We start from the raw sequence: 283,186 nt of genomic DNA, 5'->3' as shown, positions 1-283,186 counted from the left end.
CGGGCCCCCATCCAGACCTCCGAGAGGGAACCTCCGGGTTTTCACGTAATGGCGGCTCCTGGGTCAGTCAAACCACCACTATGAGGCATTTGACTGTGTCCTCTCTCCGACCCGAGGGGGGTTCAGGAGCCCAAAGCGGAGGTAAATTCGAAAGCTGGGGCGAACAAGAAAGTCGGCCGCAGATGGACGGCAGGGGGTGGACTGAGCGTCCCTCCCCTTACTGTCCAGACCTGCCCAAGGCAGGTGGCCGCGTGCTGGGTTCTGAGCCTGTGGGTCACTTGGCCTCCAGGGGGCTGACAGAAAGCCTGAGGACAGACCTGGTACGTCTTTTAACTTGCAACTTGCAAGGTATTTTTGTAAATGCCACCATTTTATACCCAAAGAAACATGCCCATATTAGGCAGTAAACACGAAATTTCCATTAATTGTAAAGCTCAAGGGGGGAAATGAAGAAAATTGAACGCGTTCATGCCCTCACCCCGTAACTCGGCAGGGGAGGTGGTGAGTTCTATTTGTTCGACTCAGGAGGGTTTTGATGGGAAAATCTGTGACACTTCCTGCGATCTCTGGAGTAGCCTTTTCACTCATCACCTCCACGGCACAGGGTGCCCCCGGGGGCAGAGCAGTGACAGCTGACTGTTCTGGATGCTTTTGGATATTAGAATTGTTGCTTGTTTTCTTCTTCTTCTTTTAATGTTTATTTTTGAGAGACAGAGACAGAGCGTGAGCAGGGGAGGGGCAGAGAGAGAGGGAGACGCAGAATCGGAAGCAGGATCCAGGCTCCGAGCTGTCAGCACAGAGCCCGATGCGGGGCTCGAACCCATGAACCATGAGATCATGACCTGAGCTGATGTCGGACGCTTAACCAACTGAGCCACCCGAGTGCCCCCACTTTCTTATTTTAGAGAAAGAGAGAGAACAAGCATGAGCCGGGAAGGGGCAGAGAAAGAGGGAGACACAGAATCTGAAACAGGCTCCAGGCTCCGAGCTGTCAGCACAGAGCCCAAGGTGGGCCTTGAACCCACGAACCGTGAGATCATGACCTGAGCCGAAGTCGGACGCTCAACCTTGACTGAGCCACCCAGGTGCCCCTCACTTGTTTTCAAGTCAGGTTGGGGCCTCTGCCTGCTTCCTGCCTCCCTCTGATGCTTCTGTGGGTCCTGGTTTCCTGGTGGGGGCCACCTCCCTACCAGAGTCCTGAAGCCTGACTGCGTGTCCCCCTCCCGTGGGATGGACCTGAGGACGTGCTCAGCGACTCAAGTGGACAGAGGGGCCCAGGCATGGCTGTTTCACAGTCTCCGGCAGTCGTAACAACGCACAGCCCTTGTCCAGAGCATGTGCGGGAGCTGCTGGCACACCCTTCCTCCTGGACCAGACGCCCAGCACTGTCCTTCCCGCTGAGCCCAGAAGGAAGCCCCTTGCCGTCCACACGGTGCCCCGGCCGCCAGCCGTCCCCATTCCCCCCGTCGCCACCTCAGCAGCTGAACCGGCTGCCCGTCCAGACGGGGTCGTCCACGAAGGGCAGGACGGGGACCATTTCTGAGGTCCAAGGGCAGGGCCGTCTCCGCTTCCCGCTTTCCCTCTCACATCCGCCCCTTCCTCTGGCCGCCTCCGGCCCAGCCCTGGTCACTGGACACCCGGCCCCGAACGTTGCCTCTGAATGACAACACGTTCTCTGCCTCCCTTGCAGACCCGCACGTTCACACGTGGGCCTCTCCTCCGCCTGGGCCCCGGCCTCGGGGTGGGGATGTCTCAGCCAATGGGCCAACCAGCCGTCCAGCTAACAGGCCTGGTGACCGCATTGTCCGGCTCGTGGCCCCATCCTGGACTCCTGTCATTCCTGCCTTAACTAACGGGCGGGCGCTCTGTCCCCACCCCACCTTCTCCTCGGTGCGTCTCACACGGAGGCAGGTGCTACACTAGGGCCCACCCGCTGATCCAGGGTAACCTCCCCATCTAAGATCCTCAATTTCGCCGTATCTGCACAGATGCCTTGTCCACGTAAGGCTGCCCTCGCAGGCTCCCGGCATGAGGACACGGGCACGTTTGGAGGGGACGTTATTCAGCCGATCACACAAATGTTAACGGATTTAATCCACACAAACACACCGAGTGATAAACTATCAATAGCCCCATTTTGCAGATAGAATAACAGAGGCATAGAAAGATCAGGTGACCCAGTCAGGCCAGGCCACTGGCCCCAGAAGCCATGTCCTCGCCTGGCACCTGCCCCAGGGGAAGCCCACGGAGAGGCACCTGTATACTTCAAGCCCAAGAAACTTCACTTCCGAGTGAAAATCATCCTTAAAACCTTCAGGACAGATCTGAAGACCCCAGTGCTAAAAACCTCCACTTAAGAATATGACTTACTCAGGACACCTGGGGGGCTCAATCGGTTAAGCACCCTACTTTTGTTTTGGGCTCAGGTCATGACCTCGTGGTTCATGAGTTCAAGCCCCGAGTCAGGTTCTGCACTGACAATATGGAGCCTGCTTGGGGTTTTCGCTCTCTCCCTCTCTGGCCCTCCCCGACTCATGCTGTCTCTGTTGTCTCTCTCAAAATAAATAAATAAACTTAAAAAAAAAAAAAAAAGAATACAGCGTACTAGGTTGTGAAAATGCATTCCTAGTGGATTTTTCAGGGTAATTTTGTTTTTATACTTGGAAAGAGAATTTACTTTGGGGGGGTTAATTACTTTTTTAATCTAATTTATTGTCAAGTTAGCTAACACACAGCATATACAGTGTGCCCTTGGTTTCAGGAGTAGATTGCCGTAATTCATGGCTTACCTACAACACCCAGTGCTCATCCCAGCAAGTGCCCTCCTCAGTGCCCATCCCCCATTTCCCCCTCTCCCCCTTCCCCCCCATCAACCCTCCATTTGTTCTCTGTATTTAAGAGTCTCTTACGGTTTGCCTCCCTCCCTCTCTGTTTGAAACTATTTTTTCCCCTTCCCTTCCCCCATGGTCTTCTGTCAAGTTTCTCAAGTTCCACATATGAGTGAGAACATACGATATCTGTCTTTCTCCGCCTGGCTTATTTCACTCAGCATAATACCCTCCAGTTCCATCCACGTTGCTACAGATGGCATGATTTCATTCTTTCCCATTGCCAAGTAGTATTCCATTGTGTATATAAACCACATCTTCTTTATCCATTCGTCAGTTGATGGACATGTGGGCTCTTTCCATGATTTGGCTATTGTTGAAAGCACATATCCCTGATGGGAAGTTGTTTTTACTATGCGATGTGCTGGGACTTTCCCTCCGGGATACTTTGCACACTGCCGTGGGTCCGGAGACGTGTTGGTCTGCTGGGGCTGCCTCAGCCGAGCAGGTGGCTTAGGACGATGGGAGTGTATTGTTCACAGGCTGGAGTCCAGAAGTCTGAGGTCAAGGTATCTGCAGGGCCCTGGGGGAGAATCCGTTCCAGGCCTCCCTCCCAGCTTCTGGCGGCCTCAGGCGTGGATGGCCATCTTCCTGTACGTGGCGTTCTCCCCGTATCTTCCCGTCACGCTCTCTCTGTCTCACGTCCAATTTTTTAAAGGACATTAATCTTAGTAGGGCCGTGGCCTCTACGGTGCTCAGCTCAGGACTGAGGGTCACCGTTTAGAACAGGCCACGGAAGTCCGTGTCTGTGTCCTCCAGCCAAAGACCCCAGGAACACACCTGTCGTCGAACAATGTGGGTTTATTTCTCCTTGCAGTTGGGTGGCTAGTAAGAGGGTGATGATAGCTTGGTTACTGGCCTAGGACGGGGCTGGCGGGGGGGGGGGGGGGGGGGCGGTCAGCACACGAGATGGGAATAATCACCCTCCAAGCCTCTGCCCCAAGTACGATGTGACTCGGGCTCAGAACCGGGAAGGATGAATGAATGATGTGGGGGCAGCTGCGTGACCGCTTGTGAATTAATTAGACTTCTGGCTACAATGTCCTCTGTCCCATGATAGTCGGCGTCTGCTTTGTAGGACCGAGCGGGAGAGAATGTGAGGGGTGCCTCACGCAGGCCCTGGCACATGACGGCCACCCTGTACGTGGGGGCTCCTACTTTATCAATTCGCTGTGGCTGCCTGCTGGAGGGGCTCAGAGGGTCACGTACGTGGGAGCAGGACAGAGATGCGGGGTGAGTCGGGACACGAAGTGGACCAGGTGAGGTGTAGCCCAGCCACCTGCCTCCCGGGCCCGGGCACGGGGGCTGCGCGTGAGGCGGGGGGGCGCCCAGCCTCTCAGGTGGGAGCTGCTCCCCCTCAGGGGACCTTGTCCATGGGCTGGAGCTAGGTGACGTCAGGGCCACACCGAGGCCCCCTTATACCCTCCAGTTAGAAGATTCAAAATCGGATCACTTTACTCAACACAAACACATCCGGCTTACGGAAGTGAGCGTGTGAAGTTTCCATGGATTCTGCACACGCTCTGACGGCCCCCGTGGTTTTGCTGAGTGGTTGTTCGTTCAAATCAGTACCCAGATAAGGAGCTTTCATCCCAATTAGTTATATGTCTCTTCGGTCTCGGAATCTGTAATCCGTAACCTCTTGCAATCTGTTCGCACAATCAGGTCATTTGTCCGGAGAGTTTCCTACAACTTGGATTTTGCTGATGGCACCCCTGTGTGGCCTTTTAACACACCCCTCTTCCTTTGTATTTCTTTTCTTTCTTTGAATTTTTTTTTTTTTATTTTAGAGAGCAAGAGCAAGCTGGGGAAGGACACAAAGGGAGAGAGAGAGAGAGAGAGAGGGAGAGAGAATCTCAGACAGGCTCCGTGCTCAGTGTGGAGCCCAACATGGGGCTTGATCCCACGACCCTGGGATCATGACCTGAGCCAAAACCAAGAGTTGGACGCTCAACCAACTGAGCCACCCAGGCGCCCTGTCCTCCGGATTTCTGCCCCTCCTATAAATTGATAGCTGGAGCTAGAGGCTTATTCGTTTCGGGCGATGCAGGGGACGAGAGTGTTTCCTAGGAGAACTTGTCTGCAGCCATCAGGGGCCCATGATGTCTGTCCCTCATTTTATGAGCCATTTACAACTACCGCCTGAATCCGTTGCCTGAATCCGTTGCCTGAATCTGTTGCCGTTAGGGGCTGTGACAGCATCATATTCCCAATCCGTTGTTCCTTCTTCATTGATTACATGGAGCTGAAATACTTCATAAAGTCAGGTTTCCTTCACCAACCCTTCCGTCACCCTGTGGTGTAGTTTGTTTAGGAAGGACAAGAAAAGGGTTGATCTTATTTTCTCTTCTTTTAAACCAGTTTTCAAAATATTGGTTGGCTTCCTAGCATCCTTAACACATGACCAATTAGGCTTTGCTTAGCCTTGTCATGATTTTGTAGATTTAAACATTGTGCGTATGCATTTTTAAGTTTATTTATTTATTTATTTTGAGAGAGAGAGAGAGAGAGAGAGAGAGAAGGATGGGGGGGGAACGGAAAGAGAGGGAGAGGGAGAATCCCAAGCAGGCACTGTTGTGTTTGCACAGAGCCCGATGCAGGGCTCGAACCCACGAACCGTGAGATCATGACCTGAGCCGAAATCGAGAGTCAGACACGTCACCGACTGAGCCACCCAGCTGCTCCAACGTTGTTTGTATATTTTAATTCATTGCAATCATTAGCTCCAATTAGCCCATTTTTGGGTAGACCTCATTCAGGCTGGCGGCTGAGCCTTTCTTATTTGTGCTTAGCACGCTTGGAGAGCGTAAGTATTCTGGGATCGTGTGCGACATGTCCTGCCCCAGACCTGGAATCACTTATTTCTCCAGGGAGTTCTGGCTGGTTTTCCAGGTCGGGGATGTAGAGACCACCATCTGTGGGCTGTGGGTGCCCAGCACTTCTGTCATGTCGAGGCCATTGTTTTCAGATCTCGTCAGTGGACAGAACTGGGAAATATGCATATTTTAAAGATAAAATGCAGGGCACGTGGGTGGCTCAGGCAGTTAAGCGTCCGACTTTAGTTCAGGTCATGATTTCGCAGTTTGTGGGTTCCATTCCCACATCGGGCTCTGTGATGACAGCTCAGAGCCTGGAGCCTGCTTCAGATTCTGTGTCTCTCTCCACCCCTCCCCTGCTTGTGCTCTGTCTGTCTCTCTCTCTCTCTCAAAAATAAATAAACATTAAAAAAATTTTTTCAAAGATAAAATGCATCCTGGGTCACAATGGTACTTTCAAATCAACTTCAGGCTTGCAGAAATTTCACTGACCTCATGGATCCTATAGGTGTATCTTCTTTCTCCCAGCCTAAAATTCCTGCTCCCAATGTCAAAGTCACCACAACTGCTTTCTCCTACAGCAGACAGCAAACACTCTCAGAATAAAAATACATCACTACCAGCAAAATTCAGGTTACTAAAATCAGCGTAAGAATTGCTTCCGATACATTTTTTTTTCTTTTTTGGTATCATATCCTAAGGATATACACTGTCAACTGTTTTAAAGTCAGCAACGAGAGTTCCTCTGTGTCACTATTCTAACCAACTTGATATACAAAGAGGTTTCATTGCTTCCTCTTCGTTGTGGGTAGTCAGGATTGATGTTTTTAAAAAAGAATCATCCCCATATAATCACATAATTTTAGTGCATAATTATATCATTTTACTGCTACTTACTAATTGTTCATTTTATTTAGGTGAAATTAATTTTGTATAATTATATAAAAATATTTGCCTGGCTCCAGAATCTTATCTACAGACAGGATTTTTCATAACAAGTCTAGCTCATACCCCTGTCTCCTCCATGCTGGTCCCTTCTCTTTCTATAAGTAGACTTACATTTTTAACACTTTCCTGCTCTTTAGTATATTCAAGCATACACACACATTTGTGCCCCCCTTTCTTGGGTAAATGGTAGCAGACTGTATACAATTTTCTCCACTTGCATTTTCAATGAATACTTCATCCTGGGAGCCCTCCAGAGCCGTATGTGAAAACACTCCTTCATCAGCAAAATGATGCTCCGTTGTCCCACGCCGTATCCAACCAGGCCCCTCTTGGTGGACATTTGAATCGTTTCCAGATGTTTGACGTTGCAAAAAGAGCTGCCATGATTAGCCTTGTGCATATGCCTTTTTGTGTTTTCTGCCCATGAATCCTTACCATGAATTCCTGGAGGTCGGAATCCTGGGTTCAAGGGGAAATGCACATACTGCTGTTTTCCTAAACCAAGAAACGTCAAATTCCCCTTCTCAGGGGTCCAACTGTTTTTAGTTCAGATCAGCAGCTGACAGGAATGCCTAGTTCACAGTCTTGCCAACAGAGAAGGTGTCAAACTTTTGGATCTGAGGCAACCTGACCAAAGGGAAGTGCCGTCTCAATGAATTTTAATCAGCACTTCTTTGGTGATAAGCAAAGCTCAGCATCGATTGATTGGTTGCCATTTGCCTTTGCATTTTGGTGTGCTTTTCCTAACTCCCTTGTGCTGTGCGATCGGCCGCTGCCCCCCTCCCCTGCGTGGGCCCCACCCCACTCCACTCCAGCACAGACCCTGCCACACAGTTGTTGGAATGACTCCTATTCTGGATTTGGCTGATGGCTCCTTTGTGTGGTACTTAAAACTCTTCCTCTGTTTCTTGTAGTTAGTGCAAATCGATGTCTAATCCAGAAGTATCATTAGATTCATCTTCAGCGTATGAGGCAAGAATCTTTCACAGGCGAGCGCCGTGTGGTGCATGTTTCATTGTCTCACTTTCGTGAAGGTGAACTTGAACAACAGTTGGCCCGAGCGTTGTCAGCTGGCTGAGCCAGTATAATGGTACCAGCGACATTGCACGTCATGGTTTCAGCGTCCAGGGATAGTTATTGCCTACATCCACTGTCACTGGGGGATCAAAAAAGGTAATTTTTAAAAATCTGTCATTCCCCCTGAATTTCTTAGCTGGAGAAGTGTCATAGACTCCGGGCCTGGAGTTCTCTCTCGTCCGGCAAGAGAGCAGACGCAGGATTAAAATGCGAGAGAGGCTAACGTCCAGGAGGAGACAAGAGCCCCGATAAGGGCCCTTGCTCTGTTTTTATTAGGATCAGAAGACTTACAAGCGTGATGGCCGTGCACAAAGAGCCAATGAAACCATGAACGTTAATTCATGGGTGTGAGAGAAAGGGGGTTTTGAAGATACGTGGTGTTAGGGGTTTGGGTCAATACAAAACAAAGTCCTAGTACCGGGCAGATGGTTGTTTACGGCAGGCATGAGGCACCACATCTGTTTATCTTAGCTAGCTTGGGAGACAAGACGGAGACTGCTACCTCAGGGTCAAAGAGGCACCTTTCTTTTGCTAATTAGCTCCTCTCTGGGCAACTTCGCCCTGCCATGGCCCATAGCCCTATTTTCCTGTTTACCTGTTTTGTTCACCTCATCTTGGATATTCTCATCCTGTGACTTCCTATTTCTTTACGCCTTGCTAACCCATCGTGCAAGCTCAGGGAATTCCTAAGCTTATTCCTCACAGAGAAGACTCTTTCGCCACAGCTGGTAACTCTGGACCACACGGGACAGTCGAGATAGTTTTTCGACCAGTTTTTCAGGATAATATGATGGAGTTGGTATTTAGAAAGTACCATCGCATGCTAGGGGTGCTCGTTTTTAAATATACTGGGTCGTATGCTTCTAAATATTTTTATTAGAGAAAAATTATTGGGGCGCCTGGGTGGCGCAGTCGGTTAAGCGTCCGACTTCGGCCAGGTCACGATCTCGCGGTCCGTGAGTTCGAGCCCCGCGTCGGGCTCTGGGCTGATGGCTCGGAGCCTGGAGCCTGTTTCCGATTCTGTGTCTCCCTCTCTCTCTGCCCCTCCCCCGTGCATGCTCTGTCTCTCTCTGTCCCAAAAATAAATAAAAAACGTTGAAAAAAAAAATTAAAAAAAAAAAAAAAGAAAAATTATTTCAAAGAAAACTGATAAGTTTATGCTGATATATATCTTTTTATTTGAGAGAGGAAGAGAATGTAAGCAGGGGGATGGGCAGAGGGAGAGGGAGAGAGAGGATCTTAAGCAGACTCCACATTCAGCATGGAGTCCTACTCGGGGCTCAATCCCTTGACCCTTGGATCATGACCCGAGCCGAAATCAAGAGTCGGACGCTCAACCAACTGAGCCACTCAGGTGCCCCTATGCTGATATTTTTAATTCAAAATTAATTCCCGAGAGTCACGGGGCGCCTGGGTGGCTCAGTCAGTTGGGTGTCCGACTTCAGCTCAGGTCATGATCTCTCAGTCTGTGATTTCAAACCTTGTGTCGGGCTCCGTGCTGACAGCTCAGAGCCTGGAGCCTGCTTTGGATTCGGTGTCCCCCGCTCTCTCTCTCTGCCCCTTCTTGTTCTGTCTTGCTCTGTCTCTCAAAAATAAATATTAAAAAAAAACATTAAAAAAAAAGTTTCCCGAGAGTTACTTAACTTCTTTGATTTTACAATGTCCTTTTAGGCTGAAAATTTGGGTCCTAACCACATTAACAGAATCATTTGTTTTATCCTATAATATACCTGTAATAGTCTCAAAATAGCTGTACCAATAATGAACTCAGATTTAAATTTCTCTGAGGCACTCTTGTCCTTAGAATACATTCTATTAGGGGGGCACCTGGGTGGCCCAGTCGGTTAAGAGTCCGACTTTTGATTTGGGCTCGGGTCATGATCTTGTGGTTCATGGGATTGAGCCCTGAGTTGGGCTCTCACACACACACTGTCTCTGTCTTTCTCTCTCTCAAAATAAATAAATAAGCATTTTTAAAAAGAATACATTCTATTAGGAATATATATTCAAAAATGTGTTTAAAACATTTTTTTACAACGTTTATTTATTTTCAAGAGATAAAGAGACACAGTGCGAGGGGGGAGGTTCAGAGAGAGAGGGGGACAGAATCCAAAGCAGGCTCCAGGCTCCGAGCTGTCGGCGCAGAGCCTGATGTGGGGCTTGAGATCATGACCTGAGCTGAAGCTGGACGCGCAACCGACTGAGCCACCCGGCACCCCTCAAAAATGTGTTTTTAAAGTCCATTGAACCAAGGATTTTCTCTATGTTATGACGCTACCAGTCTGATAGAATTTGGGTTTGGGTGTTTCCTTTTGTTTTAAAATTTTAGGGATTGCTTTTTTTCCTTTTAAACGAAATCTTTGGTAAATCATACAAAAACATTTACAGAATTGCAAACGCAAAATTACATAAATATGGCACCCAGAGAAGTGATGCATCAGTCCTACCATTTCTGTTCCAGTGTTTTCCTCCCCAAACGGCCACCGAGTTTATTAGATTTCTGTCTGCATTTCCATCATTTCATTGTGGATATACTTACATGTGCCTTTTGCATGCTGCTTTTGATATTTTTCCTCTGTTTCTGTGGGGAGAGTCCTAGAAGTCGAATGGGCAGGTCAGAGGGTGGCCTTCCAAGCAGTTGCCTCTTGGAAGCCGAAGCTTCCCGCTGCTGGGGATGAGCCGCCCCGGGGGCAGCGAGAGAGAGTGTCTGTCTCTCCACAGCGTTACCGGCAGGGCGTGCTACAAACTTTTGGATTTTTTTTCGATTTGTTAAGTGATGATTACATCTTGGTACGCTTTTAATTTGTATTTCTCATAAATGAGGCACAGTACCTTTTCACGTGGTTAGGGAATATTTGTACTTCTTTTTCTGTGACTTCTTCGTTTACGTCTTCAGCTTGTTTCTTAAACTTTGAGCTTTCCTTGACTTCTTCTCAGATTTTAGGACTCTTCCATATGTTAGAGATAGGAGTTTTTGAGGCCCATCCATGTTGGTATCTGTATTAATATTTTGTTCATTTTTTATTGTTTGCATGTGCCAACAGTGTGTTTATCCATTCAGCAATCGCTGGAGATTTGGGTCTGTCCAATTTTGGTTACTGTGAATTATGCTGTATATGAATATACTCCTGTACTGTGCGTGGATGACTGTGTCCTCGTTTCTCTGGGATAAACACCCAGCAGTGGAATTGCTGGGCCTGTGATCAACATACGCTTAACGGTACAAGGGGCTGCCGTCCAGTTTCCAGAGTGGCCTCACTGTTGACATTCTCCCCAGCAACATATTGGCTCTATTTTTTTAAATTTTAATTAATACATAAACATTTTTAAAATTTCAGATTTTTGTATCAAACACCGTAAATCCCTCTACCTGTCTACTCTGCAGAAACCAAAAACTCTTTGGAATTCCTCCACATTTAAAAAAAAGCCTTTTTTATGTTCACTTATTTTTGAGAGAGAGAGAGCAAGCAGGGGAGGGGCAGAGAGAGAGGGAGACACAGAATCCAAAGCAGGCTCCGAGCAATGAGCCATCCGCACAGAGCCCGACGCGGGGCTCGAACTCACAAACCGCAAGATCATGACCTGAGCCAAAGATGGACGCTCAATGAGCCACTCAGGCACCCTAGGAGCCTCAACATTTGTTAAGCGTGCTAAGGAGTCACATGAGCAAACGGATCGAGAACTGTGGTTTCAGAGAAAAACGGTGGTTTCAGGGAAAAATGGAGGAAGTGGAATGCGTCTTTTTTTCCAGCAGCCACAAGGGGGAGCTCCGATCCCCGGCTGCCATGTTCTCGGGCTTGAGCCCAGTTCACTTTCAATGAGAAGTTTCTCAGAGCCTCCCAGACCGTGTCTGAGGACATGAGGTTCAAAAACACCGATTTAGGAGAATGAAACTCAGGACTATGATGTCTCAGTCACGTATCGGCACTGCAATGGCGGGTTTTGTCACCAGGCTGCTAAAGCCAGTTTTTGCTATTGTTGCTGATTTACATTTTTCCTCGCAAAAAAAAAAAACAAAAAAAAAAACAAAAAAAACAAAGCCAACCCCTCCCCCCAAAAAACAACAAACAACAAACCTGCCATACGAAAACTTTCTCGGGAAGGGCCCCACGCTTTTCTCATCCCAAACACACCTGGCATGTCCCCCCTGGGTCCGCAAACTCTCGTTTGAGACCGACTGAGTTACACGACTCCGTGACCGTGAGATCCAAGCAAACGGATTGCTCTAGAGAAAGCCCTCTTTTTCATATTTGATGACGACGGTTTCGTTATGCTCTCGTCTACCTCCTGGGCCCTCGCACCACTGGTGGGTCGTAACTGTTCTCCCCGGTCCCTGAGAGCTGCAGGCAGTTACTCCGTGGGACCGAGTGGGTGCCCCAGGAGGGGCCCAGGGTACCTGGGCTGCAGCTGTGCCGTCCCTCCATCCCCAGGTGGTGGACCCCAGGGCACACTGTACCCGGATCCAGTGCAGCCATGTGACCTCCCCGAACACCCGTGTCCTCCTGCAAACGGACGGCGTGGCCCCCGCCTTCCGTGTGCCCGGCATCGGTGACGGGAGCCTGCACAGCACACAGGATCTTCCATAAATAGAAGCTAATTTAAAATCATATCACCGATGTCAGGTGTTGGCTCGTGCCCCTTTCCTCTCACAGACCACTACGGGGGCTCAGAACGGCTCACCAACAAGAGAGCAGGACAGTGAGGGAGAGGGGGGAATACAAACCAGGGTCAGGGCACGAAACAGACCTGGGCGAGGCTTGGGTCGCCCACCGGGTCCGGGACTGGCTCCACGCGGTGACCCATGTGGGCTCCGAGCTCCTGGCTCTCAGTGTGATGGCTACTCACTAACCCGGGGGGGGGGGGGGGTCCTCGGCCTGAGCTGGAAGTTATGTGAATCGGGAGTACAAGCCTGCAAGATTGTTTACCTTGAACATTTGAGAACGAAAAATTCCATTTTAATTCTTTTTTAAGAAAACATCCCCATGTAAGCACTTAATTTGGAAGCACTGTGTAGCAATTGGTATGTAAAATTCTCTGGCTTTGAACCCTCCTCCGCCCCCTGGCCCAGCCCACGCCCTCTGCGGGGCACCTGGCGCCCTTCTTCCCAAGATTCTGACCCAGGCTTGCAGGACTCAGCCGCCGTCTTCCCAGCCACCACTAGAGGGGATCGTGAACCTATCCCGGATGGGCAGCGTCTCCAAGAGAAATGCACGGGAGTATCAACATTCCTGTTCGTTCTGGAAAAGCCCAAGCCTCTTAGAAGTAAAGAGAATAGAATAATAAATCTCCACATGCCCTCCTCCAAGCCCCAGCAGTGTCCAACATTTGGCCAATTTTATTATAAGCATCCCGCCTATAAACCCCTGTTTTCTTAAAGTATCTTAAAGCAATAGCTCCTGGCACCGCCCCCCTTCACGAGACACATCACCGAGCAGCCTCAAACCTCCCTACCTTCTCAGGGAGCTTCCCTAACCGCAGCGTTCCCTGCGATGGATTGGAAGTGGGTCTGAAATGAAACTTCGTGTTATCTTGCATCTAGACACCGAGAACTATGTTTATACCGCAGGCCAGATCTCCAGGGACAGCCAGGTGTGACTGAGGCAGGACCCTCGGGCTCAGGGTCAGCCGGGCTCAGAAACTCAGACGGTGTTTCTGCTGCTCGGTTCTGGCGTGTGTCCCTCTAGTGGTTGACAGGAGAATTGCACAGGCCCTCAACTTCACCTCTGCGGGGAGCAGTCCCCGAAACAGGGTCCCTGCTGGGCTCTGGAGGGAGGAGAGGGCCGGGCGGTGGGGTACTGATGATGCAAGAGCCTTGGTTAATGGTGATGCCCCCGTAAGCCCTTAAAAATCATAGATCATTTGCCCTCTGCCTTCTCGATTCTCAGCTCTTGCGTTCACACCAAAGTGATCAATTCGTCGGAAAAAAAAATCTGAGTAAAACAGATATCCTAGGAAAACGCATGATGTTTATACAAGGGCCTCCCTGAGGCCTGATGCGGGGCTGAGAGGTGGCCCCAGTCTGAAGGGATAAATGGGGCAGGGGAGCCGGCGAGTGGGACGGGAGCCCTGGGCCCCTCCCTCCCTCCCGGCCTGTCTTTCTGATCTCTCTGCTCCAAAGGCCTCTTTTGCTGCTGCCTTTTCGGTGCCAGCGTGGCCCGTTTGAAGCTGGCGTCAGAGTCAGATGGGCCATAAAATAGTGGGAAAATCTGAGGAGGAAAGAGCTTCCGCGGGCTGAAGGCTTCCCACCATGTGCTGGACGCCGGGCCGGGTGAGCCGACATCCCATCATACCCACCGGACAGCAAAACCAGCCGGCGGAGGGCGGAGGAGGGCGCCGGACCTCCCGGTCACAGTGGGTGCCCTGAGGGGCTCTAGCCGGCGCTCCTGGCCCCTCCACCCTCCCGCTCTGTCCCCGTCAGAAGTGCTCGCAAGGATCTGGGACAATGTTTGCTAAAGAGCGTGGAGATCGCAGTGGCCAAGGACTTTAAGCCCCTCCCCCCACTCCCGTCCCCACCGATGGCCTTCGGGAATTGTCATTCACGACCATCGCAAAACCCTGTGCCGCCCAAAACAGTCAGCTAAGTTAGGTGTCGTCTCCCCGCGCTCGGCTGCACATCGAGCTCACTGCTCCCACGGGGCTGTCACACTGTCACCACCATGGGTCACTCTGCTGGTGTGCCTGCTCTGTGTCTGGCACCTGTTGCTAGCCCAGGGCCCGCGCAGACACGTGCCCAGGAAGCACCGGGTGCCTAATGCTGAGCACTGAAGGGGGGAGCTGAGCACCGAAGGGGGGAGGTCAGCACCGAATGGGGAGGATCAGCACTGAATGGGGGAGGTCAACACCGAATGGGGGGGATCAGCACTGACCGGGGGAGGTCAGCACCGAATGGGGGAGGTCAGCACTGAACAGGGGAGGTCAGCACCAAACGGGGGAGGTCAGTACCAAACGGGGGAGGTCAGCACCAAATTGGGGAGGTCAGCACCGAACAGGGGAGGTCAGCACCGAACGGGGGAGGTCAACACCGAACGGGAGAGGTCAGCACCGAACAGGGGAGGTCAGCACTGAACGGGGGAGGTCAGCACTGAATGGGGGAGGTCAACACTGAACAGGGGAGGTCAGCAGCATTCAAGAGAGGCAGGAATGGCGGTGACAAGGTCTGAGACGTGGGTGTGTGACCGGGAGCACCTGAGGAAGTGAGCACAGTAGGTCGAGCAGGTGTGGAGGCGTCTGTGCCACCAGAAGACCCGGGTACCCTCTCCCGGCTGCAGAGGGGGCATGAGGTTCCGGGAGTCTCCGATGGCAACGTGGGTTTGCCCCACGTCAGGGAACCCCGTCCGTGAAGGCCAGGAACCGCCGAGCCCAGCTGCCACAAGAGCAGGGCCACTCGAGGGGCAGGTGCACTCTGGAACCTTCTCCAGATTCCCAATGTAAAAATCATACCTTTCCCGAGAGGGCCGAGCTGCGGATAATTACTTTTATACTGAAACAGGAACAGAGATGTGGGGTAGATGGCACAATTCAAATGTTCTTAAAGAATAGACAAGGGAGGGGCCCCTGGGTGGCTCAGTCTGACTCTTGATTTTCAGCTCGGGTCACGATCTCACCGTTCATGAGTTCGAGCCCCATGTGGGGCTCTTTGCTGATAGCTCAGAGCCTACTTGGGATTCCCTCTCTCTCTCTCTCTGCCCACTCACTCTCATTCTGTCTCAAAGTAAATAAATAGACATTAAAAAATAATATACAAGGGACACACCACAAATATTATTGCTTGCATTGTTAATATGTGGCTATCACACTGCATGCACCATGTTGAACTATCTCGTCCCTGCTGGGAGCCAATGAAAGGTCATCTCTCCTTACAGAAGCCTCAGCATAAATGTCAGAGGAATCCTTGCAGGGACGTCTCTCAACGACCACAGGAGACACCGACTTCGCGGAGATGCACCTGTTTCTGTCACGCCGGCCCCCTTGCCTGGTGTGGGATTTCCTCTGAAGGAAGGGTTCTCCCTCAACCTGAAGAGAGCCCTCCGTCCCCTAAGTGAACGTGTGGCCCCAGACTGTGAAATCATGGTGGAAAAATCCAAGGCCTTTTAGGAATATGTTCTCAACTGCAAATAACACTGAGTGGGAGCTTTTTGTTTTGTTTTGTTTTGTTTTTTTAATAACTGGCGATAGATTTTTAAAAACTACTTTGGAAATGAAAACACAGAAATCTGAAAAATCCTCTGAGGACGCTGAGACCTTCTGGACTACTTTTGCAACATCCGCAGACACAGCATGAGACACCCTGCACTTCAGAATCCACAGAAGTGATATAATAAAATCAGAACGGATTCCGGACGCCCTACGACCCGCTCTGACTTGGCAGTCTGTATTATTTGTATTCGGGAGGTGGCATAGCCAGAGGTGAAGCCTCTAGGATCCGGGAGATTTCCGCGGAGCAGCTGCCCCGGGCTGTCGCTGCCTGAGAACATCAGGAAAAGGCAAGGAGGGTCTGGGCGACGTGCGGAGAGCTGTCGGGTGGCCAGGACGTTCGGGGCTAAGGTCTCCAAGCAAAGGGAAGAAAGAGCTGTGGGAGCCCACATTCTGCTCTCCCTTCAGGCGTCTGCTGACTCCTAACACGAGGGAGAGACCGAGAAACCCAGGTCCCTGCAAAGAGGCAGTGAGGCCACCAGGGTTTCTGGAAATCCCACAGGCCTGGGGAGACGGCAGCTGGGATTCAGGAGTGCCAAGTCAGCGAGGTCTGCAGGGCCAGATCCGGAGAAAAGCCACAGGGAGTTGGCCACACGTTTATGACGTGGGGTCGGGAGGCAGAAAAATGAGACGGAAAGTCGCCAAAAAGCAAAGGGGAATCTTAGGCAGTGTATCGAGTTTTTTCTTTTTCTTGTTTTCTTTCATTTAAATTCAAGCCAGTTAACAGATAGTGTAGTATTGGTTTCAGGAGCAGAGCCCAGTGACTCGTCACTTGCATAAGACGCCCAGTGCTCGTCCCAACACGAGCCCTCCTTCATGCCCATCCCCCATCTAGCCCATCCCCCCACTCCCCTCCCCTCCAGCAACCCTCAGGTTGTTCTCTGTATTTAAGAGTCTCTTATGGTTTGCCTTCCTCTCTGTTTTTTATCTTTTTTTTTCCTTCCCTTCCCCTATGTTCATCTATTTTGTTTCTTAAATTCCACATGTGTGTAATCATATATTTGTCTTTCTCTGACTGACTTATTTCGCTTAGCATAATACCCTATAGTTCCGTGCACGTAGTTGCAAATGGCAAGATTTCATTCTTTTTGATCGCCGAGTAATATTCCATTGGGTGTCTATACCACATCTTCCTTATCCATTCATCAGTCGATGGACATTTGGGCTCTTTCCATAATCTGGCTACTGTTGATAGCACTGCTATAAACATCGGGGTGCATGTGCCCCTCCGAATGAGCATTTTTGTATCCTTTGGATAAATACCTAGTAGTGCAATTGCTGGGTCATACGGTAGTGATTTTTAATGTGTAAAACAAATGGTCACAAACATAATGGCCTTCAAATGTGCGAGCACACGTGTGTCACGCCACAGGGACAAAGATGCTCTGGTTGACCAAACACTACCCAACTAGCTCTGACTTCTGGAATCCTTGTTCACCTCTGCGCTGTCCAATTTAACAAGAATCCTGCTAAGTCAGGATCTCCAGAGAAACAGAACCAAGAGATGATAATAGATAGATAGATAGATAGATGACAGGTTGATAGATAATAGACAGATGATAGATTGACAGATGATAGACAGAAATAGATAGATAGATGGAAAGGAAGGCATGCAGGCAGAAAGGAAGGGGGGGGGAGAGAGGGAGGGAGGAGAGAATTTATTATAGGATTGGCTCATGCAGTTATGTGGCTGAGAAGTCCAAGCATGTGCTGTCTGCATGCTGGAGACCCAGGAAAGTTGCTGATGTGATTCAGTGGCATAGATGGGCTGGGAATCTGAGGGTGGGGGGCGATGCTGAGTCCCAGTCTGAGTCCAAATGCCCTAGAACCAGGAGCACAGATGTCTTAGGGCAGAAGACAGATGTCTCAGCTCAAGCAGAGAGAACAAATTCTCCCTTCCTCTGGTTTTTGGTTACATTCAGGCTCCCAGTGACTTGGATGGTGTCCACCTGCACTGGTGAGGGCATCTTCTTAATTCAGTCTACTGATTCACATGCTAATCTCCGCTGGAAACACCATCATACACACACCCCCAGAAATAATGTTTCGCCAGCTAAGCACCCCTTAGCCCAGTCAAGGTGACACAAAATTAATCACCACACTTCCCCTGCTTGTCACCTGGGCACCCATATCCATCCCCTTAAACCAAACCTACTCTCCAAATAAAGACAATAACGAGGTAATAATTTCTCCCAACGTGATACAACCACCATCCTGCGTACATCAGAAATGCACTAATTCCTTCCGCAGAGGAGGAAGGCTAGTCCTTGAGTGACGTTTACTCTCCTCCTGATAAGTTATAACTCACATATACTATTATGGAAAATTAACGCTACGTAATCACTTACATAAAGTGAATAAAGCTCACATTACATGATAAGGAAATACGAGAGGAAAGAAGGCAAGGATATTTGCCCGATACAGATCTGTATATACATAAAGGTATTCACGACAAAATGAGAGGAAATGCTCATGACAATTGCAGCCCTCACTTCCTACAACGGGTCACGTGGTCACAGCGGCTATTTAGAATCCGCTCCTCCCACTCCCCATTCAGTGCTCCCATTGCCCCAGCTGCTTGTGGTGCTCTCCTGGCAGGTGACCCAAACTCTCATTCCTGGAGAGTCTGAGCCATTAGTAGCCCTCCTGGATGTCCTGTATCCCAACATGCTCTTCCTCAGCTCCTCTGGGGAGTAGCAGTCCAAATTCCCCTCGGTAGTCAGGATCAATCACTGTAGCCAACACTGTAACTCCCTTCTTTGCCTGTTGATTCAGAGGCATGGGGAGCCCCAAGTGCCCAGGGAATGGTGCCATATTGGGGATTCAGTGTTGGTCTCTGCTGTGGGCAGATCGGGACTCAGCAGTGGCTGTCGCCTGGTCAGTCTTCATGAATGGGAGTCAAAGAATGAGAAGAGCCACAGACTGTGGGAAAAATATTCTCAAAAGACACATCTGATGAAGGACTACCACCAACCCATACAGAGAACTCTTAAAATTCAACCATAAGCTACCACCAAACCATGCAGAGAACTCTTAAAACTCAACCATAAGCTACCACCAAACCATGCAGAGAACTCTTAAAACTCAACCATAAGAAAACACACAACCTGGTTGAAGAATGGGCCAAGCATCCCAACCTCCCCAAAGAAGATATAGAAATGCAAATAGTCATATGAAAAGATGCTTCATGTCCTACTCATAGGGGAAATGGGAATTGAAACAACAACGAGATGCCACTACACACCTCTCAGAATGGCCACGCGAAAACCTGCACACATATATTTTATGGTGGCTTTATTTATAATTGCCAAAACTCGGAAGCAACCAAGATGTCTCTTAGTAGCCGAGTGGGTAAATAAACTGTGCTGTCAGCACAGATCCCAACATGGCCCTCAAATTCACGAACCGTGAGACCATGACCTAAGCCGAAGTCTTAAGCTTAGCCTACTGAGCCACCAGGTGCCCCAATAATTAACATTTTCAATTTTTCTCCCATGCTTCTGACATAATATTATTAACATCTAAAATTGCCTTTTTATTTGTATCTGTTTTTAACAAATTTTGAATTCAATCTTAAATCAAATAAAGTTGCCTTTTTCCCCAAAGCCCTACAAGCTAAAGCTGAATGTCTTCATATAAACTTTAGAGAAATCACCACAATGGATCATGTTTGGACAACTTTCATACCTACGGCAGTGTGGGGTTGAAACTTGTTTTTCAGAGAATTGTTTCCCCCAAAGCGGCTACTGTGTCTTTTCAGACCCCGCTAATGAACCCACAGGCTGTCTCTGCAGAAGCTAGACTCAAGGTCACCTGATATAGTCTTAGCCTTTGAACAAGCAAGGCCGTGCATTCCTTACCCAAGATGACGAGCCCAAGACCCCATCCAGTTTATACCACCTCTTGGAGCATATGCCCATGACCCCTTCTCCTTGTCCTAAGGTCACCTCCTGGCATTAGGGGCTGAATTTTGCCTCATCCTGATGTTAAGTCTCCACCCCAAAGTGAACATGGGATGTATCTTACATAGGTATTTGCACAATGCTCAGGGTCCACCATTCCTCATGGATAGTCATGTCTCCCCACCCTTTACACCAATATGTAATCTCAACTCTTATGATTATAAAAAAACTTGTTCTTTCCCCCTGTTGGGAGGTGGATTTGAGGCTTGCCCTCCCATCTCCTCATTTGGCTGCCTCTCGAATAAACTCTTTCCTTGCTGTGTACCTGATGTCCCAGTGATTGGCTTTTCTGTGCATCAGGCAGATAGCCTTGGGTTCCGTTACAAGAATATCGACTGCTATCACAAGAATCATTCAAACTACAGACCAGAAAATTTATCAAAATTGCCACTGCCATTTCTCCTCTCTCTGCCATCAAAAGATGCTTCGAGATTGCTATCTTCTAGGCTGACTGCCTTCTGGACTCCAGAATGGGTTTATAATTTGTTCTACAGGGGTTGTTTATCTTGGCTTGAAGTATAGTAAAAACATTTATAGCCACCACACTATTAGAGGGGCAAAATGAAATATATAACATACTTGATTAATTTTTTAAAGGCAAGAATGAAGAGAATAAATGGAGATAATAAATGTAGGGCAAAAGCAAAACCAATAGTAAGAGGATAAGAAATAAATCCAAACAATTGTGAACTTTATGTAATATAAATGGATTAAATAACCCAATTAAAAGACAAAGATTTCCAGACTGGATAAAAAGAAGCCACACATACTTGTTGCTGTTTTCAAGGTACACTACCTAACCTAGGGCTGAGAAAATGTGAAGTGGACTGTTGGAATCGATAAATGGAAGAACTAACCAGAAGCAAGTTGGCTTATCTATACTGACACTAAGCTCCAGATGAAGTAGACTTTAAGTTAAGACACATTACTGGAGATAAAGAGAGTCATTTCACTATGATAAATGGGTTAACCCACCAGGAAGTTATATAATAACATAAACGCATATGCACCTAATAACCTAGGTGAAAAATGCATAAAACAAAAAGCTCCTTCCAGTTTCCACAGGGAGATTATTCTCAAACTACCAGTGTGGAGTGTTGGGAAGGGCTGGTGTCTATTTAAAATCATATTACACTATAGCTATATAGAGAGTGTGTTGATAAATATCCAACTTCACAGATGATGTAAAGTTCTTCCAGGTGGCAGAATGCATGCAAATTCCTCCATGCACTGTAAACCAATTAAAATATGGCAGATGAGCCTCAGTTACATATTTACATTTAGGGACCGAAACTCTGCATTCACAATAACTATGAGGAATCAGTTACAAAGGCAATAAAGAGCCATTGTATGTCATTCCCACAGACGTTGGCTTTATCACTGCTCCTAAACTAACACAGCTCACAGCATCTGGGTAAGCACCATAATGGAGTCAATTTTGGAAACAAAGCAAAAATCATTATGACCTCACGCAAAGCCATTGTACAACCGAATCCTGAATTCTGTGGGTAGTTTCCCTCACTGTGTCCATGGGCAAGGAAGAGAAGGAAGACCGAGGAAAAGAGATGTATAACAATTGGGGGCTATTATGAAAGACTTTGAAAACAACTGGACTCGTACTGCAAGTTCTAAAGAGGTTAAGAGAATATGCTAGAATCTAAAACCACAGATGTTAGGCTGAGGGAAAGCCTAACATTTTTTCATTCAAGCTTGGTATAGGTGTTAGTTTTTTATTGCTGCCACAACAAATTAACACAAAATCGGTGGTTTAAAACAACACAAATCTATTACCTCACGGTTCTGTGGCTGGGGGGTCTGACACGGGTGTCGGCAGGGCTGTGTTCCTTCTGGAGACTCTAGGGGAGAAGTGATTTCCTCGCTCTCTCCCGTTGCTAGCTGCACCCCCTCCCCCTGCTTCTTCTGTCTTCAAAGCCAGTGCCCGCCAGCTCAGCCTCTGCAGAATGGAGGGCTTTGACCACAGACACGTACTGCCTCACAGCTCTGGATGTGAGAAGTCCCAGATGTAGATATGGTCCGGTTGGTTTCTAGTGGCTTCTGGTATGTTCTCACACCCTGGCTGGAGACAGTGGCTCTCCTCTTGTCCCCACGTGGTGGAGAGAGTGGGAGCCACAGTCCTATGGGATTGGGGCACCCCACCCGATGGCCGAGTCTGACCTTAATCGCCCCCTGAAGCCCCTAGATCCAGTTCCGGTCACACCAGGACCTAGGGCTTTAGCTTATGCATTTTGGGGACACACGATTCCATCCACAGCACAGGATGACACCCCCTCATGTCACAGCCCTCTGACCTCCTTGGCCTCCTCATTCCTCTTTTAAGGATCTTTGTGATTACGTCAGGCTCACCCCGGTAATCCGGGACGATCCCCCCATTCAAAGCTAGGCTGATGGGCCACCCTAATTCTGCAGCCTTCATCCCCCTTGGCCGTGTAACCTACTGTCCTCACCAGTTTGGAGGACGAGGGCCTCTTTGGGAGGCCAGCGTCCTGGGACTCAGTACGCAAGTCACGAGACCCACCCTGAGGTCTGCACACAGCACTTTTAGGACAATAAACAGATGCTGTTTATTGATGGTCACAAGAACACATCAAACTTACCACCCTTACCGTTTTCCAGCGTGTGGCTTGGCAGCGTTAGCTGGGGGTGGCGCCCTGTTAGCCTAACGCCCTCGCGGTTCAGCCACGAGCACAGGGGTTTCCTTCCTTCTTAGGCTGAATAACCTCCCACGGCACGTCTACACATTTGCCTGCGCGGGCACCCTCCATGGATGTCTGGGCGGCTTCCAACTTTTGTCTGTTGTGAGTAACGCTGTTGTGAACGCGGGTGTGCGAATATCTCTCCGAGACCCTGTTCTCACTTCTTTTGGGTTTGTTCTCGGAGGTGGGGTTGCCGGATCGTGGTGATTATTGGGAGAGGCCTCTCGCGTGCCGACTTTCGACCCCCCGCGCGGCTACGTGGGGATGGGGACAGGGGCCTGGAGCTCCTCCTCGCCGGGAGGCAGAGTCCTCATGTCCCCTGGTGCAGAGCATCTGTCCCCCCGTCACGCTCCCCGCGTGCTCCTCTGTTCTGCTGACGCGTGTGCGTCCCGTGGCCGTGGGGAGGGCACGGGGTCCTTCGGGTGCAGCGCGAGAGGGGTGCGTGCAGGCCGATGGCCCCGTGTCTGCTCCTGGGAGGGACTGGGGCCCCGGGGGCGTGATGCCCGCTGCGGAAGCCGGTCCCTCTGCCTCTTCTCCCGTGAGGAAAGCCGTTCTGCCCAGCACCTCACGGTGCCGCGTCTGCCTTGGCCACTTTGCTACCGAGACGCGGCAGAGCCGGCAGAAGAGTTCAGGTGACAGAACGGATGCCACGTGCTGGCACCTTGGTGCGGTGAGTGACGTCACCGGTGCCGCGCACCGAGGCGGGTGGGAGCACACGGGCTCCTCGGCCCCGCTGCCCCGGGGCGGTGCCGGCTCCCAGGGGTGATGGCTGGCAAGGTGCTCCCTGGCCCCGGGGGTTCTGCCGCGGCATCCCGGGGGTCCCGGGCGGTGTCCGCGGGGGCTCGGGCGCCTCATGAGAGGCGTCCCCGGTCCCGTTGCAACAGCCGGCCACACACAACGACTAGCTGAACGCGCCAGCCAGGTGGTGACGGACCCCTCGCCAGCCCTCGATTATCCGCGGGAGAACCAGTGGCCTTCGTGTCACTGCCGGCACCTCCCGCTGTCAGGGAAGGTGGAAACTGCCGGAGATGGGCCGGCCCGGGGGGAGGCTGTCAGCCGCACCCCTGCAGCCCCTCCAGACCCGCTTTTCCTCTCATCTGGCTGAGCTTGGGCGCTTGGGGCTCCTCCAGAGAGGCTGGTCGTCCTCCTGAGCCCACTGCTCCCCATGAGCCTGGCAAAGCACCTCTAAAACTGGTCGGATCTGGGGCGCCTGGGGGCTCAGTCGGTTAAGTGTCTGACTCTTTCTTTTTTTATTATTTTTGTAATGTTTATTTATTTTTGACACAGAGAGAGAGCGCATGAGCAGAGGAGAGGCAGAGAGAGAGGGAGAGAGAATTCAAAGCAGGCTCCAGGCTCCCAGCTGTCAGCACAGAGCCCGACGCGGGGCTTGAACCCACAAACTGCGAGATCATGACCTGAGCCGAAGTCGACTGAGCCACCCAGGCGCTCCCTTTTTATTATTTTTTTTAAAAAAGTAATGTTTCTTTCTTTATTTTTGAGAGAGAGACAGAGAGGATAAGTGTCTGACTCTTCATCTCAGCTCAGGTCATGATCCCATGGTTCATGGGATCGAGCCCCACATCTGTCAGTGCAGAGCCTGCTTGGGATTCTCTCTTCTCCTCTCTCTCTGCCCCTCCTCTGCATGTGCTCTCACTCTCTCAAAATAAAGAAAATTAAAATGAAAATAATAAAATAAAAATAAAACTGACAGGATCTGTAAGAAAACAGCATCTGGGGGGCTCAGCGCCCACTGGAGCAGCTTCCCCACCAAGCTGGGGTCGGACGATGGTTCTGCAGAATTTGGTATGCTTTGTCTCTGTGTTCATCCCATGTGACATCTGGGACATAGGCTGAAAAATTATTTCGTGTTTATCTGCATCTCAAATTTCACTGACGGCTGTGTTTCGTCTACCACCCCTCCGTGCTGAGGTCCTTCCTCTCTGTTTCCTGCAGAAGGGCCAGGACTTGAGCTCTGAGAGCCTCCCGGTCACACAGCAGAGCACACGCCCAAAGGGACCTTTAGGGACCGCAGGGCAGCACGGAGTTTTACCCACAGGGCTTGACCCACTACAGTTACATCCACCTGTTCATTTCTATTTGCATACGAAAAAATTATCCTTTAGCCAAATCAATAATGCTCGAGTGTGCCGTCGACTGGAAGATTTAAGGGAGCTTTTAGAAACTGGCCAGCAACGTCCCTGGGGGGATGGGGGGCTGCCCAGGGGATGGGGGTCTTTCAGCCTCCGTCTTTAAAAATGATCGATGAAACATTGCAGTCTCAACGCTACGAATTGTCTACGGCCCCTGAAAGGAATTAGATGTGGGTGTCGTGAAATGTCCAGAGTCGGGACAGGCTTGCGTTCCTACGAGCATTTTGCCCTCCCTTCTGGAGGCTGCAGGCCCGGGCTGGGCCCTGGCAAGACTGCCACGGGCTGGGGCCTTGGTTCCGCCAGGTGACAAGAGACCCTCTTCCCTCCCCTGCTGAGTCCCCAGGCTCTGACCCTCCACTCCCCCACGCAGATGCATCTGACGTCCAAACACCCCAGGCAGAGATGGAGAACAAGGCCTCACCTGCCGGGCCCTGACCTGGGCCCGTGACAGGGCAGAGGGGGTTGCGTGAGAACAGGGCTTTCGTATCATCACATCAGCAGAGAGAAAGAGGGCGCGTAGGGAGGGAGAGGCAGCCAGTGTTATGCCCAGAATTCGTGATCCCCAAAGACCACCAGGGAGCCGAGTCCGATGCAAAAGCAAAGAGCCTTTATTCGAGCTGGCTCGAGCTCAATCCCCTACCTGCACCGACGCAGCGGTGAGATACCAGGGAGAGAGGTTCAAAAGGACCTCTCTGTTCAAAAGGACAAAGGTTTTATTGGGGCCTAGGGGCAGTTGGTGAGGTAATGGCTATGGCCTCAGCCGATTGGCTGGGGAAGGGTCCTGGGGAAGGGTCCGAGTCCTGTTAGGCAGGTGAGGAGGGGGTTACTCAAGGGGAGGAGGTGTGGTCAAGGTGAAGGGCACAGAACAAGATGGAGTCGGCCGGCGTAGGCCCGCCCTTTCATTCCCCCCTTGTCATGTAGCTTAGGGACCCCATCATGGGACCGGCTGCATTTATGGTGACAAGGGGAACAGAGTTTGGAGGTGTACGCAAAGTTCTGGGAACCAAGTGTCCCTGGGGTGGCTCTGGGACGTCTGATTAAGTATTGTCCCCGAGCTGGTGTCTATGATCTGCCAGGTGACATTTTGGGGGGCGTGGGGACTCCCGGCAGCATGAGCAATGACAGGCAGAGTTAACAGAGTTACCAATATTAGGTGGGTCGAATGCGCTGTAGCTTGAGCTTGAGCGGGTTGTGTTGGTCCCGACTGATGGCCCATCGCATGACAACGTCCTTCCGGATCGAGGAGGGGTCCGCTGGCCGAGCGTGGGTGTGATGGACCCAGGTCGCGATGCCGTCTACCTTGAGAGCGGTGGGGGTTGTCAACACCACGATGTAGGGTCCCTTCCAGCGCGGCTCGAGAGTCTCTCGGTGGTGCCTCTTGACGTAGACCCAGTCTCCCGGCCTGTACTGATGAGGTGTCGGGGTCGGGCCAGCCTCGTAGATGGCACGGAGGCGCGGCCAAATGTCCTCGTGCGCCCTCTGGAGCCCGCTCAGGAAAGAAAAAGTTCTTGATCTTTAAAGTCAGCAATAAGTTCAGCGCGAAGGCTGGGAATAACAGGGGGTGGCCTGCCAAACATGATCTCGTAGGGAGTAAAACCCAGAGTGTAAGGAGTGTTTCTAACCCGGTAAAGGGCGTACGGTAGGAGAGTCACCCAGTCCCCGCCAGTCTCCATGGTTAATTTGGTAAGGGTCTCTTTTAGGGCTCGATTCATTCTTTCTACCTGTCCTGAGCTCTGGGGCCTATAAGCACAATGTAATTTCCAGTTTGCCCCCACCGCCTTGGCTACTGCCTGTGTTACCTGCGAGATAAAAGCTGGTCCATTGTCTGATCCTACCATGGCAGGAAAACCATACCTGGGTAAGATGTCTTCTAGTAGCTTCTTAGCCACCGTCTGAGCCGTTTCATGCTTGGTTGGGTATGCCTCCACCCAGCCAGAGAAGGTGTCCGTAAATACTAAAAGATATTTAAAACCATACTTTCCTGGTTTGACTTCAGTGAAGTTGACTTCCCATTGGGCTCCCGGTCTGGTGCCTCTGAGCCCGGTTCCTTTTTTATTTGATGGGGCTCTCGCGTTGGTGAGTTGGCAGATCTTGCAGGCAGATACAACTTGCTCTATTTTGGTGTCCTGTTGGTGAATCTTGATTCCGGCATGTCGGATTAAGTCTTTTAATTTTCGGGCCCCCATGTGAGTAGACCGATGCATGCGCTCTAATATTGAGACCCCGAGCCGGTCTGGCAGCACGAGCTCCTTGTTAGGTGTATACCACCATCCCTTTATCTCCTGGGCCATGGGGAGTTTCTTGATCCACTGTAACTCCTCCTGGGAGTATTTGGGCTGGTCTGGTAAAACTGGGTCTCCCGGGTCCGGTAGTTGTATGGTCATGGTGGGGACTGGAGTAAGGGCGACTGCCTTGGCTGCCTGGTCAGCCTTTCGATTACCTCTAGCTACTGGGTTATCAGCTTTTTGGTGCCCTTGGCAGTGGATAATGGCTAGCTTGGCAGGAAGCCATAAGGCCGTAAGCAGGTTAAGTATCTCCTGCTTATTTTTTATAGTCCGTCCTTCTGCCGTCAGTAACCCCCTCTCCTGATAAATTGCCCCATGAATATGAGCTGTGGCAAATGCATAACGGCTGTCTGTGTAGATGTTAAGCCGTTTTCCAGCTCCCGGCATCAGCGCCTTGGTGAGGGCTATGAGCTCTGCTCGCTGGGCTGACGTTCCGGAGGGTAGAGCCTCCGCCCATACGGTGTCCGTTTCGGTGACCACCGCTGCACCCGCATACCTGTGTCCGTCTCGCACAAAGCTGCTGCCATCAGTGAACCAAGTAGCCTCGGCATCGGGGAGGGGCCGGTCGGTCAGGTCCGTCCGGAATCGATGTACTCGTTCCAGGATTCCCGCACAGTCATGTAGTGGAGCACCTAGGTCAGGGTCGGGCAGCAGGGTTGCAGGATTGAGGGCTGCACTGGAGGGAACCGCACTCGTGGAGGGTTGAGTAGGAGGCTCCGGTAATGAGTCAGACGTGTATTGCTCATCCATCTATCCGGAGGCTGTTTCAGGACCCCTTCAATGGCGTGTGGGGTCGTGATCCAGATCTCCTGTCCTAGGGTCAGTTTGTCTGCATCCTTGACTAGGAGTGCTGTCGCCGCAATAATTCTTAGGCATGGCGGCCAGCCGGCAGCCACTGGGTCTAGTTTCTTAGACAGGTAAGCCACGGGGCGGTTCCAGGGGCCTAAGGCTTGAGTTAGAACCCCTTTTGCTATTCCCTTATGTTCGTCTACAAAGAGGTGGAAGGGCTTCGTAATGTCTGGTAGGCCCAGGGCTGGGGCACTTAGGAGGGCCTTTTTTAACCGATTAAAGGCAGTTTCTTCTTTTTCAGCCCATTTAAATGTCTTCCCCTCTTTGGTAGCTTCATATAGGGGCCTGGCGATCTCAGCAAAACCTGGAACCCAGAGGCAGCAGTAGCCGGCTGATCCTAGGAATTCCCTCACTTCTGTTCGGGAGGTGGGAGTAGGGATCTTTAGGACAGTTTCTTTTCTGGCATCTGATAACCGCCGCTGTCCGCCCTCCAGGATATATCCCAGGTAACTTACCCTCTCCCTGCATATCTGAGCCTTCTTCGCGGATGCCCGGTACCCTAAGGCCCCCAGGGTAGCCAGCAGGTCCTGGGTCCCTCGCTCACAGTCTTTGGCCGTGTCGGCAGCAATCAGGATGTCATCTACGTACTGTAGGAGGGTGAGGCCAGGGTGCTCCCTTCTGTACTCACCCAGGTCCTCGTGTAGTGCCTCGTCGAAGATGGTGGGCGAATTTTTGAATCCCTGAGGCAGCCGTGTCCAGGTGAGTTGCCCACTGTAGCCCTCCTCCGGATCATGCCACTCAAAGGTGAACAGGGGTTGGCTCTGGGGTGCCAACGGCAGACTGAAGAAGGCGTCCTTTAAATCTAGTACAGTATACCAGACCCTGGAGGGCGCCAAGGAGCTCAAGAGAGTATATGGGTTGGGAACAGTTGGGTGTATGTCCGCGACCCTCTTATTTACTTCCCGGAGGTCTTGTACCGGTCGGTAGTCATTTGTGTGAGGCTTTTTGACCGGCAGTAGGGGGGTGCTCCAGGCAGACTGGCAAGGAACTAGTACCCCTAGGCTTCGTAGTCTCCGGATGTGTGGCTGGATCTCCTTCTGGGCCTCCTGAGACATGGGGTATTGTTTGATCCTTACCGGACTCTCTCCTGGCTTGAGCTCTACCAGGACTGGGGTCCTGTGAGCGGCTAGTCCCATCCCCCCGTCTCTGCCCAAACCGAGGGGAATTCTTGTAGCCATCTGTCTATATTATCCTCTCTCGGGAGTGCCTCCTGGTGGAGGAGGTATTCATCCTCCAGTTTCATGGTCAGGACCTGGATGGGGTGGCCCTTGCCATCGGTGACCTGAGGCCCCCCCTTGTCTGAAAGTTATCTGAGCTCCAATCTTGGTGAGTAAGTCCCGTCCTAACAACGGGTAGGGGCATTCTGGTATTACCATAAAGGAGTGGGATACCCAGCCCGTTCCCAAATCTACTGTTCTTCGGGTAGTCCATGAATACTGGCTCATACCAGTTGCCCCTTGTACCCAGGACTTCTTGTTGGCTAGTTTTCCTTGTGGGGTGCAGAGGACCGAATGTTGTGCTCCGGTGTCGACAAGGAAGTCAATAGGGGTCCCCTCCACTTTAAGAGTTACCCTGGGTTCGGGGAGAGGGTCCGAACCCTGACTCCCCTAATCACTTAGTTCATCTAGCTCTAGGACTTTTACTCGATCAGTCTTGCTTCCCTTCCCGCCGGCCCTTTTCGGACAATCTCGGGCCCAATGCCCTATCTCCTTGCAGTATGCACACTGATCCTTCTGCAGCCTCTGCTTCCCCCCCTTGGTGGTTCCTTTACCTTTTCTTGCATCGTCTGCCAGCTGCCGGAGACGGCGGTCTCGTTCCTCGGGGAAGTCAGCAGTGGTAGCTAGTAGTATTCTGGCCAGGTCTCGAGTCTGCTTACTGCTGGCAGCCGCCATGGCACGAGCCTGCTTGTCCTCAGGAGGCTCCTGGTTATTATATACCTTTTCGGCTACCACCAGTAAGTCCTGCAGACTTTTTTCTCCTAATCTATCTATTTTTTGTAATTTTCTCCTAATGTCTATGGCCGATTGGTTTACAAAGGCCATGATAACAGCTGCCTTGCTTTCCGGAGCCTCTGGATCCATGGGGGTATAGGTACGGAATGCCTCCATGATCCGTTCTAAAAAGGCAGCCAGAGATTCATCTTTTCCCTGTTGTACATTTCCTACCTTGGCCAAATTGGTTGGCTTTCTAGCAGCCATTCGGAAACCCCCCATTAGAGTCTGGCGGTAGACCCAGAGCCTCTCCTTACCTTCTGCCGTGTTGAAATCCCACTGGGGCTGAGTTAAGGGGAAGGAGGCATCTATCTGAGCCTGGTTGGTGGTGGGATTCCCGTCTGCACCCGGAACTAGTTTTCGGGCCCCACTGAGGATTCTTTCTCTTTCTTCAGTCGTGAACAGGACCTGCAAAAGCTGCTGGCAATCGTCCCACGTGGGCTGATGGGTAAAAAGAACAGAGTCTAATAAATCAATAAGCCCTGCCGGTTTCTCGGAAAACTTAGGATTCTGAGCTTTCTAATTGTAGAGGTCACTAGTGGCGAAAGGCCAATAGTGATGGGGCTGATTCCCCTCCGCGTCTGGGGGTCCGGTGGCTCGCAGGGGCAGAATAGTGGAGTCGGCGGCGGAGGCGGATTGCTCCCTCTGAGCCCTTTGTCTGGTAAAGGGCGGGCTTCCCCCTGGAGCGTTTCCGCCTCCCGCTCTCGGAACAGCATCTGCCTCCCCCAGAGGGGGAGGATGGTGTTCTTCCGGCATCCTAGAGGGTTATACTGGGGAGGAAAAATTAATTCTTCTTCAGTACCCCCCTGTAGGACAGGGTAGAGGGGTGCTGAAGGCTGGGTAAGACTTTTCCTCTTCTCTGTCTCCTGCAAAGCAAGAATGGGTTTTGGTTCCGGAGGGAGCAGGGTTAGGAAGGGCTTAAGCCAAGAGGGTGGGTCTTCTACAAGGTCCTGCCAAGTGATAATGTAAGGGAGCTGATCAAGATGGCCCCTCTTAGGCTGAGAGATGATACTCCTGACTCGGTGGATGGTAGGGAGGCCGAAGGTCCCCTCCGGTGGCCATCCGACATTGAAAGTTGGCCACTCGCTAGAACAAAAAAACTGCAACCAACCCTTTTGGACTTCCACACTGAGGCTGTTAGCTCTTCCCCTCACATCCTTAAAGTGATCAATCATAATACTTAGAGGAGTAGTCTGAGTCTGTCCCATAACGTCCGTCCAGTAAGTCCACAGAACAAAACAGAGAAACACGAAAACAGATAAACAGAGGGCCCCTAGAAAGTCTTCCAACTCCATGGAAGCAAAACTGAGAGCTAGCTTAGACATTTGAGGGGATTCCACGTCCCTCCAAAACCGATGAAGGGATTCCACGTCCCTCCAAAGACGACGGCCTCACGCCGACCAGCGGGAGCGACCCGCCTCGTCTCAGACCTTTGAGGGGATCCCACGTCCCTCCAGAAGGGAGGATGGGAACGTCTTCCGAAACTCCCGGCCCGTGGTCCTCCAGTGCGTCCACTTAGACTGCATCGGGCACTACCAGAATTCCAGAAATGAGCTCACACAGAAAAGACAGAACAAACAGACACTAACCGTGGCCAGTCAGGCTCTCCGGGTCGGGGGTCCCTCAGGGGTCTTGGGGATCCCGGACGAGCCCCCAAACGTTATGCCCAGAATTCGTGATCCCCAAAGACCACTAGGGAGCCGAGTCCGATGCAAAAGCAAAGAGCCTTTATTCGAGCTAGCTCGAGCTCAATCCCCTACCTGCACTGATGCAGCGGTGAGATACCAGGGAGAGAGAGCGAGTTTCAAAAGGACAAAGGTTTTATTGGGGCCTAGGGGCAGTTGGTGAGGTAATGGCTATGGCCTCAGCCGATTGGCTGGGGAAGGGTCCTGGGGAAGGGTCCGAGTCCTGTTAGGCAGGTGGGGGGGGGGGTTACTCAAGGGGAGGAGGTGTGGTCAAGGTGAAGGACACAGAACAAGATGGAGTCGGCCGGCGTAGGCCCGCCCTTTCACCAGACCCGGAGGATTATAGAGCAAAATCAGACGTGCAGGGAGAGACAGAAACAGAGAGGGACATAGATCAAAATCCAGAGACACAGAGACATGGAGAGACAGAGAGTCTCTCACACAAGGTGGGCTGGTCCCACAGCCCAGCACATGCCTGCCCCACACCCACACCTAGGCCGTGGGCCGGCCTCCCTGCTTCTTCACCGGATCCCGTTCTTGGCAATGGATGCCTTCCCCGTATGGATATGCAAGCCTCCTCCCCTGTAACCCCCACCCCCCACCGGTACGCACCTCTCGAGGCTGGATGAATCTTTGCATTTGGTTTCAGTAGTTTCAGCCCTGAGGCTGCAGGAAGTGAGGTTCTCCTTCAGGGCAGACCTCGAAGCTGTGGGTCACAGAATCGGTGCCCCCAGCCGGGGCCTCACCTGTCTCTCCCGCCACTTTGCCCAGTGACATTAACAGCGACCAACGAACCTCGCTCTATTCCCTCTGCTTTGCCCCCAAATGTTCAAAAGAACCACACACAGAGTCACTGAGCCTCCCTGCTTCTTAGAGGGGTTGGTGGGACCTTAGAGGGGTTGAGAGGTGCATTGGTATCCAACGCAGGTATTTTGTGCATCTCTGTGAACACCTCAGGTCGTGACCGTCGTGCTCTTTACCGCAGGGAAAACAGCCCTTGGCGTCTTTAGATGGAATCAGACCAGAGAGCCACTTCCAGAAACCCAGAGCCAATTCAGAAAGCTCGTCCTTAATATTCCGTTGCTTTAGAACACAGTGCCCAAGTCTGTATGAGTCAAGGCTCCCCAGACAAACAGAACCGAGAGGGTGTGTGTGTGTGTGTGTGTGTGTGTGTATGGGGAGATTTATTACAGAAATTGGATCCACATAATTGCAGAGACCAAGAAGTCGTATGATCTGCTACTGGAGACCCAGGAAAGCCGGTGATGTAATTCGGTCCAAAGGCCTGATGGCAGGGAGGGGGGGACGATGGTAGAATCCCAGTTTGAGTCCCAAACCCCAAGAGCCGAGGACGCCGATGTCCAAGGACAGGACAGGATGGACGTCTCAGCTCAAGCACGGAGAAGGAACTCATCTCCCTCCACCTTCTTGTTCTTTCCAGGACGTCAGCAGACGGTTCGATGCCCACCCACACTGGTGATCTTTACTGAGTCCTCTGAGTCAAACCCTCATCTGTCCCCGAGACACCCTCGCAGACACACCCGGAAATCGTGTTCTACCAGACATCTGGGCAGCCCATGACCCAGCCCAGGTGGGTCACACCAGGGAGACTTTATCACCCAAACGGGGATACTTCAAGAGGGAAAGGGAGCGCTGTTGATAATTCTTCCAGGACAACAAACACAGGAAGGTAAGTCCCATGTCAACTGGGGCGCGTGGTCACAGAGCCGACAACCGTCCCTGGTCCAAAGGCCGAGGTGCAGACCTCTGGCAAATCCAGAGGCAGAGGTGAGAGGGGAGGCTGGGGGCCCCAGTCGGTCACACTGGCCGCGCATGACCCTCCCCCCTCCAGCGGACAGGTGTTCAGCAAGGGAGAGCCCCAGGCATACCTGGTGGTTTTACATTAACCCAAAGAGGGCAGAGCGCAAAACTCACGTGCTTTTACAAGCAGAAAGAAGACATTTCAGACGCTGGGTCCTTGCTCTCTGTTGCTTCAGCTGCAGACCCTTCCCCCTCCCTCTCCTTCCTGAGTTGAGGGTCTCTGCCAGAAATGTTGGGACTCTGCTCCCGCCTTCCTGCCGCCACTAGAGGGACACCTCAGTGCCCTGACCCACAGGCTCCACCAAGAGGCAACTGGCTGTTGAGAAGGACGATGGTTCCCAAGTCTAGTGCCTTCAGCATCAAGAGTGAGCCTGAAGGCATCTTTGCCACCATGGGGCCTGGGAGGGGGAACCATCTGCCATCAGGTGGTCTCTTATGACAGGCGAGTTCAGCGAGGGGCCCAATCGCAGAGGCCTGCAGGCCCGGCCAGAGGGGACGCAGAACATGCTCCCTAAACTGCGCGTGTTTCTGGCCATGGCGGGCTGGGCTCTGGGGCGCCCTCTCCTCCCTGTGCCGCAGAGATCCAGCCTGGAGCGCGCCTGTCCCTGCTGCGTGTCTCGGAGCCCCCGCAGCTGGAGGGGCCTCCGTGCAGACACTGAGAATTGCTGTGGGGCCCGGCTCTGGGCCCAGATGCAGGGCGTCCAAGGGAGCAAATCTTTAAGCAGGGGACACAGGCGGCGGTGGCAGATCCTTTTCTTCCCCTGCCCGCAGAGGGACCAGCCCCCTCCCTCTCAGCTTGGGAGGGGGAGGAGGCAGGAGCCTTCCAGATGTTAGGCAGGGGAGGCCAGGGTGCAGCGGGGCCTCGCAGACCCAGCAGGCGCAAAGCCCTGAGGATGTGCATGCACAGCAGAGGGACAGAAATGCACAAGCACGGGCTGGAGGGCTTTCTAAGAAAGGGGCACTGGGGGGATAAGGAGAAACGGGTTCTAGGAAGCGCTGGGGGCGCTCCAGACGCGTGTGAAGGGGCCTGGGGTGGAAATTGCCAAATTCCAAGTTTGGGGAGAAGCCTGGAAGGGGTGCCCCCCCTAGCTTCCAGTTCCCCCCTAAATCTCAGCCTGGGGTATCTTGCTGTCGGGGGTAAAGTAGCAGCAATCAGAGGGGAGGAAAGGGCCGGGTGGAGGGACGTGGGGAAGGAGCCCCCAGACCACATGAGCGGCAGGCAAGAGAGGCAGACTGGAGAGAGGGGTCGGGGGTGGGGGAGGGGAAGGCTGGAACAGAGACAGGGAGAGACAGAGAGGCAAGAGGAGAGAATCCGAGAGACCAAAGCTGAAGGAGACCCAGAGGTAGCAGCAAAGGGAAAGGGAGAGAGACAGACTAGGAGAGAGGCACAAAGGTATGGAAGGGTGGGTGGGTGGGCAGATGGGCGGGCAGATGGGTGCTGGTGCGGTTGGATGAATTCCAATGAGTGCCTTTCTCGCTGTAGCAGCTCCAGGGGCCTGACGGTTCACAAAGTCGGCTTCCGAGGGACCCCCCCCCCCCCCCCCACTCCCCGCACCAATGGTAACCCTGGAGCCTGGTCCCACAATCCCAACGCCGTGCCTTTCTTGACTCACTGTTCTTGCCGTAAAAGAGCTTCGTTTTTCCACCTGCCGGGGGTGTGGAGCGGAGGGGGGATTAACTGAATGCCTCTGAACATTGGCTGCGCCGTAGGCCCTCAGTCAGGTGGCTGCATGGAAAACTGTATTTTTAATTGAGATGTGGTTTTATGTATCCTAAATTCACCATGTGAAAGTGTACAACTCAGTAGTTTTTAGTATTCTCACAAGATTGTGCAGCCATTACCACTATCCAGTCCCAGAACATTTTTATCACCAAAGAAACCTCATACCCATTAGTGGCCACCCCCCTATTCCCCACTCCCCAGGCCCTGGCAGTCCCGATTCTGCCTCCTGTCTCTCTTCTGCTCATTGCTTTCTTTCTTTGTTATTTAGTGCTTATTTATTTTGAGAGAGAGAGACACACACACGTGGAGGGGCAGAGAGAGGGGAGGGGAGAGGGAATCCCAAGCGGGCTCCAAGCTGTTGGGGCAGACCCCTACTCAGGGCTCAGTCCCACAAAATGTAAGATCATGACCCGAGCCCAAGTCAGACGCTTAACCGACTGAGCCCCTCCGCTCATTTGTTTGTGAATGGAACCACACACGCACGGGCACTTTGTGTCTGGCTTCTTTGACTCTGCAGTGTTCTCAAGGTTCATCGTGTAGCATAAGTATGTCCTTCCCCTTTACTGTCAACTCAGAGTCCATTATACGGATGCGTTACATTTTATTTATCCATTCATCGGTCCGTGGATATTTGGGTGGTTCCCACTTTTTGACCGTTGTGGTGGTGACGCTGCCGTGAAAAGCCGTGGCAAGTTTTTTGGTGAGACGCGTTTCCACTTCCCTTGGGTATGAGCCCAGCTGTGGGCTTTTTGAGGAATTGCTAGACTGTTTTCCAAGGTGGCTGCACCATTTTGCATTATGAGGATTTGTTTTTTACTGTTTATTGATATCCCTGCGATGCTCTGCAAAGGCCTTGAGGAAGCTTACCCTCATACCTAAAACAGCAGAAAATGGAAGAAGGAAGGAAATGTTGGTTATATATGGAAAGAAATATGGACACGTTGGCTAGAATGGCAAATGGGGTGGGTTTCAGCAAAGGGGTCAGCTGCCTGCATGCTGCCCTGTGGGCTCTTCCCACCCCCACCCTCCCAGACATCAGATACTCCATCCAAATCAGGCACCTTCGTTCCCCCTACCGCCACACCACCTCCCCCGCCCGGCCTTACCCCCCAACCCCCGGCTTGGGGAACCTGGGACAAGCTCTGCTGTACGCATCCTAGTGGCCACTAGAGGGCGCGCCCGCCATTCTCCGAGACGCACCTTCCTGGACGCACTTGGTTTCTGAGTTCCTCTCTTTGCAATGTCGCCAGCAGAGCCGATCTCTAGTGCTCACCCGAAAACTCCCCAGGGGGACAGTGACAGCCTCAGACTCTTAACCTCAATTAGCACGTGGACAAACGAGAGGGCGGGTGAGAATCTAACAGCTGGAGGCAAAGCTCGCCCCAGAGCAGCCTGGCCTTGAAACCTGTCTGTGGCCGCGCCGATGACCTTGAGCCTATGTGTCCATCCACCTCTAGAAGGTGCTGAGAAGCAGGGCAGGAAATGGGGCCCGGGACTGTTCTGGAGAAGTCGTCTCCGGTTTGGTCACAGTGCTGGGCTCCTGGCCTCCCGGATGCACCTCCCTCCGGGACCACCCACAGGGCTGAGTGCCTGCCCCCCAGGAGTCAGTTCCACTGGGCCCTTTGGAGGGAAATTTTACGCGTGTGAAGAGACTGTGAAAGTCTCACGGATTTTTACGATAAAAGACTTACTGGAATTTGATCATTTCAGTCCTAGACCACCGCAGAGTACTCACTGATTTTCTTCTGACTTGGCTTTGGAGGTTAAGAATGTCTGTCGTCAGCTTTCGGGAGGGAAGGCAGATTCTCAGGGACCAGGAGACAAACACACACGCACACAATTGCTCAGTGCATCTGCTTCAGATTCCATCGTCTTTGTCAGCCAAGCCACACGCGGTGACTCTTTTTAAGGGGTGCTACTTCGCTCTTAAAAATTTACCGAGGTAAAATCCATGTAATATAAAAGTAATCATTTTGCTTACTTCTACTTTTAGAATATTCAATTTTTAAATTTTTTTAAATTTTAATGTTTATTTATTTTTGAGAGAGAGAGAGAGACAGAGCACGAGCAGGGGAAGGGCAGAGGGAGAGGAAGACACAGAATCCGAAGCAGGCTCCAGGCTCCGAGCTGTCGGCACAGAGCCCGACGTGGGGCTTGAACCTGTGAACCGTGAGATCATGACCTGAGCCGAAGTCGGAGGCTTAACTGACTGAGCCACGCAGGCGCCCCTATTTTTAGAACATTCTTTACTCGGTGTTCATCTTAAAAGAACAACTGTCACCAAAACTCCTTTGTATTTTCCGTTTTCTTTCAGTTGTATCGAGATACAATTGACCTACAGCCCTAAATAACTTTAAAGCACACAGCATAGTGACTTGACCTACATATATAATGTGAAATGATCACCGGAGTAAGTTTAGCATCCATTGTTTCACAGAGATACGGAGAAGGGAGAGAAAATGTTTTTTCCCTGTGACGAGAACTTTTAGGATCTACTCTCTTAGCAAACCTTCAAATACGTCGTACAGCTGCATCAGCCTGGTCCTCACGTTGCATATCACACGCCCAGGACTCACTTATCTTCAGGCTGGGTGCTCCCACCTTCGACCACCTTCCTCCAATCTCCCCACCCCCCACCCCCCGCCTCTGGTAACCACACATTTGATCCCTGTTTCATGAGGCTGGCTTTTTGTCTTAGATCCACACATAAGTGAGATCACACGGTATTTATCTTTTTCAGCCTGACGCATTTCACTCAGCATGATGCCCTCAAGGTCCGTCCACGTTGTCACAGATGACAGGATTTCCTTCTTTTCCGTGGCCGAAGAGTATTCGGCTGTATACCCACCACACTTCCTGTATCCACTCATCCGTCGGTGGACATTTAGTTTGCTTCCATGGTTTGGCTATTGTGGATAAGGCTGCTATGAACGTGGGGGGGGGACGCAGATACCTCCTTGACATTGTAATTTCTTTTCCTTCAGATACACGCTGCATATATATTCGGATACGTGCCAGATCATGTGGTGGTTCTCATCCACTCAGTGCTGGAGGCTGAAAGCCCTCCTCTGAGACCGGGAACCAGACAAGGCATCCAATCCAGCCTCACTGCCCCTACTCGACACAGTGCTGCAACTCCTCATCAGAGCAATCGAGCAAGAAAAAAATATAAAAGCACCAGCACTGGAAAGGAAGAAATAAGATGATCTCTGTTTGCAAGGGACATGGTTTTATAGGTAGAAAAGCCTAAGGAGGCCACCCAAACTTGCGAGGTCGAACCAACTAAGTCAGCAAAGTCGCAAATACAGAATTAACCATCTTTAAACGTGCAGTTCAGCAAATTACATACACCCATAACCTCCTGCTGTCGACTCCGCCCTCCATCTCCAGAACTGTCTCATCCTCCCAAATGGAAACTGTCTCCGTGAAACAGTAACTCCCGCTTCCCCCTCCCCCCAGCCCCTGGCATCCACGCTTCCATTGTTGCCCTATGAGTCTGACCCTCCGGGGGACCTCACCAAAGCCGGACTCGGACAGTGTTTGCGAGGCTTTTGTTTTTCCTCTGTTGTGTTCTTGTTGCTTATTTCACATCACGTCCTCAAGGTTCCTCCTTGTTCTGGCAAGTTCAAAATCTCCTTCCTTTTTAAGGTGGGCAATTTCCCGCTGTTTGGCTAAACCATGTTTTTCTGATCTTCTTGTCTGTTGACGGAGGCCTGGGCTGCTTCTGCATTTTAGCTGTTGTGACTAATGCTGCAACGGACGTGGGTGTGCAGGTATCTTTGAGACCCCAGCCTTCAAGTCTTTTCTCTCTCCATATATATCCAGAAGTACAATTGCTGGATCAAAGGGTAATTGTGTTTTTAAGTTGTTTGAGGAACCCGCACACTGTTTCCCACGAGTGTGACAACTTACACTTTATACAGTAGACTTACATTTTGCCATGTACGTTTTATGTTTGCCCCGACAGTGCACGGGGGTTCCAATTTCTCCACATCCTTGCCAGCACTTATTTTCTGTTTTTTGTTTTTGTTTTCGTTTTTGTTTGTATTTTCAAAATGCAGTGGGTGCGAGGCTGTACCCTATTGTGGTTTTGGCTTGGATTTCCCTAATGATGAGTGACATCACGCATGGGTTCTTTTGAGAAATGTCCGTTCGAGTCCCTTACCCATGTTTGAACTGGGTTGTTTGTTTTTCTACCACTGAGTTTTAGGAGTTCTTTATTCTGGATATGAATCTCCTATCAGATATACGATATGCAAATATTTTCTCCACTTCTGTGGGTTGCCCATCAAACACCTTCGATTGTGATTATGCTAATTTGTCTTCCTCTTACTCTCTTTTTCCCACTGGGGCTCAAGGGAAAGGAAGTGGCAGGAAGGGTGGGATTGAAAATTCCAATCCTCGGGCACTTGGATGGCTTAGTCTGTTAAGCGTCAGACTCTATCTAGATCTTGGCTCAGGTCATGATCGCAGTGTGTGTGATTTCAAGCCCTGAGTCAGGCTCTGCACTGAGAGCTCAGAGACTGCTTGGGATTCTCTCTCTTCCCCTCTCTCTGTCCTTCCCCTGTTGCACTCTCTCTCACTCTCAAAAAAAAAATAAATAAATAAATAAATAAATAAACATTAAAAAAAAAAAAAAAAAAGAAAGAAAATTCCAAACCTCCATATGGCTGCCTTCAGGCACAGCTGGAACTAGGTGCTCAGACAATGCCAGCAGTCCCAATATACCTTCGTCTCTGGGACCCTTTCTCTTCATGTTGCTTGAACTCTGAAGTATGTGATGACTTCCAGAATCCCAGCCCATCCTTGTCAAGGCCAGTGGATTAAAAGGGCTTGTCTCTCCTAGTCCAGTGAAAGTCCCAAGTGTGGTGCCTCCCTGGACCAACTTTCCTGAACCAACCACCGAGGCCAGCTGAATGGACTATGTTGACCCGTCAGACTGGGTCATGCGCCCGCCCCTGGCATCAGGGAGGGTTCTTGGCTCCACCGGTGTTGAGGAGGGTAGCTGCTCTGAGGTAATTAGAACTTCTGTTACCAGCAGAGGGGGACAGAGGCTGCAAAACAGATGTTCATGCTTGTAAGTGGGCCTGGGAAGGCAGTGACCAGGGCCAACACCTGTCCTCTAAAACCCTAGCCCGGGGCCGGCATGCAGGCAGGTGTGTGGGTACGTGACGGCACCGTGATGGGGTACACGCCCAGCAGAAGGGGCACACAGTGCGTGGGAGTGGAAGGGTGCACAAGCAGGAACCAAATGCATGGGGAGGAGAAGCAAGGGAGGCTTCAGAGAAGAGGCAATACCTAAGCTGGGTCTTGAAGGATGAGTAGGAGTTCACCAGGCCATGCCCAGTGGACTGGGCAGAGAACAAAGGCACTGACACATCAGCTGGGGGTTTGAATCCAGGCTCCTTCCCATCCTAATGTCTTAGGACAAGTTACTTCGTCTCTCTGAGTCTCAGTTCTTTCCTCTAAAAAGGGGTTGATCATAGGGGCTCCTTGTGGGAGCTGATGGAGAAGGACATGGGAGGAAGCCGGGGACGAAGTTCTCATCTGTACAGTGAAGATGGTAACTGCCGCCTCCTGGAGCAGTTGTCCTCACGGTGGTAGGAATATGTGCTTAGCACTGGCACCTAGCATTAGCTGCTAATTGTCGTTGCTATCGTTACAAAGTTCTGAAGATGAGGAGAGGTCAGGACAGGAGATGCCAGAAGCAAGCAGCCATGTACCCCGAGGAGGAAGAAGGTGGGTGGGATGGCCCACAGCACCCAAGGCCAGCCACGTGGCCCGGGTCAGTTCCTCCCTCTCTGCGGCCCGCACTTCTGCATGTGTGAAATGGGCATGACTGCACCTGGTCATGGAGTTGCTAGGGTTTGACGGGACGGCCCTGGGGGAGCCGCACAGTGGAAAACACTGGGTGGTGGGGCTGGAGGGATGTTGTCCCCTTGCGGCTCTGAGGAGCTCTGGCTGTTCCACTGGGCCGGGGGGTCCGATGGTTGCAAGGACTTCTCCAGATGACTCTGGTGCCGAGGAGGGTCCTGAGCCCATCACAGACCAGAGACTCTGTGGCTTCAAGGCAAAAGCCCCCAGGTCAGCAGCGACTGCGGGAGCCCTTTGAAGACTGGGGGGGGGGGGGGGGTTGTGACCGGCGGGAGCTCTCAGGGGGCACTTCTAGTTCTTGAGCTAGCTGGTGGCTACAAGGGGTCCCACATCCAGTATGCGTTAAACTCAACAGTCACGTTTCTTATCTTTCCCGAAGGAGACCATACGGGCCACGGTGCATGTTCAGCAGGTGCACGGAAGGCGGCCACGGCGTCTCCCACCCTGGGGAGAGGGGCGCTGGCACAGGTCTACGCTCGCCGTCCTCTCATTTCCCCTGGGGTCGGATCCATGTCACGCCGCAGCACGCCGGCGCTCAGAGGGTCCCACGGCGGCTCGAAGTCAGCAGCCTCCTCGCACGGTGATTAACTGGCGGCCCCGCCTCCTGCCCGCAGTCCCTTTAACGCTTCCAGGGCGCCCCCGGCCCTGAGGGCCCCCCCACAGCCCGGGCTGTGGCGCCGGGCGGGTCCCGGGAGATCAAGGTCAAGGCCGCGCCCCCAGGCGCCCCCCCCCCCCCCCCGCCGCCCGGCGGAGGGGCGTGCCCGCGCGGTGCCCCGCCCGCGCCCGGCCCCCGCAGCCCCGCCCCCGCGCGCACCCCCGCCCAGTCTCCCGCACCCCAGGGCTCTGCGCGGCGCTCGGCGGCCCCCGCGGACGCGGCCCGGAGCGGCCCTCCGGCGCGATGCGCGGCCGGGGCGGGGGGCGCGCCCGCTGGCCGGCGCCCGTGCGCTCGCTGCTGCGCGCTTTCGGGGCCCGGGACGCCGCCGCCGCCGCCCGAGGCCCCGCGCAAGGTAAGCGCGCGCCGCGGGGAGGGGGCGCGGAGCCGGGGGCCGCGGGGCTGCGGGGCGACCGCGCCGGGAGCCCGCGCCCTGCCCTCCGCCGCTGCGGGGCGGCCAGGATGCCCGCCGCGCCCCGCGGCCCAGAGGTGGGCGCCTCCCGGCTCGGGCTGTCCCTGCAGCCGAGGAGGCGGGCGACCCCGTCCCCAAACGTGGGCTGTGGGCGCAGTGGTCCGACGCTGGCCTTGGGGTCTTGGGGTCCGCCGTCGGGGTTTGGAACCCACCTCGGCTGGCTGCGTGTCCTGCGCGCGTGGCATTCGCCTCCGTGGCCGCATCTGTAGAATGGGGGCGAGCCAATGCTTGAGTCTTGGGGCAGTAGTTGGGATCACGTGAGCAGCGCCCCCCCACCCAGTAAGAGTTCCACACGTGTTCCATTGCTCCCCTCCTCCTCCCCAAGGAGGACAGCGGGGGGTGGGGGGGTGGTGGCACCACCTGTGTCCGGCAGGAGAGGCCAGGGCCCCTGCAGGCAGACACCTGGTCCTGGAGCGGGTTCAGCTGAAGTTAAAGGGACAGGATCTCCGGAGAGAGGCTGAGGAAGCCGGAAAATGGTGAGGGCACCACCTGGCCGAGAAGAGGCTTTGGGACTGGGCTGGGGCTCAGCTGTCCAGGTGAGGAGGCCAGAGAGTGTGGCCCGACCGCCCTGGCCGTTGATACATTTGGTGATCAGAAGGCTAAATGCTGTTGGGGCAGAGGAGACTCAGGCCACTGTTTCCAGACTGGCCGCTTGGTGAGAAACTGGAAACACTTATTGGGGGCTCTCTGCCCCCTCCCCCCCCCCCCATTTTTCGTTGTTGCAACTCTCTCCTAATTACTACTAGCATCTAGTGGGGAGGAGCCCGGGACCCTGCTAAATGTCCTACGATGCCCAGGACCCCACAAAAGAGAAAAAAGAATGATGTAGTACACAGTGTTAGTAGGGCAGAGGCTGGGAACTGAGATACACAGAGTCAGGGGGTCTAGGAGGGAACAACAGGGATTTGGGACCGGCAGGTGTCCCATGACAGCCTGCTTCGCCAAGCCCTCTTGGTGCCCTGAGGGTGAGAAGCCTGAGACTGAAGCTCTGGGGCACTTAGGTGTGGTTCTTCGAGCATCTGGAGTCCCAGCATGGGGCGGGGGGAAGGAAGGGGCTGTTGAATCCATCCGGCCTGAATACCAAGCACCCACTACTCGTAGACCTTGTGTCGAGCCCTGGGGGTTCAGGCGGTGACCACCAGTGAGATGCCCCACCCAGGGCACTCGACCTCTAATAGGGACAGAAATTTCTTCACCCCGTGCCTGCACATAGGAGGTGCACAGTGCTAGCCTCCTCCCAGAAAGCAGCGTCCCCCGCCCCCACCTTTGGGTGCTGAGTGTACAGCAAGGTGTATATGGGGTTGGATTTTGAGAAAGGACAATTCAAATCCTGACCTCCGGCAGCTCGGCTGTGTATTCGGAGCTCTCACCATATATGAGCTGCCTGTGGACATTATGAACTCATTCTAGTTGTTGGACGTGTTTTAAATAGTTCTGTGGCTTCCGTGTAGGCCTTGAAGGATGGCAGGGCTCAGCCTGTGCTAACCCACTTTCACCAGGGAGAAAGCCAACTGCTTAGGGAGCGGGTCAGCAAATGTTTGCTCATCACTGAAAATGGCTCTGGCGCTGCCCTAGATGCTGGGTATGCAGCGGAGGGCAAGGTCAGCTTCCTGCCCTCAGGGAGCTTTTATTCTAGCTGGCGGGAGACAGATAACAGGCAGAGGAGCAAAGAAGACAGTACAAGAGAATCCCTGTGCAGAGAAGGGCTGAGAAGAAGGGCTGAGACCGAGGGCGGGTGACTGAGGATTGGGGCTGCCTGAGCCGGGGGGCAGGGAAGATTCTTGGAAGAGGGATATTTGGCTGCGGGCTTGACTGGGGAGAAGCATGGAGCCCTGTGCCTGTGAGGAAGGGGGTGCGGGCATTGCTGGCAGGAGGAAAAGCACCCTGAGATGGGGATTAGGGAATGCGGAACATGAGGGTCACTGGGGGCTGCAGACCCATGGGTGAGGGGAGGGGAGGCAGGCAGGTGGACCCCGGACCCCCTCACGAGCTGTAGGGCCTTCCCAAGTGCAGTCTGAGGCCCTGGGGGAAACTGCCTCACCTGCTGTGTCTGGAAGTCACGGGGCTGTCCTGTGGCAGAAGGCTCTTGGTGGCGAGGGGAGACACCTGCTGTCCAGAGGACAGAGACGGGGGAGGTGAGCAGCATTGTGGCCTTGTGTGCTTGAAACTGAATCTGGGGTGAGTGGGGGGTGGTGGGGGCTCCGTTTCCGGCCCTCAAAGGCATTGAGGAGAGAGGCTGAGGGGGGAGAGGCTGGTGGGGGAGCCACCCCAGTTGGACGATGACGACGTGTGGTGTGGGCTGTGGAATATCTGTGTCCGGAGCTTGGGGCATGAGCCTGGAGCCCCCAGTCTGAGATTCATCAGGGTGGGGCTGGCACCTAAAGGAAGTCACCGGGGAGGTGGAAAGGGCCTGGGGCAGAAGGGGCTGAATTTCTGGGTTTCAGCATCGCATCAGATAGGACCCGGTCCAAATGCCAAATTTTGGTTTAGAGCAAGGGTCCAGGGAGCCAGGGTAGAGCCTGGCTGTGTGTCCACAGCTGTGCATTTTTTTTTTTAATGTTTGTTTAATTATTTACGAGAGAGAGAGAGAGGCAGAGAGGGAGACAGAGAATCCCAGGCAGGCTCTGCCCTGTCAATGCAGAGCCTGATTCAGGGCTCAGACTCACAAACCGTGAGATGGTGACTTGAGCCCAAAGCAAGAGTCGGACACATAACTGACTGAGCCACCCAGGCGCCCCCACAACTGTGTGTTCTGATGGCCAAACCTTGGGACATAAGGAGCCAGGAGCCGGAGGACTCCTCCCACTGCTGCTTGGAGCTCAGCTCCCCGAGGCTACCCCCTGGAGCCTACTTTGGGTGTATCCTAATTCCCAACCTTAAAGGGATAATGTGCTATTTCTGTGGCCAGAGCCACTTTAATTTAGGAATGAATTAGCCACTCGATCTTCCAGACTTCGAAGTCTGATTTGGAAGCACTGACTCGTAATGGGATATTTCTGTACCAAATGAGGTTCTGGTTTTTTTTGGTTGTTTTGTTTTGAAGGCAAAGGCATGATCGATGAGACCTTGACACGCCCCAGCTGATGGTCCTTAAAAGTTGTGGCTTTAGGGGCTGGGAAAGGCAGCTGGGAATGTATGCCTTGTTTCCCTGGCTCAGCTCAGGACTCAGAGTTAGGGCTGGACCAGGCTCCCCCAAAGCAGTAACCCTGAAGACCGGGTTAGGGTGAGAGCTGCCCAATTCTATTGAAGTCAGGATGACAGCCAGCTGTCCAGAGCAGGCTGTGGGGCTAGCTAGTGACTGGATCTCAGAAGCGAGAGGAGTGTTTGTCCGTGCAGGACATTGGAAGTCCACAGCTGGGTGGCTCAGTAGTCCAGGGCTTGGGCTGGGTCACGTCGCCAGCCCTTGAACCTGTCGGGGTGGCCTGGGACCGGGCTGGAGCTGGATGGGGGAGGCCAGGTACAGAGTGCACATCTCTCCGTAGCCAGGCCTGAGACCCCAGAAGAAATCAGGGTGATGCCCGCAGGAGAAGGAGGGTGGGTGCCAGACAGCACAAACACCAGCGTGTTTCCAGCTGCCCCCCAGCAGTGCGGGACCCCACGCCTGTGCTCACCTGACCTCCATGGGTGTGGAGCCCTCCCGCGGGCCCCGGCCCTCTCTCCTGGGACAGGTGTGTGTTTGGAGGCAAAGGCAGTTGTGACCTTCAGGCAGCAGAGGTCCTGCCAGGGTTCACCATCCAGCTTACGACTTCCCCTCTCCCGCTGTCACCTGCCCAGGGGCCCAGGGCCCTTTTCTCTCTGCTTGTCTCCCGTCCCATGGGTATCTGCCCCGCTGTTACCTTAAATGATAGCTGTCTGCTGATGAACTTGGCCGGAGGACCTCGTTGTTCACTCCATTTCTGGTTTTTTATTTAATGTTTATTTAATTTTGAGAGAGAGAGAGAGAGAGACACAGAGTGCGGGCAGGGGAGGGGCAGAGAGAGAGGGAGACAGAATCGAAAGCAGGCTCCAGGCTCTGAGCTGTCAGCACAGAGCCCAACACGGGGCTCGAACCCATGAATGATCTGAGCTGAACTCGGATGCTTAACCAACTGAGCCACCCAGGTGCCCCACTCCATTTCTGTATTTTTAAAAAAATTTTTTTTAATGTTTTTTTTTTTTTTTTTTGAGAGAGAGAGAGTGCAAGCAGGGGAGGGGTAGAGAGAGAGAGGGAGACACAGAATCCCAAGCAGGCTCCAGGCTCCAAGCTGTCAGCACAGAGCCCGATGTGGGGCTCGAACCCACGAACTGCGATATCATGACCTGAGCCGAAGTTGGATGCCCAACTGACTGAGCCACCCAGGCGCCCCTCCATTTCTGTCTTAAGGGCAATGAGTGACCCTCAGGCTTTGGAACAGGTCTGGCCTATGGTTGGCACTCAGTGAATATTTGTTGGATGAAGCATACATAGTGTATCCTCCTGTATAGGCAACAGGCTTCTCTGGGGGAAAATATAATTACACTGGTATTTCAAGACTGCCTTCTCCAAGGGAGGAGTGAAAACACTACAGATAAGGAGTCACTGCTCTGTTTCTCCCTTACCCCCCAGAGGTAACCCCTCTATGACCACTTCCTGTGTTTCCCAGCAGACCGTCTTGACTTGTGTATGTGGGTCTCAGAAAACGAACACCATCGTTTCCTGTAAGTATTTTGAAGAAATGGCATCTGAAGACAGTACATCTTGTTCTGAAATGCATTGTTTTTGCTCACCAAGGTGTCTTGGAGATTTATCTGGGTTAATAGATTCTTTCTAATTGCTTTAGAACATTCCACTGCTGTTTCGGTCTTTCTGCTGCTGCTGGCCTCGGAGATCGTTCTCAGATCTTCTGTGTTTTAGGCAGGGCCACGGCGAGCATCCCGTGTGCACACGCTTCTCTGTAGGGCACGTTTTAAGAAGCGGAATTTCTGGGGCATGAATGCACACATTTCACATCGTGTTTGGTGCGGCTAAACTGTTTCCCAAAGGGGCTGTGTTGTTCCCAAAAGCAGGTGCCTGTGTCTGCAGCTATCTTGAACTGTTCCGATCCTCACGTTTTATCAGTTCTGCAGAAAAAGTGTGGAACTTCCTTGGTTTAATTTGTATTCCCTAGATTGTTAGAGAGGGTTTTTTTTTTTTTTTCCTTGCGCAAGAGAGAACACACGTGCGCATAGGGGCACGGGGCACAGGGAGGGAGAGAGAGAAATCTTAGGCAGGCTTCACGCTCAGTGGGGAGCCTGACTCAGGGCTTGATCCCATGACCCTGGGATCATGACCTGAGCTGAAACCAAGAGTTGAATGCTTAATGGGCTGAGCCACACAGGCGCCCTGAGAGAGGGCTTTTTTTTTTTTTTAATGTCAATCAACCATTTTGTCAATTTCTGTGAGTTACCTCTCAGTCTGTCTTGCCTGGCTTTTTATGGGGTTGTTAGTCTTTTTCTAATTGGTTTGTAAGAACCGTGTGTTGTTTCTAACCCTCTACTTGCTGAAGATACTTTTGCTGTCTCTGTGGCTCAGCGTTTAACTTTGTTTATAGTGCCTTTAGTGGAGCAGAAATTTTTAGGGTTTTTGTTTTTTCAGATATGATTGACATATAACATTATATTAGTTTCAGGGGTATAGCGTGGGGATTGGATACATGTAGGCATTGCAGATCCCGAAAGTCTAGTGACCATGCGTCACCTCACATAGTGACAAGTGTTTTCTTGTGATGAGAACTTTTAAGATCTACTTTCCTCTCCTTCTTTTAAAATTTTATTTATATTAGAGAGAGAGGGAGAGAGAGAGAGAAACAGAGCACGAGCAGGGGAGGGGCAGAGAGAGAGGGAGACATAGAATCCAAAGCAGGCTCCAAGCTCCCAGGTATCAGCACAGAGCCCGACGCAGGGCTTGAACTCCTGAACCGTGAGATCATGGCCTGAGCCGAAGTCAGAAGCTTAACCCGCTCACTGAGCCGCCCAGGTGCCCCAACATCTACCTTCTTAGCAACTTTCAAATCTTTAGCCTGGTGCTGGTAACTACCCTCACTATGCTGTATGTTACATCCCCAAGTTTTTAGTTTTGATGGAGTAAAATTTATCAAGCTGCTTCTTTAAGTCTTTGCTTTTTGTTTCTTAAGAAATCTCTTTCTGCCTCAAGCTTAGAGTGAATACCCTTCCTAGTTTATCTGGGATGGTCCTGCTTTTAGGACCAAAAGTCCTGTGTCCCTAGAATCCCTTGATTCCCCAGCCAGGGTGGCTGGTCATAAACATGTTTCCTTTCAATGGCTGAATAGCTGTTTCCTTCACAGTTATGTTTCTAATCCCCTGTAATTTACTTTTGTGAAGAGTTTGAGGTAGAATCCAGATTTTTAATAGGGATTTCCAGAGTCAGAGAGTTTAATCCAGGGAGCTACTGACTCTGGTGAAAGTCTTCTACGTTAGCACAGGAGGAAAGGTGGTCTTGAGGGGCGGTGGGGGGCTTTGGACACAGATCACAAAGCAGATCATGTCTTCAGTATCATCAATGGAAGTGGGTTTTAGGCAAGAGTTCTCTGATTTTGTATCGTATGTGACTTACCGATATGGTTACCTTTTGGTTGTGCGTTTAATAAATCCCCGTTACTGAGGAGCAGCAACCCAAAGGAGCCAGCTGTTCAGAGAATCCCAGATGTGCCTCCTCGCTGCTTTTGAAGGCCCGCCCCCCCCCCCCCCCCGGGACGGAGACCCTCCCCACGTGCCCACCAAGATAAGCATCGTTGAGACTTGACTCCTGGTAAACCCAGGGCACTGGGGGCCCTGGATCCCTCTTTTGTTTGAGCTCCGTTAAGGCAACCTGCTGCATCTGGGATTTCTACCAAAATTGTTGCAGGAAATTCAGTTTTAAGGGAACAGTAACAGCAGCGGTGCACACCCCTCGCCTCAGACTGCTTTGAGCCGGACTGGGGGCCTGGCTGGGATTATATGATGGGGCCTGCGGGGCCCTGGCAGGCTCAGGTCTACACCACACGCTCTGCAGTTGTGGGGGGTGTGTGGGCCTTTGTAGGCCGGTGGCCTGGAGCACCTTGGAAGGTGTTGATTTTGTGTCACTGCGGTATTTCCAGGGAAGGTGACTGGTTCCACCTGCCCCTGGGTACGCTCGAATACGTGTGTCTTCATGAGGCCTTCCTCCGGGTGGAATCCAGCCGCCCTGGGTCCTCAGCGCTGGGACATCGGCTCTGAGTCTCCCCGTGTGGGCTGAAGCTGGGCCCCGGCGTGCGGGTGGCAGATGGCGGGAGATGGTCGGACGTCTCAGCCTCCACGATCCGCGAGAGCCAGTCCCTACAAGTCTCTTCGTATGTGTCTACGGATCTCCTGTCCGTTCCGTTTCTCTGGAGGACGCTGACGAACGCAGATGGGCCGCTAGTTTGCTGGGAGTCACCCTAACAAAATACCGCAGACTGGGGGGCTCACACACCGGAAAGTAGATTTCTTACGGTTCTGGAGGCTGGAGGTCCAAGATCAAGGTGTTGCAGGCTTGGTGTCTTTTGAGGCCTCTCTCCTTGGCTTGCACTTGGCCGCCTCCTCACGTGGCCTTTGTCCTCTGGGCATGCCCCTGGTGTCTCCGCACGTCCAGATTTCCTCTGCTTCTCAGGACACCAGACAGACTGGTGATCAGGCCCCACCCCAAGGGCCTCATTGTAGCTTAATTACAGCCTTAAAGGTCCTGTTTCCAAAAATAGTCACGCGCTTAAGTACATGAATTTTGCAGGGACACAGTTCAGATGGCCGGGGCTGTGGGCTTCAGATCCTTGCCACACGGGCTTTGCACGGGAACGTAGGTCCCCAGAGGCGGCGTCCCGAGAGAAACAGACTCACGTTCTGTCATCCTCGATGCTCTGGCCTTGGAAGTCCCCCAGATTCAGGGGCGGGCGCGGACACCCATCCCCCAGTGGGGGAGGTGCACGTGAAGTGGCCGTATTTGGAACTTACCATCTGCCACGCTGTCCAGACGACCCCTTCCTCTCGCTGCACCAGTCCTAACATACTCTCTTCAAAAATTAATTCTAGTTAGTTAGCATACAGTGCAATATTGATTTCAGGAGTAGAATTTAGTGACTCATCGCTTACATCCGATACTCAGTGCCCGTCCCAACGAGTGCCCTCCTCAGTGCCCACCCCCCATCTAACCCATCCCCCCACCCCCTTCCCCTCCAGCAACCCTCAGTTTGTTCTCTGTATTTAAGAGTCTCTTGTGGTTTGTTTCCCTCTCTTCTCTTTCCCCCCTTGCCATATGTGTATCTGTTTTGTTTCTTAAATCACAAATGAGTGAAATCGTACGGTATTTGTCTTTCTCTGACTTACTTTGCTGAGCATAGTACATTCTAGCTCCATCCACGTTGCAGATGGCAAGATTTCATTCTTTTTGATGGCTGAGTAGTATTCCACCGCGTATATATAACCCATATCTTCTTTATCCATTCATCAGCCGAAGGACACTTGGGCTCTCTCCATATATTGTTGATAGTGCTGCTATAAACATCGGGGTGTATGTGCCCCTTCGAATTTGTATTTTTGTGTCTTTTGGGTAGATACTAGGGTGGCTGTATTCTTAGTTTTCTGAGCAACCTCCACAGCAGCTGGACCGGTTTGCGTTCCCACCAACAGTGCACGAGGGTCCCCCTTTCTCCGCATCCTCGCCAGCACCTGTCGTTTCTTGTGTTGTTAATTTTAGCCATTCCGACAGGGAACACGCACCCTTCTTAAGTCCGGCACAGCCCTCACCCCTGTGTGTAACTGGGCGAGAAAGGGTTGACTGACCCAGCCTGTCTGCTTTCCTTTAAAGGCCTGCTTGCAAGGCTGGCCTTCAGCTGGCCCTGAACAGTCCCCACCGTCCTCGGCTCAACTGTCTGCACAGGCAACGCGGTCTGTGCCGAACCCCTGCTTTCCTTCTGGGGCTCCGGCAGGTGGGCAGAGGGGGCGTGTGGAGCCAGCCGCCCGTGCTGACCCTGGGCGCTGGGTCTCTAAGGGGCCTCCCTGGGAGACAGCGGTTCACGGGTGTTGTCAGAACTTGTCGCTAGAGGAGGCGGGTGCGGTTGGTCAGCAGAGGATTCTGGAAGCTTGTGCCCGGTCTCCCCTGGGCTTCACCCCGCATACCTTTTCCCCTGCGCATTGTGCTCTGTATCCTTTTACGGTAATAGGTCATGGCAGTGAGTGTGGCTGCATCTAAGCGTTCTCCTGGTGAACCCCACCCTGGAGGCGGTCTCGGAGACCCCCTACGCTAGTCCTCTGTTTGCTGTCTTGTTAATGACCCGTCTTCCCCGCCCAGTGTCTGGCCTGTTTTAGCAGTGACGTGCATAGCACGCAGAACGGTGCCCTGCGCATAGTAGGTGCGTTATAAATTCTGTGGCCCTACCGAGTACACGGGCAGCAGTCAGTGGTGGGAAACCTCTTCTTTCCTGGCCCCGTGGAGAGAGCCGTCCTCGAGTTTTCCTTCAGGTGGCATCTGTTTTGACACAGAGCCTCTGGCTTCTCCCCAGAGGGGACCCGTTTGGCCCACGAATCCCCAAATTCAGTAGCAATGAACCTTCTTCACAGGTGGGAGGCAGGCTTACGGCCTCTTCGTATGCATCACCGCGTGGCTCCCGTGTTCTCCTGAAAGCACATCGCATTTTTAGACTGTGTTGAATTATTTACGTATCATTTCTACAGGAAAACTTACACGGGGGGTGTGCAGACCTACAGGGGCCCTACTCTCCGGGACGGTCCCCGTGCCCTGTATATGCGTTACCTACTCAAAGCGTCCCTGCCTTTCCTCATCGCACCCTGTGCACCCCGACCCATTCCTTCCGCCCCAGGCCTGGTCTCTCGGAAGGTGGACGGACAGGTGTCCTACTGGCTGAGGACTGTGCATCACAGGTTTTCGTGGCAGTTCTCTGCCGCTTCCCCAAAGAGCAAGAACTAAAAATAGGCTGCTGAGACAGGATAAGAACTGTATCTCCCGCTTGTGAGCGTCCAGAACCACTGTGTGAGCTGAGCGGGATCCGTCGGCCGTGAGTCTCTTCAACTGCTGTAATTCATGCTCACTCAGCTAATGAAGATGTCCGAGGCTTGCTGCAAATTTCCATTCTGTTTTTATTTTAGTGACTTTGCTGTCTGTGCTTTTTTCCCCCTACAAAAAATCATGGCAGATTTTTACCTCTCGGTTAAACATCGGGATGATAAAAAAAATAAGAAATGTCTCTCCTAAGCGTAGATTCAAGTGATTTCAACGTGGAGAATTATGGCCGCGGGTGAAACTGCGAAAGCTTCACCCTTAATGCTCGCACTGGGTTTTCGCGGGAGTCCCCAGAGCGTGGGACCAGAGGGAAGTCACCCTGAAGTCACCCTGCAGGGACAGCGGTCATCACGCTGGCCAGGGCCAGACTCCAGGCTGAGTGCTGACCTCGTTCATCTGTGTGGGAGCTGTGACCTCACGCCACAGAGGAGGAAAACAGGGTCTTGGGGGGGACCGAGGAACTTGCCCAAGACCTCGCCGCTGGTGGTGCTGCCCTTGCACCTGGGCAGTCGGCTTTGGCAGACTCTGGGTGCCCAGCCGTTTGCTAGCCCACTCTCGAAATTTACGCTCTCTTCCTCCTGTTCTGGAAGACAGGACTAGTTCTTAGTGCCTCATTCGGGAGTCCTTAACGGATGACCCACTTCCCGCTGCCCCTTGGAGGCGCCTGCTTTGGAAACGAGGAGGCTGGTGGCAGGAAAGAGCCGTGCTCCACACCGGGACGCTGTGTGCCCCGCAGGTGGGGTGTCACAGGGGTCCTCTATGCCTGTCCTCCTCTGTGGTGTATTCCCTTTGTCCGAGTCTCGACTGGACCTCGGACGTGAACGTAAGTCTCTTCTGGGCATCGTGTCTGCAGGGTGGAGGGGTACAGCAGGGGAAGGAGCCTTGGGCTCAGGCGGGTGGCTGGTTCTCGCTCTACCCCTGACCTTGCGTGCGGGACCTCCCCCGCCTGCTCCTTGCTGTCCTGGTCAGTGCAGTGTGACACAGAGCCAGCGTCCTCAGCCACTCGGGAGGATGAAAGGGAAGATGTGTATATTTGTTTTCTACGGCTGCTGAAACAAATCACCGTGAGCTTCGCAGCCTAGAACAACACCTATTTATTTTCACCACCTTTTGTGGGTCCGGTGGGCTCGACGGAGCCCCTACCCTGGGTCCCAACAGGGCAAAATCAGGTATCTGCAGGCCTGTGCTCGTTCCTGGAGCTCTGGGGGAGAATCTGCTTCCTGCTCATGCGGGTTCTTGGCAGATTTCATTTCCGTGGGTTGTAGGACCGAGGTCCCTGCTTTCTTGCTGGCTGTTGGCTTCTGGAGGCCTCTGCGTTGCTCCCCAGCTTGTGTCTCCTTGAGGCCAGCAGGCCGGGGTGGGGTGGGGAGGTGGTGGGCGAGACCCTCTCACAGACTCCACGTCCCTCTTCCCTCCCCTCTGCCCCTCTCTCTTCCTCTTCTGCCTTCCCCTCTGCTTTGAAGTGCTCCTGTGATTGCCCTGGGCCATCCGGATGATCCAGGATAATCTCCCTGTCTTCACGTCTGTCGATTGTAGCCCTGATTCCGTCTGCTAAAGCCTCCAGAGCAGTGCCTAGAGGAGTGTGTGATTGAGTAGCCAAGGGTCAGGAGCCCCGGGGGATTAGCATTCTGCGGTCCACACTCTGGGTAAGTGGATTAGCCCAGGGTCTGGCCCACAGTGAGCTGCTCAGTACGGATGGGTGAACGGGGTGAGGCGAGCATGTGGGACCAGGCTGCCCCAGCGGCACGAGTTTACGGGGGCACGGGGGCGTGGCGGCTGAGTCCTGCCGCGAGGAATCCCAACATGGGGACGAGACCTCCCTCTAACTTACAGAGCACACAAATCGGTTGTTAATGGTGTGTTTTAATAGTAATGGTGCATAGGATTTTTTTTCTTTCTTATAGTTTTAGCTGCAAGGTGCCTCTGAATAAGGAGTTGCCTGGATATGGTTGCAGTGCATCTGGGTCTGCCCACCTCTCTGTAGTTCCCTGACCTCCAGCTTGGCTGCTGCGTCTCCATGCACCCCTTTGTCTCCTGGCCCCTTCTTGCCTCCCTCCACTTCCGTCTTCCCTGGTGGCCCCGCAGCCTCTTGAGAGAAGGTAAATCCTGTCTGTCTCCTGTCTGGAGACGCTCCTGGGTTTTCCATTCCTCTCAGGACAAAATCCATGCTTGACCCCACGGGCCATGAGGCCCTTTGTTCTGGGGCCTCTCCTGGACCCCCACCACTGCCTGCCACCCGGCCCTTTCTCAGCTGCTGAGACTGCGCAACCTCAGGGCCTTGGCACATGCCGGTGTCAGGAGCACCGTCCCCTCCCTCACCTCCCACCCCTGCCCCCTGCACAATGCCTGACACTTACTGTGTAATGACTAGCAAGGAAGCGAATCTGTGAATGAGCGAATCATTGGATCAGACCCAACACGGGCCTTATGTTCTCAAGGGTGGGTCTGTGTGGTCTTCAGGCCCCTGCCTTTCTAAGTGAAGGACCGGCTTCTCGTCTTCACCATGTGTTACAGGCGGTGGTGGGAGCAGGGGCCAGCCCCACTGGAGATCCCTGCACTCTTACCCTCTCCTGCTGACTGTCTCCTGGGGCCCGCTGCCCTAAACCCCTGAGGCTCCGTTTCTTTTCTTTTCTTTTTTTTATAAACCCAGTTAGGAGTTTATTTTTTATTTTTTTTAATTTATTTTTGACAGAGACAGAGCCTGAGTGGGGGAGGGGCAGAGAGAGAGGGAGACACAGAATCGGAAGCAGGCTCCGGACTCTGAGCTGTCAGCACAGAGCCCGACGCGGGGCTCGAACTCCCAAACCGTGAGATCGTGACCTGAGCTGAAGTCAGATGCTCAACCGACTGAGCCCCCCAGGCGCCCCTCTGAGGCTCCCTTTTATGCCGTGGTCTGAATGGACACATGGGTCCCCCGAGGAGCCCTTGTAAAGAAGCAAGAGGGTCAGAACGCCCCAAAACTGCATCGTGAATCACCAGGAGCGGTCTCTGTCGCACCCCAGAGGCTGGCTGACTCACGTGTCCCCTGCTGAGGCAGAAACGAATGCCGTCTCCCCACAGGCTGCCGAAATCCCTGGGGCTGGCACTGCCATTCCAGACTGGAGCCTGCCGGGGGCTCCCGAATCTGGTTGCCTAAACGATGGCTCCCCCAAATACGGAGTCCCGTAGACCCACCAGCTTTACGGCACACGTCCGCTGTAATGAACGGTGGGTTCTGAGAGAGATCACGGCTTCTCTGCAAATACAGACGGAGCCAGCGTTATTTATGGGTTTGTACAAGTGGATTCTTGGGATTCTCACTGCAGCTACAGGACTTATGATGTATTTTTAAAGCACTGCCCATAAACCTAGTGCTATAGATTTTCTGTAATTTATAGATCAGGCTCGACGCCGTGTTTGAACTGTTACACTGTAAAGCACTTGGTCTGCTGTTGCTGCGACAGGCTGTTGGTGACATAAATCCATGCTCTGGTTTTGGTCAATGAGCCCGGCTCTGCCGTCTCCTGTGGGAAGACAAACATGTGTCTTTAGCATATAAATCTGGTAAACATATTAAAATGTACACATTCTGTTGGAGGAAGGATTGAGTGTTTGGGTGACAAAGACCGTTCTTTAAACATGAATTACCTTTTCTTAAAAGGAAAAGGGTGAGACGGGCTGACAGCTCAGGCTACCGGCATGATCGCAGGACAGAAGTACAGACTCACCCTCTTCTTTAACGTTATAAATCCTGTAGACATTTCAAGATCTCCTGCTCCTGAAAGAAATGAAAGCGTCTCTCGTGGGGGGTGTGGGGGACCCCCCCCTCCTAGAGGCAGCCGCTTCGGCAACGGAGGACAGAGCAGCCCAGAATCCCGTGTCCGTGCGTTCATGGTGATAGGAGCCTGTGGACGACGTATGGTGCCTGGGCGTACGTGTGTTGGTGTGAGTGATTCGGGCATCCTTGCGTTATTCCGCAATGTAGCCACCTGCCTGGAAAGTAACAGAGTTCCAGGGGTGTTAGAATACCTAGATTTCTTTCACTTTAAAAAAGCCGCTGTGGAACATTCCCCAGTTCGGACATGTCCTGGGTCAGCCATTCGGCTTCGAGAGACGTTGGGTTGTTTTCAGTATATGTGCCTCGTTCACACCTTCCTGTGTACTTGGGTCCCCGTAGAGAAGATGACGGGGGATCTGGGTGGCTGGGGTGTGGCATTTTCCGTCCCGGCAGAGGCAGCCAGCCCCCTTGCCCCCAGCGTTTGCTGTCCCCCTTAGCAAGTCCGACACGGCCAGGAGGGGGGTCACGTTCTGTGTGTGCTTCTGCAAGCACATGGCTTCGTTGTAAGCTGGCGTTGCTGGTGGGTGATTGGGTGGGATGGGGGGCATCAGGCATGGGCTAGTACAGTGGAAAGATGGTAGGGGTCCTCTCCTGTCCTGTTGCTGTCACTTGTTCGCTCTGGGACCCTTAGGAAGTCGCACACCCCCTTCGTGGTTTGTAAAAAAAAGAACAGTTATGCCAGCCTCACAGGATTGTGAAGCATGCATGTCAGGTTCTCGCTAAGCCGTATGGTTGCAAAAATGCTGTCGTTCAATCTTCCGTCATCAGCATCAGCACCAAGTCGGTGGCTTTCGGGGGATCCAGAAAGCAGGAAGTCCCTGCCTGTGCCTCCCAGGCTATGTTTGATGTGGTAACAGCCTGAGCTCCGGAGCGGAGACCTGGGCTCAGATCCTGCCTCTGTTATCCGGGCCAAGTACTAAGCGCTTTGCATCCCACTTGCAAAATGGGGATGTGCTGGGATCTCCCTTATGTGGTCATTTTTAGCACCAGTCATGTTAATAATCATAAAGCCCTTAGAATGCTCTCTGGCACATACTGAGGGTATGAAGTAAGGGAACACCCAGTAGCAATGGCAGAAACTGTAGGATGTTTGCTTCCTCCACGAGAGATCTGGGGGGAAGGCGGTCCGAGGTCTCCGTCTGCAGTGGCGGGCGTTCCGCGGCACGTGTGGTCCTGCAGGGTCGCGGGTCGGCTCCTGCGGTGCAGACCCCACGGGACGCACCGAGGCAGGAAGCAGGAGCCCAGCTCTCAGCAGTGGCCACGACAACAAACGGCTTTTCTGTAAGTGGCCCCGGTTGTGTACCAGTATTTCCCGGAGGCCTCAGCCGCCAGACCCTGTGCGTTCATTAGCTGCAGAGAAGGGCCGCGCCCCCCAAACACACGCACCGAGGGAACTACGTCGGACGTACAGAGGAGGATGGGGGAAGAGGTCACCTGAGGTTTATGGCTTTGAGCTGACCACACACCCCTGACCCAGGTTAGCCAGAGCCCACGGCGGCTGGTTTCTCTTTCCTGCCGGAGTGCTCTCTTCTCTCCCCTGGTTGTGCTTCCGGCCCCAGATCCATCACCGCCAGCTTTTATGTCCTTCCCTGACCCACTGTGTGTACAAATTGTCTTGCACCGGAAGACACTTTGTGTTGATCGCCGCTGGCACGTGTAGACGCGTCCGTCCTGTGTGCTCGGCGCTGGGCCGAAAGCCCAGACCCTCAGGCGAGGCTGTCCCCTTCCCTCACTTGGACACCGGGCACAGAGGGCCACACAGAGGAAGTGATCGAACCCTGTCTCACGCCCAGGTCTTCAGCTCCTGCCCAGAAGCGCTTCACCAGAGAGCCTGCGGGTGGACAGCACTCCGAGGAGGGCTGGGGACATCACAGGAGGTCAGGGGTCTCCCACAGCACGTTTTTCAGGCCAGCTCTGGCTGCCGGTGCCTTTCCGTATGGAGAGCACGGTTGGTGAAACAGAGTTTTGCTTGAAGAGAGTTTGCTTGTGTTTTACAAAGAGCCCTACCTGGCATCGCCTGAAGTACCACCCTGGGCAGCCTTATGGGTACGGCCGTAGGTAGAGACCCCATCAAGGACATGGCCGAAGGGCAGAAGAAACCAAAGTGCAAGGCTGGGTCCCCAAGCCAGGTCCAGGAGGCTCCCAGGGTGAAGGGTTGGACGCAGTTTCTGCAGAGACCAGCAGAGGGCGCGGCTCCCCTCCTCACCGCCAGGCTCTGCTGGGGAGCTGTGTTCCCCTGGTCCCTCCGTCCCCTTGGCCCTCCAGTCCCCACCCTGGGGTTTGCCCTCTTGTCCCTCTTCTGTTTGTTCTCTAAGAGCTTGGACAGAGATGGCAGCTTGAGCAGGGATTTGCAAGAGATTGAGTTTGCTGGTGTAATTCTGTTCCTGTTCCAGTGTCTTTAACATCCAGCGTTACGTTAGTTTCAGGCGTACGATACAGTGATTGGACAATTCTGTACCACAGCCGGTGCTCCTCATGACAAATATGCTCCTCCCTCCCCATCACCTGTTTCCCCTGCACCCCACCCACCTCCCCTCTGGTGACCATTAGTTCCTTCTCAGTAGTTAAGAGTCTGTTTCTTGGTTTGTCTCTTTTTTTTTCTTTTGTTCGTTTGTTTCTTAAATTCCCCATGTGAGTGAAATCTTGCCATTTGCAACGACGGATGAATCTGTAGAGTATTATGCTGAGCGAAATATGCCAGTCAGAGAGAGAGAGAGAGAATTCTGTTCCTGTTGACGTGGGCCACGGGGGAGGTGAGCCCTCTGCCCCCGGGGTAGGGACCTCACACCCACGTGTGCATCCGTGAGTTGGTTCAACCAACACGTATTTGTTTCCTGGGCACCCACGGTGTGCCAGGCGCATTCTCGGGTGAGCAGATTTGACAAAGGTCCTCGAACTCATGGCGCTGAAATCCTAGCAGCCCAGTTTCCAGGGCCATCAGCTCTCCGGCGGTCCTCGAACCACGAGGGACCTGGGGAAGAAGTTTGTGGGCTCTCGCAGGAGGAAACCACACCCCGGAATGACCGTCTAAGTGCCTGCAGCCTTATGTTGGTGGCCGGCTGTAAGTCTCGATCCCGCTGTTGTGCTCTCCGGGTGGCTTCTCAGTGTGTTTGGTCGCCGGGGACTGAGGTCTGCAGAAGCGGAGCGGCCAGAGCTGAAGCCTTGACGGAGGGGGTCTTGTGAGACGCTTGGCTCAGCACTTGTCACTTGGTCCCTGGAGTGAGCGTCACGGGACGGCCGGGCAGGAGTGACCACCATACTCCTTCTAAGATGAGCTAAGATGCCGGAGCTCATGTCCTTTCATTGTCCCCACGTAAGGGGACAGACGGTATCCGGCAGTCCCGTGGGTGTTGAGCCCAGGCCGCAGGCTCTTCCGATGTTGTGTCTGATGCAGTGTGTCCAAATGGGGTTCCTTGTCCTTCTGTCCCATCCTGCCCCTTCTGCGGCCCTCCCCGCCCAGGAAAGAGCATAATGCCCACCTCGTTGTCAGGATCAGACTTGACAGGCACCTTGACGTCCCTGCAGCCCCATAACCAGTTAGTCGCCAGAAAGCAACAATCTGGCCATGACCTGTGGCTCCCCTCGTCCCATCCTTCCTCAGCCCCTCCTTTGCCAACTCGCTGGGGCCAGTCGTGCAGCACGCTGGACCCAGACTCAGCGCCCTCAGGCCCGCCTGGATGGTTGCCGGTCTCCCGGTCCGTCCCCGGGTGCTGAGGTCCCTTCTCCATCAGCAGCTGGGGGGATCTTCTGGGGACTCACTTCTGCCACCAGCCGCTTGTTACCGTCCTTGGAACAAAATCCAGACTCGGGAGGAGCCGCACGAAACACTGCATGCGTGGTCTGTGTCCCGCCCGTGTCTGCAGCCTGGCTCACGCCCTGGCCCCTCACAAGGCCTCCTGCGGGGACTTCAGAGCCCCATGATGCTCCCTCCTCCTGGCCTCTGCCCAGACAGGTCCCTGGGCCTGCGTCCCGCTGCCTCCTGACTCGTCTGCTTCATCTGTGCTGAGTCTTTAGCTTCAGGAAGAGCGTCACTTTCTCAGCCCAGGCTCCTCCCTGCCCCGGCGAGGCACCCCCAGCGCGGGGCCTGTGGACATCAGCGGATTGACCTGACCTCTTGGTTGTTGTCCTGTGTTCTCGAGACCACGAGCTCCACGGAGCCGAGGACCTATCCTATTTTGTTCACTGCGGTGTTCTGGGAAAGTCATGCCTTTTGGCACAGAATAGACGTTGCCCTGCACACTGTGCGAGAATAGAACCAACTCTAGAGACGTGTGTGGGTGGGATTGCGCGGCGAGGGCTCCAGCCTGATTTGAAGCCCCGGGCAGGGACAGGAGGGGTTTTAAGGAGGATTCCACTCTGCAGACGTGAGAGGTGAACCCAGTCTGCCTTCACATCCAAAGCTCTGCCTGGGTCCCTTCGTGTGCTGTGTTGCTGTTTTCGTCGCGTTTTATTTTTTTAAGCGGCTTTATTGAAATACTGAACATGCCAAAAAGCTCACCGGTTTTTGAAATTTCCAGTTGTGAAACCCTCACCATAACCTAATTTTAGAACATGTGAAGTGTTTCTATCACCCCAAAAAGAAACGTCAAACTCCTTAGCAGCTCTTCCCAACCCCCCCCCCCCCCCCCCCCCCCGCCAAGCTTCCAGCCTGAGGCGTCACTACTCTGCCTCTTTGTCTGGAGACACGTCACATACATGGAATCATACAATACGTAGCCCTTCGTGTTGGAATTCTGTTCTTTTTCCACTTGGAATACTGTTTCAGGGTCCATTCGTATTACAGCGGGTTCAGTATTTTATTCCTTTTCGTGACCGAATAATGTTACAGTGGATGGATACGCCACATTTTATGTATCCATGAGTCAGTTGATGGATATTTGGGTTGTTTATCTGTTATGCAGCCTTGTTGGTTCCTGTAAGGCTTCCGGAGTGGGCTTACGGGGATCTTGCTGCAGGGAGGGATGGTTGGTAACTTTCACAAAGACCCCTTGGGGACACTCTCGAGGCTGGGACCTTGTGCCGACAGCTGCCCTCTGCCACCCGTGGGCGGGATCCTCCTGCCAGCCTGTCCTGCTCTGGGGCTGAATGCCTTGGAAGGCCAAGGTCTCCCCCGAAGGCACGTACCCAGCAGTCTAGTCTCTATTGACCGGTAGCAGGGGTCACGTTTTTGTTTTTTAATTTAAAGCTTTTCTTTTTTTTATCATGGAACATTGCAAAGCCAGACAAAAATATAATGACAAGCGCGTGTCTACCCAGCTCTGACAAATCACAATATTTTGCTAAAGCATATTTTTTAAGAAACTGAATCTTGGTTGTCAGTCTTGTCTTCTCCCTCTCTACTCCTGGAGCAAATGCCAAGCTGCTTCCTTTCATACGCTTTTTTTTTTTTTTTCAACTAAAATTTTTAAAAAGTTTATTTATTTTGAGAGAGAGAGAGAGAGAGAGAGAGAGAGAGAGAGAGAGCAGGGCGGGGCAAAGAGGGAAGGAGAGAAAGAGATTCCCAAGCAGGCTCCACACTGTCCGCGCAGAGCCCGACGCGGGGCCGGAACCCATGAACTGTGAGATCATGACCTGAGCCGAAAGCAACAGCCGGACGCTCACCCGACGAGCCACCCAGGTGCCCTCATAGGCTTTGAAGTCCGGCCCTGACGGTTTGGTAGGGCAGCTGAGTGGCACTGCAGTAAAGAGCGTCTGAAGGGGTCAGAAATTATTGTAGGTGGTGCACGGACGGACATTGGCTTCCGTAGAAAATTCTTTCCATTCTTTGTCCTTCTGGTAACATTAAGAACATCTCTGGGGCCCGAGTGTCTGAATGCCTCTCCTACCATTGCTCATCCCCCTTTTCAGCGAAGGTGGAGCCCTCAGGGGACCTGGCTGTCACGACCCAGTCGGCACCATAGTCCTTCCCGCGGACAACAGAGGGGCCACCTCTGTCGCTGTGGCGATGGTTTCCCTTAAAATGCATGTAAGCGCAAAGAGTTGATTTAAGGAAAAATCTGAAGTCAGTAGCAGCACGGGTTCTGAGCAGGCCAGTCCGAAAAGTGGGAGGGTGGACGGCACGTAGCTGGAACAGCCCTTCTCTTCTCCGGGACAGGCCCCTGTCTGCCATCCTCCCCGGCCCCGGGCTGGTCCATCTCTGCACCCGCTGCCGGCTGGACCAGCTACAGGCTTCCTCGTCTCCATGAGGGAGGAGCTGACGGTGTGCCCGGTAGGGGGTTCGCAAGCCTGCCCCTGGGGCCAGGACTCAGCCAGGCTCTCCAGGGGGCTGCCTGAGGACCCACTCGTAGAGACCTTGGACCAGAAGCCCTGGCCCGGCCAGTCCTGGCTTCCTGGCAGGCCACTCACCCCTGTGACTTGCCCGCATGTCTAAGGTGGGGACTAGTTGCTCTCACCTCCTCGGGCGTCGTGAGGAAGAGGCGATGCCTTGGAGTAAAGCGCTCAGCCCGGGGCTGGGCACGTCACCATCTGCACGTTTCTATGTGGATAAAAAGTATTTTGTAAGATGTCCTACCAGTTTCCTCTTTGTTTCATGGTAACATCAGGCGTAACTGTTTTGGGGGTCATCTCTTGGTTTATCGGTGACAGTTCTCAGCTCTACCCTCCCCTGCAATCCTGGAAGACCCACGGTGGGGGGTGTTTCTGCATTTGTCCACTGTTGGATCCCTAATGCCGATGTGGTACCCAGCATGCACTAGACTCTGGAATATTTGAATGATGAATGAATGAATGAATGAATGAATGAATGAATGAATGTTTTCTCTGGAGGCACCTGCTGCTGACAGCCCAAAGCTGTGCGTGAATCCATGTTATTTCCCCACATCACGGTTCGGTTCTGTCCTTGGCCCTTCGTTGGGGTTCATCCAGCATTGCCAGTGTGCTCCCCCTACGCCCCAGCCCTGCTTCAGGTGCTGGCCAAATCCAGAGGAACAGCCCTCCGGAAGGTCCCCGTCCCTGTGCTGCTGTCACTGGCTGTGGAACCCCTCTGACCTCCTCCTCTGACCTCAGTTTCATCCCCTGGAGTGGGGAAGCCCCTGGAGCTGTCTAGGGGCTGAGACTGGACCTCTGCCCTGCAGCAAGTCTTGGGTGGGAACAGTGTCCCCCAGTCCCCCCCAGTCCCCCCCCGTGGCCCTGCCATCCGGGCATCTGGTGAAATGCCCTCTCCTCTGGGCACCTTCCCAGACCTGGTGATGGGCCACACCCCATGCTTCTCTGTGCCTTTACTGGGCTTTCCTTTTTTTTCATTACCCTCATGCCTTAGAGGAGAGCTGGAGTTGCCCACTCCCCCCCCCCCCCCACCCCCACACACACTATCTGGGATTGGTGAGAATTGCTCATTAGCACTTTGGAGGACACCTCTGTAAGTGGGAGCCCTTGTGGGGGGGGGTGTCACCTCCATTGTCTGGCCCATCAACTCCATCAAGGCATCTGGGGGAAGCCTCCCGGAAGGCACCAGGTACCCCCTCCTGCCTGTCTCCTCCCAGGCAAGGGAGGCTGAGGGCCTGGAGGAAGCAGGGCTGGCAGGGGTAAAACTCCGGAGGGCACCCCCTCCACCCCCCCACCCCACCATGGCGGAGTCTCGGAAGCAGGACCTACTGGCCTTCCATATCCCTAAGGGAGGGCGGGCTAGGGAAACCAGCTGCCTGGAGCTGCTGGGGAGATTAGGCCCTGCCTCCAAGGGAGGCACCCTCAGGGTCTCCTCCCCTCCTGCTGGGGAGGGGAGGAAGTAGGACTGGGAGCATTCTTGTTTCTAGAGCCCTGCTGGGGTGGGGGTGGGTGGGCAGTGCATAACTCAGGATGGGGGGGGGGCCCACCTCCCCTGGGCAGGAGGCAGGCGGCAGGCGGCAGGAGGCAGGCGGCCCAGGTATCGAGACCCCTCCCCATCACCACGCTGGCTCTCAGCCCCTTCTCTCGTGACGTCATGCTCCTCTCGCGTGGCATGATGGGAGAATCCTAATGTTTTCCAACAGATGCTCCAAGAACAGCTTTCAGATTAAAGCAATAGCAAGAGCAAAGATTTTCCTTTTTTCCCCTTTTTTTCCAGGGGGGGGTGGGGGTGGGGGGTGGGGGGAGGGAGCGCCCCCAGAAATTCCTGGACATCACCCCCTGCCCCAAGCACGCAATAAACACTGGCAAGAAAAAGTTTTTATTTCCTGGTTCAACTTTTTTTTTTCCCCTGGAATATAGACTGAAGAATGGGAATAAACACGAATAAATAGCAGAGCGAGGCCGCGCGCGCCGGGATGCGCCTGGCTGCAGCCGCCAGGCTATTGTCTAACCGCCCTGAAGCCAGCCTGGCGTTGTCCCCCCCGCTCCTTCCCTCTCCCTGGCCCTTCTGATTTTCCTTTTTAAAAAGACGCCCCCTCCAGCCCCCTCGCCTGTGACCTTGGCCGCCTCGGATGCTCTGATTGCACGCGCCTTCCTCCAACTTGCCCCCGCGCCGGCCAGGCCCATGGCCGCGTCCGAGGACGGGAGCGGCTGCCTCGTGTCGCGGGGCCGCTCGCAGAGTGACCCCAGCGTCCTCACCGACTCCTCGGCCACCTCCTCCGCGGACGCCGGGGAAAACCCAGGTAACGGGGGCCGGGCGAGGGCGGCCGGGCAGGTGGGCAGGCCGGGGCCAGGTGGCGCTGGGCTCGTCCGCGGCGCCGCTCCGCGCCGCGCTCTGCAATCGGGGAGCCGCGCCAGGACCCGGGCGCTCGGGCGCCGCAGTTCGCGTCCCCGGGAACGCGGCCGGGGCGCCGCGGAGCCCTTTGTCCGGGCAAGAACCGAGCTCCCCGGGCAGAGCCGGGCGCCCCGCATCGGCCCTCCCTGCAGGCTTGGGGGGCGCTGCCCGCCCCTCCGAGGGGCTTCCCTGCCCTTGCGTGGCTGACCAGCTGGGGAAGGAGAGTCAGACCTGTGGCCGCCTCCGCCGGCGCCGGCTCGGGGCTCTGGCCCCCTCCCCGCGGCCCCAGCTCCCGCGGCCGGGGCTTGGGCGTCCCCCCCGCCCCCGGCCCGGGCAGGGCAGCGCTCCCGCGGCCACCGCGCCGAGGGGCTTCCGCTGGGCGCCCGGCTCCGGCGGGGCCTGGCCGCCTCTGGGGACAGGTGTGCCCGGCGGAGCCGCGGGCGGGGAGATGAAGGGAGTGCGCCGGGCTGGAGCCCGCTTGCGTTCAATTATTCGGACTTTGCCCACTCCCCCGCCCCCGCCGCAGCCTCGATTGTTTAGGTGATAAATCCGGCCACAAAGGCGTCTATATGGCTTGATTGATTACTTTCCAGAGAGGAAGAAAGGCCTAATAAAGCAGGAGGGGGGTGGGCTGTGCGGGGCCTGTCGCCATGGAGACGCAGGAAGCAAAGTGATCATTAAAACCTTTCTCCACCAGAAGGCAATTTTCACTTCACAGAGAGAAGTCTGAGCTTCTGAAACGTAGGGTTCAAAAAAAGAATCAAGGCTGGTGTTTTGGGATCCAGCCACTGGACGCGATTTCCTATGGGAGAAGCACAGCGTCCCCTCACAGATTAGGTTTTGACGAGAAGTTGCCGTTGCCTTTGGCAGAAGACTTGTTTTCTCTGAATGCGCCCCCCCTCCCCCCCCCAGATGGGGACCTGGACACGTTAAATGGTGGGCATCAAAATCTAGATGGTCCCTGGGGCTGGGGCGGAAGGCAGGCTTTGTGGGGAGGGATTCCTTCACTTCCCTGCACCGCATAGGAGCTTCGCTCTCTAACTACAGAGAAAGACCTAGTAAAGGCAGCTCTGTGGGCACCAGGGCCCAATTTGACATTTTAAACAACAAAGCCATGCAAGGCTTGTAAGATTTCTTTGTTAGGACTGTTGACACTGTGTCATTTGGTCAAACTAAGGTACCAGCCGAGGAAATCCCTCCGCTTCTACATTTGGGAGGGTAAGTTGATTTCCTGGGAGTTTCAAGCGGAGCGGCCATGAGCAGACCCTTAAGGCTTTAATTAATCCTTTTATTAGGAATCGGGGATTAAGCCTTCGGCACTCCATGATGGATTGGTTCTCTCTGTGTCGGAGATGTACATCCATGACTGTTCCAATTATGGAAGTTGAGTGGCTCGTCACGAGAGAATCCTTTCCAGCTTCTTTTGTCTCCCTGGCAGTAAAAGGAAGCAAACTTGAAACGGAAATTATGGAGGATTTAGCTTTTTGGCTGTCTGTGAGTTGATGCCTCCGTGGGTGGGAACAGAGGGCTCGGCAGGTGGCTGGTGCTGGCCCACCAGGGAGAGGTGGCAGGCTTGGATGATTAAATGTTGCCGTGGGAGGGCAAACGCTGGAGTTAGTCTCTGGTTCAGATGGTCAGAATGGGACCCCGAGAGCAGATGTCTGAGGCGAAAAGTCTAGAGCATGTACCGTTCTGTGAGTGGTAGAACCTTGCTGAAGATATCAGGCAATTAAGTATTTATGGATTGTGTTAAGCAGAGGAGTTCTGGCAGAAAGAGAATCAGAATCTTCGAGTTGGAAGCAGCCCGGGAGCTGGAAGCAGGCAGGGTGGACCAGGGGAGCATTTTCTATAACTGCCTTGCCTGGTTGCCTTGGCAGGTGCTTGCATACCTCTTTTGATGGGGGACTCACTTCTTTATGGGGCAGTGCATGGTTCTCTTGGGGCAGATGTGTCTAAAAATTCTTCAGGTGGCTCATAGGAGTGTACAAGCCATCAGTCCTGATGGGGTCCTCTCATGGTGTGTGTTACTCGGGGTTTCAGAGAGCCTGCTCTTCGAGGGCAGTTACCACACCGTTCTGACTCATTTCTTCACTGGGTTGAAAAGTCCCAGCCCTTATCTTGTCCTCCCTTCAGGACCTCTTCGTTTGTCTTCCTGCCGCTCTAAAGATCTACTCCTGAAAACTGAAGCCGGTGAACCAGCTGTGGAATAACCCAGTACAAAGTCAAGGAGAAGGGTCACCTCCTTTGGTCTAGATTTTGTATTTTTAGAAAACAGCCCAAGGTTGCATTTACTCTGCCCCCCCCCCCCCGCCCCAAATGCATTTTTAACGCATCACTATGCTCTTAGTAAAAACTCAGGAACATTCTCGGACAGGTAAAATATCCTTCTCTCTCTCTCTCTCTCCAGAGGTTACTTCTGCGAGGAGCGTAGAGAATCCTCTCTAGATCTTTCCTACAGGTTCATATCTTCATGTTCCTGGAGAAAGGTTTTAAGAAAACATTGTATGTCATGTTCTTCAGCTTGTGTTTCTGCTGCACACTGGGTCTTGGGAGGTCTTGTCCTGTGGAACATTTTCATCTCCCTCTCTTCTAATAGGCACATAGTATACCAAGGAATACATTTTTCATTGGATATTAGGCATTGGTGTTCTTTCCAAAGTTTACCCATCAGAGTCAACCTGGCTGTGGATGCCCAGGCAAAGCCTCCTTGTGCTTGTGTGTAAATTTCCCCTAGGGCGTGTCCCATCTGGTGGGATGCCAGGGCCACAGGGCACCCACATTTTCTTGTCGTGATATCGCACCCTGGAAAATGTGCTGATTGACATTCTTTCCAGAGTCTCCGAGAGCGCCCTTTCTCTGCAGGCTTGCCAACATCTGAGGTCATCAATCTCCTTTTCCCCCCGCACGAAGAGTGACAAATGGTGGCTCATTGTGTTAATTTGTGGATCCTTGATCGCTGGTGAGCGCGAGCAGCTTTTTGTGGCCTTATTAGTGCATTAAATCTCTCAGTGGCCACGTCTGTGGCCACGGACTGTGTGGCAGGCATGAACGGCTTTCCCCGAGGGCCCATGCTTCCACTCTCTCCGCATCATCGCTGCGTTAACAATAATGTTGCATCTTCGCAAGACTCTTCTCTGTAAATCCCTGCTCGGTGCCCACAGGCACGGCCAGGCCTTCTCCCCCAGTTGAGCTGGAAACAAGGTGAGACAGCACCCCATGACCTTTCATCCTTCCGAGGAGTTCCTACTCGCGGGGAGTTTTGCTAGGCTTTTTTCTGCCCCCTGCACCGAGAAGGTGGTCTGTGACCTCCTCCCTGTCCTCCTCCTTCCCTCACTGTCCCTATCCTGTCCCCTCGCTGGCCTTGCCCGGTGCCCCTTCCTGACCCTCTCTTTGCTCGGATTCTGCTGCGTTTCGCTCTCCTGGCTCCCTGCTCAGCCGTCTCATCCTCCTCCTTGCAGCGGGCACACTGGGGGTTCCTGTAGGGCCCTCTGCTGACTTCTTTCTCCACTCCGCACCCCTCCCCCTTTCCCAGACGCAGGACCAGAGTCCCCTGGGACTGCCGTTTGCACCCTTTCTGTGGGGCCTGGCTGTTTCCCTTTGTGAAGCTTCTGCTCTGGGGGCCAACCAGTGGGGGACCTGTGCTTTTGGGCAGGTTCCTCGGGCTTGACCCCCTTCACGTTGGTGCCTACTCACTCTCTGCGGTGGGGGCCGCCCTGGGCCCTTAAGATGCTAAGCGGCATCCCTGGCCTCTACCCACTAGACGACAGGAGCTCCCCACCCCCTAGTCGTGACAACCAAAAATGTCTTCAGACATCTCCTGGTGTCCCCTGGGGGCAACGTCTCCCCGGAGAGCTGCTGATGTGGACCGTCGTTTCCCAGTGTGTATTAGTCAGCTGGAGTCCTGTTAAACCCAGCGTTTCTGCTTCGGCATGTCCGGGAGGGGCCCTGGTAACGTGCATTTCTAACAAGTGACAGGGTGGGGCTCAGGTGACCTCCCCTGGGGGAGCCATAGCCTCGGTCTCTGTGCTGACAGCTTCTGCGTGTGTGTGTCCCCGTCCACGTGTGTGTGCCCGTGTGTGTGCCCACGTGGGCCCTGCCCTGTGTGACTCCTGAGCTCCAGCCCTCGGTGTCCCGCGGTCCCCTTCCCATCCTTCAGGTCTCGGGCTGATGTTGCCTCCCGTCCCTCCTTTCTGATTCGCTCGTGGCGCTCTTCACCTCCTGGGATCCCGGTGTGTGTCACCCATGAGGACTGTCCCCCTCTAGGCCCGGAGCCCCGCACGGAGCTCCCACGTAGGAGGCTCCAGTGAGCATGTGTGGAATGCATGGGTGCAAGCACCGGACCGCAGGGGTAGCTGACGAGGCTTGGGGCTGGCCAGCTGGACCGGCCTCTGTGCAGATCAGCTCGGGCACAGCCAGAGGGTGGCTGGGAGACCAGCAACGGCTCCCTTCTGCAGTCCTACTTCTGCCTGACTGCCTGGAGGGGGAGAAGCCTTCCGGAGCGTCCTGTGCCCTCCTGAGCTGCGGGCTGCCACACACGGACACGTGCCAGGCCACACTCTCGCTGGGTGGCCCCTCGCTGGTTGCGTCCTCCGTGCTCCAGCGGGCCCCCTTCCCCTCCTCCCAGGAGGAGTGCTCTTGCTGCTTCCAATTTCCCGGCCATCGGCCACCGGGAGCCCCTGCCGCCTTCTGGCTGGACTGCTCGGTACCAAGTCCTGGTTTTCTGTTCCCTCTGCCTGGTTCCGCCGTTGGTGGGACGGAGCGTTTTCCAAAGTGTAAATGTGGTCTGGTCTCTCCTTTGCCTCAGCCCTACGGCCTGGTGGCGACAGGGCGACGTGCCCCCTTTCTCCCTGGTGGTTCTGCCACGGTCCCCCCCCCCCCCCCCCCCCCCCCCCCCGCCTTGCTCCAGTGTCCTCCTCCCCGAGTCCTGAGTCCCGGGGGTCTCCCTCTGGCCCCTCGCAGAGTGTCCGCTTGGCCTAATTAGGAGCGAAACTACGCGGTAATAACCTTGCCAGCTTCTTCGGGCTTATTAAAACTAAAAGCTAGATGCGTTAAAAAAAATATATGGGGTTTAAGAACTTAAGAGTTTTTGTCTGATGATGAAAGCACTGCACATTCCTTACCGGAAAAGATGGGATGCTTCTGAAATTTCTGTTCCCCGGCCCTTCTCACTTGAGTGCAGCACAGAAGGCCACGACCGCAGACGGCTTTGTCGCTGGGGCCTTCCCAGGTGCCCGCACGAGGAGGTCAGCCGTCACAGTTTAGGGTCCCGGCTTTCCCCCTCCCCACCCTGCGCCCCTTTTGATCACGTTAGCCAATTTCCTGCTGTCTTGTCACTCTTTGAAATGATCTCACTGATGTATTTGACAGCCTAGTTTATTTTCTGTCTCCCCCTCTGGAAAGCACCTTCCAGTACGGCAGTCACTAGCTACCTGTAGCAATTGAAATCTAAGTTAAATCAATGAAAACGAAAATTTCCTGGCCCCAGCTGCCCCGACCACATTTCAAGAGCTCAGTAGCCACGTGTGGCTGGTGGCTGCCATACTGGAAAATGCGGATCTAGACCATCCCGTCCCGGAACGTTGGGCCAGCACTGTTCTGAATGGGAAGCCCCCTGAGGGCAGGGCCTTGCCCATTATCCTCTTGGTTATGCCGCACTTGGCTGTTTCCCAGTGAATGTTTGTTGATGGCATTGAGTCCACCCGAGCTGGTCATGGTCCAGAGCTCTTCTTCTGGAGGGACCTTTTGCCTCCCTCAGTCTGATCTTCTCATGTTCCTAAGGGAGGACATCCAAACAGAGATCATTTCTTATCCGCGCAAGATTCATTTATTTCGACTCAGTGAGCTTCCCCAGAGAAGCTAAAATGTGCCATGTTGGGTCCTTGCTGGATGGCTGTCTTCCACGAAGACAGCAATGCCATCCAGACAGATACTTTGCCTGGAGCTGGACGGGTGGGTCCAGGTCTTGGCTTTGCCACACGCAAGCTCAGGGACTTTGGATAAGTCACCTCACCTGTCTGAACCTCCATTTCCTGTATGTCACGTAGTGGTAGTTATTGTTCCTGACTCCCGGCGGGTGAGGCTTACTGAGCTCTTGTCTGTACTGGTGAATGCATTTTGAGACATTGCTCGTTGCTGTCTCAGCTCTGAGGAGACACGCGTCTCCCGACATCCTCTGAGATGGTTCCGTCTTCAGTGAATAAGGTCAGGAGGCAGTGGACCCTGCGAGGAGGGCAGGAGGCAAAGGAGGGGCAGCTCCCGGGGCTGTTTGCAACCCCTCCTATGACTGGGTCCACGTCAGGGCCGAGCTGTCAGCCTCTCTGTGTTTCATTGTCTGCAGCTGTGGCTGTGGGTCAGCCCGTACTGACCCGGTGGGGGCTGGTCAGGACCCGGGGCCCCGCAGTGTCTCAGGAAATGGCGATCAGAAGGAGGAGGAAGGTTCTGGTTCTGGTTCAGGTTCTGGTCTACCTGGGCACCTGCAGTAGCTTGCTGTGTGGATGGGCTGGCTCTACCCGTCTCTTCCCACCCAGCCGTTGGCTCCAGACCTCACCTGCCCTTTCCCATAACCACTGTTTTCCTAGGGCCGTTTCTGTCTCCGTGGCTTCCTCCCTGTCCAGCCCCCGGGTCCCCTTCCTCAGACGCTGCTCCCCAGCTGCCCGCCAGCCCCCTCCCCAGACTGCGGTCCATCCAGAGTCCCCTCGCCTCCAGGTCGCTGCCTCTGGTCCTATAATTCTGGGACAGCATTTGGGTGGTCTCGGAAGAAGATGTGAATACGTATTCTGGGGGAGAGAATGGTTCACTTTTGTGAGTTTGCCTGGCAGGCTCTTTTGGGAAGAGGGCACCCAGGGCTACCACAACACCCCGTTTTAAGACCTATGCTGGAAATCCAGATTTTGATGTGAAATGTGATTTTTAAATGTTGTCTAGTTTATCAGTTAGGGATCGGTTTGGCTTCACGTAACAGGAAAGCCAAGTAGAGCCCCGGCTGGATTAGGATCAGGGTTTTGGTCTAGGGAAGCGCAGATAGCCCACCGGCTTCCTGGTCGCGGGTTGAGGGCTCTGTGATTTCCTGGTAGCTGCTGGTTACAGGGTGGTTGTACCTCTCACAGTAGGTACACTTTCTGGGCAGGACGAAGGGGCTGGGGACAGGTTGAGGGGTGTCTAGCTGCTGAGTCATGACCCTCCTTTCCTGGGAGCTGTACCCAGTGACATCTGCTTACACGTCATTGGCCAGAAGGGGTTCAAATTGCCACCGGCAGCTGCAGGGGGCTGGGGAACGCGGGGCGTTGGGTGGTTGGTTTTGTTTGTTTTAGGTGCATGGCTACCCTTAACAAGAACCGGTGAAGAAGGGGGTAATAAGAGTGGCTGCGGGTCATCAGCTGCAGTCCCTGCCAGGGCAGCCTAGAAACAAACAAAGCCCCAAGCCAAACCACGCACATCTGGGGATGCATGTGGCCCACAGGCTGCCCTTTGAAAATTACATAGAAGGCATCTCGGGAAGGCTGAAGCAATTATTATGTTTCATGACATTTCTTTACCGAGAAATTAAAGGTTGGGAGTAAGATGTGTGATCTAAGCCTGAACATTATGTCCATCCAAATTTTATTTGATAATATTTGTTCGGGGTACAAGACTGACAAGGTCACTGGCCTTCACAGAGCTGACAGTCTGGTGAATTATTGATAGCTGGAGTGAAAATGTGCTCATCGTCAACTCTGTTTTCTACACGGGGCCCTCACACTTGTGTTTCACTTTCCTCTAACCCCTGGAGGAAGCACCAGAGGGCTGGGGAGGCTGAGGACCCCACCCGGGGGCACACTTGGCCGGGGGAGGTTGTGGAAGCTTGGATCCTGGTGAGTTTGATGCCCCACCCACTCACCTGCCACGCCCACTGCCTGCCTGACCCACCCCTGTCCGCTGGGCTCACTCCCTGCCCCACCCACGCAGCCCCCCCACTCACCCTGCCCCACTCACCCCTGTCCATCCCAGCCACTGCCTGCCCCGCCCACTGTGCCCTGCCCACCCTGCCTGAGCTGCCCACTCTCTGCCTGACCTGACCCACCCGTGTCCACTCCGCCCCTTCCCTGCTCCACCCACCCTGCCCCTCTCACCCTTGTCCATCCCAGCCACTGCCTGCCCCGCCCACCTGGCCTGTCTCGCCCATTCTCTGCTGGCCTCTTCATACACCTTCCCTGAAGGGCCTCAGTCTTTGAGACGGAACAGGTGCCTCTGCTTCGTCCCTTTCCTGGCTCAGGCAATCCATCTGACAGATGTATATGTATCTGTAGTCACATAAACACACAGACAGACATACTCCTCCATTTCCCAGTCCATTTAACCAGAATGGCCACCAGGACAAGATTTATTTATTGAAAGTCAGGCAAGTGATGGCAGAGACTCAGCCGATGGCTGAGTCGTTGAAGGTTTTATCTTTAATGGGCTGGGGCGGTGTCCCTGTTTGTTAAAGCAAGTCGTTGGATGGGCAGCTTGGCATGTCCCTTATCCAGTGGGCACTGCATTAAGTACACTTTGACATTGATGAGTGGGCAGTCGCAAAATGAATCTGCCAAGACCCCAGGGGAGGACGGGAGCTGTGGCTACATGGCTTAATAAATATATTTATTACGCGTTGTTATGCAGTTGTTTTAAGGGTAACACTTTGTTAAAGTCACAATCTTTCTCAATACTCTTACTGATGAGTTGTGTTATTACTTTATTTTGGGGGGCCGTTACTTCTTGGAAGTTTGTGTCTATGTGCAGAAAAATTTTTGCCGTGTTGTAATCACTAGCTCAGGGGATTTAAATAAAGTCAGAGAGATGTGCCAGAAATGATCTTTTTTGCTTCCCTTTGGCAGGAAAACATCGTCCCGGGCAATGTTAATTCTGGGATGACTGTTTCTGCAGCCACATGAGTCAGGTTGTTGCTGACCTCGGCATGTTGGTCAGGGTCTTTTGTGCAAAGCTCCTGAGCGTGTGCGAGCATCAGGACTGTCTCAGCACCTGGGTGCCGCTCTGCTGGGGTCGCCTGGCCCTGCCCCACGTTCTTTATTTTTTCATTGGACTCTAGGTATGACCGTGGAAGTGGGCTCTCCAGAGAGAGTGGTGGTGTATGATCTTCCTTTAAATCAAATTTATTTACGTACAGAAGAAGACGGCCTCAAAACATTATAAAGTAGCTGCGGTAATGCCCGGAAACATGAGGAGACGCAGGCACGGCAGAGGTCACAAAGGGGGCGTAGCTTTCGGAGGAAGGGGGAGATGCTGTATGTTATCGTCCTGGGCTTGTGACCCTGGTTGGCATTTCTCCCTCTGCTGCCGTATCGAGCACTGCTGTGTGCAGGGGGGACGGCGTGGGGGGCGATGGAAACACGTACTGCCTGTCCTGGAGGCTCACGGTCTGGCTAGCGACGTAGCACGTCAACGAGTCCGGAGCGACAGGTTGCCTGCGTAGTAAGCCCAGACCCCTCACGTTTGTCTCCTTCTGTGCTGTATCGAGTTCGTTCCCTCCCGGCGATCGGGGGTCTGCAGCACGGAGCGCTCACCGGCGAGCAGGCGTCTGCAGGGTGGCAGGTCCAGGATGGGCGCCGGATGCAGAGCCAGCACCTGTTTCCCGCACGCGCCGCATCCTCCGTGGGCCCAGCAGTGGTGTCTCGTGGCAGGTGGAGACGCACGGGGGGGCCTCTTCGGTCTCGCGCCTTCACTTCCGGCTCCGTTGTGTGGACAGGCACGTGGGCGGTGTGCTGAGCAAGGGATGTACACTCGGCCCCCGGTGGGCGGAGCGGGCGGGGCACACGTGGACGCAGGAGGGGTGGGGAATGGGGGCCGTAGCGCAGACCCCACGGTGGGCTCGGTGGGCTCGCTTCCCCGCGTAGACCGCCAGCGCCCAGAGACGACGGGCTCGGCTGGCTTGAGGTCACCATCCCCTGCCGCGTCTGACGTGGCGGGGCTGACATGGGGACGCTGGCCGACAAGGTGTGGGGGGGAACTGGCGGGTCCGTGGGCTCTGGCATGAGGCTGCCTGGGTCCACGTGCCTCCTTACATCTCTCGGCCTCGGTTTCCCCGTCTGTAAAATGAAGATTGCTTGTAGCGCTGCCTACGGTGAAGGGTGGCCGTGGGGACCCGGTGGGTTGGTTTCTGTAAGGCGTTGAGCACGGTGCCCGTCACTATGGACAGGCTTCCCCTCAAGGCGTCTTGGTGGCCCCTGAGCATTTTGGCCAGGGACACTGGGGAGCCCTGGTCCTCTGCAGCACTGAGGCTCTGACCCCCACGCGTCCCGCTGGTGCCCTCACGACGTTGCAGGAAGAGTCCCTCCTGGCCTGAGGTCACCGCCGCCCGGCGAAATCAGCCGTTCCTTCCCGCCTTCTCACCCTGGCCCCTGCTCGTCCCTGGGGCTGGTTCACAGGGTCGCTGGTACGGGAGGGACACCGCTCCGGAGGCCCCACGTGCATCTTCCTAGTTGGGGAGCTGAGCTGGGGGAGTCAGGATGTAACAGGGCCAGGTCAAAAGGCAAGGTCGCAGGCTGAGTCACAGCCACAGCTGGGGTGCCGGGCTGAGAGCCCCGGGGCTGATGCTCAGTGCTGGCCTTGGGCTCAGGAGGGGGCATGTGGACAGAGGGGACCCTCCTGTCCCTCTTTCCACCCCCCCCATCCTCATGGGTAGCTGGTTCTGCCTTAATAGGAAGCAATGAAAGACTTAGGGATAATTTACTATTTTGTCTCCTTTTTTAGTGGGATTTAATATCTGCAACATGGAACAAACGAGGGGCCTGGCCTGGTGCTTCGTTCCATCCGGGCAGCCCCTCTGGTGGGGGCACAGGCCCTCTCCCGCTAGTGTCCCCGGCAATCTCGTCTTTTCCTTAAGGTCATTACTGCAGACACTGGTGGCATCTCTGCGTGACAACTTGCCTCTGATGTCTCTTTGTGCCTCTGTCTGTTAGGACTGGTGTTACCCGCCCTTGTGTTCCCCGCTCCAGGACAGTCCTGCCCGGAGTAGGCGCTCAGGGAACGTGGCTTTTATCTTGAGTGTATGGTAATGACACCCATGTCACCAATGGTATGGCTGCATTCGCGGGTAGCCACGCGCAGAGGTGAAATTGAGGGGCAAACGTCCTCCAGATAGCAGCAACAAAAGGCCATGACGGCTTTGGGGTGTCGGGGTGAATGGTCTTGCCCTTCCGGAAATCCCCAGAGCAGATGACCGAGTGTAAAGGGCGGCCGCTCAGAGCGCGACTTATCGGTAGTGCGCGTTGCTACAAAGAAGCCTACAGATTTGTTAATAATTAGTCTCTGTGTGGTTTTTAAAATTAACTAATGACAGTTTATTCCAGGGGGATATTAGCACAGAGCAGCTGTTCTCTCAGGAAAATGCAGGTTCCAATCAGTCGTTTTGTTTCTGGTTCCTTTTTCTGACCCTGGGCGGAGCTGCCGTTGGCTCTTGCTTGGTGAGCCCGTTAGCCAGGGGGCAGAGGTCGTTTCTCCCACGGGCACCCAGGAGCCCAGCCACCAAACATTTCACGGGGTGGGACATCGCTGGTTGCGGAGAGGCTGTTGGGTGGCTCCTTTCCCCAGCCCAGGCTGTCACTGGGGAGGACAGGCACAGAACACGTGCGTGACAACGCCGGGTGGCTCATTGCAAGTGGGTGCTCCCCTCCACGTCCCCTCCGTCCTCCCTCCCATCCAGCAAACCAAGTGCTCTCTCTTAGGCCAGGTGTGATGGCAGCATGGGGACGGCGTGGACAGCCGAGGCGGAGGCACCGCCCCATGCCCCTGGGGTAGTCTAGCGGGGGCCTCAAGCTGGGACTGCAATATCCCATAGGCGAATACTAGTCACGCCGAGGTGAGATTACCCTGGTGCTATGAGGGGGCCTGCAGGCTGGGGGGGCTCAGGGAAGGTGTCACTTGAGTCAAGAACTGAAAAGTGGGTATGAGTGATGGGAAAGGCAAGGTTTCCTGGGTGGAGAAAATGGCCTGTGCAAAGGCCCAGAGGTAGGATGCTCAACGGGTAAAGTGAGCCAGTGGCTGGGGGGGGGGGGGGGTGCATGTCACCATGTGTGCGCATGTGTGCACCCGCGTGCAAGGGAGGGGGAGGCGGTGGAGAGCTCCAGGCGTCCAGCCTGCTTTCCTTGTGCTCGCGGACCCCTGTGAGGGTTTTTGTAGGTGAGGGACCCTGGCTGCACGTGGATGGGACTTCCCTGGGGAAGGAAGCCTGGAATCAGGCCTCACTGCAAGGATTGGGAGGGCCACCTCCGCGTAGTCCCTGTCCCCCTTGGGAAGCTTGGGGACCATCTCAGCATCGGGGCTGGGACCGCGGTCGGGGCACATGCCACCTGTCCTCCCCCCCGACCCAGTCTCTCTGGCCTGCGGTGAGGGGTCTGTGAGCCCATATTCACCCCCGTCTTCCCTCTGTGGGTGCTCCAGAAACCCTTCCCGTGTCCCTCATGGTGGCTTTTCTCCCACGTGCCCGTGCACAGGATGCTGAGCACAGGCTCCGGTGGGTGCCTGTACTGTGCTAAGCGGGAGGAAGGGAGCAGGCCCCGGAGACAGAGGAATAGGGTCTCCTTCACAGAGTCTCTGGGGGTTTAAGTCAGGCTTCCTCCTCCCCCTTCTCTCCCTCCCTGCCTCCCTTTCTTTGTTTTCCTCCTTCCTTCAGCCTTCCTTCCTTGTCCCCTCCCCCTCCTCTCTGCACTCCCTGCTCCGCACTCCCTCCTGTTCTCTGTGCTCCTCCCTCATGCTTGTGCTCCCCCTTCTTGCCTGTGCTCCTCCCTCCTTCTAGTGCTCCTCCTTCCTGCCTGCACTCCTCCCTCCTCCTTGTAGTCCTCCCTCCCTGTGCTCCTCCCTCCTCCCCGTGCTCCTCCTTCTTGCCTGTGTTCCTCCCTCCTCCTTGTGATCTTGACTCCTTGTGCTCCTCCCTATGCTCCTCCCTCCTCCCCATGCTCCTCCCTCCTCCCTGTGCTCCTCCCCTCCTCCCTATGCTCCTCCTTCTTGCCTGTGTTCCTCCCTCTCCTTCCTCATCTGTGCTCCTCCCTCCTTCTAGTGTTCCTCCTTCCTGCCTGCGTTCCTCCCTCCTCCTTGTAGTCCTCCCTCCTTGTAGTCCTCCCTCCTCGTGATCTTCCCTCCTCTCCTCCTCCCTGTTCTCCTCCTTCCTCCCCATGCTCCTCCCTCCTCCCCATACTCCTCCCTCCTCCCCATGCTCTTCCCTCCTCCCCATGCTCCTCCCCTCCTCCCCATGCTCCTCCCTCCTCTCAGTGCTCCTCCCTCCTCCTTGTAGTCCTCCCTCCTCCTTGTAGTCTTCCCTCCTTGTGCTCCTCCCTGTGCTCCTCCCCTCCTCCCTATGCTCCTCCTTCTTGCCTGTGTTCCTCCCTCCTCCTTGTAGTCCTCCCTCCTTGTAGTCCTCCCTCCTCGTGATCTTCCCTCCTCTCCTCCTCCCTGTTCTCCCTCCTCCCCATGCTCCTCCCTCCTCCCCATGCTCCTCCCTCCTCCCCATGCTCTTCCCTCCTCCCCATGCTCCTCCCCTCCTCCCCATGCTCCTCCCTCCTCTCAGTGCTCCTCCCTCCTCCTTGTAGTCTTCCCTCCTTGTGCTCCTCCCTGTGCTCCTCCCCTCCTCCCTATGCTCCTCCTTCTTGCCTGTGTTCCTCCCTCCTCCTTGTGATCTTCCCTCCTTGTGCTCCTCCCTATGCTCTTTCCTCCTCCCCGTGCTCCTCCCCTCCTCCCCGTGCTCCTCCCCTCCTCCCCAATGCTCCTCCCTCCTCTCCGTGCTCCTCCCTCCACCCTTCCTGAGAGGCAGAGGCAGCAGTGGGGGAGGTCACACAGAGACTCACCAGGGCCCTTTCAAGGTCAACCTGCCACCTGTCTTTCAACGTTCACGTAGCTTTTTGTCCTTGCTTTGTCAGAAGTCATCGGAGGAGTGAGTCCTAGCACGCGTGTGCGCACACGCGTGTGTATTTGTGTACATGTGTGTGCACACGTCCATGCGCTGCTGTAACCTCTCATGGTTTTCAAAGGCCTGGGTGGGAAAGGAGCTGGGCCAGGCCCCACGTCTGTCCTTCCTGCAGACAGCTGGAGCCAGCGGCCGGTGCCCAGGAGCTGGCCTTCCGGGCAGGCTCGGACCCCCGCCCTGCCGGTTGCCGCCGGCCGGCCTCCGCACGTGCCTTCATCAGGCGGTGCCTCAGTTTCGTGCTCCGTGGAATGGACACAGTGACGTTCCCACCTCCTGGAGTGGTATCGAGGCGCGGATGAGGCGTGCGGCCTCGGGCCAGTGGGTCAGCTGTAAGTGGCCTCCAGGCGCGTGCCCCGTGGATGTCAGCAGGTGGAGGCAAAAGCGAGCCCCCCCCCCCCCCCACTGGGGTAGCAGCCTTCTCCCGGTGCCCACTGGGCGGCGAGGCTGGTGACGGGTCGCCCCGGCTGGGGGAGGGTGCTGCTCGGTGCCTGCCGGGCCCAGGTGCCGTGGCACGGGTCACCGTGTCACTGGGCACGGAAAGGCCTCGCACGCTTCTCGCCTCTCCAGTGGCAGGACAGGCGGGGTCGGAGCCGTCTTGTGCGCTGAGCGGGGCGCGGGTCGCACGGGGAGCAGGATGTGCACAGCCAGAGCCAGCTCCGGTCAGGCTGTCCCTGCATCCCTGGACACGTGTGTCCCTCCTGAAAGCCGCGGCTGATATGCAATCCCAGTGTTGCATTTATTTCGAGGAGGGCTTCTGCGTGTGTGTTTTTTTTTTTTTTTTTTAATTTTTAACGTTTATTTATTATTGAGAGACAGAGAGGCACAGAGTGTGAGCAGGGGAGGGGACAGAGAGAGGGAGAGACGCAGAATCCGAGACAGGCTCCAGGCTCTGAGCTGTCAGCACAGAGCGCGACGCGGGGCGTGAACTCACGGACTGTGAGATTGTGACCTGAGCCGAAGTCGGACGCTTAGCTGGCTGAGCCACCCGGGTGCCCCTTCCGCGTGTGTTCTAATTTTTATCAACTTGGATCAAAAAAATCTTCAGCGGACTCTCAGAACCATGTGTGAAGTGTAAACTTTGAAAAGTAATCCACACCCCCCCCTTGGAAATATAGGCAGAGAAGGAAAAGTAAATGTTTCCCATGGGAGGTGGCAGGTACCATTCTTTTTAGAAAATAAACAGGTTTTTAAAACTGGAAAAGTCATACATGCACGTGTTGAGAAAAATCCGTGCCGGCCGGAGACAGGATGGGGGAGGGTCGGCGGCACCCTGGGTTGTGGTCTGTTCTTTTCTTCTCTGCGGTCTGTTCCTCTTCTCTGGGCCTCGGGTTTCCCACCTGTAAAATGGGAACGCTGTGGCCGTATCCACACCTGGTGGTTGCCTTCGATGAGTCTGTCAGGTGTCTGTCACACTCTGTGCCTTCAGGTGGCATTGACTCTTTCTCCTCGTACTGAAAATGGGGTCTCAGCCTGTGTCCCAGAGACTCGGCCACACTGAGTTTTTCTGTGTGCTTCCAGAAGATTTCTCTGCATTATTTTCTTGCTATCTTTTCCCCATTCTCCACCTTGCTTTTTCCTCTTGAAACTGTCTTGCGAGATATAGGTGTGAAATTTGAAAGATGAGTAAGAACGAACCAGCATTCGAAGGTGACTGTTCCAGGCAGAGGGAACAGCAATGTGTGGTGGCCCCGTGGCAGAAGGGGCATCCTATGTGAGTGCGGGCCAGACTGCTGGTGCATGGAGGTGGGTGGAAAGACCTCAGTGAGGATTTTGGTCTTCATCCTGTTAGCCATGTGGAGCCATTGAAGGTTGTGTGAGAGGGTGACCGGTTGGTCCGAGGTTGGGAAGGGTCACGCTGCCCCTGCTTTGGGGGTAAATGGGCTGAGTGTGTGGGGGGGAGGTTGTTGCCTGAGAGAGAAGATGCCTGAGGCGGGGCAGGGAAATGACAGGGACGCCCGGACGGGTGACCTGTGCTGTCGCATGAGGGAGACTGAGGCGAGGCTGGGGTGGGGAGGAGAAGAGCTCGACTTTAGGAGGCAGGCCAGGGCAGATGCCAAGAAGGAATGGGCAGTATAAGCTGGGCACCTGGGCTGCAGAGAGGTAGGTCCCACTGACATACGAGTTCGAGGCTCTGTGCTTCCCTTGCACAGTCGGGGTGTGGGACTCTGAGGGTGACTTTAAATGTCACCCGGACTCTTTCCTGTGTAGTGTCACACGGGGGGACGCTGACCAGCCAGCCAGCCTTCTGTCCACCCACGGCGCACGCAGAGTGCTGGCTGCTGAGGACAGTCCAGCAAATTCCCTGTCCTCGTGGAGCTGGGCTGAGTGGCTTGTGCTGGCCACCAGGTGGCTTGTGTCACAGTCAGAATACGAAGTCCGGGAGGGGTGGGTCAGCGGGGGGGATGCTGGGTTAGATCGTGTGGCTTCGAGTCCTGAGTCTGTGTGACCTCTGGTGAGTTACTTGCCCTCTCTGTGCCCTCCTCCACCTGCAAAAGGGGACAACACTGTGATTCACTTTGTTTCCAAAGGTGGCCACAGCCATTACCTCCGACCCCACCCTCCCCTTTGCCATGTCTCCCATCAGGCGGGGTGCTCCTGCCCCCTTGGGTCCCCTGTCACTTGCTTTGACCAATAGGACACAGCAGAAGTGACACAGTATGACTTGTGGGCCTAGAACTTAGGGCCTTGTGGCCTCTACCGTAGCCCTCTTGACTGCTAATGTAGGGTCGTCTGGGCCATCCTGCCAGAGGGGAACTGAGGTGGCCCCGTGACACCCATGCTTGTGAGTGGAGCCTTCCCCGAGGACCCCAGCCCAGGCCGGGCCTCCAGCTGAACACCGCTCCGCGAATGAGCCCAGCCCCAACTCCCCCCCCCCCCCCCCCAACCTCGAGCAGATGAGCCCCTGCCCCTGTTTCTGGCCCACAGCAAGTGAACAATGAAATCCTAAAATAGGCCCCCGGGTGGTGGGGTGGTTTGTTACGTGCCCGTCGTAGATAGCCGGCACAAACTCTCACCGGTATGTTTGCGTAGCCTGGCATGATTTCCCCCGGTGAGTTACGGTGCGGTCCTTTGTTCCCAGCTGCCGGGCAGGTGCCGACTTTTAAATAAGGTGTCTCTGTCTCTGCCGGCTTCTGGGTCGGCCCTGAATTTGGAGGGTGCGCCTGCTACGTCTCTGACTGTGTGCACCTGGCCTGTGTTGACGGCGATGAAGCTTTCTATCCTGAGAGCCAGCAGCTCGGGGGTCTTAGTGCTGGGAAGAGGCCGGCCCGTCAGAGGGCCACAGGGCCGGGCTGGATTTTGAAGGGCGTTCAACGCAGGTATTCTGAGCCGGAATGTTCTTTGCGGTCCCCTATGGGGAGCTTACAAATGAAATCAATCTGAACTTTCTCCCTGGAATTTGTGATGACCAGCTGTTAACAAGTATTTACTGGGCACCTGTTCTGTCTCTGTCACTGTTTTGGGTGCTGGGGATATAGCAGTAAAGACTATGTTGTCCTCCCTTCACAGAATGAATCATCTAGTGGGATGAGAGGAAACAGATTGGAAAGAAATAGATGTACGGTGCGACACTGGGCAGTTAAAAATGCCCCCAAGCCAGGCTGGAGAAGAGTGGCAGGGAGGGAAGGCCAGCTACTTGACGTAGCATGGCCAGAGAGACAAGGCAGAAATGAGGGAATTAGTCATGTAAATGCCTTGGAGAATAGCCCTCCAGGCAGAGCAATAGCAAGTGCAAAGGTCCTGAGGTAGGTGTGTGCTTGGGCCGCAGTGGGGGACTCGGACCGAATGGAGTAGAGTAGAAGGTCATGTAGTCAGAGATCGTGGTGGCTGGGGGTGCGCTGTTTGTGGCAAACGTCTCTGTACCTGCGTCCTGTTCCCTCGGGCCACCTCTGCCTCTGTTGTGGTTCCAGCTCCGGAACCCTCCCGGCTTGCACCAGCCCCGCAAGTGCCGTGGTTGCTGGTGGCCGTCATGTTGGTGGCTTGATATCGGCCACCGTGGGAGTATTTACACCGTTGACACTGGCAGGTGCTACGTACGCACTCCCCCACCCCCTCGGTGGTGGTCAAAACTCACCGGCACCCAGTGCCGGGTCCCACCTCAGGCCTGCACTGGGTGCCCGGGGCCTTCTCCCCAGGAGCGGAAGTGTGGCCAGAGCATCGGGGGAGGTGGTGCCTCAGGGCCAACCGTCAGCTGACGGGACGGGGCGTGTCTCCTGGCCTCCCGTCCTTCAGGGGGGCGGTTCCTGGAGCTCGTGCAGAATACCCCCCCCCCTCCGCCCCGCGTCTACAGCAGTGACCTCGAGCTTGCACCTGAATGGATCGTCCTGCTCCCCGACTCCCACTTTCCCAGACCATCTTCCAAGCAGACTGTCTACTCCAAAGCCGCCTCCCGCTCTGCTTCCGGGGAAATCAGAGCCAGACAGTGGGGGAGCCAGATGTGACACGTGGCCAATTTGGAATGTGGTGTTTTGGAAGGGATGACCCTGAGGGCTTTGGTCTGAGCACCTGGAAGGAAGAGGTCGTCCTGGGCAGCGGCGGGGGGCGCGGAGGTGAGCAGGTTGGCAGTCTGGGCAAATCCGTGTGGCCTTCAGTTCTAGACAGTCCTCTGATCCAAAGGCCTATCAGATGCCTGAGTAGAAACGGTGCGGAGTAGGGAGAGGTGTAGACGCTCGCCTGGGGTGAGACAGCATTGAGTGGTCGGGACCCTGGCATCTGACACTCAGCTGCGCCCTCCTGCCAGAAGCTCTCCCTCCCTCCCCTCCGTCCCTCCTCCCTCCCTCCCTTCCGGGCATCTGCTTTCTTATATCTGCATATCACCCGTCTGTGTGTCTGTCACGCTCCCCTCCATCCGTCCATCGCTCGCTTCCCTCCGACCCTTCTTTAGCACTTCCGCCCAGCTGGAGCCTTGCCCCTGCTTGAATGCCCCCAGTGACAGGCAAGTCCCTACTTCTTAAGGATCCTGCTTGGAAGTTTCTAACTCCTGTGACCACTCGAGCGCACTGTCCTCTGGGCACTGCACTTCTCCCCCGTTTCCTCGCCCCAAGATTTATTTACACTCTCCACTTGCCAGGAGAGAGGCACTTGGGAGTTCAGAGCCGTGCGTCCCCTGGCAGGGCAGCCCTCGCTGTGCTGGGGAAGAATGGGGCCAGTCACTGGGGGGGGGGGCACCCCCCACCTCAGCTGCTGCAGCTTTAGCTTCCCTCCTCTTGGCTCCCCGGGCAAAGGCAGCTTTGTGCTCCTCGTGGACAAGGCCCGGCATTGAGGCAGGCTGGGGGACACTGTGCACGAGCGAATGATGGCTAGAAACTAAAATTAGGCATTTCACAGAGAGCGAGCCCTGCGCCTGGGCTCCGCGGCGGGCTTCTGCGTGCCTGCGCGTGAATGAGCCCTTTGCTCTCGGCCACGGCTCTGAGCTGAGCAGGCTTCTCTTGATCCCGGGGAGAAAGCCGGTGCTGTTCCCTCCTGGGGCTCTGTGTGACAAAATGAACAAAAACACAAAGAAATGCAAAGCGGCCAGAGGACTGGTTCATTTTCTCCGGGCTACCCGTGGGCCTCCGGACCTGCCTGTGGGGGAAATGAGTGTTCTGGAAGGTTCCCCCCCAGTTCATTTTCAGATGGGCCGAGAGGAGGCTGGCTTCAAGGAGGACCCGCGGGCACGTTAATAAGACCAAGGGAAGCGGCAGCCGTGTGCTGCTGGAAAGACGCAGGAGTTGGCCTGTTACGTTTTGTGTTACGTCTTCCAAGCTTTTCATTTTGACGTAATTTTAAACTCCCACGGAAGTTACCAAAAAGCAGTAACGCCTTAGCTCGCGTAGGACACCGATGGACACCGGGAGACTGGCCGTGTGCTGTAACCAGACCCGAGGCCGCAGCCAGTGTCACCAGGCTTTCCTTGCATTTTTGGGTGTGAGTTGTGTGAAATGTTGGTGCATTTGCAGATTAACCACCATCAGGTGCGTCCCAGAGACTGAAAGCACTTGGCTCCTAGGTCGGCCTTGGTGCCTCAGGGCTGATGTTGGCGCTGGGCAGTGGTGGGGGAGGGGGGCAGGCAACCTCCTCTCCCCGCCAGGCCCCTGCTCCCCTGGTTCCCACCGGCGCTCAGGACCCCTGCCCCCTTCTGCACCGGCTGCTAGAGGAGGCTGACTTTTCCTCTGTGTCGCTGCCCTCCTGGGGCCATGGTGGTTCCCAGGGTGGCTGTGACAGGGCACTATGCCCTGGCAGCCTACGGAACAGAAACTTAATCTCTCGCGGGTCTGGAGACCGGAAGTCCGAGATCAAGGGGGGCGGAGGGCCGGTTCGTGAGTGCAGCGAGGGCGCGTCCTGTCCAGGCCTCTGTCCCGCATCTCCCCCCCACCCCCCACATCTCTGGACATCGCCTTCCCTCTGTGCACATCTGTCTCTGCGTCCGGGTGGGGTGGTTGGGGCCCACCCATTAAGTGAGGTTAGGAGGACCTCATTCCGACTGGATCACCTCTGTAAAGACCCCATCTCCAGATAAGGCCAGAGACCGGGGATCTGGGTGGGGGCGGGGTGGTACTTCAGCATAGGGATTCCAGAGAATTTAAAGGGGACAGTTCATCCCATAAGAGCAGCCCTCACTCCCTTCCCTCCGAGGGGAGAAGCAGCCCATCTCTGTCCACACCATCTCTGCTAGGACCCGTTGCGTCCCAGGCTTCCTTTCTCCTTCCTCCTCTGGGTGCAGACGTGCTCAGGGATGCCTCGCTTTGGCAGAAGTGACCCACGAACCCCGCCATCACCTGTGCCTTCACAGCACTTCCGCCCGAAGCCGGACCAGCCAGGTTTCAGTCACAAGTGTCAAACAATCCAATTTCCAACTGGCTTGCCCTGGGAAGGGAATTTGCTGGTTCAAGTGGGAAACGAGCCTGGCTTCGTGTTCCCGGACTTCAAGCGCAGCGGGAGCCAAGTGTTCAAAGCTTGGCATTGGGAATCTTTCTCTCCCTCACTCCTCTCGGCTTTCCTGTCTTCTGGATTCCTGTCTTCTGGAAGGCGTCTCCATAGGATGGCTCTTGGCAGTTCCAGACTCATTGCTTACGGCTTCGCGGTCTCTGCGGAGAGGGGGTCCCCCAGCAAGGTGGGCAAAGTGCTTGGGGCTGGTGCTGATTCAGCTTGCCTGGGTCACGTGTGCAGTCCCGACCAGTCGTCGATGGGAGGGCAGAGGAGTTCGACGGGCCCGCTGGGTTGCGTGCCTGCCTTCTAGCACCCGAGGTAAGGCAGCTGCGTTGAAGTCCACGCGCTGAGAAGGGGCGGGGTGGTCCTCAGGAAACCGCGACGCTGCAGGATGCAGGGAGAGTGGGGATGTGGCGGCCACTCGGCCGATAGTGGGGTGAGCCTCCAAGGACAGGCACCCAGGACAACTCCTGGGCTCTCTTCTTCTATTGTCTGTCTCTCTCTCTCTCTCTCTCAAAGCTCGAGTGTTTTGTGCCACCGTCCTGTTTTTTTCCTTCCAGCGAACTTTTTGCGTCTGTAACTCTTACTTGTTCCCACATCTCCCTCTCCCTCCTGATCATGAGCTCCAGGAAAGAAGAGATCCCATCTGCGTGGTTCCCCCGCCTCGGCCAGCACCTGGACAGCGACTAGTGTGTTCCGGGATGGCTGTGTTGCCTGGGACAAGTGGCTTGACCTCTCTGGCCTTGCGTTTCTTACCTGTGATAATGGTTGTCACCTCACCGGCTTGTGGTGACAATGTCACGAGACACCCTTTGGGAAAGCGTTTAGGGCTCGGCACTTGGGAAGAGCTGAGCAGACCCGTCCTGCTCTGGCGTGACCGTGACGGGGGTGGGGCGTGGCGGTGAGGTTCGGGGGGCAACTGCCTGGGTTCAAATGCAGCTTCACCACTTACTGGCTGGGTGAGCTGGGGCAGGTTGGCTCATCGTTCTGTGCCTCCGTTTTCTCATCTGTAAAGTGAGAGGAGGGATAACATCAGCCTATGGGGATTACCTATTTCTAAGCCCTTCCAACCGTGTCTGGCTCCGAACAGCCCACGGAAGTGTTAGGTATTGTTGTCCTTGGCGTTGGTTACTGTCAGACCACAAGGCAGATGGCACTGCTCTGGAGCGAGCCGCCTCGAAGCAAGTGCAAAACGTCCTTCAGGAAACGAACGAAGAGCCTGGGATCTGGATTCCGTGAGTGTAGGTCATGCTACTGTGCTTTATCGTTAATCCTAAGGACTCGGCTGTCACCCTCCCGGTCAGCCACGTCCCTGTTCACGTAAACACGCTTCATCCTTCAGCCAGAGCAATGTTTTCTTCCTGAGCACGTGTCCTGCCTCTGTGCTCTTTGCCAAGAGAGGCCTCATGGGCTGTGAGCTACACGCGGGCCCCAAACAGACCCCTGAGCCTTCAGGCCGCTGCCGGGAGCTCTGGAGGGACACCTGCGACAGGCAGCTTCTGTCCCGCAGCAGGACGTGGGGCAGAATGAACAACAGTTTCTTTGTCTCTGGAACGGGAGATGAGTTCTTGTGGTTCTGGGGGAGCTGTTCGGAAAAGAAAAAGAGAAAAACAAACAACCCCCTCCAGCCCCTAACGGTCCTCTCAATAATCCCAGTGGGTGACCCTGGATGAGCATCCCACTCTGGAAGACGGGCGCTGCGGACTTCTGTTGACACCTGTGACTGATGGGAAGTCAGTCACCGATGATGTTATCAGTCACCGCTGATAACAGCGGTGGTCGCACCCGTGGGTGTGGCCCTGGACCCAGCCGTCCATGCGGCCCGAGGAGAGAAGAAGTGGCCACGCAGGATTGAAGCCCCCTCAGCGGTGGTCTGTGCGCCAGTTCCCTACGAGAGGGTTCCAGTGGCTGCCCATTTGCCAGTCGGCCCATTAGGGTCCTGATCGGGAGTCTGTACGTGATTTTAGGAGGTGATGACCTATTCTGTGAAGAGTGTGTATGTTTGTCTAATCTTTTTATTGGAAAAAATGCCGTGTTTCCATTAAAGGAGCTGCCAAATTTCCCTTTTATTCTCCCCCCCCTTTTTTTTAAATATGAAATTTATTGTCAGATTGGTTTCCATACAACACCCAGGGCTCATCCCAACAGGTGCCCTCCTCAATGCCCATCAGCCACCCTCCCCTCCCTCCTCCCCCATCAACCCTCAGTTTATTCTCAGTTTAAAAAAAAAAGGGAGGGAACCAAACCATAAGAGACTCTTTCCCTTTTATTCTTAAGAAAACATTAAGAATATATGAATTACAGGCCAGGTGGTTTTATTATGGCAGAATCCTTGAGAGCGGCGGCCGAGTTGGTGAAATCTGGGAGGTGTGTGGTACAGAGGTCCAAAGCCCCTGTCTGGGCAGACATACTGTTGAAGGTTCTGGGGGCGCGGGGACACGGTCCCGGCACGCATTCAGGGAGCTTGCAGGGTGGAGGGGGGATGGGATGGCATGGGAGGTGTGGACCCTGAGGCAGGGACTTGATAAGCCTGCCGCGGAAGCTCCTTGGCACTGGGGGGATTCGGGGAGGAAGGTTGTGCTCACGAGTAGGTGGGGGTGTGGAGGCATTTGGCAACAGGCTCATGAAGGACCAGAGATGGGTGTGTGGGGATTCTGGAGGTGAAGTGACCGCCACGGTGCAGGCTGGGAAACTGTCATCCTTGAATGGAAGTCAAGGTGTGAGCTTCTGGGAGCCAGCGGAGTGGTGTAGCGCCCCCAACCCCAGGAGAGAATCACTTCTCTGAGAAGCAGGGCCTTGAGCTAAGAATCCTGGGCAAGCGCCCATGCTCGTGGGGCCCCCTCGTGGCAGAATTAGCGAGAAGAGGTCCTAGGTAGTCGGGTCCTATGCTTCCCAGACTTCCGTGTGCGTTCGGATGCCCTGGAGATCCTGCTCCAACGTGGGTTCTGACTCGTCAGCTCCGGGGTGCGGCCTGGGCCTCTGCATTTCCAGCAGGCCTCCAGCAAGCCCCCGACCCCCATGGAAGCTTGCTGACCCCCCACCCCAGTGACACAGGTTTGCTCCGCTCACTCCGGGAGCCAAGTCCTTGGAGTGCTGGGGTGGGCGGGAGGGGACGGGAGCACTTTGTCTGGAGGTAAGCCTTTGTCATTCTGGAGGTAAGCCTTTGCCACTCGTGAAGCGTGACTCGGCCGAGAGGGAAGGGTGGGCGCAGGTTGCCAGCTGTATACTTTTGGCCGAATGGGGATGTTTTAAAACAAAAGGACAACAATGAAGAAAAATCGGAACCTCCAGCCCTGACCAACCGGGGTTTCCCTAAAAGGAATGGAAGTCCCAGTCCCAAGAGCAGGAAGGCTGTCCCCACCAGTGGAGGGCCGTGTTTTAAAGTCCACACAGCCAGCCCCAGGGGCGCCCTGCTGCGTCGTCCGGTCTGGGGGTCTCGGGAAACGTCCCCACAGGCTGGCGTGGGTGGACATGCCGCGGGTGGGGGCTGTAGCTGTGAGACAGGGGGGACTTCCGTGGTCCTCGGTGTGGGGGGTGCTCCCAGAAGGCCCCGGGTGGCACCTTTGGGGCCGCTCTGACCCGTCCTGGGAGGAAAGCCTGGGCCGGGTGAGACCAAGAGCCAGAGGGCCCTTCCTTCCGTGCTGCCCTCCGCTGAGGTCACCGTCCGTGTGCTGCACTCAGAGGAGGGAAGGGCCCTCGCCCCGACCCCAGGGCCTGTGTAAGTGGCAGGGCCAGAGTCCCAGTGCTAGGCCTGTCCTCCGACACTGAGCTCTCTGTCCTCCCGAGCACTTCTACGGGCCCCGCAGAGGGAGACCTGTCTTCCCCGTCGGCCTTCAGGGTGTCTGCCCCACTGAAAGTTTCTGGGGATTCTCACATCGGAGTGTCTAAAAGAGTGAGAGAGCTGACGGGGGTGTGACAGGAGGCATCTGTCGTGGCCTCTGCCGTTGGAAGGACCTTACGACTCCCGACGACTAAGCAGGTGCTAGGGGTTCAGGCTTTCTTCACGAAAGTCGGGTTTTGCTTGGACACTTTTATATTGTCTGGGTCTGTGTGTCACGGAGGGCTCTGTAAGTCACTGGAAAGGGCATACTCGGGAGGTGCTAATGACATATTTAATTTTAATAATGAGACACTCATGCTCACCGGTTATTACCTCCTGTGGCTTTCTGCTCTGGCTCTTTGAACGGTGTAAGAGTTCGCGGTTAATGGATAATGCGATGAATTATTTAGAGCACGGAGACGGGAGGTTCTTATAAAACCAAAGACTTTGTCAACAGAGGAACTAATCGGTTCCTGACTTTAATTATTACTGTGAATTTCCCAAACAGTATTTTATCTACGATCACCCAACTGCATAAAGTTACCAGAGAATGTCTCATGTCTCTGTCTTTTCTTTACTAGGTTTACCTGTCGGTGTTCTTGTTATCGTGTAGCTCTTCAGCTCAAAGCTTTTGGCCTTCATTTTAGTGCCTGTGAAATACAGACAATAGATTCAGACATTGTGAAGCCTTTGGAAGGCTTGACCACACAGAGCGATATTTTAATTCCCCCAGAGCGAGAAATGCAATCCCGAGGCTCGGCCCTCTCCCGATGGCTTGTGTTCTGTACAGGTGACAAAGGACAAGTCCTTTGTTACAAGTACAGCGGCCTCTAGGGTCCGGGTGGCCTGGGTGTGGCTCCCAGCCCCTCCCTGCAGGTGGGTGGACTTCTCACATCTCTGGCTCAGGTTCTGCCTTTGTACAATGGGGACGCCATAGCAGCATCAGGCTGGGTGGGCTCCCGCCAAGAGTAACTGAGAAAATGCAGGTGTGGCCCGGCACAGGGTGCACAGGGTGCACAGGGTGATGGGTTAAGAGCGTCAGCTATTGTGGTGACGGTAATACTCGCTAGAGCAAACATCAGCAAACTGTGTCCCCGTGGGCCCCCCCCTTGTGTTTGCAAATAAAGTTTTATTAGAACACAGCCGCACACACCCGTTTACGCCCTATGGCTGTTTGCACGCGACTGTGGCCTAATCGAGTCATCATGCGGAGATGTCTTAATTACATTTTATTTCGTTTTAGTTAATTAACATTGAGAGTGTAAGAGATCCCTTTGGTAGTGCTTGCGCTCCGGGCACGCGGTGAAATGCTCCTTCTCCCGTGTCAGAGTGTCAGACAGGTGGCACCCTGGGCGGCCCCTTCTGGAGTCCCGGGTGGAGGGCGCTGGCTTTGGCTAACACGAGGAGGGAAGGGAGGCTGCCTGCTTTGTTAGTTACAAAAAAAAAACTAAAGCCTTTTGTGACATATTTGCTAAAGGTAGAAAAGTGTGAAGGGAAAAATTGAGACATCTAACCCCTTGCTTTAGAGAGAAAGCCACGCAAACGTTTTGGTCTGTACGTTGGCGAGATCGGGCGTGCTCAGGGTGGCGTGGCCGTAGGCTGGCCTGTGCGTTTGGTGTCACTTTCATATGTTTGTGTGCCTATGGAAGAGGGGGTGAAAACGTCCCCGTGGGTGACGACATCGTCACCCACTTTGCCCACGGGTCAGGCGCACACGTGAAGGCCCGTGGAGTCATGATCCACGTCTGTAAGGGTCCCGGTGGGGTGGTCCCTGCTCGGGCTGGTCACAGTCAGGGACTCTGTACGCCGTGCAGTGATCTGTTCGAAAGCGTCTTTGTGGTTTTGTTTTTCGTGTTTATGTGGAGTTGCCATGCGCCCGCCTAAGGGATTTTTATCAATTTTTGTTGCTGTAAAAGGTGTTAGAAGCCTCTGCTCTTCCCACGTAAGTTAGCGCTCAATTGTGCCCACCTTCCTGACCTTTGTCAGTCTGGCAGTGAGAAATTACCCCTCTTGTATCTGCGTTGCTTTGGCTTTGAATTAGATGTGTCCCCAGAAATCAGTGCTTGGAAATACCTCTGGTCATTTCTCTTGCTCCTTGTAATCTCTGGGTTGGGTCAGTGGTTACGAACCAGCTACTGAATCTTTGGGTAGTTTGGTGGGGGCGTGGGTTGGGTGTGCAGGTAGCCGACTTTTATAGTAGTTCGGATTTTTTTTTTTTTTAGTAGGCTTCATGCCCAGCGTTAGGGGCCCAGGAGCCCCAGCAGCTGGTATTTCACGAGGGCTTTACTCTGCTCCTGGCAGCTTTTAGCTCCCCCATTCCTGATGAGGCAGGCATTATTATCCCCATTTTATGGATGAGACTGTGAGAACTCCCTCAAGCCTTTGGCGACTCAGCCACAATCTGGATGGAAACAGATTGCCACCGGGGCTCACACACCTCCAGCCCCCAGGGGGAGGTGCGGTGGGGAGGGGGGAAGGTGGGCGAGATGCTGCAGGGCAGACCCAGCGGGGGTAGGGCTCACTTCCTGGCTCTCCACCGGACGAAGTGAGGTGGCCTCTCTCAGAGCCTTAGTCTCCCAGCTCCAAAAAGGGTTACCAGGATATTTACCTTGTGGGGTCGTTTTAAGGATGGTTTTGTCTTAAGGAGAAGCGAGGAAGGGCCCTGGCTCCGTTCCTTGTACCCCATCCGTGATAAATGGTGGCTGTTATCTCTGTTATCAGCAACGATTATTGGCACAACGATGTGTGCCAGTGAAGATGATGACTAGGAAGCATCTAGAACTTTGTAGCTCCCTGGGTATTAGCTAGTATTTATTTTGTTAGTATGTTGCATGGTGTATTTCCACATTCTGTGACATAATTAACAGTGAAAACTCTGCCCACCAAGGATACTTAGAAAGCTCTTGATGGCCCTAGGTAGTCTCACAGATCCAGATCTCTGATCCACAGCGGCCACAGTCCACTGTGGCCGGTAGCATTTTAGATCAATTGAAGCAAGAATGTCACCGTGCTTCCAAAGCAGCCCGCTCTCCCAGCCTCCGTGGTGGCTGTCGCTGTCCTCCCTGGCCTGTCACACCTCTGCAGGCTGGTGGATATGTTTCTGCGTGTGGGATCTAATGATGAGAAACCTAGTGCCTGTGGGAGGTGGGACCCGGGCCTTCCAGAACTGGTGCTTCTGGGTCCCCAGTATTGTCCCGCAGCACCTGACTGGCTGTGTCCAGGGGTGGCTCCGGACTTTTCTGCTGCAGGCTAGCTCCCTCTCGGTGTGGACCGATGGCCTGGTCTGCGGGCGCATCCTCGAGTGACGCTCATTTTCAGTGCAGAGGCGCCTTCCACCTTCCCCTGGGGTTATGGAGTTGGCCGTGACAGCTGCCACTTGTCCGAGTTTACTGCTGGTGAAAAGTCTATGGATTAAACTCTCCCTGGAAATTTGGGTCTATGACATATACATCTCCCCTGGGAAAGACATCTTCTTAAAGGCGACAGCCTCATCATTGACACCTGACTGTCCCTGTCCTCATCCCAGCCAACCATTATGCTCAACTTGAACAGATTGGAAATGAGCCTTAAAACCAACGGACATGCCACAATGGAAAAAAAGAAAAAAGGAAGAAAACATCAAGCAGCAGGGAAAAAGTCATTCTTTGGCAGAGCTGTCCTCCTTATTGTGGTTGGTTTGGATGCATTTTCTTCTCGTGCAGACGTTGCTGGAAGGTAGGGTCAGTGATGGGCCCATGACGGCAGCTAACGTCTTTACTGCTCTTACCTGCCAGGCACCACACTTCCCTTGCTGAAGTCTTAGGACAGCCCTCGGAGACTCCCACGGTCATTATCCTTATTTGGAATGTGAGGAAACTGAGGCCCAGGGAAGGGAGGCTGTGTATCCATAGAGCCAGGATCTGAGTCCTGGCCGTCTTGCCTCAGACCCCAAGGTCTACGTTAGATGTCGCCTGGGTTCCTAGACGCCTGGTGGGGTGGAGTCCTCTGGTATGAGCCCCGTTAGCCTTTGGAAAGTGCCTTTGTAGCACTCACCAAAGCCGTGCTGTAACTGATTTTTGAGTACTTGGTGGTCAGAAGTCCGTCGTGTAGGCCGAGCCATAGACTTGTGAAGACGGGGGCAGTGCCCAGCCTGTTCTCCACCCTAGAGCCTTTGCAATGCTGCACACATAGTTGGTCTTAGTAACAGCTGGATGGATGAATGAAGGGATGGATGGACAGATGATGAGTAGATGATGGATGGATGGGTGGATGGATGGATGGATGGATGGACGGACGGATGAATGATGGATGATGGATGGATGAGTGGATGGTGGGTGGATGGATGGGTGGGTGGAAGGACTGATGGACACTGATGGAAGGAGGGGCAGCCGCAAGGACAGATGTTTAAAGAAGCAGACATATTGTCTGGGGGGATTTCCCCAGACAAATTAGGGGGATTCCCCTCAGGGTCCCCCAATTTTGTTGCCCTCAGCTTCTGGAGAAAGAAGGAAGCACTTGGAGAAGAGCTTTGCAGGTATGTCTTTTCCTTCCTTTTGGCTGAGACACCCTCACAGCAGTGCCCTGGTCACAGTCAGGAGAAGGTTCTACGGGCCACATAAAACTCCAAGGGGAGAGCAGCCATATTTCAGGCCTCCGGCCGACTCGAATCTCTGATTTCGAACCTCATCCTCCCCCTTCCTGCCTTGGGCCTTTTCTGGGCTGGATGATTGAAACGAGAATATTCACACAGGGGACTTTGAAGTATCTTTGGAGGCAGCCACAAAGACGACTGGCACTAGAAAGACTTCTGTTTGAGAAACAGCCCCACCGCTTACTCACTGTGCGGTTGGGGCCAGTCACCTCACCTCTCTGAACCTCAGTTTCCACATCAGAATGCCAGCCTGTGGGTCCGCTAAGGAGGGAAGGGGCACACATATACACGGAGAAAAGTCGGAGCAAAATTGGTGTCTAGAAGGTGTGAATTGCCTTTAGCTCACTCCCTGTTTTCACTCTCCTTGTTTCCTTTTCAGAAAACTCTTGGAAGAGATGTACCGTGCTGGAATTAACTTTCTAGAATTCTAGTCTCTTCTGTCCCCCATATTATCCATTCGAACGCAAAAAAAAAGGACTCACCAGGCCTGCCGCTGTGCCCCCTGGGCTGGCAGAGCCTTCTTGGGTCCAGTACTGGCCCTGGTTGAGGGCCTCCTGTGGAAGAGGGCAAAGCGGGTGTCCTCGATCCTGTGCACACGGGTTTGAGTCCATGGTGTGTGCAGCAGGAGAGGGGAGCGAGGCAGGCGGGTCGATAGTGTGGGTCTCGATTCAGACCCGCCTGGGTCAGCCACTCAGTGGCTGAGCAATCTCGGGAGAGGTCTTACCTCCTCTGGTGCCAGCCTTGGAGGGTGAGGACGGCCGGGCTCAGGGAGGGTGGGAAGCCTGAGCACATCGTACGAGTCAGTCCCAGAGACTTCCCCGGAGAATGTGGGCTGGGCTCAGAGCACAAGCAGATGATGCAGATATCCCGGGGCCAGGCGGGCAACCCCAGGCGTGGGGAGACGCTGCAGCCGGCCCCAGCGCCGGGTGGGGAGACCCCGGGAGCAGGGAGGACCGCAGCCCCCCAGCACCCCTGCCCTGCCTGCTGTGGTGATCACATGGGAATCCGAGCTCAAGGTTGCCAGGCTCGTGGCTGTTAAGAGAACTTGATCGTCTAGATTTTCATATGAAATGTCTTGACTCTTTAAAAATGTTTGCTGTCGATTCACGTTTTTTAAAAACGGGGTGCGTGCCCAACAGCCTAGTTCTTGACCAGGCCCTGTAGAAGGCAGAGATGAGAATAGAGGTGAGAAGTCAAATGACAGAAGGAAACGGAAAATAGGAGTGGCCTCAGCGATGAGTCCATCAGTCCGCGGGAGCGAAGGCAGCATACGTTTTGTTTCTAGCGAGAGATCACACGGCACACTGGCTTGGAGTCCTGGAGAGACGATCTTGTGGACTGTTAGCTTGCACCTTGCAGAAATGTGGTGCAACCTTGGATGAGCAGCTTGCAAATGTGACGAGCTGTATGGAGAAGAGGGACAGGTACATCTGTCATGGCAAAAGCGTCATAAATGTGTCTTTGGAAATTAAGCCCTTGACTTCCAAGTTATAAAAACGTGCCAAAAAGGGACCGGCAGGGCAGGGACACATGATCGAGCATATGGCACTATTGTTACCCCCCCTCCTTCTTTTCCTCCTCCCTCTGTTTCTGTCTCTCTTTGTCTTTCTTTCAGTGGATGGATGGATAGACAGAGGCATGCACACATGTAGATATCTGTAGATGTGTGTGTATATATGTATATAATATGCAATTATCTTGTATTATACGAGATATGACTCACAGGCTTGAGGGAGCGATTACCTCTGACCTGATGGTTTCTAACGTCTCTTTATGTACAAATAAATTATGCAGCACTGATGCCCTAGTCCTGTCTTATTAATTACTCTTCTGTTAGTCTGTTTAAAGTCAATTAAACTTCATGGAATCCCAGTTCCTCCTGCGAAAATCAGGTCCCTGTCACTTAGGAAACCCAAGCAGATGATGGATGGCAATTCTAGCTCTCAGGGAGACTGTGACACCTTCCCTGAGGACGAACCCCCTGGGTCTGGGTGGTTTGGTTGTCCTGTGATGGGCAGGGGGCATAGGGCTGCTGTGCCTGGCTGTCTGTGGGGAGCAAGTCTTGGGAAAGACGGGGTCTGGATCAAAGGGAAAAAGAAACTGAGACATAGGCAAGCATGTCACCCCAGATTCTTCTTTCTCTGGCTTCCCGGACTTGTGGGAGTGTTGGGTTATCTCAGTGTTCACTTACTGGCTTGTTGCTCTAATGTCTGTCTATACCTTTCTTTCAGACTTTTTTTTTTTTCTGCTCACAAAGGCGATTATATTCATTATTGAAAATTCAGAAAACACAGAAAAATACTGAGAAGGAAATAAAAACCCTTCATAAGCTCCCCACCCCACCCGGAGATAACTCTTACAGCTACTTTTTTGTGTTTCCTTCCTTTTTTGTGTTTTCTATGTAACTTTTTTTTTTTTAACTGTGTTGGGATTACTCAGTGTATTCTATATTAAGTTAGCGTATCATAAGCAGTGCTGTGTCTCCACATACTTGAAACCACGGTCTGTGGTGGTTTTGTGATGCTCCCGATATGCATGTGCCAAAATTTATTTATTTATTTATTGCCCGTCCGCTTTCACCGGAGGCTTGGTCTGGCTTGACACTGTTGTTTGCTTTTTGTTTCTTGCTATAATAAATAACTCCGTGATGGACTTCAGACTGGGTATCATTTGGGGTACATCTTTGATGATTTCTTTAGGCTGGAAGCACGGTTCCTGAGTCAAAAGGATGAAGGCTGGAGGCGTTTAGATGCCCTCCTGCTGAAGGTGGGGTTGTTTGTGGAGAGAAAGTCTATCTAGCTGAACCAAATAGCCTCAAGTAGAAATTTAATTCTACCCCTGAAAGTTGGGGATGAGTGATGGGGTGGGGGGGGGCGCATCTGGCACAGCGCCCCAGCACACGGTGTGCGCGAGATGAATATGACTCCTTTCTTCATTTATAGCGATTTTCTCCATCCCTGAGAATTCAGCTTATAACTGGTTTCTTCGTCGCTTTAAATGGGTGTTATCCCACAAAGCACTGGGGCAAATTCTCGCGCGCGCACACACACACGCACACGCGCACACGCGCACAGCAATCTGTTTTTATTATTTTCAGAATCATGCTTTGCACTCTTGCACATTTTGCTAACTTTTGTCTATCTCTTGAGTTCTGCGTGAAACTGTGTCCTAGTCCAAAAGGAAGGTGGACATCTGCCTCGATCTTCACAGGGTAATTAGACGCTTAAATTAGAAGGCAAACGGTGCATGTTAAAGATGCACGTGAGTAAAATCCCGGCGGGAGAACTCGTCTCTCTTGGCGACGCGTGCGCGCCGACCCCGGGGAGCACGCACACACGTGCGTGGGTGCTGCTGAGGCGGTCCCTTCACTTGGTCTAGAAGGATTCACTTCCACATGGAGAGGAGGAGCGGTGCGCACCCTTCTAGTTACATCTGCGTGGTCACGGTTTGCAGATCCGCGAGGGCAGCCCTGAGGGGGCGTGAGGGCGCACGCGGTGTTGCTCTGTGCACCTGCCAGAGAATATTCGTGGCTGCGCTGGAGGAAGCAGGTAGATCAGACACCCCGGGGCTTGAGCAGCTTTTCTTCCAATGACATCAGTCGACCCAGAACGTTCCGTAGGAGTGCCTCCATCCACCCTGCAAACATTTAGCGCGTGACTACTAAAGGTCATGGAGGCAATGTGGGGCTTGAGGTCCAGTGGGGCAGAAGAGGCTCCTTTAACGAGTCGAGGCGCCTCAGATGCCTGCCGTGTGCTGGCACAGAGTTAGGGGCCGGCGCCCTGATGGGCAAACGGGACACGACATCCTCCTTCCTTCTCGGAACTGCCATCTGATGGAGGAGGCAGACAGTAGTCAATCACCAGCAAGTCTGTGGTGGAAAAGGGAGCCAGGCGTGCTGTGTGTCTGGACAGATACCGTGTGTGCTGTGTTTTGAGGTGAAAACCGTTTTGAATTAACTTCTGCTGTTGTGATGGCAAATGACGTCAAGAATGTGGAATTCACACACTAAAAATCCCAAAGGGCGGGACTGCGTCTCCTTCGTTCCCAGGCTGGACTCCAGGGTCCGGCCCAGAGCTGGCACCACGTAGCACCTGGCACATGTCGGATGGGCGGATGTGCCTGTTGACTCTGGGAGGCACAGCTCGTCCCGTGCTGCCGTGTGGCCTGGGCACGTGGGGGTGGGGCTTCGGGCAGAGGCACATTTGTCTAGGTGTCCCCAGAGCGGATCACAGCCAGGCTGTCCCCACACCCTCTCGGGAGCTCTCCTGAGGGTTCCCAGCCTGTCCCTTCCCTTTTACTGCCTCTGCACCTGCACCCCCCCACTCATATCACCCACCCCACCGGGCCGGTACTGATGTGCTGGGAGGTCTTTACCAGGGCTGGGCTCCCCTCCATGTGCCCAGATAAGAGGTGCTCAGTATTTTCAGAACCAACGCCCGTCCTGTTGTAGATTCAAGAGGGAAGGAGGGAGGAGGGGGGAGGGAAGCGAGGAGGAAAGACCTTCCATCAGGTCTTAGTGCCCCAGGCTCCTTCTCCTCATTTATGTCTCTGCTCCGGACGACCCTCTGTGGCCACTGTCACTCAGACGCTGTCCCCTCCGATCACCACCATCACTATCCTTTCTCGTCCCGCTGTGTTTTCTCCTGAGCACACTTCGCACCGTCTAGAAATATATTATTTATGCACGATTGACTGCCGCTTCTATTAATTATATATAAGATACAAGCATTTGTACATGTGATATATATTCGTGCGTGCACACGTCCCTGTCCCTATATACCCGAATATAATTTAAAATGAAGACAGTCTTCTCCGGCACCCGACACCTAGCGTGCTGAAGGCTTAGACAGAACTTGAATGAGTGAATGAAGGAGTTCCCTTTCCCTCCCCTGGGCCATGGAGCCCAGGACCCTTGGCCACCGCCAGCCAGCTCTAGCGCTTGGGCTCGGCGAGGAGGACCCGCCGTCCGGAGCTCACTAGCTGATGCGACTCCACGATCTTAACGCCCCCGGTTCCTGAGAAGGCCCCATGGCGCGTGTCTCTCGACAGAAACCCTGACCCAGAGACAACGTCAGGCTCGGGTCCCTTTCCATCTTTTTGCCCCTCTCTTCCCCTCGCCCACCAATCCCTGTATCCGTTTGACAAACGGGCCCAGCAGTTCCAGAAGGAAAGGGGTGTTAGCACACGCTTCCCTGTGTGGACACACACACCCTGTAGAAAGTCGTCTCCCGCAACGTGCACGTTCCTAACCTGGTTTCCTGGATGTCCTAAGCGTTGGGGTCCCCGAATCCAGGTCTCGGTCCCACCGCCGATGTGCTTGTGGCCCTCGGTGGCCTTTCTTGGCCCAGTTTCCTCGTTTGTGGGATCCGGGGCTGGGATTATTCCATTTCTCCGTTTCCTTCCGGCTCAGAAACGTTCCACATGCTTCTGGTCCGTGTAGACGGCTGGGGTCAGAACACTTGCAGGCAAGGTGCCTCCCCTTTGGAAGGTACTTCATCTTACCAGACCAGATTCTTTTAGTTGTCTGTGGCTTTAGTTGCCCTTGAGAAGCTCAACCAACCACCCTGGCTTCACCGTAAAAGGTATTGAGTGACCTACAGATGGAGTTAGCGTGGGGGCAGTTTGGCCTCAGGCCCCCCGATGCAGAGGATATGAGCACACCAACATTTGCTGCCCCTCCGTCTCGTGTCGCGATTCTCTGTGTTCACCTGTTCTTGGGCCAGCTCTTCCTCCTCTGGGGACCGTCATAGGCCAACTGATGAAAAGAGAATTTCCGTTTCCTACTAGTTAAGAACAAAACTCTAGGAAATTGTCTTACTGGCCTGGAGCTGGGCAGCCTCTACGAAGCCATACGGACCGAAGGGCAAGGGGTGGGTCCCCCAAGGGAAATCCAGGGGCCGCCACCAGCAAAGGGTGTAATGGCTGTTGGGTAGCGGGGAGAGAGCCCGTTTCCATGTCTAAAAATCTCTCCTCTAAAATTTCCCAATGATTGCTTAACAGGAGAGAGGATGGCTTGACTCTCGTTATCCCAGGGTGGGGGTGGAGGGAAGCAGTTGGAAGGCCTGACCTTTGGGGGCTGGTGATACCATTTATTTTCCTGCCCGGTAACAGGCTCGCACTGACCTTGCGGCTTAACGTGGGCCCCGTCCTTTCCCTAGCTCACCAACATCCATCACTGTCATGTCCTCTGGGCGCTAATTAAAGAGGACATGTTGGATTAGTAAAATGATAGATTGGGTGGATGTGAGTCAGTGTCGGGGTGAGTGAGAGAGAGAAGCTCGCTCTTAGAGAAAAGCCCCTGAGCAGTGCAGACAGCCTGCTTCAGGGGGTGACTCTGTAACCACCTCCTCCAAGAGACTTGCTTGAGTTAGAGACCCCTCACCTCCTCTGTCTGGAGACACCTGCGTGGAGATGATGAGCCACGAAGTGTGGACGTGGAAACTTCATTCCCCTGGCTCTGTCCAGCACCGTGTTGTCGACTCAGGAGTGTGATAAGGAACCAAATGTCTTTCCCCCAGAGCTTATGTGCTGGGTAATGGATTACTTAGTTGAGTTAGTCTCTGAGTTTTCTTTCTATGATTTGGCCGCACATTAAAAAAAAAAAAAAAACTAATGAGAGCAAAATTTTATGGCAACTATGTGGAAAAGCAAATAGCAAATAACCCATCTATGAAATTGTTACAAGAAAAGTTATTATGGTAATAGTTAGAACACAACAACTCTATTTAATGCTGGATGGTTATAGGGAGATTCCAACCAAGATCTAGAAATGTACTTTTCTTAAAAGATTTTTCGAGGCACACACCTTAATGTGCTTTCTATCACGCATAGTCCCATGTCTTAATGAGGTAAATTCCATAGAGTGACCCACCTGCAGAAGCCCCATGCTTGCTGGCTTTTCTTTTTGTTCTGTTAGATTGTTGTTGTTGTTGTTTTGATGTATAGTTGGCATATAATATTATATTAGCTTTGGGCGTACAATATAGCGATTGACTCGACAATTACATACATTATGAACCGCTCACACAGGAAACGCGGTCACCGTTTGTCACCGTACAAAATGATTACGGCATTACTATTTTCCCTATGCTGTACTTTTTGTCCCCTTGACTTATTTATTTGATAATTAGAAGTTTGTACCTCTTAACCCCCTTCACCCATTACGCCCATTCCCCCCCACCCATGATTTCTTTCTTCCAGTGCGGTATGTATTTTGTGTTGTAAATTAGGGTCTGCATTATACAAGATGGGTTTTTTGGTAATGTAATGGATATGTGGGGATTTGTTGAGTTTCTGTGTATTTTCGTTTGGGTTTAAAGAACTTCTCTGTACCTCAATCTATTAAAAAAAAGGATCATCCTGTTAGAATCCCAGTTAGGAATGCTTATTCCTGTTAGGAGCTCAGATGCCGGTACAGACTGGTTATTTTGAAGACTTTTTGCCAGTTCATGACTCAGTAATATTCAGTGGTGTAGTTCCTGTAGTAGAAAGTACCGCTGATAAATTAGAGCGCCTTCCATATCAGATACAAGTTGTCCCATAAGTACCCGCTTAATGTTTACCTTCACATGTTAAAAATAAGAAGAAAGACTTCATACTGTGGCATTCCACATTATCTTTGTTTGCAGTGGGGACATACTTCTATAAATTAGCTTTTGTCTGACTTACTTGAGTTATGTTAGAGGTTGTATTACACAGTTGATAATTGATAAGTTTCCAATTTTTTCATTGTTAAAAGTCAAGTGGTATTTTCCTATGTACATCCTCCCCCCCCCCCTTGAAGGTCAAAGGGTAAATCTGGCACATCGGTCAAAATATCGATGAATAATTTATAGACATGCATGTATTTAATTTTTATGGGTATACAAATAGAGAAAAAGAGACCTGGGAAGGATTTCCTTTTGGCAAATGAGCATAAAACAAATCAAACTATAAAGAGTGAAATACCAAGGATGCCTTGATGGCTCAGTTGGTTAAGCGTCTGACTTTGGCTCAGGTCATGATCTCACAGTTCGTGAGTTCGAGCCCCGCATCGGGCTCTGTGCTGATGGCTCAGAGCCTGGAGCCTGCTTCCGATTCTGTATCTCCCTCTCTCTCTGCCCCTCCCCTGCCCTCTCTCTCTCTCTCTCTCTCTGTCTCTCAAAAATAAACATTAAAAAAAAAAAAGAAATACTAGGCTCTGGGTACAGAATAATAATCATGATACAAAATGTGAGAGTTTTTTGTTCATATTTTCTAAGACAGAGTTCTTAGAAATCTGTTTCTGCTGTGAAACAGAAAACAAAGAAATACTTAAACATCAGGAGAACAATCAATTAAAAAACAAATCAGGGGAATTTCCAAATGGATCTGCATGCTTTTATGCTTACATTTTCTCTAAAATTAATAAAGTATATGCCTTATGTATCTGCACATATCTAAGATAAGCTCTAATGATGCTAAGTTCTTAGCGATGAGAATAAATATGAAAAGCTGTCTCTTTTGCATTATGCCTATTGTTCCTGTGGGGATAAAAATTAATTTTAAAAAGCCAACTGAAAGTAAGTTTTCCCATTAAAGAAAGATACTGTTGTTTTAAAACGCTATCTCATTCAGTGCAAATTAAAACAAGATACAATTTCCCCTCATCCGACTGGCAAAAGTAAAAACGTGTAACAATGGGACGTGTTGGCGAAATTTGGAGAGACAACTGTACGCACTGCGGATGTTGGCATAAATGGATATGACCACTTCGGAGAGCAAGCGATACGACATCTCGCCTTGATTTCACAGTACCACCCCAGCAATGCCCTGGGCCTTTGCCTCGGAGAAAGTGACATCCCTGAGTAGCAGGAGAGTTATCCAGGGATGTTTCCCGCAGAATGGATGCAGTAGCAAAACATGGGAGGGGCCATAGCAGAGGAATGGGCGATCATGGCAGAAAGGACCCACACCTCTGTGACTACAGTCCTAGCCTCTGCAGTGGTGGCCGGGTCAGCGATGTGATTGGGCTCCCGGGGTTACTTCAGGGGCCTAAATTCCACCTGCAGTGTTTGCTTCTTCTAATGAAAAGAAACCCTCTTTTAAGCACTTACGTCAAGATGTGAATCTTCGCTAATTCTGGCTACTGGACACACACATGCATGTTTATTTTCTGTGCTGGTGTCTTATTAAAAGCTATCAATACATTCAGATTGCATTTTTTAAAGTAGTGGGATGTTTTTTAAGTTTAGTTATTTATTTTGAGAGAGCGAGAGAGAGAGAGAGAGGGCTCGAGGAGGGGCACAGAGAGAGGGAGAGAGAGAATCCCAAGCAGGCTCCACATGGTCAGCACAGAGCCCAACTTGTAGCTTGATCTCACGAACCATGAGATCGTGACTTGAGCCGAGACATAACCGACTGAGCCACCCAGGTGCCCCAGTAGTGGAATTTTTTTTATAGCATAAACTAGAATAAACCAAGCCACTGAAGTTATGTAGTAAATTATGAACCATTGTCTCTAGTTTGGTTGCCAAAATATCCTGCCAGTGTGTATTAACTGATAAAAAAGAGAAACGTTGGAATCCGAAAAACTAAAATACCACGTTATATTGTCTTTACAAACTAGCCATATAAACCGTATGGAAGGAAATTTGGCTGTATTTAGCAGGATGACATAGACCTTTGAACCATTAATCCCACTTCTAGGAATCTATCCCAGAATATCTTGGCAAAAAATAGCACACATGCAAGGCTTTTCATTTTGTCATTATTTGTTACAGCAAAATGTTGGAAACAACCCACATCTTAGCAAATAGTGGACTGGTTGGCCAAGCAATGTATATCCACATGGATGTTGGGAGTCAGAGTATCGGGTGGCCCTCAAGAGAAGTGAGGATTGCTTTATACTAGAAAGGAGGGAGGCTCAGGGTCCTTGAATGGAGAAGAATCAAGGTATAGAACAGTGTCTATAGAATACTACCTTTTGCGTAAAAGGGAGATGTGTGTGGGCGTGTGGATGTACATGCGTGTGCACGCGTGCGTGTGCCTAGATTCTCCGAAAGAATCCCTGGGGGCATAAAACAACAACTACGAACCGTGGCTGCGTGTAGGGGAGGAAGCCCACGGTATGAAGAGCACAAAACAGAACTGAGGCCTCTGTGAGTGTCCTTTGTGGTATAACTTTGAGCTTTGAAGCGTGTAAATAGGTTACATATTCAAAAAATTAAATGATAAAGGGCAAAAAACCGGAAGGTACGTAATCATTGAGCCTAACTGTGTATCAAGTCGGTGGCTCAACCTCAGACACAGGTGTTTCTTCGAGTGACGTTCACACGCGATATTTTAACCGCCCATCCCTGGTGAGTGACAGCTTAAAGATACACATGCTCGCAGGGCGCCTGGGTGGCTCAGTCGGCTGAGCTTCCGACTTCGGCTCAGGCGGTGATCTCGCTGTTCGTGGGTTCGAGCCCCGCGTCGGGCTCTGTGCTGTCGGCTCGGAGCCTGGAGCCTGCTTCGGATCCTGTGCCTCCCTCTCTCCCTGCCCCTCCCCCGCTCGTGCTCTGTCTCTCCCTCTGTCAAAAATAAATAAACGTTAAAAAAAAGATACACATGCACGTGTACATGGAAAGAAACCATAAGCACCATTCATTGGCCTCATTAGCAATAATGTTGATATTGTGACTTTGAAATGATTATAGGAATAGTGTTAGAGGAAGCAAATGAGCGACGTGTTAATGCTGGGAATCGAGAGCCTTGGCGTGATAGCACAGGGATGAGGTAGAGTGTTGTTCGAAGTTGCCTAAAGTCCTATAATCTTAACTTTGAATTGAAATTCTGTCCTTTGCTCTTCAAACTATCTATGTCATATAGTCCGCATGCTGAAGGTTTCTGGAAGCAGGGATGACCCTACGGCAGGTGGAGACGTCCTCCTGCCCAGCATTTGCTCACTAAGTACCGTTTCCATGGAAAGGAAGCAGAGCTCCTTGGCCAGATGATTGCTTCCAAGTCTGGGGTTCTTTGTTACACCAGAAAGCAAGAAAGCTATCAACAATTAATGGGATTATGTCAGAAGACTGTAGGAATTAGAATGAAGGAGTCGAGATATTTGCAGATCAAACAGAATGTTGACTCAAATTTATTGAAACATTAAAAAAAAATCCATGCCTTCGGATTGATACTTCAAAAAATACTTGGTCAGCATTGGATGTTGTGAGGGCACCAGCTCCTTACGCTGCCGGCCACCAGAGAAGGGGAAAGAGTCACACGTTGCCGCCTCCTTGTTTGGCTTACGTTTCAGGGTAACCAAGTAGCGGGTGATGGAAAGTTTGCCTTTGGAGAAAAATTCTAATCAAGACCCGCAGAAGGAAAGATACTGTTTGAAAACTACCGTTTGACACCTCGAGTGAAATAACAGGTCCAGGCAATTGTCACCACCGAGTGTTAACATCATTATGTGCACATACATGGGCAGTTGCATCATGGATGCATCTTGTAGGTGTGACTTGCATCAACTGATCTCATCTCACCCCTCTACAAGTACGACAGTCGCACGTGACACGCCTCCCGATACAATTAGAAATACACGTCACCATCTGGACAGGGCTCTTGCCTAGAAAAATGAACCCTGAATATCATCCAGCTTCTAGATCTTACTACCAGCTTGCAGGAAAAATGGGGGCTGAAGGAACATGTTGGCACGTTAACCACCTTCTGAAGCAAGATGGGGAGGAGCTCCGTCACTCCAGAAATTTTGCTGGTTTCCTCCTCCACCCGATTCCACCTTTGCTCACAGAAACAATTATTTTCCGTAGATCTCGCCAGAGATTATCACGTAAACGGAGCATCCAGGATGCATCTGTGCCTGTCTCTGGCTTCCTTCTCTAGACATAATGTTCTAGAAATTCTTCCATATTGTGTGTGTGTTTATATATATAATTGGTTTGTTCCTTTTTTATTGTTGAGTAGTACTTCCTTACATAAATATCCCCTAATTTGTCTATTCTTCTGTTGATGGACATTTGTGGTGTTTCTGGTTTCTGGCTGATGTACATAAAGCCGTGTGTGAACATTCTTGTACAATTCTTTTTATGGATATATGTTTTTATCTGTCTTGGGTAAGTTTTCAAGAAGTGAAATTGCTATATCACGGAGTAGGTATAGGATTGACATTGTAAGGAACTTAAAATAGTTCTGAGTGATGTGGATTTTAGTTGCTTCACACCCTTTCCAGAAGTGGGTGTTTGTCATTTTAATTTTGCCTTTCGGGTTAATAGGAAATGGCACCCATTAACGATTTTTTTTAATTTATTTTTTTACCAAACAGCTTTATTGAGATTCACATACCATGCAATTCACGCATTGAAAACGATGTGGGTTTTTTATATCATCGCTCAATTGATCGTTTGTGACTTTCTAGGAGTTTGTCTGTTTCACCCAAGTTGTCTGGTTTATTGATATGCGATTATTCAGTGTTCTCTTCTCAGTCTTTTTATTTCTGCAATGTTGGTAGTGAAGGCTACTCTTTAAGTCCTTATTTTAGTCATTTGAGTCTTCTCTCTTTTTTTAGTTTTTTTTCATCAGTCCAGTTACAGATTTGTAAACCTTTTTTGATGCTTCGAACATCCAAGTCTTGGTTTCACTGATTTTTCCTGCTGTTTTCTGTTCTTTATTTCACCGGTTTCTGCTCTAATCTTTATCCATTCCTTCCTTCCTAGGTTTAGTTTACTCTTCTTTTTTCTACTGTCTTCAGCTGGAGCATTAGGTTATTATTTTGAGATTTTTCTTCTCTTCTAATATAGGCATTTAAAAAAAAAATTTTTTTTAACGTTTATTTATTTTTGAGACAGAGCATGAACAGGGGAGGGGCAGAGAGAGAGGGAGACACAGAATCAGAAGCAGTGTCCAGGCTCTGAGCCATCAGCCCAGAGCCTGACGCGGGGCTCGAACTCACGGACCGCGAGATCGTGACCTGGGCTGAAGTCGGACGTCTAACCGACTGAGCCACCCAGGCGCCCCTAGGCATTTTGTAGCAGTAAACTTCCCTTCATGCTGTGTCCCATACATTTTGGTCTGCTGTTTCCTCGTTTTATTTATTTCCAAGTACTTTCTGATTCCCCCTGTGGTTTCTTCCTTGATTCGCACGTTATTTGAGAGCATGTCTTTTCATTTCCACGTTTTTGTGAATCCTTCAAATTTCTCTTAAGGATTTCTAACTTAATTCCATGTGATCAGAAGTCATGCTTTTTATAATTTACATCCCTTTAAGTTTACCGAGGCTTGTTTTATGACTTAGCTCACAGCCTGTCCTAGAGAATGTTCTGTGTGCACTTGAGAACGGTGTGTATTCTGCGGCTGCCGGGTGAACGTGATCCGTGGATGTCTGTCAAGTTGTAGATGGTCCAGTTGGTCTGTCGTGATGCTTAGTTCTTCTGTCCCTTCTGAACTGCTTCCTGCTTATTCTGTTCATGACTGAAAGTGGGCTGTTGACCTCTCCAACTATTGTTGTTAAGTTGTATATTTCCCCTTGAACTTCATTAATTTGTACTTCACGTATTCGGGCTATCGGTCGTTAGGTACGTATGCCTGTAATTGTTATGCATTCCTGATGGGTCGACCCCATTTATAAAATGACTCTCTTTGTCTCTACTAACATTGTTTTAAAGTTACTTTACCTGATATTAGTGTAATCCCTCCAGCTTTTTAGTGGATGCTGTTTGCGCGATACATCTTTTTTCCATCCTTTTGTGTTCAACCTGCTGTATCTCTGAATCTAAAGTGTGTTCTTGTGGACACTGTGTGGCGAGATCTGATTTCTTATCGCCTGACAATCTCGACCTCGAGTTGTTGAATCTGTTCGCATTTAGTGTTACGGACACCGTGGATTCGCATCTGCCATTTTACTCTTTGTTTTCTACATCTCGTATCTCTTTTGTTCTCCCGTTCCTCCTTTACTGCTTTATTTTGCATTAGTGAATACTTTTTCGGGTAACGTTTTTAGTTCCTTGATGGCTTTTTAAACTTATTTTCTTAGTGCTTGCTCTAGGGTCTACTGTATTCAGGGTAACTTTTCAGAACACTTCAGATTTATACTAACTTAATTTTAGTCAGATAGAGACACATTACTCTGGTATAGCTCTGTTCCTTTCTACCCATGTTATAATTATTATACATATTACGTGTTACATGTTACAACTCCTGTGATACATTGTTATGTAATTATTACATCACATGTATTTATGTCTTTTAAAGAAGCTAAGAGAATATGATTTGTTATATTAACTTTTCTGTTTACTCTTTCTTGTTTTCTTCATTTGTTCCTGTGGATTCAAGTTACCATCTGGTGTGATTTCCTTACCCCCATGCAGCTTTGTTTCCACACACTTCCTTTGTGTTATTATTGTCAAACACATTACATTGCTGTGAGCTGCAGCCCCAATAAGAGTGTGTGTGTGTGTGTGTGTGTGTGTGTGTGTGTGTGTGTGATTTTTTGTGGCCGTTTTTTAAAATCAGTTAACAGAAGAAAGCAGAAGATATATGCATTCATGCTGTCTTTTGTAAATTTTGTTTATGTTTATTTATTTTTGAGAGAGAGGGAGAGACAGAGCATGAGCAGGGGAGGGGCAGAGGGAGAGGGAGACACAGAATCCGAAGCAGGCTCCAGGGTCCGAGCTGTCAACATAGAGCCCAACGCAGGGCTCGAACTCACAGACCGTGAGATCATGACCTGAGCCGAAGTCCGATGCCTAACCCACTGAGCCCCCCAGGAGCCCCATCTGATTCTTTCAACGGCTAAACTATTTTAGGGTCTTCTTCTGTTGCCTGTTCCCTCTCATGATCACAGATTACATTTTCTTCCTCACACATCTTATTTTTTTTACCACACGTCAGACATTTTGTATCAATAACACTATATTCCTCTTCTTTCAGGCTGTCGGAGTTGGAGCCCTGAGTCAAGCTTGTTCGTAGTTGAGCTGAGTCTGGGCTTTCCCGTAGCTTTATTTAGATTTGGTTCGGCACCGTCTGGGAGTTTCCCGCAGCTCTGCTCGGGCTCTGTGTGCAGGTCCTCCAGTGCTTTTCCTCCGAGCCACCAGCCTTCTTCTGAACCTTGTCATAGACCAGCTAGCAGACGTGGGGGGCACAGCGTGTCCTTGCTCTCCGGTCCCACCGGGAGCTCTCCATGGTGCCTTCTCTGCTACTTCCCGACGTTGGAGACTCTAGCTGTCCCACGCTCAGTGCCTTGGTGGGGTTTCCTGCCCCACGCTTGCCTCTGCCCCCAGCCTTCAATGGCTGATGCCTGGCGTTTCCAGGATGGGTTTCTCCTGGCTTTCTTCCCTCACTTTCAGGGGACTGCCTCCTTTCACTGCGGGGAGACACCACCCATCTGAGGGGGTCTTTCAGTTTTCTTGCTTTACCTGTGGGAAAGAGTTTCCTGTGGGTGAAAACTCACTCAGGGGCCGGGCTGTTTCATGTTCTGATGTTATGTGGCCATCAGAAATTCACAAAGATATCATTCTCTGCTTCCTCCTGTCCCGTCACCGTTCTCTCAGGGGTGGGAGCAGTCGGCTGCCAAACCCCTAAAAAATATCGTCTATCACTCATTGCCATTCTCTGGATTTCATACTCATGTTAGTCATACGTAAACACTGCATCAACACAGAAAGGACATCGTTCTCTTAGAGAGCCAGAAAGTGAAGTGTTTTAAGAAACATCTCTAATTTAGTCAATAAAAAAAAAAAAAAAAAAAAAAAAAAAAAAAAAGAATGCAACCAGAAATGCTACAATAGTCATTGCTTTGCCCAAGAAAATTATAGAGAAGGGATTCGGGGAATCATGACTTCATCTCTGGAGGATACTTTTTATTTGCCTTAAGATGTCCTTTACTTTTCCAAAATCTGATGGACGAGGACGAGAAGGTGCTGGCCTCAGAGTCTGTTTGACCTTGTCTCTTCACACTGGGATTCTCGTTTTCCCAGTGTCAAATTCCAGAATTTTCAAGCAGGCAGTGGATTGTCCAGATTTTTCCAAAGCCTCTTATTCCCTGGTCGTGAGGGAAAGTTGGGCTCGGGGCCAAGGACACAATGGGCTGAAGTCCTCACCCAGGTGCAGTGACTTTGCTCGGAATTAAGCACGTTTGAGCGAGAGAAATTGGTCATTTCCAGCTGGGCTGTTGTCTTGTCGCCATATGAGGTGTGTGATTCCGCCGTACGAGGTGTGTGATTCCAAAGTCATCCCCTGCGTAAGGACAAGGGCAAGTGGTCGTTTCCATTGTAACGCTCCCTGGGCAATTGCCAGCATCCTTGTTTTAGGATTTGACTCTTCGGCCCCCACGCCGGCAGCCTGAGTCAGTGAATGTGTTTGGCCAGATCTTCTGAACTGTGTTGGAAACATGTCCGGCTTGGCTTTCCATAGGGTGTTCTTTCTGCCGCCATAGGAGCCCGTACATGTTATTTCCTATGCTTGCAGCCTCGGCTCCCTGAGACTTCGGGCTGGCGGTGCAGTGACAGACCTGCCTCTCGGTGGGAGTTTACGGGATGTCTAATCAGATGGAAATCTGACCTGTGTGCATGACTGGCTTCCGCAGTGAGATGGGGCAAGGACCAAATCTGCCTTGGCTTCCCTCTTCAAGGGAAGAGGGGACCAAGAGCGGCCCCCGGCTTGCTGTGGGCCCGTCGTCTTCTGGGTGGATTGCCTCGCGTTGGATCGTTTTTTCTCGACCCCTTCAAAAGGGAATCATGGTGGCATATCATACTCAGTGCTGCGTGGGACACCGTTTGGAGACATAACCTTGTACTCCAGGGGCTTTCTGTGTGCATCTGTGGTCATTCATTCATTCATTCATTCTCTCAGCCCCTATCTGTTGTACCCCTATATCCGTTAGACTCTGTGCAAGGTCTAGCCCCTAGGGTCATGGGGGGTAAATAGGAGAGCTTGCAGCCTAGAAGAGAGAGAGAGAGTGAACAGGCAATTACACAGGGGGATGTATGAAGAAGCCCAGGATACGGTGGGGCCCCCAGCAGGGAGACTTGACCGAGTCTGGGGTGGGGTGGGGACAGAGGCGGTCTCCCCAGGAAGCAGCCTTTCCTCTGAGACCCCCCAGGAGAAGCAACATTCCCCAGGTGAGGAGTGACAGGTGAGAGAGGGATCAGGACAGCGGTGAGGCGGGAGAGCTGGAGGCCCCGCGGGGCCGGGGGAGGGAGGATGAGCTTGGATGTCTCATTCCGAGGTTCTGGGTAGACATGACTTTGGGGGACTGCTGGAGGAGGGGCTGTTAAGGAAGGCTCCGGCTTTCTGGCTGAGTGGCTGGACACGTAGCATAGACAGAGAGCAGCACAGGGACGGCAGGGCCACCGGGCCACGTGGGTGCGGGCGAATGACCAGGCGGACGGAGAGACTCCCTTCACCTCGGGCTGACCTTGTGTTTTGTTTATCCTACGCCGAAACCGGCTCGGCTCACCCGCACTCAGTGAAGGCGTCCGTAAACTGACGTGTAGACCTAAGCTCAATTCAGTGAAGGTTGTACGCTTTCGATAGTGTGACGGCCACCGAGAGCCACCCTGTGCCAGGTTCCAGGCTGTGCGGCAGGGAGGGCCCCCGCCCTGGGGCCCGGCCCACCTGTCTGCAGCGCCGACCAGCCCTGCCTCTCTCTAGCTGTGTGGACCTGAGCTCCTCTGAGCTCAACCTGCTTCCTTTGTGCAGTGGGGACGGAAACAGTTGGGGACGGGGCCATGGCAGGGACCATATAATGCTGGAAAGTGCCAAGCAGAGAACCAGCCTGGTCTCTGTTTTGTTTTTACTTTTCATGGAGGCATTATGTATGAAGGTTATATTTTGTATTTTACCAAATACCTGAACGGGAGGGTGTCTGTGATCATAGGATGCTCGTTCGAACTCCCATCTCGCTATTTAGCATCACTTACCGACAAGTGCTTGTTTTCTTGTGACTCTTCTTCCTTTCCTGAACACTCAGGAGAGAAAAAAATGAAACTTGTTTGTAGATTCTTATCTATTAAGGGTATACTTTATTTAGTAGCCTGGGGAAATGGTGCTTGAGGGATAAGTAATAAGCACACGAATAAGAAAAGCAATCAGGGGCTCCTGGGTGCCTCAGTCAGTTGAGTGTCCGACTTGAGCTCAGGTCATGGTCTTGCGGTCTGTGAGTTCGAGCCCCGCATCGGGCTCTGTGCTGACACCTCGGAGCCTGGAGCCTGTTTCAGATTCTGTGTCTCCCTCTCTCTCTGCCCCTCCCCTGCTCACGCTCTGTCTCTCTGTCAAAAATAAATAAACATTAAAAAAAAAAAAAAAAGGAAAACACTCAGCTTCCCCCATGGGGAGAGGGCAAGGAAGTGAAAAAAATCCACAAAAGGAGCAGTGACAAAGAACGTTTAATTTTGGTTGATCTGAGAGGTCCAGTTGTTAGCTGGCTTCCTTCCGCAACCCACCTGCATGGACCCTGACCTTGATCCTTACATCACGCAGAATGGCTGTTCCTCCAGAGGTAAACTCCCCCAGCCAGTTGGCTTGCCCTCCGTCTCCTTGTGACCCTGCCCTCGGCCCTCCTCCTCCTTCTCATGTTGTAGTCCTTTCCTGGCCCAGTGTCCTCGCTGAGCTAGTCCGGGTCCTAGGACCAGACAGCCTTGCTCTCCATTGGACCTCCGCCTTGACCCGCAGCCTTCATCCTCAACCTCCAAACGTCCCTCCTGTGGTTCAGGGAGCCGGCTTCTTGTTGATGGCAGAAATCACATTGACCGTGCTTTTATCCATTCCCCAGCCAAGGCCCAAGGGCTGCTTACCTATCTCGTACGTCCCATCCCGGGATTGCAAAGCTGCTAAGACCTTGGTTCAGGTCTTAGCTCCAGCCCTCACTGGAAGTACCACACGTCCTCTGCCAACCACGTGGATGCCACCTTTCACCCGTCAGGTCCCAGAATCTGACCCTGTCTGTGAAGCCTCTGCCCTGATTCATGAGGGGAGAGCGAATGTCCTGCTAACCTAACCTCCGTCTGGACGTGGGTTCTCCCGGCCCCCTTCACGTTCTCTGCCCTTGCGTGTGCATCACGCGCTGGTTCTCTCCTCAGCCCTAAGACTACAGTACGCTCCCTTTGCACCCGGCTCCCTTTGTTTTATTTGGTAATGAAATAAAAGGATTTATTTCACGGGGTCTAAGTTGCAGTTTCGTTTCCAAAATGCAGACATAGGCAGTGTTTCAGTACTCACTCCAGTAAAAGTTACTTAACTGGCACTCCTCCTGTTGGATATTTTCAGTGCTTCGGAATCTTCGGTGTGATTACTAATAAAATGGTAAAGCCTTCACGCATGTGGTGTTCTCCGTATTTAGGATTTCTTTTTCTTCAAGATAGATTCTGAGACACAGATTTGAGAACTTAAATGTTCTATGCCTCTTGAAAAATAATGTGGAATTGCCATCGCGTAGGGATGTGCTGACTTACAGTGTCCTCAGCAATGCACAAAGGGGTTTGATTTCACTGCACCCCATGAGGACTGGAAAATGGGATAGAAAATCATCTGGGAACGAGTAGAGAGCCTGAAGGTTCTCAGTGCCCAGCTCAAGTCAAATAAAAAGAATTTGTCGTGGAGCACGGTATTGCGATTTTTCTCCAGCCTCTTTTAAACTATGTGCTTGGGAGCAGAAATGAGAAAAAGCAGATGGCAGGGGCAGCAAGGCTGTGGCAGGGGCATATTGAGCCTCAGGTGCTGGTCGGACACGCTGCCCGTGGGGGATCACGTTGCACTGGATGGAAGTAGCCCTGGGGAGGAGCTGGCTGAGGGGCTGAATGCAGGAGAGAGAGCCCACATGGCCCCCAGGGTTCCGTGAACGGAAGGGCGGGAGGTCTGGGGGGAGTTGAGACACGGGGGCTTCAGGTTTTCAGCTGGGGGAAAGATCTGGGGGAAGCCCTGTCCATGTTGGTCATGGTGATTGGAGGTGGGTTGGTGTGATGGACTCATGATTCCAGGGACCGGACTGGACATGGGAGCTGCCTGGGTGATGGTCGGGAGGAGACAGAAGACAGTGGCTGGGCTCCCGTGGCCCTGGGGGCATGGCCAGGACAGGCTGATGGCAGAGATGGGAACTAGGAGAACTGCAGGTCCTGAGCTTCGGGGGTGGGGGTGTTGAACAAAGATGGTGGGGATGTGGGGTGATATAGGCAGAGGATCACCAAGATGAATCAATCCAGTCTGCTGTGGCTCCAACACCAGGGCCTGAGGGAGGGGGAGGAGGACCTTCACGGGGGGGGGGGGGGGGGAGAATGAAACTGGTTGCAGCTGGCATGCAGAGGTAGAGACCATGGAGTTGCTACGGGGGTGTCTGTGACCTCAGCCTGGCGCCTCAACCTCTCTGAGCCTCTGGAAAATGAGGACACAGACTGTCTCCCGTAGGGCTGCAGGGAGAGGTCTCGGTAGGCACTTGCACAGAGGAGGTGTTCCGTAAAAGCCAATGAAGACACCATGGGCAGCTCTGAGATTTACCAGCGTTCCACGTCTCAGACATTTGGTTATTTTTTTTAGCAACTGAAGGTGGGGTTAATTACTGATCACCTGGGGATGGAGAGTAATTAGGGCTGCTTTCCTTATTGCCTAATTTATACTCAGGATGTAGCTTCCACACTGAGAGCATCTGACCCATGGATGAGCTGCCTGGAAAATTTTCTTGTAATGTTTTGTTTTGGTAACAGCTTTATTGAAATGTAGTCTACCCATCATACAGTTGACCCATTGAGAGCATCCTGTTTTGTGCCTTCGGAATTCACAGACATGTGCAACCATCACCATGATCACTCTTAGAACGACCCCTTCCACCCGGGAAAAGGAACCCCTGGCCCATTAGGACTAGCTACCCCCCTCCAGCCCCGCCCCCAGCCCCGCCCTCGCCCCACTGCCGCTCGTCTCCCCACCTCAGCCCCGCCCCTGGATGCCTCCCCGCCCCCGCCCCGGCTGCCGCTCCTCCCCCTCCCCGCCCCAGCCCCGCCCCTGGATGCCGCCCCGCCCCCATCCCCGCCCTCGCCCCACTGCCGCTCCGCCCCCTCCCCGCCCCTGGATGTCGCCCCGCCCCCATCCTCATCCACGCCCAGGCTGCCGCCCCGCCCCCAGCCCCGCCCCTGCCCCCCCAGTGCCACCTGGCTGCTTTCTGTCTCTGCAGATCACCTTCCCTGCAAGTCTCGTGTCAGTGGCTTCATGCGATATTGGCCATTGTGACTGGCTCCTTGTGTTTGGCAGAATGACTCTGAGGCTCATCCACGCTGTAGTGTGTGTCAGAGCTTCGTTCTTTCGTGGCGAATAACGGTCCACGGTATGGATGGACCACGTTTTGTTCATTCATTCATTCATCAGCTGACAGATGTTTGAGTTGTTCCTCTTCACTTTTTCAACCTGAAAACCTTTCACAGCGTTCTCGTTTTGCCATCTGTCTCCGTTGTAAGGCCCATCTCTGTGTCCGCCCAACAGATACATACTGAGCACCTAGTATGTTCTGAGTGCTCTGTGAGGCACTATGAGATAGAGGAGCCCCTCGGCGTCACGGGAGGCCACGCTCTAGTGACCCGTGTGCAAACAGCTAGGTGGTATGTCAGGGGGGGTGAGTGCTGGGCGGCGAATCAAGCCAGGGGCAGATGAGGGAGGCGCCCAGGTCTGTTTCTCATGTGCTTGCCAGGAAAGGCCCCCTCTGAGGAGGGGTGTGAGCAAAGCCGTGATCCCGCCGGTCTGGGTCAAGTTCGGAGATGGGTGGGTTATGATGAGCCTTCAGAGGGCTGGAGGTTGGGGCTAATTTTGGGGCCAAAGGCTCTTTTTACTTGCTGTGAAAAGCCTCACGTTTGGTCTAGCACCCCATACCCTCAACACTCTGGAGTCGAAAGAGCGGCCATGTAGGGGCACCCGGGTGGCTCAGTCGGTTGAGCATCTGACTTCGGCTCAGGTCATGATCTCACAGTTTGTGAGTTTGAGCCCCGCGTCGGGCGCTGTGCTGACAGCTCAGGGCCTGGATCCCGCTTCGGATTCTGTGTCTCTGTCTCTCTCTCTCTCTCTGCCTCTCCCCTGCTCACGCCCTCTCTCAAAAATTAATAAACATTACAAATTCTTTTTTAAAGAGCAACAATGTAGACACAGCTTCCACAATGCTTCCATGATTTCTCTGCATTGGGCCTTCTCAGGAGAGTGGGGTGAGGATAGGCACTTGCCATGTCTCCGTCCTGGAAGGCTGGCAGTCACCATACCGACCTTCAACCACACAGGGCACCTTGTCCCTATAGCCTACAGCGCACGCCGTCTTCCACTGTAATTAGTTGCTTATAGGTCTGTAGCCCTGGATGCCCTTGTGGTTTCTATCTCCAGAATATCTCCCAAATATGCCTGGGTATTCCCACCCTCACTGCCACCACCCTGGCCTGGCTTACCCGCTCCTTGTGCCTGGACAGGTCCCGTGGCCTCCCCCACTTTTCTTCCTGCTTCTTTGCAATCTCGCATTTTTGCTCCCAAGCTAGAGGTGTGCTGTGTGCACTCGTGTGGCCTTGCTTTCTGAGTGACCTTGAGGGGCTGCCCCACTACCCGTCGGCTCCTCCCCTGCTCCAGGGGGAGAGAACATTTGGTCCATGAAGTGCCACGTGGTTCTCCTTCTGCTTATCCTGAGCTTTCTCCTTCTTTTAGCTTCACTTCCCAGCATGGGAAATCATGGGAGCCAACTGGAAGAGATTTCCAGAATATCTGGCCTTCCTTAAATGGCCTCTTTGGCCCAGGCAAGTGGGAGCCGTGGCCATCCATATGCCTCGTGATCAGGGCTGAGGCGTAGCATCTTGCTGGGCAAACCTCCCCTCTCCTGGCCAGGGGAAGTCAAGTGTGGGATCACAGTTTCCCCCAAGCTATCATGCTTTCTCGTCTCTCTCTCTTAAGTCTGGGTTGGAAGTCATCAAGTCTACAAGCAGCCCAGGGAGGTGGCTTGGCTCTGTTCTTCTCTAAATCTGGTGGAAAGGAAGGGAGAAACCCAAGGTTCAAAATAGGAAGCCCGTGGGCCAAGGTTAGCCTGTAGACCTCGTTGATTTGATGTGTGTGTGCGTGTGTGTTTAATTGAACGAACATTTAAAAGTTGAGGGATTTCCAGTATATAGAAATCCATTACATTTCTATACACTAATAATGAAGTAGCAGGAAGAGAAATTAAGAAAACAATCCCATTTACAAAATATAACAAACAAGTTTTACAAACAAATATTATTAACCAAAAGTAATAAAGTACCTAGGAATAAACTTAACCAAGGAGGTGAGAACACCCGTACTCTGAAAATATAAAACACTGATGAAAGAAATCGGAGATGACACAAACAAATGGAAAAGTATTCCCTGCTCATGGGTTGTAAGAACAAATATTGTTAAAATGTCCACATTACCCAAAGCAGTCTACAGACTTAATCCTTATCAAAATACCAACAGCATTTTTCACAGAACTAGAACACATAATCCCAAAACTCGTATGGATCCAGAAAAGACCCCAAGTAGCCAAAGCAATCTTGAAAAAGAACTCTCAAAATAAACATGAAAAAAAAGAAATATTTGTTTTAAAAAAAGAAGAACAAAGCGAGAGGCATCACAATCCCAGATTTCAAGATATACTACAAAGCTGTAGTGGTCAAAACAGTATGGCACTGGCACAAAAATAGACACATAGATCAATGGAACAGAATAGAAAGCCCAGAAATAAACCTGTGATTAATTATATGGTCAATTAATCTACGACAAAGGGGACAAGAATGTGCAATGGGTGAGTCTCTTCAACAAACGGTTCTGGGAAAACGGGGCAGCTACATGCAAACGAATGAAACTGGACCACTTTCTTACACCATACACAAAAATAAACTCCAAATGGATTCAGGACCTAAATGTGAAACCCGAAACCATAAAAATCCTAGAAGAGAGCGCAGGCGTGAATTTCTCTGACATCAGCGATAGCACCGTGTTTCTAGATGTGTCTCCTCAGGCAAGGGAAACAAAAACAAAAATAAAACAGCGGGGGCCTCATCAAAATAAAAACTGCACAGTGAAAGGAACCGTCAACAAAACTAAAAGACAACCTCCTCAGTGGGAGAAGATATTTGCAAATGACGTCTCTGATAAAGGGTTGGCATCCAAAATATATGAAGAAGTTATATAACTCAACCCCAAGAAACCTCAAATAATCCAATTAAAAACGGGTGGACGACACGAACAGACTTTTCTCCAAAGACACCCAGGTGGTCCACAGACACACGGAAAGGTGCCCAATAGCACTCATCATCAAGGAAATGCAAATCACGGCCGCAGTGAGATACCACCCGACACCTGTCAGGATGGCTAAAATCAGGAACCCGAGAAACAACAGGTGTTGGCGGCGATGTGGAGAAAAGGGAGCCCTCGTGCATGGTTGGTGGGAATGCAGACCGGTGCAGCCGCCGTGGAAAACAGGATGGAGGTTCTTCAAAAAAGTAAAAATGGTAATTCTGGGTGATCAATTCCGCTACTGGGTATTTACCCAAAGAATACGAAAACAACTAATTGGAAAAGATCAACCCCTCCCTGTGTTTACTGCAGCATTATTTACAATACCTGAATTATAGAAACAGTCCATGTGTCCACTGAATGGATGAATGGATAAAGAAGATGTGTGCATGTGTGTGTGTGTGTGTGTGTGTGTAGATAGATCGATAGATAGACAGATTGACAGATAGACAGACAGACAGATAGGTATAGGAATATTATTCAGATATAAAAAGAATGAAATCTTGCCATTTGCAACAACATGGATGGATCTAGAGACTATAATGCTAAGCGAAATAAATCAGAGAAAGACAAATACCATGTAATTGCACTCATGTGGAATTTAAGAAGCAAAACAAATGAACAAAGAAAAAAGAGACGAAGCAACATGCAACTTTTAACTGTAGAGAACACACCGATGGTCACCAGAGGGGCGGTGGGCGGGGATGGGGGGCGTAGGTGATGGGGATTAGGCAGCGGACCTGTGATGAGCACAGGGCGTTGTATGGAAATGCTGACTCACCCTATTGTACACCTGAAACTGACACAACACTGTATGTTAACTCGATGGGGATTAAAATTAAAAAGAGGGAAGGAAGGAAAAGTTAAAAGAAAACCTCAGGGCTTCCGGCAGGGCTGGGCTGCCAGACCTTACGTTTCACGAAGACAAGGTTTCTGTCTGTTTTGTTCACTGCTTTGTTTTCTCTGCTTCACATCATGCCTGGAGGTGCTGGTCAGTGAACACAAACGGACAACCAGCTGAGTGGTGGCTGCCCGCTCTGATCACGACCCACCCCGTCCAGTTTGGCAAAGTCCCTGCCACCTGTATGGAGAACGCACCCCCGGCCACCTCTCCTTCCCTGTGTACCCAGCCCGGCCTCTCGGTAACAGCCCTGTGCCTCCTATTCTACAACGTGGTCCATCCAGACCACAGCTCCCCGTGCTTCCTGAAATTCCGCCTGAGCAAGCCTGGGTGCCGGGGCTGTGGGCGCAGCCTTCGTGAGGACCACGTTCCGGAGAGGGGTCAGGTGGACGGCATTTGTTGCTGTTTGCCAGGCGGTGCCCGCGGAGTGACGTGGCTTTGTTGCAGGAGCAGAAAGATGAGATGTGTTCAGAGATGCTCCCGTTGTTATTCAGCGTCCAGGGAGAGTAAGTCTCAGACCCCAGCTGGAGGCAAAGGCCGCGCACACCCGCTTCCTAACACCCTGGTGTTCTAACCTCTAGAGCCGGGCTTCTCCACTGGGAGCGGCTTTGGCAACGTCTGGAGGCGTTTGGGGTTGTCACAACTGGGAGGGACGTTCTGTTGGCATTGAGGAGGCAGAGACTAGGATTTCAATAACCTTGGAGCTCTTGGGCGTCTTTCTGAGACAACCCTAATTCGTTTGTCTTCTCCTGATTTATGTGTGGAGTAGCAGGAATGTCCTCAGACTGGGTTCCAGGACCGCCTCCACCTGCTGCCTTGCTGAGCCTCTTTGGGTCTCAGTTTCCCCATCTGTAGAACGGGGATAGAATCCTTCCCTCCATGGCTTCTTGTGAGGATTCAGCAGACCTGATGTTGGGAGTCCCTGGCAGAGAGACGGGCTCCTGAAATACAGATGGGAGGAATATCCGATAATGGCTCATCATCGTGAAAGCCAGCCCCAGCGGTGCCGAAGGCCTCCCGGGAGCCTGGTACCGTGTCGAGCGGTTTCTGCGGTTAACCTCGTGTGGCCCAGTGACCGGGCTGGGGAAGACGTCCTTGGGTTCTCTTGTACCTGCTCACGGCCAGTTCTGGGGCTCAGCGTGAGGCAAGGGCTCAGTTGGTTCAGGGGCTCCTGGGGAGGAAAGGCATCTGGGATGGTGCCCCCAGATTCTCCCCACGAGGGGCCTCGGGCTCAGGACTTGCTCCAGGCTTTGTTTGCTCCTCCCCTGGAACCGGCTCTGAACTGGGACGGTGACTCAAGTGCCCTGGGTGTTGGTGCCCTTGAGCCACAGAGGGTCACATCTGGGCCCAGAGTCAAACAGAGGTAGTTTCTGTCGCCCTCCCCAGCCACCTCCTGATGAGTGGCCTTGGGCAGCTCCCTCTACCTCTCTGGGCCTCAGTTTCCCCTCTGGACGTGCTGGCCCTTGGGACCGTCGTAAGTGGGGGTGAGGCCGCAGCACAGTGCCTGGCAGAGACCCCCACGTTGCCAAAGGCCTGGCAGCCCAGCGATGCCTCTGGGGCTACCTCGAACTGGGGTCCAGGGGACGTGACCTGTTTAAACTTCCATCCTCTGCTCTCACCTGACGCTCCCCTCTGCTGTCCTCACACTGAAAAGGGCAGAAATGGGCCACCAACCTCAGCACTAAGCGTGTACCCCGCTCCCCCCAGCTCCCAGGCGGGGGAGCATAGAGGTGTTATTAGCAAGCCAAGGCGTCTTTTCTGAAAGGCAGAAGAAACCTATCATTGGCTGCTGGAATTAGAGGTTTCCAGAGAGACCCCAAGTGTGCAATAGCTTGTGAAAAATGTTCAGGAATAGTGTGCTTACCCCAGGGACTGTTCTGGGGGGACCTGGCTCTCCTCTGAGCCCTGCCCTCGGGATGACCCTCCTCCCGCTTCTAGTCCCCCTCCCCCTCCTCCTCCCCCTCCCTCCTACGTCTCCTTCCCCTCCCCCAGCTCCTGGTGCCTTGCACACCTTATTACAGCTCACGTCACCCAGCCTGCGGAGGGCTGTGCCCTTGTACAGCTGGGCGAGCAGAAGTGCAGACCGGGGCGTGATCCCCACTGCAGTGTGCGGACGCCGAGCCCAGCCCCTCTTCTGAGCGGGAAGGGTCTGAGCCCCTCCAGGGCCCCTGTGAAGCTGACTCATACACCGAGAGCTCCATTAGCCAGCTCCTGGCCCAGGCTCAGTTCTTTATGGTCGTGTTACCCGCTTCGCAGATGAGAACGCTGAGGCTCAGACAGACGAACTCGCAAGTTCCCGCACGCAGTCATCAAGTTCCTGATTCAGACCCACAGCTGCCTTTCTGCAGCACAGAGGTTCTCAACAGGGCACCTCTGGCCCCAGGGGGCATGGTCTGGAGATGCTTTTGTTGCCACCCTGGAGGGGTGCTTCTGGCATCTAGTGGGGAGAGACCCGTGAGTCTGCCCAACATCGTATGACGGTGCGTAGAACAGCCCGTAAGAGAGAGATGTGTGGCCCCAGTCGACAGCAGTGTGAAGCTCAGAAACCCTGCTCTGGACCCCTCCTCACCGGGCACCTGCCTTCAGCGTCTTTGTCCTGAGGCCGCAGTGCAGGATTCCTTTCTCCGCTGTGGTCCCTGGGGCTCCAGGCAATCTCCCTGGTCTGAGACTGCAGCAGCCAGATCACCACTGTGCATGGCCGAGGTGCCCTCTCCCCAAGGTCAGCGAGGCAGTGCTGGGGCAGGGGGAGGAGAAGGGAGAGCACCCCCATTGTGAATGGCCAGGAGAGGCTGCTGGCACGGTGGGTTTTATGGGTGGGATTTCAGACTTGGGTTCTGGCGATTCCTGCCAGCTGCTGGCCCGAGCGATGTCCTGACAGTGCTGTGTGACAAATCCCAGGCACCGAGCAGAGCAGGGGGCTTGGTGGGGGCTTGAGCCTGGTGCTTGGTCCACAGAGCTGGCTCTTTAGCCCTGGGCGGCCCTCCTCACCCCCATCCCAAGCCTGTACTCCTGCAACATCTATATTTAAAAATGTTTACAGATAATAATGGTGTTCAGCCCCAAAAGGCAGACAGGAGCTTCCTGACAATTGCAGTGTTGTGCCGGGCTGGGGGTTGGTTCTGCAGGAGCTATGCTAGTCCTGAGTGCTGGGGGAGGGGACACTTTGCCAAGCGTTACCTCCAAGGGAGGTTTGGGGAGACGGGATCCAGGCCTGCAGGGAGACAGAGTTTCCCGGGAGGATGAGGACTGTAATTCACAACACTTTGCCCCTGAGGTGAGCAGAATTCCCCCAGACGCTGCTTGGGGTGCAGTGGAGGGGAGAAGTGGGCATCTTTTGGGGGGAGGCCTCTTGAAAGCAAAGGCTTTGTAGACATTAACAGCAGCAAGACCAGCCAGAGAAGAAATGGCACCGTTTGCCCCCTTGAATCAAATGGCCACGTGTGGAGTCCGGGCTGGGAGCTGGGTGCTGCCCGCCTCCTGGCGGGTGGGTCATTTTCACGCCTCTGGTGCGTCAGGCCGGCGTTTGCCAGCAGCCCAGGACCAGCCACAGAGCCCGGCTCTTTCGTGTCCATGTGAATGTTATTTTGACCCTAGTACCTCTGGGCTAAAAATAAAAATTCCACCTGGATGCTTTTTTATCTCCAGCCTGTAAGGAAATTTCCAGGAAATAATAGATTGTCCTCGATGTATGTTTTGACAGCACAGGGTTCTGTTCTAAAGCCAGGTTTTGAAAAAATTTAAAGTATGGAAGGTTTCCGACAGTAGAGATTTTCAACCTTCATTTCGTGTTTGGAATAAACACTGCTCTAGTGGAGTCTTTGTCCCTCGGGAATCTCTACCCCGGAATCCTGCCTGGGAGGGGGGAGGTGGGGAGGAGCACACATTTTGCTTTTCTGTGATTTTTGCACTTATTTATTTAATGTTTATTTATTTTTGAGAGAGAGAGAGAGAGAGAGAGGCAGAGTGTGAGCAGGGAAGGGGCAGAGAGAGAGGGAGACACAGCATCCGAAGCAGGCTCCAGGCTCCGAGCTGTCAGCACAGAGCCCGATGCGGGGCTCGAACTCACAAACCGTGAGATCATGACCTGAGCTGAAGCCGGACGCTTAACCGACTGAGCCATCCAGGTGCCCCTGATTTTTGCATTTAAGTATCCGTCTGTGGGTTTTGGGTTCTAAAAAATGGTTCGCAAGTGAGGTTGGATATCAGGAGCTGGGGCCAAAGAAGGAGATGGGGAAGCGAATCTGAGTGTTAATATGGGTCACGTGAGGTTCCTGGAGGCCAAATCGGTCCCCGATGGCGCCCTGGTCTGTTTCTAAGCTGCAAGTTTTTGGACTCGGAGGGAAGTGGTGATTCTGGATCCCAAGGACTTCAGGAGAGGGCAGTTGTCTGCACATCAACCCCCTCCCCCCCCCTCCCCCCCTACCAAATGCTGGCTTTCCTCTGGGGTGGGGAGAGGGCGGGGAGGAGAGATGGGAATTTAGCACTTGTGCTGTGCGGTGCCCTTGGGATGTTGCTCCGCCGAGATGAATTGCGGAATTCTGCGCGTGCATGATGATGGTAACCACTTCCAAAGTCTAAGAATAACCACTCATAAAAAAACACCATGCTTGAAGTTCATTCAGAAATAATCAAGGGTGCACCGTTTGATTAAGGAGAGGAGCAGGGGAACGTTGCCCTGGCACCATCTCCCTTGTCACTTCGGGGTGACTCTCGGCAGAAGCAAACACCGCCAGGGAGGCGTTCTGCACGTCGGCTGCTGTTTAATTTCCCGGCTTTTACCAGGCAGACTAAAATAAGCCTGTGTGAAAATGCACCGTTTCTGTAACCACCCGTCATCTCCCCTCCCTGAGCCACACCTATCGGGGGAGTCTGGCAGTTTGCACCCCCGTCTGCAGGCAAGAGATGGAGACCTTGTTTCTCTATTTTTGTTCCATAGTGACTCTTTAGTTGCCGAGCGGCTGACCTGCCTTGTTGACCCGCAACCCGTGTCTCACAGCGTTTTTCATCGGTTTTAATCACATCGTTGTTACAATAACGCAATAGCTTTGCTTCGTGGGGTGACTGTTCATATCGTGTGCGCTCAGAACATTCTATTTTTAAAACTATAAAGTATCCTTCTCAGGAGCAACCTGCTCGTTCCTGCCTCCCTCAGAGCCCTACGTTTTGCACCCCAGCGGTGTGGTGGGCATGAGGGCACCTGACTTGGGGACAGAGCGGCCTCGCCTGCCTGGAGCCTCTGGGGGCCTGAGGAGTGGCCCGGGGGCTGTTTCTGTCGGAGCCCTGAGAGCTCAGCCTCGTGGTGCTATTTTTAGCTCCCTTTCTTCCTGGCTTCTTGACATAATCTGACATGTCACAGCTGAATCCCATCTTTTTTACAGAGGTTCCCGTGTTCCCGAAATCTGTGCTTCGTGGGGCAGAAACAGTCTTTGCCTGAGCTTAGTGAACTGCCTTACTCAGGCGGGAAGTGAGGATGTTGCCGATTAACGTCAAAAGGGACAAACAAAATAAAACGTGGCCTTTTATTTCTGTGCTGATTTCACTGGCCGGGAGCACCTGAGGGGAGGCCCATTCTTCCAGCTGCTAGCCCAGAGGACAGAGAGCCGTGGTCCTCAGGGTTTGAGACCCTGCCTGTGAATCGGAGGGGGGTGGGGGTGGGGCGTTTGTCACACCACGATTGCAGGCCCCACCTGCAGAGTTTCTGGCTGTGAGGATTTGCATTTCTAGCGTGTTCCAAGTTGATGCTGCTGGCCAGGCTCTGCTCGGAATCACTGATGCAGATCACGGTGCAGAGTCAGTAAATATTTAGGGGCTGGAGGATGCCTACGCCTGGAGAGCCCATGTAAGAAATGTTCAGACAGAAGAGCTGGAGATTTCTGCTGGTTGTGTATCCTGTCCATGTGGTTGGAGATGCACGTGATTGGGAAATAAATCAAAGTTTCGACAAAAACTTTATTTACTAAGGGAGCTGGGATTCGGGGAGCGAAGGAGGAATTCTTAGTGGTGTTAGATGCGATCATATTAGGGGGCGCCTGGGTGGCTCAGTCGGTTAAGCGTCTGACTCTCGATTTCGACTCAGGTCATGATCTCGCAGTTCGTGAGCTCGAGCTCCAGTCGGGCTCTGCGTTGACAGCACGGAGCCTACTTGGGGTTCCCTCTCTCCTTCTCTCTCTGCCCCTCCCCTGTGCACATGCGTGCCGTCTCTCAAAATAAATGAGCGTTAAAAAAGAGATGTGATCATATTACTTTAGGGGGAAGAACTGTTTAGAGGTGGAGTGCCTCTGCTTTAGCGTCCTCGGCTCCGCCGTGCCCATGACCTGTAACAGGTGCACGTATGGTAACATATGAAGTACATGTAGCAAAATACTAATCGCTCAACCTGGCCTGTTTGTTATGCTATTCTTAATTCTTTTCTGCAAGTTCCAAAATCATATTAACGTGTTAACAATAATAGGGCTTAGGACTCAGATTTGCTCTGCTGTGTGTGTGTGAAATGGATTAAGTCAAGATAACGTGTTTAGAGCTCAGTTGCTGTGGGTGCTGCGGACGCATGGGTGGCGCCCTCGCAGCTCTGACCTGCTGTGGGTCGCTGGGTCAGTTAGTCCTTGGGATGTGACCGTGCACCGGGCTGACGTCTGCTTGCGGTTGTCTTTCTAAAACTGGTATAAAGTTCTCTCCTGGAGCTGGGGTTAAACATGTGCCAATTCTGGGGACGTCTGGGTGACTCGGTTGATTTTGGCTCAGGTCACGATCTCATGGTTCGTGGGTTCGAGCCCTGCATTGAGCTCTGTGCTGGCAGCGTGGAACCGGCTTGGGATTCTCTCTCTCTCTCTCTCTCTCTCTGCCTCTCTCTCTCTTTCTCTCTCTCCCTCTGCCCCAACCCCACTCGCGCTCTCTCTCTCAAAAAAAAAAAAAAACAAAAAACTTAAAAAAAAATACCTTAGAAAAAAAATGTGCCAATTCTTACCCAACCTGTATATTCCCTATTTCAGTTGTTTCCCTGGGAATTAACCCTCCCAGTCGTTAACAGAAGAATTCCTTAAATGCACAGCCTGAGGCACCAGGAAGAGAACCTTCCAGAACCCTTCTGGGGACAAGGACCTGGATAGAATGAGTACCAGCTAGAGCTACTGCCCCAGGAAGCTGGCTGGAGTCAAGACTGCAGGGCTCCCATTTAGCAGAAAGGCCCCCCTGGGTGTGTGTGAGACGGCCGCCAGGGGCCCAGGGTGTCACTGTCACCAGGCGACTTATGAAGAAGCTCTCATGCCTCCCTCCCTCCTGCCTCCTTCTGTCCTCAAGTCTTCCCTTCTTTTTCCCACCTGGCTTCTTTCTGACACAAGCAAATGGCACAGTAGGAATCTGGTGGTGTTGAACTTTGCTCTGGGAAACAAAACGTTTCGTCCGTTCCTTCCCGGCAGTGCGTGGCGGGGCAGTAGGCCCTTCTCCCCTCGTCCTCCCCGGGGCCTGGGAGGCAGGTCCTGCCACTGCCACCATCTTACAGACGGGCAAAGTGAGGCTGAGGCGTTCAACTTGCTCTTAATCCCAGTCTGGAGCCCAGTGACTCCAAGTCCAGTCTCTTCCCCTGCGGCGGTGAAGGGAGTGGGACGGGCTGGGGAGTCTTCTAGTCTGTTCCCTCCGCTGAGCCTTTCTGGGCTGAGCACTCAGCGTCTGAGCTTGGGGACAGACCAGTGGGCATCCGCCTCTCAGTGGGGAGTTCCCAACTGAGTTTGTGAGTTCCCAAACCGACGGCCCAGCTCACTGCCCCTTGCTTCACATCATGTGTCCCATGGGCTGTCGATGCCTCCTGGCCCCCGCGGCACGGCTGTCATCCAGGACTTGCCTGAGTGCGTGTGCGGGGTGGGGGTGGGGGGGCTGGACCTGCTCAGAGGAAGTTTCATCAGGGGCGAGTTGTCGTGTTTCCCAGGGTTGTGGGCTGCTGCCTGGTTTTGTAAATAAAGTTTTATTGGAACACAACCATATCCATTATGTATTTTTTATAACTGGATTGTTGCAGAGAAAATCTGCCGACCCCTGAATTTTCCTATAGGGTATCTGTCTAGGTGGAGATTACACACACAGACAGACACACACACACACACACACACACACACACACAGGAAATGCAAAATGTTAATGGAAGAGTCTGGATATTGTGTATATGATTGTTCGTTGTACTTATTTTCCTACTTTTCTGTATGCTTGAAAATTTCATAGGTAGTTTGACCACCCCAGGATCTCTAAAGGAATGCCACAAGGCTCCTTTCTCGGTCCTGACCCATCAACATTTGCCTTAACAGCTTGACAGGTTAGTCAACTGATTAATTGATTGACGATAGAAATCGACGAGAGCATTAATAGTCTGGCCGACGTACTCCGGAGTCAGACATGTACTTTGATAGACGGCCTGGGCGGCCGAGCCAACAGGAAGGAGTTTAATGCTGAGGAGCGTGAAGTCCGCACTGAGGTTCACCAAGCTCGCTGCCAGGCCCTGTAAGGAGTAGCCTTGGGTGGGAGTCAGGCCTGTTCCCTGGGCTGGACCCGAGTCTTTCAGAGTGTTCGAGCACCCTCTGGCAGCTGGGACACCACTGAGCAAAGCAGACAGGACTGCCGACCCCCCGGGGCCTGCATCCCGGTGGGAGAGACAAACAATAACCAGTACCCACAGCCAGTAGAGAGTCATCCCGCATGCTGGGAATGAGTGTTGGGGGGGAACGCACAGGAGAAGTGGGGCAGGTGCGGGAATCGTAAGTGCAGTGGGCGGTAGACCGTTGGGTGTTGAATAGGGTGTCGGGGTCCCCGAGGAGGTGACGCCTGAGCCAGGACTGGAAGGCAGTGAGGAAGGAGCCTGTGGTTGTGGGCTGGAGGGGCCCTAAGGGGAAAGGAGCTGCCAGTGTGAAGACCACAGCGGGGTCTGCCGGAGGGTCCGGGAACAGCTAGGAGCCGTGGTGGCGGGAGAGAGCCAGGGAGGTGGGGGAGGGGCATACCACCAGGGTCGGAGCCCCGGGAGGGTTTGAAACTCAGAGACTCACCGTCCGACTCAGGATGAAGGGACCAGGGCCACCGCTCGGGAGCAGGCAAGTGCAGAAGCAAGGGGCCGACCAGTTAGAGGTCGCTGGTGCGGTCCAGGTGAGAGCTGGTGACCGGTCGCTGGGAGGGTGGCCTGTGCAGGTACAGGTGTGAGGTGGGGCCACTGTGACGGGTCGCCGTAGGGAAAGGAAAGGAAGGGATGGGTGAACCGAGGATGCCCCCCCACCCCCGGAGGATTTGCTCTGCGTGCCAGGGGGACAGAGCTCCCCACCTGTCCTGTAGAGAGGTGTGCGGAGAGAGGTGGGGTCTGGGTGCAGGTGCACAGGGCTGGCGCTCTGAACCCCAAGACTCAGGGGGACGAGGGCTGAATACATGCCTGCGAGCCCTCTCCCGCCTGTGTCTTAGCATAGTTTGGTGAATATTGCCTTTTAATTCAAGTTTATTTTTACCTAAACTCATTTTAAAAGGCAATCTTTTGTTAAGACTTCAAGCGGCAGACCGGGATCGCTTGCATGACTGTAAAGCAACATTTAGTTCAAACTAGACGTGACCTCCCGCCAAGGTTAAAACACCGAGAGCTACGAATGTCGGCAGGTGTCAGAATCATGGTAGCACCAGCTATGGCTGTTTCCATGTCCTCTGCAAGGTTAGGGGGAAATTGAAAAGGGACGAACTTCTGTGGCCCTGTGTGCTGGGTCCCTGAACCCCCTAAAATCGCCTCATCACCCGCAGGTCTATGCCCAGACCTTGGGGACGTGCTGGGGAGTGTACAGGGTCAGGGAGCTTGGGGTCCAGCCTGACCCTCTGCCAGAAGTTGGGTTCACTTCAGGACCCTGCGTTTTCCCAAGTACTTAGGCAAACCGGCATTTGCAAGAACACTGCGGGGGCTGTGGTTATTTATTCTAGAACAGACTTGGGGGATGACAGCCTTGGAAAGAAAGGGTGGGATTTGTCCCGTGTGATTCCGGAGGGTGGCCCCGGGACCTGCGGGGAGGAGCAGGCAGCCAGCTTTCCGTGGCCTCTGAGCACACACTTCCTCTCGGAGAATTCTCACTGGAGTTTGTACTTTTAAATGAAATAATCTGCGTCCTGACTCCTCTCCTTCTTCTGGGGAGTTTCTTTCTCCTGTCTGTTTATTGTGGTCTCTTGCACGTGACAGGCTTTCCTCAAGTGCCTGGTCAGCCATGGCTGACCTTTTCTGCTGGAGAAGAAAGCGGTAGGGAGCTGGGTACACACGCCACAGGCAGGTTCCCGGGGGCAGGTTCGCTTCAGGGCATCCTGGCCTGGCGCTGGCCTGGGGACAGGCACAGGTGGCCCAGTATGGTGTGCCTGGCTATGGGAGCCGGCCGTGTTAAGCACCGCCCACCGACGGCTGGGGTGGGAGAAGAAGCTCACCGTCACCAGGAGTACGTAAACAGGATCCGGTCCCTCCTGCGATGGAAGGGGTCTAGGGGGCCTCTGGGGTCCTTCCTGCCGCCCATTTGTACATATTGTCCCTGCGACATCTCCCGAGGGAGCCTCCGGGCTTCTGACACCCCTCTGGGCTGGGGGCTGCTGGCGACTCCGGGCAGTGCTGGTTGTGGTCCCGTCACACCCGGCCCTGCTCGTGCATCTGGGGGACTCACCGAAATGTGGAATGAATGGAAGGGAGAGCGAAAGAATCTGCCACTGAGGGCGAAGGGCCCCCGGGCCCAGCCTGGCCCCCACGTCTTTGCTGCAAGGTCCCTTCTGCCCTTCCCTAGCCCCCCGGATCCCGCCTGTGCGTCCCCCTGCTTTGTGAAATCTTGACTGCCCACCTCCACCTCCTCCCCCAGCTCGTGGTGAGCTTTCTGGTTTCTCCGCCGCCGGTTTCACGTGGCTGTTGGACAGCGTCACCAGCCTCGTGGCCGGCTTCCTGCGCCCTCTCCTGTCCTCTGTGGGCCCCCCTCTGCCCAGAGCCAGGAGCGGCTCTCAGAGTGCAAATCAGAGCTCATCCTGCCCCGCTTCCCACTGCCCTCGAGTGGAACGAATCCAGGCTTCCTTGCCGATGTCGCCTTCCATCCCTGTGGCGCGGTGGCCACGTGGCCGGGGGTCGGGGGTGTGGTCCTGGAGCCCCAGGCCGTGTGGGATGGAAGCCTGGCTTCCGGCTGCTTGCCTCGTGACTTTGCTCCTCGTGTTCCTTACTGGTGACGGTGACGGGGAAATTAGCCGCCTCACAGGTGGTTCTGAGGATGGGCGGGTCGAGGAGGCAGAGCCGGGCACCCCTCCTGGCACGCGGTCTGCTGTTTCCTCCCCCCTGCCCACAGCGCTCCGGCCACTGTGACCTTTTCCGTGCCCTTTGACCTTGTCAGGCTCTTTCCCTGGCTGCTCCTGTCTCTCCTTCACTGGGGACCCTTGTCCCTGGCTTGTCACCTGCTCAGCACATTATTCTTTGGGCCTCGGGTTAAATGGCACCCCATTTAAAGTGGGCCCCCTGTCCCCACTCTCCGCCACAATCCCTGATGCCTTTGTCGGCTGCTGTGTGACGTCCGCACCGACCAGAACCGGTCCGTCACGGGATGGGGGCCTTGCCTGCCGTGTCCACCGCTGGTCGTGCCTGGACTGGAGCCGGTGACTCCGGAGGGAGGGAGAAATGAAAGAGTGGATGCCGGCACGGATGCAGACACGAGCGGCGGTGTGAGGGCCGGGGACATGGGCTGGGCCCCCTGCCTGCCTCTTCCGTACGAGTGCTGTTCCTCTGAATTCACGGGGTGCCGGCCTCAAGGGTAGGCACACCTCACGCCGTGTGGCGGCCGCCCTGCCAGGTTCAGTGAGACAGCACAGTGTCAGGAATCAGGCGGGAAGGCGTCGAGAAGGAGGGTCGGGATCCTGGCCGCCGCGCGTGACGCGGACTCCTGCCGCTCGTCGGCCAGCTCGATGTCGTCCCTTGTTAACTCGGTCTCCTCGTCTGCAAAAGGGAAGCGACGATAGGACCTGTCCCGAGGGCTGCTGGGAGGACTAAATGGGTCGGTGGTCCGTACAGGTCCGGAACAGGGTTAGTGCCGGGCAAATGGTAGCTGCCGTGTGGGTGGGGGCTGCTGTGATAATGGCAGCGTTGGTGGTGGTGGTGGGGGGGATGGCGGTGGTCTTGTTTTATAATAAAGTTCAGAAGGTGGGCGCGAGCAGATTTCCAGAAAGGACTCCGGGGCTGATGAGAGGAAAGCTGGGGCCCAGCGGGTGCTGGCCAGGGAATGAATATGACCAGTCACGGTATCAGGTAAATTCCGACGCGTGAACTGACATTTCCTGAGGCTGACGGCAGGACCCCTGTTTCTTAGAAGGTGGACACAGCCCCAGCAGGTACCAGAGATTTCCCGCCAGCCCATCTCACAGCTCCGTGGGGTAGGACCTATTTAAAACTTTCCAGTCTGTTGTAAACTGATACTTTCTTTCCTGGGAAGAGAAGCCCTGTGGCACTTGACCCTTAAGGGAAGGGGGGAGGTGTGCATGGGTACCTGGGACAGAGCCTTACCTGGTTGCCGTGGCGACACTCACTTTCCAGGTGGGTGGTGGTCCGGATGCCCTTTGAGCACCACTGTCTTCTGTGTAACTCAGGTGGGGCTTTGATGTCAGAATCCTGCGGTCAGATGGCTGTCCCCTTTGAATTCTCCTTCAGGCTTCTGGTTGTGAGTATCAAGGAGAAGCTTTTAGCGTGTGGCTGGTGTGTCTGACCCCAAGTGCTAACTGATTTGCCGTTTCTAACAAGCGGAGAACAGCCTCAGGCATGGAGCCCTGGGAGGGTACGGTGCCCGAACAGAATTACATTGACTTGTTTCCGCTGTATTTATTTTGTGGCCACTTAACATTTCTGGAAATTGATTCTGATTTTCTTTGTTAGAGCAGAGGTGCAAAGTTTCCTTAGTAGATAACTTTAGTTAGGTGCAAAAGCGAGTGGTCTTAAAATATAAAGTAAATCGTCTTGTAACTGAGTGGGCATATGTGACCAAAACCTCATGAAAGTGATAGGAGAAAGAATCTTGATGAGTTTTCAGAGAACCCTGGGGGGAGGTGGGGGGAGGGGAGTGGAAATAGATAGGATGGAAGTCTGAGGGTCACTTGGGGCTGGGTCTGCTCCTCCCCCAGCTCCCTGCACCTTCTTTGTGAGAAACCACAGGAAGACATTATTCTTGGTGCCAGGGAAGGCTGGTTTGCTTTATTTTGGGCATGTGGAGAGTGTCGCAGCTGATCTTGTTTCTTTCTTCACCGGGGCTGCTAGGAAGCCCGGCATCTAAGTTCAATTCAAACTTCCAGTCTCGGCGCAGAATCCTCTACTATGTGTTTTGTATATTTAAACCATGGAATCATGGATTTTCTTTCCTCCATGTGTTTTATCTTTTTTTTTTAAGTTTTATTTATTTTTAAGAGAGAGGGAGAGAGAGAGAGAGAGAGAGAGAGAGAGCGAGCACATTGGGTAGGAGTGGGGAGAGAGAGAGAGAGACAGAGAGACAGAGAGGGAGAGAGAGGGAGAGAGAGGATCCCAAGCAGGCTTCGCATTGTTAGTGCAGAGCCTGATGCAGGGCTCAAACTCACGAACCGTGAGATCATGACCTGAGCCGAAGCCAGACGCTTAACCAACTGAGCCACCCAGGCGCCCCAATCGTTTTTTTAATTTTAAACTGGTATTTTTGTCAGGTAGCTTATGTCCTTTTTGAAACATGGTGGAGGTAATGGAAACATGCTGACTACGCCGGTAAATGAGTAATGATGCCAGTCTTTTGTCACACTGGGGGGCAGCCGTGTTACTGGAGATACTCGGAGGGGGTCAGGACCAGGGAGCAAGCAGAGCACTGGGATGTGAGCCCTTGTTCCCCGAGGCTTGGCCCGGGTGCCGTCACGCTGCTCCGAACACTAATTTCTGTTACTCGGTGGCGCTCCTATCTCGGGCCTCTATTTAAGATACAACACAGATTTCTTCAAGGCGCACATTTGCATTCTGTGTGGGCTGAGGTGCCTGGCTCCGTTCTCTCTATATATACCCGCACCATCCCGTGGGTATTTTTAAACGCACGTCTTAAGAGCCAACTTCTTTGCAGGGTACAGGCTTATCATTGTGCCACGGGAGCTGCTGTGTGGGTTCGCCAGGGCTGAGGGCAAAGTCATTAACTTCTGGGTGGAGACCCGCTGTCCTTGCACGGGCCACGGCTCGCCCCCGGTGCTCCTGTGCCGGGTGCCGGGAGGGCCAGGAGGCCCCGTGGACCGGGGGACAGGAGGGCGGCCAGGCGGGGAGGGTGAGTCAGACGCGCTCCGGTGGCGGAGACGGACGGAGGCAGTGGGGGCTGGCCGAGTTGTGGAGTCTGGCGTTTTACCGACGCTGACTGGGGAGACTTTTCAGAGTTTGGAGGCGGTGCCCCACAGGCCCACCTAGAATTGGGGGGCGCGCCAGGCTCCGTGCCCCGTGCCCTCTCGTCTGATTGGCTTGTATCCTCGGGGGCTGTGTGGATCGGCGGGAGCCCATGCTTGGCAGGTGAGACAAGACAGAAAGCCCTGAGTTAGTCCAGCCTGGTCACTTGACGCTGAGGGAAACTGAGGCTCTGGAAGGGTCCCGAGCTGCGGTCCCTTGTGCTTTTGCAGCGTTCCCAAGGGAAGGCACGGCTTTCTACCCGGCCACTACACCAGAAACCTGGGAGCCAGCCGGCCTCGGCCATTTCCCTCTCGCTCCGCATCACCCCCAGTAGCCCTGCGTCCTGCACTCTTCCCGAGAGCCTCTCAAATCCACCTGCTTCTTGCCACCTCCGGCCACCGGTGGGGTCCAGGCCTCCTCGTGTCTCCTCTGGGGGAGACAGCTGCATCCTGACCCACCCCCTGCTTCCTCTGATAGGCCCATCTAATTGGGTTTCTGCTGGGTAATTGGAATGATCTTTTTAAACCTCAAATCTCATTATGCCAGTATTTCCAGCCTGTCTCCTATGTGCCCATCTTGCTCAGAATTCCCCAGGGACCGCGCATGACTTGTCAGATTGAAAACACCCAAGCCCCTCACCGGGCCCGTCTGGCCTGCCTGCTCCGGCCCCTCCCTGCACTTCTGGCCTCGTGATGGCACAGCAGTCCTTCCAACCTCAGGACCTTGGCACGTGCCATGACCTGCACCAGAGCTGTCAAGGTGTGAGCTCCCCCCCAGATGTGCACACCTGGGACTTTGCCTCGCTGAGTGCTGCTTCCCCTTCCCATCCTCGTCCAAGAACAACTTCTTCACCAGGATCCATCACACCTCCTCGGTCCTTGGGGACACCCAGAACCTACCATCACTTCTGAGTTGGGGTGCCGTCTGGTTCTCTCACCCACTGGACTGTTGGCTCCGCGAGAGCCGAGCCCGCCTGCCTCATGCCCCGCGTCCCAGGTCTTTAGCTCCGCGTCTGTCAGGGTACGGTCATCCATGCAGAATGGATACGGCCCTTCAGTGTCGGGTGGAGGCCGTGTGCATACGTCGAAGCGTGACGTCCCAGCAGGAGACGTCTTCTCTCTCCTCACTGTCCTCTTAGCAAACGTTCCTTCCCTGGGGTCGCTGAAGCATCGTGTTGAAACGGTTGTAGATTCGGGGTCCCCAGGCCAAGGGACCGTCTTCCGTTCACTGTCCCCAGAGAGTGAATCCTAGAAGGATTCTAGATCCTAGAATCCTAGGATCCTTTTGGCTCCTGGAGGGGTCTCTGGTGCGGCTGCTACTGCTAATCAATGTTTAACTAATTCTTTCTGTCCGTCAGGCTCCCAAAGATTAGCCCTCAGATGCCAGCAGCAACACTCGTGGGAGTCAAATAAAGTTAGTTTTATTGAACTTGCTGCAGCGTGGGAGGACTTAGCTTCCGGGGGCCTTGGCAGCCTCCCAGTGAGAAGGGCGGGGAGGGGCTGCTTGTGCGGTTTGGGGCATGAGCTGGATGATTCTAGAAGGAATGCAGGAAGCAAGGGCCAGCTCGGTGGGATGTTGTCAAGAAAGGGGGCCCTTCCACTGTGGGGTCCCGGTGCAGAAGGTGGTAGAACAGGAGGGGTCAGGAGGTCACGGGGTCAGGAGGTCATGGGTAAGAAGGCGGGACTCAGCCACTGAAGGGGTCACTGCGGCCACCACGCGGTTTTCTGCATGTCCTGGCGGCAACATCTCTGGCTGCCGGGACGTCCTCTGGTTGTGGCAGGGGCCACTTTCTCTCCGCTCACTTCTCTGTTGTTTGCTTGTTTTTTCTGTCTTCTGCTTCTGAATTCTCGTACATTAGGGAGTTTGGCCCTTTGTCTGAGATGCGAGCTGCAAGGGTTTTTTGATGCTGGCGTTTCAACTGCTTATGGCAGTTTTTGTCGTACAGAAAGTCTCATTTTTATGTAGGTGAGTTTATCAAGATGTTCTTTCGTTTATGGCTTCTGGGTTTCGTCTCATGGTTAGAAAGGCCTTCTCCACTCCGAGATTTTTTTTAAATGTTTACTCTTCTTACGCTTTCATTTTTCCTGTGTTTAAAGCTCTGAGAAATCTGGAATTTACTTTCGTGTAAAACGCGAGGGACAGAGCAAACCTACTTCTCTTCCCACGTGCCGCCGATTGTCCTAACTCCACGCACTGAGTGAGCCCATTTTTCCCTGATTTTCGTCTTCGTTCTTTACAAAGATATTAAGTTCCCACGTGAATTGAGGTCTGTGTTTGGACTTTTCATTTTGTCTCATTGACAACTATTCTCGCCACAAAACCACGTTGTTCTAATTATCATTGTGTTTTTTTAAGTTTATTTATTTTCAGAGAGAGAGAGAGTGAGCATGAGGGGGGAGGGGCAGAGAGAGAGGGAGAGAATCCCAAGCAGGCTCCATGCTGGGCACAGAGCCCAACATGGGGCTCAAACCCACGAACTGCGAGATCATGACCTGAGCGGAAATCAAGAGTCAGATGCTTGACTGACTGAGCCGCCCAGTCGCCCCTAATTATCACTGTATTGTATGTCTTCATAACAGAGCGATCTGTTCCCCTCGTACCTTATTCCTCTTTCAGCTTTTTCCTGGTTTCTTGTTTATTTTATTTTTTTAATTTAAATTGTAGCTTATCTCCCCTAGGTCTTTTGCATCTCTGATAGGCGTGGGAGTTTGGACACACAGGACTTGCTGGGTTCGAACCCCTGGAAGGATGCTTGCAAAGCCTTTGGTGTGGCTCTCCTTTGCTAGAGGGAGCACGGATTTCGCCGAAGCGATGCTGAGTGAGTGTTGATGATAAACCAGGAAGGCCCCACATTCGCCCCGGACCCCACTCCCCAGCCTGAGCCTCCAGCTCTGAAGCTGGTCTTGCCCACTGCCAAGGAAGCGCTCAACCAGGAGGTGACCTGCGTCCTGCCTTTGATTAACATTTGCTCTGTTAGGTCAGGGCACCACCTTCCGCCATGTTGATTTTAGAGGAGACCATGGAGCTAAGGAATTCAACCTTGATTTTCGTTTTGCTGTTCGCGTTCTGAGCAAAGCTGCGACGTAGCCAACACCCCTTCTTTGTGTTAGTGTCGGCAGCGAGTTCTGTTAGAGGGGTTGGCTGCACTCAGCTTGTGGGAAAGATCTCACAAGTGCCCGAGCGAGGGAGAGAGGGGTGTGAAATCGAGCCTGGGCCACAAAGGTCTGGCGGGCGTTTTACCCAGCGGGGCCACGGGACTGGAATCGTAATAAACAGAAGTGGGTGAGAGTCCAGAAGGTCACACATAGTTGGGCTCCAAAGGTGTCCTTGTTTGTGCCTTCGCTCAGCATCGGCTTATAAATAGCATCTGGCCAACTGCCCATGATGATCTTGACTGTCCCTTGCCGGAGGCCCGGACTGGTGGCTCGGTCGTGATTCTGTCGTGGGTGTCTGTGACCTCGAGGAGGGGGAAGTCAGGCAGTGGTGGGTTCTGCTGATATTAGCAACTAACATTTTTGGGCAGCACGTCTGATACGGTTCTCTGCACTCTCCGCGAAGTAATCCTTCAGTCTTCAAACAGCCCTTTGAAGCAGGTGCTGTTTTTATCTCCACGTTACCGATGGGGAAACTGAGCCCCAGAGGGGGGATGGCACAGCCACCTCCTGGCCACAGCTCCCTCCCCCCGCCACCTTTTATGTGAAGATAAAGACCACACCAGACGTAGCCCCACTTCCCAGAGGTGAACGCCGATGGCGTCTTGGGCGAGCTCCTTGTGTTTTTCCCTATTCCTGTGTGCAGATACGGGTTCTGTAAACCAAATGGAATCATGCCGTTGGCTGTATCTGTGGGTTAACCTCACATTATTCTGCGAACATTTTCACATGAACATCTTATTGACTGAGGATTTGGGGGTCACGTAGTTTTCATTTTACCTCTTTTTTAATGTTTATTTTTTATTTATTTTGAGAGAGGTAGTGGAGGGCAGAGAGAGAGAGAGAGAGAGAGAGAGAGAGAGAGAGAGAGAGGGAGAATCCCAAGCAGGCCCCACACTGTCAGTGTAGTGCCTGACGTGGGATGTAATCTCACAATGGTGAGATCATGACCCGAGTGGAAATCAGGAGTTGGACACTTAACCGACTGAGCCATCCAGGCACCCCTCATTTTACCTCTTAAACTCCATGTCTTTCTAGAAAATGAGGATTTAACAGTATCTACCTCATAGAGGGTGTTTATTTTGCTTTGCTTTGGGGAGGGTTTTAGGAGCTGATGCCTTAGCCCTGTCCTGTAACCATCAACCATACACGTTCGACGTAGGTTTCGTTCATTGGGGATCAGAACAGACAATGTGCTAGGTTCCAGGTGTCCCCGCCCCCTCCAAAAGCTGGTCTTAGGCCACATCACTTTTATGAAAGACCCGCTTGTTTTGGCTAACTGCTAACCAGAAGTAATCCAAAGAAGGTTTTCGTAAATGCATTCAGGGTTGGTTTTGCAGTGAGCTGTCATCGTGGGAGCACACCCCAGGTTGCAAGGGTAGCGCCCCCCCCACACCCTCCCCCCAGCTCCTTCCCCTGGAGCCGCACTCAGAATCTCAGCATCCGACCGCCAGAGTCTAAACTGTGTCTGTGATCATCTGTGCCTCATCTCGGTTTATTTTGTGCGTCTCTTATTGAGTTGGGTGCTCAGATTTCAGAAAAGTCCAAGAGAGGTTCGTTTTGGGGTCTGGGAATGCTAAAAGAAAATTCTCCATATAAATTCTTGGCGATTGCTTCTCTGCTTCATGTTATTTCGGCTTCTGAAAGGTTTCATGAGGAACATTCTACTTTCGGATAGCGGGGGAAACCTGTATTTGGAAGGTCCCATGTAGAGAGAGATGCTTTATACACTTTGGTATGAGCACAAAATAAACTAGAATAGAGGTCAAAGCAGAGAGCACGTACGGATTCCCGAAGCGTTCAGAACCACGGTGACTGGCTGTAAATTACGGCCATGGTCCAGCTGTGCTGCCTCTGTGACTGTAAACACAGCATCATTTAGCGGCAGACGGACAGCCAGCCTCTCCCAGGGCTTTCCCGAGAGCCTCTAGAAAGCGGCAGCGGCAGAGTGGGATTGGAGTGATGGCCTGAACCACCTCCCACGTACACGGGTTGACCCCACAGAGGGTGTGACCTGTCCCTTCTTCCCAAGTGGCCAGGCATGCTGGAGTCTGCTCTGGCAGGTATGTTTTGCTCCCCCACTTGCCGGGATGCTCCGCCTGCCTCAGTGGGGCTTGTGCGTTCCGATGTGGGGCATCTGTATTCCAGCCCGCTCTGCCGAGGAGGCCGGAGCAGCTTGGTGAATACTAAGGAGGCTCGGCCGTGCCAGGCGCCCTGGGCAGCTGCCCACGAAGAATGCGAGCCAGCGGCCTTGAAGAGGGGCCGGCCAGCAGTGGGCCCCTCGGGGTTGACAGGGCCCAGAGCGGCCTCTCAGCTTAACCCTGACCTGCTTTGGGGAGATCTTAAAGGCCGGTGAACTTGCTCCCATCTCATTCTTGCTTTACCCCAGTCAACACTGGGACAGTAGAAGGTGTCAAGCTTTCCTGCTGGGTGGTCTCCGGCTGGACGAGTGGAGGGACACCGAACCTATTAGCAGCAGTCCAGACAAGAGTGTTGGAGTGGAGCAGAGGGTGACGGGCTTCATGCAGACGTCTGGGCAGAGAGGGGAGAGGCCTGGGGGTAGCTCACTGGTGATGTGACGCTGATCGCTCAGGAGCATGGTTTGCTTCGGTTCTACCAGGGGCCCTGGGGGAGCAGTACGGCCCCACTTATCGGGCTGCCAGGCTGAGGCTCGGAGGGCTGAGGGGAGTTGCCCTAGGCTTGGACAGGAGCCCAGGAGCCTTCTCTAGAGCCTTCTCCTAAGGTGGCAGGCATGTGCATGTCCCAGCGGGCGCCTCCTTCCCTCCCTTCTCGGTGTGTGATAGCATCATATTTCACCGGTTGCTGCAGGGAGACTGAATTCCGATGCTCCACAGATTCACGTCGGGACTTTGTGGAAATAGGGAGAAGATACTTCCTTTTCACGGCGGCCCCGGCCTGCTTGTCCACCCCTGTCTTTGTACACATAGGCCCCTGATGGGACCACAGGAGACTTGCCTGCAGACTCACTGCCCTCTCTCAGCCACAGGACCACTGGTGAGTCACACCCCCTTGCGCGGCCTCACGCAGCAGCTCTTGATGTCAGTGACCCAGGAGGACCGGGGAAACAGTCGTGTATGATGTTATAGGCAGTGCCCCAGCCAAGAAAGGAACAGAGACAATTAGAAGAAGACAGAAGAAGAAGGAAGGGGCAGGGCTTTGTTTCACCCAAGGGACTGAGAAAAAAATCTCAGTCTTTGACGACGTCAAGTGTTGGCAAAGATGCGGGGAAACAGCCCTCTTACGTCTCAGGTGCAGGTGGTGTGGTCATTTTGGAGTGGCACTTCGGCAGAATCCAGTGAAATTAGAAATGTGTGTGCCCCCCACGTCTATTTCTAGGCAAGGAGATGTGAGCAAGGAGGCCCGTGCCCGGGGGTCCTTACAGTGAGGGCACTGCAGGTAATAATAACTGAAAACAACCCACGTGGCCGCACAGATCAAATGTGATGTGTTCTCACCCGGGACGCCGGGCAGTTAGTGAAAAGCAATGGACTAAATTTCTACGATAAGGTCAAGTTGCACGACAAAATGTACGGTGATAACATGTTTGTAAACCTGACCTCCCCCGTCCCCCCCCAGGTAATATCAGACGTATGTAAGTAGGTGTGGGAAGGGGGCCAGGAGAGAAGGAGAGAGCGTGTGTGAGCAAGCATGTGTGCAAAGCAGGTGTGCACTTGAAGCGTTGGCCTGGAAAGGCACGGGCCACATCCGTGTGGCTCATTCCTTCTGGGAGAGTCGAAAGGAGCAGGGGAGCGTCTTGGCTTTGCCAGCGGTGCCTTGCTGCGTGTAGAACACATACGTGTGTCCACACACACACACACCCCTGTGGTACCTCAGCGTACATATTATATATATGTCATCACGTGCACATCAGTGCTGCCTCACCGCGTATACTATACGTGTTACATCGTCACCACACAGGCACACGAGCGCTGCCTCGCTGTGTGTATCATACGCGTACGTATATTTCAGCAGACGCTTGTTAATTGCGTATCGTGCATGAGGGTTCTTCTAACTTCTTGGCACACAAATAAATCCTCCGGTCGAGTTGATCTTTGATGACTTTTTTCTCTCCGTTTGATAAGAACTCAAGTTGCCATGCTCTGGGCCACCTAAGCCGCGGAAGGTTGAAAGCCCATCAGCAGTGCCTGGGATGTACGCTCGGAAACACGACTGCTTCCAGATGTCCCAGACCTCACATTCCCAAGGCCGCAATAAGTCCGAAGGTCACGTCTGAGCTGTGAAAACTTGTGCAAGTTGCTTGAGTATTAAGTGGAAAGGGATGTTGCTTCTTATCTTTTAATGGGCTCAGAGGACTGCGTGAGCAGGGAAATGTCCCACACCGAGTCGGGAGAGGTCAGATATGCAAGCCATTAGCCGCCGTGCTTTTCTGCTGCCAGTCATGGAGAAGGGGCGTGGTTCGCAAGGAGACAGCACCGCGTCCTCATGTTAAGTCTTGGGCTGTGTCCAATGTGCCGTCCTCTAGAGTCAGGGCCAAGAGCTACAGGAAACATGTCCTGAACCAGCAGCTTCAAAGCCAGAAGTCACTGATTCCCAAGGAACACATTGACCACGCCCTCCCCCCCCCCCCCCCCCCCCATCCTGTGACCTGTGAAGTCTTAATGTTCCTTTTTATGCTATTAGTTTTCTTGACTCTGGTCTCCTATGTGTATGGTTCCTTTCAAATCCCCATGGGGGCTGGGTCTTATCCTTGGTCTGGCAAATGGTTTTCTTTCTTTCTTGTTCCTCCTTACATTTATCTTTAAAATATTTGAATAGAGGGGCGCCTGGGTGGCGCAGTCGGTTAAGCGTCCGACTTCAGCCAGGTCACGATCTCACGGTCCGTGAGTTCGAGCCCCGCGTCAGGCTCTGGGCTGATGGCTCAGAGCCTGGAGCCTGTTTCAGATTCTGTGTCTCCCTCTCTCTCTGACCCTCCCCCATTCATGCTGTCTCTCCCTGTCTCAAAAATAAATAAACGTTAAAAAAAAAAATTAAAAAAAATAAATAAATAAAAAAAAATAAAATATTTGAATAGATAATACACACATAGCATCATCATCACCAACCATCCCCATCATCCCCATCCCCATCCCCATCATCACCCTCACCATCATCAGTTATTAGACCGGGAAGCCCCTCCCTCCTCTTCTTCGCCGGCTGCCCAGTTCTCCTCCCCCAAGGCCACCTCTGTTAAGAGCCTCCTCTTTGACTCCCTGAAGATATACTCAAGTCGTGCAGCCTATAAGCACACACGTGCGTGTGTCCCTGCTTTCCGACGCTCATAATAGCCTTCTGTCCACCATATTTGGTATCTTTTCTTACTTGGCCACATTTCTTGTAGATCATTCCGTATCGGTCCACGTCGGTCTGTCTCATTCTCTCTGTGTGCTGCCCCCTGTTCTAAGGAGGGCCCCTCGTCCTCCCCCAGGGCCCTCCCCAGCAGGATACTGAGGTTGCTTCCAAACAGTCGTCAATCAAGTCGGCTCTAGCACGAACACTCACCTGTGTAAGCATCGTTGTTCTCAGGTTCAGGTTTATTTGTGACCCGTGTTCTGGTGATTGTTGGCCGCTCGGTCAAGAAGTTTCATTTGGGTGGAGTGGAAAAACCTGACCTGTGAAGACATCATACCAATTTATAACCACACAGAAATGGGCAGGGGCTCTGTTTCTTGTCACCAAGCCAGGCGAATTGAATATTCTAAAAGACGGGTCAATAAGAGGAGTGTTTAAGAAGTCGTTTTCAGTTGAAATTCAAGCCGCACTTACCGCTGAAAAGGAGGATGGCTTGCATTGGCTTCAACACCACGCAGTGGGCTGGGGGGGCAGGGGTCAAGGGGAGACCCTGTGCCTGTCTCTATACTTTTTTATAACAGAAATTTTCAAGTCAGGTGTGAAACAGTGTCACTGACCCACACAATACAAGTTTGGATGATAAGCCATCATGGATTTTTAATTTTTCTGCCTGCCTTTAGGAAAAACTCGTCATGTGCCAGGCAGGCCGAGTGCCCTCCTTGATCATCTCATTTGCCCCTCCTGGCACCCCCTCCCCCCCCCCCACCGAGTGTGAGTGGTGATAGTTTTGTTTTGGTTTTACAGATGAGAAAACAGTGGTTTGAGAGACTAAGTATTAGGTAGCTGAACCAGGAGCCAGACATCTCACAAAGCGACAGGCTGCTGTGATGGGCCGTCCTTTGCCCGGCACCTGTCCCTGGTCACTGCCTGTCTGCCAGGCTCCGTGGACACTAGTCGCTCTGAGGGTTTAGTTAGTCGGCAGGGTCCAGTAGGTTGGAAAAGACCAGGATGGCCACCCTGCTCTGCAGCGGTCCAGCCTTCCTCCTGGTCCTCCCAGTGCCGCGCTGGGTCCCGCACCAGCACCTCCCGCTTCTTCTGTCCCTCTGTCCTTATGGCAGCCATCTCACTGGCCGGGTCCACGCAGTGCAAATGACACCTCCTCTGAGAAGCCCTCCCTGACCCCCCTGTGGAAGGAATCTATACAGCCCAGGAATCCTTCACAGGATTCACAAAACACTCCTGTTTTGCTTTCCTTTGTTGCACTTTTCACTCCCCAAAATGATCCCGTCTGTTTGCTTGTCTATTATCTGTGTCCCCGCAGAGGGAGGGGCCCCATCTGGCCCACCCCAGGCCCTTGAGTGGTGCCGGGGGTGGGGAGCGGAGGCTGGAAGGATATCTGTGGGATGAGTAAGTGGCGGTAATCAGTCTGACCGCTCCAGTGTCCCTCCAGTCCGTAGCCTGACCTCTACGCTGGTTGCGTCCATCTGCTAAGGAGGAGATGGGCAAGTGGTGTGGGTTGCGTCTCGGGGAGCTTTGGTGGGGAGCGTGACAAGTTTTCGTGCAGCTTCTGCTGGAGTTTTGTCCACATGCCCCTCCCTCCGGAACAGAAGGGATAGAGCCCGCCGTGGTGTAGCATTCTAAACAAACGTGTTGCAAGAATCAATTTCAAAGGGATGCTCCTAAAATGAGACTTCTCTCCTTTTCCTTCCCATCTTTTTAGCCTTTGAAAAAGTTTTATGTTGATTCTGCCATTCTCCGTTCCTGGCGTGCCGATAAGCACCATAGATATGTTACTTTCAAACAGGTCCTGAAATTTACTGACATAATTTCCATTTTCTTGTTAATATTTGTGAGCATGGATGTGGCCTTTTTTTGGGGGGGGGTGGGGAATTGTCTATAGTTGGGGACAGTTTGAAGGTATTTTTGTGAGGACGTTGAGTCATTGGGGATCACTCGTTCCTGAGTCATGCGTTTATTTTAAGCCGAAGTCTTTTGAAAGGTCATTTAGATTTTTCAAATATAGTAGGCAAATCATTGTCTCAAATTCTTTCTCCTCGCTCATTCTTGATGGTTACAAAGGAAATTATTGTCAGAGAAGGGAGGATTGAGACGGTGCACAGTCAGCCTTGGAAGAACATAGCTTTACACACACACTGGTGACACATATCTTTTCATGGGGGGAGGGGTTGTGTCCTAGGTAGGACGTGGTGAGGACTTTACCCAAGGTCTCATTGCTGATTATGAAAGCGACACACGTGCATGATGGAAATGTTTTCGGGTAAGTGTCAGGAAGAAAATTATTGCCCACGTTTCACCGAATATCATGGACATTTTTGATATTTGCTGTGTGTGTGTGTGTGTGTGTGTGTGTGATCTTACAGATTGGACTACAGACTCCAACCAGGCAGCCCCCTTGTCTGTCTTGTCATTCTCTAGAGTGTCTGTCTACCCCTGAGATGCCCATGGCCAGTTTGCTGGCTGAAATCAAGTTAAGTGTATATGGCTGTCCCATCTTTCAAAGCAAAATTTGGAGAGTTCTCTGTATTTAGTTTTGCATCCTGCTTGTTTTTCATTTAATGCCGGTGATTCCTTATTTTTAAGATTTCTTTGAAAACACGATTTCTGAGAATGTTTCATTGCATGAAAAGTCATGTTCGAAACCCCTTTCTACCTCATTCTCCAAGACCACCTTCATTCACTGGCTTGAAATCAGTCCTTAGAAGCAGAATCCTTGGCTTGAAGGGCCTGAACATTTTTAGGGCTTTTGTGCATTTTCATTAAGTAACTTTCCAGAGAGAAGGCGGCAAGGTTCACTCTCCTCAGCAAAGCGTAAAGTGGCTCCCCTGTTTATACCATGAAAAGTGGCTTTGGGGGCACTCTCACGGGATGGATGGATTCCTGCTGTGTATGCTAAACATATTTGCTCTAGCGAGTCTCCTTCTGCTGTGTTGTTGTTGTTGTTAGTGTTTAATGGTGTGTTTTCATAAGGTCGTTCCCACTGTCAGGTCAGATGAATAGCGACTGATTATTTTCTTCTGGTTCTTTTCTACATTCCTTCTCTTTATACTTGATCTTTAGCTCGTAGAAAATGCATCTAGGTGTGAAGGGTGTGAACCCCATCATTTAAACTCTCCGTTTTTGCCACTGATTTGAAATGCATGTTTTATAATATATCCACTTTGATTTATACTAAGTTCTTCTTCTGGACTTTTAATTTTCTTTTATTTGCCTGAGCCTGTCCTTTTAATGACTGCAGTTATATATTTTAATATACAACCTCCCTGATTACATATTTATATGCTATATACTAATTATAATTATATATTAATCAAAGTATATTCATTATGTTTTTTAGTATGAGACCTGTCCATTCTGTCATATGTATCCTACAAGAAGAATATTATGATTTATATCCCGTGAGATTACAATAGAATTGCATGAGACTTTTTAAATCATTTTGGGGAATGACCGTCTTTACCAAATTGAGTGATCCCGTTCAGGAACCCGCTACGTCTCTCTGCTATTTTAAAAATCAATGTATTCTCAAGTTTAAATTTTATTGCTTCTTCCCGAGGAGTTCAATACTGTCTTAGGCCTTCTGTGTGTGTTCAATGCGGTACGTCAGTTATTGCCAATGGGATTGTTAGTTCCCTATTGAATTATCTGGGTGACTGTGGCTGACTAATTAGGGAAAAATACTGATTTGGATCCGTTCATTTTGTAACGAGTTACCTTAGAAACTCTCTTAGTGTTTAAAATAGCTTGCCAGGTGGTTTGGCACAGTCCTCTGAGTGTGGATGAGATCGACCAGCAGCCCACAGAGCCAGTACCAAAAGGGGTGAGTGCATCCCATACATGTCCGGGGCCTGCTCGGGGATGGCCCTCGTGCAGGTGCAGGGAACAGCCCTCTGGCCGGCTTTAAGCTGTCCTTGCCCTCCTGCAGGCAGTGATCCCAGAATAAGTAAAGGTCAGCACTTGGTCGGGAAGTGGCCACGGGGGACTGGACCCCAGCTTTCCGATGGCTGGGCCCATCCTGTCTCCTCCTCCGGCCTTTTCAGGATGCTGCGCTCCTGTGCTGTGCTGGTTCCCTGTACTGGCGCCCGCTCTGACCCAGCGAAATCTCCTCCCTCACGCCTCTTCTCCTGCCACCCTGTCTGCCAGGAAAAGGCCCCTTCCTCCTTCCCCATCTTGCTCACCACTGTGCATTCAGAACCGCCTCCTTCAGGAAGTCTTCCTGGACCTTGCCACGAAGCCGGTCTCCCCGGTCCCTGCTTCCATGAGGGCGCTTTCCTTTCTCCCCTGAGGCAGGGGCCCTGGCGTCTTGTCCGCTGATGAGGCCCGGCCTATAGTGAGCACTCTGCCCATCTAGCTGGCAGGTGCCAGGAGAATAATGGGGTGCCGTAAGAGAATTTAGGAAGCCACCCGGGTCTCGTTGGTATCGGAGTCTGGGTCCCCCCCACCCCAATAGTCAGGCCGCTGAAGGTGCCAGGCTGCAGCGTTTGGACGCCCGTGAAGGACAGTGCAGTTCACTCGGGGGGTTCAGACTATGGGCTTATGTCCCGGGAAATGGAAAGAATCCGTGTGATAGGCTGGCAACACCCTTCGGAAGCTAAGTGCCAACGAGGATACGGCACAGAGAAGTTCCCGAACCGCGGGACGTTCTAGATCCGTCTGCGCCCTGTGCCTCTCCGGTCGGGCATGCAGACTTTCCTGGGGGCTTTTGCAAACATGGGAATAGTGACAAATGGCACTGTGCCCCCCCCCCCCCCCAGGTGGCTGGGCCCGACGGATGCTCGTCCTCGCCCCTCCCACAGCAGAGACCAGGCGTCTCTGGCTCCCAGAAGTCAGTGTCCCTCAGGCTCCTGCCTGGATCCCATTAGCGTTAATGGACGTTACGCATGGGCCTGGGAAGATAATGGAGCCATTTCCCCAAGAGCTGTTAATTGGGAAAAGAAGTGTTTGTTCTGCTTTGCTCGTTCTAATCTTGCGATTTCGTGTCGCATGTGAGCACGCACGGTCACACGCGAGTGTGAAAGGCCGGACAGCCAAGGGCCCTCTGGCGTGAGAAACCCACGCCCGGCCGACAGAGGGGGCGCCGTCCCCAGCCCGGGTCCCTGCGGCCCAGGCCCTTGGCTCCCTGAGTGCGCGGCCCGTCGCCTTTGTCTCCTGGGCAGAAAACATCCGCACGGGCCCAGCTCCCCCAGACTGTCCGTGGGCCTTTTCCTCGGTGCTTCTCTCGGAGCATCTTATGTTTTCTTCCCAAACAGAATGCAGACTCTGTTTGTGTGTAGTAACAGGTGCAGGGGGAGCGTCGGTGAGAAAGGGCGGTGGGGGGTTCGCGGGACCAAACCGTCCAGGGTGGGGATCAGGCAGCTGCGTCCCGGGCACGGACCTTGGGGGCCGGAATCGGCTCTCGGGTCTTCTCTGCATCCACCTGGTTTGGCTGCCCCCCGCCCCCCTCCGGCAGGCACTCCCCACGAGGGAGCAAAGAGCTGTCCAGAGCGGCGGGCTCGAATTCTCCGAGTTCAGCAGCCCTTCCTTGGGAAGACAGATGTTAGTCTCTGCAGTTCTGTCAAAAGTCCTGGGGTTGATTCTCATCGGTCCGGGCCAGTCGCGTGCCGCCCGGAGCCAGTCACTGTGGCCGGTGAGGCGAGACACTCTGAATGGATGCACAGGCCCGAGCCGTGTGTCTGTGCGGCTGGAGGGGGTCTAGGGGGTGCGGAGGGTGGGAGGGAGGGGCGTTAGGGTCAGCGGGGCTCGTGCTGTGGTTACAACACGAGCGTCTGAGGGGCTCACAGCCGCGACGTGTATCCCTCTCCGATCGTCCACGTGGATCGAGGGGCAGCAAAGGGGACTCTGCTCATCCAAGTGCTCTGGGGCCCAGCTTGACAGAGGCTCTACGTCAACGTGGGTCCCCATGACCACAGCGGCGGGAAACGTGGCCCGCGAAGCATCCGCCCAGAGTGGCACCCGAGATAACTTCCCCGCAGCGTCCGGTGAGAGCCAGTCACGTGTGCAGGCCGAGTTCAGCGAGATGGGGGCGTGGAGTTCTCTCCCAGGAGAGGCACAGGCTTCTGCGAACAGGCTGCCCTGCTGGTCCCCAAATGCTTAGTTCCTGTCCCCGTCCCAACGGACATGACCTCAGAGTCCCAGCCGCTTGCCACAGCTCTGGGTCCAGGACCTTTGGGGGATGGATCCCCATCTTCTGCCGCGTTCGGATGGGGCTCTTGGTTCAGAGACATGACATGTTATCCGCCCCCCGCCCCCCACACCGAAGATTTACTGTGGGTGCAGGGACAGGGTGCTGCACTAAGTACTCGAGAAGGGGACGGAAGGGAGGTCGGCACGGCTGCTGAGCTGTGGCTGCACAGGGGAAGGGAAGTTCCTCGGTCAGGCCCCGGTTTAGCCCTTGGGACGGGCTCCCAGGGCATGGTTCTTTCCTTTTAAATTTTTTTTTAACGTTCATTTATTCTTGAGACAGAGACAGAGCGTGACCGGGGGAGGGGCAGAGAGAGAGGGAGACACAGAATCCGAAGCAGGCTCCAGGCTCCGAGCTGTCAGCACAGAGCCCGACTCGGAGCTCGAACCCACGAACCGTGAGATCATGACCCGAGCCAAAGTCAGACGCTTAGCCAACTGAGCCCCCCAGGTGCCCCCCAGGGCACGGTTCTTAACCCACCTAGCTGCCCCTCTTAGGATGCCCTCTTCTCTTATGGTTCTTATGTTAAGGGAAGATAGTGAAGGACAGGGTTGTCCTGGGCTGCAAGCAGCCTGGAGGCTGAGGCCCAAGGATCGTTTCACGCAGCTCTCGGTAGCTGCTTTCGTCATCTGGTGAGAGTTGGGGCAGGTATGAACCTCTCAAATCTTACCCGATGGGTTCTAGTGCCAGCATCCACGCCCTGTAATTCTGTTTGAGGTGTGCCCTCCCTGCGAGTCTGATTTGGGGTGCTCTGACGTTGTCAGGCTCCCACAAAACAGCCATAGCCACGGACCCTTTGCTGAGCAATTTTGGCCATTGATAGTATTTACTAGACAGCAAATAAATCCGTTTGGGATTTTAATGGGGGGTGTGCCAGCAGATGGGGCAAGCCACCCTTCGTCACTCAAAGCCTTCTTGGGTTTGTGTTTGTGTTTTTCTTGTTGGTGCTAACGAAGCAGGGGGCTTTTCCCCATTTTGCAGATCTTTGAATTTCTGAATTCTCACTGCTGCTGAGCAGGGGGGGCATTTTCCCATATATATTGGTTACATTGTTGAGGTTAACATCCACTTGGGACTTGAGTTTACTTAACACGTCTTTTTTGTTGTTGTTGTTGTTACTGTTTATTTTTGAGAGAGAGAGAATGAGAGAGAGACAGCGAGGGAGGGGCAGAGAGAGAGGGAGACACAGAACCCAAAGCAGACTCCAGGCTCCGAGCTGTCAGCACAGAGCTCGACTCGGGGCTCGAACTCAACAAACCGCGAAATCATGACCCGAGCCAAAGTCGGACGCTTAACCGGCTGAGCCACCCAGGCGCCCCTCTCCTTAACATGCTGTAACGAGCAATTGGATGTTTCGTATCTCATGCCTCCCTTTGTCCCCGATGCATTTAGAAGCCAGTGGAAATTCTGGGTGAGGTGGGGGGAGCTGGTGCGGATGGGACACTGGATTGTGGACACTGACTCAGCACTTCTGGGTCCCCCGAGTCAAGGTCCCGGAGCCTGCATGACTCTACGTCTCTGAAGGGCAGGTAACGGGTACTCACAGTCACTGGGACCTCGTCTTGTTGGGGTCCTGTCACATGTATCGTACTGTCTGGTCCTCTGTGGAACCCACAGAGTTGGGTTTCAGGGAAAGCACTGGTAGGTGGCGAAGTCCAGTCGGATGATCAAGTCTTTCCGGCTTGGAGCTCTTTCCTCTCTTTACTTTCTCGGGTTGGTTTCTGGAGAGATTTCTTTAAATCTTCCAGGGTTTACTGCCTGATTCAGTAGCTGTATCCTGTAATAAGCCCAGAGAACCCTATTTATTTGGGTATTGCGGACAAGAAAGACACAGATAGAAGTGGCCCCATGGATTCACTGTGTTCTCTCGTTTTTGGTCCCGAGCTGGACGCTCCCAGGGTCTGAGTGGACCTCAGAAGGGATGAGTCTGTGAGGCAGCGAGTGGTGAACATACACTTTTTACCCCCCACCCCCTTCCACCCCCCAGTCTCCAGTTAGCCTCTCGATTCTTTTTCACTTCTGGCTCCTGGAAATACCTGACCCCTTGCAGTAGAGTCTTCTGTCCCACCGCCTTACCCAATGGCTCCATCAGTGACGTCCTCGTTTCCAGTTCTGTCTTTTTCACGCTCCACAGCCCTTAGCTCAGCATCCACGTCCCTTCAGGGTCTGCACACCCTCCCTTCCTTTCTTACCTCTCTTACCGTTTCTTCCCCTCAGCCCCCGAACCCACACCTGTCCTTCCTGCAACGCAGCTTTCCGGAGAGCCATTCCCCACCCTCGAGGTCGAGGTCAAGGGCTGTACCTTCAGGAAGACTTCGAGAAGAACAGTGTTTGTCTGCATCTGAGAGCATCGCATGCTTATTATAGAATATTTACAAATAAAATGAAAATCACCTGCAGTCGTATCACCCAGTGAATCACTGCAAATATTTACACATTTTACATTCATCCTCTTTAATGCAAGCGTACACAGAAAATATTTTATGATACCGATGCCATATTGTAGATCTAATTACGTATCCTGCTTTTATTTTTTTTTTAATTTTTTTTTTAACATTTATTTATTTTTGAGACAGAGAGAGATAAAACATGAATGGGGGAGGGTCAGGAAGACACAGAATCTGAAACAGGCTCCAGGCTCTGAGCTGTCAGCACAGAGCCCGACGCGGGGCTCGAACTCACGGACCGCGAGATCATGACCTGAGCCGAAGTTGGCCGCTTAACCGACTGAGTCACCCAGGCGCCCCCATATCCTGCTTTTAAATACAGCTCTTGGACTATTTAGATGTATACTTGTACATAAATGTTTGTCCGTATCTTAAGAAATATGATTATGCCCAAGGTATATAAACTATTTTAAAGCCTTTGACACACATTGCCAAAGTGCCTCTCGGGAAGGCGGTGTTACTCTACCCTCACATCTGTACCGTATGTTTGTCTTGCCAAATCTTTCCAGACCCTGATGAGTTGATTTTTAAAGAATCAGCTACCAATTTGGCAAAAATGGGAAACGGTATGTAATTAGCTTCTTTGGGGTAACTTGTAGAACTGAATTTTCTTTAATTTTTTCTTTTTTTTTTTTTTAACTGTTTACTTATTTATTTATTTTTTTTCAGAAGACTGTTTAAGTCTTCCATATACTTTCCAGGGGGAGGCTTTTGTTTTTCTTGTTGGTTTTAAAGAGGTCTTTGTATATTAAAGATTTTATGCTTTGTCATTTCTTGTGAATCTATTCCAGAGTTCATTTGACTGTTTTTCACGTGGATTTTGAATGAAAAGTTTAAAAATTCTTACATAATTTGGACGATCCACTCTTTCATTCTTTATTACTTACATACATTTTTAAATGTTTATTTATTTTTGAGAGAGAGAGAGAATGAGCGGGAGGTGCAGAGAGAGAAGGAGACAGAAGATCCAAGGCGGGCTCTGCGGGTGACAGCAGAGAGCCCGACGCGGGGCTCGAACTCACAAACTGCGGGATCATGACTTGAGCCGAAGTCCGATGCTCCACCATCGGAGCCACCCAGGCACCCATGATTACTTATCATTTTAAGTTCACAAAGTTCATCTTAGTTCTTTTCATTTTTTCTTTCCGGACTTTCTACCATTCGTTTCATTTTTTTCCCAGACTTTCTACCATTGTACTTAAATGACTTAAACTGGAGTTTATCTTATTGTAACTACGCGGTGACGGTCCAGCGTGACCTTCTCCCAAACATCTGGTTAGGAGTCTGCCACGTGCTGCATTGTGGAGGTGTGCGAGGCTCCCCATCACTTTTTTTTTTTAAATTTTTTTCAACGTTTTTTATTTATTTTTGGGACAGAGAGAGACAGAGCATGAACGGGGGAGGGGCAGAGAGAGAGGGAGACACAGAATCGGAAACAGGCTCCAGGCTCCGAGCCATCAGCCCAGAGCCTGACGCGGGGCTCGAACTCACGGACCGCGAGATCGTGACCTGGCTGAAGTCGGACGCTTAACCGACTGCGCCACCCAGGCGCCCCTCCCCATCACTTTTTGAGGCCGCCTCTCCGGTGATGTATGCGAGCTGACTGGAGGTGGTCCAGGTGGCCACGTCCTGGGGTCTGGATAGGAAAGCCTGAAGATTTGCAATGCGTCTCCAGGTCTGGGAAGGACCCCTGTGGTCATTCCTTTTCACCTCGGTCCCCTCGCAGAGGGACTTCCACATTCCGGGGGCTCTGCTGATTTGTGGCCGTGCTTTTGTTTCGTCAGCTGACGCCTTGAGAGCAGGGACTGTGTCTTCAGTCACAGCGTGTCCCCCACCCCCAGCGTTGGCGGAATAGAACTCCGGGATACGTATTTGTCACATCACGTATGCAATTTCTTTCAGGTCATTTTCTGGTTTACTTGTATTTTTCGGCAACCTGCAATTCAGGAAGCAAACGTGTGCCGTTTTTATTAGGCTTTTGTCTCCAAGCGACAATCCCAGCTAATTGAACTCCCAGCACTGTTAGTAATTACCAGACACTCAGTACATTAGCGATGGCTTTTTCCAGCAGTCATTTATAGTCGCTCTGAAAAAATTATTTACTTTTGATTTCAAACCAAAACATTATCGTTTTAATTTTTTTTTATTTCCTTATTCGTATTCCAAACCGAAAGATCACGCTGGGATATAAAACGATGTTGAAACAGCCAGAAAGGAGACCTTGGGTGAGCGACACAAGGTGCGGCTTCCTTTTCTCACGTCAGGGTCTGGGTTTGAGTCCCTGTTTGAACCACGATGGATGCGGGGAAACCGAATGACCTTCGAGGCTCTTCTAAGCACTCTTTGAACACATGCTATCTGGGGCATCTGTTCACATTCAGGGAGGTGGGCAGACACCCGGAGAAAATTTAATCATTCCTGTGTGCTTGTGTTTCTGTTTTCATTTTAACGCTTACATACATTTCTGGAGGTGTCCATTCTTTTTTTTTTTTTTTTTTTTTTTTTGCACAGAATAGATCTTCAAAAGACGGGTTTTTTTTTTTAACCTCAAAAAATTTTAGAAGCCTTTTATTGACACGTCGCACTCACATAAAAGTGCAAAACTCTTAAGCGTGCAAACCACCTAGAGAATCACTGTCATGACGGAACAGCACAGATGAGATTTTCTGGGTTCCGTGCCTTACACGGGTAGAACCCTTATGATACACACTAGTTTGTATCGGAGCGCCCCCTGCTGTTGGATGTGGCGGTAGCCCAGTCATTTCTTCGCTGTATAGTATTCCTTTGGGTCACCATTGTGTCCGCTCTACTGCCGATAACCTTCGCTTCTTTCCAGCATCTGGCTGCTATGAAGAGTGCCCCTCGGAACATTCTTTGTTTTTGTTTATTGGCTGGCTTCTTTTCCTTTTTTAGTTTATTGTGTGTGTGTGTGGATTTGCTAGGTCACATGGTCTGTATATGTTCGGCAGAAGCAGATCCTATCACACGGGCTTCCAAAGTGGGTGAACCACTGTCCGCTCCAGCATCCCTCACCACCAGCAGCACAGGCGTCCGATGGTCCATCTCACCGCCCTTGATACAGTCGGCTATTTAAAACACTTAGTTGGGGCGCCTGGGTGGCTCAGTCGGTTGAGCGGCCCACTTCGGCTCAGGTCATGATCTCGCGGTCCGTGAGTTCGAGTCCCGCGTCGGGCTCTGTGCTGGCAGCTCAGAGCCTGGAGCCTGTTTCGGATTCTGTGTCTCCCTCTCTCTGTCCCTCCCCCATTCATGCTCTGTCTCTCTCTGTCTCAAAAATAAATAAACGTTAAAAAAATTAAAAAATAAATAAATAAAACACTTAGTCGTTGTAGCGTGTGTATGGGCATACTACATTGTGGCTTAATTGGCATTTCCTTGGAAACTAGTAAGTTTGAGCATCTTTTCATTTTCTTTAGGTTCTTCGTGTGTCTTCGTTTTGAAATGCCTTTCACGTTCACTAATAGCGTGAAGAGAGCAGTACCAATCTGGAATAATCTCTAGGATTAAAAAAAAAAGGTATATTCTAGATTGAGCATTTGAGTGGAGATACAGATCTCAAATTTTTTCCCTTGACATGACTTGCCTTTTCATTCACCTAATGGTATTGTTTTTGATGAAAAGAAATATTTAATTTTAATGTGGGTCACTTTAAGTTTTTCGTCCTTGTATCTTGTTTGAGGAATATTAGCTCATCCGCGAGCCATGAAGGATTTCTGCTAGAAGTGTTATCGTTTTATCTCTGACATTTAGAATCAGAGCCGACTTTGGTTTGGTGTGAGGGAGGGATCAGGAATCAGCGTTCCCCTATGGCTGTCCCATAGATACAGCACTCTTCTTCCTGGAGAGGCGGATCTCTTTCCCACTGCACGGCTGTGTTCCCTTCTCCCGGGATCCCGCACCGTGTCGGTGTGGGTCCGTTTATGCCATTCCGTGTTCCGTCGGTCTCTTTGTCACTACAGCAGCACATTGTCATAGTAGTTGTGGATTTATAGTCGATTGGGATGTTCTGATAGCATAAATCCTACCACTTTATTTATCTTCTTCGAGATTGCCTCGGCCATTCTTGGTCCTATGCATTTCTGTGTAAAATTATTAAATTGTGAATCAATTCTCTCTCTCTCTTTCTCTCTCTTACAAGCACACATGCACACACACAACACAATCTGTTGTGATTTTGACAGGGATTGCACTGACCCTGGGAATCAGTCTGGGAGGAAATGAGATCCTTAAAACATTCAGATTTTCGGTCTGTGAACATGGTGGGCCTCACTTAATATTGACATCATATACCTTTTCTCTCAGTAACGCTTTCTCTGTAGATGCCTCATGCACATCTTTCACTAGGTTTATTCTGGTGTATTTTATATTTTTTGATGACTTTTAAATCTCATTATTTAAATATCATTTTCTGAATCTTCGGTTCTGGCATGTAGAAATATAATTTATTTTTGAAAAGGGACCTTCTCTGTAATAACCTTGCTAAATTAACTTATTCTAATTTTAGAGGCTCTTTTGGATTTTCTAAAAACATTACTCTGGGAAAAAAAAAGATAGCTTCATTTCTTCCTATCGTGTACTTAAACTTTTTGTTCCTATCGTACTGGTTAATGTCTCTTAGTGCAATTTTAGACGAGGACACTTTTGTCTCATTCCCAATCTTAGAGGCAAAGTTTTTAATATTTCATCATTAGGTATGAGTTTGCAGCGGATACTTTATTCTTAATGACGTCAAGGAAGTTCCCTCCTATTCCTAATTTGCTGATGGTTTTTTAATTATGAATGCACGTGGAGTTTTATCAAATGCTATTTCTGTATTTATCGAAATGATCATGTGACTTTCCCCCTGTATTTGGGTAATGTGGTGATTTCCACAGATCGGTTTTCGAATGTTGAACGAATCCAGGGGAAAAGTCATATGGTCATTTCCGGAACAAGCCCAGCGGTGTGTGATGTCTTCCTGCCTCTGTCTCTGATTTCCCAGCTTTGTGTGTAGGATTTCTGTACGTATGTTCCCGAGAGAGACTGGCCTGCCCTTTCTGCTTCTAGGCACGCCCTTTTTCGAGTCTGGTATTAAGGTTGTGCTGGCCTCATAGAATAAGTTCTCTCTCTTTTTATTCTCTCCGAGGCTGATGTTATTTCTCCCCGAAGAGCGTGGAGGGATTCCCTGTCAATCCAACTGATGCTTCAACAGATACTTAACTATTTAGAAAAGGCGACATCCTTGTCAGATGGTTGCAAACTAAGAAAAATCAAAAAAGGTAGAGGCAGAGGTACGTGTCCAGATTTCCCCTTAGTGGGAAGGATTCGTTCCTTCGGCAAAAATACTGTGACCGTCTGAGCTCACCAGGCACTGATGGGTGTTAAGGGCGTGGTGGGAGCCAAACCAGAGGCCCTGTGCCTGGGAGTTTGCCTTTAGGACAAAGGAGTGTTTTCAACGTGAGGTTGAGAGTGCGTGTCCCCGCACCCAGCACCCCACATTCCGCGCGTGCTGGCCCTGACCCCTTCTCCGGCTCCGCCCTGCTCCCTTCCTCCCGGGCTCCTCCGTGTTTCCAGGTCCCGGGTGCGCTGTGCCCCACATGCCTCGGGGGCCCTTGACGATCTGCTCTGACCTTCACTCTTCCTCCGCCAGCCCTGCATATTCTTAAAGGTCACTTCTTCAGCGAGGGCTTCGCTCGCTGCTGTTTTAAATGTAGTAAACGCATAGAGAATTTGAAATGTAATAAGGCCCACGATTGCCATCGGAAAGATAGTTTGTTACCGGTCCCCAGAGAAGGGGACAGCCACACCATGCCACGGGAGGGAAGCCCTGGGGTCGGTCGGGAGGCCCAGGGAGCGAGGGGAAAGTGGGGACAAGAGCCTTTATTGTGTGTCCCGGAGAAGCGACCCAGTCCCAGTGAGCAGGTAGCATAATGCCAGTGGGCTCTGGGGCACGGGGGCCGCCCCTTGTTGTCTGGCACCTGGCCTTGGGGCAATTAGGGCAAGCGGGCGGTTGTCCAGAGAATGAGACCCCATGAGGAAGCGCACTGAGGGTTGGTTGGTCTGTATTTGCCAACCACGCTCGTGGGCAAGCTGTTCACGGTCTCTAAGATTTGGCTAGTGTGGGGAAGGACAGTCCCTCCAGGGCCAGCAAGGATCTGGATGTCAGAGCATCAGAATACGGAAAATAAAAGCCACGGCAATACGGCCACTGAGGCTAAATCTTCAGGCCACAGCCTCAGAGCCGCGTTCTCTTCCCGCCTATCCCTTTACAAACATGCAGTTTAATCGTGCAATGATTGTTTTTTAATGTTACCTGTTCTCACCAAATTGTGGTGCTTCCCAGGGACACAGACGGTCCTTGTTCTGCTTAGCAGTGAAGCCCTTGTGCCCCATGCACGGCCAGGCACACACTAGGTGCTCAATAAATGTGCACTTCTTCCCTTCCTTCCCGAAGGGTTGTGGAAGGACATTAGTAGGTAAAAAACAAAACAAACAAACACACAAAAGAAAAAAAATAACCAAAAACCAACCCCAAATGCAGATTAAGACCAAACCCAGCTTGGTCCCGGTGGGTCCCTGAGCCTGGCACACGTTGCCGTCAGCGTTGGTGGAATGAGTGAAGGAAAGGTAATTGACGTTTCCTTCCCTCGAAGAGGAAGACAGAACACTCATCACAGTGAGATTATTTTGGAAGTCACTTTGTTCTTACGCTCCTCTTGTTTCTGCCACAAACAGTACCTAGAGACAGTTAGTTTTTGTTTTCATGAAAAATTGAAAGAACCCTTGAGTGTTCATTCACTGTATCCTTTGGGGCAGGATTAATGATCTTAATAATGAAAACAGCCTGCTAACTTTGTAAAATTGAAACTTGTGGGGGCGCCTGGGAGGCTCAGTCGGTTAAGCCTCCAACTTCAGCTCAGGTCATGATCTCACAGTTCACGGGTTCGAGCCCCGCGTAGCGCTCTGTGCTGACAGCTCGGAGCCTGGAGCCTGTGTCTCCCACTCTCTCTTCCCCTCCCCTGCATGCGCTCTGTCCCTCTTTCTCTCTCAAAAATAAAACTAAAAAAAGTTTTTAAGCTGAAACTTGTGTGGAGATGGTTTTAGACCTGAGTGCAGCCTAAGACATAGTTCAGAGCGATCTGTGTGGCCTTTCCCGGTTCCCCCCCCACCCCTAACCTGTGCCGAACTAGAGTGTTTAGTTTACGTGTCAGTATCCAACCAGGATATTGACATGGTGGCAAGCCCCTGAATTTCTCACGCTCAGTTAGCTTTTAATTCCCATTTGGGGTGCCGTGCAGATTGCTTCTTCTCATGTCATTGTTACAACGGCCCTGCAAGGGAGACAGTGTCACTGCTTGTGTCCTAGAGCCCGGGGCACTACGGAGGTGAGGGCACTTGCCCCACCGGGCACATTCCACGCCGTGTTGCTGATTCACCCCAGGAAGCTCTTAACCACGTTGATGTGAATGACAACACACGGCTCTGTCGCTCCTTACAGTTTGTTGAAGAAGAGAATGACATAAGTAACAAAAAGAATTTTTTTTTTGGTCTGTGTTTTCAAGTGTTCTTCCAGAATCATACTTTCCGTAAGTCTAAAGTGTCAGGAAAACTGCAAAAATCCAAGGCACCCGAGTCTTTGAAGAAACTCTTTGAATGGATGCATGCATCATTCATGTTCCTTTAATTCAGCGGTGGACCGAGTCTCACCCTCCATGCTGTGTCCTCGTGTCCTGGAATGGCTCTCCCATCCAGGTCTGCAGATGTCCCATGAGGCTCGGGAAAAGGTCCCAGGGGGTAAGAACTCTGGGTTTGTGACGTTCTCACAGGCTCTTAGCAGCCAGCTGGCTGACGCAGCCTAGCCGTTAGGTGGCCAAGAGCAAAAAGATTCCCCCTTTCCTGCCTTTCTTCCCAAGACTTTCTCCCTTGGAAGATTGGAAACGGCTTCCCCAAGGCCTGGGAGCCGGACACCTGTGGCGGTAAGTTCCCTCCTCCTCCGTGAGTGCCGCCCAAGGCCACCCGCTTGCTTTCCTGCTCACCATGTGGCTCTGGGTGACCTCAGGTCAAGGCAGTTGTTGCTGCCCAGACCGACCTTTCCCTCCGGTCCCATCGCAGAGCAGCGAAGCTGTGGGGGCTGTGCTTGTGACTGAGCTCCAGCGGGACCCAGCCCCAGGGCCAGCGGGGCCACCTGCCTGGGCCATGGGCCTGGCTGGCTCCCTGTGTGCACGTGCCTGAGGGCAGAGGAGCAGGGCGATCATTTGCAGCAGTAAGGCTCATCCCGCAAACTTCAGTCTGGCCCCTATTGATGACGTAGGAGAACGCTCCCCGAACCATTGCGGTCATATTCCTATCTCTGTGTATTTCATTCTAGAATGGGATCTGGTTTCATCTTGCATTAGGCTGCTCTGTGTGAACCTACCATTTCTGTAAGGCAGTGACAGATGAATATTGGCAGTTTCGAATGGTTCAATCCAATACAAGTTAAATTAAACTTTGAGGAGTAGGCCGATTAGCCCTTTGCGTGGCTCTGGGTTTTAAAAAGGACGTCTATGGATTTCAGCATATTTCTGTCCTGTGTGGTGAGCAGTGGTTAGTGGGTAGGGCACACTGGTTGGCCTACGTGTGGCCTGTTGTCACCAGAAAGCCCTAGACCTCCCCAAAGGACAGGGATTTAATCGTAAGGGCCTTTCCTTCCCTAGAGAAGAACCCATTGCATCTCATGAAAATTGAATGTGTCAAAGTGTATTGCATGAGGTTTTGGTTTTTTTTTCCCACTAAATTAGTTTGTATCCCTCGGTAACGCAGATGAATAAATTAATCATGCCCCCCCGCCCCCACTGGGTTGTGGGGCCCACAGGCTGCCCTCAGTGTGAAATTCACTTTCTCTTGTCGCTGATCCTTCAAGGGAATTTTCTGCCTTTGACTTTTCTATCTGAGGTGATTTCAAGTTGGCCGGATTCTGTGGGGGTTTTAGCTGGACTTGGCACTTTTGCAGCAAGAGTAGGCCTTTTGCTCTCCTTCTTCCAGAGCAATGGTCAGATCAAACTGTGGTCCCCAACTGAGCCTCTGTTCTGGGGGGTTTGAACACTGTTGGGGAATTCGTTTGGCTTGCTGAAGCATGGGTTTTCATGGCTGGTTCCTCCCCTGGTTCTGTCATGGGCATGACCAATGTGGTGAGGGCCACAGGGCCACTGGAGAATTCTGTGGCCTGAGCACCACCACGGGGCCACTGAAGAGGTCTGTGGCCTGAGCACAGCCACAGGGCCACTGGAAAGGTCTGTGGCCTGACCACAGCCATGGGGCCACTGGAGAGGTCTGTGGCCCGACCATAGCCACTGAGGGCCACTGGAGAGGTCTGTGGCCCGATCATGGCCACGGGGCCACTTGGAGAGGTCTGTGGCCTGAGCACCACCATGGGGCCACTGGAGAGGTCTGTGGTCCGGCCACGGGGCCACTGGAGAAGTCTGTGGCTGGACCACAGCCATGGGGCCAGCATAGGGTACAGCCAGCCCAAATGTCCTGGCTCTGAAGCCCCGGCTCTTTCCAGGTCGTTGAATGAGATTGTTGTGAGCTCCTTGGAAGCAGGCCCTGTGCTCATTTTGTTGGTGTCCCTGCGGCTCTGGCTCATCATAGGTGTTCGTGACGGGCACAGAGGAAGGCCGTTTGGTGCCGGGTGGCTTCTGAAATGAGGAAGGGGCATCGCCACGCTACCATTGGAGGGCACTGTGTCCAAGAGCAAACAGCTCCTCCCAGGAGGCCCAAACTCCCCACTTTATTGGGTGAGCCACCCCCCCCCCCCACAGCGGCCCCCACCCCACACAGGGCTCCCGCAGGCCGGTACGGTGCACACATGCACATCAGTAGACGTTATAAGCACCCACGAGGAGGCCACAGGCTCACGTGGACAGGCCAGTGGGGCCTGAAACAGGCAGAGGCCACGGCCCCTTCCACAAAGTCTCTCCATTGCCATCCCCTTTGCTTCCTGGGGGTGACGGCTGTGGAGCGTGGCTCGGCAGCCGTGTCTCCGTCAGGTCCCCAAGGACGTACGGCTGAAAATCAAAAACTGAGTCACAGCACTGCTTTCTTGTGATTCCCTTGAAAACTGTGCGACTTTGCCCAGGACCTCTGTGGTGTCTTCATGCGTTCGGCAGGTGTTTATTGAGTGCCTGCCGCGTGCCAGAGACTGTGATGCACGAAGGCCACCCAGGGAGCCCAGAGAGACCGAGGATGAGCTGGCGGGGGCGCTCGTGGTGGGGGTGTGACAGGTGGCCGCGTGCAGTCACCGTGCTGTACTCCCACTCGCGTGAGGTCGCGTAGCCTGCCGGCGGCCAGTGGCATGCTGGCGTCATGCCCCCTGCACACACGGAGGCCCGGAGAGGCCCAGGGACTTGGCCTCGCTTCGGCAGCTGACGAGAGCGCGGCCACGGGCCGTCCGTCTGGCTGTGGAGCTGAGCTCAGAGTGGGCCTGCGGCGGCCTTTCCTGGGGGGGACTGAGCTTGTGCGGGGGGTCGGGGGGGGGCTCCGTCCTGACTGGTCGTGTGAGTCTACGCCCGACAGAGGCACCGTGGCCAGAAATCCAGCGAAGCCAGAGATTCCCATGCTCCGTGAGACATGGTGGAGGGGAGCGGCGACGGAGGCCGGGGCGCACAGAGCAGGGCCCCCAGCCCTGACCCTGGGAAGGGCTTTGGGGAGGAAGCGAGGTGTAAGCTGCGAGCCAGGGTAGGAGCCGGCCAGGCTAAGATGCAGGGCGAAAGGGTTTTATTGGGAAGGCACCTGGAGGGTTCCTGAAGCAAAAGAGAAGAGGCGCTCAGGAACCAAGAAGTGGCCAGTCTGGTTGGGTGATCGGTGAGGAGGCCAAGAGCAGGCAAGGCCAGATCCCGTAGGGGGGATACTGTGGACCTCCTGGGCTCCCATCCAGAGGGCAGCTGACCTTGAGCAGGGCGGTTACTGGGATCCAACAGAAATTTATGGAGTTCCTGCTGCCCTTGCTGTAGCATGCTGGGTCCACAGAGTCCTTGCCTTCAAGAAGCTTCTGTGCCAATGTGAACGTAAACAGATACACAACACGTCAGAGAGCGACACGTGCCAAAGAAGGCGAAACAAAGTGACGTCTTCGAGTGAGCTGTGAAAGGTACCGGAAAGACACATGGAGAAGGTGGGTGGGGAGGGGTGGCACGTGGGGACAGTTGAGACTTGGGGATGAGGAGTCAGCCCTGTGGCGATGTCGGGGGAATGCGTTCCTGGCAGAGGGGATAGCTGGTGCAAAGGCCCTGAGGCAGAAGCCCACCGGGCATGCTCGGGGAACGCAGAGTACGGTCAGCGTGGCTGGAATGGGTCAGATGGGGTGGAAACGGTACTGAGGGAAGCCAGAGTGTCCTCAAGGAGTTTGGGTGTGATCCCAAACTGAGCGGGGAGCCACTAGGGAGTTTAAGCAGGGGGTGGCGGGCCCGATTTGTAACTCTGACCATCACTGTACTTCTGTGCAACCGGTGGCTTGTGGAACAGCAAGCGCGGAGGTTGGGTGGAGGGGGTTAGCTCTTGCTACAGAGGACGGTGGATGGGGGTTTCACGCTCCCAGGGTGTGCCGCCACCCCCAAAATGCAGACAAATGGAATCCTGTACCGTGTGGGCTTCCGTGACTTAGTATGTTTTCCCGGGGCTCAGGCGTGTGCAGCGGGTGTGACGTTCCTTTCTATGGCCGAGTAATAGTCCCCTGTAGGGACAGACCGCGTTCTATCCGTTCATCAGTTGTTGGAAGTTTGGGTGATTTCTTCCCACTCTCTGGCTACTGTGAGCCACGCTGCTGCAAATATTCACGCGCGGGTTTTCGTGTGGACGTATATTTTTAGTTCTTCGGGGTAAACACCTGGGAGCGGGATTTTCAGATGGTGACGCTGTGTAACCGCTCGGGAACCTGCCCGACCGTCTCCCACGGCGGCTGCCCCGCCTTACGTTCCCGTCAGTGGTGTGTTGAGGGTGACACTTCCTCACATCCTCACCCACACTCGTGGGGGTCCCTGAGCATCCCTGACCCCCGCCATCACACTCGTCCTCAGCGGTTGCCTGGCGATGTACAAACCAGGCACCTGGCGATAGCACCCGCCAGCTCTCGGCTACACGAGAAGCAGCACATCCACAGGCTCCCGGGGGGTCAGGACGCCTTCAGGGGCAGGGCCCTCGCATTCTCTCCTGCCCGTGTTCATTTCAACCCCCCGCTCCCGCCGGAAGGACTGGTGATCTCAGGCCTCACTTCATTTACTTAATGGATGAGGAAGGAAATGATTTCTGAGGCCAAATGATTTCTGAGACCAGAGCAGTCCCCATGGACTCCGTTTCAACAATGCACTTAAACTTCCACTTGGGGATTCACTCATTAGGCTGGGAACCGTGACCGAAGACCTTTCAACGTATGATGTTCATAAAGGGAGTTTGAGAATGATGACTTTCAAAAAGGCATTTGAGCGGGAAGGATTGGGGTCATTTTGGGGTCCCCAGTGTGTGTGGAGCTTGTAAAAGCAGCTGGACGCGGGGCGCACTTTGTGCCACCCTGGTCTGGTCTCGGGGGCGGGTGAGCAGCAGAGATGTGCGGCAGTCTCCCTCACCCGGTGAGATGTGCAGCCCCGTGTTTGTGTCCAGGGCCGTCACTGGTGCTGTGTGGTCCCGGGCCAGTCGCTCAGCCCTGCTGGGCTACATTTGTCTCTCTGGCGCCTGGCTCCCGACGGAAATGCACGTTAAGATCAGCAGGCAGTGGAGATTTTCTCTGGAGAAAGGTGGGAACGTGGATATTCCAAACTGCCGCTTTCCAGGTGGCTTCGCACATTGTTTTTTTCTGAATTGGAAGTGCTCACCCCGACTCATTCTCATCGAGTCAGATGTCTTCTAGGGCGTTTGTCCAGACCTCCATCATCGCCCTCAGGCGCCTTTCTCCCTCCAAGCACTTACTTGGGCTGTCACAGTACAGCTGTGAATTCAATTCTTTGATTGATGTCCCTGTGTCCGTGAGCCCGGGTAGACTGAGCCCGGGTAGACTGAGCCCAGGTGGACTGAGTGCAGGTAGATAGTGAGCCCAGGTAGGCTATGAGCCCAGCGAGGGCAGGCACCATGTCACCCCAGTTTTGCTTGTCAGTGTCACCCTAGCACGTGGCACAGAGCAAATGGGGGTCTTCGTTTGGGTTTATCGCAAGGCGACCCTGGGACGTGGGTCTGAGAGCAAGTAACTCCTAAGAAAGCGGTCCGAGGAGGGACCGAAAAGGGAAGTCACGTCGGGAAGAGGAAGAGGCCGAGTCGGGGTGGTCTCGGGCAGGGCTGTGCAGAGAGCCACTGCCCCCGATCCCACAGGGGACCCTGGAGCGCGAGCAGCTACTGAGATTTGTCTCTAACGGAGGCGAGGGGACGGCGCTTTACTCGTGTCAAGTCACCGGCTCAGGCCGGCCGGGCCGTGTCGACCCCCAGCACTGCCCGCTCTTTCACAGGGACACTGGGAGGGCCCGAGGTCGTGGCCTCGGGACGGTGGGGACCCGGGGAGAGCCTGCCCTGGGCTCAGGACACACCCAGGGTCCTGCCCACGTCCTCCTGGTCGTGCTTGGATGAATGGGGCTGCCACCTAGTTCCGAATTTGCGGTTCCTGGGGTGCTCTGACGCGGGAGAAGGTCTGCGATGGTCAGCGGACGTGGAGTTTCGGATTCCCACGGCCGGAGCGCTTTGAAATTCGTGATCCTTCACAATTTTTAATTTCGGGTCATTGCCAGGTTTGCGTGAGACTTTATGCTTTTATGGCTCTTTCACATCTGCGTGAGTCGCAGTCCTGACGCACGTGTGGGTTATCGTCTGGCACCCCGGCCTCCTTCCTTCTGGACCCCAGAGTCCTGATGCTGCGAAGGGCGGGGTTGACACGCAGAGGCCAGGCCGGGAGGCGCACAGGGAGCCTGCTTGGCTTGGTGTTGACCTGCCGCGGCCAGAACAATCGCACGCTTCGTTCTCCGGGACATCGGTTTCGTCAGCGCTGGGTCAGGCCACCGCTCGAGGTGCAGGTGCATGGAAAAATGGAGGGCTGTCTGCTCTTTGTTCTGCTGGAAACCACCGCTCTTTTTGGTGGGTTTTATGGCTCTGACTCTGGCTTTATGACACGACAGAGGGCTCCACTGGGTCAGGACATAGTGTCTGTTCAAATTGAGGTAAAATTACCTAAATTTAACATTTGAAATCCCGAAATTTAACATGTTGACTCCTTAAAGGGTATGGTGGTGTGGCCTGAAGTACATTCACATTGTGGCGCAACCCCTAATTCTAGAACTTTCTTGTTACCGAAACGGAAACTCTGCCCCTCAGCAGCCGCTCCCATCCTCCCACCCCTCCCCCGCCCCCGGCCCAGCCCTGGCGACCACTAATCCACGTTTGTCCGCTCTGGCCTTTTCGTGTAAGTGGACAGACACGTCTTTGTGCCTGCTTCTCTCAGCATCACGTCCTGGGGGCTCATCCACGTCGTGGCGCGTGTCAGCGCGTCGTTCTTTTGGGCGTGTGATACGGCGCAGCCGTGTGGGAAACGGGCTGGCCCGTGAAACAGGGCACAGGGGCGCCTGGGTGGCTCGGTTAAGCATCTGACTTCAGCTCAGGTCAGGATCTCCCAGTTCATGGGTTCGAGCCCCGCATTGTTCTGCTCTGACAGTACACAGCCTGCTTGGGATTCTGTCCCCCTCTCTGCCCCACAGGCACTCTTTCTTTCTCTCTCTTCCAAAATAAAAAAAACAAAAAACGCAAAACAAAACCTGGAACAGAAGACCAGAAATCCCCCTCCTAGGTGTATACCCCAAAAGCACTAGAAATAGGTCTTCAAGCGAGCACTGGTCCACGAGTATTCCCACAGCGCTGTGGTGGACCGACAAGCAAAATATACGAGATAGGCCTTTTCTTTAGTATTTATCGCATCAGGTGTTGTCACTTTGGCAGGAATCTTACTGTGTCCGGAGACAGTCCTCTCCTTGGCACAGGGCCACCAGCCTCACTCTGTGTCACGGAGCCCCTTCCACTCATCGGCTCCTTGCCTGATTCCTTCCAGAATGTCTCTCGGGAACCTGCTGGGGCCGAGCCTGCAAGGCCCGTCCCAGTGGGGAGCGTCTGAGAGAGAACGCGCCAGAGGAGCAGGGCCCACGGAGCCAAGGACAGGACGCGCTGGCACTGGGAACCCAGGGACAAGAAGAGGTGGCCTGCGGAGGAGGGAGGAGGGAGGGATGGGCCCCTCCAGGAGCTGCCAAGCGTGGGGCTGCGGGGGTGGGAAGAGCCCCCGGCGGCCGGAGCTGCTGGTGAGGGAGAGGCCAGGGCTGGGGAACAAAGTGGGATTTTATTCTGATGCCCGTGGAAGCCCCTGGAGCGGGTTAAGCAGGGTGAGGTGGGGGGAAGGAATCGTGGCATGACATGACCGGGGTCAGACGTTGCACAGGCAACTGGGAGCCGCGAGGGGGGCCGGGCCCGGGTGCATGAGCAGAAGACAGTGCAGGTCAACGTCTGGTTGTCCGTTCTGCTGTTGCCACCCATTTCCCCTAGACCTTGGGTCTGGGAGGGCAGGGCCGGGTCTCGGGCCCAGAGCGGTGCTCAGGAAGGAGCACTTGAGTGTGAGTCCGTCAGTCCGGTGTGCAGTGCGGTGGGGGGTGGACAGAGCTGGCTGCCGCGTGAGAGCGGCTCCCGGGGGCCCCGCAGCGGTGGAGAGCAGTGACTGGGGCCAGGGTTAGCCCTGCGGCCATCAGCTGGGGCTGGCCCTGCCTGGGGGCCCCCCGGGGGCTGTCTCCCAGCAGCCAGAGACTCTGGGCATGCTCCGAGCAGGCAGGTGTCACCGGCTCTTGCCTGTTCCCAGAAGGTGTGCGCTGTGCAGACTTGCTGGGTCGCTGAGCCGTCTCGGCCCCGCTGTCACTTCTGTGATGGCACCAGGGGAGCCGGGGCCGGGACAGGGCCTGTGGTGAAGCTAGGAGCCAGGGGAACAGCAAAGTGCAGGTGCTCAGGCAGGGCGGCCTTTGCTCTCAGGGGAGGGTCTCGGGTGCAGCGTCACTTCAACCCCTGAGGGGCCAGAAGGAGGCGGCGTGGGGCAAGAAAGTGTGGCTAAAAAGCATCAAGTTCAGAAAGAGCTCAACTTAGTAAAGCCTGAGAAACGTCTGATTGTGTAGGATTATAAACTTCAGCTACGCCTGCACTAGGTCCCTGGGTAGGGACAGTTGGTTCTCAAATGCTTGCTGAGCCCTCACTGAACCCTCCTGAGCTCTGTGTTTGGGCCTGAGCAGGGGGCGGTTACGTGGGACACACTTGGTCCCTGCTCTCCTGGTCACATAGCCAAGAAGGACATTCAGTTCACGGATAGGCAAATCAAGAGCTAATTCTAAATTATACTGAAGTCTATGGTGAAAAACCCATAACAGGTGGGTATGGAGGATGGGACCGTGAGGTACGCGTAGGAGTTCATCAGGGAAGAGTGTTGCCTCCAGAAGGATTGGCATGGGGGCAGCCCTGTGTCAGGAGAAATTGAGCGGGAAGCAGAAGGGAGATAGTGGAGGGAAGCAGGGGGCGTGGGTGGAGAACAGCTTAAAGAAGCAGTCACCTGGGGGTGCCTGGGTGGCTCAAAGGACTCTCAATTTCGGCTCAGGTCATGACCTCACGGTTTCACGAATTCAAGCCCCGCCTCGGGCTCTGTGCTGACTGCGCGTGGAACCTGCTTGGGATTCTCGCTCTCTGCCCCTCCCCCGCTCTCTTTCTCACTCTCTAAATAAATAAATAAATAAATGAAAGAAAGAAAGAAAGAAAGAAAGAAAGAAAGAAAGTAAGTAAGTAGAAGGATTGGGGTCACAGTTGGGGTCTTGTGTTTCACCAGAAAAGTCACAGTGACATTAAGCAGGAAAGTAATGCGAGGCCCTGCTGGGGGGGGGGGGGGGTGGGGGTGGGGGGCCGGGCCGGCTTAAGCGGATGCTGGGAAACCAGTCTGAGGCTAGAGTTGGAGGCGGGTAGTGACACTGGCTGGACCCTAGGGGTCAGCAGCGAGAGTGAAGGTAAGGGATCCTGAGCCAAAGCCATTCCTTCCCGCCTTCTTTCTTCTCCCAGCGTCCAGTGGGACTTTTCCCGAAGACGTTTCCGAAGGGACCACCTAAGGCAGGAGTCAGCTCCCAGAGCACTTGTGCCTTCCACTGGTGTTTATAAATCAAGCTTGATTAAAGCGTATCCGTGCCTATTATTTAGGTATCATGGATGGCTCCCATGCAGTGGCCCGGTAGTTGCCACAGAGATCGTCTGGCCCTTTACAGAAAGCATTTGCCCACCCCTGACCCGAGCGAGATGAACGTGGGACCCATTTTCTTTTCTTTTCTTTTCTTTTTTAATTTTTTTTAATGTTTATTTTTATTTTTGAGACAGAGAGAGAGACAGAGCGTGAGTGGGCAAGGGGCAGAGAGAGAGAGGGAGATACAGAATCCAAAGCAGGTTCCAGGCTCTGAGCTGTCAGCCCAGAGCCTGACGCGGGGCTCGAACTCACAAACTGTGAGATCATGACCTGAGCTGAAGTCAGGCGCTCAACTGACTGAACCACCCAGGCGCCCCATGTGGGACCCATTTTCAAGATGCAAATCTGTTGGCTCAGACTCTTCCCAGCCTTGACATGTGTGTAATTCCTCTCAGAAATGCTAAAAGCACGCGTATTTCTAAAAATTAACATTTGTCCATAAGCTCTGACTGGCATGTAAGAGCCTCATGTCACACTTTAGTGTGGAAAGTCTGGGCTGGGGCTTGGGCTTTGAAGGCAGTGGGGAATATTACTTATCTCCATTTATAGTGCGATGCTGACGTCTCTCGGTGCGCTGTTTTACGGTTTAGCCTTTCTCTGAAATACGCGTTTTTCTCTCCTCTGTAGAAGAAGATCTTTAGGCGGCTGTCTCTAAAAGCAGCTTTTCGTCTTTGCAAAGCCCATGGGCTTCCTGCTAAGCAATTTCTGCAGGAGTTTGCCGAAGTGCAGACCAACCTACTAAGCGCAATGCCAACACCACCGGTGTCCGAGATGCCAAAGGTGGCTTCCGGGTCCCCCCTTTCGCCGTCCCCAACTCCACGGTCCTCGTGGTCTAATTCCTCGTTGCAAACCCCACGCAGCCTTTTCAGACCCACCTGGTTTGCAGATTTTAGCTGATTTTCACTTGGAGAACCGGCCATATGTGTGGCAGACATCAGCGACCCTTGGCAGGATCACGGGGTTGATGCTAAACGGATGGTTTCTCTCGTCCCGTGCGCTGGTTTTCCCACCAGACGTGCGAGGCAGAAAGAAACCACTTTAAGGAGGCCCTGGTTTCTGCACTGGCGTCGGGGCATAGATGGTACCCACTGTCCCGTCGTCGTTTTCTCCTCACCATTGCTGTGCGGGGGCCCCGGGCAGCTACATGGCTCAGAGCCGTGGGAAGTTTCAAAGCCCAGCTTCTGCAAAGGTCTTAGAGAATCCCGTTATCTTTGGAACACAGATATTAGGGATAAGACTTTTATATTCCAAAAATAAATTGTCGTGAACACTTCTTAGCAGGAATACATTAAAATTTTTTTTTTAATGTTTCCTTTTGAGAGAGAAAGTGAGAGAGAGAGAGAGAGAGAGAGCAAGATCAGGGGAGGAGCAGAGAGAGAGGGAGACACAGAATCCGAAGCAGGTTCCAGGCTCCGAGCTGTCGGCACAGAGCCCAACGTGGGGCTCCAACCCACGAACCGCGAGATCATGGCCTGAGCCGAAGTCGGACGCTCAACCGACTGAGCCCCCCCGGGCGCCCCCTGCAGGATATATGTTTAAACTGCTTCATCTCACGTCTCCTGCTCGAAGTCTGTTGTTGCCCCAGCCTGTGTGTGCTTATGGTTATGGCTGTCTGGGCAACGAGGTGTAAATAGGGGTTGCCTGATCTGTCTGTTTAGGAAGAGCTGGTGAAACAGCCGTATGCGGTTGCTTACTGCAGGACTTCTCAGAGCCTTCACTGTGATCATTCGCGGCAGCCCTTCAGGGAGGGCTTTTAGTGTAGGCAGCGTTTTCCCATCGGTCTTTATCCGTAGAGCATCTCCCAAGCTAGGGTTCCATGGAACATGCTTTGGGAAACACTGGTGTCGCCCCAATGCGAGCTCTACACCCAAAAGCCCGGGCTCCTGTGCCAGCCCTGCCACTTACCAGCTGTGTGACTCCATACGTGGGTCCTGTCCCCTCAGCCTCCTCTTCCCAAATGGCAAATGGAGCTGGAAACGTAGCCCCTGCCTCCTGGGGTCGTTTGCTTGGAATGAACGTGCCAAGGAATTTGGCCGCTGCCCTCGGCCTTCTAAACCGTGTTCTCCTACGACGAAGCGTCCGTTCGATCCGCAGGGTCCCGGGGCTCGTGTTCACTCCGACGCCTCGCCAGGGTCTCCTGTTGCCTTCCCTGTGTTTCTTGGGCGCCTCGGCTGACGGGCAGGGCCGAGAAAGCCTCCGTCTGTGTCAAGGGCTGCTCGTGGCGGCCGCCGGGGGAGGGGATGAGCCAGCATGAAGCCTGGAAGTTGCTTAGGGATTGTAATTATCTCCTGCCGTCCAGGGGCGCAGAGGTGACTCTGGGTCGCTGTTAATAACCAGTGACCTGCGTTTGGATTCCACTTCAGTTTTTCTACCACAGGATCAATGTGTCTCATTCATTCATTTATTCACTCAGTCCATCATTCATTTATCCCACACACCGGGTGCCGTGCTGGGCGCCCGAGGAGGAGTGGGAGCCTGCTCTTGGGGTCCTCGTGGCCTGGTGAGGCTGCGGTTATCTGCACGGGGGCTGTAAGGGACCACAGGTTCTGATGGACAGGCTCGCAGAGCAGCAGGAAAATCCCGCAGAGGTCCCGGGAATAGAGCCATCGGCCCTTAGAAGTTCTTCTCCCCTTTTAAGTAAATTCACCCTTCTTCTTGCATCCCCGCCCTCTCCCTCCCCACCCCAGCGACCTGTCCCCGCCTCCACGCCCGGCCACGGTTACGTGGAGTGGACTCATGTAGGTGTTCGGCTCTGGGCCCTGGTTCTGTCCGTATTGATCGGTGCTCCCCAGATATCCTGCTCTAAGGTCGTCACTCAAGAATTTTCCAGGAATGGGGAAAGTCAAACCACAGTCCTTGTACATCTGGGAGACTTAAAATCCATTTTGAAAACCTGGGTTTGGAGGTTCAGACGCGTCCTGGTGGTGGTTCAATCAAAACACCGAGAACTTCCTTCGTAGACAGCTGTCGGGGCACATCGTTCGTGGCCTGGCCGCAAGCCGTGGGTCTTTCGATGCTAAGTGCCACGGTTTTGCTCCACGCTGCTTTGATGCTTAGGTCTGCTCCAGCCCTGGCTTTCGCCCCTCATCCCCGACAGTGCCGTCTTCACCCGCTCCGTGTGATGTAGCGAGGGGGTTAGGATGAGGGCTTTTGGAGCCGACATCCTGACTTGTAAGCATCCTGTCACCTTAGCTGTGTGACCTGGGAAAGTTATCTCACACCTTTGTGCCTCCGGCTTCCTCCTTGTCACATGGGGGATGAAAAGACTGACCTGCCTGCTGAGGTCTTTTTTTTTTTTTTTTAAAGTTTATTTATTTATTTGGAGAGAGAGAAACAGAATGAGAGAGCACATGAGCGGGGGAGGGCAGAGAGAGAGGGAGAGAGAGAATCCTGAGCAGACTCCCCACTGTCAGCACAGAGCCCAGCATGGGACTCAAACTCACAAACTCAAGATCACGACCTGAGCTGAAATCAAGACTCAGACACTCAACCAGCTGAGCCACCCAAGCGCCTCCGCCTTCTAGGGTCTTGATGGGAACGAAAGGAGCTGATTCGTGTTCGGTGCTCAGGACGGGGCTTGTCGCACAACGCAGCAAGTGCTCCGTAGATGTGCTGTTGCTGGAACAGACCTGGGTGTTCCTGATCCTTCCCTGTGCACCAATGCCCCAGGTGGAGGGCTTTCCCGGCTCTGATGAGGGCTCTCACTCAGCAACATCTCTGGATCCCTCCCTCCTTTCTGTGCCGGCCTGCGACCCTCATGCTGCCTGTCCCCTCTCAGAGAGCCTCCCTGCCTGCAGCCTGGCTCCCTGCAGCCGTCATCCACACGGCACTCGGTGAGACCCCTTCACAGCGCTGGTCCTCTGTGCCTCCCCTGCCCTCCCCATTCCGGAAACCCCGAGCTCCAGGATGAAGGCTCTCAGATTCGAGTGCACAGACCCACGCTGGCAAATTGGTAACACCAAGGACGACACAGTTTTATTCATTTATGTGTATTTTTAAATGTTTATTTTTGAGAGAGAGAGCAAGCAGGGGAGGGGCGGGGGGGGGGGACAGAGGACCTGAAGCGGGTTCCACACTGTCAGCCCAGAGCCTGACGCAGGGCTGGAACCCACCAACCGTGAGATCATGACCTGAGCCGAAGTCGGACGCTCAACCGACTGGGCCACCCAGGCGCCCCCACGTCGTTTCTTATTCACTTATCAATATACTTTTAATTAAAAGAGTCCTCTCTTACCGTGAGGTTCTTTTCTGCCTACTATTTATGGTCAGTGGTGGTGATAATACGTGACAGTCTCGTGCAGGTGTGTGCGTGCGTGTGTTGGTCGTTAATCGGCAGTGTAGGAAGTTGGCATCTCTGAGCACGTCAGTCTCCCACGTGGAAGTTTCACGGGGCTTCTGGACCTCCGAGATGAGGACGCCAGACCTTGCTTTTCTGCCTCATCTCCCATCGCCCAAATACCACGTCCTGTCGTGCTTTGATGGATTCGCACCCTTTATTCAGCTCCTCAACCTCCAAGGCCGGAACCAAGTACCACCCGCCCCCCAGCAGCCTTCTCAGAGCCCGCCTCCTCCATGCAGAGCAGCTCTGGCCCCGGGCGGGCCTCAGCTGATGCCTGCTGCCTGAGTTTGGGAATGAATGAATGCATGAAGCAAGCAGAGAGCGGTCTTCCGATTTTGGCTGATAGAGAGGGCGTCTGTCTGTCTTCCCTGCGAGGCCAGCCACTCAGCTTGTGGGGGTCATCAGCGAGTGGGGGTCCCCTCCGTGGTGTGTTTTGGGGAGAGGCCACGTGCTAGAAGAGGGAGACAGGTCAGTCGATGGAAGATGGGGAAGCAGAAATGCCCGGGGTCACTAAGGAGTGGACTCCGGAGTCCGATGGACGGGGGTCGGATCCAGGCCCCAGAGTCACAGGCCAAGCAGGTGTTTATTTGAGTACCTCCCGTGTGCCAGGCACCAGTAAAGATGCCAGGGGCCCACGGTGAACGAGACAGCCACAGCTCCTGTTCTCACGGACAGGACTTCGTTTGTCCAGGTGAGAAAGACAGATGGCAATTGTAAACAGTACGTCCCGGGAGGATGTCCGAGAGCTATCGGAGCGAGGGTGGAGGGGATATCGTGAAGGAAGGGGCTGGCCCAGGGCCAGGCATGAAAATGAGCCCGTAAGCTCAGTGAGCTCAGTCATGGTGGCCTTCCCGGCCTTGTCCTAGAGCGGTGCCTCAATGTAGGTCTGTGGGATCCATCGGTGGGGGAGGGAGGCAGGGTTGGGGACCAGGAGAGGGCTGGAGTGTGGGGGGCGGACCTGTCTCGTGTCAGCAGGCCGGGCCACCTGCCCCATCCGTCATTTGGGAACCCGGGGAGGCCTCCCGCCTGCCCTGTGGCTGCCAGTTTTACTTCCTCACGCAGATGTGGGGAAACATGTTTCATTAATTAACTGCTAATGCTTCACAGGTGGCAGAGGTGGCCCGGGAACAGCCCCGCTGTGTCATTCGGAGGCTGGAGGGATGTGCTAATGTGTCTGCACCCCCGGGAATGCCCCCGGTGGGGGAAGGGGGCTCCCCAGCAGCCCGAGAGAGACACTGGGTGAACTCACGGGCCGGAGGTAGAGGGAGGAGGGCAGGGGCGCCAACCACCCTCCCCCCCGCCCCGGGACACACACATGCGGGAACACAGCCACTCCTGTGTACACACGTGTCCCCGTGCACACCCACCCTTGGTGTGCCCAGGAGGACACACACCCGCCTCTTGCTCACACAGACCCCCAGGCGCACAGTCGGAGAGAGTCGTGCCCTCTCTGTCCTCGAGGTGCTTGTGATCCCTTCGCTGGAGGGTACAGCGTCTGTTCTGACGTTTCTGTCCTTGCGCCTGGTCCTGGGCTGAGCCCCGCAGGGGGAGAGGTGGAGGAGGGAGGGGGTGCTGGGGGTGCAGCCCTCAGCCTTCTGGAGCCTGCTGCCCTGGGCTTTTGCTCCCCGATGACAGCAGGTCCCTGAGGCGTTGCTCAGACGAACGTGTCTGTCCTGGTCGAGCGAGGCGGATATTTGCTAAATGGACAAATCAGATCTTTTTTTTTTAATATGAAATTTATTGTCAAATTGGCTTCCATACGACTCCCAGTGCTCATCGCAACAGGTGCCCTCCTTGATGCCCAGCACCCACCCTCCCCTCCCCCCCACCCCCCATCAACCCTCAGTTTATTCTCTTTTTAATGAGATGAAGATCCCTCAATGGCTCCCTGCTGAATTTCGAGTCAAGTTCGAGCCCTTGGGGCCCCTGCCCTTTCTGTGCTCCAGGCTGTGCGTGAGGACCCTGTGTGTCAGAGGGGCGTTGGGAACCCCGGTACCTGCTCCAGCCACTAGGGGCAGAGGTGGGGGGCGGGCAGGGAGTCCAGGGACTCACGTGATGATGGTGGGGAGGAAGAGGAGGGTAGGGAGGAAGGCGATGGCGAGGAGGGAGACTCTGCCCCTCGGCCCACCTTCCATGGGTTCAAGCAAGCCACGTGGCCGAGCCCCGGGCAGGGATTTGGGAAGTCCCGTGCCCTCGGTTCCCCAGCGAGGCCAGGGCAGGCGTGAGGGTGCAGGGAGGGGTGGTGCCAGCACGCCCTGCCCCGTTAGTGAGTGACAGAGCCAGGATGTGAACCCCAGATGCCTGGTTGTAGCACCTGCTTTCTTAACAACTGCACCCTACTGCCTCCCATAGCATGCTGCGTGCCGTGAATGTCGCCGCGCAGGGATGACGACTGTGAATAGGGGGCGGAGATGAGTGGGTGGCCACCAGGAGCAGCTCTGGGGAGCTACACAGACGTGGTGCTCAATCTGCACTTTGTGCTACAGGAGAAGGGGAAGGGCAGGGAGCGTGCAGAACGGCGATGTGATCAGTTGTATTTGTAAGGGCGGGGATCGCGGGGAGACTGGCTGGAAGGCCTTGTGGGGCATGCAGGGGAGCCGCCGGCGGCTGGTGGCCTGGACCAGGGTCACGGGTTCTACTTTGTGCTGCTCTGTTTTTGCTTTGGCTGCTAGGAAACTCGGAGCCATGTGTGTGCCCTCCTCTGGATTTCCGCACTCATTGTGTGGGGCATGTGTGTTTCTGTGACCCCACCTTTTGTGGAGTGGTGACAATGGTCCATTGTCCCTCTGCACATCTCTGGGGATCTTCATTTTCACACCAGCCCAAGGCCTGGGGAGACCTGGCCAGTTCTCTTCCGCAGGACAGCGGCTCTCCTTGTGCCGTGTGGCTCTGACCCGCATGCTTGAACCTGGCGCCCGTAGGCAGGAGGGGATGGTAACACACAGTAAGCTGCCTCTGGGAGGAGAAGGGCCTGTCTGCATCCCGCGGCTGGAGCACGGTGCTGGGGAGATGGTGGGGGGGGATCCGCGACAGGTGCCCTGGGGCTTCCTTGGCTCCCCCCCCCCCCACCAGGCCCCTGCTGGGTGCCGGGTACTGGGGACAAGCTCGAGCAGGCTCGTCTCTCAACAAGACACCCCCAAGCTTGTTCTTCCACCCGGGTTGCTTTGTAGACCACCGGGGACAGTCTCCGGTATGTAGTTAATACTCAATTAATAATAGCCAGAGACAGCGGCCACGCAACCTGGGTGGCTGGGACAGTCCTGCTTTGTGCCTTCTGTTGGTGTCTTACCCATTTGTGTCCTGCTCCGGGAGATAAATTCACACAGTCACCGTAGAGGCAGCTTCCAGATACGAGAGGGGTCCGGGCTCAGGCCCCGCAAGGTCATGCCCGACCTCCAGCGTTTTCTCGCTCTGTGGGTCCACAAGATGACTCACTGCTCTGAGCCTCAGTGTGCTCATCTGTAAAATGGATATGATAGGAGTCCTGTATCTCATAGATTTACTGTGAGGGTAAAGTTAGTTGGTACCTGGCCAGGAACAAGCAGTGACTTTTACTCCAGGATAATTCTTTTGTTCCTCATATAATAGAAATTACTATGAAAATTACTACCAGAAGACAGCCATGCTGGCATGGTCTTAGACACCAGAGTGTCTATACGGTCTTAAAACGTAGTTAATATCATTCTACATGGATTGTAACATACTTTCGATCAACTGTGTGTTATATATGTTTACCTAAGTTTCCAGCCTCTGGAGCCACCCTGCATTTTCCTTTGAATGCTGGATGTCAGGGACGATCATTATCTTTATTTTACACGTGTGGAAACTGAGGCTCGGAGGGGCTGGGTGCCGTGAGCCCTGTCTGGCTGCTCCTAGCCCAGGCGGTTCGTCTCTGGGGCGTCCATCACCTGGGGCGCCGGGCCAGGTCTGGCCCCTCTGGTGGCCTCCCACTGAGGACCCTCCCGATACCGCCTCACTCCAGCCCTGCTCATCCAGCATATTTGGGCCCCTCTGGGGCTTCTTGTCTCTTTATAAACTCAGGCTCCCAGCCCCTGCTTGTGCATCGCAGTGAATTAACCCACTGGCTGTGGGACTAAATGTGTTCTGGGTGGCACGTGTGTGTGCGTGTGTGTGCACGTGGGGTGTCCTGGCCGGGGTCCGGGCACCGGTGCCGGCAGCCATGCTGGGTGGGGAGCACTGGCTGGTCTGTGAACCCCCACCCGAGTGACACTGGGAGATTAAAACTCAGCACACCCAAGACCTCGTCACTGCCCTGTCCCAGGAGGGGTTTGGGGCATCTTGAGCTTTTCCCCCGTCCTCCCGGGTGCCGGCCCGAGCTCTGGTCTGAGCTGTGCCTGTGGGACAGGGTTCCGGGCGGGCGGTGGAGACAGCAGCCGTCTGGCTCATGTGCCTCTGCACTTTGACCGTCTTGTCCGCTGCAATGTTTTCCGTTCTCACCGATCTTTTTCCTTAAACAATGAACACATCGTGAACTACAGAGCGGCCTGTGGAGAAGCATGTGTCTTTCTCTTCCCGGGCCCCACAGTAGCAAGTGCCCCTGTTGCTCGAGGGCCCCACGGACGTTTTCTCTGCACGTGCCAGCATGCTAGGGGCGCGGGCCAGCCCCGGGCTTTGGAGAATCACCGGTGGCCCCGTGGGTGAGGGGAGCCACGCGGGATTGGTGATCACCCGGCCCCTCCTTGGTGTGCTCCCCTTGCAGATGAGATGGACCCAGTCCCCCCAGCGCGCTCCGAGTATCTGGTCTCAGGGACCCGAACCCCCCCTGTGAGGAGGAACAGCAAACTGGCCACCCTGGGCAGGATCTTCAAGCCCTGGAAATGGAGGAAGAAGAAAAACGAAAAACTGAAGCAGACCACATCCGGTGAGCATGGGGGACAGGGAGCCGCTGCCACTGTCCCCGAGCTTCTCGATGCTGATGTTGTCTTCCCCTCCCCCACGGGGGGCGGGCTCCCACGGCAGGGGCTGCTCCGCCTTTGGGTCCCTTCCTTCCTCTGGCACAGGCCCCACCCACCCGGCTGGGGGCGGGGCCAGCACCGGGCACACCTGCAGCCCACTGCCCGCCCAGACCCACGGGGCACACAGGTGGATGGGACCTTGTTCGAGCGCACCTGGGGGTCCCTGCGGGGCAGGGAGGCCAGCTGGTGACGGCAGTCCTTGCCGACCCCACTGCAGTAGCACGCGCCCGGCCCCCACACCCGGACCCGCACTTCGGGGGCCTGCCGTCCCTAGAGCCCCCCAGGTGATTCAGAGGGCCGGGGCCCGCATCTTGGCCCCAATTCCCGCAGGCTCCTCCTCTTGCTGGAAGCCAGGGCTCCTAAGCTCTTCCCGAGGAGGGTGCCCACAGGCAGTGCCCCCCCAACGCCCTCCCACCACCGGATCCGGAAGCCCCCTTCCGTCACTCACCTGCGGCCCCATCCTTACACCCTGCCGGTCCCAGCTCTGTGGGAAGTTGGGTCGCGGCGGGTTGGACCGTTGCCCCTGCCCCCTCGAAATCCACGCCAGGAGCTACGGCCACGAGACAACCACGCGGACACATGTGGTGACAGCAAATACAACAGGCCGTGATAGCGAGCAGTGACCAACCAGACACTCAGGGCACCCCCGTCACCCACGTTACCGTGACCCCGCCCATCTCAGGGAGGGCAGGCCGGTCCCGCGGCCAAGGTCTGGTTCCCGGGTGAGAGGGTGTCCTTGGTGAAGGGGAGGGGGGCCGGTGCCGTGAGAAGCAAACCCCACGGGCCTCGCCGCTGAGCTGTGCACCTGTTAGCTACGGCTGGAAACAATTAGTGAGGGAGCCGCGCATGTGGAATTAGTCTAGGCCTTGGGGACCAGCCTGGTAAGTGCCCGTCTCGGGCTGCTGTCTCTGACGGTCCCCAGGGCCCCTGTCTCCTTCCCAGCCCTGAAGCCGTGCGGCGTGCAGAGACAGGGCTACCCCAACAGGTCTTTCCCTCACACCTGTTGCACGTTTTACAAATTATTTTTAACCCCCTGAGAAGCTGATCGACCCGTTCTCCTTGTCCACAAGGGCAGCACATCAGTGTTACTGCAGGAATCTCAAACACCTCCTGTGTGCCAGGGACAGAGTAGACGGGGGACCCAGGCCCTGCGCACTTAGGGCTCTCTGCCCAGCGGGGAGTGGGGCGACAGACCAGTGAGCATGCGTGCAAGCATGCGAGACGTCACGGCTCCGGTGGGGCCCCAGGGGAGCTGAGCAGGTGCCGGGGAGGAGTGCGGAGGGGTGGGGTGGGTGGGCAGATCTGAGAAGGCTCGGGTGAGGAGGCACCGTTGAACTGAGATGTGATTGGCCCCTTGAGAAAAGCAGGGCAAAGCGTTGCAGCAGAGGGAACAGTTCACGCAAAGGCATGGAGTTGGGGAAGGCACCAGGGCCCAGAGCAGGGTGGCCTCCGTGACCTGGGGAGCCCCTGATGCTCTCTGGGCCGTGGGATTGGAGGGTTGAGCCGTGCAGGCCCCCTCGGCACTGTGCTGCCACTGAGTGGCCTGGAGGTTCGTCAGGATGCTGCGGGGTCCCTGTAGATGCATGGAAGGTCTCCAGGTTAACACCTGCAGGGTCCCCACCTGGAGGCCCTTTATCAGGCATCTGGCCGTCTCAGGAGGACTGCATTTCGTTTACTTATTCCAGACCATTCTTCCCCCCGAAGTGTGGGATGTTAGTTATTTCAGCTTTTCAAAAACGCCATTTCACAAGCACTATTGGTTAGCGTGAGAGGAAGGTGATTTCAAGACACTAACGAAGCCGGCAGTGGTCTGGGCGGGGCGGGAGGGGCAGCGTCGTGGGGACGGCTCCCAGAGGCTGCAGTTTGGGAAGTGGCCCCGAGCTGGCACCTGCTGTGGGGGGCTGGCTCAGTGATAGGGGCGGCCCCCTGAGACGGGACAGCAGACCCTCGCAGCTGCCTCTTTGGGGTGTTGGGAGGGCTCAGGAGTCAGAGCAGACGATGTCCTGTGTGTGAGCCGGGCCCCCGTGAGCGCGACCCGAGCTGGCTGGATGATCGCGCGGCTCTTTGGACCTCCACCCCCGTTCTGCGCACCCCTGTCTGTGAGGCTGGACAGCAGCCCCTCTACTCACACCTCCCAAAGTCAGAGTTCAGTGTCTCAGTTTCGTGCATACTTCTGGCCCCCCCGGACATTGGATTGGAAATTGGACTGAAAAAGGAAATTATACTCCCTTTGCCGGAAAACGTCTTCCTGCTGGTATGTTTGGCTTTTCCCTGTCCGTCTTCAGCTGTCGGTGTGAGCGCCCTGAGGGAGGCCGGCCCGGACATTCCAGCACAGCCTGGGCTTCCCAGACCCCTACCTCCCAGTCCCTCTGGTTCTGGGTCATTCCACGGCCCCAGGTGTAGATGCTTCTCATCCAGCTTCCCCAGCGCTGCCCCCAGGCGGAGGCCATGCCTGTCTGGCTCCCCCATGCCTTTACAACGTAGGTGCTCAGTTAATGCTTTATTAGTTCTAAGCATTTGAGCAGCTCTGTTATCCCTGCCGGCTGGCTCCCACTCGAGCCCTGGAGGGAGGGGAGCTGAATTGTTTCTGCTTCCCAGGGACACCCCAGCGCGTGCTCAGTAGATATTTTTGGCTAAGTAACTTCCTCGTCCTTACCTGTTTGTCCTCTGCTGCCAGTCTTTAAGCTCCGAGGGGAGAGGCCGGCTCCGGTCTGTGCTCCCCGCTGCAGCTCTCACCGGGCAGAGCGCTGGCACACACGGGTGACCCATAGGCCCTCTGGGATCAGGCTTAGTAGCCAGAAATTTGCATCTTTCAAAGAAGGGGGTCCAAGGAATTGCATGGGGTCATATTTGGAAATTGAGTTCTAACTGTAGGCAGATAGTTTCCTGGACGGATGAAGGAGACCGGCAAGCAGAGTGAGCCCCCAGCCTCACGAGTAGGGGTGAGTGGGAGCTGGCACCCTGGCTGGGCCCCGCCCCTGTCCTCCCTCCCTGTCTGGCAACTTCTCTGAAAGCTTTAAAACCCGGGGTTTTCTCGGAGGAACTTCTGGGAAGCCAGTGGTCACAAAAGACCATGTTCTGACCGGAGCTCTAGAGCCACCAGGGTGTCTGGAAACATAACAGGACCCACAGAAAAGCGCCCCCGGGTCTTGGGGGTGGAGGGAGGGTGTGGTCCTGGGCCGGTAAGTTGGGGAGCCTTTGGCGGAGGGTAGGCATGTGCAGGAGTCAGCGTAAGGAAGCGTTAGCCGAGGCGTTGCTTTGCAGATGAATCACAGAAATCATTGCCTTGAACAGTGCACTCAGTGTGCTCCCCTCCGCCGTGCGTACGTGCAACGCTCATCAGGCTGCGTAGTAAGAAAGCTTGGAAGTCCCCAACGGCGCTCCCCGCCCGGTGGCCCCCAGCCCCGTGGTCTTGCCCGTGACTCACCGGCCTATTTGTATGTTGTGCAGCACTGGAGAAGAAGATGGCCGGCAGGCAAGGTCGGGAGGAGCTCATCAAGAAGGGTCTGCTGGAGATGATGGAGCGGGGTAAGTGGGGCCGCCACGGTGGCAGGTGCTGGGCCAGGGCGCCCGGCAAAGGTCAAGGGCGGAACGGTGATCCGGGAAGCCGGGTATCGGGATACAGGGGCTGGACCCGAAGGAGGCCATTCACCGTCGGGTCCCTCCGTGAGGTTACGGGGCCACCTCTGCAAGCGGCCCGGAGCTAACGCCTTTGGGGCCACATCCGGCGGCTTCCTGCCCTAGCTGGGCCCGGGCCAGGCCGCTGCTGGGTCCTGGTTCCCCACGAAGTGGCAGGATTGGCTTTTGGTTTTTTCCTGTTGACGTCATTGTTCCTGATGCGGGCAAGTTGTTTTTACTCGCACGGCCGTCTAGTACCCTTGCTGGTCCTTGTGACGTGTGGACGGCTTTCTGGGTGCTGAGCGTCCTCACCCTCACCCCTTCACAGCACCCTCAGCCCCCCGGGAGCGCTCGGATGCTGCTCACGCTGTGCCCTGGAGGCCTCGCCACGGTGACGTCTGCGTGGCCACCTCTGCGTCTTTGAGAAATACCACCTGTTGTGGCTCGCGGGTCATTCGTAACGTTCATGGCCTCCCCACCTCGTCCTGCTCTCTGGGTGATGACGAGGCACGGGACTCAGGGCCCGACGCACACCTTTTGTGGGTCCTCCTCCTCTGGGACTCTGGTGTCCCCCCCCCACCTCACCGCCGCTGGGAGCTCTCTCTGGAGCCGGACCAAGCTCTTGCCTCCTGACTGAAGGGTCCTGGCCTCCCGGAGCCAGTTCCCAGAGGGTGTGATGGCACGTGGCGCCCCTACCCGCTTCCTGTCCTAGATCTCACTAGGGTGTTTGTCGTTTGGCCCAGGAATCAGGGCCAGGAAGGGACCTTGCGAAGTCAGGGCATCTGCATGTATACCAGGCTCTGCCCCCGTCCTGCCTGTCTGCTCTCAAACCCCCTGTGGTCTTTGTCCTCATGTCTCTTCTTCAGCTTCAAAGAGTGAAGTATTTTTGGTTTTAATTTTATTTATTTATTTTGGGAGAGAGAGAGGGAGAGAGAGAATCCCAAGCAGGCTCTGTGCTGTCAGCTCAGAGCCCGATGCGGGGCTCGGTCCGACAAACCGAGAGATCATGACCTGAGCTGAGATCAAGAGTCGGACGCTGAACCGACCGAGCCACCCAGGTGCCCAAAGAGTGAAGTATTTTGATGACGCCGTCTTCCTGGGAAACCAACGTAGCAGATGGCTTACGACTGATGATCTAACTTGCGTGTAAGAGGAGAGCTCGGTACCCAGTCCTTCAGGGTTCAGATGCTGAACGTTCCGACTCTCGGGTTTGGGGGGATGTCATTGCTGATAGGAACCTGGACTGTGTTAGTCTGGATGGGACAAAACAGCTCCAAATCCTGCATTTTGAGCATGTTTCCAGCCAACCTTCCTTTGGATCTTGGGGAAGGGGGATGGGAAATGAAAACGGACTTGAGGCCTGTGTATCATCTATCATAGAAAATACTATCGCTGGTGCATGAAAAGTAAGTGGATGGATTTGATTGCTGTCAGGAAAACAGAGGGGTGGGTGCAGAACCGAAGGGGAGTCTTCCAGAAGAGCAGTCTGCCTTTCCTCAGCTCTGAACCTTTGTTAAACGGTTTTGTCTGGTGACTGATGGGCCATATGGAGCAGGCGGCGTCTGGCTTTGGCCCCCAGAGTGTCATCTGCCACCCGCCCCCCCCCCCTTTAGATCACACTTTGTCTCGCCGAGTGATTATGAACCGGGAACCAGGTGGGTCCGACACACGGTCTCCTTCCTCAGGGGTTGAAACTGTGCTCATTAAGTGATGCCACAGGAGATGGTCCCACAGATGCAGGATCACCACGGAGGGGGGTAGGGGTGAGCACCCGGAGAACAAGACCCCGGGACCCGACCTGGGCAGGGGGCCACGGGGTCATGTCTGCGGGGGATCCCAGGGCCCCGGGAGAGCAGGCTGGGTCTCAGAGCGAGCTGCGCTGTGCGTTAGCTTCGCCAGGCGCGCTCTTGGATTAAATGCCCTGGGGGCGGGACCCACGCACCTGGACTTCACGGTACCTCCCCAGCTGCCTCCGGCTTTGGTGCCACCAAGGCTGAGAAACAGAGAGAGCGGGGAAGTGGGGCGTATCTTCCAGCCCTGGAGGGCCTGCGGTGGAAGGGAGAAGGTGGGTGAGGGGCAAGCAGGTAGGAAGTGTGGAGGGGGCCCTGGGTCTGACAGAGCCTTGTATCTTCCCTGCACCCCCTCAACAAAATGAGACCCCCCCCCCCCGGAAGCTACCAGGTGACAAAGTCACTTCCAAGTGGCCGCAGGAGCCCAGGGCAGCACAGGGGCACGGGCCGAGCGGGTCTGCGGTGAGCCTGCCCAGCGTGTCGCTGAGGGGGGCATGCTAGGGAAGCAGGGTGCCTCTGGGAGGCGGCCTGGGGCCAGGGGGAGGAGGGGGACGTGCTCTTGTCGTGCTCTTTCCTCCATGTGCTCCAGCTCCTGAGGCTGCAGGGACAGCAGGATCTAGGACGGTGCTTGGCATCAGGCTCCTGGGGCACCTCCTGCCCCACACTGGGGTTCGTGCCAAGCACTTGCTTAGAAAATGCCTTTTCCCACTGGGGGCGGAGTCAAGTCCTTTTGAGGCCGTGTGTGCCCCGGATTTGTCCTGGTATTGGGATGGCCGGCTGGGTGCTGGGAATCCTTGGTGGGGGTGCCGAGTGCCCCCTTCCGGCTCTGGGCTTGGAACTGAGCCTCCTCCCCTCCACTGGCCTCCGCGTAGCCTCGGTGTGGGGGTGAGCCCCCCCTCCGGGGTTCGGAGGAAGGACTCCGTGGCCACCACCTGCTGCCAGGGAGGCTGCTTGTCTGCAGCCAGAGCACCTCCCTGTGGCCAAGCGGTACCCAGGGCTTCATGCCCAGCGGGCGCCTGGGTGGTGGGTGTGGGTGACAGTGACCCAGAGAGGCCGCCACGGGCTCGGGTCACAGACCCTGCAGAGCTGCCCCAGACCTCACCCGTGCCTTTCTTTGGCCAGGACAAAGCCGCACACGCGCACGGTCTCCGTGTGTGTCACCTGGGGGTTTGCCCACCCCTAGAGCAGTCAGCAGCCTGATGATGTGAGCTGGTCCCCGGGAGGGGACTGCAGGGAAGAGCCCTGGGGTCCCCGGGAGATGAGCCCGTGTCCCTCCTGGGTGTGTGGTTTTATGAGGCAGTCTGACCCCCCACCCCCCTTGTTCCTGCAAGTCTGCTGATGTGCCGGGTGTGGGTGGGGAGGGGGCAGGTGACCCTTCCCGCACTGTCTTCCCTGCTTTGGCCAGGCTCCGCCGACTCCTGGGTGGCTGGCGAGGGCCAGCAGCGTCCCAGCCCCTCCCCCGCATCCTAGCCCACGGGACAGGAGCCTGCACATTTCCCCCCAGGGACTTTGCTCCGCCCACTCGGCATTTGCTTCGGTAACTGGAGGAATCTCCCGTTCCAGCACCGGGTGTAAAAAAGATACTTGTGTTCGGTGACCCGAGAGACTCGTGGTTTCCTTCCTCGGGGAGGGGGGGTTGGGCGGCGACGAGTCAAGTGCGTCTGGCTGCTACGTGGCGGGAAGGCCGGGCGCGGTGCGTGTGTGTGGGGCACGTTCCTGTCGCCGTGGCTGCTCTGTGTGACAGCCCCCGGGGGGAGGACGGACATCCGATGGAGAGCAGGCCGGGAGGGAGGGCTGGCTGAACGGCGAGGCACAGGGGACAAGCCACCCACATCTCCTCGCCCCCCCCCCCCGCCAATGGCGTTTCTAGGCAACGGCCCTGCCAGCAGGGCTATTTTGGGAACTGCCAACTTTTCATTGAACGTGATTATGAACCGGGGCTCTGAGCGCAGCCCAGAAAGGTCCTACAAGTGCGCCGAGCGGGGACGCAGGGGAGGGCCCCTAAGTCCGCGTGTTTGGGGAGGACGGAGCCTTGGCTGAGCTGGCCACGGGCTGCAGGCCTCTGGGCCCCACACGTGCGAGTTCTGGTCACGTGATTGTCGTTGGTGATGATTAGGGGAGGGTCGTGGGTTCAAACAGCGGTCGTCCCTGGCCGCCTTCCGAAGGAGGGGTGTGCCTCTGTAAGCGGCGGGCGGCAGCCTCCCCTCGCGGAGGTGTGGGGTCCAGCCGAGACGGTGCTGTGTCCCCGGCAGGCAGGCCCCTCGGTGCCAGCTGTGCTCTGCGCCCTGCCACCGAGGACCAAGTAAGCTGGCGGCAGAGACCGTCACGACTGCATGTCGAGTCCGCGTAAACCAGCCCTGAGCGGCGTCCGGGAAAGTGTAGTTTTGAGCTTTGTGACGTTCAGCTATGCCCACTGGGTCTGCGCCCTTGGCTGGCATCTGGGTCTTTGCCTGCACCAGGGCGGGTTGGCAGGCCATCGCTGCAAGTCTGCAGCAGGTCTGGCCCGGGAGCGGGTTTTGCAAGGCCCTCGGGCTGGGCATGGTTTTTAAACTTAAAGGGTTTTGTGAAAATTAAAAAAGAACGCAGTACCTGCCGTGTGGCCCACAAAGTCTAAAATACCAGCCGTCTCCTTTTTTGGAAGAGGCTGCCGGCCCCTCGTCCAGGACCTTTGGTCAGCTGACCTGGCTGCATAGACGAGCCCTTCCCAGCCCCAAATCTCCAGACTTCCGGCTGGCCGGCCTCTCTGCCCTTCCCTGGGGAGAGGGCTGTGCAGCCGGGGGGCAGCAGCTGCGACTCCCGTCCCTCTGGGGTCCCACGCCGGGCACCAGGCCCAAGTCCGGGTGCGGCGAGGATCCTGCCGAGGGAGCCTGTCGCCCTCACGTGGGCGCGCGGGCTCAGCCCAGGGGCCGGGCCCTCAGGCTTCCTCGTCAGGCCTCATCAACGGCAGTAACGATAATTGCAGGCACATGGCGCGTGCCTGCCCTTGGCCAGGTGCGTGGCGTAGCGGAACTGATTTAATTCCCACGTGGAGGCCGTGAAGCAAGTAGTGATGTCGTTACCCCCGTCTCGGAGGCCGGGAAGCGGATGCCCAGAGGTGTCTGCCGTGGGATGGGAGGCATGGGTAGGGTGACCTTCTACTTCTTGTCCAACTTTGGGGGTGAAAGGGACGTTGTTGGAGGACACGAGGGCAGCAGGTAGGGAGTGAGACTGGCGGAGGCCGAAGGGGCCTGACTCTGAGACTGACCCCCGCACCCCCGCCACGGGGGTGGGAGGCAGCTCTCCCGAGCCAGGCTGACCTCCCCGCCGTGCCGTCTCCCCACGGAGGGACGTGTATGGGTCACACTGCTGCTCTGTGACCTCCCTGAACTGGCCGTGACACCTGAGGGGGCCGTGCAGGTGCCCCGTGCATGGGTCGGTGCTCTGTGTCTCAGAAGGGGTGATGGTTATCAGCTGGCCGTGTCCCAGCCTGGACCTGCCCTCTGGTGGCCGTGCGACTGGGCCGGTTACGCACCTGGGCACAAAGCCCCTCATTTTCAAAGGCCACACCCTCCAAGTTCCAGCAGCCGAGCCCCCAAGCAAGGGGAGACACTGGATCCTTGTTTCAGCCCTACTGGGAACCTGGGGTCATTTTTTGAAACAATATTTTTAAGTTTATTTATTTATTTTGAGAGGGAGAGGGAGCATGCGTGGGAGAGCGGCAGACAGAGGGAGAGAGAGAATCCCAAGCAAGCTCAGCACTGTCAGCATGGAGCCCGGCGTGGGGCTTGAACCCATGAACTACCAGATCATGACCTGAGCCAAAACCAAGAGTCGGACGCTTAACGGACTGAGCCACTCAGGCACCGTGAGCCTGGGGTTATTTTTTTCTGAGAAGGCCACCTGTCTAGACCGAGGGACTCCCCGCTCTTTGCCCCTAGTCCTGGGCTTGCGGTGCCTGGGAGTGTGAGCCCCCTGCCGGCAAGGACTGACTTGTTGATCCCCGCCTCCCTGGGTGGGCCCAGTCCCAGACTCACAGTGGGGGACTGAGAAGGTTTGCGTACCAGGGACCTGATTGTGGAATGGTGGGTGCAAACGTGGATTGGTTACCGGTAGCCGTGACAATGTCCTGTGGCAGACGCCTGCAGCACCTCAGGGCATACGGCAGCCAGGGTCTGTTGTCCCGTCTGGGTTGGCCTCTGCTGCCAGGACAGGAGCAGCTCAGGTTTGCACCGTCTGCCTCTCGCCCCGGCCCACTGGCCCTGCGTGTCCCAGCAGCGAGGGCAGTGGTGGCTTCACTGCAGGAGCCTGCGAGCACTTTTAAAGGCACAGCTGCATCCAACCTGCGGATGCGCTGTTGGTCGAGCGAGCCGCAGGGCGGAGGCCAGCGCGGGAGTGGGGGACGCGCACCACGGAGGTGGGTGGAGGCTTTCCTAGGCTCCCATAGGCAGGCGGTGCACAGAGGCCCCGGGGACGGCGGGGGTGGGGGGGGGGGTTGAGGCAGTGCTGGGACCCCCTTAAGAAGACCGGATGTGGAGGGGGACTCCGGGGGGCGGCGTGGGGAAGAACTGAAGGGGCACCACAGCAGGGCCTGGGATGGCACGTCTCCCAGGAAGGCACCCCGCGTGAGCGCAAGCGTGTCGGAAGGGAGGCGCGGGCTCCGCTGACCGCCGCGTTTCCTTACAGATGCTGAGAGCAAAGTGTGCAATCCTGACGGGGGCCCCCGAGCGGCACAGAGCGAACCGTCCACCCCCAAGCAGGAGATGCTGACTTCAGAAGAAGCCCAGCCAGGAAGCCCTTTGGCCACCGGGGCAGACCAGCCTTCCCTGGACGCACCACTGCCCTCGGACTCCCATTCTGACGACGCAGGTACGGCTGTAACCGTGCGGGGCTGAGCCGCTGCCGGGATGGCCGCCGGCTGGGTGGCAGCTGAGGTCCCTGGCCACGGCCTGGGCAATAGCTCTGGTAGAATCCTGTCCTCGGAGGCACAGCCATGCTCTGGGCTCCGAGCCCTGCCATACTCTGCCGTGTGCAGTTTAAACTCTGCCGGGGCATTTTTCTCTGGCTCTTCCCGGGACAGTCTCTTGCCACTGGGAACGTCTGAGCAGGAAAATCCTCTCCAGGGGAGCGAGCCGGTGTCCGTAGGGGCGTCCTCGTTGACCCCAAGACAGGAGGGCGGGATGGGGTAGAGGGACCTTCCGAGTGGCCCAAATCCTCAGCAGGTGGCTGTGTCCTCCACAGAGCATGACCTCGGTGCCCGGCGCACAGCGCCCGGAGCCGTGTGGTGCATGTGGGGCGTCGGATGCCGTGTTCCTCGCGCAGGGCTGTCCTCGCCACCTCGCCGCAGGGCGTGCTGCTTGTGTTGCTTGAAACCTCTTTTCCCAGCTCTCTTAAGCGGGAAGAAGGTAGTGTGCACCCTTCTGAGCCTCCGTGGGGACGGCGGGGGCCGTGGCCGTGGTGGTTTTCACTGACTGGACCAGACAGGGGCCAGCTGATGGCGAGGTGGGGAGGAAGGGAAGGCAGAGAGGAGGCAAAACACGAGCCCCCCGAAGGAGCCCGTGGTGCTTTGAAGCACCCGCCCCTCTTCTTCTGACCCATTAGCTTTTTTACAGAAATACTCGGGGGGACCTCACCGTCAAGCTGGGAACTTCTCCCCTCGTAAAATTACAAGCTATAAGTACGCCAGGCACAGGGTGGGGGTTGGAAGTTGAACCGTCTGCACAAGCGTGGCAGGTTGGAAATCCAGGCCGTGAGGACAGGCCTGCTGGGGCTTCTGTGGCTTTGGAGCCAGGTGGGCATCTGTTCTCTGCTGCCTTCTTCTGCCAAACAAGGCTCACACCGACGCTTTCCACCGGCCGCCCCGGCCGGCACTAGCGGGCACCTGCTGAGAGCCGTGCCCCGCCCTCCCTGGGGGTGGCTGTGCCTCCCCAGTCTTACCCCAGCTTGAAGATGTGATAGGAGTTTGCGGTCTGGAGGGCTGTGACCCTTGGGACAGTCCTGGCCTCTCCTGCAGAGACCCTCTCAGCATATGCCTGTGCCCCGGTGGCCCCAGGCATCAGGCTTGCGTCAAAGTGGTGGTCGGCCTGACCCGGCTTGAGCCTTGCCCCTTGGCCGCCCGGCCTCCTGCGTGCTAGGCTGCTGCACCCAGCCCCCTACTGGCGCCTGGCACTTCTCCTTGGCAGGTTCCTTCTGCTGCTCAGCTCTGCCTGCTCCATCAGCGCCCCTGCTAACCTCCGGCGCTCTCTTTCCCTGTGTGCTTGGTTTGGGGATGGAGTCTCGAGAGTACAGTTGGCTTGTTGAGGCCACAGATTCGTGTGAAGGACTTTCTCCTGGACGGGATGTGCTGTCGGGTCGGGGGTCCTAATGGCAAATGTGTCCGGGTCTCGTCCTCCCAGAGTGATGGGGGAAGGCGGACAAACCTGCCGATCTCCTTGAGCTGAGTCCACGACAGCGGGCGTGCACACTGGGGCCCCTCCCTGAGTCTGGGGGCTGGGGCAGCCTAGCGATGAACAAGCTTTGGCCAGGCAGAGAGTGAGGAAAAGAGCATCCCGTTTGGGAGAAGGACATCTGCAAAGACAGAGCACAGGGTCCACAAACTTTTTCTGCACGGAGCCAGTTAACTACGGTTGCCTTTGTGGGTCAGAAGGTTCCCGGTGAAACTGCCCACCGCTTCCGAGTAGCCCAAAAGCAGCCACAGAAGATGTGCTGGGTGCCAGCAAATCTTATTTACGAAAGCAGCCCAGAGGCTGGATTTGGGGGCTGTGGTTGGCCAGGGAGCAGGACAGACCAGGGGACTTGTGCAGAGCTAAAGGTCTGTACGTGTGGCCAGAGCCAGGGTAAGATAGAGAGAGAGGGGCTGAAGGCAGCTGGAGCCCTGGGGCACGGGACGGAGGTGGGGCCACAGAGGATTTGTGCTGCAGGCGAAGCACCGGGCTGCAGGGCGGGCCAGGGCCTGGGGAGCGAGACCATTGTCCCTGGTCGGTGTGGGGCCCCAGAGGTGCAGCCTCACCCCTCAGCTGGACTCTTCGTTCCTGCCCTCGGTGTGGGTCCTGTGCCCCCAGGGTGTGGGAGAGGAGTTTCCAGAGGTGGCTTGTGGCAAATAGCTAGAGAACGTTTTAACAGCGAAGTTTATTTTCATTAGCACAGGTGGAACGGGTTTCTCACTGCGGGTGGTGATTCGGGTTTTCTTCTAATAAACAAGTTGAAACGAAAAGTGTGAGTTCACGTAAAAGAAAACGTAGCAAACCAAAGTATAGGAACACAGAAAAGGCCCGATTTTTCTGAAGGATGCCGGTTGTGTGCAGGACACTGTTCTGAGCACATGCATTAGCTCGTTTTATGCTGGAAATGCCTCTGGGTTTTTATCACTGGTGTCGTTGCCTTTTCCCTCAAGGTGAAACGGAGGTACAGGGGTCTGTAGCTCGCCCAGGGGTATAGAATTAGGGAATTCAGGGCAACGTGTTTGCCGGGCCAACCTGGGTCTGAGACGTGCCTCAACTCCTCACTAAGCTGTGTGACTGTGAATAAGTCACTCAACCTCTCTGAGCCTGTGTCCTCAACTACACGTGAGGATAATGCCTCACCATGTCCTGGGGTTGCTGCATTTAGGTAATCCGCAGGAATCCCCTAACTCTGTCCGGACACATCCTGAGCGCTCCGGAAGTGTCTGCTCCTGGTGATTGTTGTCGACGTCACTACGGAAAAGCAACTTTTGGGGAGCGAGGCATTAACACGCAGGATCCGGCTGCCTGCAGACGCCCCAGAGCCCCTGCCTCGTTCAGCACGTGTGTTTTGGGAGGCGTGTCCACCTGCGCTGTGCTATTGAGCGAGGCCGCCGCCGCCGGGAGCACCAGGTCTGTAGGGAGAAGCCTGGCCTTGAGCAGAGCCCTGCAGTGAGGGAGCGGATTACAGTCGAACAGGCTTTAAACTCCCCGCTTAAATAATTGCAAGTCAGCATTTAAAAATACGGAGCTTTTGCGAAAACCTTGAACGTTGGGGGCCCCCCCGGGGCTGCCGTTGCCACGCAGCCGGGGTCACTGGGGGCTGCGAAGGGGCCACTCCCTTCAAGGGGCTCCCCTGTCCGCTCCTGCCCGGCCCCTTCTAGGAAGGTAAGGAGCCTGGTCCCTGTGCTGCCGCGGGGGCTGATCCGCTCTGGGCCTCGTTATCACGTGGTGGATACGGTGGTCTCCTGACCTGCGGTTTCAGTCACCTGCCGTGAGCCACTGGTCTGGACGTGGACACCCCTCCTCCTGACACGTCGTCAGAAGGTCGACGGTGACCTAGTGTTCCCTCCCAGGCCTGCACCCTTCCCTCGTTTCATCTCCTCCCCTAGGCTTCTATCAGCTCCCATCACAAGAAGCGTGAGTACCGCACAAGGAGGTTTCCCGAGAGAGAGCGAGAGACCACATAACCTTTATCACAGATTACAGTTGTTGTTACACTCGTGTTTCACGGGTTCTCGTTAACCTCTTACTGTGCCTAATCTGTAAATTGCACGTCATCCTAGGTGTGCACGTAGAGGAAGAAACCTCGTACCTCCTGGGTTCGGCGCTCTGCATGGTTTTAGGTGTCCGCGGGGGGCCTGGGCCGTCTTCCCTGCAGATACGGGGGTGGGGCTGCTGTAGTGAAAGCGTGAGGTGGCTGTGGGGGCACGATGGGACCCAGGTCTGCAGGGACTATGCAGAGCTGGAGGAGACCGGCTATTATCAGACTCTGTTCGGCCGTCGTTCGTGTCCCCGTGCCCCTGCACCTCCACGCCCGAGGGAGGCCTGTCCCTCTGTGCTGGGAACGATGTGTGGCAGAGAAAGCTGCATTCTGGGCAGCCACGGTGTCTGGGGAGTGCTCAAGCCTGCACCTGGGGTCTCTTCTTGACCCCAGGAAGTTCATGGAAACGTCCAGGGGCCCAGAATGGGCTCCCCTGGGGACTCGTGTGGTGTTCACGGTGTCCTGGAAGGTTAGCTGCTTTCTCTTAGAAAGCAGACGTCCTGCGAACTTTGCTGGGGGAGGGGGCGCGGGAGGGGCCCCATGTCCATGTGCGTGGAGAAGCTCCTGGCTTCAGGGGACATCACTCCTTGGCCAGGTGGTAACACCTGGGCTGGGGCTGTCATTTCCATGTGTCCCCAACTGCTGTGTCCGTTTGGAGGGGAGGGGTGGGGATTCTGTCCAGAATCACAGGTCTCTTAGGAAAAGGATGTTGTCAAAGATCCTGACCATTGTTTTTGGTTTTTGACCCTCACTTTGAGTTTGGTGATTTGAGTTTGGGTTGACTTTGGACCCTTGTATTTGGGGTGATTTTGTTTTTCTGGTTTTACTTGGATGGTGTTATACCGGTGGCCTAACATTCCCTAAAAAGCCCAGAAGGATCTGTTTTAACTTTAAATGGGACAGGTGGCTGTCCCGCGTTTCTGTTGCCAGGCAGGGCTGTGCTCTGACATTCTCAAGAACGCACGAATTAAAAAAGGAAAGTGGCATTCAGTAAACCTGTACTGTGTTCACTGTATTTTCTTAACAACCCTGTTTGTTCAGATGAGAAAGCAAAGGCCCAGAGAGATTGTTGCTTATCTAAGGCCAGGGAGCCCATAAGTGGCAAGCTGGGGTTTGATCCCCGGACATGCTTTTAACCATAATACTCTACAGGGCGCCTGGGAGGCTCGGTTGGCTAAGCACCCGACTCTTGATTTTGGCTCAGGTCATGATCTCACAGTCTGTGAGTTTGAGCCCCACATCGGGCTCTCTGCTGACGGCACAGAGCCTGCTTGGGATTCTCTCTCTCTGTGCCCCTCCCCTGCTTAGGCTGTCTCTCTCTCAACATAAAATAAACTTTAAAAAACAACAACATAATACTCTACAATCCAAACTAGAGGTGCTTCTGGAATGCTCTGGAATATGGGTTGTTTGTGAAGTAAGGAGGGGATGGTGAATGGCAGGCTATAGGTGAGACCCAGCTGCCACCTGTCTGGATGGCACACTCAGTGTGCTGGCTCTGTAAACCCAGACACCAAGTCGAGTCTGCCCCTCCCTGAGTGGTGGGTGCACTTCAGCACTGCTCAGACCCTGGGCTCGTCCCGCCTGCATCTGGGACTCAGCCAGCTGCCTTGCCCTTGGCCAGCTGTCCCAGTTGAGACATGCCAGGTGTTTGGGGTGCCATGAAACTACTCACAGCAGCTGTCCCCAGCCCACCGGGACCTTCCTGTCTCACCGGTCACTCTTGGTCTTGGAAGGTCTCCAGTGAGTGGTAACTGGGCTCAAAGCATGCCCACCGCCCGGGAGGCACTCCCCAGACCAAAGGGCAGGGTAGAGCTTTTTCTCTTGTTACGTAAGCACCTACATAATATTCTCGAGTTGGCCTCTTGTCCTGCAAAGCCTAAAATATTTACTATCTGTCCCTGTACATGAAACAGTTTATCAGCCCCTGCTCAGGAAGGTGAGTGGAGGCCACACAGAAGCATGTCACTGGAACGTTTCCTAAAGTATGCTGGTAAGTCCTGGATGTGCACACTTGGTTGAGCTTCGGTTGTGTCTGTTCCTCAACTGAGCCCTACGTTGTGGTTTGTGCAGCGACATGGGAGCCTTGGCTTAGAGTTTGGTTGGTGAGAAGCGACCTCTGCTGGTCAGGGGAGCAAAGGAACAGTGCCCCCCCCCCCCCCCCCCCCCGCCCCATGCCCCAGACAGGATCTCAGATGTGGGAAACATGTGAAACTGACCTTGTCTTCTACATCTTTTTTCTGATATAGCATTTTTCTGATATAGATTCCAAACTGTAACGGTAGCTACACATTCACATGAGCTGCAGAGGATAGAGGCTAAAAGATCTCAGAGCCCCACTTTCTCAGCCTGCGGAGCCCCCGACAGGTCAGGGACACACACAGGTCAGTGTGTGACCGGCATGGATGAGTTTTGTGGGAAGATGTTGGAGGCGATTTTGGTGGGACCTGCCGGTGTGTTGAGTCCCAGGGCTCTCGGAGCAGAGGTGGGGGACCCTCAGAGGAGACCTCTGTGGGGCTGGAAGAAGCTTGCCCTGCAATCTCTGGTTGAGGGGTGGGGGCTGGGACCACTGACTCCCAGAAGTCCAGAGCTGTCCTCACCAGTACTCACTAGCTGCATGGCTATTTCGATTAATTAAAACTAAATGAAATAAAAAAATGCAGCTTCACACTGGCCACTTGTCAGTTGCTCATTGACCACCCATGGCTGGTGGCTACTGAAATGGACAGGGAGGAAACATTTCCAGCATCTCAAACATTTCTGTTGGGCAGCACTGGGCATGTGTGCATCCACTTCTGGCACAGGCAGGGAAGTTTTGCTGTTTGAACTGCCAGCCCTCTGGAGGTTGCTGCACCAACAGATACTCTGACCTGCAAAACCCTTTGTGGACAAAGTTTGCAAAACCCCTGGTTTAGAGAGTGGATTTGGGGCAGGAAGGGAAGGAGCCAGGAGGCCATTGCTGAGGTCCAGGTAGAGGCCAGGGAAGCTTGCGTAGGGAGGACAAGTGAACATTGCTGAGAAATATTTTGGAAGGAGAGCACACAGGATTTATCTGTGAATTACATACGGGAGGCAAGGTAGTGGGTGTCCAGTCTGGCTGCACGGCTGCTGAGCTGTGTAGGAAGCCTGGTGGGGGTGGGGATCTGTCTGGTTGGGTGCCATGTCTGCGGCTCCTAGAAGGGTGCCCGAACCCCATAATTGTTGAAGGACCTTTGCAAGATGGGTTGATGGGTGAATGCATCTGAAGGAAGGGGAAGGCTGGAGAGGGCTTTCCCTTGGGAAATCAAGAGATGGGTTTGAGAATGTTTCATTTTGCCTTTCTGACCTCCAGATGGAGATGTCACAGTGGCTGATAATGTATGAGTCTGGAGCTAGGAGGGAAGGTCAGGGGTCGGCAGAGAGATGGGTTGGATTCTGAAGCCAGAGGACTGGATGGGAAAATGAGATGAGAGAATTGGAGCTGTGGACTGAGGAATGGGTCCTAGGCTGAAGGCTGAGGGCTGGGTCCTCCCGGGCAGCCCCGATGGAGCCTGCAGGGGGCTGAGCATGTGCAGACAGCGTGACAGGCGGGAACTGGGGAACAGGTGTCTGGGAGCCAAAGAGGAACGTGATGGAGACCGAGGACAACTGAGATCAAGCGGCCCTGCCCCGCCTGACGTAGGCATGGGGACCCTGCCCTGGGCTGCCTAGTCTCCCAGTTAACCCATCTCTTGGCAGCCTGGCTAAGGGAACCTGTGGAGTCCAGATCATACATTGCTCACCTTGTCCAGACCCCCGGGACTCAGAGGAAGAAACTGTCCCGTCCATGTTTGCACATGGCAGGACCCAGGCTTGTGCCACAAGAGTGTCACGGCCATGGAGTTGGCCGCGGACAATAAAGGCACAGAAATGGTAATAACCTGGGATCCATGGGATGCACAGTGTCTGCTTCCAGAGTTTCCGTGGAAATTCTCCAAGGGCAGGTATCAGGCCAGCGCCGTGTTTTCAGTACCACGGCCAGCGCTCCGCCCCTTAGGGCCTCCAGAACCTTTCCCCGGGCGGTGACTGTGGGCCCAGCTCTGCCAAGCTGTTCTGGGAGTGTTTGTATCTTCCTCCTCGGCCGGTTGTAAAAAATGAGACGAGGCCATGCGCAGCAGGCATCTTACACCAGGCTGGGCACCTGCTGTGAGAGGGCAGGGTGTGCTGGGGTCCCCACGTGGGGATGGGGCTGGGGGTCCACCTCTCTAGTATCAGGGAGGAAGGAAGGAAGATGGGGTTTCAGGGACAGTTGTGTTGGAGTCAGGCATCTAAGAACAGCACCCCCACCCCTGTCTGAAGGCCTCAGTTTCTCCTGGAGGTGAGGCCACACAGGAGTGGGGAGGTGAGGAGCTGGAGGCAGGTTTGAGGCCGTGACTGCAGGGTGGAGGCAGAGCTGAGGGCCCTGACCGTGGCAGTCCTGAGGTGGCCGCCACTGGGGTTTCTGTCTCACCATCTTCTGCAGCACTCAGCAGGGTGAGCCCAAATGAAAGGAAGGCAGAGGACTTGGGGGTGTGGGTGGGATGGGTGGTGCGTGATGGTCAGTAGGACTTGAGTCAGATGAAGGGAGAAGGGAAAAGACAGTGCTCGCGGATGGGGAGAAAGCAGAGGAGGGATGGACAGTCTTGGGGGGCGGTGCTCAAGGGGCAGCAGGAGGGAGAGGGGACAGGGGCGCTGGGCGGGCTGCCCTTCCTCTGAGCTGGACCTCCTTGCCTCCTGAACCACTCCTTGGGACCTACACGTACCAGGGGCCAGGGCTGCTGAAAACCACACATGTAAAGTCAATGGCTGCTGAATTTGAGGGTCTGCAGGTGCCAGACCCACACGACATCGTTCCCTCCCGTTTAAACCTTGCAGCAACCCTGGGAGGGACTCTGGTGTTTGTCAGATCTCCCATGTGGGGAAATGGAGACACTGGAGTTTGAGTCACTTCCCAGGATGACCGTGCAGGGGCCGACTGGAGCCTGGGTGTGTCTCATTCCCAAACTTCTGATCGTGACCATCCCCAGGTCAGGTGGGGACAGGAGCTTTGGCGCCACCTGTTGACCGAGAAAAGGAACAGAATTACAGAATTACTCCTGCTCCTGAATTCTTTCCTCTTCTCCCTCCTCCCCCCCACCCCCAACAGTTCTATTGACTTCTAAACTCACAGGAAGTCAGGTCTGTACGTTGAGCGGCCCCTCTGTACCCTGCTCCTGTTAACAGTCCCACCCCACCCAGGCCACTTTACTGTCCTTGCTCATGTCCAACCCCATCAGAAGCAGCATGGCTTGTGAACTCTCTGTTTTGCCTTTGAACCCAGCCAAGATGCCGTCAGCATCCAGAGGTGAAGAAGCAGACGCCTCCGGCAGCCTCCCGCCTACCGCGGATGAACCCTCTCAAGCCTTAGCCGGGTCTGACTCCCTGGACAGCCCTCCCAGACCCCTGGAGAGATCCGTGGGCCAGCTCCCCAGCCCCCCACTGTTGCCCACGCCACCACCCAAGGCAGGCTGCAAAACCACGAAAAATGTCACAGGTGGGTCCGCATGCATGCATCCTTCCGTCCGTTCAGCCATCCGTGCCTTCGACCTGTCTTGATGGGCTCCCGCTGCGGGCTGGTTCTCACCCTTTGCTTTTGCCATCCGGGCTCTAGGCAGTCCCAGGGGAGACGAACTGGAGGCAGGAGGCCTGGCTGCTCTTAGCAATGAGCTGTGGTTGTCAGGAGCAGACCCCTGGGCTCCCTTAAGCAAATGAGGCAGTTTATTGGCAGGAGTCCAAGGAGTCTTCCAGAACCTGAATGCAAAAGTGTAGCCATCCCCCAGGAGGGAGATTTTGTCTGTATGTTCAGGTGTCTTCTCTGTCTCACATTCTCTCTCCCTCCCCCGCTCCTCCCCTTCCTTCCCCAGTCTGTCTCCACTTCTCCCCGATGGCTCCATCTCTCGTGGTCTCTGCTTGCTCTGTCTCATGACCTTGTTCCAGTGAGCTCCATCCTGAAAGGCAGAGGGAGGCAGGGATAAACACTGGACGGTAGGGTGGGGATCAGAGAGGGGAGCACGGCTGCGCAGAGGCCCCAAGAGGCATCTGCTCCTATAGCTTTGGCCACACTGGCTGAATAGTCCCTGGAAATTGAGACGTTTGCTTTTGGAGTTTGGGTATTTCTTGTCCCATCACTGCTGAAAATAGGAGACGCTGCTGGTCTCAGGGAAAAAGCAGACCCTTCAGTACGAGGTGGCTGTTTTGAAGAGTCGATCCTTACCTGCTGCCTGAAGGGAGTAGCATGAAGACAACGTGGGTGGTGGACCTGAGCCGTCTTGCTGCCCGTGAGCCCCTGACCACCACTCACAGCACCACTCCTTCCCTCTCGTTGGGCCACAAGGAGGCCCAGCTACACACCGCCCGTCCCTAACGCACGGGCCAGCACCTCGAAGAGGCCGAGGCTCGGGGGCTCCAGCAACGTCTCCCAGGTCCCACGGCTAACGGAGACTGGAACCCAGTTCTGGGCCTGAGGCTGGTAACCCCCATACCGCCCTTCCTGCTAAAACCTTCTTCCCCGGCGTCACGCGGTCAGTGCCTATGCGTCTCTGTCCCTCCTTCAGGGCCGCTGTCCCTGACCCTCACCCCACAGCAGCATGCGCCTGGCCTTGGGGCACTTACCACATGCTTCATTCACCTCACCCGGTGGGCTGAGTAGTGTGCCCTTAAAACTCACGTCTACCTGGAAGCTCAGAACTGCGGTCTTCTTTGGAAGAGGGTCTTCACAGACATGATTAGATCGGGGTCAACATGAAATCGTCCTGGCGAGGGAGGGGCCCCAAATCCAACGAGCGTGTCCTTATAAGAGACACAAAAGCACCCACCAGACGACCTGGACGTGGAGACAGAGATTGGAGCGAGCTGTCTGCAAGTCACGCCATGCCGGCGGAGCTGGGGGACGCCTGGCGTCTTTCTCTCTCCGCCGTCGGAAGGATCCAGCTGCTGACAGCTTGATTCCAGACTTCCGGCCTCTACGACTACGAGCGGATGACGTCCTGTTGTTCTGAGCCACCCACTTTGTGGGATTTTGTGACCGCAACCCGGGACCCTACCACGTCCTAGTGCTGGCATACAGCAGGTGCTTAGCGAGTGCGCGCAACTGTGACTGAAGGCACAAGCGACGATCTGAGCCCCGCCTGCTTGTTCCTACCTCTCTGGGCTGAGTCTAAGCCTATAGTCTTCCGGGGACGTGGCCGCACGGGTAGGAGTCAAAGTTTCGAGGCAGAATCACACTGTTGCAACTTGTTGCTATCTTCTGAGAGTTTTCTTCTCCATCCGTTGAGACTTGAAACAATTGGAAATCCATCCGATCAGGCACTATCCACCATGTTTTATTCTGGCTCCCATACAGTTTGTTCTGGACCCTCGATAACTCACAGATGTCCTGCCTCCTCTGTGCTTTGGACAGATCAGACCTAAGGCCGCACGGTGAGGTTCCTCTGCCGTGACTCCTCTGCTTGTCCGCACGGCTGAAATTCTGGATTTCGAGGGCCTCGTGCTCTGGGACCCGCCCCTCCCTTTTGAGGAGCTCCAGAACATCGGGGGGATTAATCTGGGGAACTAGACTAGGAGCTGGAGGGCATGGGAGGGTGGTTTCAGCCTGGATCTCTTTTTGACAGCTGAGACCACATTTTGGCGACTCTGTCTTATTTCCTCTGTTCTCTTTTTTCTTCTCTTTGGGGGGAAAGTGTTTGCTTCAGCGTGTGGGCGCTAGGTGGCAGCAGAGGAGGAGAGAGGCCCCTTAGCTGGGCTTAACTGGGACCGGGGGGTGGGGGACAGCATACACAAGCTGAGTCCCCACGGGGGTCTTTGCCTGCAGGCCTCCTCACCGACCCTCCACCAGAGGTCAGGGCATTGTCTTCCCCCTCCCCCCAACCCAGACCCACTCACAGACTTGCTTTGCCGGGTCAGCATGGTGTCAAATTTTTTTTTAACGGGTTGCCAACATTTTAAACATTAAAATCTATTTAAGCATTAAAATATTAACATGTGTAAAACATGTCAGTTTTACCTGGAATCCAGATTTCTGGCTTTTCTTGAAAAGTCCTCATATCTGGCCACCCCTGAGTCACAACAGCCCCATTAAGGTGAGCAGGTGCTCTTGTATTTACCAAAACCAGAGGCCTCGCCTGACCTCCGTAGCCCAGCCCACGTGCTCCCGACCCCAGGTGCTCTCAGCCCCCCTTCCTGGCACAGCTCTTTCTCCAGTGGCTTTCTGTCTGCCTTTCCTCTCTTGGCCCCATCTGGCCGGCCTAGAGGCCCATCGAGGGCAAGGCCTGGGCCGTGCGTGTTTCCTGGCTGTGCCCACCAAGACGGGTGTTTGTAAAGACCGCTAAATGACGTGTCCCGATGAGACCTACAGTTTTCCTTCTGTCTTCCTGTTAGTGGCATCCACGTTCCAGGATGGCGTCAGAAAGTCTTTGTTTTTTATGGAGTGGTCTCGATCTCTGTGTCTCTGTGTCTGTCTCTCTGTTTCTCTCTCTCTTCCTGCTGAGGCTAAGAAGGGGTTGGTCTGTTTGTATCAGTTTAGTGGGAGCCTGCCTCAGCCTCTCTGGGAACGAGTCCGTGTATGAAGATGTAACAGGTGCCAGGCCCTAACCCAGCTGCCGGGCTCCTGCTGGCCCCGCCAGGGAACTGTCGGCCCATTTTACAGATAAGAAGGCTGAGCCTTCCCGAGTTTTGGGGACTTGCCTTGGAGGTCTTACAGCTGATAAGTAGCAGACTGAGACTGGAGGCCAGATCCGTGTAACGACCAAACCCACGCCTTCTGCTGCCCCCAGCGCCTGACGCCATGTGGGACTTGGAGTGCACATTCAGGGAGCATCTGTTAGAGGGTTTGAGCAAGTCTACTCTCAGTCTTCAAAATCATTTCATACAAACGGATGTCTATTGCACATGTATTAAGTGCCAGGCCTGGGGATAACAGCGGTAAGAAAGGTAGACTTGGGCCCTGCCCAGAGTCACAAAGTCGGGTGAGAAGGGCAGACCCAGTGAAGTCACTGATTCCAAGTGGGAGGAGAGGGGCGTCCGGTTTTCTGTGCCTGAGACCTTGCAGGGGGCTCGTTGGCACTGATGTCTGTGGAGCTCATCCCCCAGGCTTGGGGGCGGGGGGTCTCGTGGATGGAACCGGCCAGAGGTGAGCCCTGTCTCTGGCTCCGGGGGCAGGGGACCTGGCACAACTTCTGGAACAGGGCGTCAAGGTCACCTGGCCGGGTGGTGGGGGGAGCTGTGTCCTCTGCCCTTGGGCTCATGTCTTTCTGCAGAGTCCCTCCTCCCTGCTCCCGGGGGCTCACGTTCCTCTCGGTCCCTCTCGTGCTCCAGGCCAGCCTGCACTCTTCCAAGGCTCTGGCGGGAAAAACACTGACCCTCCCCTCCGAGGACAGCTTTCCACGCCCACGGGGTCTCCACATCTTGCCACTGTCCACCGGCCACTGCCCCCCAGCCGCGTCATTGAGGAGCTGCACAGGGCGCTGGCCACCAAGCATCGCCAGGACAGGTGAGCCGCCCTGGTAGGGAGACCTGTGCGCCCAGATTTCCATCCAGGCCAGTTTCGTGTCATGCGCCCGGACTGAGTTCCATGCGCTGCTGTCACTGTCTTGAAATTCTTAAGGTTGGGACAAGAGCCCCGCCTTTTCCCTTCGCCCCGGGCTCTGATCTTGGGTACCACACTCCAGGAGAGGACATTCAGGGGCTGGACACCGTGGGAGCCTGACCACGAAGCCCCTGCATTTCCCCGGGAGGATCCAGGTTAGGGAGTGCCGTGGAGGAGGAGTAGCCGTCCTGGCCTCTGCAGGCTTTGAGTTTTTGTTAGGCAAGAGTACAGGTAAGCCTGTTCCTGAAGCTTGCACATTTAGTTTTCATTTCCTGTGTCTGTAGGCAGGCTGTGAAGGAGAAGTGGACGGAGGGCAAAGCAGATAGGGAATGGGACGCGCGTGTGGTTTGGCAGAAACGCTGCACACGTCCTTTCTCGGGAAGTCCTGGCCCCGAGCGTGCTAAGCATGTCAGGCTTCATCATGGGCGTGTGTATGCTGTTCAGGACAGCCATGTGCCTGGACGCAAAGCCTGTGTGCCATCTGGGGCTGCGTGCCCTGTGCATTCAGATCAGAAGCTGGACGCTGCACGTACTTGGGGAATTTGCAATATTATCGGAAGCCCCCAAGTCGATATGCTGGGTCCTCGGACGAAGCGGACAGCGTATAACCCAAACTGTCTTCCGCTTCAGTTTTCCAGGACGGGACAGTAAAGCGTCCCCGAAGAAGCGGGTGGACGTCCGCCTGTCGAGAACGTCCAGCATGGAGCGGGGCAAGGAGAGGGAGGAGGCTTGGAGCTTTGACGGCGTCTCGGAGAGCAAGCGGACGGCAGCCAAGGGCTCGGAGGAGAACAAGGAGAACTTGATCGTGAATTCCGAACTCAAGGACGACCTGCTGGTGTATCAGGATGAAGAGGCTCTGAACGACTCCATCATCTCTGGTGAGGGGAGGGTGGGGTCGCCGGGGCCATACTGACCAGGCGCTTCTGCCCCTGGCACGGAGGAGGGGTGGGGGCGAAGGAAGGGAGACACGCCTCCGAGGATGAGCGGGGGTGTGTGCGGACAGGCCCTGGGCTGGGAGTAGGAGACGCAGACCGAGCCTCTATTATTTTGGTAACTGCGTATTGATTTTCGTGTTTTTGTAAACACGTAAAAGAGGCTCGGCTTTGAGAGCGTCGCTGCTTGGGAACACGCGGCAGAAAGTCGTACAGGCGGTGCTCGGAGGTCCGGTGCTTGGAAATATAGTAAAAAATGCTACCAGGAAAGCGAAATGAGGTGGAAGGGGGAGGGGGAAGGGGATGGGGCCCGGCGGCCATCCCGGACATGGCACACGTGTGACCACACCTGCTTGTGTGGGAACACAGGGTCACGGGCCTTGAGATGACAGGCGTCGGAGCCAGAGTGACTGCTGTGTCTCACCCTGAGGACACAGGCTCAGGGAGGCAGCGCATCGCGGCCGCCCCGATGGGGCAGAGGATGTGCAGGCCGGGACCAGGAGGAGCAGGGAGGGTCACCTGCGGGCCCTGGGGGCCGTGCTGGGTGCCCACTACTTGGAGGAGGGTCAGTATCACACAGTGGTACGCCCTTGTCCGCACGGTGCCTGGTCGGAAGGAGTGAGAGAACAGCTGATGGATGAATGGCTTTATATACTGTCTGCAAGGCCGTTGGGTCCCCTGAGGTCCGAGACATTGCTGTGTCGACTCCGTGTGTCCACCAGAGGGTCTCGTGGGTGTCTCCAGCCTTAGACCTTCAGGTCTGAGCTCTTGATCTTGGCCCCCAAACCTGGCCTGTTGTCCGTCCCTGAAAACAGCGCCTCTGCCCTCCCTGTGGCCCGGACCCACCCTGACGCTCTCTTGAAGTGGCACCTGCCAAGCAGGCAAGGTGGTCACGGGTCCTCTGGACTCCTCCTTGGAGCAGACCCCAGGTCTGGCCGTGTCCTCCCCGGGCCCTGTGTCCCTGCCTGTCCCTGTCACCCCTGGGCTCTTCCTCTCCCTGAACTCCCTTGGACGCGGCCACGGGCCCTCGCTGTTCTTCACCATCTGCCAACCACAGCATCCTCCTGGCCTCTGCACGGGGGTTGTGTGTGTGGCTCCTCTGGGTTCAAAACCCCACCTCCTCCTGGAAGCTGGCCCTGGGCACACAAGTGAGGCTCTCCCCACCACAGCTCTGCCAGCCCCTCGCTCCACCTGACCTTCCCCGCGGCTCCGTGTCCCCCTGACTTGGCTTACGCGCCCCCCTCCCAGAGCATAGACCCCATGAGGTCAAGGGCTTCGTCCAGTAGCTCGTGCTGTGTTTGCAGTCTGGGGGTGCCAAGTGCACACTAGATGTCAGTGGAGCCAGGCCATCAGGGGGCTCAAGGGGAGGGTGCCTGTCACGTATGAACAGGTACCAGCCTGGGGAGCCCTCGTCCTCAGCTGCGCTGTCGCGTGGGCAGTTAGCTGTTTCTCCCGGGGTTTCTCCTGGGGCATGGGCCAAACTTGCACCTCTTGTCACGTGTGCCTCAAAATGTGTCCTCAAGCGAGCAGCGCTTGACTGTGGTCTGACGGGAGCAGGGGGGGTAGAATTCATTCCAGAAACCCTGCTGTGGCTAACGCGCGCAGGCTCGCTGCCCAGCTTCCTGGGGAACGTGATGCGCGTACTGCATTTGCAGACCCTGAGCAGAGCAACCCCGTCCTCCGTCCCCTCCTCCGCGGGCACCCGTGTTCCCGCCTCACGGTCGAGGCCTCACGTTCAACCCCAAGAACATCCTGTTGTGGGCTGGGCTTGTTACGCGCGCCATCAGGCATATATGGAGACCCCGGTCTTCTGCAAATTCAGCCTCTGGGTGTTCATCTCCAGGAGAGTCCAGGGCTCCTGAAGCCTGGGAACCAGTCTGGAGAATGGGTTCTTTGCTTTTACACATTCATACGTGTGTCCGTAATTCCCTCAAAGTTATGAACCTCTCAGCCAAAGTACTTGGAGGGGGGAAAAGAACCTATTTCGGTTCTAGACAAATCCTAGAAATGTTACTTTTAGGGAGAATGTTATCGTAGGAAAGACCCATGAAAGTATTTTGCTTTGCTCGATAGGACGGCAGTGGCTGTTACTTGCTTCTCCCGGGTTCAAGCCCTGCACCCAAGGCTGGTAGGTTATTTGTCAGTCCCTGTGGTGCTGAGGCAGAAAAACAGCAAAGCAGTAGATTCACCAATTATTGGCCACAAAAACCCCGCAGTGTTACCTATCTATTTAGCGTACTGTTGACGGAACCTTGGAGGCATCGTCCCGTCTCACGTGAACAGTCCCAGGATGGGTCAACCCGAATTCTCTAATAAGGTGGCACCAGAGTTTCATTTCCAGAGCTGGTGGTGACCCCACCCAAGGCAGGTTGCCTCGTGAATCAGCTGGAAGACAGAAAGACCGTCCTGCTTGACTGAGCTGTAGAGAAAAATGTCTCTTGTCCTGAGTCTGACGGTTGGACTTGCGTGCAGGGCAACTTCATTGTCGTGGTCAGCACAGAAAGGGGCGCAACAGACCGTGTGTTTCTACCTCGTGCCTCCTGCCAGACTGCGGTGTGCACACAGGGGCACCCCTCACAGCTGTGCGCAGTCGGTGCTGGGTGAAAACGGGGCACCGAGAACATTCTCCGGTTTGTCCAAGGTGAATTCTTAAGATTTAATTTTTTAAGAGCAGCTTTAGGGTCACAAGAAAATTAGGAGAAAGTTACAGAGACTTCCATGTGCCTCCTCCAACCCCCTTCCCCCACCACCACCCCCACCCCGCCTCCCCGTGACCAGCCTCACTCACCAGACTGGTACGTTTATTACGACAGATAAACCGACGTTGACCCCTCGTCACCCTAAGTGTTCACTCCCGATGTCGTGCACTCTGGGCATCTAGACAAATGTGCAGTGACTGGTGTCTATCATGATACTGTCATTCAGAGAATTTTCGCTGCTCCCCAAATCCCCTGTGCTCCACCTGTTCCACTCTCCCCACCCCCCCCAACCCCCGCAACCATGGATCGTTTTATTATCTCCGTGGTTGAACCTTTCAAGAATGTCATAGAGTTGGAATCCTGAGGTGTGTAGCTTCTTCAGGCTGGCTTCTTTCTCGTAGTACCGTGCATCCAAGTTTCCTCCGTGTCTCTTCATGGCTTGATAGCTCATTTCTTTTCAGTGCTAAGTAATATTCCGTTGTCTGGGTGGGCCCCAGTTGACCCGCTCACCTACTGAAGGACATCTTGGTTCCTTCCAAGTTTTGGCAATTATGAATTAAGCTGCTATAAAAGTCCACGTGCGATTTTGCGTGCGTGGACATAAGCGTTCACCTCCTTTGGGTGAATACCCATGAGTGAGGTTGCTAGATCAGTATGGTAAGACTATGTTTCGATTTGTAAGAACCCGCCAAACTGTGTTCCCAAGGCGCCGCGCCATGTTGCGTTGCATTGCCAGCAGCAATGAACGAGAGGTCCGGCTGCATCACGTCTTCACCACAGCATCGGGTGTCGCCAGGGTTCCAGATCTGGGCCGCTCTAAGAGGTTGTCGTGCTGTCTCGTCGTTTTGACTTGCGTCTCCCTGATGACCGACGCTGCGGAGCAACTTTCCATACGCTTACTTGCTCTCTGTGCATCTCCTTGGGTGAGGTGGCAAGGTTTTGGACCCATCATTTCTTAATCGGGTTGTTTCTTTTCTTACTATTGGGTTTTAAGGGTTTCTTTATATTTTGGATGGCAGTCCTTTCTCAGATGTAACCTTTGAAAATATTTTCTCCCAGTCTGTGGCTTGTCTTATTCTCTTGACATTGTCTTTCATAGAGCACAAGTTTTTAATTTTAATGGAGTCTAGCTTGTCCATTAACTGTCATGGATCATGCGTTGGGCAGTGTATCTGAAAAGACCTTGTCATACTCAAGCTCACTTGGGTTTTCGCACATTATCCTCCAAGTTTTATACTTTGGAGTTCTACATTTAGGTCTGTGATTCATTTAGTGAATGTCTCATGGTATGTATCGAGATTCATTTTTCTGGTGAGCTGTCCACTTCTAGCTAATTTGCTATTTAAGATGAACATAGAATTCTAATGTTTTATTTAAATTTAACATATTTAATAGCTAACAATTTATTTTTATTTTTTAATTTTTTTTTTTAACGTTTATTTATTTTTTTGAGAGACAGAGCATGAACGGGGGAGGGTCAGAGAGAGGGAGACACAGAATCTGAAACAGGCTCCAGGCTCTGAGCTGTCAGCACAGAGCCCGACGCGGGGCTCGAACTCACGGACCGCGAGATCGTGACCTGAGCCGAAGTCGGCCGTCCAACCGACTGAGCCACCCAGGCGCCCCTAATAGCTGACAATTTAAATAATTGTTCCTAATATGTTGTTGAGGATTTGTACACCTGTGTTCATGAGACGTCCTGGTCCATCGTGGTTTTTCTCTTGTAATATCTTTGTCTGGTTTTGGTTTTAGGGTAATGCTGGCCTCATAGAATGAGTTAGCCTCCTGTCCTCTGCTTCTGTTCTCTGCAAGAGATTATAGGGAATTGGCATAATACCTTCTTTATAAGTCCAGTAAAATTCACCAGTGAACCCATCTCGGCCTGGCGCTCTCTGTTTGGAAGGTTATTAATTATTGACTCAATTTCTTTAATAAATATAGCCTGTGCAGGGGCACCTGGGTGGCTCGGTCGGTTAAGTGTCTGGCTCTTGACTTCAGCTCAGGTCACGATCTCCCGGTTCATGAGTTCAAGCCCCGCATCGGGCTCTGAGCTGACAGCATAGAGCCTGCCTGAGATTCTGTCTCCTCCTCTGCACCTCCTCTGCTTGCTCTCTGTCTCTTTCTCAAAATAATTAAAAATAAACTTTAAAAAAATAAAAATAAGCCTGTTCAGATCATCTATTTGTTCTTGTGATTTTGAACAGATTGTGTCTTTCCAGGAATTGGTCCCGTTTCATGTAGGTCATGCAGTTCGTGGGGATGGAGTTGTCCATAGTATTTCTTTATTCTTTTAATGTCCAGGGGGTCCATACAGCTGCCCCTTCTTTCATTCCTGATATGAGCAATTTTGTGGCCTCTGTCTTTTTTTTCTTAGGTATCTTGGCTGGAGGCCGATCAATTTTATTGACCTTTTCAAGGAACCAGCTTTTGGTTTCATTGATTTTTCTCTATTGATTTGCTGTTTTGACTCTCACTGATTTCTGCTGTAATTCTTATTTCTATCCGTCTGCTTACTCTGGATTTAATTTGCTCATCTTTTTCTAGTTTCCTAACGTGGACATTAGGGTATCGATTTTAGCTCTTTCTTCATTTCCAATCCATGCATTCAGTGCTATAAATTTTCCTCTAAGCGCTGCTTTTACTCCATCTGACAAATTTTGAAAAGCTGTGTTTTCATTTTCACTTAGTTCAAAATATTTTAAAATTACTCTTATTTCTTCTTTGGCCCATGCGTTGTTTCAAAGTGTGCTGTTAAACCTCCATGGGAACTGAGGTTTTCCGGTTGCCTTTCTGTAACCGATTACTGGTTTAACTGCATTGTGGTCTGAGAGCAGACGTTATATGATTTGTATTCTTTTGTATTTGTTGAGGGTGTGTTTTATGGGCCAGAATGTGGTGTTGTCTTGGTGAATGTCCCTCATGAGCTGGAAAACAACGTATACCCTGCTCTTGTTGGGTGAGGTAGTCTATGGGTGTCACTTATACACAGTTGGTCGACTGTGCTGTGGAGTTCAACCATGTCCTTGCTGATTTTCCGTTCCTGGATCTGCCCGCTTCCGAGAGGGGTGTTGGAGTCTCAGTTATGATCCTATGTTCGTCTGTGCCTCCTTACGGTTCTGTTTTTGTCTCACGAAGTTTGACATGCTGTTGTTGGGCGTGTAGTTGTTAAGAACTGTTACGTGTTGAGAATTGACCCCTTTTGGGGCGCCTGTGTGACTCAGTTGGTTAAGCGTCTGACTTCGGCTCAGGTCACGATCTCACGGTCCGTGAGTTCGAGCCCCACGTCGGGCTCTGTGCTGACAGCTCGGAGCCTGGAGCCTGCTTCGGATTCTGTGTCTCCCTCTCTCTCTGCTCCTCCCCTACTCACTGTCTGTTTCTCTCTCTCTCTCTTAAAAATAAACAAACATTAACAAATTTCAAAAAAAGAGTATTAAAAGAAATGATCCGTTTATCATATGGAATGCCCTTCCTATCCCTGACAGCCTTTCTTGCTTTGAGGTCTGCTCTGTCTGAAACGCCTGCTTCCTCTAGGTTAGGGTTAGCATGGCATATTTCTCTCCATCCATTATTCTTAATCTCGATGTGTCTTTATATCCAAAGTAGTTTCTTTAGACAACATAGAATCGGGTCTTATTTTTTGATCCACTCTAACAATCTCTGTCTTTTAATTGGTATATTTAGGCCACGACAGTCAAAGTGATTGTTGATAAAGTTGGGTTAATATCTACCATATATGTTTCTGTTTTCTATTTATTGCCCTTGTTCTTTGTTCTTCTATACTACCTTTTGTGCTTTTATTTCATTTTAATTCCAGTATAGTTAACGCACAGTGTTACATGTTAGTTTCAGTTGTACAACATAGTGGTTCAATGCTTCCATGCATCACCCGGTGCTCATCACAAGTGCCCTCTGTAATTCCCATCACTTATTTCCCCCACCCCCCATCCACCTCCCCTCTGGTAACCATCAGTTTGTTCTCTATTGTTAAGAGTCTGTTTCTTGGTTTGTCTCTTTTGTTCCTTTGTTCATTTATTTTGTTTCTTAAATTCCACCTATGAGTGAAATCATATGGTATTGGTCTTTCTCTGACTTATTTCACTTAGCATTATACCCTGTAGCTTCATCCATTTTGTTGCAAATGGCAAGATTTCGTTCTCTATGATGGCTGAAAAATATTCATTGTGTGTGTATACACACACATAAACACACACACACACACACACACACACCCCACATCATCTTTATCCATTCATCTATCAATGGGCACTTGGGCTGCTTCCATAATTTGGCAATTGTCAGTAATGCTGCTATAAACGTATTGGTGCATTATCCTTTCGAATGTGAAGTTTTTGTATTCTTTGGGTAAATGCCTAGTAGTGCAATTGCTGGGTCGTAGGGTAGTTCTATTTTTAATTTTTTGAGGAACCTCCATACTGCTTTCCGCAGAGGCTGCACCAGTTTGCATTCCCACCAAGAGTGCCCAAGGGTTCCTTTTTCTCCACATCCTCGCCAACAATTGCCGCTTTTGTGTTTTTTTTATTTTAGCCATTCTGACAGTTATGAAGTGATATCTCATTGTCGTTTTGATTTGCATTTCCCTGATGATGACTGGTATTGAGCATCTTTTCGTGTGTCCATTTGCCATCTGTATGGTTTTTTTTGGAGAAATATCTTTTCATGCTTTCTATCTATTTTTTAATTGAATTGGTTGGCTTTTTTTTTTTTTTCGGTGTTGGGTTGTATAAGTATATAATACATTTTGGATACTAATCCTTTATATGTCATTTGCAAATATCTTCTCCCATTTGGTAGCATATCTTTTACTTTTGTTGATTGTTTCCTTTGCTGTGCAGAAGCTTTTATTTTGATGAAGTTCCAATAGTTTATTTTTGCTTTTGTTTCCCTTGCCTCAGGAGACCTATCTCGTAAGAAGTTGCTATGGCTGATGTCAAAGAAGTTACTGCCTGTGTTCTTTTCTAGGATTTTTATGGTTTCAGTCTCACATTTAGGTCTTTAATCCATTTTTTTTATTTGTACTTTTTAACATTTGTTCATTTTTGAGAGACAGAGACAGAACATGAGTGGGGGAAGGGCAGAGAGGGAGACACTGAATCCGAAGAAGGCTCTAGGCTCTGAGCTGTCAGCACAGCTGGAACTCACGAACCATGAGACCATGACCTGAACTGAAGCTGGACGCCCAACCAACTGAGCCAGCCAGGTGCCCCATAGGTCTTTAATCCATTTTAAGTTCCTTTTTGTGTATGGTGTAGGAAAGTGGTCCGGTTTCATTCTTTTGCCTGTCGCTGCCCAATTTTCCCAGCATTTGAAGAGACTCTTTTTTTTTTGCATTGTATATTCTTTCCTCCTACCATATAATCACGGGTTCATTTCCAGGTTTTCTATTCTGTTCTACTGATTCGTGTGTCTGTCTTTGTGCTAGTCCCATACTCCTTTGATTCCTACAGCTTTGTCACATATCTTGAAATCTGGAGTCGTGGTACCTCCAGCTTTGTTTTTCTTTTTCAAGATAGCTTTGGCTATGCGGAGTCTTGTGTTTCCATACACATTTTAGGACCGTTTGTTCTAGTTCTGTGAAAAATCCTGGTGGCATTTGGATAGGGATTGCATTAAGTTTGTACTGCTTTGGGTAGTATGGACATATTAACAATATGTCTTCCTGTCCATGAGCATGGAATATCTTTCCATTTGTGTGATCCTCAATTTCCTTCATCAGTGCTTTATGGTTTTCAGAGCACAGGTCTTTCACCTCCTTGGTTAAGTTCATTTCTAGGTGCTTTGTTATCTTTGGTGCAATTGTAAATGGGATTGTTTTCTTAATACTTCTTTCTGCCGCTTCATTATCAGTGTATAGAAATGCAATGGATTTCTCCAGATTGATTTGTGCATCTATCCTACAATCTTACTGAATTCTCATATCAGTTCTAGTAGGTTTTTTTGTGGAGTCTTTAGGGTTTCCTCTATATAGTATCATGTTATCTGCAAGTAGTGAAAGTTTTCCTTCTTCCTTACCAACTTGGATGCTTTTTATTTTTGTTGTCTGATTGCTGTGGGTGGACTTCCAGTACTATGTTGAATGCAAGTGGTGAGAGTGGAACATCCTTGTCTTCTGACCTTAGGGACAAATCTCCCAGGTTCCCCCCATTGAGTATGATGTTCATTGTGGTTTTCCATATGGGGCCTTTATTACGTTGAGGTATGTTCCCTCAGGATGTTGTACTTTGTCAAATGCTTTTTCTGCATCTATTGAAATGATCATGTCATTTTTATCATTTGTTGATGTGATGTACCCTATTTGTTGATTTGTGAATATTGCACCACCGCTGCAACCCTGGGATAAATCCTACTTGACGTAGCGAATGATTTTTTAAAGTATTGTTGGCTTCTGTTTGGTAATATTTTGTTGAGGATTTTAAAAATTATTTTAGTGTTTATTTATTTTTGAGAGAGAGAGGGACAGAGTGTAAGTGGGGAAGGGGCAGAGAAAGAGGAAGACACAGAATCTGAAGCAGCCTCCAGGCTCCGAGCTGTCAGCACAGGGCCCGACGCAGGGCTCGAACCCACAAACTGTGAGATCATGACCTAAGTTGAAGTCAGACACTTAACCCACTGAGCCACCCGAGCACCCTGAGAATTTTTGCATCCATGTCCATGAGAGATATTGGCCTATAGTGCCAATATCTCTTTTTTGGTAGTGTCTTTTTCTGGTTTTGGTATAACGGTAATGCTGGCCTCATAGAATGAATTTGGAAGTTTTCCTTCCTCTTCTATTTCTGGAATAGTTTGAGAAAAATAGGTATTAACTCTTCTTTAAACATTTGGAATTCACCTGTGAAGCCATCTGGTCCTGGACTTTTGTTTGTTGGGGGTTTTTTGATTACTGATTCAATTTCATTGCTGATAATTGGTCTGTTCAAATTTTCTTTTTCTTCCTGCTTCAGTTTTGGGAGCTTATATGCTTCTAGGAATTTATCCATTTCTTCTAGATTGTCCAACTTAAATATTCTCTTCTAGTCTTTTTTTTTTATGAGTCTCGTTTATCAATTTCATTGATCTTTTCATAGAACCAGCTCCTGGTTTCACTGATTGGTTCTATAGTGTGTGTGTGTGTGTGTGTGTGTGTGTGTGTGTGTGTGTGTGTGTGTGTGTTTTAATTTCTATATCATTTATTTCTGTTATAATCTTTATTATTTTCTTCCTTTTACTGGTTTGGGGTTTTGTTCTTCCTAGCTCTGATAGGTGTAAGATTATGTTGTTTGAGATTTTTGTTGCTTCTTGAGGTAGCCCTGTATTGCTATATACTTTCCTCTTAGAACAGCTTTTGCTCCATCTCAAAGATTTTGGAACATTGTGTTTTCATTTTCATTTGTCTCCATGTATTTTTTGATTTCCTCTTTGCTTTCTTGGTTGACCTATTTGTCGCTTAGCAGCATGTTATTTAACCTTCCATGCATTTGTGCCCTTTCCAGAGTTTTTCTTGTGGTTGATTTCTAGTTTCATAGTGTTGTGGTCAGAAAAGATGCGTGGTATGACTTTGATCATTTTGAATTTATTGAGACTTTGTTGTGAATTTGTTTGGCCTAATATATGATCTATCTGGAGAACGTCCCATGCGCACTTGAAAATAATGTGTATCCCATGGTTTTAGGATGGAATGTTCTGAATGTATCTGTTAAATCCAACTGATCCAGAGTGTTATTCAATGCCATTGTTTCCTTATTGATTTTCTGTTTGGATTGTCTGTCCGTTTATGTCAGTGGGGTAGTAAAGTCCCATACTATTATTGTGTTACTATCAATTACTTCCTTTGTGTTTGTTATTACTGTTTTATGTATCTGGGTGCTTCTATGCTGGGCGCATAAATATTTACAATTGTTATGTCTTGTCGTGTTGTTCCCTTTTTTTTTTAATTTCTTTTTTAATGTTTATTTTTGAGAGAGAGAGACAGAGCACGAGCGGGGGAGGAACAGAGAAAGAGGGAGACACAGAATCTGAAACAGGCTCCAGGCTCTGAGCTGTCAGCACAGAGCCTGACAAGGGGCTCGAACTCACAAACCACACGAGATCACGGTCTGAGCCGGAGCCTGACGCTCAACCAACTGAGCCACCCAGGCACCGCCCCCCATGTTGTTCCCTTTTTGATTAGATAGTGTCTGTCTCTTGTTACAGTCTTTGTTTTAAAGTCTGTTTTGTCTGATGTAAGTATTGCTATCCCAGCTTTCTTAACACATCCATTTGCATGATAAATGTTTCTCCATCTCTTTACTGGCAATATGCATATGTTTTAGGTCTGAAATGAGTGTCTTGTAGGCACCATATCGATGGGTCTTATTTATTTTTTTAATCCATTCTGTCACTCAATGCCTTTTGATCGGAGCATTTAGTTCATTTACATTCAACGTAATTATTGATAGGATGTATTTATTGCCATTTTGTTACTTGTTTTATCAGTGTTTTTATAGTTCTTCTCTGTTCCTTTCTTGCTGTCTCCGCTCATGGTTATTTTGCTCTCTTTAGTGATGTACTTGGATTCCTTTCTCTTTATTCTTTGCATATCAGTTACTGGTTTTTGATTTGTGGTTACCCTTAGGTTTGTATATAATATCTTATGCATCGCTTCTCGGCCTTTTGGCTAAGATCAAGTGTATAATATCTTATGCATATAGCAGTCTGTAGTAAGCTGATGGTCACTTACATGTGAACCTATTTTTTACTCCTTTCCCTGCCGTGACTTAAGTATATGGTATCATACTTTACATCCTTTTATGTTATGAGTCCCTTGACTGATTTGTAGACATTTTTACTACTTTTGTGCTTCCTACTTTACGTACTCTTACTTACGGTCTTTCTTTTCTACTCCAAGAGTCCCCTTTAACATTTCTCGTAGGGCTGGCTTAGTAGTGATGAATTCCTTAAACCTTTGTTTTTTACTTTACCTCTCCTATTCTGAATGATAGCCTTGCTGGATATTCATGGCTGCAAATTATTCCCTTTCTGCATTTTTTAATGTTTATTTACTATTGAGAGACCGAGAGAGAGAGAGACAGAGCATGAGCATGGGAGGGATAGAGACAGGAGGAGACCCAGAATCAGAAGCAGGCTCCAGGCTCTGACCCATCAGCACAGAGTCCAGTGCGGGGCTTGAACTCACAGACCGTGAGATCATGACCTGAGCCAAAGTCAGACGCTTAACCGACTGAGCCACCCAGGTGCCCCCCTTTCTGCATTTTGAATAGAGCATGCCACTCCCTTCTGGCCTGCAAAGATTCTGCTGAAAAATCCGCTGTTAGCCTTCTGGAGTTTCCCCTTGTATGTAATTGTCTTCTTTTCTCATGTTGCTTAAAAATTCTCTCTCATTACTTTTTGTCATTTTAATTGCTGTGTGTCTTGGCATAGTCCTCCTTGGGTTGAATTTTTTGGGGGATCTCTTTGCCTCCTAGATCCAGATGTCTGTTTCCTTCCCCAGATTCTGGAAGTTTTCAGCTATTATTCCTCAAATAAATTTTCTGCCCCCTTTTCTCTCTCTTCTTCAGAAATCTCTGTAATGTGAATGTTATTATTATTGATAGTGTTCTTGAGTTTCCAGAGTCTGTTCTCATTTGGCATATTTTTTTTTTCTTTCACCTACTCAACTTGATTACTTTCCATTACTCTGTCTTCCAGGCCACTGAGTCATTCTTCTGCTTCCCTTAGCCTGCTATTTATTCCATCTAATGTATTTTTAATTTTATTTATTGTGTTCTTCATCTCTGATTGGTCCTCTTTTAAAAAAATCTCTTTGTTAAGGGTCTCATATCCTCTACTCTTTTCTCAAGGTCAGTGTGTATCTTTATGATCATTACTTGAAATAGTCTATCAGGCATATCCCTTATCTCCATTTTGCTTAGGTCTCTTGCTGTGGTTTTGTCTTGTTTTTTCATTTGGGAGAATTCCTCTGTGTCTTCATTTTGTCTAACTCCATTTCTCCTTTTAATGAGGTGCACGTCGTCTCCTTCTCTTGAACGTTGTGGCCTTGGGAAGCAGAGGCCCAGGCCTTATGAAGCGCGGCCTGCAGTGCCGTGTCCCCTGTTCGCCAGAACCTGACGCTTCAAGGTGTCTCCCATGTGTGTTGCAGGCACCCTACTGTTGTGGCCGAGCCACTTTTTCCTTCAGTCCTGTTGTCTGCAATGATTCTCTTTGCATGTCGTGGGCGGTGTTCGGTCGCCATGTTGTTAGTGGGCCTGGGGCCTCCTTGAGCTTGAGTTGAGTCAGACCAGGGCTTTGCCAGAGATGCAGTAGCATCTGTGTTGTCCCCGAGATGCTTCCGTTAGTGGGCAGGGCCTGCAATCAGACCGGATGTGTGCCCACTGCTGGGGCTGCAGTCTGACTGGTGTCCCTCTTCCTGAGGACAGCAAGTGGCCCTGGTCCCTGTCGGGGGCTGTTTGCACACTGCCGGGGATGGGCTCCAGCCAGGAGCCTGTTGGAGGGGACGATCCACAAAGCGAGTGGGGTGAGACGTAGTGTTAGCAAGGTTTGCTTTGGTCCTCTGGAGGAGGGGACTTGCAGTACTGGGACTGAGGCAGGCCTAGCTAGAGGGGGCAGATCCGCTGAAGCATGGCAGGGGCAGGGCAGGGGTAAATAAGTTAGGAAGTGGGTGTTAGTGCCGTGCTGGTTCCCACGGGCGGCCATCTATTTATGCTGGGGGATGGGGAAGGAGACAGCTCCTGGCAGCTCCTTGGCTCCTAGAGGAGTCTCCCTACAATCTCTGTCCTTCCAGAACATGCCCTGAAATGAGTAACTAACACTCCCTCCATTGTGACCCAGGAGCTTTTCAAACTGCTGCTTCTACCTCTACAGTCCACTGTATCTCTGCAGACTGTCTGTGGTGCTCTTTAAGGGCTGGGACTCAGTTTCCTCTTGCCTGCTGATTTTCAAAATTCCAGGTTTTAAGTACTGCTGGTTTTAAGAACTCAAGAAATCCGATCCTTCTGGTTTTCAAAGCCAAATATCATGGGGAATCGTCTTCCCTACACAGGCTCCCTGGCGTGATCGTCTGTTTTCCTTCTCCACACTTGTGGGTTCCTCCCTCCCACATATGGTCCTGTGGTCCATTTAGTTCCTAGCTCCATTGATGAGGCCTCTTCTCCACATTTAGTGGTGGAGTTTGTTCTGCCAGAGTCTTCGGGCTTTCTGGATTACTTATGCCGACCCGAGTATTATCTAGTCGTATCCGTGGGACAAGGTAAACTTAGCGTCCTCCTACTCTGCCATCTTCCCAGTGATCCTTACCTTTTGTGGGTTTTATTTTATTCGGCATTTGGTATAATTTCATTGTCTCTCCTTTCTTTATGTATCAGTTATACCTTTTTTTCGTGGTTGTTCTTGAGTTTATAGATTGTATATAATAACATATAAGCCAAGTTCACTTTTAAATAACGCTAGATGACTTCACAGGTAACATGAGTACCTCATAGTGATGAGATCATCCTGATTCCTTCCTCTATCCTTTGTGTCATTGCTGTCATTCATTTCATCACATATAAGCCCATATGTACACATAAGATATGCACAAGTGTACAAATATACTTTGTATGATATTTCCATAAACATAAGTAATTAAATACATTTTCTATCACTTTGAACAAGCTGTTATCTGTTACATAGATTAAGGATAAGAAAAATAAAAGCTTTTCTTTCACCTTTACTTATTTCCTCTTTGATGCGCTCCCTTTATGCAGATCCAAGTTTCTACTCTACATTGTTTTCCTTCTCTAAAAAAAAACCTTCTTTTAACATCTCTTGCAAGGCAGGTCAGCAGGCAACAGATTCCCTCCATTTTTTTGATCTTAGTAAGTGTGTGTTTCTCCATTTTGAAGAATAATTTCTCAGGGTACAGAATTCTAGGATGGTGGGGTTTTTTTCTCTAAACATGTTAAATATTTCATTTTGCTTTCTTCTTACTTGTGTGGCTTCTGGGGAGTTAGATGTAATTCTTTTCTTTGTGTTTCTGGAGATGTTTTTTCTTCTGGCTTCCTACAGAATGCTTTTTCTTTATTTTTGATTTTCTGTGGTTTGAAGATGTTATGCCAAAGTGTAGTTGTTGGGTTTTTTCTTTTTCTTTTTCTTTTTCTTTTTCTTCTTGGCATGTATCCTGCTTGCCATTCTCTGAGATTCCTGGATCTGTGGTATGGTGTCTGACATTAATTTGAAGAAATTCTCTGACATTATCGTTTCAAGTATTTTTTCTGTTCTTTTCCTTCTGATATTCCCATTACGTGAATGCTACATCCTTCATAGTTGTTCCTCAATCCTTCGACATTCTGTTCTCTCGTTCTCTTTTAGGGTTTTTTTTTTTTCCTCTGCTTTTCAGTTTTTAAAGTTTCGGTTGAGATGTCCTCAAGCTCAGTGATTATTTCCTTAGCTGGGTCCACTCTACTAATGAGCTCGTCAAAGGCGTTCTTCATTTCTGTCATGGTGTTTGTGATCTCTAGAATTTCTTTTGGGTTCTTTCTTGGGATTTCCATCTCTGCTCTTGTTGTTCATCTGTTCTTGAAAACTGTCTACTTTTTCTGTCATCACCCTCAGCATGTTAATCAGGGTTGTTTTAAATTCCTGGTCTGGTGATGCTAACATCCCTGCCGTGCCTGGTTTTGCTGTTCTGTCTCTCCAAATTGTGATTTTTGCCTTTCGGTATGCCTTGTAAGATTTTCCTGATATCTGGACGTGATGTCCTGGGTGGAAGGAACTGCCTTAAATTGCGCTTCAGTAGTGTGGGGGTGAGGCAGGTGTCTGTAGCCTGTGACAGGGTCTCAGTATTTCAGGGAGCCATGCCTCTGGGCTGTGACCCTCACAGTGTTTCTCAGTTTTATTCTCCAACTCAGGTGGGACAGGATGGCTTTTGGGGCTGGAGTTGGGGGTTTCCCTTCCGCCAGGTCTGTTAGGTTCTGATGATACCCCAGCAGGTTAGACTGCAGTTAACTGGTTTCCCTGGAGGGAGACCTTGTGAAGGAGAACAGAGTGGTCTGGGGTATTTCGGAACGGTTGCTCCCCCCTCCCCTGCTGGAAGGAAGCAGAAGGGGATTCCTTTTCAGACATTCAGTGTGGGAACCTGGTCGAACTCCCGGTGGTAAAATGCGCAGCGTCGCGGGGGCCTCTAGGACTGGATCTGTAGCTTTTAATCTCCGACTCGTCCACCTGAGCCCCCAGCAAGTCCCCAGTCGTCGTTCGGGTTCCCCGCGCCCCCTCCCCCCGCATCCCCCCGCCCGTGGCGCTGGTTCCCGTGGAGGCTGCTGCTGGGGAGTCTCTGCTCTGTGTTCACCCGTCTCCAGTCTTGGGGCAGAGACTTCCCGTGTCTTCCTTCTCTTGTGGATCCAAGAGGAAGTAACAATTTCCAGTCTGTTCAGCTTTTTACTCAGTGTTAGAACAGGGTGGTGACTTCTGGGCTCCTTATATGCAGACCCGGAAAGCAGATTTTCCTCGCCTGGAGGTGAATTCTACAAGCAACAGTTTTTACGCTGTTGCCACCCCAAGATTCGAGTTTCAAACCGGCCAAGAAGTTTGCTTTTTCTCTTTTCTCCTGGCCTGAACTCAGGGACCCCATCTGTCTAGTTTGTGCCACTCTCCCTGCACCATCCCAGTGGATGACACACACACGACAGGTGCTCGGTGAGTGGGGGGAGGGGGAGCAAGGGGCAGAGGGGCTTCCCAGCAAGCGGGGCTGTGGGAGACGGGGTCACCGGTGTGGGAGGGCAGAGGGTCCCAGACCTTTGTCCGCGGCCTGACCCACGTGTCCTCTGGTGCACACGGTCTCTGCCCCAGATACTCACCGCAGCCAGCCTACAGAGACAGGACACACGGTGCATCCTGGCCGTGTTCCTCATTCTGATGGAGCGGGTCCCCCCACTTCACCCGTGTGGGGTGTCGTAGTCCAGGCTGCTGTGACAAGATACCGTAGACTGAGGGGCCGAAGCAGCAGGACCTGTGTTTCTCACCCTTATTCTGAGAGTCTGAGGTCAAGGTGCCAGCAGATCTAAAGTCCAGTGAAGGCCCACTTCCTGCTTAGCAGGTGGCCGTCTTCGTGCTGTGTCCTCACATGCTGAAGGGACAGGGGGGAACAGTCTAGTGTCTTTTTTTTTTAATGTTTACTTTTGAGAGAGAGAGACAGAGTGTTAGCAGGGGAGGGGCAGAGAGAGAGGGAGAGACAGAATCTGAAGCAGGTTTCAGGCTCCGAGCTGTCAGCACAGAGCCCGACACGGGGCTCGGACTCACGAACTTTGAGATCCTGACCTGAGCTGAAGTCGGACTCTTAACCGACCGAGCCCCCCAGGTGCCCCTAGTGTCTCTTTTATAAGGAGCTGTACCCTCGTGATCTAAGCACCTCCCAAAGGCCCCACTCCCTACACCATCACAAACATTCAGTCTGAAGCATCGGGAATTTCGTGATTGAGGGCTGACTGTGTGTTCAGATGCGCCTTTGTCTCGGGGTTTACTGAGTGCACAGACAGATTTCTGCAATCACTCCACCTGTCTCAATGTATCCCTTTCTAGCTGTGTGACCTTGGTTAATTTCCTTAACCTCTCTGTGCCTCAGCTACAGCATCTGTAAAATGGGGTTGATGAGAGGGTTATTCTGATGGTTAAAAGGATCAGTTCACCCAGTGGAGTCCTGGCTCATCATGCTGGGTGAGTGGTGTTGCAGTAATAACCATCCCTGTTCCCGTCGTCGCCCGTTGAGCAGAGAGGAACAGGGGAGGGCCTGAGTGCCACTGTGCCCAGGATCTGAATGAATTTCACCTCCGATTTTGTGGATATTCCATAGTTGATTTGTTCCTCGTTCCCTCAACCAGTTCATTAGTTTAAAAAGAGTGTCAAAGTCCCTGCAGCCAAGCAGGCATGTCTGTTCTCCGTTGGGAAGTGAAATTGAACAGTTGTGTCATCGGACATGGTTGTAGGCTGGAACGAGGACACGGAGAATAGACAGTTGCCACGTGGGCCCCTGGCGGGACAGGCCGAGGGCTGTTTGCCCTGGGCAGAAAAGCCACAAGAAGGCCTCCGGTGGCACCTGTCCCTGACCGGGTCGGGGGGGGGGGAGGACCCCCAGGCCGTAGCCTCCTTTACGGAGACGGCTGGGCCTCCCTGGTCAGGTTGCCGGGAGGCTGACGAGCCGTCACCTGTGACCACCTGCAGGGCTCCCGTGGTGGCCGCCATCACGTGTCGTCCTTGCTCCTCCTCGCTTGAGAACAAGGAACGTTTGTCTGAGCCCCAGATCCTGATGCCCATGTACCTGTAACAGCAGGCGTCCTGGATCCCTTTATTTAACGTCCCTGACACATAGCAGGTGCCAACCAGGCACCAGATCTGCCCCAAACACGATGGCAGTGGGTGGGGCCTCTGGCGGGGGGAGAGGTGGAGGGAGGCATGGCCCATGGGCTTCGCTTAGGACGGGAGCAGTCCTGGGAGCAGCTTGTCTGCTTAGCTCGGCCCTTGTACTACCTGTCAGTGTGTGTCTTCCCCACTCCGAACCCCACGTTCACGTCTGCTTGTGTTCTAAGGGAGCCACATCCTGCTGCCTGTGTCGCTGACCGTATCAGCAGCGAGCACTGACGAGCACTTATCGGGTCGTCAGTGAGGACAGTAACCACAGACAAGGGGTGACTGTTCCTGGCTGTGCTGAGGCTGGTGAAGTAATCTGTGAGGCGTGAGTGCCCCGAATGCTGTTTTGTGGGCAGTAAAGGTCAGAAGAGAAGCCCAAGGTGGCAGAGGGGGCAGTCTGCATGCACCCCTATGCCCTCAGACCCCTTAGTGGCACAGGCCAGCGTGCCGAGACCCAGGGATGGGAAGTCCGCACTCGTGCCCTTCGGTGTAGCCGCAAATGGACATGACCTCCCGAAAGAGCGGTTGGAATTTTCAGTGCACGCGCTCTCTCTTCTGGCAACTTGGCTTCCAGGAATTTATCCCCCGGTAACCCAGCCCTCACGCCTAATGGTTCATATGCACGACCGTTTCACCGCCGTGGAACTGTCACATCTGGGGCCAGTTAGTCATCTGCTGGGGGGCGGAGGGGGTCCTATGTGTTGTAGGATATTTAGCAGCGTCCCTGGCCTGTACAGCCTCGGAGCCAGAAGCAGCCCGCCCCCCAGTCGTGACATCCAGAAATGTCTCCAGATGCTGGCGAATGTCCACAGAGGAGGGCGGCTACCTGTGGGGGAGAGACACCGGTGCATCTGGACGTCCCCTGTGTCCTCACTGCGATAGGAGCACTGAAACCCTCCCAGTGGGCATCAGTCAGGGACCAGTTCAACAGGTTTTCCCCCATATCTGCAGTGGACACAGGTATTTCACAGAATGTTCCAGCTCTGGAACACGAAGTGCATCCAAAGTGTGTTGTCAGGTGACAGAAAGGATTGGAAGATTGTTGTTTTGTTACCCGTGTAAAATACCCCCCCCCCCGCGACACACATACACAGCCATACTCTATATTATAAGGAAGAAGAGTAAACCAGAGAAAGCAGGCATTTTCTTACCGAGTGTGTCAGCCAATTATGTTTTAGGCGAAATAGCTGCTGAAAGTTGGAAATCTAAAAATGATGTGTACCTGTGTTTAACAAATCATTTCAACATAAAGCAGGAATACCAAAAGCCCTACACACACAAACGCGCGTTTCTTTGCCCCTCTTTGTCGTGGGCCGGGGCCCCGTTGGGAGCCTTGGGACCGGAGCCCCGGGTCCCTGCAGAAAACACACCCACTGTGCGCCTTCTGTGGCGTCTAGTTCAAGTTCTAGAAGACAGAGTAGGAGGTGAGGTGCTTCCCAAAGCAATGTGGGAGCTCACTCCTTCCCCATGTTGCTTCTTTCCAGTTCTTTGAGTAGTAAAAACTACATTAGTCCTTGTTATCTGAAACTTTGTAGAAAGTGCCAAGGAAAGTAATCTTCGAAAGTGTTGGGGTGCCCGAGTTTCTCCTGGATCCGTAGAGGTTGCGCCTACTTTGTACTTGTTACAAAGTTCGGGAGAACGGTGCTACTGTAGTTCTTTCCTGTTGCTTCTTTCCTAAGCAGATCTGGAAAGAAACAGCTGTTTGCCAGGGTCCAGGACTAACCGGGAGGGCGGAGCCTCCCTGCCTCGGTCCCAGGGCCGGGGAGCGAGGGCAGCTGTGGCCACCTGGCCCAGCACAGGTGGGTGAGAGCATCTCCCGCAGGTGCCCAGGCCCGCAGAGGGAGGGCTTGTGTGTTTGCGTGTGTGTGAGAGAGACCGAGAGAGAGAATTCTGTGTGCGTCTGGATCCCTGTCCCCGGGCTTGATGCACCACGTCTTGTCTGTTTCCTGTTTCAGGCAGTGTGGTGAGCGCATCTCTAGAAGGAAGTCCTGGAAGGAAATGCCAGGTCGATACGCCTGTGCCTTTTGCACGTCGACCGGGGGTGGGAAGCCTGGGTGAGGGCTGTGTGAACTCCCCTCTCCAGGCAGAGCAGGGAGCCCCCAGTCCCCCCACTGCCTTCAGCACCCTTTCCTGGGGAGGGAGGCGAGAGGAGGGCTGGGAAACCGCCCAATCGGAAGGGATTGAGGAAGTTGTTACAGTTTCTTACTGTTCTGCTTTTCAGAATGGGCCTGTTTGCTTTTATCATTTGCGAACAGACAAAGGCTGTTTGTGAAAAGGTCCCCTGCCTGCCTTGAGGACTCAGTCACACTGAGCAGGTGCCAAGTGAACCTGACAGAGCCCAAACCAGGGAGCAGAACCTAGGGCTAGGAGCAGGATGGGTGGGGGGCGGATGTCACGGGGTTGGCAGAGGAGTTTGCTATGGGTTTGAAGAACGAAGAAGAACTTGCCAGGTGTGTGCAGTGTCTCTGAGACTCGGCAGAGGTGGGCACGTTCAGGAAGCTGGTGGGGCTGCCTGGGATCCAGGTGTGCGCATGAGGGAGGGTCTTACTCTCTATCACTTTTCCCAGTCCCCGGGTAACCCGACAAGGCTAAGGACACCAGCCGTGGGGTCACTAGCCAATATTGCTAATGGCAAAAAAAAAAAAAAAAAAAAAAAAAAAGACCCTATTTGTCAAATTGCATCTGTTTTGGAAAGTCAGTAAATAAACAGCAAGCACCTGGACCCCAAGTGGAGTGAGTCTTGAGGGGACCCTGGCAACTCACCCCAGGGAGCTGGGATTGGAGGAAGTGATCCCTGAGCGGCTGTGGGGCGGCTCCCACACCTGCCAGATCCTTCTCCCTCCCGAACTGCATCACCTGGGGGGGGTGGGGACAGTTCTGGGAGCTCTGTGACCTGCTACCAGGACTGGCCCCTTGAACTCCTTTGTCCTGAGCAGATGAGGGAGACACAGGGTCCGTGACGGTCTTGTGAATCCAAATGATAATTCGAACCAAGACAGGACCGCTGTGGTCGGCTCCACAGGTGGTGACGGTCAGGGGCCAGGCCTACCCCTGAGGATGGGGCGCCTATCAAACACCGCTCAGTGGGAGCGTGACCAGATTGGCATTTGGAACCTACAGTATAAAGAGAAGTTCATAAAGTTTTCTGATGGTGCACCCCAGTAGCAGAGGGCAAAACAGTCCACCCCGGATATATGTATGTTATTTGCAAACTATATGAGTGGTATGATGTGAGTATATTGTAAACATCATAAAATGTACACAGAAATGGTAAGGAAGGGGCGCCTGGGGGGCTCAGTCGGTTGGGCGTCTGACTTCGGCTCAGGTTGTGACCTCGCGGTTCGTGGGTTCGAGCCCCGCGTTGGGCTCTGTGCTGACAGCTCAGAGCCTGGAGCCCGCTTCGGATTCCGTGTCTCTCCCTCTCTCTGCCCCTCCCCTGCTCACATTCTGTCTCTTCCCGCAGCCTGACCTACGGAATCCTGGGAGGGAGGCCCAGAAGCTGGCAGGTCCCTGAGCGCACAAGTGTGCGTGTTGGGGGAGGGCTGGGGGGTGACTGTGATGCACTTGATCCAGAGTTCATCCTTGATGTGAAATAGTGTAAGAACTAGAATTTTTTTTTAAAGCTTTTACAAATGCTTTTGTTGTTTATTCAACAAGTACTATACGTCCCAGCTCTGGGCCAAGCGTTTTAAGGATAAACCAGACTGTCCCGGGGGCTCCTGGCTAAAGTTGAAAAGCTGCCTATCAGCAGAAAGGAAGGAGTCAGAGAAGGGGGCGTGTCTGGGTGGGAAATCCCAGGACCCTGGGCGGGGCTTGGGTGGACTTGGGTGTGGGGAGAGGGGAGGGTGAGCACTTCCTGCTCTGGCAGAGCTGGCAGAAGGGGTGATGCCCTGCGGGCTCCGGGACCCTCTCCTGGGGGTCACGTTTAGTGAAAAGCAAAAGCTGAGATGTAGTGTGTTCGTTGAATCCTGTTTTAAATGTAGCAGAGGGCGTGTGAAAAGCTGCTCGCGATGGATCCTGTGAAGTCACCTGTGCGGAGTTAGGACTCCCCTGCCCTCCCCAGGGGCCAGGCCCCTTCACAGAGCGAGCGCCTGCTCCCTGCCCGAATGGCACCGGCCATTCCCCCCCACGGACACCAGGTGGCGCTGCAGATGGTAGCTCGGGCAGGTGCTCTGGAGGCCCGGCCTTTGGGACGACCTGGTGGCCTCTGTGGTGGAGGCTCAGGTGTGGGTGAATCTTGCTGGGCACCGAGCAGCGCTGTGGGGGAGGGGCTCACAGACCCAGTGATGGCCCACGGCAGCCGAGCCGTATTTTCTCGGAGCCGTCACTTCCTGCCGGGTGGTTCGCCAGGCTGTCACCACCTGGTCCCCGTGGCAGCCTCATGAGGGTATTGTCCCGTTTTGACGGAGGCAAAGAGGGGAAGGAAGGAGCCACTGGAGCACCGCTCCCTCTCGTGTCTTGCTGGGAGCGTCACTCTGTCCTCCATCGGCAAACTCCGGCTGTGCTGTGAACAAGGAGGTGTGGCCAGGCCCCGCCTACAGCCAGCCCACAGCAGGCGGGGGAGGGAGGACCCCCTCGATGCAATTTCAGGATTGAGGGATGAGTCCCGGGATGTGCACAAGCCAAGGACGTGTGCGATTTCTCCTCCCTGAAGCCTCCACTCTCGGGCCGGCTTGTGCCCTAAAATGCTCTGACGCGCGTCCCATCCTGGAGGAAATGCATCAAAACTGTGGACCCACTGGTCCTGACCCCGCTTCAGAGAGGCGTCCAGGCTGTGTCAGGATGCGGGCAACGGGAGGAAGGTGGGAGAGGGGCCTCGAGGAGGGCCCTGGTCCGGCGAGGGGGGGCCTGCAGAGGGAGGCTAACAGGGTATACCAGTTGACTCGGGCTGCGGTAACGGGATGCCAGAGACGGGGCGGCTTAGACATCACGTATTTCTCTCTTCACAGCTCTAGAGGCTGGAGGTCTGAGATGTGGTTTATGCTGAGGGCCCCCTCCTGGCTTGCAGATAGCCACCTCCTCACCGTGTCCTCCCGTGACCTCCCGTGACCTTTCCTCTGTGTGCACAAGGGGAGGCCTGGAAACTTCTGTGTCTCCTCTAAGGACACCAGTCTGATCAGATCGGGGCCCCGCCTTTACACTCTCTTAACTTTAATCCCCTCCAGAGGCCCTGTCTGCTGACACAGGCACATATCCGGGCAGGGCTTCAGCCGTGAATTTTGAGGGGGGCTCCATTCAGTCCATAGTGCAGGGATGGGGGGGGCAGGGGGCACTAAGTCAGGAGAGGTTGGCCAGAGCGGGAGGGTGGGGGTGGGGGGAGGCCGCTAGCTCAGAATTCAGGGGAGAGGAGGGGTCCCCTGCACTAGGAACTCACAAGAGGAGGAGACTTGCCCAGCTCATCATCAACCAGGGACCTCACAGTCCCTCAAGAGCATTTATTAAGCACCTTCTGCATGCGTGGTGAGCGAAGCCAAGTGCCACTGGGGGGACACAAGTGAGCGTGTGCACCTGGGTGATCCTCGGGGCCACGTGGTCTTGTTTTCCTCACTCCCTCTTCATCCCCTCCTTCCGGTGAAACCCAAGTGGCACATGACCTTTCTGTTCGCTCATACGGGTCTCCAAGCATCATGCAGTCTAAGTCCCACACTCCATTTGGTTCAGAAATCCGAATATCCTTCCCATGTGATGATCAAGGCTTCTAGGTGATTCCCTGTCTCGCCTGCCCTTCCCCCACAGCCCTCGTCCCCATCCCCCAGCGGGGGCCGGTCCACTGCAGCAGGATGGCCCTGGGCTCTCAGCTGTCATTGGCCGCTCAGACCCTGGCATGCATGGCCTCGGGGGTCACGTTTGTTAGAGCCTCAGTTTCCCTCAGAAGGACGTGGTATCCTCGCTTGGACAGTTAGAGAACCCGAGACCCTTCGGGGCCCAGACGAGGATGGAGCCGCAGAGACATGGAAAGGATACGGGTCAGAGATCAGAGTTTTGGGGACCTGTTAGTCTCCTCTCCCTGCCGCCATAACACATCGCCGTACTTGGCGTTTTTGAATAAGAGGAATTTACTATCTCACAATCCTGAGGGTGTCACTTGGTTAGAATCATAAGGTCAGCCGGCTCTGTCTTCTAAAGACTCCAGGGGAAGATCTGCTTCCTTCCCTTCCCAGCTTCTGATGCTGCCACGTTCCGGGTCTTGCGGTCCCGCCTCCGTCTTCAAAGCCAGCAGTGGCTAGTGGTGACTTTCTCACGTCTCGTCACTCTGATGCTGACTCTCCTGCCCCCTTCTTCCACCAATAAGGACCCTGTTGATTACATTGGCTGCCGCTGGCTAATCCAGGCTTCTCTCTCCATCTAAGGGTCCTTTGTCACATCTGCAAAGTCGCTTTGCCGGGTAGGGTCACGTGTTCATAGTTTCTGGGGTCAGGAAGTGGACAGCTAGATAAGGCAGGACACCCTCGAGCTCCTCGTTGTGACCGGCACCCGTGCTCCTCCCTGAGACCAGGCTTGGCCCTGGGGACGTGGAAACACGGGATCCACACGACTGCAGCACTAGCTCACGTGTGAGGCACACGCCGGAAAACGTGTTCTTCCTGGGGAAGGTCGTCAGCCCAGGATGCCGCTCTCTGGGTTCCCCCATCAGGCTGAGAAATCTTAGGAAGTGCCGTCTCCTTTTGAACAAGATAGAGGAGAAGGAGGAGGAAGAAGTAGTTCTAGAAGGCAGGCTGCTCCACCGCGTGCTTTCTGGGAAGGCACGGCAGGAATTCGGGCCCCGTGGACGAGAGTGGCGGACTTCCTAACCTGCGCCCCCCCCCCCCCCCGAGGCGGGAGGAGAGGGGCATCCAGACAGCCCCCTCTGTGTGTGGTCCCCGTGCTCACCGGTCTCCAGACTCGCTCTGCGTGACCCCGGCCCCCCCCGCCCCCAGCTCTCTCCCTGCTTCCTTGGCTCTCTGCTCCCTCGGTTCCTGTGCCTGCCCCGCCACACATGTGGGTGTGCCACCAGCTCCCTGCCTGTCCCTCTCTAGCTCACCCGCACACGCTGTCCCCACAGCCTCTCCCTGTACGCGGCGGGGCTCAAATCTTCAGCCCTGGCTGCAGGGCTCCGTGGTGCTGAAGCCCCCTGTGTCCGTCTGTCCTCTGCTTGTGTCCCCGTCGATGCCCTGACCTCCCCCTGACTCCACAAGCACCGAAGCCAACGCTGTCCCCTCAACCCGGAAACCTGCCCGCCCTCCTGGGCCTCCATTCTCTGTGGATGTCCTGGCCGTGTTTCTAGATGTTCGAGCCGCGGCATTTTCCTCCTCCCCTTCCCCGTCTCCCCCTAACACAGTCATCTGTTGAGTCAGGAGATGTGAGCCACACGCTGTGTCCTGCCTGGGTGTGGGGTCAGGTGGAGAGATGGGCAGGAGTGAGTCTGAGACTCCGAGACTCTGGGAGTCCAACTGAAACATTTCTAAGGCATCGCTGTTGTTTTTAGAAGGGGTCCGGCCCTGACCCTTCTGGCCCGGACAGAGCAGTGCGGGGGGCCACTGTGTGGGGCCCTGAACGGCAGGCAGAGCAGGGCGGTCATCCTTGGAAGACGGGAGATGCGCAGAGTGAGCCCCGCACTGATTGTCCGGCTGTCCGCCCCGGCGTCTTCCTGTGCAGGTGCAGGGAGATGGCCTCACTGAGATGAGGAGAGTGGAGAGGGTGCTTCTGGGCTGTCGAAGCAGCTGGAATTTGTAGGAGAGGGAATTCGAAAAGAGCGAGTGATGCTAACTAATCTGGATGTAAATTTTAAAATATAAAAAATAAAAAAAAAAAGAAAAGAGTGAGCTGTGCAAAGGGGGTCCTCAGACACTTGCAAGGGGATTGAGTGGGTCAAGGCCAGGGTGCTCCCCAGCAGGCAGAGATCCGCGAGGCTCGGCAGAGGTCACCTAAGGGAGTGAGGATGGAACCATGATGCTGTAGGTCGGGGGTGCAGGGGGACCCAGCCCAGTCCACGGAGAGCCCTGGATGTTGACGCTGGAGGTCGGGGGGTGCAGGGGGACCCAGCCCAGTCCACAGAGAGCCCTGGATGTTGGCGCTGGAGGTCGGGGGGTGCAGGGGGACCCAGCCCAGTCCACGGAGAGCCCTGGATGTTGACGCTGGAGGTCGGGGGGTGCAGGGGGACCCAGCCCAGTCCACGGAGAGTCCTGGATGTTGACGCTGGAGGTCGGGGGGTGCAGGGGGACCCAGCCCAGTCCACGGAGAGCCCTGGATGTTGACGCTGGAGGTCGGGGGGTGCAGGGGGACCCAGCCCAGTCCACGGAGAGTCCTGGATGTTGACGCTGGAGGTCGGGGGTGCAGGGGGACCCAGCCCAGTCCACAGAGAGCCCTGGATGAATACAACGGATGGTCTCTTGAAAGTCCAGAGAGACTGAGTCTTAGGAGCAGGGAGCGTGTCATGAAGGACCACGTTCAAAACCAGAATAGATTCGCAGCTGCTAGAAGTGTGTTCAGGGTCTTGAAGGACAAGATGGAGGAACAGATGGAGAGTCGTAGCAGAGAAGCAGAAACTATAAGGGAGCCGAATGCAAATTGTAGACAGAAAAGATACAGTGGCTGAAATGGAAATTTCACAGCCAATTGAAAAGGGCCCCACAGTGTCAGCTTCTCGTGCGAGACAGGCTGGGGGGCCGTTCTCACACAGGGGCTCGTGAACCAGGACCTGGGGCGGGCGGGGGACCCCTGGCATCCTCGTTTCTCTCCTGGCACCCAGCCCTCCTTGCGCCCCCTTTTCCGCCCCCTGCCACTCAGATGCCAGCGCTTCCCGCACGCGAGCTCCTGCGGGCCGAGCCCGGCGGGCCCCAGGATGGCCGGTTCCGGCTGGGAAGCGGCTGCATTAGCGGCAGGAGGCGGTGCCTCCTCGGAGCTCAGACTTGTGCATCCCTGTGATTACAGCCTCAGGATCAGTTCCAACGTGGGACTGATTGAGAAAAAGCTTTCTCATGGCTGGCTTGTCTGTCTGTCGCCGCGGAGCCTCTCAGCCATATGTTCGTATGTATCCACGGCCCCATTTATGTGTCGTCCTCCTTCCCAGGAAGGCACGGAGACGGTGGCTCTGGTGGCAGCAGCAGGCCAGGCAAGCAGGGCGGGTGGGGGGACGAAAACCTGTCAGAGATACAATCAGCCCCACTTTGGCTCAGGAATCCCCCTCCCGGGGACTGGGGGGATGGGAGCGTTGACCCCTGTGCTGGGGGGACAGAGGGAGGACAGTCCCTGCAGCTGTGGCCAGAGGACCAAAAGGAACACCTGTGTGTCCGTTCCGGGGGGTTACGCGACCGTCACTCTCTGGGACAGCTGGTGGCCCTTAAAGGCCAGGAGCCGGACTGGAGCACCCTGATCTGGAACCGGAGCCCAACGTGTGAGCGAGGCAGGTGCGTGTGCGGTGTGGTTCCACTTCTGTAAGACAGAAGAGCGAAGTCTGAGTAAGTGGTTAGTTGTAGAGAAGTAGGCGTGGAAGTAAGGCTCCTAGAACATAGCAGTGGTTTCTTCTGGAGGGGAGACGTGGGCGGAAAGGGCGCCCTCCCTCCCTACCGCTGCTTTGGGCTTAAGCTGTCTGCAGGTACCTGTTCTTTTTGGAGCTGAGGGAACAGACTTGTGGGAGCCGGAAGGCAGCCAGGTGGCTCTCTGCTCTCCGCTGTGACCTGGGACAGCTCCTGTGTCTGTGAGCCTCGTGGTCCCTCTGGTGCCTCCCCTCGTGGGGGGCTGGGGCCTGGTGGGCCCCCTCCGGCTCCGACAGTCGGGGCGAGCTCCCTGTAGGTGCAGGGTGGTCCCCTGAGGTCATCGGACGGGTTTTCTTTAAGCGTGTCGATGTCGTGAATTATCTGGATTGCTTTCCAAATGTTAAGCCACCTTGCACCCCTGTCAGTCATGGTATCGTTGTCATTTTTACAAATCCTCGGGTTTGATTCGCAAAAACTGTTTATAATTTTACACCCATGTTCGTGGGGTTGTCAGTCTTTAATTTTTCTTTGATTCAAATATCTTTTCTGGTTTTAACATCACTGAGGATTCTAGTTTCGTAGCAGGGGTTTTAAAGTCCCCCCCCCCCTTCCTCCTGGTCTTTCAACTTCCTGAAATAACTTATGCAGAATTGGATTACTTAGTACATGCTTCATTGTCAATGTTTGCCTCTGGGCCCGCAGGCGTTTTTGTCTGGCGGGAGGGGGGAAGCGTTTTAACTACAGATTTTATTTCTTTAATAGATAAAAGTCTATTCCGGTTTTGTATTTTTTTTTTTTTCTTGAGTGAGCCTTGCTAGATGGTATAGAATCAGATGGAGAGCCCACTCGTCTTCCTGATGTTGGTAATTTCTCTGTCTCCCTCTCTTTCTCTTTCTCTCCCCCCCCCCCCAATCAGTTTGGCTAAAGTTCTATCAATTCTGTTGCTCCTCTCAAAGAACCAGCTTTTGGTTTCAAGGATTTCCTTCATCGTTTTTGTATTTTCAGTTTTCACTGCTTTCTTTTTTTTTTTAACGTTTATTTTTGAAGGAGAGAGAGACAGAGTGTGAGTGGGTTAGGGGCAGAGAGACAGGGAGACACAGCATCCGAAGCAGGCTCCGGGCTCCGAGCCGTCAGCACAGAGCCCGAAGCGGGGCTCGAACCCACGGACCGTGAGATCGTGACCTGGTCCGAAGTCGGACGCTCAACCGACTGGGCCATCCAGGCGCCCCCGGTTTTCACTGCTTTCTGCTCTGATCTTTATTATTCCTTCTGCTTCTTTGGGTTTAATTGGCTCGTCTCTCTCTAGTGTCTAAAGATGGAACATGAGGGCACCGATTTGAAGGCTTTCTTCTTTTTGGAGATAGGTATTCAATGACGTAAAATCTCCCCCAACACCATTTTGATATATTGTATTTTTTATTTGCTTCACAATACTTTCTAATTTCCCTTTTGATTTCTTCTTGGGACTATGGGTTAGTCAGAAGATTTTTTTTTAATTTAGTTTCCAAAGATGGGGGTACTTTTCTAGAGAGCTTTTTGTCACCAATTCCCAGTTTTATTTCACTCTAATCAGAGAGTGTGTTTTCTGCGACGGGAGGGAGCACTTTCACACGTATGGGGACCTGCCTCTAAGCGTGTGTGTGGTTTTCTGGCAGCCGCCATGCACACACGTGGGAAGAGAGCGTGTGTCCCGGGCAGGGTTTTTCTAAATGTCAAGCAGGTCCCGTGGCCGGTTAGTGGCTCTCGTGTCTTCCACTCCCTTGCACTTCGCCTTCCTTGTTCTATCACTTCCTCAGGAGAGGTCTTGAGACCTTCAACAGCGCCTTGAGGCTTCTCTGTTTCTTCTCTGTCTGTCAGGTGTCGCGTTTCGGTTTTGAACCTCTCAACAGGTTCACAAATCTTTAGCACTGGTCCGTCCTCCGGATGAAGCCGTCCCTTTATCACTCTGAGATCGCCCTTGATCCCTGAGAAGGTTCTTGGCTCAGAAATCTACCTTGCGTGATGTTCACGAGTGCCTTTGGCTTTCCTTCGATGGGTTCAGAGCTGTGCGTCTTTCCCCTCGTATCTGGTGGTGTCTTTATAGTCAAAGTATGTGTTTTGTGGGCAGCATAGAGTTGGGTCTTGCTTTGTTATCCATCTGAGAGTTTTTGCCTTCCAGGAGGGTATTCAGACTATTCGTGCTGAATGCAACTCTTAGGTTTAAATTGTTTTCTTAACTTTATTTATTTTGAGAGCGAGAGAGAAAGCAAGCGAGGGAGGGGCAGAAAGAGAGAGAAGAATCCCAAGCAGACTCCTCACTGTCAGTGCACAGCCTGACATGGGGCTTGAACTCACAAACCGTGAGCTCATGACCTGAGCCGAAGTTTGAGGTGCCTGATAGGGACTGGGGGGCGGGGGCGGGGGACGTCCTGAAGGAAGCCTGCAAAGCAAGCCTGGAGTACAGGAGAGGAGGTGAGACCGCGCATGGAAATCCCGAGCCGTTAGCAGTCGGGCCTTAGTGTCTCATGGGACAGAGGAGGTCATGTGGGGAACAGGTGTGGACAGAGGGTCCTGGGACACACGGACATGTAGAGGTGGGGAGACGTCAAGGAGCCAGCAAAGGAGACTGAGGCGGGGCCATCAAGGTGGGAGGACAGCCGACCCGAGTGGTGGCTTATGGGGAAAGGGAAGGGAGCCTTTCACAAAGAAGGGAGTGCCGACCACCTCTGGGTCTCCAAAGGCACCCTCTGCCCCACTGGGGTAGGTAATAGGAGCTGACGAGACAGGGGCCTGGGGCACGTTGGCAGTTCCGTACCTGCTGGTGTGCCCACGAGCAGGTGCGTGCAAGGCTGCCTCCTGCCTGCTGAGCCAGGGCCCTCGCAGTGCCACCCAGCGCTGTCCCGGCCACTGTGGCACCAGGGGACAGGCAGCATCACCCCACCCTACCTCCTCTGCCCCGCCTGTCTGCTGCACATTGGAAAGGCACCCCCAACGTTCACCGGAGTCAAATTAGATCTGGTACCATCAGACTTCTAATTTACCTAAGTTTTTGGCTTCTGCGTTGATTTTTTTTTTTTTTTTTTTTTTTAGCTTTTGCCAGTAACTCCATAGGGTGTTAGGCGGGACCGGTCTGAAGGTAGATGAGAGTCTTGCCCTTGGAAAGACAGTGTTGGTTCCCACAGATGCACCCAGGGAAAAGACATTTTGAGGCAGGTGAGCTCTGACCACATCCAGAAGCCAGCCTTGCCCGTGGGGACTTTGGGGGAGCCAGCAGACAAGTCAGATGGTGGCAGTTCTCCGGGAGCGAGAAAACGAGTGTTTTCCCTCTGCTGACTGCCAGGCGTCCCGTCTCCGCCGAGATCTGCACACTCTCAGAGTTCAAGACCACCGCAGGGCTGGAGGGGAAGAGCATGTTACTGTAGACCGAGTGAGACCCTCTCACAGAGACTCAGCCTCCTCCTCTTGGATGAACTTGCCCTGTGTGGCTGCGGCCGTGGGTTATGTACAGAGTTCTGGAAAAGGTGACCCTGACCATTTTTTCCAGTTGTTGCTTTTTTGGAGGAGTTTCTCTACTATCTTTCCTGATGTTGCTCAACAGTGTTCTTTCTCTTTAAATAATTATTCATTTTCATCTAAGGAAATTATGATAAAAAAACACAATACCAAAAAGCAAAATTAGTACAGAAAATGATGAATTCTTGACCTCCCTGGGCCAATTATAATGTCATATGTACTTAAAATTTCGGCACCTACACATCTACAGACATGTTTCTGCGGATGGCACACACACATCCGTACCCCTGCTGTCGTCAGCAGCATCCCGTGGATGCCTTTCTGGCACTCAGTGACCTACATGCCACCATTGTCGATGGGTCTGCGGAGGCTCATGGTACATACGATGTGCCATCATCTGACAGGTGTCATCCTGGGTATCTTGGTTTATTTAATTTCTTGCTTTCATAAATGACGCTGGGCAAGCACCCTTGTATCTGGTTTTCTGTGCTTGTCCCACTTTTCTGTGTCAAAACAGGGAAACTGGTGCGTCTGGGGGCATCTGGGGAGGGAGGACTGCTTGCCTCCCACGGTCGGGACAGAAAGGTTTCCTGACCTCGGATCCTCAGCCTCACATCTTCTCCGAGTCAGACCGCTCTGGGATGTGTGCTCGTTTAGGGCGATTCTGGGGGCGCCTGGGTGGCCCAGTCAGTTGAGTGTCTGATTCTTGATTTCACCTCAGGTCACGATCTCACGGTTGGTGGGATCGAGCCCCACGTGGGGCTCTGCGCTGACAGGGTGGAGCCTGCTTGGGATTCTCTCTCTTCCTCTCTCTTTGCCCCTCCCCTGCTTGTGTTCTTTGTGTCTTTGTCTCTCTCTCAAAATAAATAAACATTAGGGGCGCCTGGGTGGCCCAGTTGGTTAAGCGTCCGACTTTGGCTCAGGTCATGATCTCACAGTTTGTGGGTTCAAGCCCCGTGTCGGGCTCTGTGCTGACAGCTTGGAGCCTGCTTGGGATTCTGTCTCCTTCTCTCTTTGCCCTTCTCCCACTTGCTCTCCGTATCTTTCGCAAAATAAATAATAAAAAAATACTAAAAGTAAATAAATGAGCATTAAAACAACAACAAAAAACCCAAATTGACCCAATTGAAGGTTGGGTGGGAGTGCTGGCCGGATTCGTGGAAAGCCTCATTTGTAAGCTATTTGGAAATTTCCTTTGTTGACTTCTCAGTAACAAAACCTAGTAACCTCCTGACACGCTAGAGAAGACCTGATACCAGGCTCTAAGTTTTCGTCGTGTCCCTACTGTGTGCCCGTGCCGTGCCCAGAGAGGCTGGGAGAACGGCTTGCTTGTTCCCGGCACCGGGACTTTATATGGAGCGAATTCTCATTTCCATCTGGAAATCTCTGACGAAGGTTCTTTTTCTCAGTTAAGAACAAATACGATTAAAGTTTGTAATAAGCCCAAGACATTTGCCATGGGCTTAAAAAGACTTTCGTTATCAAAAGCTTAAAAGATTAAACCATACTCAGTGTGGTTTCATAGTTGAGCATACTCTGGGTCTCTGAAAATGGCAATCCCTTCTTGCCGCGTATTAGACCCTTGACATTCATGAAGGATTTGTCCCGAGACCTTTGAGATGCCCTTAATTCGTGAATGCCACCAAAGCTGTCAGTTTCCCCCGGAACACACAGTAAAGACTAACCGAAAAATGCACGTGACTCCTTCAGGCTCTTTGTGATCCTATAAATGTAGGACTCTAGCCATTTATAAAGCTATTAAAACAAATTCAGGCTAGAGCCCTCGCTGGAATGGTTTGGGGAGCCATTATGTTCCTCTTTCTCTATAAAGCATAGCAAACAAGCTCATATTAGAAATTCAAACCTCAGCGGAGCCCCCAATTTTTGTGTCTTACTTTGTCCCCAACTTCTGTGAAACTGTCACGTTCTGAGACTCATTTCTGGCTTTGTACCCCGGTCTTCGACGCTAGGCGTCGGCTTTCTCGGGGAGCCATTTTTCTTGGCCTCCACCCAGGGGGTGTTGGGGGATGGTCTGAACCCCCGGATTGAAATCCATGTCCTGGTAAAGCTGCAGAACTGCCACCTGCAGTTACCTGCCAGGGGCGGGGGGCAGGGGGGGCGTCTCATTCAGAAACTCACCGACTCCGCACATCACCGTTTCCCAGCATACCATCCTTCTCTGCCTGTGAACACCGCCAAGCCCACTTCTCTTAATTTAGACATCCCATCCTCTAAGATCTTACTCGCACCCGGATGTTGGCTGAGCCCGGGTGTGTGTGGAAATAAAGATCAGCCTCAGCCTGGGGACCCGGAGTCAGCCCATCCTTTCCTTCGCTCCGTGTTCGTTGGTAACATGCTGCGTCAGCGCTGTTCCGGGGCCCGCGGAGGGCACGCTGCTGTTGACCTCAAAGTCTGGTGAAGGAGACGATAAATTGACGGACGGGGAAGAGCTCAGATCCAGGGGGAGTTCACGGTGTGGTGTCATGGTGATTGGAGTCCCCGCGGGCCCCTTTGAGAAGGACGGAGGCTGGCTGTGGGGACATGGCCGGCTGGGGACGGTCCAGCAGAGCCGGGTGGCCTGTGGGGGGCAGACCTGCTCCGACGGCCCCCGGGGTGGGCTGCTCTCGGGACTGGGGAAGCGGGGAGAGTGGACCCTGAGGGGAAAGGGGAGGGGAGGGGACCGCCATGGGAAGTAACTGTAGGTTATGGCCCAGACTCAGAAGGAAGCCTGAGTGCCATTCATAGTCACCCTGGGGGAACAGGTCTGCCCCTGGAGGTCCTCTGTGATCGATCGCCTACCCGTGGAACGCATGGCCCACAGGCGGTGACATCACTCTCTCCCGGTATTGCCCCCGTGCCCGTCCGAAGGTGCCACAAGCTGACAGACACATCCCCGTTGCCCTGGTGCAGATTGCTTTGAGCAGCAGGGGGGCGGCTAGGTCGGCAGGCCAGCACCCGACTAATACCTGTGTCCTTGTCCCTTCCCTCCCGTCCCTCCGGCGGATCTCAGGAACGCTGCCGAGAAAATGCAAGAAGGAGCTCTTGGCGGTGAAGCTACGGAATCGGCCCAGCAAGCAGGAATTGGAAGACCGGAACATTTTCCCCAGGAGGACTGACGAAGAGAGACAGGAAATCCGGCAGCAGATTGAGATGAAACTCTCCAAGTAAGTAGTGGCTTGTCGCCTCAGGCAGAGGCGGGGGTCGGGGGGGCCCCCTCGCAGCCTGCACCCCGCTGAGGCCCTGTCTTCCCTGCCCTGCGCCGTCTCAGGGCTCCCAGACGGGGCTCTGACCATGACTTCTTGCCTCGCCACCGTCCACGCTGGGGACCGGACAGTCCTTTGTCCTGGGGGCCGTCCTTGTCTTCACGCCTGACATCCTCCGTGACAGTCAGAACTGTCCCCGCACATCTCCACCTACCTGTGGGGGGGGGGGGCACATCGCCCCCAGCAGAGACCACCGGTCTGTAGAGGGCAAGCGAGCCCCCTGAAGGAGTGAAGGGGCCACGGCTGGGAGGGGCTGTGACAGCGTGGGCAGGACATGCCTTGTGGGCGTCCCGGACCTGGGGGAGAGGCTCTGTTTTCGCCTCCACCAGGCCACCTTCCTGCAGGGATGTGCATCCCGTATTGCCAGATCGCCTAAGTTTTTCAAGGAAAGCTGGAATCTACTGGGGGGACAGTACGTGCACCAAGTTGAGCCCATCTGCTGTCTGGCTGTGACCCAGAGCCACGAGTGAGCGCCCTCTGCTTTACAGCCCCCAGGCGTCCCCTAGGGCGGTCACTAGGGTTGGCTGTGTGATGGGCCCGGACAGCGTGGAGCTGTGGGTCTTTGTGGCTGGGATCTGCCGGGGTCCAGGGATGCGCCCTGGGACAGGATGCTTTGTTACCAGTAGGGGGACGGGCTGTGACCGCGTGGTGGGCCCAGCATTGGAGAACTTTCTAGGTTGCTCCCCAAAAACCAGGGGCCAGAGCACACGGGGCAGTCCCGCTCTCACCGGCGGCCCCTGCCACGAAGCTGGCCCAGAGCAGCTGAACATGAACCACAGGGCTTTTGTGGGAATCAGGCCCTTCGAGCCTTCTGGATCGTAGCCCCAGGATTGGGTGCGGGTGTCAGAAAGGACGTATTAACGGGGCTCGGGCACACACCTGTTGCCATCTCCCTGACCTCCCTGTTGCACCTTCTGGAGTATGGCCTGGGTGGGGCTGGGCTTGGAGGGACAGGGTCCCGGACTCCCTCAGCCTACCCGTTCCCCCTTTAACCCTCAGAAACTGGTCCTGCAGAGCAGGAAGGGATGGCATCCCGATGGTGGACCTGCTGTCCCCGTGCCTCACCCTCGATTTGCCCTTGACGGGCGTTTCTCACTGACCCCTGCACCCAGGTCACCTGCGGGGACCACGGGAACATGCAGGTTCCGATGAAGCAGGTCTGCAGCGGCCCTGGGGGTCTGTGTTTAGACAAGCGCCAGGGGACGCCAGTGCCGCTGGTCTGTGGGCCACCCTCAGCGTCTTCCAGCCTCGGTAGCCTTGACACTTGGGGCCGGGTGAGTTTGTGGTGGGGTGTCCTGGGCAGGCTAGGACGTTTAGCAGCAACACTGGCTTCCGCCCGGTGGGGGGGAGGGGTTACTCCTATCTTGCTCCCACCCACCCAGCTGTGACAGCCAGAAATGCCTCGAGACATTATCGAGTGTCCCCTGGGGGACAGAATCGTCCCGGTCAAGAAGCACTGATCTGAAGGTCAACTTGGACTTCTTCCCCCCGGGGGTCTTTCCTCTGCCTGAGGCACCGGGCTCTTTGGGTGGCTCAGCCCTTGTTCCGCTCTGCACCAGGGAGCGTGGGCCCCCGGTGAGCCCATCTTCCACTGAAATCCCTCACTGAATGTTGTCGGGGGGGAGGGCGGGGAATGTGCAGACCCCAGGTGCTAGGATTCTCTGTGCCTCGGTTTTCTCACCTGTAAAATGGGGTGATAGCAGCTACCAGGCCCATGGCAGAGAAGGGACCGGCTCAGCAGGGCACAGGGGCCCCAAGCTGGGGTCCTAGACACTTGGAGTCACACACACAGACCTGGGTTCAAATTCCACTCTGCGCTGATGTCCGGGGTGACCTTACCCCTGTCCGGGTCTTATTTTCTCATCTTTAAGGTGGGATGCTGACCTTCCAAGGTCATCATCTGTTTCTGGGAGATCCCGTAAGGAAGGCGTGTTACACAGCACCTGCCCCTCGGCAGGTTGGGCTGCTGACCTCTGCGAGCTGGGGCCTCTTCCTGCGTCATCTCTAAGCCTTGTGGCCAACGGTGTCTGTGACACAGACCGCTCTCAAGGTGTCTGGTGGCTACTTGGGGCTCAGGAACCCCACGGGGAAGCTTCTTAAAATACAGATTGATGGGGCGCCTGGGGGGCTCAGTCGGTTGAGCGTCCGACTTCGGCTCAGGTCACGATCTCTCAGTCTTTGGGTTCCAGGCCCACGTCGGGCTCTGTGCCGACGGCTCGGAGCCTGGAGCCTGTTCGGATTCTGTGTCTCCCTCTCTCTCTGCCCCTCCCCTGCTCGCACGCTGTCTTTCTCTCTCCATCAAAAATAAATAAACATGAAAAAAAATTTAAAAAAAAATACAGATTGGTGAGCCCCGTCCAGACCCGAGACCAGAACAGTCTAACAAGTTGCCTGGTATGGGTGGGCTGAGGCAAGCCACCAGTGTGAGCCCGTATTAGCGGATCGAATGAGGCTGTGATGCCCCTCAAGCCCTTATCGTTGCATCTGGGTCACGCGTCAAGGACTTAATTTACTCGTGTGAGGGGCCCTGGGCAGCGGAGATCGCTCCTGTCAGCTCGCGCCTTCCTGCAGAGCCACGGCCTCAGACCTCTTCCTGTGTGGCTGAACCGCCCCCCCTCCCCCCGCCCCCGTGCTTGGTCCCCCTGCTTGGTGTGGGGCAGATGCCGGAGGAACACGCGCGGGAGGGAGCGGGGAGGGAAGCCTAGGAAGCAGATGCATGAACCCCTCGGGAGGGGTCCAGCTATCACAGACGGGGAGGAGGCCTGGACCGGCGGAGGGGACCCCTGTGGACACAGGGCCCCAGACCAAGGTCTGCCCCTGCTGCCGGGGGGTGTCCCAGAGGCCCCCTGAGGAGAGGGGTCTGGACCAGCATTTCCGAGAGAGATGGCAGGTGTCGGGTGTGAGCGGTTGTCCGAGGTGCAGCTTGGGCCCGGTTGTGGGGCCCCGAGGCCTCTCCTCCTGGGTGTCGCAAGGCCCCTTTCGGGGTTGCGGCTGTAGTCACCGTGCTGTGCCAGAGTCCTCTTGAGTGAGGGGAACCTGAGGGCACGGGCACAGCCACGTCCACGGCCACGTGGGGTGTCGCCATGCCTGGCCTCAGCTGTGCTTCAGGCGCCGTGGGCGGGCCGTGGGGTGTCCAGACCTCACCCACGGCAGGCAGGGAGGTTCTTGTACCCCTCTGGGGAGCTGCTGGTACAGTGGAAAAAATGTCAGACTGTGGGCCAGGGAGGCAGTGGGGACAGTCTCCACGTCCTGGGATGATTTGGGGACTTGGTGCCACCACCCGGGGACTTTGATGGCCGTTGCCTCAGTGGAGCCCCGACTGCCTGTGCCTGTGGGCCGGGCTCCCGGCCCCGCAGTGGGGCCGCAGGCTGCTGGGGTCCGGCTCCCGGGCGCCGGGGCTATAGTCCCAGCACTGACTGACCCCGGGCCGCCGTGGACATCTAGCTCCAGCGTTTCACGTGAATGGGACAGTCTGTGCTTCCCGAACGGCAGGCACCGTTGAGGGGGCTTCTCGGTCTGCGGCCCCGAGTGCCTGACGACCTTCAGTTTCCTTTCACTCACCCTGGCCTCAGCCTCATCAGTGATAGCCTTGAGTCCCGTGTTCTCGTTACATGTTTTTTCTTTTTTAAGTAAAGGAGAAGAGATTTCCTAACTCTTCACCTGGGTAGGGGGTGCGGTGGGGGTGGTTCTGAGCCTCAAATGAGAAGCCACAGGGAGGGGGGTGTGCGTCCTGAATAAAGTCTCCTGCAGGTGTGCTGGAATGATCTCCCCCCCCCCGCCCCCAGTATTTATTTTGAGAGGAGAAGGTGGGGGCAAAGGAGGGGCAGAGAGAGGGGAAGAGAGAGAATCCCGAGCAGGCTCCAAGCCGTCAACGTGGAGTCCAACATAGCACTCGATCTCACAAACCGTGAGATCATCACCTGGGCCGAAATGAAGAGTTGGCTGCTTAACCGGCTGAGCCACCCAGGTGCCCCTGGAATGGGCTGTCTTGACCCTCTCTCCGCCACATCTTTGCGGCCTTCCCCTTTCCGTTGGTGCACCGGCCACGTTCACGCAGTCCCGCACTCAGCAGGTATTTGCCGAATAGCTGTGACGTGCCCGACGCGCTGCTGGGCGTGAGGTGTCCCAGCAGCCAAGACGGAGGTAGTCTCTGCCCTGTGCTCCTACGGCACTGATAGGAGTTGGTCTACTTCTGATTCTTGGCTTGGCTGTGCTCCGTGTGGCTTCATTCTCTGGCTATTTTGCTCCACATCCTGGTCCAGGAAGCTCCAGGCTTACCTCTATATGGGAGCCCGTTCCTGAAGCGATCACCTTGACCAAAGGGACGGAAGGGGCTCCCTGGACACGTTTAGATCACATGCTCATCACTGAACCGATCACCGTGGCCGAGGGAACATGCTCATTAATCAAGCTTGGCTTGCGTAGCTGCTGGTTTCCTCGATGGGATGTGCACTTGCGTGAGGGTTGGTCTTCTGTTTCTCTTATTTCTGGTGAGATTGGACATGTTTTCAGTGTTTATTGGCTCCTTGGTTGTTTCTTCTTTTCATGAACTTCACCTGAAGGTTTCTTTGTGTTAATGATTTTAGGAGTTTGCTTTGGAAATTGTGGCTTCGACTCCTTCCTCAGTTTGGTGAGTTACACAGCCGTTCTCTGGGGCTCGTGTTTTCATTTAGGTCATACTTCCCTGTGTGCAGAAGTATTTCATTGTAAGGTCATTGGATTACCAGTCATACTCCTTGGGCATCAGCGGGCTTTTCTGTCAGGGGCCAGCGAGTCAATGCTTCCCGCTTTGTGGACCCTACAGTGTCTGTTGTAACAACACGACTGTGCTACTGTAGCACTAACGTGGGCTTAGCCCGTGTGGAATGAGTGCGTGTGGCGTTGTGCCGAGGAGAAAACTGTATTTACAAATGTAGATAGCGGCCCGTGGGACAGAGTTTGCCGACCTCCGATACACTTTATGGTTCTGCTGTTTGTGTCACGTTTAAAAAATCCCTCCCTACCCAGAGGTACAGAATAAACTTACTTTTTTTTTTTAAATGTTTATTTATTTTTTTGAGAGTGAGACAGAGAGAGAGGGGGACACAGAATCCGAAGCGGGCTCCAGGCTCTGAGCTGTCAGCGCAGAGCCCGATGCGGGGCTCGAACTCACACACCGCGAGATCGTGACCTGAGCCGCAGTCAATGCTTGACCGACAGCCCCCCAGGTGCCTCAAGAATAGAGTCACTTATTGTACTATTTTTGCACCTGCCTTCTAGTTCTGCCAAATGATAATGGTTTTCTATGTAATAAACAGACCAGGTTCTCTTTCAAAATAGAGTATTATGTGAATTGATCTGAAGGAAAAATAGTAAACAGTGGTGGTATATACGTGGTTCAAAACCAGGACAAAATCATCACGAGGACACTTGGTGTAAGAGAAGTCCAGGCCACCCCCCCTCCCCCGCCCCACCCCACCCCTGCCTGTGGGTGCAGGAGGGGAGGTGGGAGGAGGCGGGGGCCAGAAACCAGCCTGAGGGCCTGGAAGGCCCCCAGTTTCGAGGAACCCGAAATACATGTCCCGGACCGGGTTTCCTCCCTTACTCGCTGAGTCTGTCACGCATCTTAAACCTTGGACTAGAACGGAGGAGCTCCTGTGACTTTTGTCACCAGGTTTACAAACAGAAAAGCAACCCGGGACCCAGAGAGGGAGGCAGCTGAGAAGTCGCATCCGCATCCGGGAGGAGGGTCAGCTGCTGTCTCCCCACAGACACGGTTTAATTGGATCCCTTTGTCTTTGTTTTGCCTCCTTGCGGGGTCTTTGCGCCATCGCTGGCTGAATAATTCAGCCCTGGTTGCCATGGCAACGTGCCCTCCACCGAAGCAGCCTGAAGCGCGATGGGTGTTTTTGTTTTGTTTTATTTTCTTTAATTTCCAGACCTTTAATGGTTTCTCTTCCGGGCGCTCCCAGGGCTGTCGCGGGTGAAGTGGCCGCTGTCCCCGGCTCCCTGGCACAGGCACCTGCCGGGTGCCGGGTGTGGGGGCTCCGCGAGGTGGGGGGCATCTCTCCAGACGGGAGCCCGGCTCACCTCTGTGAGTGACCCTGTCAGTGACTCCGCCACATTTAAGGACCCCCAGCCCTCGCGTGTCACACAGTAGGCGTGTTCTGGACATGATGCCCACAGGCGCGGAGTGTCGTGCGCACGGTGTAAGGGGAGCGACGGTTAAGGACGCCCGCGCGCTTTCAGTTTTAAGTGCTGGCCCCGGGCAGTAAGTGTCACTTACTTTCCCTCTTTTGATTCAGTCTCGCAGGAACCCGGGAGGATGGGTCTTCTTTCCACTTTACAGAGGAGAAAACTAAGCCTTTCCAAGAAGTTAGGGGACTCGCCCAGGACGGCACAGCCGGGAGGCAGGGTGGGCGCCCTGGAACCACACCCGGGCTCAGGGGAGGCCTCCTGCCGGAGCGCTGCCTCACCCGCTTCGGGCTTTGCACGGTCCAATGTTGGCTTGGCTCCCATCACCGTGCGTTCTGGCCTCCGGCCAACACGTCCGGCCTCTGGGCTCCCAGTCCTTCCTGCCTGTGTCCGGGAGGGGGGGGCACAGAGATGATGCAAAGTGTCCCCTGGTGCGGAGCAGTGGGGGTGAGTGAAGGTGTCCAGAAAGGGCCCCTTAGCCGCACATAGGCTTTGGGGAACCGGGGCCAGGCGGGCTCGATCCCTGCCTCGCTGTCACAGCGGTGGGAGTCGGGCAAGGGCCGCCTCTGGGTCCCCTCCTGCCTGCATATGGAGACCGCGGCAGCACCCCTGGGGCTCCTGGGGAGGTTCTAGGTTAGTCCTTGAAAGAACGTAATAGTGTATCCCTGGCAGGAGGCGCTCAGGGAGACAGAGCTGCTGCTGGCAGGAGCTTGGCTGGGACACACCTGGGTTGTTTGTCACCTGTCACCTCCGTAGAGGAGGAGGCCACCCGGCGGGCCGCACTGAGGCTTGAGTGGAGGCCACAGAAGCCTCTACAGGTCGGGCAGCAGCCCCGCATCCTTGTTAATGATGATGCGATCGTTGTTCTCGTTTGTTCTCATCTGTGACTGTCGTGTGACCCGCCTGGAGACAGAGGGGCCTGAGTGCTGCACGAACTTTCTATTAAGTGTCCCGTGGGGGTGGGGGTGGGGGTTCTCCGCTCTGGGGCTGTGTTGGGAGCAGCTGATTAAGGCTCAGTGATGTCCTTCGGGACTTGATGCCACCATGGGAGTTAAATGCTCCTCGTCGTGTCCCTTTGTACATTTCGTTCTGCATCCGGAACAGGCTGCCACCACTCAGCCTCCATGGAAACAAGTTCGCAGGAAAAAAAGAGTGTCGTGCACAGCTGCCCCCACCCACCATGGTCACCTCGAAACCTGCAGAATTTTAGGGAAGACGCTGGATGCTGTTTTGTTTTTTTAAATGTTTTTAATGTTTATTTATTTTTGAGAGAGAGAGAGAGAGAGACAGAGCATGAGCAGGGGAGGGGTAGAGAGGGAGGGAGACAGAATCTGAAGCAGGCTCCAGGCTCCCAGCTGTCGGCACAGAGCCCGACACGGGGCTTGAACCCGTGAACTGTGAGATCATGACCTGCGCTGAAGTTGGAGGCTTAACTGACTGAGCCCCCCAGGCGCCCCCCTTGGCTAGAGGCCTTTAAGGACAGGGGTGGAGGCTGGCACGGCTTTATGGGACCCGAGTATCAGCCTTGGTGCCTGTTGTCCACTGAGGCCTCACAGGCAGTGGGGACCCCGTGCAGGGTTTCAGTTCTGTGGACACAGAATTTGGAAAACACAGAAATCTTTCTTTTTTGTGGGCTTACCAGGAAGAAAAAAATGGCTTTTAATTTCTGGAAAGGAAGCCACTCATTTGGGCAGAGTTGAAGCTTCATTGCAGGGGCGGGGGTTTATGATAGCAGCGGGGCACTGATAAATATTTGCCGATTGAGGACCCGTCGCTCTGTGCCCCCCCCCCCCCGCAACCTGCAGCGTGGGAACCCAGCTCATCCTGGGCGACTCGAATCCAGTCCCACAGGCATCCTCTGAGATGGGGACAGAGCAGCGTGGTTATTAATATGGTTGTTATTTATTCAGCGTCTTTTCTGTACCAGCCTCCTGCTGAGTGCTTCATACACATTATCTCCTCGAAGCCTCACAGGGACTCTGGGGGTAGCTACTCCTAATGGTCCTATTTTTCAGATGAGGAGAAGTGCCTCAGAACAGCGCAGTCACCTGCCCCTGCGCGCACAGCAGGAAACGTGGGCGGGTAGCTGGTCACCTGGTCACGTCAGTGTGCACATCTGATCACCAGGGGACTTTGGGAGCACACAGATTCCTGGACCCCGCTCCAGACCTCCTGAGTAGGAATCTGTATTGTAACGGGCCCTTCCTCCCCAAGTGTCCCCGGTGCCTGACGATGCTCTGTATCCCTGCCTCGGGACTCTTGGAAGACTGTTCTCTGAGGTTTCAGGATCACACTGTGCTGTGTTTCTGCACCACAGCTGCCTGGTGGTATCTTAAGGAGAATGCACACTTTGTAATCAGTTGCGTTTCCCTTTTTGCTTTGGCCGCCGGCACTCTCAGAGTCAAGTGTGCAGGTTCCCATGGCAATACTGTAAAAAAAAAATATTTTTTTATGGAGGCCCTCTTAGGGTATATGAGATTTTACCATGTAGTGTCGTGTCAGAAGTGTTTCCATACTGTGACACAGTATTCAGATGTTTATTTTTTTAAAATTTACTTATTTTGAGAGAGAGAGAGCATGTGCACGTGTGAGCAGGAGAGGGGTAGAGAGAGTGGGGGAGAGAGAATCCCAAGCAGGCTCCTTGCTGACAGCACAGAGCCTGATGCGGGGCTCAAACTCATGAACTGCGAGATCACGACCTGAGCCGAAACAAGAGTCGGATGCTTAACTGACTGAGCCACCCAGGCGCCCTACAAATGTTCATCTTTAATAGTGTCTCGTATCCCAGGACCAGATAAGTCTGCCGGCTTCGCTCTTCCCTCCCAACAATCCACAGACTTGGGATCTTTGCTTTTAAGGTAAAACTACAAGGCTCATTTTCACACGTCAGTGTCTTCCTCTTTATGGGTTATTTTCATGAGCTACACTTCAAGAAATGGGAAGAAGAGAAGAAACATAAGAGCAGGAGGAGGAAAAGAACATTGAGTTAGACAAGGTCATTACTCCAGAATAAGGCCCACTTGTCAGCTGGATCCCAACAGATCCGACTGGGGGAAAAAGCCTGGACCGCTGGGCTCAGGAGAAAGGGCACAAAGCTTGTAAACAAATGCATGGGAAGCTCTCAGCTTCACTAGGAAATGCAGATGTAAAAATTCATAGTAACAAAGAGCCTTTCATCCTCAATTAAAATGACAATAAAACCAAAAAAAATTTTTAAATGTTTATATTTATTTTTGAGACACAGAGAGACAAAGCATGGCCAGGGGAGAGGCAGAGAGAGAGCGAGACACAGAATCGGAAGCAGGCTCCAGGCTCTGAGCTGTCAGCACAGAGCTGGATGTGGGGCTCAAACTCGTCAACCGCGAGATCATGACCTGAGCCGAAGTCAGAGGCTCAACCGTCTGAGCCACCCAGGCGCCCCGACAATAAAACTTTTAAATAATACTGCTTTGAAATCGTACCTTTTACTATCCGTATTAATAGAAGTAATAATAATGAAACTATAGAACGCTATCAGCCCTAGTGAGGTGGTGATTTACACACACACACACCCCACTGGCAGCCGTGTGGCCCAGAAATAACTGAGCAGGGCTCGCGGAGAGCTCTGTGACAGCTGGCCCGTTGTAACTGAACATTACACTTCTGGGAGTTTTTTTTTTTTTTTTAATTTTTTTTTTTAACGTTTATTTATTTTTGAGACAGAGAGAGACAGATCATGAACGGGGGAGGGGCAGAGAGACAGGGAGACACAGAATCGGAAGCAGGCTCCAGCCTCTGAGCCGGCAGCCCAGAGCCCGACACGGGGCTCGAACTCACGGACCGCGAGATCATGACCTGAGCCGAAGTCGGACGCTCAACCGACTGAGCCACCCAGGTGCCCCTCCACTTCTGGGAGTTTAAAGAAGGAGAAGAAGGATGCTGTGATGGTTACCCGTCACCTTCAGCAGGTTCTGCTCCCCTGGGGAGCGGGTGATGGCAGACGATGGGCCAGTTGACTTTCCAAGTCTCCCCAGCCTCTTGGCTTTCGGGACCGTTGCCGAGACGTGAGCAACCGTGGCAGCTCCAGCCGACATCCCGGCTGCTTCGGTTGGGCGACACTGTTCCGACACGTCACGAACATCAAGGCAAGGAGGTCGGTCCGATCTGAGCAAATGTTGGTGACTTGGGTCGGGTTACCCACTGCTACCTGGGGGTCTGGATCCAGCCCCGCCCCGGGGCAGGGACCCCACAGTCAGGCTGGCCCGCGTCGGACTGGGCTGTGCAGCCCTAGGTAGGTCGTTAAACCTCCGGCCTGTTGCCCTCACCGCCCGGGGGCCCTAACCGTACATCTGCGCAGGGGACACGGATTCAGGGTGTCCCCAGTGCATGTGGCCTGAGAGCCTGGTTGCTGTCTTCACACTTGCCCATTGTCTGCACACCTGCTGTGATTCAAAGCCTCGTGGGGACAAGGCATCACCACAGGTGTGGTCTCCTCCCTGCAGAGCATAGTGTGACAGCTGAGTCGGGAGAATCTCCGGTCTCCAGATGCAGGTGACGCAGGTCTGCGTTAGGTCCTGGGACAGAACGTGCTAACACGCAGACGTGGTGCCCACAGGAGCCCTCGCTCAGGCTGGCCGGGGGGAGAATCACCCTGGGCCAGCGGAGGGCGGGGATGAGCCTGGTCTTGCTGGGCCTTTGTTTCTTTGTTGCACCTGAACCCTTGAAGCCCGTGATTCTCACGTCCACAGAAGTGTCCTTTGGTAAATTTCAGATGTCATGACCACAGCAGCAGCATCCTGGACAGACTGGCCCCTGACTGCTGGTAGGGTGCTGAGCTGATCGCTTTCTAAGCCTGACCACAGTCCCAGGCAGAGCCTATTGTCCCCCCTCTGCCGATGAGGAAACGGCCGGAGAGGCCACATTGTGTCCCAGCGTCTCAGGATTAGCGAGCAGCCAGACGGTAGGTTCTAGAGCCCCTGCCCCCACCCGATGCCAGGGTGTCTTGCCCTCATCTTGCACACAGTGTAGGAGGCTAATGACTTGGGATACGGTCCAGCTTCTGGTAGGTGTCGTACTAATGAAGCTGTTAACAGCCATCTCGGCCGGGCTGAGTGGGCCTGTTCCAGTGTCAGCAGCCCTGGGACTTGGCTCTGTGTCCCGTGTGGCCTGAGACGTTGTGCACGTGTCTCTGCATTGGTCCTTAGAACATCACGCCCGGTCCCACCTTGCAGCCGTCACTGAGCATGTGTGCGGACATCATGCCCCCAGACCAGGGCCTGGCCACGGCCAGCGGGGTATGTTGCCCTCATGATAAGTTATGCTGTGTCCTTACAAATTCTCAGAAAATTTGCAGTTGATCCGTGGTTGCTGAGGTTAGAAGGTGAGGGTTTAAATCACTTACAGGGGGAAGTTGGGACCGCAGGAAGACAGGCCTTGTCTCTCCAGCTACACCAAATGCCTTGGGACATGTGCGGGGCGCCCACCCCCGGGTACAGAAACGCCAGGTTCCTGCGATGTGCAGAACCGCCTGGGGGCCCTAACTATGGCTGGGGCGCCTGGGCGGCTCAGTCGGTTAAGCGTCGGACTTCGGCTCAGGTCATGATCTCCGGGTTTGTGAGTTTGAGCCCCGCATCGGGCTCCGTGCTGTCAGCTCGGAGCCTGGAGCCTGTTTCAGATTCCGTGTCTCCCTCTCGCTGCCCCTCCCCCACTTGTGCTCTGTCTCTATCAAAAATAAATAAAGGTTAAAAAAAATTTTTTTTTTTTTGAAAAGACACACTCAAAGGCAAATGTCTACACCAGCCACAGAGGTGCAGGGCCTGGGAGGGAGAGGAGGAGGCAGGGATGGGTGAGGGTGTCAGAGTGTGGTTTGTTCCCAGCGCAGAGCTGAAGGATGGTAGGTGTCCGTTAGTGTGCGGGCAGGAGTGTCACGTGTCCTAGGCTGCGAGCAGAAGTAAAAAAGAAAAGTGCCAAATACTGAATGGGCGTGGCTGTGGGGAGCATGGGGCGGGGCTGTGCGGGGCATGACGGGCGCAAGGCCAGAGGGCCCAGCAGTGCCGGGTGTGGGCCTTCCGTGCTCCCGATCCACACGTGATTACCTCTGCTCCTCCCGGCCCCAACTTATCACCTCCTGGGAGATTACCTGCTGTGACCGCCCCCGCCCCCCCGACTCCCCCATGACATCGTTCTGTGGTTTTTTCTTGTAGTGCTGCCCGAAATTAGCTCTTATCTTGGTTTGCCTCTTCAGGGTCAGTCTTCCCACAGGGCGCTGGATTCTGTCTCGTCACTGATGTGTCCCCGATGCATTCAGTAGGCGCTCGATAAGTTGGTGCTAAGTGGCGCACAGGGATGCCTGAAGGATCACAAGGAGGGGCATGGCGGGATGAGGGGTGTCTTGAGAAAGACCACTGTCCTAACACGAGGGAGGCTGGGGAGCAGGATGGGGCAGTGCCTCTGGCCGGGGAGGTGGGCACTGTCATGTGGGCGATGGGGCTGGGGGGTTGGACTTGGGGGGGTACAGGACTGGGGTAGGCGGTGAGAGCTTGAGGAGCTCACCTGCCGGGTGGGTTAGGATGCTCTACCCCGGGAGAGGGGACACAGGAAGGAGGAAGGGGGATGTGTGAGGGAGGTTCTGTGTCTGGGTTTGGGCAGAGTGGGGGGGGGGGGTGGTCCCTTTCACATTTACCTGCAGTTAATCTGTGAGTGTGGGGGGGGCTTGCGGAAGGGGTATGTGGTTGGGGCGCCTGGGTGACTCAGTCGGTTGAGTGTCCTACTCTTGACTTCGGCTCAGGTCATGATGTCACAGTTCATGGGTTCAAGTCCCACGTCAGGTTCTGTGCCGATATCATGGAGCCTGTTTGGGATTCTCTCTCCCTCTCCCTCTGCTTCTTTCCTTCTCTCTCTCTCTCTCTCTCTCTCTCTCTCTCAAAATAAATAAACAAAAAAGGAGTGTGCAGACCACGTGGGGGCCTCTGCTGGCAGTTTTTGAACTGATGGACCAAGGGCACTGGGAGACAGGTGTGGTGTTTCACAGGGTGTTTCCTGTTAATGTCGGTTCATTTCCTACAACGCTGTCGTCCCTCTGACTTCACGCTCCTTTCACAGAGATCGAGTGGTCAGTGGCTTTTCAGTGGCCTCCAGGGACAGAACAAGTCCCTGTGCTCAGGGTTGATAAGCCTCTCCATCTCCTGGAAATGGGGCAGCATTAAAAGCAATCAAAGGAAAACAGAGAGGATTTGGAATCCCCTTTTCTTTGTTCTAAGTGCTTTCAGGGCTCCAGCGCTTGGCCCTTGTTGAATAATTTGGGGTTTGGGGTTGGGCATATTAGGAGCCGAGTGTTTCTGTTTGGATAAGACGGGCCGGGGGGAAGGCTTCAGTCATCCTCAGATGCCGAGGAGGGTGGGGCCTGGGCTCTCCTGACCCATCAGGGGTGACCTGGGCCTCAGAGCCAGGAGAGGTGTCAGTTTGAGGACCGCTCCCGAGTGGCAGCAGCCTTCCACGAGGAGAGCGCAGAATGCTCTCCGGCACCAGCTTGACTGCTTGGTGAGACTCCTCACAGGGTGAGCTCAGCTCCCTGATGCACAAGAGCACGTTCGTGGGCTCGGTCCCAGAAGCTGCCGGTGGGTCAGTTTCCAAAGGGGTTTTCAGAGAATGGCGGGAAGAAGGGGGATGAATAGAATCACAAAGAACTCATTGTGCCCAAGATAACTCACGAGCAAAAAATGAATAGCTTGGGCATCTTCAAAAAGAAATGCAGCTGTGGTGTGGAGCATGAATTTGGACCTATCATGGGCTTTCCTTTTCACCGTGAATCCCCAATTTGCAAAATGGGGGATCATGCCCGTGATGATTAACCTTTGAGTTCATGGGTTTAAAATTTGATGAAAGCTTTATGCATAAAATGTAAACACTTATGTTTAAAGTTTATAAACATTTCTGGAATTTTACTTTCGTAGCCACTGCCTCTCTGGCACAGTCCACATGGGTTTGGGACCTTGTGACGTCATGGCAGCTAATCCCCAGGTGATAGATGTCACAAGCTGTATTTTGCATGTGAGGACACCAAGGCTCAAAGTTGTTAGTAGTCAGTGGGTGGTGAGTGAGGGCCTGAGCTTAGCCTGCCCAGCTGAGTCCTCTCCCTCAGCACCCACGGCCTGTAGTCCCATCACAGCACCCTGAAAGATGCCCACCAGCCATCCCTGGTTCAGAACCGCTGAATTGCTCATGATTCTCCACCGAGGCAGGGAAAGGGAGGACCCTACTTCTTCGATGCCTTGCCCTCAGTGCCTACCATAGTGCCTGGAACACAACAGGCTCTCAGATGGCAGCTGTTGAATGGATGGGTAGCTGGATGGCTAGATGAGGGATTTGGATAGTCACGTAGTTGCGTGGGTGGGTGGGTAGACAGAGAGATGGAGAGATGGCTGGACAGTTAAGTGGTTGCATAGTTATGTGGGTGGGTAGATGATGGATGGTTGGAATGGATGGTTGGGGTGGATGGATGGATGGTTGGGGTGGATGGATGGTTGGGGTGGATGGATGGATGGTTGGGGTGGATGGATGGTTGGGGTGGATGGATGGATGGTTGGGTGGATGGATGGTTGGGGTGGATGGTTGGGTGGATGGATGGATGGTTGGGGTGGATAGATGGATGGTTGGGGTGGATGGATGGTTGGGGTGGACGGATGGATGGTTGGGTGGATGGATGGTTGGGGTGGATGGTTGGGTGGATGGATGGTTGGGGTGGATGATTGGGGTGGATGGATGGTTGGGGTGGATGGATGGTTGGGGTGGATGGTTGGGTGGATGGATGGTTGGGGTGGATGGTTGGGGTGGATGGTTGGGTGGATGGATGGTTGGGGTGGATGGATGGTTGGGGTGGATGGTTGGGTGGATGGATGGTTGGGATGGATGGATGGATGGTTTGGGTGGATGGGTGGTTGGGGTGGATGGATGGATGGTTGGGGTGGATGGATGGTTGGGGTGGATGGATGGATGGTTGGGTGGATGGATGGTTGGGGTGGATGGATGGATGGTTGGGGTGGATGGTTGGGTGGATGGATGGTTGGGGTGGATGGTTGGGTGGATGGATGGTTGGGGTGGATAGATGGTTGGGGTGGATGGATGGATGGTTGGGGTGGATGGGTGGTTGGGGTGGATGGATGGATGGTTGGGGTGAATGGATGGTTGGGGTGGATGGATGGATGGGGTGGATGGATGGATGGTTGGGGTGGATGGATGGTTGGGGTGGATGGATGGATGGTTGGGGTGGTTGGGTGGTTGGGGTGGATGGGTGGTTGGGGTGGATGGATGGATGGTTGGGGTGGATGGGTGGTTGGGGTGGATGGATGGATGGTTGGGGTGGATGGATGGTTGGGGTGGATGGATGGATGGTTGGGGTGGATGGATGGTTGGGGTGGATGGATGGATGGTTGGGGTGGATGGGTGGTTGGGGTGGATGGATGGATGGTTGGGGTGGATGGGTGGTTGGGGTGGATGGATGGATGGTTGGGGTGGATGGATGGATGGTTGGGGTGGATGGTTGGGTGGATGGATGGTTGGGGTGGTTGGGTGGTTGGGGTAGATGGATGGATGGTTGGGGTGGATGGATGGATGGTTGGGGTGGATGGTTGGGTGGATGGATGGTTGGGGTGGATGGGTGGTTGGGGTAGATGGATGGATGGTTGGGGTGGATGGATGGATGGTTGGGGTGGATGGATGGTTGGGGTGGATGGATGGATGGTTGGGGTGGTTGGGTGGTTGGGGTGGATGGATGGATGGTTGGGGTGGATGGATGGTTGGGGTGGATGGATGGATGGTTGGGGTGGATGGATGGATGGTTGGGGTGGATGGTTGGGTGGATGGATGGTTGGGGTGGATGGTTGGGTGGATGGATGGTTGGGGTGGATGGTTGGGTGGATGGATGGTTGGGGTGGATGGTTGGGTGGATGGATGGTTGGTTGGGGTGGATGGGTGGTTGGGTACATGGATGGTTGGGTGGATGGACATCAAGGTGGACCCAGCTCCGTGGATAGAATGCAAGTCAGTAAAATTCAATTCCACAAAGTAAATATGTATTGAATGGATGATTTGCTTTAAGTAGTAGGGTCTTCAGGTAACTTGAAGCAATGATTCCTTTCACCAGCTTGATATATAACCAACATATTCCGAAGCACATCTGTGAGTGGTGTGAACCTTCGGGTCCACAGAGGGCGTTCCTCAACGTGGAGTTTGGTTCTGTCCTGGGGGTATGTCCTGGCCAGGGACTCACATCCCGTTGCACAGCTGCTCTGTGGCCAGCTGGCCAGGCCGGGCCTCACCTGGGCTGCAGGGCCTCAGGCCCTGCGGTGGGAGTACCCCAAGGTCCCCCCTCACCGTCACCGGAAAGCTGGTGGACAGCAGGGCTGCTCCAAAAGCTTCCTGAGCATTTTCAGGAGGAAGTGGAGTTTCCCTGCAGAGACAAAGACTCACCTTAACCTGTGACTCTCCAGAGGGGGAGTCAGACTGTCTCCACAGCTGATTTCACGGAGTAGAAGTCACATCCCAGGGGCTCCGTAGGGACTTGGGCCAGGCCGGACCTGTGGCGGGCGGGAAGTGTGTGTCCTTGCCGAGGGGGCAGCCGCTGTCCAGCCAAGCGTGCGTGTCCCCCCTGGAACGCCAGACCAGTGCGGTGGGATCTCTCAAGAGAAACCGGAAATGTTCATGCGAAATTTCCTTCCGTTAAATGTTGGGAGTCTATTCAACATTCTAAAAACGGGAAAGCGTGGACCCCATGAAACACATTTGCGGCCATATTTGGCCTGGGGGCCACCTATTTGCGCCTCTGATATAAAGTCCCTTATGTGCTCGTTTTATGAGAAGGTCATTCTTGTTCTGAGATTAGAGGATCAAAGAAAATTTTTTTAATGTTTCTTTATTTTTGAGAGAGAGAGAGAGACAGAGCATGAGTGGGGGAGGGGCAGAGAGAGCGAGAACGAGAGAGACAGAAGCCAAAGCAGGCTCCAGGCTCTGAGCTGTCAGCACAGGGTCCGACACAGGGCTTGAACTTGTGAACCGTGAGATCATGACCTGAGCCAAAGTCGGACACTTAACTGACCGAGGCCCCCAGGAGCCCCTGAGATTAGGGGATTTTTGACTGCGTAGGGAAATAATGCACCATGATCTAAACTGGCTGTCAACGGCAGAAGCATCAAAACCCACAGGTGTAACCACCGATGTCCCGTGCATGGTCTATGGAATTCACTTCCTCTGCAACGAGCAGCGACTCAAAGACCTGGGGTCTGACCCTCGGCTCACCTCGATCGAGGGCAGCATCCCCTTGTGATGTGAAGGCATGAGCTGTGGCCAGAACTCCTTGGTTCCTGTCCCGGCCCTGTTTTCCAGCTGTGTGACCGCGGGCGGCCACCCCCCTGACACGCACCTCCCTTTGCTCTTCTGTAAAATGGGGGTGATTACAGAGGAGTCTGTCTCGCGGGACCACAGAATGGATGCCGTAAGATGGGACCCCTAAAATGCTTACGAGTGCCTGGTGGGGAGGAAGCACCCAGGGAAAAACAGAGTTCCATGAGAATGGGGAGTTGGCATTTTATCTCAACAGTTTATTGAGTTATAGTCTCTGTACCGATCAACGCATGCTTTCAAAGTGTGCAATTCAGTGGTTTTTGTGTGTTCATAGCATTGTGTGTTCCCCAGCATCAACGTCAGACCATTTCCATTACCTGCCAGAAGCAGCCCTGCCGTCAGCCCGATCCCCAGGACGGTCCCTGCACCACGGGGGCACTGAATGCACAGTGATTATGGTCACAAGGCTGGAGGGTGGCTGCTTGTAAAGGCCCGGCCTGGACGTCACCAAGCGTTAGTGTCAAGGTCTCCTTCAGCTTTGTCTTCATTGGACTCGATCATCTTTCCCAGGATCTTTCTCACTGTCTTCATCATGGTCATTGACGTGTCCTGTCTGCTGCATAGAAAGCACTTAGGGAACGTTGGCTCTCAGCCCCTTGGCGTCCAGGGGCTCCACCTTTCGGGGGACGGAAGTGCACATCTGAGGCCGGGTCAGGAGCCTCACGCTGACCCCTGCCTGCAGCAAAAGGGAGGCCGGGAAGCGGTGGGGCGGGGCCGGGACATCACAGACCCTGCGTGCCTGGCTCAGGTCACTGTCGCGGGCAGCGTCCCTGGTTGGATGATGCTCTCTGCTCCCCTCGGCTGGGGTGTGCGGGGCCAGCTCTATGACTGTCTTTCGATTTTGAGATCCTAGGAACAAAGACTCTGTTGAGCAGTTTCTCTGCTTTTCTTTTCCTTCTTGGTGAGGCCGATTTACCTGACTTGCTTCCCAGCCCCACCCCCGCCGGGGGCTCCGGCGCATTCCGGGGACTTTCCTTCTCTCTCTGTTTCGAAACTCAAGATACGATGCGGTCAGGTCTACTCTGTCCTGCTAAACCCTCTCGGGTGCCATCCTGACCGCACCCGCCGGCCCCTCCCGCTGTGGTTAGGGACCTGCTGCCGGGATTACATGGCCCCCAAAGTCAGGAGAAATGCCTGCATCTATCAGGGCACTTTCTTGGGTCTGTTGCAAAAATGGAAAAGGAACTGGAGAGGCAGGGCTGTGAGCAGGCTCTGTGGGATGTTGACCCTCTGCCCTGGGGGGGGGGGGGGGCGGAGGGTGTCGGGTGGTCCTGCCAGGCCTGGGGAGCAGGCAAGGCCGGTATGATCCAGTCAAAGCCGTGCCTGTAAAGCGTGGGCCTTGACATTCTGCTTTTGGACCGAGATGCTGCGCTTCCAAATCGGGGAAAGTTGGGCCCCTCTGATCCTCGGGGAACATAACGATCAGTCTTGGTCTTTGGGAGGAGCTCATGGTCTGCAGGGGTCACGGGTGTGTGGGGCTCAGCGGTCCCTGCAGGCGGGGCCCAGCCTCCCTTGTTTGGACCACGGTGTGGTGAGCCCATGGCCTTGAGTCGGCCCCGGGGCCAGCTGCTTGTTGTTTTCCAGGGTTGCCTGGGAATCTGTCAAGGAAAGTTCAGCAGGTTTTGTAAGCAAATGCAAAACGAGGCCCACCCTCCCCTCAGGATGAATAAAACACGAATCCCAAACCAGGAGAGCAGGTGGTCTGGTGGGTGAAAGGTCCCCCGGCTGGGACTTGCAGACTGAGCACAGGCGAATCACACTACTGGTCTGCGCCTGTGAAATGGGTGTGTAAGGCATTCACGGAGACTGCAAAACTCTGCCCTGCTTTGCCGAGAATCGGGTGGCTTGTAACACTCATTAACTTGTGTTACGTGCCGCGGACTGTGCTTTGCCTGTATTCACTGAAGCCCAAGACATAAGTACTTTGTCAGTTGTATTTTATGGCTAAGGGAATGTGGCTCAGAGAGGGTAGGGAGATGTTCAGAGTGACACAAGTAGGATGCCATGGAGCTAAGATCTGACCCAGGCAGGCTGGCTCTGAACACTGGGCCTGGAGACTCTCTGCTTCGTGGAGTAATTGCAGACCATCAGGTCTGTCATGCTTGTTCCACGGTCACTTGTTCCACTGGCAACAGACCCAGCAGGAGACCAATAAGGGATTTATTGCAGATGCTCAGTTATGCTCACACTGGCATTTATCCTCTGTGGTCTAAGATGGCTGCAGGAGCACCGGACATCATATTTAAGTCCCAGAGGTACACATATCCAAGCTGAAAAGGCTCCCAGAGGCTCCTCAGCACACCTTTAAAGGTTGGAACCCCTCCATGTGGTGATGTTGAGCTGAAAAAGAGGTTGTCTTCAGCAGAATCCGCTTTCTGATGCTTCATCGGAAGGGAGAATGGAGATTGGGCGGGAAACTAGCAGCCTGTGCTCCTGTGGGTGTTCAAGTTAATTTTGTTGTGTGGACAGACTGAAGAGAGAGGGGGAAGGAACGAGCAAACACGGACGAGTGAATGAAAACAGTCTGCCTTAGGGACCAGCGGTTTCCAATGCGGTCTGGTCCAAGGAGTCTGCGTGGAGCCCCTGGGCTCAGGAGATTGACACCTGTTAGTTTATCGGTGCCCCGCGCACAGTCCAGCACTGGGCTGAGGCGATCTGGGGGGCTGGCAGGAAGCTGGGGTGACACGGACAGATACTGTTGTCCTTCCCCAGGGAGACCCCCTCCCACGACATCTCAGCTCAAGGACAGACGCTTCCTGAGCGACCTCTGTGTGCCGCCCTCTGCGCTGAGCGCTGGGGACAGAGGAAGGGTGGAGGCACTGCCTTCGGGACGAGGGACAGCGGGGGAGGGAGGTGAGCCGAGCCGGTGTGTGACAGCTGCAGGGACACAGTGTGTGGCTGTGGGACACAGGAAGTGCCCCTCGCAGGCCAGGTGCAGGGGCGCTGCTGTGCGGGTCCTCCTGTGTCCCCCTCCCCTGCCCCGCGGTTACCAGCTTCCCCCGCTCCGGGCTGCGAGGGCCAGCCGCTCCACGAGGTCGTGACGAAGTTCCGTGTCCCGTAGAAGTCATCCGGCGTGTAGGGTGGTAGCGTCCCATCAAGGACGGCTTCGAGTGGAGCTCTCGTTTCAGTCCGCCTTGGTGTTCTGGTCTCGGGGATGGGCCCGTTGCCTGCGGCCCCGCCGGCCCCCGCCCTGTGCCAGCCCCGCCTTCAGCCCCCAGGCCCACGAAGGAGACTGGACAGAGAGAGACGTGATGAACCAAAAAGCCGCTTAGAAGAAGAAAGGACCAACACGATCTGGTGTTGCTCCAAATGCTTTACTGTCCCGAGTCACACAGGTGCACACTTAGCCATGTTTCTGAGGTGGAGTCGAGAATGTTCCGCTGAGGAGGGACCGACATTGGAGTTCTTCTGTGACACAAGCGTGGGACGCACCTTGGACGATTTCTAGGGTCGATTTCCCAGAGGAGCGCTGAGGATTCAGAGGTGCTTGGAAGGATCTGAGTGCAGGATCCTTCCCGAGTGTTTGATTCTGTCCCCACCTTCGCACTCTCTCCCACGCTAGCCAACGGCAGGATTTTTAGCATCGTGCCTTTGCCGACTCCAAGCGTTCAACCCCGTTCTCCTGGAAATGACATTTTCCTTTTACACCCGTAGTAAGTCATTTAATCAATGTGCATAAAATTTGATTAAATTACCTAATTATAAAACTAAGTACACCTGGCGCATAGGTTTGGGGACAGAGGAGCCAGTTTCTGACGGGCACAGAGCTCGCTGTTGAGGACAGACAGCGATGGGCAGGGGCTACGGACTGAGTGTGGTCATCGGGTCCTGGTTTTCCAGGATGGGGACGGTGATTCACCCGGAGTCGGGGAGTGGGGATACTGGACAGAGCCTCCCCCGTAGTACTGCCATCCCCATATAGACAAGGGGGTTGTGTCAGTGAGGCACCAGGACAACAGACCCAGCAGGATCTGGGATTTATTGCAATAAAGAGATTTATTGCAATCCCTTATCTGCAATAAGGGATTTATTGCGGGTGCGGGCGTTGGCGAGGCAGGTCTGGAATCCGTGACACGGCTGTTGGGAAGGGCCGGAACCCTCAGGCGTAGGCAGAGGCCGCTCTCCACAGGCAGAATTGCTTCTTCGACAGACAGCCTGAGCCCAGCTCCTAAAACCTTTCAACTGATTGGGCCAGGCCCACCCAGAGCACCTAGGACAGTCTCCCTTACGTAAAGTCACCTGATCGTGGACATCATTCGCATCTCCTAAGTACCTCCACCGCAGCACCTGGATGAGTGAACGACCACCTGGGCCTGTCACCCTGTCAGATGGACACCTCTGACTGTCACAGAGCCAAAGGCAGTGAGACGTTGGTGAGCAGGTGGGAGGTCGCGCAGCTGATCGCTGGAGAAGTGAGAATCCCAGCCGGGGCCGGGTCTGGAACCCAGATTCTTCAACCACAACGCGATTTTGTGTTTTTTTGCATCCGCTTTTCTGTCCGTTCTTTCCGGAGTCCGGCTGGGCGACCCTTCCAAGAAAGGCCAGGGTAGACGCGGCCCGCACTTTCCCGTGTCTGCACAGGGTTGTTGCCGGCCGGCTGCTCTCTTTGTCCGGGCCCTAAAAGGGCATAAGGGCTCTCCCTGCATTTTGCTCTAATGCGTCTGTGCCCCTAAGGGCACTTCTGAACACATCAGCCTTGAACTGGGACCGTTGGGTCAAAGCATACGGGCATTTTTATAATCTTGGCAGACGGCACCGATGGTCCCACCAATGGGGGGCGACTCTTCGTCTACGCTCCGGCCAACACCGAATTTCCTCCCTTTTGGCTCTCCGCCCTTCTGCGGTAACCCGGCGACTGGTGGTCCGTCGTTGTTACTGCCGCGGGATCTGGGTGAGGGATGATGGTTTTCCCCACAGCTGCAGCCCAGTGCCCCCCGGGGAGGCTTAGGGTGTCCCGGGACCCCTGGCTGAGTGGCTGGCACTGTGCCAGGTGCTGGGGATGTGGCAGCAGCCGAGGGAATAAGGGGGAGGGAGGAGGCCAGATGGACGAAGCGCCCCCCCCGCCTCCCCCGGGAGTCTCGGGTCCCTGAAAGGCCACTCCACGCGTTGTCCTGGGTTTGCGCGCACGGCCTCCGTATCCCCAGCATGTGCGGCAGGTAGGGGAGCCGTGGGCGCGTCCTTTACAGGCTTGGCCAGTGGCTGACCCCGGGCCACCCCGCGGCTGTGTCAGAACCGGGCCTCGGGTTCCTGTCTCCTGGTATAAGAGACAACCGTGGATGGGCCCGGTTCTCGGCACAGACAGTGAGGGATAGAACCAATGTGGGGTGACTGCGAGGATGAAGGGGGCTCAAGTTTGGGGGGCTGCTCCTCCCCAACGTGGAAGGCCCCTCCTCAGACCCTGCAGCCTGTCCCTGCTCTTTCTGTGGCCTGGTCTTAGGCTCATCCCCCAGAGAGGCCTCCCCGCCCCCTCTCAGGCCGGCCCACAAGGCCCTGGGGTTCTGCTGCCCCAACAGCACCGCCGTGGGGCTCCCCAGCGCGGGCCTGCCTGTGGCAGGAGGAATCCCCGCTGAATGGCGGTGGAGACGCGGGGGGTGGGGCGGGGGGGGTGAGGGGAATCCCGTCCCAGGCGGGGACACAGCGTGGCTTGCTGACTGGAGGCTGGCGCAGCAGCGGGATCGGTGTTCCCGGGAAGGAGCGCAGGGAACAGCCCGGCAGCCCGTGGGCGTGGGGATGTCGGCTGTGCAGCTGTGCTTCTGTCTCTTGGAAGGAATCTGCTCTCCATTGTCGCCTGACGCCCAGGTGACTTCAGTCATTCGTCAGGACCTCAGCCGTGGGTGTAGTGGGGGTTTGGGGCTCGGGCACAGAGGGGGCCGCTGGAGCACCTGCTTCTGACCCCTGCCCCCCCTCCCCCGCCCAGCCGGGCGTCCCTTTGCCGGTCCGGTTCTCTGCAGCCCGAGAGCAGTGCGGGGACAGTTCAGCGGCCGCCACAGCCCTGGGCCTGCTGTGTGCCGGGCACCGGGCACCAGGCAGCGGCCCCGGGGGGCGGGTGTCACCATCCTCCTGTTTTGGGGGGAGATGAAGGCCTGTGTCACATAGTGGCCAGGTGGCAGCTCGGGACCGAAGGTCTGGAATGACTTTTGGGCCGAGATGCGTGCCCTTCACCTTGACAGCAGATGCCGCACCCCGAGAACACTTTTCTAGGCAGGACTGAGTCAACTCGGATGTACCGTCAGGGGCTGGGAGTCTTGGAAGGGACGTGGGGATACTGGGGTGAGCCCTGGCAAAGGCAGGGACGTCACCACCTGGCAGAAGGTGCCCCAGGTGTGCAAGTCCTAGACCTAAGGTGACACGGGGCACGGGGGCCATTGCAGGCGAGGGCAAGCTGGGCCGGGCCGAGAAGTGCAGGATAAGCCCAGTGTGCGTCTGGGGCCCTGACATGAAGCCATAGGGCAGGTGAGGAAAGGGAGGCCCGGGCTCGAGGGACCGAGCAGGTCGCACAGTGAGACACGAGGGCTCGGGTTCTGAGCCCCAGCAATGCCCCTTTCCGGGTGCTCCTTCCCGGTGCTCCTTGCTCTGCAGGAAAGGAGCCGGTGACTCAGTGAATCAGGCAGGCACACGGTGTGAGGGACGGCTTGGTGCCACGGAACACGGTTTCGGAGGCTCCCCTGGCTTCTCGTTAGCAGTTTCATGAGGACCTCGGTTTGGGGGTTCTGTGGTTTAGAAAAACCCTTGCTAGAAAGCAAGGGGTACTCAGAAGTGGGTGACAGCGTCTAGGGCCAGGGAGGGGCTGGGGGAGTCCCGGGCCTCGGGGACGGGCAGGGCTGTGGCAGCCAAGCCTCCACGTCTGCCCAAGGGCCCGGTCGGCGGCTGGCCTCGAGGGGAGGCTGCAGGTGAAAAGAAGACCTATAGGGCGCGGTGATGGTGGCACTATGGTCGGGGGTCAGGGTGACCTGGAGTTTGCGATTCTTGTGACTCAGTTTCCCTGGCAGATCCTGTGGCTCGGTTTCCCTGCAGATGAGAGGTGGTGAGGTGAGCACAGGTCGCTGAGTCGGGGTTCCCGGGCACCGGCTGGGCACTATGACCGGACCCTCGCACGAATCCCCCACCAGCAGCTGGCCGGGTGGCCTGGGCACAGAACCGCCCGGAGCACGGCCTGGGGGTGGGCACGCAGGCGGCACCTGTACCCTCACCAGCCTCCCTCCCGGTCGCCGAGCGGGCTCTGGTCCCCATCGTGACCCCTTCTCCTGGGGCCCTGGGCTCGGGGTCTGGGCAGGACCGCTGACCGGTCCGGAAGGAGGAGAGGCCTGGTGGCCACAGCTTTGGTCCCTCCAGGAGACGATGGCCGTTTTCCTGGAGTCGCCCGGGCGGGGGGGCTCAGAGCCTGTAAGCACTCACGCCAGCCAGCCCAGCCCCTCGCCCGCCAGGACCCCCAGTGCCCAGTGTCTGGAAGAAGAGGCCGTGTTGTCAGCTACTGAGATGCCGCTTGTCCCCGGCCTGGGACCGGAAGGTGCCCCTGCTCTGCTGGCTGGGGCCTGGGGTCCACGTCCTGCCGTGTCTGGCCCCGTGGCGGGCAGCCTGGTCTTCAGCTGGATCCTCCTTCCCGCGGGGCCACGGAGCCTGTGACTGGCACACGGCAGGCCAGCCGGGGGGCGGCTGCAGCCTGTTTATCATGTGACCTTTTATTGTTTAAAAGTGGAACGTCGTGATGCCGTCCGAGGGGGGCTTTATGCACAGAAGAGCTCAGCCCTCACCCTGTGCTCCCGCAACCCCGTTTCCTTCTGGTCCCTGAGTTTTAGCACGAAACACGGCGTCACCTGGTTCCTCTCCCCTTCCCAAGGGCGTCGGGAGCTCGCCTCCGCGTGCCCCTAGTTGAGAGGGTCCCCCGGAGAGCAACCGTGGAGAAACGGGTGTCAAATGGCAGACCCACGGCCACAGCGATGCTCCCGTGCCCGATCCCAGGTCCTCCGGAATCGAGCTGGCGTGCGGAGAGGCCCGTCTGTGCGGAGTAGCTCCTGGGCGGCTAGGTGCTCCCACGGGCTGCTCGCCAGGTGGCCCGTGCACTCCTGGCCTCAGCTCAGGTCTGCACCTGCTGTCTGGGCCTCCGAGCTGAGAAGTCACCCTCCCCCCAGGTGCGTCTGGGAGGCAGGAAGGGGGTCCTCGGGACAGGGAGCGGGTGGTGGTACCCAGGGCCCGGCTCGCTCTGGAGCCTGGAGTTTGCTCAGGGCGAACGGACAGCCCGGGAGATGGGGGTGAGGCCACGGGGAGGCGAGCCCTGGGGACTACCAGCCACCAGGGTGCCCGCTCTGCCTGGGGGCGGGGGGCACGCATCCCAGTAGCCGATTCTTGTGCATTTTCAAGGAAAGCCAGAAAACGGACTTTTAAAAGGGAAACGTCCAGTCGATTAATGTCACTTCACGTTCTCATTTTTTAAAGTATCGTGTGAGCCCGAAATGCAGCTGCTTGCTGTATTTGGACATGAAGCACTGATGGGTCTGGGGGCCAGGCCGTCCCCCCCACCCCGACGGGGTCAGGCGGAGGAGTGCCTGCCCACCTCGGGCCCGCCTGGGCTCCAGGGCTCCCTGCCCCCGGCCGGGTGCTGGAGGAGGCTCCGGGCCGGTCCCGGCTGCAGGCAGAGGTGGGAGGAGGTGCCCCGGGGGGGGCGGGGCAGGGCCAGCGTCACGGCCAGCCACGGCCCGTGTCCGAGCCGTGCCTCCCGTGTATGAGGGTAGGCGAGGCGGGACGGTGTTGCGGTCACGCCCCGAACCCCCGGCGGCCTCGCCCGGCACGGGGCGTGTCTCGCACACACGGCCCACCGTGGTCAGGGCGAGCCTCCGGGCAGTTGCCCTCTCACCGAGGCTGGCCCGTGCGGCTCAGGTTGGAGGCTCCGCCGCCCGGGGCGAGGCCCGGGTTGCCGTGGAGGGGAAGGGAGCCTGTGGAAGGTCCCGCGGCTTTTCTAGGGCTCAGCCCAGACCCGGCCTCCGTCCTGCTCCCGGTCGCTGCTCCGGACCGGCCGTGCGGCCCTGCCTGGCTGCAGGGGGCTGGCGAATGCAGAGAGACCCCAGACCCTGTAGAGCAGTGGACGCGTCCACGCGGCTGGCCCAGGTCGGCTTCCGGAGCCCACGGTCACGGGGCAGGGGGCGGGGCGGGGGCCGTGGGATGGGGTACCAGGAATCCGGTGGAGGAGGGGGTAAGTGAGTGATGGAGGCGACTGAGCGAGGGATGGAGGGAGGCCTTGAGTGTCTGACGGAGGAAGGAGTGAGTGTCTGACAGGAGGCTGAGTGAGGGAAGGAAGTCTGTGTGAGTGTCAGATGGGGGAGGGAGGGAGGGAGGGTTTGATGGAGGAGGGGCTGAGTGTCTGATGGCGGGAGGCCTGTGTGAGTGTCTGATGGAGGGAGGAGTGAGTGAGGGTCCGACAGGAGACTGAGTGAGGGAAGGAGGTCTGTGTGAGTGTCTGATGGGGGAGGGAGGGAGGGAGTGTCTGATGGAGGAAGGAGTGAGTGAGTGTCCAACTGGAGACTGAGGGAAGGAAGTCTGTGTGAGTGTCTGATGGGGGAGGGATTGAGTGTCTGATGGCAGGAGCCCTGTGTGAGCGTCTGATGGGGGAAGGAGTGGGTGAGGGTCCGACAGGAGACTGAGTGAGGGAAGGAGGTCTGTGTGAGTGTCTGATGGGGGAGGGAGGGAGGGAGCGTCTGATGGAGGGAGGTGTGAGTGAGTGTCTGACGGAGGAAGGAGTGGGTGAGTGTCCGACAGGAGGCTGAGTGAGGGAAGGAGGTCTGTGTGAGTGTCTGATGGGGGAGGGAGGGAGGGAGTGTTTGATGGAGGAGGGGCTGAGTGTCTGATGGGGGAGGGAGGGGCAAGTGAGGGAGAGAGGTCTGTGAGTATGTGAGGGAGCGAGTGAGCGTCTGGTGGAGGAAGGGGTGAGTGAGCGTCTGGTGGGCGAGTGTTTCCTGGGGACCCCGGCCGCACGGAGGCTGCTGGCAGGACAGAGATTGCAGCTCCTTGGCTGAGGCAGGAGGGACCGGGTGAACCATACGGATGCCAGTGATGATAACAACACACCCCGTGTGCGTGCCAGCCCCTTGCCTTCTGTGTTCTCACCCCTCAGTACCCCGTGGGTCGCAGGGGCAGGTGGGGCCGGGGACAGGAGGCTCAGGCGGGAGAGGGCGTTGGCAGGTGGCAGAACCGAGGCTCCCCTTGAGACTCGGTGCCGGTTCTGGGGGGATGGAAACAGGACCGCCTTCCGCAGAGCCTGAGGAGCGGGGACAGTGCTGCTGCGTCCTTGGTTCTCGTACGACCCACACGGGCGTCCCGGTCGGCCAGCTGCCCGCGTCCGCTCCCCGCCACGCACCCGTCCCCTCCGCCCGTCATCTGCTCGGCGGTCTCGTCCCTGCTCCGCCGTTTGCCGTGTTCTCGGCACAGGGTCCGGTGCGGAGCAGAGGTTCACGGATCCGTTCAGCGGACGGGCAGGCGGGCCCTGGGGACCAGGAGCACGAGCTGGTGCCGGGGGAGTGGGGCCCCCCTCCCCCCCGAGGACGCAGACCCACAGGTGCGCACCGTTCCCCCGGGCGCCCCGCCCCTGGCCGGGTGCTCCGTTCAAGTCCCCAAGGCCCGTCCAGCGCATCCCTGGGCCTGGCCCAGCGCTGGCATCCGCACCTCTCCTGTGTGCCCAGGTGGGGACCAGGCGGGGAGACGGGCGGGAGCCTCTCTCTACCCCGGCGTTTCTTTTCCTGGTGCTGCCCCACGCCCCAGCTTAGCGGGAAGAGTCTCCCCACGCCCCAGCTTTCTCGGCGGGAAGAGTCAGAAATGGACCGTGGCTTCCCCAGCGGCCCCTGCGCACCACTCCTCCCGGCAGGGCTGTGTTTCTGGATCAGGAGAGGGAGCTGCCTCCAGGAGGAGCCCGGGAAACCCTTCGGGAGCTGGACCCCACCGCACCCCTCCCCGAGGCCTCGGCCCCCCCCCCAGGGCTGGGTCTGCGGGTCCTCCAAGAGCCCCTCGCGGCTGAGGCTCCCGAGTGAAGATGGTCCGGCCTCATCCCGCCCCCCACCCCCCCAGGCTCCGCCGGAGCACGCCTCGGAGGGAGAGGGGTCTCCGTGCGCCCCTTTGCCCCTCGGTCTCGCTGCTTTTGCCCACCTGTGCCGGGCCCCGGGGTCTACGTGGGCCGTCAGACCTGATCACGTTTGCCTCTCTGAGCCCTCGCGGTCGTCTCTGCCAAGTGGGCGTAGTCCGGCCTCCTGCCGTCGGAAGGCACGTGGGACTGTTGTCGCTGCTGGACAGCGGAAGCCCCATCCTGCCCAGGCAGGAAGTGGACGGAACGGTGAGCTTACGTGTTTAGTCTAACGGGTGTTCGCTTGCAGTGGCACCGGCCCTCCTCCAGGGCCAACATCTTCCGCACGTCTTGAACGTTTTACGGGGCCCTCGGCCACGTGTGGGTCCACAGCACCTGCCCTGAGCGTCCGAAGGGGGTCCTGGCCCCGGGAAGGCCTGCGTCTCCTGGTGGTTGGTTCCGCCCCGTCCTTTCTCGGACAGCAAACTGGAGGGGTCCAGAGAGTGCTTCTGAAGCCTGATCCAGTCTTGGCATCCCTTCACCCCCGCCCCACCCCTGCCTGCCTCAAACCGCCTTCTCGGACTCCTCACCGCCGACGCCAGGCTGTGCCCCACCCAGCTCCCTGCCCCACAGAGGCTCACAAGCCTCCACTCAGTCTAAAGGGCGCTTGCCGAATTCCTCCCGATCTCAGGACCTTTGCACCTGCTCTTTCCTCCCCTCCTCGCTTAGCAATCCCCACTTACACTTTGGCTCTCATCTCAGGGGTCACCTTCCAGGGAGCCGGCCCTGCCCAGATCAGCCCGCCTACACTCGGCTTTCATATCACTTTCGGTTCTTCCTCCTGGTACTGTGTGATGGCAGAGGGTGTGTCCCCCGAGGGAGCCTGCAGGCCCCGGGGGCAGGGCTGGGTCTCACTTCTCACCAGGGGCCAGGCATGTTATGAGTGTGCACAGAACGTCTGATGAAGGTAGAAGTTCACAGTCTCATGAAGAGGGATCCCGGTGCCCGCTGGCCTTCCCGGGTAGGGCTGGGTCTGGATTGGAACTCTGGACACGCAGCGCCGTCCCCGGGGGCACCTGTCCTCGGTGATTGGGCTCCTGCCTCCTGGGAAGAACCACACAGGGAAGGGGCTGGGGTCCTCTGCTCCAGCCCTGGGCTGACTCTGAGGGGGAGGGTCGGTTAGTGCCCACGACTGTACCCGCGGAGTTGTGTCCACCCAGAGGGCTGTTCCCTGCTCGCTGAGAGGTACCCCGGGGGCCAGCTGTGTGCTCAGCCTGGTGGCCTCTGGGAGGAGCCCTGCAGTGCGTGGTAGGACCCGACCTGCCTCACCCCTCGGGCCTTTGGCTTAGATTTTGGTGACGAGCTGTCCACACTTTTTAGAGAACTAGGAATCAGATGAAATGCCTTTCTGGGAACTCATTCCGTGACTGAGGACTCACAGGCTGGGTTTTCGTGAGAGATTACTATGTACCAAGCAGGCGTTTAACACACACTCGGTGCATTGGCTCATTCTGTTCTCACACCTCTGGGAAAGTCTGTTTGGGTTGTCATTTTGGGAGAGCGGACGGTCCTCCAGCAAGAAAAGGCTCGGGGGTGGGGGGACGTTGCCAGTGTAGATCTGAGATACTTTTCAGGTTTGAGGGAATCTTCGGCCTCAGCGCTCGGGTGTCCCTGCGGGCATCCTGGCTAAGCAGCCGGCAGTCACTAGGCGCCGGGCTCTGCCCCCTGTAGATTCTCCATGGCTCTGCCAAAAGTTTCCTCTTCCATGAAGCCTGCCATGATCACTTCCCCCCTCCCTCCCCACCGTCTTCAAGCCCAGTGTGTGAGCAGTTAGGGGACACTGAGGCTGGAGGGTGTGATCTTCCCAGGGCCGGCACCTCTTCAGGTGAGCCTCGGAGGAGATGGGTCTCCCCACACTCCTCCTCCCCCTGCCTGGTCACTCATTTGTCACAGCCCCTGCTTTATTTTCTCCGGGGCACTAGCGCTCTCTGCAATGGTTTTTGTTCTTTTTTTTTTTTCTTTTACTGTTTGTCTGCCTTCCCCGTTTAGACTGTGAGATTTCCAGGACAGGGGAGGCTTGTTTGCCACTGTGTCTGGGGGCTGGAACTGCCTGGCACAGAGCAGATACTCCACAGTCCTTTGCTGACCAACGAATGGCATTTGGGAGGTTTCGGGGGGACGGTGAGGGAGCCCCGCCTGAGAGCCAGGTTTCCCTTCCCCGGGGCAGATGGGGAGCTGTTGGGGGGGGGGAGGGGCGGGTTCGGTCCCCACCAGACATCAGGACAAGATGTCAAAGCGGCCGCCCCCGGAAGGGCGCACACAAAGCCCGCGCCTGTGGTGTTCCCAGGAGGCGGGAGCAGCTGAGCCCTGGGGACGCCCTCGGCTTTGTGCCGGGACAGGGAGTGTGAATAGGAGACCGATATTTCTGGAGGCAGCATCCTCTTCGGGGCAAAGTATCGTGGCCCCAGATTCTGGGCGCTCGCAGCCTCAGCCCTGTCGTCGCCCTGGGGTGGCGCGAGGGTCCGGAAGCGGGGCGGCTCCTGGCTGGGACCCAAGCACAGCGTCGCCGGAGTTACAGGGACAACTGGAGCTTGGCGCTCATTCCGGCTAATTATGACTCCCGCTCCTGACAAGCCTTTTATTTGCCGTATGTATTTGGTTTTCGCTGTACCGCCGACTCCTTCAACGCGAATCCCCCTGAAAGGCCGGTCCTGCGCCCCGCGGGTGGGGACGGCTGGGCCGGGGGAGGCCGCGGGGGGGGGGGGAGGTGCCCCTCCCCGGGCTGCGGCTGGCTCCGCGCGGCTCAGGAGGCGGCGCTCGCTGTCACTCCCCCTGCGCGGGCTGCTGGCGAGGCTGCTTGGGGCCGAAGCAGGTGCCACCGCTGCTCGGCTGGGCAGGAGGGGGGCCTCCTCCCTTCCGGGGGAGCGTCCCGCCGGCCGGCAGCGCTCTCGGGTCCCGAGGTGGCACGGGGGGTCGGCCCCGGAGCTCGGGGACAGCCGGTGACCCCCCTCCTGTGCGGGGATCTGACTCCAGCGCCAGCAAGAGGCGGCTGCCAGAGGTCCCCTCCCTCCCTCCAGCTTTTGGGTTCACCATCTTCGGGGGCGCGCCGGCCACCCCTGCCCCCGGCAGAGCCCGGGAGGAATCTGCAGGCGGCCACCATGGTGCAAAATGTAATTCTAGTGTTTTTCCGCAGACGGCTGAGCCAAAGACCTGCCGTGGAGGAACTGGAGAGAAGAAATATCTTGAAACGTGAGTAGCTGTGACCCCTGGCTCCTCTTGGGGGCGAGTCCGTGGCAGGTGCACCCAGCTCTGCAGGCTGTCGCTCCCCGTGGCCCTGTGAGGTCCCACCGGGCTGCGAAAGGAAACCCTAGAGGAAAGTTGATTTGGTCGGAAATATCTCCTTTTAAAATTAAGAGGAAAAAAAAAAAAAAAAGCTTGCCTCCCAGCATAATTAAAGATATTCCTGTTTTCAGGGTTATTTAATTAACCCTGTAGATCTCAGGGAAATGGCTCGATTCTCTCTTTGCGTTGTGGGTTTCACGCAGGTCTCCGTGGCAGTTTGGGGTGGGAGTTCTGACGGCCGCAGAGGTCACGGGCAGGGTGTGGACAGTGTCAGAAAGTGTAGGGAGGGGGACGTGGCACCAGGGCGAGACAGGAGGGGAAAGGAAGCCCACACCTCCAAGGAGCGCAGTCATGGGAAGCCTGCCCTGGGGGTCACAACTCTGTCTCGGGGATCCCCTGGCCCCCCTCCCCGGCTCCACCCGCATGGGGGTCCCCAGGTGTGTGATCATCGGTGTCCACAAACTGCCTCGGCAACAGAGGGAATGCTGTTCAGGCTCCTTAGAGTCCACGGTGGTTCCGGGCAGTCAAACCCCTTTGGAAGTGTTTCTCAGATAGCGTTTCTCAGATAGTTCACTGGTCCACAGACTTTAGTTTTCAAAACATTTTCTGCAAAAAGTGTCTTCTTAGGGCCTGGATTCCTTAAAGTGCTTCATTGTTTTTCGTCTTGACATGATGCACACTACAGATATCCTCTGAGTTTGGTTTTTTATTCTGCGAACATCTTGTCACAAAGTTAGGGCAGTGCCCACGCTGACTCTGTGCCAGAAAACGGGCGGTGGACCCTCCTGACGGTCTGGGCTCCGAGTCCCTGCTGATCCCTGTCTCCTGTCCCTGCCTGGGCACCTTCACCTGCCAGGGGGTCCCCTCCTTCGTAGACGGTTGGAAATATTTCACCCTATGCCGAGGGATTGCACGTTTCTGTTGTCAAATTTAAGATAGGGGACCTAGTCTTCTGTGTTGTATCGACTTGGTCACGTCTGGGGATTTAAAGAAGAACTTGTCATTGATTACCTGCCTAATCACATAGACAGATGAGAAAGTCAAGCTATTTAAGTTATCACGTATTTGAATTTTTTAAAAAGCTTATGTATATTGAGAGGGTGGGGGAGGGTCAGAGAGAGAGAATCCCAAGCAGGCTCCATGCCGTCGGCCCAAGGCCCGATGCGGGGCTCGATCCCACAAACCACGATCATGACCTGAGCCGAAATCAAGAGTCAGATGTTTGACTGACTGAGCCACCCAGGTGCCCACCCGTCCCCCAAGTATCTGGTTTGTTAAAAATCCCATCACTTACTTATAAGGCTGCTAAGTCACAGGTGTCCTTAAAGCAGCTCGGAGCTGGTGGGTGAGGTGTGGACTCACTGAGCAGCCCTGGGAGGGGTCTGCTGCCACCGCGGGGGGCAGGGGGCGGGGCTTCCCAGTGAGCTGAGGGGGCTCTGCCTCCGTGTGGACCTCTCCCCTGCTGCTGGGGACACCAGGTCCTCTGGCCAGTAAGCACCTCGGATCGCAGCAGCCTTCACAATTAAACGTCAGAGCCTTAAAAATAGAACCGGTGCTTGAATAGAGGGGGTAAGTGGCTACGTGGAACTTCCTGCACTCACCTTCTGTGAGAGGAAGGGAGAAATGGGCTTCCTCCGCCGTGGCCATGGCGATCCCTGCTTCGCCATCGCGCCGGCCACAGTTCGGAAGCTTTTCAAGGCCCCTGAGTGGGAGTATCTGCGGATGTCACTGCTAGTTCATGGCGGGTGTTGGCTCTGTTTTGTTCTGGGGAGCTGAGAATAGGGTAACCACATGTGGTCCAGCACACAGCATATAATCACGGGCCCCCGACACCGGCTCCAAACGTTCCTGCTACAGTGCGTTTCCTACCTATAATCACTTCTTAGCATGTTGTCACGTCGGATCTGCTCCCGTCCCAAGCGGGGAGCTCGTGACTGACTGCGATCGGGTCTCAGGGACACTTAGAGCTCGGCCTGGGTTGTTATTCCTGGATGAGACTCGGAGGCCCCTTTCCAGGTGAAGGCACCAAACCTGATACGTCCGCGTTAGGCCCCCCTGCTGTGCCCGCCCGGTTACTCGTTACAACGTTACAACGGAGTCCTGTGGTTTGCACCGCTGTCCCATTTCCTTGGCAAAGAGGTAGAGCCGAAGGCTGCCTGGCTCCACGGGCCAGTTCTGGCCCCTGCCTTAGAAGCAGCAGTGCATCTCTGATTATTTGTGGAAGACTCGAATGTGGCTGTCCAAGCCGCTGGCACTCTTTCCGGACGTGTGGGTGTGGAGACCATGGTCATGGGTCCCTTGTTGTGTATAAGGCTGGGGGCCTTTCTGGGTCTCGGAACAAAAGGCCCACAAAGCCATCGCTAGGTGGAGCTCGGAGACAACCTGGGGGCTCGGGCTTTGGGGAAGGCCTTGTTGGGGTCAGTGCCCAGTAGAGCACCTGGCGCAGAGGGGACCCTGCTGGGGAGGGGACCCCGCCTTCCAAGACCAGCGCTCCAAAGCACCGTGACCTTGGTGATGACGTCGCTGATGATGAAAAACAAAGGTCTGGTTTTCTGTCCCTGTACTGCTTGGACTTTGCCCGTGGCCTGTTTTTCAAGAAATCTGAAAAATTCGCTTCACATCACCCCTTCAATCCCTCACGGTTGGCCTTGAATGGATACTTTCACCATTTTTTTCTTGACTGTATCATCAGCTTCCTGATGAGACCTTGCAACTGTGGTTTTCTTCTGGTTTATCACTTGGATTAAAAACCAAGAACATAACAGGGTTTCATTTCCTTTTCTAAAACATTCAAACAGGAAATAAATTCCCTTTTCAAAAACTTACTGAAATGTACACTACATCCCGCACCCAGTCCCGCAAGCGCACACACGTGCAGAATGTCTTAAGTAAAGGCGGGCGACGTGGGGTTGCGTCACCTGCGGGCAGCGGGCTCCCTCCCCTCCCTCCCTTCCTCCAAGCAGCCGGGTTTCTAGGAGTGAGTGCTGGCAGGTGAGCGTCCCTTCCCAGAATGGGTCCCGAGGCTTTCTTTAGCAACAGAGAGTGCCAGAAATAGGACATCCATTATCTCATATCCCAGGGCAAAGCCTGCGTTTTACACCGCAGCTCCCAATTCTCTATTTTTAGCTCCCGGGTGTAGGTACGAGGACAGCTTGAATGTTAATAGTAACAACTCAGCAGCAGAGCCGAGCTCCGTGAGGCACGGAGGCTCCTTTAAAAGGCACGGCGTGTAGAGTGTGCTAAGCGTGCTCGTTTCTGCCACGGGGAGTCGGCTGGGTTCGTGCTATGTTTAGATTTGAAATACACCCTGGAAGTATAAATTCCAGGCAAGCCCGTGTTGCCCAGAGTCTGGAGAGGTTGTTCCTTGTCGGATGTTGGCTGGCGAAAAGTCCGCATACCTCGGGGGGAGGAGAAGAGAACAGCAAGCAGGGACAGTTCTGTTAGTATCCGCGTATAATATTCATAGATGATATACGTGAGTAGACCTGTGTGTGCACACTCACTTGTCCCACCAAAACTGTCTGTGCGTGCCGTCTACGTTCCTGGACGTAAAGAGATGAGATATTTGATGAGGGAAGAACTCCCTGCTTCTCCTGCAAATAAATGCACAGCCGAGGGGGGCCAGCGACCGATGACCCCAAGGAAGGGCAGGAGGGAGGCTGGGATGGGGGCAGAACAAACCCCCGCGCACGTGTCTCTGTGTGGCAGTGAGACCACGGTCTGAGCCGTGGCTGGCGGAGTGGAGGAGAGCCAGCTGTGACATGGAAAAAAGTGCCCCCCGTGAGGCGTCCTTGACATCCTGCCTCAGCCACAAGAAAGTGGAGGCCGTGAGCTCACTTCTCCACCAAAAAGAAGAAAGTCTAAACCCATTTTTCTTTTTCTTTTTATTTTATTTTATTTTTTTTTCTGTGTTAACCTTTCACAGAAAGGAACGATCAGACAGAGCAGGAAGAAAGAAGAGAAATCAAGCAGAGATTGACAAGAAAGGTACTGTGATTTAAGCGCCTTTTAGGCCCTGAATCTCGAGGGACAGGCGCGCTGGAGAAGAGCCGCCTGGGCGGTGCTGGGGTGGGTGGGGGGGGGGCGTCCCTGTGTCACTGGACGACGTCTTCCTGGCCAGCAGCGGATTCACTCCCCAGTGCCCCTGCCACCCCTGCTGTGACCCTCCGTGCCCACGGGTGAGACCCTTACCGGGCACAGGAACAGCTCGTGTGGCGGGACAAGCCCGATGCCGTCACCACTTATGTCCAGGGATAAGTTTTTAAAGGCGTTTTTCTTCATCCCCCTGGATCTCTACGCGGTGCCTGAGAAGTGCACCCCTGGGTGCCAGCTTTCGGGTCCCTGTGACGCTCTTCGGCACGTTCAGTTTGTCGAGAAGCTCCTGACGGCAGAAACTTCTTATTGGCGTCCGGGCCGTGCATCAGGGATGCACGCGGCCAGGGTGAAGTTGGCCCCGGCCAGCTTGGGTGACAGCTGCACAGTCCCATCTGGTTCGGGGTGCCCACCGTGTCTGAACTCGAGCGTCCTGGGGGCTCTCTGTGCTCCGTAGTGATGACGACGACGTCTCGACCCATGGGCTTCAGGTTCATCGATTATCCTTCCTGAGCTCGACTTGCGAGTCTGGTGTGGCAGCGACCCCTCTGTCGGGGACTTTTTGTTAAGAGCTCCTCTAACGAGAGTGGAAGAGGCGGCTACTGGAGTACAGCTTGCTCGCCATTCATTCGCCGCCCTTTCCCTGAGGCTGCGCGGTGTACAGGGTGCAGCCAGGCTCCTGGGAGTGACCCCTCTGAGGGAAGGTGCTGGGGGGCTGCAATTTAAGAGCGTGTAATCTGAGCCTTCACGTGGGAGACTGTAGGCGTTAGGTCATTCTACTTCACAGTCGCAGAGTTTCCCGCTTACCTATAGAAACGTGTTTGTTCGGAGTTTCCGGAGAAAGCTGGTCTGGCAGGTGATAATAGCTAACTGTGACGCTCTTGTATTTCAGCTTAATCAGAGACCCACAGTTGACGAGCTAAGAGACCGAAAGATTCTGATACGGTTCAGTGACTATGTGGAGGTGGCGAAAGCTCAGGATTATGACAGACGGGCAGACAAGCCGTGGACACGACTGTCAGCGGCCGACAAGGTACAGAGCAGACCCGTCTGCTAGTCGGGGTAGGGTGGGGTATGGCAGCATGTGATGAGGGCAGGCCACGACATGCCAGGGAGTTCGTGCCTGGATGGTGGTGAGCGGGGTTCTCGCACAGAGAGTCCTGACACCCAGGCTCTCTCTTCCTTCCTGAGTTTCTTCGTGCCGGCACCGCTCAGTTGGGTTCGTACCCGAAGAACCGAGCCCCGAACGCCACGTGATGTAGGGTTGGTTTTTTTATTAATTTTTTTTAATGTTGATTTTAGAGAGAGAGAGAGAGAGAGAGAGAGAGACAGAAACAGAGACAGAGTGAGCGGATGAGGTGTAGAGAGAGAGGGAGACACAGAATCCTGAAGCAGGCTCCGGGCTCCAAGCTGTCAGCACAGAGCCCGACACGGGGCTTGAACTCGCGAACCGCGAGATCGTGACCTGAGCCGAAGTCGGATGCTTAACCCACTGGGCCACCCAGGTGCCCCCATGTGGCGTAGTTTTTTTATATGTTTACTTCTTTGTCTCTCATATATGGTAACATACGAACTTGCAGTCTGATTAAGTGGTCTCATGTTACAAGGTCGTGAGGGATGTTGTCACATACGTGAATAGCCAGGTTGCCCTGTTTTTTTTTTTTTTCCTTAGAGAGGGGACCCTACCAAAGCGGATGCCGCCAGGTCTGGAAATTAAGCCTGTGCTTTGAGCCCCGTTGTTGGTCTCACAAAGCCAATCTGGGGTCACGGCTGTGTTTCCAACTAGGGGGCAATGTCTGGAGACATCTCTGGCTGTCACAAGTGACAAGTGCTACTAGAGTGTAGCGGGTGGAACGCAGGGATGCCACTAAACGTCCCGTAATGCACAGGATGGCCCCACAACAGGGAATTCTCCAATCCTGAATGTCAAGAGTATGGAAGTTGAGGAACTATGGTCTGGATGAACCAAAAGCAGGCAAGGCTGGAGGAAAGAGGCAGGGGACAGAGGTTTAAACAGACTTAGCTACAGTGAGACAGAGAGGGGTGAAGAGAGGGAGACAGGCGAGGCCCTCAGGAAAACCCTGGCAGTGAAGACAGAGTAAGCTCTGGATGCGTCCAGGACTGGTCCGGTGTGAGGTCCCGGGAGCCTCCAGGGCAGTGTGACCTGAACGCTCTGGGTGCGGGACGAGAGCAAGGAAGCAGTGGGTCCCAGACACTCGGGGACGGAGCAGAGGGAATGGACGTTCACCCAACCCTCGCCGTGTCCTGGACTGAACCGGCCTGTCTGGCATTATTATTTCATTTAATCCTCAGAAAGTCCCCGTGAGAGATGTGTCATTATCACCCCTATGGAGGTGCTGTCGGACAGATGATTTGGACGGGCTCAGAGGGTATGTTCCTGTCCATGGTCCCATGCTGTGGACGGACAGGACTGAAGCCTCATCCCCTCTGGCCGCTCATGATTTTACAGCTTTTAGGAAGAGCAAAATCATTTGCTCAGCCAGTGAGTTGGCCGAACGTGCTAATTGTTCCTTGTTCCCCGCGTGCAGACCGTGAATAAGTGAGGTGACATGTAAATGCACGCAGGTGTCGCATCCCCTTGGCCAGGCGCAGCCAGCCGGCAGGCGGACCGAGCCTCGGCTCCCTGGGCGAGGGGAGAAGCGAGCACGTCTCTGGCAGCACCCGGGTTTGAGCGCGGGAGGAGTGCTCCCTGGGATCCCTGGCTCAGAGCCTCTCCCTGCCCCCTGCTGGCCCCTGAGGGTTTATGTGAGGGAGTGCACGGTCCCAGGGGGCAGGGGAAGGCTGGAAGAGCCCGAGGACCCGCCCTGAAACACTGCGATGCGCCCCCCCCCCCCGCCGCGTGTAGCCACGATACTGTTTTTCACGTGACACCAAGCCTGACCTCATGCTGAAATTAGAATGGCTTCTCAATGATCTAATTGCAGAATTCCAAATAAGTCCACCAAAAGCCCGACCTCCTTCGTGAATTTGGTGTCCCTACTTCCTGGAGTTCCTAAGCACGTGCCGGGGCCACCTGTCACGTATGGTGGGCGTTGTCTTCCTTCTCCGACATAGCAAATCAATTCACTGACCTCTTCCCGGACACCAGCATCAGGGCCGTGCACGTGCTAAGAGGCTGAATGCTGGGCCACAAGTGGTTTCTTTTTCTTTGTTTGAACTACATTACAAAACACCAGAACTCAACCAGGATGGCGAACTGTTGTTGAGCCACAGCCAGGGTACTAATTTCCTATGTCGGCTTCTTCCTGTCCTGTGTTTACATTTCAGGCAGCCATTCGCAAAGAGCTCAATGAATACAAAAGTAACGAGATGGAGGTCCATGCATCAAGCAAGCATTTGACAAGGTCAGATTTCTAGATGTTCGTGTGGATTTCATGGTACTTACAACACGGTGTTCCTTTAGAAAGAAAAGATAAAACGCCACAGAGATCTATGTAATTAGGCAAACGGATCCCGTATTTCTGCCGAGAGATGCACTGAACAGACGGTGCGCCTGCTTCTTGGTCACGGCTCCTGTGGGCTTGGGGGAAGGTGGCGTGTAGACCATGGGTCCTGGGTTTATTTAAGTAGTTAATGTACGGTTGTTGTTTTTTAATGTTTGTTTATTTTTGCGAGAGACAGGGAGTGCCCGCACCAGTGAGTGAGCAAGCCAGCCGGAGTGCGAGCAGGGGAGGGGCAGAGAGAGAGGGAGACACAGAATCCGAAGCAGGCTCCAAGCCCTGAGCTGTCAGCACAGAGCCCGACACGGGGCTCGAACCCACAAACCGCGAGATCATGACCTGAGCCCAAGTCGGACACTCCACCGACTGAGCCACCCAGGCGTCCCATGTTTTTACCTTTAGTGCCTTCCTCCTTAAATGTATATTTTAGTTATGTTTTATAAGATAAAAAAAAGAAAAGAAAAAAAACTAAAACAGTAGGACTTTTTTTTTTTTAATATTTATTTATTTTTGAGAGAGAGAGAGAGACAGAGCACGAGCAGGGGAGGGGCAGAGAGAGGGAGACACAGAATCCAAAGCAGGCTCCAGGCTCTGAGCTGTCAGCACAGAGCCGGAGAAGGGGCTCAAACCCATGAACCATGAGATCATGACCTGAGCTGAAGTCAGAGGCTTAACTGACTGAGCCACCCAGGCGCCCCTTAAGTTTATTTATTTTGAGAGAGAGAGAGAGAGTAAGCAGGGAGGGACAGAGAGGGAGACACAGAATCCGAAGCAGCCTCCAGGCTCCGAGCTGTCAGCACAGAGCCCGACGCAGGGCTAGAACCCACGAGCTGTGAGATCATGACCTGAGCCAAAGTCAGATGCTTAACCAGCTGAGCCCCCCAGGTGCCCAGTAGTTAATGTACCTTTAAGAAGAGCCTCAAAGTAATGTGAGCAATCTGCCAGCACATTAGCTCCGCCTCCTGTGAAGGCCAGACGTCCCCACTATAGAACCCCACGCCTCAATACTGACAGGAGGCCGTGAAGTCTCTCCCAGGTACTTGTTCCTGGCTTGAATTTCTGTTCACATCTTTAACACGAGCTGATGCTTCCCCATCACTCACGTATTTGAGCACCTGCCGTGTGCCAAGTGCATCTACAGGTGCTGAGAACGTAGCCCTGCATCAGCTAACGGAGGCCCCCTCTGCAGGGAACCTCTGTTCCGGTGGGAATACACTGGCCTTCATCCATGCCCAAGACTTTCCACTTCAAGGTGAATGCGCTCCGTGTTCGTGTGATCATAAAGATGCCATGGGGTGGCCTCTGGGTGACGCAGCGGCCCTGGCTCACTGGCTGCGTGTTCGTTGCATGGCCACGAGTCGTAACGCCCGATGAAAGTCCTCCTGTTTAATCCTGACGAGTGTGGGGGTGTGGCTACCAGCCTTCACCTGAACCAGTTCCCGTATCACTTCTCCCTTGGCCTCAAGGCGCTCCAGCCCCAGATGCAAGGAGAATGGAAATCCTGGGTGTAGATACTTCCTTAAACTAAAATAGTGGGACTCCTTTCCTTTTCTGGTTGTCCCAAGGTGGCCCCTGCAGTTCTTTAAAGCATTCCGTCTGTAAGGTCAGTGCGGCTGTGGAGCAGAGGCAGGTGTGATGGAACTCTATCCCACAAGGCAGTTTTAGGACGAATATATTGAGGGAGGAAGTTGAGGTTGCAAAAGCAGGAGAAAATGATACAAATAAATAGTTTAAAAAACTTTAAGGTTTCCCTCCCCCCTGACTGGCATACGTTTGGCAGGAATAGATCGTCTTAGTTTTGATTATTCAAAACACTCAAAAATGTTTAGGAAATAAACCGTGCCCAGTAAAACCAAAGCTATTTTTAGTGATCACCCTGTGTTGAAGAAAAAGGCTGTCAATTATGACATGGTCTTCTGGATGTTAACATTTAATACGTTTTCTCATTACACATTATTAAGGGTTGTTTACCAAAGAGATCTATTTTCTCTTGTAAGCCCTGAATGCCTTTCTTAGATGATGGGATTTTAAGAGTTAACCCCAAACCTGGACATCAGGAAACAGTGATAAGGTGGTATATACCGCATGCCAGCACTTGGTATAAATTGTTAAAAGAACACCACCAGCCACATGAGATTTTCTTCGATGTGTTCAACGTCACCACAAGCACGTTACCAGCTCTACCGGAATAAAACCAAACCACAGCTGTACTAGGACTTCCAATAGTTTGTTTCATCCGTCATTTCATTACTTCTACCGATGTAGCAAAGCCTTGGCCTTTTCTGTGCACACCAAGGGCTTGGCAGGCAGCCCTTCAAACGGAGTTTTAGGAAGTCTTCGGAATTCAGCGTATAATTCCTTTGAGGGCCCAGCGTGGGCCTGGGAGCCGGGAGCCCTCTGGGCCCCCCGCTGCTTGACGCAGAGCACGGTCCATCCTTGGGTCTTATATGGTGGATGTCTGAGCAGCTTTTAATAGTGGAAGGTTTTGGCCGTTTTCACTTAGAAGTGTACAGCCTTAAACTGTTTTGTCTTTTCGTAATTCCTAGATTCCACAGGCCATAGAGATTTTCTTCTGAGAAGAATTTTTGTTTAATTTTTGATACCAACACTGAACATTCGTCAGGGAACTTTCCTGAAGTTCAGCTCCAGACCCCCTGCTGTGTCAGCGCCAGGAGCAGGATCATGCGGGCAGGTGGTCTGGGCTGTGCTCACCTGTACGAGGAGAAACCAGGGGACGGCCTTCACTCTCTGGTGTCTGAGGGGTAGGAACTGTCGGACCAGTTACGACCCAGAGTCGCTCTCCCAGAAGAAAACTGTCCTTTGCCTTTGAACCTTGTTTCGCAGCCCTGCGGTGAGACGGAGGGTGGGCGACGGGCAGGCGCCGGCACCCCTCCGGGCCCCCGACACGGGACGTGCGGCACAGTGACGTTCAGTATTCTGTTGGAAAGACATTTTTATTCTGATCACAGTTAATTTGAGAACTCTTTAAGTTCACGTTATACAAAATTATTTACTGTATTATACTTTTCTTTTTTTATATAATGTCTAACAAAAAAATACAGCTGCAACATTTTGATTCCTGTTAATTTTGTTCTTTAATTAAATGACTACTTATTGCAGGCAACGAACCTGGGTTTTACGTTTTCTTGGAGGTGGGATGAGAGAGGTGTGTTAGATCGGAGATCTGTGATAGAAGTCCAGTTTTCTTACTTTTGAGCCATCAAATCCAAACACGCGAAAGAGAATTCCAACTTTGTGTGCTTTTGTTTTGTAAATTCTGGTAGCGTATGTGGTTTGTGCCTTGGGAAATCAAATTATCTTTGTCAAGTTAATTTGAGTTTACGTATCATAGAGAAATGACCCTGGAAGTAAGTACCAGCTCGGCGGGAGAATTCTACCACGATGAAGATGAGGCCCTCTTTAAGGGTATCTTCAGGTTTGCATTTGTAAACACTGTTGAAAACCGTTAGAAGAGACAAAGGTTGAGATGGAGTGGAGATTATAAAGAGGAAAGTTACCCCAGCACAAAGGTAAAAAGGAATGTTGGCACCAAGGGGGAAAATAAATACAAATTAACGTTCCCCGAAAGGTAGTTTTACTTGGCCTTTGGAGAAGTGTCCTCACAGAAGAGAGCCCGCCTGCCCACCCGAGAGCCTCCAGAGACATGGGGAGGCGGGAAGCCCGGGGCTCGGAGCATGCCTTGAGAAGCCTGCAGACCCTGTGGCTTAAATCCCAGCTCTGCGCTGTTCACCAAGATTCCGACTTTCTCTCTAGGAAGATCATCGCTCTCTCTGTCTCTCTCTCTGTCTCTCTCTCAACACATGGCTGTAATTTCTAAATGCGGGAACAGCACCCGACATGTTGTATGCATCTGGCGAATGTTACCTGCTCGTGGGCCTGCCAGGGAGCCCTGGAGCAGGTGCGTGTCCCCTATGACTTGCTCCTGCACACACGGCCTCACTGCTTCCCACGACCCCTCCTGCTCAACTGCTTTATGACCGAAGCGGGTAGGGTGCCCGTGGAAGCTGCTCGGCCCTCGTGGCAGCACTCTGTCCTAAGGGACAGGCGCTGGATCCTGGCTGCTGGCAAACACAGTGGTAGTTGGTTGAATTCGACTCTTTGAAAGCAATCGCTGTTGGTCGCAAACTTCCAGCTACCTCTTAACTTGCTGTGTCACCTTCTGTGAATCAGTTCACTTCTCGGAGCCTCAATTTCTTTGCCTGTGAGACGAGATGATATGTAAACATTTTCTAACCAGAAGCCTGGTTATGCTTTTGCGAGCGTTTATGTGTATGTATATATATGTGGTGTATTTAGCATATACCTATATTTACTGTATTCATAAGCCATTATTTGTAGCCAGTCAACCTAAAGTACATACTAGCAGCTCCCGACTTTGTTTTATTCCGTTTAAAGTATTAGCTGGGGCCCAGATTGTGTAACACTATGATTTCCATCTCTTTCATATAGAAATACCCACCTACTTCCTATGAAATGAGGAACAGAGAGGGGTCCTTCTGCTCGAAACCATCCTGGCCCCCAAAGCAGAAGGGACCGGTACTGTTTAGAAGATGGCTAAACTAGGCCTCTGGTTAGAGGTGGCTCGGCAGATGGGACACGTGTTCAGGTAGTTTTGCCCAAGTACAGTTAGTTCCGTAACTAATGGGTAAATTCAAAAGTTAAGATACAGGATACCCGATGGAGGGTTTGGTGTGGTTCAGGCTCGAGGGCTCTAAGATATCCTAAAACCAGAAGACATCTTCACTGTAATCAAAATTTTTAGCAACAGTATCTAACTTCTACGTTGTCTTAATCATAAACTGTTCCTTTAAATTGTATTTCTGAAGTTCACATTCTTATCCTAGAGGTCAAGAGATGAACTGAAACCGTGAATGGAGTGTGTCCACCCTGCACTAAGGAAGGCTCTGGTATGCCATCTCGAATGTCTCTTATCCTGTCTGGAGGAACAAGATGAAAAAGCAGCATATAAATCTCACGGAATGGGTGATACACATGCATGTGTATATAAACGCACATGTGTTCGATAAATTTGAGGAGAAAGTGTACGTACTTAAGAGCCTTGAGACTTAGGAAAAACCACGTCTGCCTTCTTATTCAATAACAATCACATACAGTGTCTGAGTTATCACAGTTCTCCACAACTGGGAGGCATTAATGAGGTTTTTATGCATTGACTTCACAAATCATTTGTTCTAATTTTTACAAAATAAGATCAGCTATTAAAGTAACAACATGAAGTCGTTAAAGAAATTGTTTTTAAGCAGTTGAACAGATTTAAAAACCATAATTGATTATTTTATGGGGGAAATTAAGTCACTTTTAGAAATACCAAGTTTTAATCCAATATAGGAGAAATAGTACATTATAAGTCTTTGTAAAAACTACATTTTTAAACATTAAAAGGGGCTTTGAAATTATACATGAATAATTTTGAGACAACTGAAATGTCTAAAGCCCCCTGAACCCAAAACCCTAACATCAAGAAGTCCATCTTGTGGAAATATGTGGTAATTACAAGTCTAAATTCTGGGAGATGAAAATCCAAGTTTTTAGCTACATACCCACAGTTCTTTAATAGCAAATTCAAGTCCAGTAATGGATAATTCTATTGATTATATCATTAGTCTCACATGCTTCTAGTCTCCACTTACCCAAGTTCTTTTCCAGAGATTTTTTTCAGTTTTTCGTGTGAAAGAGACCTCTGAGATGTTGATAAGAAACTGAACATGTTGAGAGTCCAACAGAACATATGAAAATATTTCTAAACAGTGAATTACCATAAATTAATTTTTCTGTGGACTTAGTGATCTCAGGAACAGATCACTAGCTCATATTTAGATGATGTTAGACTGAACAATGGAAAAGCTACTAGCTATCAGGTCCACTGCTTTATGAAAAACAATCTTGTTTTATGTTTAGAATAATAACTTTTAAGTCTTTCAGTTGAGATGAAAGAAGGTGAACAGGGAAATTCTAAAAATCACACTTTCTTGACAATAGGCAATGGGAGAGAAAGCTGGATGTGGCATAATACTAATACTTAGAAACATGCTATTATATATGCATTATTGCCTTCTAAATGCATTTATTCTTTTTCAAAGATACATATACTGGAAGTGTTATTTCAGCGCAGGTGTGTGCCCTGAGAGAATGGTCCATTCCCTGCCTTCCACCCAGAGAACCGGGTGACACTGGTGACCCCCGGTGTGGCACAGACGGTCTCGGGAACACCTCACACCTTGCTCTTACATTTGTTTGTTGCTACTATTTCCTAATGTGTTATTGTGATCAGAATTCTACTTTCGTTGTTTCCTCATGGGAGTTATGATTCCTTGTCTGCTTTCTTGAACTTTCCACTCGCTGTTAAAGAACGGAGTATGAGTTCGTGGACGGTAACCGTGAGTGGGTTACCGGCCAACAGGTGGTGTTGACAGCTGGGTGAAGAACTCCCCCCACAGCTGGGAGCCTCACGCCTTGTGCTGAGGTTGGAGCCGACTTCGTCACCGGGGACCTCCAGTTTACTGTGGAATGAAGCCCTGGACGGAACCCGCACAGTCGAGTACCGCTCAGAGGGTCTGCTCGCCGTCTGTGGTATCAGGATGTGGTGGCATCTGGGGCTGTCTGGTAACGTCTGTAGAGCCAAGGATTTACGTGTCTGCTTGGCTATACTAATGCCGCAAAGTTTCTCTTTCTTCCACATGTTCTTCTGGAATAGTTACCACTTTACGGCTCGGTTGGGTCGAGGAGGTGCGATACACCTACACCAACATGGTGTTAAGTTGCAATCCAGGTAAGAAATATAAATTATTGGCTATAATGATCATTTATTTTTAACGTGTTTGAAATAGGAGGATCAAGAAGTCGTACTTCTGTGTTAGTTAACTAACATTATCATTAGCCTCTGCTAATGCAAAATTGACTTAAATCACTATTTTTGTCAAATAGTAAGATACATTAAGAAAGAAATTTATAATAAAGAAGAGAGCTGATCTTTAAAAGTTTTCTTCTACACTAGGGGTCTTGCAAACGACAGCCCACAGACCAAATCTGGCCTGCCTTTTTTTTTTCCTTTTAATGCCCTGCAGGCTAAAAATGGATCGTACATTTTTAAACGGTTACAACTTGACATGTTTATACAAGACCTATATATATATTCTCAAATGCCAGAGTCCTGCTCCATTAGGTCCAGGGGTTCCCGAAGGATGAACAGCGTCGGCGAAAAGGTGAAAAAAAAAATAGAACAAAAATAAAAATGAACACAGACCACAGCAGTGCGTTGAACTGGCCGCTTTATTGTGGCAAACGTGGCATATTTGTTGGCAATTTCCTTGTACTGTGCGTCATCTATGTTTTCTGGCATTACCGGATTCTAAAAATGTTCCTATGGATAATCACCCTTTAAGGAATAACATGGTAATTTTCTCATAACGTTCCCTCCTGCCCTTTGCTTATTAATTTCTTACATTATTTTCATTATCTACGTTTATCTATAATCTATAAAGCATTTGCCTTGCTGTTTTCATGAAAGGTCATTTATCTCTCAACACCTCAAGTGGAACAGTTACAGGGACATGACCTCTTAGTTGTTTCCCTGAACCACTTGTGGCTTGAGGAACAAAAGTGTTCGCCTCGGTCCAAGGTGCTAGAAGGGGGCCAAGAGGGCCTTAGGAACCCACGCCTTACACATTCTCAGAGAGACAATGCACCTAGGAGCTAATGAACCATTCTGTACCTTAACCGACTAGGTTCAGTCCTCATCTGGAATGCCTCCTGGGGGCCAAGCGGGCCTAGAGGTTGGAGTAACTTGTGCCCACAGATACACTCCTTTGTTGCCAGAGTGGGGCTTTCAAGTCCATTTGTTCCTTCCTTGGCTGGGAAATGTATGAGGCTATCCTTCCTTTGGGTAGAGGAGTCTT

General features: G+C 53.9%; 1 protein-coding gene across 1 annotated transcript; it reads left to right on the top strand.

Moving 5' to 3' along the window:
• The first annotated feature begins 46,736 nt into the window (after positions 1–46,736).
• On the top strand, positions 46,737–278,300 carry PHACTR3 (phosphatase and actin regulator 3). The gene is made up of 13 exons (XM_007087032.3): positions 46,737–46,777; positions 176,808–176,969; positions 180,514–180,591; positions 187,134–187,316; positions 196,249–196,461; positions 200,280–200,454; positions 201,181–201,428; positions 235,508–235,661; positions 267,548–267,603; positions 271,622–271,683; positions 272,681–272,821; positions 275,077–275,153; positions 277,796–278,300. Exons 2-13 carry the CDS (start codon positions 176,813–176,815, stop codon positions 277,809–277,811), a joined length of 1,560 nt encoding a protein of 519 aa, XP_007087094.1. The 5' UTR covers positions 46,737–46,777; positions 176,808–176,812; the 3' UTR covers positions 277,812–278,300.
• Positions 278,301–283,186: the final 4,886 nt, after the last annotated feature.

The sequence above is a fragment of the Panthera tigris genome, chromosome A3 (genome assembly GCF_018350195.1).
Source record: "Panthera tigris isolate Pti1 chromosome A3, P.tigris_Pti1_mat1.1, whole genome shotgun sequence".
Classification (NCBI taxonomy): domain Eukaryota; kingdom Metazoa; phylum Chordata; class Mammalia; order Carnivora; family Felidae; genus Panthera; species Panthera tigris.
This window is presented reverse-complemented; position numbering and strand designations above follow the sequence as displayed.

Coding starts and splice junctions, on each gene's coding strand:
- PHACTR3 (XM_007087032.3), top strand. CDS start 176,813: ATGGACCCAGTCCCCCCAGCGCGCTCCGAGTATCTGGTCTCAGGGACC. Junction 176,970..180,513: donor ACTGAAGCAGACCACATCCG/GTGAGCATGGGG, acceptor TATGTTGTGCAG/CACTGGAGAAGAAGATGGCC. Junction 200,455..201,180: donor ACCAAGCATCGCCAGGACAG/GTGAGCCGCCCT, acceptor CTTCCGCTTCAG/TTTTCCAGGACGGGACAGTA.